This window comes from Carcharhinus amblyrhynchos, chromosome 4, assembly GCF_965287045.1.
Source record: "Carcharhinus amblyrhynchos chromosome 4, sCarAmb.v2.hapA, whole genome shotgun sequence".
Classification (NCBI taxonomy): Eukaryota; Metazoa; Chordata; class Chondrichthyes; order Carcharhiniformes; family Carcharhinidae; genus Carcharhinus; species Carcharhinus amblyrhynchos.
Window position 1 is genome coordinate 138,120,726 of NC_137327.1, and position 276,721 is coordinate 138,397,446.

A 276,721-nucleotide genomic window follows, 5' to 3' on the forward strand; every position below is an offset into this window, starting at 1 on the left:
GCAGAATTTAAAAGGCATAATTTTTTTAACAATTACAAAACGTTAACCACCCCGTTACTCGCCATCCTCTTGAACCCTAAGTGGAGCTTCTGACTTCCATATTCTTTTCATTACAAAGATTGTGTATTTCCACCTCCAAAAGCTTGCACCATTTTCCCCATTGCTTTGGCTGCCGGCTACTAAAACCCTCAGAAATGCTTTTGCACTTCTGGGCTCAACTATTCCAATGCTGCCTTGGCTGATCTCCCATCTTCCTTCCTCAATGGGCTTGAGCTCAGCCAAATCTTTGGCTCATATCTTTACACACACCAAGCCCCATTTACCCTTTACCTCTATGCTCAAAGATGTACTTTGGCTATTGGTCCACAAGACGTAACATGGGTATGTAAAGAGAAAAAGGCTGACGAAAATAATGTAGGCACCTTACAATCAGAATTCATAACGGGAAATAAAGAAATAGCTGAGGAATTAAATTTGTACTTTGCTTCAGTCTTCACAAAGGGAGATATGAATAATGTGCCAGAAGTACTGAGAGAAATATGTTTTAATGAGAAGCTGAAGGAAATCAGCATTGTTAGATAAATGGATTTGGCAAAATTTTGGGATTGAAGGTGGATAAATCTCTAGGTCCTGATAATCTTCATCCCAGAGTACTGAATGAAGGGTCTTTGGAAATAGTAGATCCAAATAGTCACTTTCCAAAACTCTTTGGACTCTTTGGAATGGTTCCTACAGATTTGAGGGCAGCTAACGTAAGCCCGCTATTCAAAAAGGGAAATAGACAGAAAACAGGGAACTATAGAGCAGTGAGCCCAACGTTGGTACTGGGGAAGCTGATAGGGTCCATTATCAAGGATTTCATAACTCAGCATTCAGAAGGCAGTGGTACAACCAGACACAGTCAGCCCGGATTTACAAAAGGGAAAACCGTGCTTGATGAATCTATTGGAATTCTTTGAAGATGTAACTAGTAGAGTTGACGGAGGAGAACTAGCGGATGTGGTTTATTTAGACCTTTGGCTTTCGACAAGATCTCACACAACAGACTACTCTGTAAAGTTAAAGCACATGGGATTGAAGTAATGTCTTGAAATGAACAATAAGCTGGTTAGCAGATAGGAAGCAAAGAGTTGACATAAATGGGATTTTTTCTGATTGGCAGTCAGTGACTAGTGGAGTTCTGCAGGGATCTGTGCTAGGACCCCAACTGTTCACATTATATATTAATGATTTGGAAGAGGGAACTGAATGTATTTTCTCCAAATTTGCAGATAATATAAAGTTGGGTTGCAAGGTGAGCTGTGAGGAGGATGCAGAGTGATTTCTTCTTGAACTCAGACAACATTCTGAGTTCAAGAACTTAGCTGAGTTCAAGAACTTAGCTGAGTGTGTGGCAGATGCAGTATAATGTAGATAAATGTGAGGATATCCACTTTGGTAGCAATACTAGAAAGATAGACTATTACTTGAATGGATGTAAATTGAGAGAAGTCGATACTCAGCAAGACATTGGAGTCCTCGTGCATCAGTCCTTAAAGTAAGCAAGCAGGTGCAGCAGGAGTAAAGAAAGCAAATGGTATGTTGGCCGTCATAGCGAGACAATTTGAGAATAGGGATAGGAATGTTTTGCTGCAATTGTGTAGGGCGCCAGTGAGGACACAACCAAAATATTGTGTGCAGTTTTGATGCCCTTATCTGAGGAAGGATGTCCTTGCTATAGAGCGAGTACAGCGAAAGTTTACCAGACTGATTCCTGGGATGGCAGGTCTGTCATATGGGGAGAACCTTAGTCAGTTAGAATTTTATTCACTGGAGTTTAGGAGAGTTAGAGCGGATCTCAAAGAAAGTTATAAAATTCTAACAGGGTTAGACAAGGTAGATTCAGAAAGAATGTTCCCAATGGTGGGGAGTCCAGAACTAGGGGGTCATAATTTGAGGATAAGGGGTAAACCTTCTAGAATTGAAGTGAGGAGAAATTTCTTCATTCAGAGGGTGGTGAATTCACTCCCACAGAATGTAATTGAGGCCAAAATGTTGTCTGAGTTCAAGAAGAAATTAGATGTGGGTCTTCAGGCTAAAGGGATCAAGGGATATGGGAATAAGAGGGGATCAAGATATTGAATTCAATGATCAACCATGATCAAAATGAATGGCAGAATAAGCTCGAAGGGCCTACTCCTGTTTCCAGTTTCTACATTTCTATAATGGGCTGATTTTAAAATTAGCATTCTTATATTCAAATCACTCCATTGCCTCACCCCTCCACATTTCTGTAATCTCCTCTACCAGCACCCCCTTCCCTGGCACCCCCCCCTCCCCGCCCCTCACAATCTTCCAAGAATCCATAGTCCGCTAACTCTGGCTACAACCCCAACTCCCACCATTGCTTTCGACCATATAGGCCTTAGGCTTTGAAATTCCCTCCCAAAACCATTCCAGCCCTCACCAGTAACTCTTCCTTTAACAGCCTCTTAAAACTGATTTCTCCATCAAGCTTTTCGCTCATTGTAATATCTCTTTCTTTGATTTATGCCAATTTGTGCCTGGTTTCTGGTTTTATCCTGTGAGGTATCTGGGTGTGTTCTCTGTGTTAACGATGTTATATAAAGGTAAGTCATTAACCTTGTTCTCTTTTTACTCTTGAACCGCTTACTCCTCATAAATGTATATCTCAGAAGCTGATGGGGAGAAATTCTCGCACTTAAAGGTTACGGAATTATCATAGATGGCAAACCTGACACGTATCGCAGTCCAGACGCAGCTCTCTTGAAGCTCATTTGGTAGCTGCATTGTACTAAATCGGAATATAGGGTGGGATTTTATGGCGTTGCTCGTCCCAAAACCGTAAAAACCCTCCTGAGGACAACAAACCTTTCCATGGTCCACCCCTTGCCTGCTCCAATTCCTGCGGTGAGCAGGGTGGTAAGATTCTGGCTATAGTCCTTGAGACGCCTGGTGGTTATCATTCTCCCCCTGACAGGGAATAACTATGAATAGTTTTCCTTAATAATTCAAGCTGTAGTGCACTCAGGTTACCTTCCAGCTACAGAGCATGGCTTCAGGCATCAAGTTCCAAATGGAATAATTAGAAGCCATAAAGAAAATTCCTGTGAAAAAAATGACCTACATTATTTATTGACCAGGATCAAGGAATAAACTTAAATGGAAACAGATTGTCAGCAGAGACTGGGAGACTCCCGCTAAAATGTTCTTTTAATTAAACACAGAATTACTTGTAAAGTTTGTAGCAGTGCTGCCTGGCAACAGTGTGTTAGAAACATTTGATTTGGGATTTTTTTCCTTTATCCTCCTTCTCCACAATAAATCAAACGTATTTTCTTTCCCCATTTACATTAAGGTGTCTCTCTAAGCACAGAAAGCAAATCTAAAATTGTAATTTTCTTGTGATTCTCTGCCAGAAAAAGGGGAAATCAACACAGCTAATGAATGAAAGGCAGCTGTTAGATTAGAGATAAGCCTGCAATATTTGTGATGTGGAGATGCCGGCGTTGGACAGGGGTGGGCACAGTAAGAAATCTCCCAACACCTGGTTAAAGTCCAACAGGTTTATGTGGAATCATAAGCTTTTGGAGCACTGTTCCTTCCTCAGGTGAGGAAGAAGCAATACTCTGAAAATTGCTGCAATATTTGGCACTGGCAGATAATCCTATCCTGCCTTTCTTTTGTATCCTAAAATCAAATACATTACAAACTGCATGTTGATCAGAATAGGAAAACTTGACTATGCCAAATCCTCTGAGATTGGGATCTAATAAGATGTACAGAGCATGTCCTTGTTCTTGATTGAGCTTACAAAATGGGAATATGATATAGGAAGAAGAGTGGTAACAGTTGGGTTGGGTGGGTTGGATTGGGTTGGATTGCGTTGGGCTGGGATCCATTGAATTGGTTTGGGTTGGATTGGGTTGGGTTGGATTGGGATGGCTGGGTTGTGTTGGGTTAGATTCAGTTGAGTTGGGTTGGGTTAGGTTGGGATGGGTTGTGTTGGGTTGGGTTGGATTGGTAGACACGGTTTAAAGTGGGTGCAGCTCTTAAGGAGGTGCTGCTACCATTTAAAGGGAAGGACTTTCTCTTTAACAAGGTCATCTGCAAATCTTACAAAATGGTGACACTGTGCTTACAAAAAATTTCCACTGCTCAGGGAGGTAATTCTTCTGACACCGAAGGGCACTGAGTTATCTAAACTGAATAGAAAGAGATGACAGAAAATGTGAACATTCAGAAAACCTGGAGGAATAGCTGTTTGCCATCCCTGAAAAATCCGTCAAGATAAAATTACCCCATTTTTCTCTGCATCTAAAACAGTTGGGCATTGAATGCAGATCACAAATAATTTTCTTTCTCTGTTATCTCTTAACATAATATTTTAAAAGTTCTTTCCCAGGGTGTGGGTGTTACTATCTAGGCGAGCATTTATTGACCATCCCTAAATGCCTAAACATGAAAAACACTCAGAAAACCTGAGGGCAGCAAACATCAGGAAGGATGTTCAGACCCTTGTGGAGGATGTCGAGGAGATTGATCAGAAAGATGCCAGGGACCCAATATCTCAGTTACGTCATGAGATTAGAGAAACAGGGATTTTTCTCCTTAAAGCAGGTGAGTTTTAATAAAAATATTGTAGTAAATGCAATAACTGACAATCACCGGTTAGTAAATGAACAACGGGTTTATTTTAATTGACACAATTTACAAAGCACGGTAATAGATGTCTTTATTCCACAACACCAGGATCATTCCGGCTGCTAAAGCCCACACTCAGCCACAAAGACCAAAACTCATTCCCCATTGGGTGATCGAGTCATGTGACCCTTCCGACACATGCCCCCTGTAAGGGTCCAGCTCGGTGTCCAAAACAGTGATGAGTTCTAATAGAGTAAGTAAAGAGAACCTGTTTCATCCACCTGGAGGGTCAGTATCCAAAAGCACAGATTTAACATAACTGGCAAAAAATCCAAAGGGGAAATGAGGTATAAAACTGGCACAATAAGTGATGCACTAAAAGGATGGTGGTAGCAGATTCAACAGTAACTTGCAAAAGGGATTTGGATACATATTTGGAAAAGAGAAATTTTCTGAGCTCTTGGGAGAAAAACAGGGGAGTGAGACTCATTGGATAATTCTTTCAAAGAGCCAGTGCTGTGGGCTGAAATCACTCTTTCTGTGCTGTATGAGCGGTTAGCTACCTGCCTCACAACGCCAGGGTTCCGGGTTTGATTCCCAGCTCGGGTCTCTGTCTATGTGGAGTTTGCATGTTCTCCATGTGGGTTTCCTCTGGGCGCTCCAGTTTCCTCCCACAGTCCCAAAGACGAGCAGCTCAGGTGGATTAACCATGTGCAATTGCCCCTTTGTGTTTCAAGACAGGTAGGTTAGGGAGATTAGTGGGGTAAGTACGTGGGGTTACGGGAATAGGACCTGGGTTCTGTCAGAGAGTTAGTGCAGACTCAATTGGCCAAATTGTCTCCTTCTGCACTGTAGGATTCTATGATTCTTCTATGATTCTAGAAGCATGGTCTCAAACCCTATTTCCTGTAAAAGTATTTAAGACATTTAAGAGTGGGGATTGAGAGTATAATGTATTATGCTTTCATTTCACTTATGCTCAGTGCCAAAGAACAATCTTGAAAACAAGTCTTTACTCACTACAAACCTGAGTGTGACTTTGAATATACTATATCCTATAATGTAACAATGTTCCATGGTCAAACAATTAGGATGGTCACTGAATTAGTTCCCCTGATGCTCAGATCAAGAGTGATAAAAGCTATATTACTTTGTTAATCCCCGAATAGTAGTGAATTTGCACCAGTTTCAGTTATACAAAGCTTTATGTGAACACTTTGTCTAACAGCCACAATGCTTCTTTAAGTCTTCATCTCTATCTCAATGAATCAAGAGCTGTAGCAGGCTGCCAAAGTATATCCCGCTGTCAGAGCTTAGCACGATCAACAGCCTCTCCCACAGACAGATCTCATGAACCACCTCCTGCTGTGAGAATTCTGCCCCCTCCATGTTAGTTCTCACAGGCATCTGGACTGTCAGTGTATACGCTGTACATAACATGCCATCCAGCCTGACCTGGCAATTGTCAAAGTTGGCACCCAGCCTTTTACCTTCAATTGATTGATCCAGGCCAAAGGAAACCATTTGTTTTAAATCATTTTCACTAGCTTTGCAAATAAAATGCATTCTGTGTGAAAAATATAATTCTTCCAAGGGAGTAATTTCCAGGTAATGATAAGGAATGTGAACTTTACCCCAACTCAGAGAGAGTCGTGCTCCAGTTAGACCAATTTAAAAAGGCCAAACACACGAATATGGATATTAAGAGAATTAGGGTAGAATTTCTGCAGTAATCACCCTGAAATCCCATCATTACTTTGGTAGAAGATCACCAGAAATCTTAGAGAAAGGTCAGGAAGACACATTGACTGGGATTTTATGACCTTGCTCTCCCTAAACAATAAAATCCTGCCTGAAGTCAATGTACCTTTTCACGGTCCGGCCTTCTCCCTCTCCAATTCCCCTGGTGGGCAGGACAGTAAAATTCCAGCCATTGATGTAGTTTCTGAGCTTTATTCCAGTTTATACCAAAGTTACTTCAGGAAATCAAGAAACTCCTGTAGAACTTAATCCTAAAGGTTTCCTCACAGTTTGAAATGGAACTGAAATTTACTGTGTCTTAAATTAATCCATCTAAATTATGAAATTTTGGTTGTCCTTTTTGCCTTCATTAAAAAGGATAAGAGCTGGGTGAGGGATATTTTTTACTGAACCAATTTGTGTTGAGGTGAGAATAATATCTTCCTTAAGGCCAAAGGCTTGGAACAAGGACAATGTAAGGTCCGATTCTCCCATTTTGAGGCTAAGTTCTGAGGCCAGTGGGAAAAGAGGGTGTTTCCTGTCAATACTGGCAATGTCTTTCAGTTGGAATTCACCCACCTGAAAGATGTTCATGAGCGAATTTCTTCAAAACAGTTTGCAAAAGAGGAAGTGAAACCACAAATCAAAAGACAAAATGCTGGAAGATCTCAGCAGGTCTGGCAGCATTTATAAGGAAAGATATATAGAGTCCAGATGACCCTTTGTCAAAGCTGAAGTGAAGTGAAATAACAAGCTATCAATCAGGCTTTGACTGTCAGTGCTGCGGTGAGAGTCGATGGGGCACTTGAGGTGCATTCAACCATGAATGGAAATGAAAATAAACAAAGGTGGCTGGGGGATGTTAGAAATCCATTGCACTGGCAGTTGAATCTTTTGCAAGGCTCTGCAAGTTAAATTTGTTTCCGTTGGAAAGAAGAGGGTTTCAAAGGTTTCAGTTTGCTAGGAAGTCTCAACAATTTCAAATCAAAGCTGTGTATGTGCACTGGGAATGTGTGCACAGCTGTGCAGAATGGAACCCTGCCACCTCCCCCCCCCCCCCCCACCTCCCCCAGATGAAGTTGACTCCTCGTCTCTGTCAGATCACCTCAAAGGGGTCCCGCTCAAACCTGCAGCTTCTGACAGGGAGAAAGGCAAATCTCTGCTGCAGAATGGAATGCTGCAATAATTTAATATCTTGCCAGGTAACCAGGGGGCATGGAGATTAAAGTGCCCTGGTCACTTCAGAATTTGTACAGCTGATAGGCAGAAATGCAGATGTTGGTCACAGGACAGCCTGAAATCACTGTGCCAGCGGGGACCTTCAGATCTGACAGGAGTAAACAGGCATTCCAGCCATGACACCCCCCATCCGAGAGGACAGGGGTGAGATTGACCCCTGAGGAAACCTTTCTCTATAGCCTGGCAGCAGCAGAGGGCATATGGCCACTGGACCTACCTCCTGGAGCCCCCTTTGGGCCCAAGGTGCCAGGCCAGGGTGTCAGTGTCAGGGTGACTGTTGGTACTGCCAGGGCATGTGGCTTGAAGGGAGATTGAATGGGGATTCTGAGGAGGGGGGGGTGCTCCATGGGGAGTTTGAGAGGACAGGGGGCTATGTGGAGAGTCTGAGAGGGGACGGGGCTGAGTAGATGGTCTGAGGAGGAAGAGAAGCTGAGTAGGGGATCTGAGAGGTGAGGGTGACTGAGTGGGGAGGAAGGGGAGCGGAGGTGGGCCTGAGAGGGGTTGGATCAGGTCACCCTCAAGCCTGTTTGGCATGTGAGGGGAGTGACCTGTGATTTGAGTAGTGGGGAGGGAAGATACCCCTCTTCTCTAAGGGTTTGATGGTACTCTCCTGGACCCTCGGGGGCCAACACACTATGTCCCTGCTAGTGGGTAGTAAAGCTCGCCCAGTACCACTCCAGTACTGGACCGAGTGGATGGCAGGAGACTGGTGGATGGCCTGACAAATACTTTAATAATATTCAAATTAGAGAGTTTGCAGAATCATCAGGTTCCACCTGCTCTGAGTGGGAACCCGATCGATTACAGCAAGGTGGGTTAATCCAAGAACCCTCACACCCATTGAGAATCCTGATTTTTGGCTGATGCCCCACTCACCCAGCGATGGGGCTTCTTGCCGACCATCTGGAGAGGTCAGGGAATCGGGCCCGTTGTCGGTAAGGTGTCTTTTGGGGATTGAGGTATTGAGTATTATGAGAAAGTTGGCACACAATAAATCCACAATGTTCATTTCCTACTTGCTAGCTGCCACATGGGATGGTTGTAGTCCTCATCTCTCACTACCTTACATTTCACCCTTTCAAGTCTTCCTTAAGGAGATGGTGTGGAGATGCCGGTGTTGGATTGGAATAGGCACAGTAAGAGGTCTCACAGCACCAGGTTAAAGTCCAACAGGTTTATTTGGTAGCACGAGCTTTCGGAGCACTGTTTCTTCATCAGGAGATCATCACCTGATGAAGGAGCAGTGCTCTGAAAGCCTGTGATTCCAAATAAACCTTGGACTTTAACCTGGTGTTGTGAGACTTCTTAAGAAGATGGTGTGTATTAACATAAGTAAGTATCTAAGGTGCAATTGCTCCTAACTTTCTCATTTCCTCTGTAGGTTCTGATCCTGATCTGGATGTTGAATAGCCCATTATGCATATTTAAACCAGGGTGACATAGAACAAAGAACATAGAAAAACTACAGCACAAACAGGCCCTTTGGCAAGCTGTAGGAATATCCCATGCATAGAAGCTATCTAACTCTCCAACTCTCCTAGATAGAATAGATACTTCAAAATGTCCTATACATGGCAGAACATACTCTGGAGTGTCTGAAATGCAGAATAAGATATGGAATAGTGTGTTATACAATGGGTAACAGATAAACTGGAGCTAGTAAGACAATAAGTCCAAAGATGTGCAGGTTAGGTGGATTGGCCATTCTAAATTGCCCCTTAGTGTCAAGCTGACTATCTGAAGTAAATGTATGGGGTTATGGGGATAGGGTCTAGGTGGGATTATAGTTGGTGTGGACTTGATGGGCCAAATGGCTTCCTTCTGCACTGTAGAGATTCTATAAAATTCAGACCACACATGTTTCACTGTTCTGGAAAATTAAGTTGAACCCAATATCGTCACAGGCAAGTCATATGGTGCCCCAGAATCAAGTATAACCTTATATATGATACACGGATTCTAATAACAAAACACAGCGTTCAGATGACACAAATAAATTGTTACACTTTGACTCTCATCTTCCATGGCATCACCTGAATGTAGTAATTCAGGCTAGCACACTATGGCCATGTTATCTGCAGTTAAGGTTCACCAAGTTATAACGCTCCAGATAGAATACAAACAGTGATATGGATTTACACTGCTGGATGTATCATGTAATAATACACTAAGTTTACAGAAATATAACCATTATCTTTTGTGTCACAGAGCAATATAGTAAAATGTTGTAAAACTGCTTTTACTTCTCTGCTAATTCAAATATTTCGGGTCAATCATTTTCTAGTGAAGCTTCCAAATTCTTCACATCTTTAAGTAGTTGGTGAACTCATCCCACTCTGTAAAGGAACTATTCTGAGTGTGTGAATTAGAAACCCCAGCTCACAGAATAGTGGGATGTGGAATGTCGCATTTCCAAAGGGCTTCAGCAAAACCGCAAGCAAGTTACAAGGAATGAAAGAGATGATTGAACTTCCCCATTTCACCCAGTTGATTGATGCACACACGCACTCACTCAGCCAGGCATTCTGAAACATCTGCAAGTTCAAACCTCAGTCTTAGCTGTGCTAACTAATCTCATCCACAGTGCAAATCATAGTCTTTTGATTGGCCTCAACTTCACTGGGTGGGGGTTGGGGGGGGGGGGGGGGGGGTGGGGGGGGGGCGCGGTGATGGAGGAATGGGGTGGGGGTGGGGGTGGAGGTGGGGGGAGCAGTGTCGTCAAAGTTTCACCTACCGAAAATTGTATGCATGTGAAGGTCAGGTGAGAACAAGTTTGAGCCTGTCTATCATGCCCCTCCGTATTGAGAAAACCGCTGACATTCGCACACAGAGGACAACCACCTGGGTGCAATTTGGAGGAAAGAAATTGAAATTTCAAAATAAATATCTGATCTGATCAAAGGCAAACAACCAGAAAAAAAGATAGCAGCTAAACAGCTTAGCCTGAAAGAAGAAAGTACCTCAAAGTTATATATCATTTTCTTTCATGGGATGCGGACATCAATGGCAAAGTCTGCGCTTGTTGCTCATCCCTAATTGCCCTTGAACTGAACATTTCAGAGGTCATTTAAGGATCAACCAGATTGTCGTGGGTCTGAAGTCATATGTAGGCCAGACCAGGTTAAGATGGCAGATAATGGTGGCACAGTGGATGGCACTGCTGCCTCACAGAAGCAGGGACCTGGATTCAATTCCGGCTTTGGCTGACTGTCTGTGTGGAGTTTGCACATTCTCTCTGTGTCTATGTGGGTTCCCCCCGGCTTTTTCCCACAGTCCAAAGATGTGGGGATTAGTTGATTGGCTATGCTAAATTGCCTCTTAGTGTCAGGGGAATAGTAGGGTAAATGTATGGGGTTACGGGGATAAGACCTGAGTGTGATTGTTGTCAGTGCAGACTTGATAGGCCGAATGGCCTTCTTCTGCACTGTGGGGATTCTATGATTCTACAATGGCATTCGTGGAGTAGATGGGTCTTTGCAACAATCAATGCTGGTCACCATTCCTGAGCAAAGCTTTATATTCTAAAGTTTTATTAATTGAATTTGATTTCCACCAGTTGGATTTGATCCCAGAGTATTGGCTTGGGCCTCTGAATTATTAATCCAGAGAGACCGCCAACATTTTAGATTTAAAAAGTGTTGAACACAAACAGAGCAAATGTAAATAACAAAGAACTTGAAGGTGTTTGCATAAGGAGTTTTACATGTATACTGGATGGATGTCAGTGTAGGGATTCGATGATTCTCAGTTTTTTCACTACGGCACTCAGACTTCCAGAGCTTGTCGTCGCTCTGAGGATTCCGCTGCCAATCTCTGGCTTTGCCAGGCAGATCTCCCAATTTGGATTCCTCATGAATTTGGACTTTTCACTCTGTGCTCAGGCTCAGCTCACAACATCTGCTTCTTGATTCCAGATCAAGAACACCCCAAGATTCCTCATGGAACTCTTTGTTCTGGTTAGCAGCAGACTCACAACTGCCTCCCAGGCTTACTAACACATGGATTTTCCCAAAACAAAAGACTGTGTGTGTGCAATCTTTTCCCATGGCAACATGGCACACCTGGGAAGTTCAGATAAAGATTTAAACTAATTCTTCCATTGTGTTTTCATATCCATGGACTGAGAAACAGCTACAATAGCTTTCTCTCTAGAAAGCTTACTGACTGCCTCATGCTATCTGTGAGATTATTCTTCTGGAGTCATGGAAATGCCAAACAGCATGTGTAACCATCTGTATCTACTGAACAACATCCAGAATCCAGTTAGAAAGCTCTTACTGCTTTCACCCAGCTTCACTTGCCAGTAACCATTCTTCACATTTGGGTAGTAAAGATCTTTGTCTTGGCAAGTTGTGGCAAAATTCCTTTGACGTTTGACGTAGGGCAGTAAGATCTCTTCAGTGCTTTATTGGATCTAAGAGTACTCACAACTTTCCAGGTTGTTTCACTGCTCCCACGCTGCTAATCCAGTTTGTAAGAGTTGTCACTTTCTTGATTACTTCCATCTTTTCCAGCTCTTCAATCTTGTTTTTCAGGTTTGACTTAAGGGCAGCTGAAACTCTTCTCAAGAGATGCTGAATTGGTCTCATCTACTTTGAGATTATATTCTCCAGATAACATCAAACCCTATAGGCACATCCCTGTACAGGATCTGTTCAGCGGTCAATGATTTTGTGTATTGTAACATATCTTGGCATGATCTCTCTTGGCACATTTAGGGTTACCAAATTTTAGACTTGCTCCAGCAGGCAGCACAGTGACACAGTGGTTAGCACTGCTGCCTCACAGCACCAGGAACCCAGGTTCAGTTCCTGATTTGGGTCACTGTCTGTGCGGAGTTTGTACGTTCTCCCTGTATCTGCGTGTTTTTCCTCCGGGTGCTCCAATTTCCTGCCACACTCCAAAGGTGGGCAGGTCAGGTTGATTGACTATGATTAATTGCCCCATAGGGTCTGGAGGACTATCGGAGTAATACATGGGGCTATGAGGATAGGGGCTGGGTGGGTCAGTGCAGACTTGATGGGCCAAATGACATCATCCTGCATTGTATGGATTCTCTGGTTCCATGATGAGCTCAGATCAGTGACTCATTGCTTATCATCTATAAACTGGAGCTCTCTATCATTGGCATTGCAGGGACTATCAGATTAATTTGTCCTTTTATTATGAGTATTGTGCCATCAAGCTTATTTTTGAAGTCTTCATTTTTGGATCACCATGTGGCGCTATTTTGCACAGGTCTGTGATGGTCAGGATATTTTATGATGCATCAGTTTCTATCTGATATTTCTTGTTCACTTGATGCTCTCCTGCAGTCATCATCAAATAGTCACAAATCATTTCTCACCAATAGTTAGAACCAGCCTGTTTATGGTGTGTAGTATTTCATCAAACTCATTTAGCTGATATCTCTCCATCTCTATCTCTAACTTACTGATTTGTTTAGTTTCTCTCTAACCGAGCACTTGTGTGTGAAATAAGTGGATTCTTACATTTAAAACATTGCTTTCCCCATGCTGAACAGCCTTCCTTTTCCATTGTGTGATATCCCCCACAGTATTACATCTGATTCTTTGTCTGTGATTGTGCTGCTTTTTCAGCTGGAATCTTCCTCAGCACACTGTATTTGCCGGTCTATTTGGCCATATGTGTGCTGTGGCTGATGTTTTAAAAACCTCCATGTCTATCAATTTCTTGAGAGTAAGTTTTAATCTCTCTGAGTAGACTTGCTCTCTCTGTTGGATCACTTATACTGAAGACAATTCTATCGTTAGTGAAATAATCTTTCAGCTGCCCAAGTTCAGATGATTCTGCAAGTTGTGTTACTGCAGCCAATGGACTTTTTCCATTCATAGTCACTTTCTCTTGGGGTTCAAAAGGTGCCTTCAAAGCTTTCAGAATTTCTGCAGTCCGTTTAATTTCTGATCTTTGAATAGATTTAGGACGGAATGCAATTTGTGGCAGTCTCTCCCCAGCCGGATTAAAATTGTTGCTGTTGGTTGCTATTGGTGGAAAGAGAAATTCTTTCCACTTAGAAAGGAAACCAGAACTAGAGCCTCAAAATAAAGTGGGGGGGGGGTGGGCACAGTTTAGAACAGAGTTGAGGAGGAACTTCTTCTCTCAGAAGATAGTGAATCTCTGGAATTCTCTGCCCATTGAAGTGGTGGAGGCTACCTCACTGAATATATTTAAGTCACGGGTAGATAGGTTTCTGATAGACAGGGGAATGAAGGGTTATGGGGAGAAAGCGGGAAAGTGGAACTGATCCACTTCAGATCAGCCACGATCTTATTGAATGGCGGGGCAGGCTCGAGGGGCTAGATGGCCTACTCCTGCTCCTATTTCTTATGTTCTTATGGTTTGGGCTTGTTAATTAAGTCTGTTACAATCTCATAATTTTGGCAATATAAGTGGAAAAATTGCCAGTTTGACCACGTATCGCCTTTCATTTCAACAGGAGCTGGGAGTGGAAATCTTTACGCCTTTTTTTGCCTCACCCAATATTTTACTGCAGCCTTGTGATAGTTTTTTCTTGTCTGTGCTTTCTTCAGCAGCTTTTAGCAGGTTGTAACTGTCGCTGTTCCCCTTCCAATAATCGCGGCTCCTCTTCCAACTTTGCAAAACTCAATCAGAGTTCCACTTCTGTTGCCATGTTGTGAACTCAGAAGCATAAAGTCTTTTGAGTGTAACTTCTTCACTGAACTGAATGTATAATGGCTCCCCCCAGACCTTCCATTGGGTCAGCGCCCACATCAGTAATGACAAACCTGATGAGAAACTTAGTAATGGTTTCATTTCAAAGCTCAAAGAGGAGATAAGGGAGAGCAACAACTGGAGAGCGGACAGAATAAAAAACTTAATTAATAAATAAATCTTCAATGTATCCAATGATTGTTTTTACTTTTAAGCTGGCCACTGATGAATCATAACATGAGAACTATGTCACATTACATCTTAAATCAAAATGCCGTAATCAACCAATTTAAGATTGTGAAATTAAACAATGTTTGCCCACAAACCTGGCTGGGTCTGATAAAAAGAATGAGTCCTTGTATTGGAGCGCCATCAAGCAGTGTAGCATGTGACTTACAGGTGAATTTAACTGTGCTTCAATTTCATTTTTTCAACTTTTCTTCTCAATATACAAATTTGCATTTATATAGAACCTGGTCACATAACTCCTAGGTGATATAATGTACAAATGTACGCCAGCAATAGTTCCTCAGTAACAAACAGTTAGTGCACCAAAGATGTTCAGTATTAGAAAGGTTAGAGAGAGGACTGGCATGAAAAAAAGGGGTTTTCAGTGCAGTGGATGGCATCCTGAAGCTGAAAGAAAAGTTCATGAAGCATTTGATACAAGGAAGCAGAAAGAAATTCTATTCCCATCTCAACAAGAAGAAATTCTTTGGCTGGAATTTTACTACCTCACCCACCACAGAAACAGACAGGCAAGGGACACGTCTGTGGATCTTGGGCAGGATTTTACAGTTTTGGGATGAATGAGCCCATAAAATCCTGCCCTTTCGTTTAAAACCTCTTTTATTCGAAACCCTTTGCTCTTGCTCACATTGATCAGGATCGTACAGCCTCTCTCAGGGAAGACTGGAAACCCCCACCTGAGGTCAGATCAGCCATGATCTTATTGAATGGCGGGGCAGGCTCGAAGGGCCAGATGGCCTACTCCTGCTCCTATTTCTTATGTTCTTATGTCAATGGAGATTTCCGTTGTCGGACCCTCGCCCACTCCGATTCCGTGGCAGGCGAGATGTAGAGCTCCAGCCTATATTCTGATTGTTGAGGATCAGGTCAAAGCTCTAGAGTCCTGAATGGTGTGGACATTTTAACAACTATCAAGAAGAATAAGAGAGTGTTAAAACACATCCACCCTCAATTATAGGGGGTCCCAGGACGTGAATACAAAAGATAATGCTGAAGGGTTTATCTTATACATTTAAGTGGTTGCATAATTGCTTTAAGAGCAGATCACATGACTTGATCATGAGGTCACAGGGTGGTTCACAGACTTCTGTCTTAGTTTTATTTTCTGTTCTGTGCAAAGAGCATCTATTTCTATAAACATGTCATGTGTTACTTTGAATCTTCGTGTGAAAAACTATGGCTTTCCCTTTTGTTTAAAACCCACAACCCTAACATAGTTAGAACATTACAGTTTACAGTCAGAGTGCTGAGTGGATGATTAACATTGGGCTCCTCCTGAGGTTTCCACCATCACAGATCCTCATTTTCTTACAATTCAATTAAATTCAATTCACTCCATGAGACACCAAGAAAATATTGGAGCACAATAGATACATCAAATCTACACCCCAGCAACATTCCAGCCATAACACTGAAGGCTTAATCTCCAGAACTAGCTGTTCCTCTATCCAGGTTGCACCAGTACAGCTACAACACTGGCATCAGTGCAACAACATCAAAAATTGTCTAAGCATATTCTGTCCACAGGACAAATCCAATCTTTCTGATTACTGCCCAATCAGTGTAGTCTCAATCAACAGTATAATGATAGAAGGTGTTGTCAACAAGTGCTACCTGGTGGCACTTACTCAGCAATAACCTACTCACCAAAACTCAGTATGGGTTCTATCAGAACCATTTGACTGTAAATTTCATTTTATCCTTGGTCAAAACATGGACAAAAGAATCAAATTCCAGAAGGAAGGTGAGGCAGCATCGAGGTGTCCTAGTAAAATTGAAGTCAATGTGAATTGGATGACGGAGGTGAAATCTCCTGTGGCTGGAGCCATACTTAACACAAAGGAAAATGGTTGTGGTTGTTGTGGGCCAGTCTTTCCAACCCCAGAACATTAGAGCAAGAGTTTCTCAGGGTGGTATTCTAAGCCTAACTATCTTCAGCTGCTTCATCAATGTCCTACCCTTCATTGTAAAGTCAGAATCCCCTGCAAGCAACCCTCACATCTCATGAAGGAATAAAAAAGCAACTTTGAACTTGGCAATGTTCTTCTTTACTCAATCTGCCAACATGGCCCTTGCCCTAAGTCAGGGTAACAAAACCAGTGAAGCATTTGTGCTAAATTGACTACATCTTTGGTGAAATTCTTTGATGATGTGAGAAGGCTAAACAATTCATGGGCACAGGTCATCAAGACAGGAGACTAATAGATCCTGGAAGCAGCAATTTTAGTTTTCAATTGGAAACAATCTTTCAACCATTTGCTATTGCACTTTCACTGGATGTGTCGGTACTAAATTATAAGAAAATACTTGCATTTATTTATATAGCCTTTTCATAGTCCCACAGCCAATGAATGACTTTTGACATCAATTAATGGTAGGGCATTGGGGAGAGTTACAGAACAAAGAGATCTAGGGGTACAGGTTCATAGCTCCTTGAAAGTGGAGTCACAGGTGGACAGAGTGGTGAAGAAGGCATTCGGCATGCTTGGTTTCAATGGTCGGAACATTGTATATAGGAGTTGGGATGTCTTGTTGAAGTTGTGCAAGACATTGGTAAGGCCACACTTGGAATACTATGTATAGTTCTGGTCATCATATTATAGAAAGGATATTATTAAACTAGAAAGAGTCCAGAAAAGATTTACTCACTTGCTATTGGCGCTTGATGACTTGAGTTATAAGGAGAGGCTGGATAGACTGGATTTTTTTCTCTGGAGTGTAGGAGGCTGAGGGGTGATCTTATAGAGGTCTATAAAATAATGAGGGGTGTAGATCAGCTAGATAAGCAATAACTTTTTCCAAAGGTAGGGGAGTCTAAATCTAGAGGGCATAGGTTTAAGCTGAGAGATACAAAAGTGTCCAGAGGGGCAATTTTTTCACACAGAGGGTGGTGAGTGTCTGGAATGAGTTGTCAGAGGTAGTAGTAGAGGCGGGTACAATTTCATATTTTAAAAAGCATTTAGATAGTTACATGGGTACGATGGGTATAGAGGGATGCGGGCCAAATGCGGGTAATTAGGATTAGCTTCGGGGTTTAAAAAAAAGGGGCAGCATGGACAAGTTGGGCTGAAAGGTATGTTTCCATGCTGTAAACCCCTCTGAGTCTAAGATTCTATAACGCTATGACATGGAGTCACTGTTGTAACATAGGCAACTGCAGCAGCTAATTTTCACACAGCAAGGCCCCACAAACAGCAATGTGGTAAGTGATCAGATTTCTGATTTTTAGGGACACTGGAAATCTTGGCCAGGGCACTGGGAAAAGTCCACTGCTCTTCTTACAATTGTGCTAGTTCAAGCTTTTACATTCACTCAAGAGGGGAGATAAACCTTGATTTATCATCTCGTTCAAAACTTGGCATTATTACACATGCAGCAGCTATGGCTCGGTTGCTAGGCAATCTTACAGCTAAGTTGCAAAGTTGTGAGTTCAAGTCATGCTCCAGAACTTGAGCACAAACATCAAAGCTGATACTCCAGTGCGCTACTGAGGGAATGCTACATTGTTAGAAATGCTCTCATTTACATTATCTGTTAAACCAGAGCCCTGTTTGCCCTCTCAGGTGGAAGTGACTGATCCATGGCGCTATTTAGGAGTTATCTCTGGTGGCCTAACCAATATTTAATTATCCTTCGATCAACATTACAAAAACAAACAATCTATTTATTAAGAGGGAGGGGATGGCCTAGTGATATTATCATTAGACTATTCCTCCAGACACACAGCTAATGTTCTGGGGACCAGGTTCAAATCCCACCATGGCAGTTTGAGGAATTTGAATTCAATAAAAAATATCTGGAATTAAGAATCTACTGATGACCATGAAATCATTGTCCATTGTTGGAAAAATTCATCTGTTCTTTAGGGAAGGAAATCTGCTGCCCTTACTCGGTCTGGCCTACATGTGACTCCAGAGCCACAGCAATGTGGTTGACTCTCAACTGCCCTCTGAAATGGCCCAGCAAGCCACTCAGATCAAGGGCAATTAGGGATGGTCAATAAACACCAACCAACAACATCCTCGTTCCACAAATGAAAAAAAATTGCTGTTTGTGCGAGCTTGCTGTGTGTAAATAGCCTGTTGTATTTCCTCCATTACATTTGTGGCTACACTCCAATAGTACATGTTGGCTGATTATCACTTTAGAGCATCCTGTGATCATGAAAGATATTATATAAATACAAGCCTTTTTTTCCTTTTAACAGCACTGCCTCAGTAATATATTCTATTCATATTCTGAACTCAAGATTAACTCAAACTATCTCATGTGAGAGCCCATTGCTGTACAAATTAAAAGAGAAAATACTGTAATTCAGGTCAGTCAGTATCTATAAAGAGAAGTTAATTTTCTGATGGAAGTTACGCCCCTGAAATGTGTCCCCTTTTCCTTCCACATTTGCTGTCTTCTTTGCAGACCATTTGTTAAAAAATGACAATAAGACCATAAGACATAGGAGCAGAATGAGGCCACTCAGCCCATCGAATCTGCTCCAATTCAATTATAGAACATAGAACATAGAACATTACAGTGCAGAACAGGCCCTTCGGCCCACGATGTTGCGCCGACCAATTAAAAAGCAATGACCCTCTAACCTAAACCAAACCCTTACCATCCATAAACCTATCCACGGATCTCTTAAACGCCCCCAAACTAGGCGCATTTACAACTGCAGCAGGCAGGGCATTCCAATCCCTCACCACCCTCTGGGTAAAGAACCTACCCCTGACATCCGTCCTATAACTACCACCCCTTAATTTAAAGCAATGCCCCCTCGTGCTAGCTTTCTCCATCCGAGGAAAAAGGCTATCACTGTCCACCCTATCTAAACCTCTAATCATCTTATATGTTTCAATAAGGTCCCCTCTTAGCCGCCTTCTTTCTAACGAAAACAACCTCAAATCCCTCAGTCTCTCCTCATAGGACCTCCCCTCCATACCAGGCAACATCCTGGTAAACCTCCTCTGCACCCTCTCCAATGCCTCTACATCCTTCCTATAATGTGGGGACCAGAACTGCACACAGTACTCCAAGTGCGGCCGCACCAGAGTTGTGTACAGTTGCAACATGACGCTGCGGCTCCTAAATTCAATCCCCCTACCAATAAACGCCAAGACACCGTATGCCTTCCTAACAACCTTATCTACTTGATTCCCAACTTTCAGGGATCTACGTACCCATACACCTAGATCCCTCTGTTCATCCACACTATTCAGAGTCCTACCGTTAGCCCTATACTCGACACATCTGTTATTCCTGCCAAAGTGAATTACCTCACACTTCTCCGCATTAAACTCCATCCGCCACCTTTCGGCCCAGCTCTGCAACCTGTCCAAGTCTCTCTGTAAACTATGACACCCCTCCTCACTATCTATCACACCTCCGACTTTGGTGTCATCAGCAAATTTACTAATCCACCCAACTATACCCTCATCCAGATCATTAATAAAAATTACAAACAGCAGTGGCCCCAAAACAGATCCCTGAGGCACACCATTATGGCTGATATTTTTCTCATCCCCATTCTCCTGCCTTTTCCCCATAACCCCCGACCCCCTTATTAATCAAAAACCTATCTATCTCTGTCTTAAAGACACTCAATGACCTGGCCTCCACAGCCTTCTGCGGCAAAGAGTTCCATGGCTTCACCACTCTCTGGTTGCAGAAATTCCCCTCATCTGAGGGGATTAAGGGTTATGGGGAGAGGGCGGGAAAGTGGAACTGAGCAGCGACAGATCAGCCATGATCTTATTGAATGGCAGGGCAGGCTCGAAGGGCTAGATGGCCTACTCCTGCTCCTATTTCTTATGTTCTTATGTTCTTATGTTCCCTTTAGCCTGAGGCTGTACCCTCTGGTTCTAATTTTTCCAACTCACGGAAACATCCTCTCCACATCCACTCCATCCAGGTCTCGCAGTATCCTGTAAGTTTCAATAGCATCCCCCCCTTATCCTTCTAAACTCCAAGGAGTACGGACCCAGAGTCCTCAACCGTTCCTCATATGTCAAACTCTTAATTCCAGTCATCATTCTTGTGAACCTCCTTTGGACCCTTCCCAAGGCCAGCTCATCATTTCTTAGATACGGGGCCCAAAACTGCTCACAATACTCCAGATGGAGTCTGACCAGAGCCTTATACAGCCTCAGAAGTCCATCCCTGCTTTTGTATTCTCGCCCTCTCGACATGAATGCTAACATTGCATTTGCCTTCCTAACTGCTGACTGAACCTGCATGTTAACCTCAACAGGATTTTGAACAATGATTCCCAAGTCCCTTTGTGTTTCTGATTTCCTAAGCACTTCCCCATTTAGAAAATAGTCTATGTCTCCATTCTTCCTTCCAAAGTGCATAACCTCACACTTTTCCACATTGTATTCCATCTGAGAAAGCTAGCACGAGGGGGCATGGCTTTAAATTAAGGGGTGGTAGTTATAGGACGGATGTCAGGGGTAGGTTCTTTACCCAGAGGGTGGTGAGGGATTGGAATGCCCTGCCTGCTGCAGTTGTAAATGCGCCTAGTTTGGGGGCGTTTAAGAGATCCATGGATAGGTTTATGGACGAAAAGGGATTGGTTTAGATTAGTGGGTCATTGTTTTTTAATTGGTCGGCGCAACATCGTGGGCCGAAGGGCCTGTTCTGCGCTGTAATGTTCTATGTTCTATGTTCTATCTGCTACTTTGTCCACTCTCCTAACCCGTCCAAGTCTTTCTGCAGCCCCCCTGCTTCCTCAATACTATCTGTCCCTCTACATATCTTTGTATCATCTGCAAACTTAGCAACAGTGCCTTCAGTTCCTTTCTCAAATCGTTAATGTATCTTGTGAAAAGTTGTGTTCCCAGCACTGATCCCCTGAGACACACCACTAGTCACCGGCTGCCATCCTGAGAAAGACCCCTTTATCCCCACTCTCTGCCTTCTGCCAGTCAGCCAATCCTCTATCCATGCCAGGATCTTACCCTTAACACCACGGGCACTTAACCTATTTAACAGTCTCCTATGCAGCACCTTGTTAAATACCTTCTGGAAATCTAAATAAATCACGTCCACTGGTTCTCCTTTATCTAACATCCTTGTTACCTTCTCAAAGAGCTCTAACAGATTTATCAGAATTCACCTCCCCTTGACAAAGTCCTGTTTTATCTTGCACTTCCAAGTACTCTGCGATCTCATCTTTAATAATGGACTCTAAAGTCTTGCCAATGACCGAAGCCAGGCTAACCAGCCTACAATTTCCTGTCTGCTGCCTCCCTTCTTTCTTAAACAGCAGTGTCACATTCACTACTTTCCAGTCCTCTGGGACCCTCCCAGTGATTCCTGAAAGATCACCACCAATGCCAGTGTAAAGAATTTTTGTTCACAATTTTGGTACCTAGTTGTGATAATTTTACAAATCAATGCTTGTGACCCAGTGCTTTGCTCAGTCAGTGAAAATTTCAGAATATGCTTCCAATCTTCTGTCCATTAGAATTTCCAGTACATTGTCCTGGTGGTAAGATTTCACACATAAACATGAGCTCATAAAACTAACCCTCCATTATCAGCAAGAGAGCAATGAGGTTAGTTATCAAACAAATTAAATGCAGAGTAACACTCTTGACAACATTCCTCATAATGTAACCTCATTGGAACAGTCCTCACTGCATCTCTGTAACAATTTCCCACAGTGGAAACTCGTTTAGCCTCTGGAAAGGAGATTTTATTGCTAAATTATGGACAGTTTTCCACAATTGGCTCATACATACAAGGAACTGGTCTCTGCCAGGTTACTGGCTGCCAAATTTATTTCATGCAGAAACCTTTCCAGCCTTTGGACAGTGCAAGCTTTAATCCTCTCAAACTGGACTAGTTTCAACACCAACATCCAGAAACACGGGACAATTAGGCGTGATTGTAGATAGCAAGTAATGCACGTTTATATATCGGAACGAACGTGGGTTTGAGCAAGCGACTGGCAAAACCAGCAGGTGATGAATGTGTTAAGCTAATTATTTGTCAGGATATTCACATTCTTTGTTGCAACACAAGAGTGGAGACAGTGGTTGGAGGCACAGGAAACATACGGCGCATTGTTTGCTACTGTAAACTGAAGAGATGAGAGATTTTCCTGCCAGCAGATATTTAAAGATCATGGTCTGGCTAAAAGCTGGGGAGTGGCTACAGGATGGAGCATGGGGTGGGGGTAGTGAGGGCAATGATACTGTGAAGAGAAAAGGAAGCTTCAAGCAAACTTATTTAAAAATTATATAATCTGCCTTTGGAACCAGCGAAGAACATAGAACATAGAACATTACAGCGCAGAACAGGCCCTTCGGCCCACGATGTTGCGCCGACCAGTTAAAAAGCAATGCCCCTCTAACCTAAACCAATCCCTTTCCATCCATAAACCTATCCACGGATCTCTTAAACGCCCCCAAACTAGGCGCATTTACAACTGCAGCAGGCAGGGCATTCCAATCCCTCACCACCCTCTGGGTAAAGAACCTACCCCTGACATCAGTCCTATAACTACCACCCCTTAATTTAAAGCTATGCCCCCTCGTGCTAGCTTTCTCCATCCGAGGAAAAAGGCTATCACCGTCCACCCTATCTAAACCTCTAATCATCTTATATGTTTCAATAAGGTCCCCTCTTAGCTGCCTTCTTTCTAATGAAAACAACCCCAAATCCCTCAGTCTCTCCTCATAGGACCTCCCCACCATACCAGGCAACATCCTGGTAAACTTCCTCTGCACCCTCTCCAATGCCTCCACATCCTTCCTATAATGTGGGGACCAGAACTGCACACAATACTCCAAGTGCGGCCGCACCAGAGTTTTGTACAGTTGCAACATGACGTTGCGGCTCCTAAATTCAATCCCCCTACCAATAAACACCAAGACACTGTATGCCTTCCTAACTACCTTATCTACTTGCTTCCCAACTTTCAGGGATCTATGTACACATACACCTAGATCCCTCTGTTCATCAACACTATTCAGAGTCCTCCCGTTAGCCCTATACTCTACACGTCTGTTATTCCTGTCAAAGTGAATTACCTCACACTTTTCCGCATTAAACTCCATCCGCCACCTCTCGGCCCAGCTCTGCAACTTGTCCAAGTCTCAATCATTCCGAACATTTTAATTTCATTTGTCTAAATTATATCATCAACTCATGGAAATTTCTTAGAATCACAGCGTCCCTACAGTGCAGGAGGAGGCTGTTCGGCCCATCGAGACGGCACCCACAACAATCCCACCCTATCCCCACAGCACCGCGTATTTGCCCTGCTAATCCCCTGACACTGAGGGGTAATTTTGCCATGGCCAATCCACCTAACCCGTACATCTTTGAACTGTGGGAGGAAACTGGAGCACCCGGAGGAAACCCACACAGACATGGGGAGAAAGTGCAAACTCTGCATGGACAGTGACCCAAGGCCAGAATTGAACCCGGGTCCCTGGCACTGTGAGGCCCATATCTTCAATTAATATTCAACTTAAGATACATAGAAAACATCAGAGGGGAAGTGGCAAAGACAAGATGACAAGACTGCTTTCTGGTACAAAATGATTGAATTGTGAAGGAACTTTAAAATTTAACTCACAATTTTAACCCACCAGGTCCAGTGGAATGCATCAGATAGCTCATTTACTCACCACCGACTTTATAAGAACATAAGAACATAAGAAATAGGAGCAGGAGTAGGCCATCTAGCCCTTCGAGCCTGCCCCGCCATTCAATAAGATCATGGCTGATCTGTTGTGGCTCAGTTCCACTTTCCCGCCCTCTCCCCATAACCCTTAATCCCCCCTCTTTATCAAAAACCCATCAACCCGCTTCTTAAAAATATTTAGCGAGGCAGCCTCCACCACTTCAACGGGCAGAGAATTCCAGAGATTCACCACCCTTTGAGTGAAGAAGTTCCTCCTCAACTCCATTCTAAACCGCCTCCCCTTTATCTTGAGGCTGTGCCCCCTAGTCCTACTGTCTTTTTTGAGCGGGAAGAGTCTCTCCACCTCTATCCTATCCATCCCATTCATCATCTTATACGTCTCAATGAGATCTCCCCTCATTCTTCTAAACTCTAGCGAGTACAAGCCTAGTTTATTCAGCCTCTCCTCATAGCTCAACCCCCTCAACTCCGGTATCAGCCTAGTAAACCTCCTCTGCACTCCCTCCAGGGCCAAAATATCCTTGCGCAGGTGCGGCGCCCAAAACTGCACACAGTACTCCAGCTGCGGCCTCACCAATGCCCTATACAGCTGCAGCAAGACCTCCCTACTTTTATATTCAGTGGAGACCATAAACCAATGGTGGAAATGGAGGGGGAAGGAGAGGTATCAGTGTAAATCTGTGTATCTGATCCAAACACGGGAACACAATCGGAGAGGTATGCTGCGGTCTGCTTTGCTATTAAAGCTGATTGTGAGCTTCAACTGCATTTTCCTATCATCTGCCCTTTTTCTCTTAGTTCCTGGGAGACCAAAAATCTGCCTATCACAGCCTGAGATGGAACACCCAATGATGGAAAATCCAGGAACCTCTGGGGTAGAAAATGCCAAAGATTCAAAGATTTGAGAGAAGTAATTTCTCCTCAACTCAGTCCTAAATGATTATTAGCCCCTCATCCTGAGAATGTGCCTTCATGTTTTGGACCCCCTGACCAGCGGAAATAGTCTCTCATCTTATCAAGCCCTTTCAAAATGTTGTATGTTTCAATGAGATTGCCTCTCATTCTTCGTAGCTCCAGAGAATAGAAGCCTGATTTATTTAATCCATCTTAGGAAAACTCCCTCATCTCAGGGACCAATCTGGTGAGTCTTTGCTGTACAACCTCCAAAGCAGAGGCCAAAATTGCATGCAGTTCTCCAGATGCAGTATCATCAAGACCCTGTACAACGGTTGCAAGGCTTTTTTTTAATCTTGTACTCCCAATTCCCTTGCAATAAAGGCCAACGTGCCATTTGCCTTCATAATTGCTTGCTGCACTGCAGTGCAGATTTTCTGTCTTCCCTGTAGAAGCACACTCAAGTCCTTTTGAATGTCGATACTTACAAGTTTTAAGCCTTTTAAATGATATACTGCTTTTCTATTCTCACAACCAAAGTGAATAACCTCACACTTCCTCACATTCTACTCCATCTTGTTGCCCATTCACTCAATCAGTCTGGCATTACAACTCGCATTAGGATAAAATAGACAACTTAGACTTTTCACTCGAGCAGAGGAAATTGAAAATGACTGTCTGAAGTATGCTGATTGGAATCCAAAAGTTAAATCTGGCACATTATAAGCCATAAGTGCAAGAGAAGGATAAGGTATGAATGTATTTGAGCCACTCTGAGAACTAATAAATAGCTGAAAGGGTTTTAGATGAGCTAGTAGACATGGTAAGGCTCTGCGTTGAGAGAATATTAGGTTTCTATGGAAGAATAAACTTCATGGCTTTCACCATTTGGACTTATCTTTTTGCAGTCCTAAATGTGCTTTCAATATACTTAGCACTAGCTGTGCTTTTCAATGTAACATACAACTATTTTTCCTGCCCTAACTGATTCCAATTAACAGAATTCCTACTTCCTGTTACATTTGTGCTGTTGCTATTAGTAATTTTGATTTCAATGCCAATGCCCTAAACAGTCCCAGCCTAGAAACTCAACAAGATACTTGCGTGCATTCTTCTCCTGACACTGGCTGTACTCAGCCCATCTGTACAACTGACAATCGGCCACACCTTCTAATACCAACAATGATGTGTGTTAGGAACATAGAAACTAGAAGCAGGCATAGACCATTCAGTCCTTCGAGCCTGCTCTGCCATTCATTATGATCATGGCTGATCTTCCATCACAATAACCTGATCTCGTTTCCCCCGTATCCTTTAATTCCCTTCACCTCCAGGGCTATGTTGAGGCGTTTGATGTGTTTTAGGGCCTGACACAGGGACATGCACTGTAATCCCCCAGGAAGTTAAAAGTTCCAATGGGTTGGTTCACATTGCTTGGAACCATTTGCTGATGTCTCTTATATTAATCTTATTATCTGAGACTTGGTTTATTTACATACTGCTTACCCGGTTACGTACCCTAGAATGTTACGCTGTCTAATTTCAGAAATAATTTAGTAATTAACAGAGTAGCTCCATCCCCCCTCCCAACCCAACCAACACCCAATTGCACCCCCACTGACCTGACTGCTCAGCTCCACCACCCAGTTACCCACCCCCCCCCCCAAACATCTCCCACTCACTCATTCACTGTAAACCTGAGATCTTTAAACACTTACCTGAACACAGCAGCTGATGTTGTAAAAAAAGGGGCACGTGCTTTACTGTTCGCCAACGTTCCCCATGGATGGCATCACTGCAGCAGCTAAAGCAGGAACACTCGACTGCAAAAAGATCGAGGCAAAGTGATCTTTGCAGTGAGACGCATCTCCATGTACTGACTGGTAGATCTGGGCCAGTGTATTTTTTACTCTCTACACAATACAGATTTTTTTCCAGATAGTAACAACAAAGTGCGTTTATAAAGCATCTTTGATGCAGTGAAATATCTCAAGGTACTTCATTAAAGAACTACAAGGTGAAATTTAGTAATAAGTCACATAAGGAGATGTGAGGACAGATGACAGAAACCTTGCTTTAAAGGAGGAGGGAGAGGTAGACACAGGAAGGTAATTAAAAAGGGGAATTTAAGAGTTTAGGTACAAGGCAGCTGAAGTTAGAGCCACGAATAATGGAGTAAAATTAGTGATATGCAAGAGGCCAAAATTGGGGAAGTACAGATAGTTCAGAAGGTTGTAGACCTGGTCACAGTTGGAGATAGGAAAGGACAAGATTGTGTAGGGATTTGGGGTGGGAATTTCCAATCCCACTCACCACAGGACTGTAAATTCCCACCCAAAGTCACATTATCCTGCTGTGGGATTCTGTTTTTGAAAGGACCTTGTAATTTGTCCAGGAGTCCAATAACTGAATGAATACATGGTGATGTGCTAGCAATGCAGGATTAGTGGCACCATCAGTTGAAAACAAGTGACTCTCTCACCTGAATTTACAACAATTGTTCACAGAGCAGGGGATAAATAAAAAAGGTTTTTGATAATATACTGGAGATTATAAAGCTGGGAGAGCCTCCACTTACTGTTGTGACGGTGGGGATGGGAGGAACTCCACATCGAGGACATGTACTGGTTCACACAGGCTCCAAATCTTTTGTTTTTGCCAAGGGTCTTTCCTGCTATTTGTCACGCTGCTTACCCAACTTTCAGCTCTGGGTGAGCAGAAACATCACCCGACTGCTGGTGGCATGGTGGTTGGCACTGCTGCCTCACAGCACCAGAGAGCCGGGTTCAATTCCAGCCATGGATCACTGTCTGTGTGGAGTTTGCACGTTCTCGCCACGTCCGTATGGGTTTCCTTCGGGTGCTCCAGTTTCCTCCTACACTCCAAGATGTGCAGGTTAGATTGATTGGCCATGATAAATTCCTCCTTAGTGTCAGGGGGACTAGCCAGGTAAATCTGTGGGATTATGGGGATAGGGCCTGGATGGGATTATTGTCAGTGTAGGCTCAATGGGCCTCCTTCTGCTGTTTAGGCATTCTATGATTCTAAATATTCAGAAGACATTAAACTCCAAGCAAAATGACCATGTCCTTTTAAAAGCAGAATCTTAAATATTATCGTAACAAACAACTCCCAGCTTCTTGACCATCTGACCATCAGAACTCCATTGCTACACAAAGTGCTACTTAATTTCACACGCATGCAGTCAGGTTGGTGTTCAAGGAAAGCTGAAAAATCGTGGACGACAGTACAAATGAGCACTAAACACTGCCATAAACCTGAACATATTCATTATTGTGGATCAAAACTGAAGCAAGTGGGAGCAACAGTCTCAGTTTCAGCCCCAGCTAGTCACACACCAGCTGCAATGGAGCGTGTGACAAGGCGCCTGTTGCCAAGGTTTCTACTGATGTTGTTCATGGTTGTTGCTAAGAGGCATGTCACAGTAGCCAGTAATAGCCATTGCTCTCTCCTGGATACACCTGACCAAGTTGGTACTTTACACTAGCACTCCATTACTGCTTGGTGCATGTGTTCCTGTGCCAGGCCTAGTGTTAAAGTTAGAGTTGTAATTAAGAGTTTTTAGTTTAAATTGGTAACTCCACTTAAGATTATTGCCTTTCAATATTAGTTAAAGGGGTTAGGGAGGAAGTCAGCACAGACAGATTCTGGCTGGGATCAGTTGCTCTTTTCCAGATCCAATAAGGATTGGGTTATTACAAACACATTTGAGTTTTTTCCCTGGGGTAAAGTGCTTTCAAAGTCAGATTTCACTGACTGAGTCTTGTTGGCAGCAGAATCCTGCAATATCCTTTAAAGTGTTCCCATGGAAACCAAACAGTCAGGGTGTGGAACCATACTGTCAATTGCAATAAAACTCAATTTGAAGCATCCTTCTGATTAAAAACATATTTTAAAAATGGAGCAGTATTAAACTAGAATGTGCAAGGAATAGAAGTCTTTAGCACACAAACACACACACACATACAAACACACACACACATACATACACACGCACACACACACACAAACACAAACATACACACATACATACACGCACACACAAATACAAACACAAACATACACACATACATACACACGCGCACACAAATACAAACACATACAAACAATAGGACATATTTGTATCATCATATATGATCAGATTTCAACGGCTGATTTGAACATCCTGTTTTGGGTTTGGAACACAGGACGTTCTGTCATCCTGGATCATTCAAGGTAATGGTGAATCATTTCGTTCTCATTGTTAGTCAGCGCTGGGAGAGATCTCACCTGAGAGACAACCCGAGTGAGTGTATCTGAGAATTTGGAACAAAGTGGGAGCTCAGTGCAGAGGGGGAAAAGCACTCTTTTGCTTTCTAACTTCTTCACCTTGAGAAAGAGAGAGTGGACAAGTTGTTTTTCTCCTGTTTAAAGCTACATGAAGGAAAGGCAAGGGTTCTAGCTTTTTTAAAAAAAAATTATGCCAAATAAAAAAATGATTCAAGCTGGCAGTATGACTGGGGAGCTCAGCCCTGCAACATGTGGGAATTCTTAGACACTCCTTGCAGTCACCATACATGCAGGAAGTGCCACCGGTTTAACCAGCTTGAGAGTTAGGTTTCGGATCTTGAGTGTTGATTAGAGATGTATCTGCAAGGCTGAGAGCTACGTGGATAGTCGTGCGCAGCTTAAGGAAGTGCAATCAGAGCGGGACTGAGTGACCACCAGTCAGAAGGGGGGCAGACAGGTGGTTAGGAATCTCCAGAGTACATCTCACCCAAGAACCATTTCGTGTTGGGAAATGGGGAGAGTGAGGAATCGTCACTCTCTGGGGAGAGCAGCCAGAGCCCAGTTCATGGCCCCGTAGTGGCAGAATAAGAATGAAAGAGGAATAGTGGGAGGAGGCTCAAAAGTGAGGCACTTGTGGGGCTGCAGACATAATTCCAGGACGGTGTGTTGCCTTCCTGGTGCCAGGGTCAGGGATGTCACTGAATGGCTGCAGGGGGAGGGTGAGCAGAGATTATGGTTCACATTGGTACCAATGACAGGGGGAAAGAGGGATGAGGTCCTGCAGCAAGAATTTAGGGAGTTAGGTATCAGATTGAAAAGCAGGAACTCAAAGGTTGTTATCGCTACATTTCTCCCAGTGCCACGTGTTACTGGGTATAGGAATAGGAAGATAGAGCAGATGAATGTAAGGCAGAAGAGATGGTGCAGGAGGGAGGGCTTTAGATTCCTGAATCACTAGGTCTATTTCTAGGGAAGGTGGGAGCTGTAAAAATCATATAGGTTGCACCAGAATGTGACCAACATCCATGTGGGGGAGGTTTGCTATGGCTGTTGGGGAGGGATGGCGGTGGTTTGATCTAATCTGGCACAGGGATGGGTAACAGAATGGAAGGACAGTAGGGGGGGATGTACAGCCAGACATAGAGGGAAAGCCAAGTAAGTTTGGAAAGCAGAGCAAAGATAGACATGTTAATGCACAAGGCAACATGGGATGGCTGGATGGCTGAAAGGACTCTTACGGGTAAGGCAGATATGTTGACGGTGTTGATTAACACATGGAAATATGATATTATTGCTATCACAGAGTCATAGTTGAGGAAGGGGCAGGACTGGTAGCTCAATATTCTGGGGCATAGAACCTTCAGGCGAGACAGTGGAGAGTGTGAAAGAGGAAGTGGTGTCACAATATTGATCAAGGAGTCAATTACTGCAGTGAAGAGGGATGATATCTTAACAGGTTCCTCAATTGAGGCCATGTTGGTGGAACTTAAAAAGTGTGCAATCACATTGCTGGGGGTGTATTATAGGTCCCCAAACAGTCAGTGAGAGATAGACGAGGAGATCTGTAGGCAAATCACAGGGAAGTGTAAAAATGATAGGGTAATGAGAGTCGGGGATTTCAACTTCCCCAATAGTAATTGGGATAGATAAATTGTGAAAAGCTTAGAAGGGGTGGAATTCTTAACATGCATCCTGGAGAACTTTCTGAGCCAGCACATAGAAAGTGCTATAAGAGAGAGGGCAGTGTTTGATGTAATTTTAGGGAAAGAAGCCAAGCAGATGGTATCAGTGTCAGTGAGGGAGCATTTCAGTGATAGTGACCATAACTTTGTTTAAGGTAGTTATGGAAAAGGACAAAGATGGACTGGAAATAAAGGTACTGAACAGAAAGGAAGAATGATTTTAAAAGGAGAAGACATGATCTGGTCAAAGTGGACCAGGAGCAGCTACTTGTAAGAAAATCCACATCGGAACAGTGGAAATCATTCAGAAAGGAATTTAGAGAGTTCAAAGCCAACATGTTCCCTTAAGGTTAAAGGATTGGGCCAAAATATTCAGAGACTCTGGATGTCAAGGGATATACAGGACCGGATGAAGAGAAAAAGGGAGGCTTCTGGTTGATTCTGGATGAGTACATGGGATTTAATGGGATTGAGGGTTGTAGATAGGCCTGGTAGGTGTTCATGTGATCGGTGCAACTTGTGGGCCAAAGGGCCTGTTTGTGCTGTAGTGTTCTATGTTCTATGTAGATATAGGGGCTTAAAACAGTGGATGCCCGGAGCATCAAAACAGCGTATAGAAAATGCACAGGAACACTTAAAACAAAATCAGGAGAGTGAAGCGGAGGCATGAAAAAACATTAGTGGGCAAAATGAAGAAAAATTCCAAGGTGTTGTGTAAGAACATTAAGGCCAAGAGGGTAATCAGGGAAAGAGTAGGACCCATTAGGGACCAAAGTGACAATCCGGATGGAGCCAAGTGACACAGGTGAAATATTAAATGAATATTTTGCACCTGAGTTCACTACGGAGAAGGCCGATGTAGATATAGAAAGCAGAGAAAGATTCTGTGATATCATTGAACAGATCAAGAGGGAGGAGGTTCAGGGATTTTAGCAAGCTTAAAAGTGGGTGAAACCCTAAGCTCAGATGAGATGTGTCTCAGGCTGTTTTGGGATGGAAAGGAGGAGATTGCAAGGGTTCTGGCTTTAATTTTCAAATCCTCTCTGGCCAGGGGAGAGATGACTGAAGGACAAATAATGTGGTACCATTAGTCAAGAAGTGATAAACCAGGTAATTACGGGCGAATGAGTCTCAGTGGTAGGGAAATTAATGGAAAAAAAGTTCTGAGGGACATAATTAAGCTCCACTTGGATAGTCAGTATGGTTTTGTCGAGGGAGATCATGGCTCTCAAATTTAATTGGATTTTATTGAGTCGATGATTAGATGCACGGATGATGTAGTCTACATGGACTTCAGTAAGGTTTTTAGCAAGGTCTCACATGGGAGACTAGTCAAGAAGAGCCCATGCTATCTAGGGTAATTTTGCGTATTGGATCCAAAATTGACTTAGTGGCAGAGGTGATGGTCAAGCACTGGAAGCCCGTGTCCACTGATGTACCACAGGGATCAGTGCTGGGTTCCTTGCTGTATGCAGTGTACATTAATGATCTAGACAGGAATGTGAGATGTATGATCAGTAAGTTCACAGATGCCACAAAAACTGGTGGTGTGATAAACAGTGAGGAGGAAAGCCTTAGACCACAGGAAGATACAGACGGCTGGTCAGATGGGTGAAACATGGTCATGGGGATTTAACCCTGAAAAGTGAGAGGTGAAACATTTTGGGAGAACTAACAAGGCAAGGGAATGTACAATGAATGGTAAGACATTAGGAAGTACAGAGAAACAGAGGGACCTTGGGGTACATGTCCAAAGATCTCTGATGGGAGCAGGACAGGTGGATAAGGTGGTTAAAAAGGCATTTTGGATATTTGCCTTTATTAGCCAAGGCATAGATGAGCAGGGCAGTTATTATGGAGCTATGTAAAACAGTCATTTGGCATCAGTTAGAATATCTTGAGCAGTTTGGTTGCGATTGCTCTAGAAAGGACGCAGAGGAGATTCACCAAGATGTTGCTGGGCTGGAGTGTTTCGGCAATGAAGGCTGGTTAGGCTGGGGTTGTTTTAGAGCAGAGAAAGCGGATGGGGGCCTGATTGAGGTGTATAAACATATAAAAGACATAGATATGGTAAATAGGAAGAAACATTGACCCAATAGAGGGTCAATAACCTTGGAGCATAGGTTTAAGATTAAGGTACAGGAGATCTAGAGGGGATTGGAGGAAAAATCTTTAAATCCAGAGGGTGGTACAAATCTGAAATACTCTCCCTGAAAGGCTGGTAGAAGAGGGAACAGTCATAATGTTTAAGAAGTATTTAGATGAGCCCTTGAAATGCTGTAGCACTGAAAGACACAAGTGCTGGAAAATGGACTTAGATTTAGATGGGTGCTTGAGGGCAGCACAGACATAATGGGCTGAAGGGTCTCTTTCTGTTCTGTAAAACTGACTGAAAAGACCACCCGAGGAATCCCAGAATTTGGGGAAGTCCCATACGGTTTAAAACACACACCTGAGTCTCAATTTAACAATAAAAAGTTGTTCTTTAAACAGAAAACACAAAAGATTTATTGGATCTTTGACATTTAGATCATTTTTTTAAAAATGGATTTGAAAAATGGGTGATAGTGGGGAATGGCAGATGGAGATTCAGCAGGCGGATTACACATCGTCCATTTGCTTGTTCCACAAAGAGTAAGAAATTGAGGCAACTCGGAATTTGAAAAGAAAAGTGTTCTGCGCCCATCATTCAGTCTTATGAATCGGCAGATCAAACTTAATATGTTTTAATCTTTACTAAGGGATTTAGCTCAATTCCCACTCGCCCATAGCTGCTTATGAAACAACTGGATGAATCATTTAGTGGCAACAGTATGAGATACCGCATCTGTGTTCGAGTTACTGATTAAAAAATGCAAAACATCACAAGACCTGATTAAAAAATGGGCTTCAACTAAATGCTCGCTACTCTGTATTCTTTCAATGTTGTCCTTAAAGTTAACACAATTATTTTGCTTTCAACGTTAGTTTTTTTTGAGCTGTTACACTGTTTATATGGGTAGCATTATGCTGGAATATAATTAGCAAAAAAGACAACACAGAGCCAGTTCCAGTACAATTTAGAAAACTTTTCTATTAAATATACAACAAACAATACAACTGAGAAAATACAAAATACAGTTGGTTTTAACTTAAGAGCAAAAAGCCAGCTTTAAATTTCTAACAATAGTTTTGGATTATATACAACAGAGTAAAAAATGATTTTTTTTTAAAAAGGCACCGTGTATGAGATTTATTCCCTAATTGTTAAGTGCACAACTTGAGTAATCAAATGCCTACACGTCAAAATCTTGAAGACAGGCACCATAACTTCTCCTACATTTCAAAACAAATTCTTACTTTGTCGTTACAATGAGGCTATTCTTGAAACTTGTTTTTTTTTAAAAAATCAACTTTTGAAATGTTATATACAGTCATGACTTGGTAGTTTTAACTAGTTTATTCCCAATTTTGAACAAAGACATTACTAATTTTATGTGCAGGACAGAATTGTACAGTGCAATGTTCCAGGCTTTAGAGCCAGAGCCATTTAAATATATGTACATTATATACCTTTATCTCTCCAAAAAAAATGGTTTAGTCCCTCAAAATGTAGATGTAGCAACAGTTACTGTCTGGAGGTTAGTTTGACAAGTATCATTTCTAATACGTGAATGACTCATTTATCCATTAATTTCTGACATTTGTAAATTACATTTCCAGCCTGTTCATCTCATTTATTATTTTGTACAGCTGAGTTTCTTTAGCTTGGACAGTTCCAAAGAGGAGCTATATTTGGACTCGAAACAAGTCTCTTTCCACAGGAGCTGCCAGACCTGTTGAGTTTTTCCAGCATTTTCACTTTTTATTTCAGATCGCCAGCATCTCACTATTTTCCTTCCTTTAGTTTGGAATTGGCCTCTTAAGAGCAAACTCTTCTTGTAAATTTAGGCACACTTTGTTGAACTGTTTTAATAGATTTATGGCTGAACTCTTCATACAATCACTCATTGCTGAACATAATTCTTTCCTACTAACTGGGTGCTGATAAGAAGGCACCACTTTAGTAGCAAAGAGGATTCACCATCTCACTGGGCTCATCAGTGCAGCAATTTTCATCAACTTGGCATTGGGGAAAAGTAAAAATGGGTGAGACTTGGCTACAAATATATATTGGATTAACTGAAAGACACCATAACACACACACTTGTAAGAAATTTCCACTGTAGCTCCCTTATCATCGTCTAGATTTAATGCTCAGCATTGAACCAAGATTCAGATACTTCAGCTTTATAATTAGGGACATGTTACTCTATGGTCTTTTGATAAGACCATAACGTTATTGTGGGGTTATGGTTATTAAAGGATACAATTATAATATAGCAGCATTTCTGTTATATTCCAGGCATAACATTACTACCGAACCAGTCACTAACTCGTGTACTAAAAGAAGTCAAGTCACGAACTGTAATTTAAATTAGATAAATCTACATTAGGTATAAACATTTCTTCCAAACAGAAATATATTCAAAAATGTTGAAAGTGAGAATGTTGCTGGGAATGATTAATTAGCCAAAACTAATTAATTCAATTTTTACATATTAAAAAAAACATGAGTTCACCCTCCAGCAGTGTATCATGGTCACAGCTAATTTAGCAAAGATATTGACATGTAGAAGTGGTCCTCATTTTCACATGAAACAGACAGACAACTAAGAAAGTCCACTCTCGAGACTAGTCCCACACACTCCACAAGCGTCTCTGGTCCAACATTAAGACGACCGGATAACCTACTATTTCACCCAGCAAATGGCACAGAAAGAGAGCAGGAACCATAAGACAGGAGGCAGAAGATAAATTTAAAATGGAGCGATTTGTGTCTTTGCACTCTTTAAAGAAACAGAATGGTGGGCATATGGAATCTTCATTATATGTCCACAAACTCTGAAAAAATGTTGAGTAGCTTAATTATTGTCTTTCTCCTTCTAAAATGTTTTGAGCTATACAATCCTAAAGTGAAGTACGATGGTTATTGGTCTATCACTCATGGCAATAATGATAATGGCAGTGGGAGTATCAGCCACAAGTACTTTTTTCTTGTAACACACTGGTAACAGTATTCAATGAAATTGTTCACAAGGCTGCAAACCATGTTACTATTTCACTTTGCAGATTATCAAGCTATCATAAAACCCTACAAATTATAAAAGTTTTGAATGCAGGTTGATTAAGCAAAGCACAGGCTTCTTTATGACCTGGTTACACCTGCAGGACAAAAGGTGAACACCTGTCTATTAAGTGTACACCAAAAAAATATTGCATACGCTAAAATTCCACACATCTGGGACTCCGCTGGATTATTATGGACACCACAGAACTTGCATTGGAGTAGAATAATGTCTGGTGTTTTTACAACAATCGCATTTTAACCAAATGACTGAAATGTACATGAACTACAATCTGCCTAAAGCTACAAGGTTAACCAAAGCTAGACAATATTCTCAGGATTTCAGGATGATATTATGAAAGTAACAGATTTGTAAACAGTAACTGGGAGATCTAGGTCTGGGCCTCATTTACCAAGGTACATTGCAAAACAGGGTTGCAAGTTTCTATTGACCACTTCCCCCCTACCCCCCTACCCCCCCTACCCCCAACCCCCCCGGCAATTTTCACATTTTAAATGGCAAATTGCTAAAGTACAACAACATTCTGAATGGACACAAGTTTTTCTTTTTTTTGGTGGAAGTTCATACATAACCCGGACCTACCCAGGGTCTAAATGCATTTTAGCACCATCAGTTGTTCGTATTGAACCTAGTTTGTTTATAACTACGTAAAGGAAGTGTTTCAGGTGGTCCTTCAAAACAAAGAAATGTGAAACAGTTGCCTGTGCTAAGCAGGTTAATTTTGATCAAGAAAGCAGTGGAGGAGGCATGAGAGAGCTTTACAATTAATCTGGAGGAGGAGAAAGAAAATATCAGCCAGGATTCATATTCTTGAATGTTATCCAGTGACGTAAGCACAGAACATGCCCATGCATGGATGCCAGGTACCAGAAGCATTGGGCTCAGCTGTGTGGTCCTCACTGTTGAATCCAACACTGATATGGCTGATTCTTTAAGAAGGTACACTTTGATGAGATGCTGGAAGATTTCAGTGCCACAGAACCGTACGGTGGACAGGAGACAGTGGCTTCAGTCAGAAGATTGAGAACACTGGAGGAGAAATCCTGGAACTAATAAATTTAGGACTGGGACAGATGTTTAGTGATCATCTAAGCATCAATACATGTAGGACTTGAGGAACCATAAAGGCATTTTTAACTTTAAATGGCAAAGAACAAGTTTATAACAGTCCAGAGTTTTTGAATCATCCACCTTCAAATTATGTGTCCTAGTTTCTTGTATTCTTGAACAAAAACAAGAGTAAACCATTTTGTTTGCCAGGAATGTGTGGTTTGGAGATTCAGTCCGACTCTGGCCTCCATCTTAAAGGCTCTTTATTCCTCTTTAATACAACATTATTGATCAAAGAGTGACTCCTAATATATTACTGCTTGTGGTCTTGTCAATATACTGTTTTTTGTGTATATAATACTTCAATTTTAAATGGTAAAGGTATTGACTTGAGTGGGAATGTATTGTACAAGGCAGTGCAGATACTTCTCAAAACAGTCCGTACTGATACTGGTCTATCAGGGGCCCAGTGGATAATTTATTTTTCCATGTACATTGTTCATAAAGAATGCGATTATAAAACATTTACATCCTTTAGTTGATGTTGTTATTGTTTCCTGAAGTGCTTTAGCTTTACATGCACTTCACCTGGATAGCCAGGGATCCACTTTGCCTGGTTTTTCCACAATGGACGCAAAAGAGATCAGCTTTTCTTCTTTCCAATTCCCTTTATTGTCTCCTCACTTTGCCCGGAGGTGAAGAGTTCAAATCAGGATTTCCACCATCTCGTTATCAGCAAGGTCCTGCCCAAATGGAGAAGGGGGAACTTTCCTGTCAAGTGTATTGTTCAAAGGAAAACTGTCTGTGTAAAAACAAAAACTGAGCTGATTAGTTACTAAAATAAGTGTTCAAAACTTCAGTAACATCAAACAATCTTTAAGATCGAGTTCAAATAAATCCCAGAATTCAATACAGAGAACACTCGTCCAATATGTGGTTCAGATTAAAGACTTAGATGCATTTCAAGGATATTCAATTGTAATAAATTATTTTATTATTGTTACGGTTAGATTGAAATACTGTGCATAACTTTGGCACATTTTCTTGACAAGATTACAGCAATATTAAGTAGGATTCAACAGTGAGTCAACAAGAATTCAAAGTTATAAAATAATAAAACTGAGCTTGTATTCTGTGGAAAAAACAATTTGATTGTTAATATATCAAAGCTCAGCCATGAAAATATAAATGTGACCTCAGTACTAAAGCATTAAATACCAGCAAGTTTCAATTGAGACAACAAACTGGAATAATTCATTTCATCTTCTCATTGAGTAGGAGACTTGTAGAGGGGCGGCACAGTGGTTAGGCACTGCTGCCTCATCGCGCTAGGGATCCGGGTTTGATTCCAGGCTTGGATCACTGTCCGTGCGGAATCTGCACGCTCTCCCCTTTTCTACATGGGTTTCCTCCGGGTGCTCCAATTTCCTCCCACAGTCCGAAAGATGTGCTAGTTAGGTGCATTGGCCAGGCTAAATTCTCCCTCTGTGTACCCGAACAGGCACCAGAGGGCAGCGACTAGAGGATTTTCATAGTAACTTCATTGCAGTGTTAATGTAAGCCTACTTGTGGCTAATAAATAAAATAAAAATAAAGCTAATTCTCTGAAAAAGAACCTGGATAAGTACTTGCTTACAACAAGGATCAACGGTTAAAAGTATACGGACAGAAATGATGATTTCTCCAAAATTGTAGGCTGTTTTATTAGTCCTATGGCTTCCTACTCATGCCAGGGCTTTGTCCGAGTTGGGAGAATTTGCCTCCATTCCCGGTTTGGGACAATTTGCCTCCACGTCCGGGTTGGGAGACCATCAGGTTTCCAGGAAGCAGCCCTGAAAGGCTTTTCCACGGCTCACAGAGCACCCACCCTTGGACAATGGTCCTGACAGCAGCCAAACAGATCCCTGGTGGCAAAATGAATGGGGTGGATAGGATAGAGGTGGAGAGACTCTTCCCGCTCAGAAAGGACAGTAGGACTAGGGGGCACAGCCTCAAGATAAAGGGGGGGCGGTTTAGAACGGAGTTGAGGAGGAACTTCTTCACTCAAAGGGTGGTGAATCTCTGGAATTCTCTGCCCGTTGAAGTGGTGGAGGCTGCCTCGCTAAATATTTTTAAGATGCGGGTTGATGGGTTTTTGATAAGCGAGGGGATTAAGGGTTATGGGGAGAAAGCGGGAAAGTGGAACTGAGCCAAGACAGATCAGCCATGATCTTATTGAATGCGGGGCAGGCTCGAAGGGCTAGTTAGCCTACTCCTGCTCCTATTTCTTATGTTCTTATGTTAAAATGCTGCCTCAAAATCCCGTCACTCACGACCACGGAGTTGGCTCTCACTTTTGGTCCAGAAGTTGCAAGAAAATTGAGCCCCACGGTTCCTGCCTTTTATGAAGCTCTGGGAACGTAATCTGCGGAATGCAACTAATCATCTCCATAAAATATATATTACAACGCTCAACAAACATCCTGGAAATTTGCTGTTTGCATTGGGTGGGGAAGAGTCATCTTAAACTTTCACAGGATAAAATTCCATTTTATCTACAAAATGCAAATGAGTTTAAAAGTTGTTGCTCGCCATTTATCAACAGCTGTCTCTGATAACTGCAGAAATTACTAACTGCTGTTGCTTACCCCGTCACATCACTGTTACTGATTAAAAGTTTAAAAAGAAACTAGCTAAGTTTTTTCAAAATAATTTATGAATTTTATGCTCAACTTGGTATTAGTGATGACAAACACGGGGGCGATTCCCCAGCCCGCTGCGCTGCTACAGCGGAAATCTGCGTGGAAGTGATTAAAATATTTAAATTTTCATTTGAATATCATTAGCGGGCCCGGGACTGAATTCTCCAGGCCCGCTAGCCACTCCGACCCCCCTCCCCCCCGCTGCCAAGAGTGATTCACTCCAGCGGGGTTCACAACAGCTTCCCACTAATGGGGAACTGATGGCCCGATTCCGCTGGAGTGAAAGGAGGCCAGGGAGGCCCCCAAGGGAGTTGGAGGTGAAGGGGGTGATCCCTGGGCATTGTCAGACTAGCAGTGCCAAACTGGACCCCTGGCACCTGCCTACAAGTCAACATGGCAATGGCCAAGAGGCACCTTAGCATTGCCTACTGGGCATCAAGCAATGCCAAGGGGGCAAGGCCAGAGGGCCAAGACCTGCTACCACTCTGCACTTTGAGATCAGTGACAGAGGGAGGAAGGACAGTGATTGGGGTGGCCACTGGGGGTTGGAAATTGGGAGATGAGGGTTGCTGTGGTGATGGGGAGTGTCATTGGGACTGGGCGGTGACTGGGAGGTCAGCAATGCAGGGTTACTGCACACGTGCTGATCTCTGCTCTGGCAGATTGGTACATGCACAGTGAGCTGCTCAGTGCTGTTACCAGCCTCTCCAGTGGGAATAGGCACCGCCCTGAATTTTATCATGATTCATGCTAGAACATTCTGCAGAGCTCAGAATGTGGGAGATTCATTTTGAAAATCCTGCTGGAAAGACAACAAGAGCTACTCCAGTTTTTACTCAAGTTTAGCACACAGAATTTTTTTGAGAGAATCCGGCCATAATCTTTGAACATTTTAGTCAACTATCCATCAGCAACCATTCACAAGTCAGATATGCACAAGCTACACCTTTATGGTATGTAGAGAAGACTTGCATCCTATTTGTCTGACCCCAGTGTCCACACCAGGATTTCCACTGCTGGTGGCTAAGCCTATTAGAGCCATAGAGGTTTACAGAATGGAAACAGGCCCTTTGGCCCAATTTGTCCATGCTGTCCTTTTTTTTTTAAAACCCCTAAGCTAATCCCAATTGCCCACATTTGGCCCATAACCCTCTAAACCCATCGTACCCATGTAACTATCTAAATGCTTTTTAAAGGACAAAATTGTACCTGCCACTACCAGTAACTCTGGCAGCTTGTTCCAGACACTCACCACCCTGTGTGAACCCCGCTGGACACTTTTGTATCTCTCCCCTCTCACCTTAAACCTATGCCCTCTAGTTTTAGACTCTCCTGAAATGTGAACCTATGTAAGTTAGTTCCCTCCACCAATACCCACTGCAGCGCTCCAGCCAAAACACCTCCCCTGAGCCCTGTCTTGTTCATGCAGTCATCATGGACACAAATATCTGACAACTGGGAAATTAAGCAAAAATATTAGAAAAGTAGTGACATTCGTGGAACCAGAGCTAGACATAAATCACTTCAGTACGTAAAGAGGAGAAATATTCTTTAATTGAAGATAAGAAATCACAATAGGCTGTACTTACAAAGAAAAACAGAGAAAATTACAGCACAGGAACAGGCCCTTCAACCCCCCCAGTCCGCGCCGATCCTGATGCCCTACCTAAACCAAAAAAAAACCTGCCCTTACTGGGATTGTATCCCTCTATTCCCTCCCTATTCACGTACCCAACCCCACGCCTCTTAAATGTTGCTAATAATGTGCTTGCTTCCCCCACCTCCTGTGGCAGCAGATCCAGGCACCCACCATTCTCTGTGTGAAAAACTCTCCCCACACATCTCCTTTAAACTTCCCCCATCTCACCTTGAACCTGTGCCCCTTGCACCCATTGACTATGAATGGTAGGTATCCAGGATAATCTAGCACCTTTTTCTGGGCTGTATTTCAAGGTACAAATAAACCTCAGTTAACAACTGGCGAAATTATCAATCTTTACTTCAGTTAGCAGTGAAACGATCAATCTCTCGTGGTTTCAATATGCCCCAGCCTGACAAGACCTGATGAACCGCACATGAAGGACTTTATAAACAGAGGATACAAAACAATACTATTCAACACGATACCTGTTTTTTCCATGCCTGTGGGGCTGCTGTTGCCTGGCTTTCCTTGTGACGGTGAGGTAGTGCCCAATTTGTTGTGCTCAGGACCTCTTTCTGTCTGGGTGCTGCTGTCCCGGCTTCCTGTTTTAGAGTGCGCTGATAGAAGCGGTGTGGAGGGAAGTACTGGGGAAGATGACGAAGATTGCGACTCATTTCTATCTGTGTTGAGCAGAAAACCTGAAGGAATGGAGGAAAAAAAGAAAACAAATGTATGTAATCAAATATAACTCTTCTGGTGATCCAAGGAGCGATGGTTTCTGCTGGGTAACAAGAGGAACTAATCTCAGGGCAGTTATTAAAATAAAAGTAAAATACTGTGTTTTTTAATTCCAGATGTCCAGCATCCAAAGTGCTGAAAAAACTGAACAGGTATGGCAGTATTGGTGGGGAGAGTAACAGAGTTAATGCTTCAAGCTCAATATGACTGCTACAGGATGGAAGAAGCAGAAATAGGTTTGCAAAGTTTGAGGGATAGCACCTCATCTTATGAATCAACACTATATACCTTCGAGAATCAACACTGGGCTCAACAAACATCAGGCCATGACCTCTGTCCTCCGTTTTGTATTTTTTTCCCTAGTGTTAGTCGGTATCTTGTTCTCATGTTTTGTCTTCAGACAGCACTAAGCTTTATTCTGCTGTTAACACACTGTGCTATTTTGCTTTCAGATAGTGCTGGCCTTTATCCTGCTGTTAACACCGACTCTGGACCAATGTTTTGTTCCTTTACTAGACCATTCACACTCGCATTGCCTTTTGTTCCATGATATCTTTGTAATTTAATCTCCCCAGCCCTCTATCCTATCCATGATCTTCCCTTTTTGTTCAACCTGATCCTCCCCCACCCCCATTTTTAAATAACATAAAACCCATCACATTCCTGCCTCTCCTCAGTTCCGAGGGAGTCATAATAGACTCAAAATATTATTTCTGCTTCTTTCTCTCTCTCTCCCCACATATGCTGCCAGTCTCACTGGATTTTTACAGTATTTTATATTTTTATTATGAGCCCAAGTAGTTGTCGGTGGTACACCAACAGAAACAGACAATCTATAGGCAATTATATTTTACAATTTTGGTTTTTTGGCCAATCTTATTTCAGTTTTCAACGCAATGCTTTTAGACATACACTTTTTTGACATTTCACCAATTCTGTACAATCAAAATAAAAAGTCTTCATTGTTTCATTCCTTTGGTTGACTATAAAAGTTCCTGAATTGTAACAACATTTTTATTATAGAATAGTTTACAATATTCATCATAAATCCTGTAATCTTTGAAAACATGTTTACCCAAACTGCCTTTCCAGCTCTTGTCTTCCTTCTTCTCCTCAATGATTGGATTACTGGACAGCAGTGTAGGATATGATGAAAGCCCAGATGTAGCATTGGAAATAGAAACGAGAGACTTTGAAGGTCTTAAAGCCGATGGCTGTTCCGTTTTGACTTGTTCTCTTCGTGACCTCTGTTGGAGAACTTTTATCATCGCGTCTTTCTCAATAATCTGAGCATGAAGAGTCTTAATCCTGCAACAGCCCACAAGAAAAGAAAATCTAATTAAAATTCAGTCAACCTTTGGCGTGTAAAGGCAAAATACTGCAGATACTGCAAATTTGAAATAAAATCAGAAACCGCTGGATATACTCAGCGGGTCAGGTAGGACCTGTGGAGAGAGAAACACACAATGTTTCAGAAAATGTTGGAAAATCTCAGCAGGTCTGACCCTCACCCTGACTCGAAATGTTGGTTCTAATCTCTCTCCAGAGATGCTATCAGACCTGCAGAGATTTTCTGTTTTTGTTTCATATTCCAGCATCTGCAATATTTTGCCTTTGTTTGAATGTTGCAGCTCCAGTTCTGATGGAAGATATTCAGCCTGAAATGTAACTGTTTCTCATTCCATTGCTACGCCTACAAAATATTTCAGATTCTAGTAGTTGGATCAGAAAACACCTAGAGGAGTAGTTTGTCTGAGAAGCCAGACACTTCTCAAAGGGATGAATAAAAGATGTTTCAGTCACTCTGAGTACTTTCCTCAATTCCTATCAGTTAATTCTGAAGTATCGCACTGACTGGAGAGCTCTAAGCTGAAAGTAAAGAATAATAATCACAAATTGCCACAATGGCAAATGTTGTGTCTTTGTTTAAAAAGGGCTGCAGGGAAAAGCTTGGGAACCACAGGCCAGTGAGGTCTGTAATGGGTAAATTTTAGAAGGTATTCTGAGATTCAGGATCTACAGGCATTTAGCGAGACAAGGACTGATGAGGGACAGTCAGCATGGCTTTGTGAGTGGAAAGTCACGTCTCACAAATTTGATTGAGTTTATTGAAGGGATAACCAAGAAGGTCGATGAGGGCAGTGCAGTTGATATTGCCTACGTGGACTTTAGCAAGGCTTTTGACAAGGTCCTGCATGATAGGTTGTTGCATAAGGTTAAATCTCATGGGATCCAGGGTGAGGTAGCCAAATGGATACAAAATTGTCTTCATGACAGGAGGCAGTGGTTGTAGAGGGTTGTTATTCCAACTGGAGGCCTGTGGCCAGCGGTGTGCCTCAGAAGTCGGTACTGGTCCACTGTTATTCGTCATTTATATTAATGATTTGGATGGGTAGGATGGATGTAGAGGGATATGGGCCAAACATGGGCAATTGTGACTAGCCTGGTGGTCAAAAAAAGGAGTGGCATGGACAAGTTGGGCCATAGGGATTATTTCCATGTTGTAAACCTCCATGACTCTATGATGTGTTTCACCCAGAGGGAGATATGTAAATCATTAAGTGATGATTTGCTCACATATGTTCTGGCACACAGTACTTCCCAAACTGAACTGCGGTCCTCAGTGATGTCACGAGTTGAGATTTTGGGGTCACGAGCTCCAAGACAGCAATGGCTACCGTGGAGCTGGTGCTGATTTCGGAGTCCTGCGAGGGCCTTTTAAATGCCCAAGGTTCTTATGTGGATGAGCACAGTTTAGTGGAGTGCTCTCTGAGGCCCAATTGCTGCTACGAATAAAATCTGGGAATAGGTAAATGTTCGCTTTCCTGGGAAAAGCCTGTCTTTTCATCAACTCCCCCTCGCAAGAACCAAAGTTCCCCATCCAACAACCGCTCCCACATCCCCCCCGCCCCCACCACACCACCACCACCCCCCCCCCCCGCCCCCCCCACACAATCCTCATCCCCCAACACTACCCTTCAACAACACTGACCTCCAATATTTCACTCTGAGGTTAGACAAAATCTGAGTATCAAAATGGAGTCCCACTGGGAAAAAAGTTCAAGGGAGCACTGTTCTAGTAACTAGTTCAAGACCAGGGCTGCCAGAGGTTTGTGCTCCTCCCTTCTCATTGACATTTCAATGTGAGGGAGGTGGGGGTGGGGTAATTTATTGTAACATACGATAAATTACAAGCATCGCTGATTTATGTTAACAAAGTTAGTCACATTATCTTTTGGGAATTTAGTTTTACGATTCTGTCCATTTTCCTGCTAAAACTGTAAATCGGTATTTTAGTATAGTTTATTTCATTACTACTAAATTTTAACCTCATTTTCCGGCAAGAAAAGGATAAACAGGTAGATGGTAAAGAAGGTGCAGCAGACTTTGCGCTAACATTTAAACAACAGTGGGAACTGAGGCTACCAGCGCTGAGAATGTGTGGCCGGAGCAGATTAATATACCGGGTGATCTTTGACTTGTTGAGGAATAATTCAGGAGTGTAAAAACATTGTGGTTAAGATACAGTCCCAAATTGAGGGTGTAATTTAGGTTAAAATGGGGTGGGAATTTTCTGGGGCTTCTGAGTATAGAGAGATGCTCCAAGATATAGAACTGGGAATAGAATATAGAACATAGAACATAGAACATTACAGCGCAGAACAGGCCCTTCGGCCCACGATGTTGCGCCGACCAGTTTTTTTCAAAAAAAACACTGACCCACTAATCTAAACCAATCCCTTTTCGTCCATAAACCTATCCACAGATCTCTTAAACGCCCCCAAACTAGGCGCATTTACAACCGCAGCAGGCAGGGCATTCCAATCCCTCACCACCCTCTGGATAAAGAACCTACCCCTGACATCCGTCCTATAACTACCACCCCTTAATTTAAAGCCATGCCCCCTCGTGCTAGCATTCTCCATCCGAGGAAAAAGGCTATCACTATCCACCCTATCTAAACCTCTAATCATCTTATACGTTTCAATAAGATCCCCTCTTAGCCTCCTACTTTCCAGCGAAAACAACCCCAAATCCCTCAGTCTCTCCTCATATGACCTCCCCTCCATACCAGGCAACATCCTGGTAAACCTCCTCTGCACCCTCTCCAAAGCCTCCACGTCCTTCCTGTAATGTGGGGACCAGAACTGCACACAGTACTCCAAGTGCGGCCGCACCAGAGTTGTGTACAGTTGCAACATGACGCTGCGACTCCTAAATTCAATCCCCCTACCAATGGACTGTATGCCTCAGTTACAGAAGTACCATAAGAAATAGGTGCAGGACAGCACAGTGATTAGCATGGCTGTCTCACAGTGCCAGAGATCCAGGTTTGATTCTGGCCTTGGGTAACTGTCTTTGTGGAATTTGCATGTGGGTTTCCTCCGGGTGCTTCAGTTTCCTCCCACAGTCCAAAGATATGCAGGTTAGGTGGATTAGCCATGGTACATTAACAGGGTTAGGGGATAGGGTCGGGTAAGATGCTTCTTTCGAAGAATCAGTACAGATTTGATGGGCTGAATGGCCTCCTTTTGCACTGGAGGGATTCCATGGAGTAGATAATTTGGATTCTTGAACCTACTCCGTCATTCAATAAGATCGCTGGTAGTCTGACCATGGCCTTAACTCTACTTTACTGCCCATCCCCATAAACATCTGACTTCTCTATAATTCAAAAATCTGTTTAATTCAACTTTTAATTAGTAATCAGTGACACCATCTCTGGTGCTCTCCACGGTAGAGAATTCCAAACAATCCCTTTCCAGACTGCGTCCTCTTCACAACTTTCTTTCCTACCCATCTTTGTACCATCTGCAAATTTGGCTACAATAGTCATTCCCTTTACCCAACTGATATACAGATCAGAAATAGTTGAGGTCCCGGCACTGGCCTCTGTGACATTTTAATAATGACAGTTTGTCAACCTGAAAATGACTCACTTATCCCATCGAGTTTGCCTGTTAGCTAGCCAATCCTCTTTCCATGCCCAAATCAGATCTTATCTTGTGTGGTAACCTTTTCTGCGGTACCTTATCAAACACCTTTTGAAAAGCCAAATAACACATCTACAAGCTTCTATTGTCTGTTGTACGCTGAAAAGAACTAAGATGCATTTGTTAAACAATATTCCTCTTTCTTAAACCATGTTGACTCAGCTTGATTACATTATGATTTTCTAAATGTCCTTCCACTTCCTGAGTAACGGACTCCAGCATTTTCCTGAAGTTAATAGAGTTTCCTGCCTTCTCCGCATCCCTCCTTTCTTGAATCGAGAAGTGACATTTGCTATTTTCCAATCCAGATTCTAGGAAATTTTGAAATATTGCAACCAGTGCATCCAAAACAAGGGGGAAGGGGAGCTTTTGGGATTTGGGTGGGTAAGTGTGCGTTGGTAGAAGTAGGGTCTCCAATGTTATAAATGCTAAAGGAGATTCTGGGACTTCAGAGCGCATCTTATGTGTCTGAATATCGAGAACAGCGAGTACAAGGCAGCTAATGGCATTCAAATCCAAAAGAATGCAAAGCTTTTTAAAATTCACTCATTGGCACATTGTGAAGTCAATTAAATGCAAATTGTTATTAAATCATTAGGAGAAACTTGACTCTTCTCCTTGGGAGGTCAAGTTGCATATAGATGAGAGAAATAACAGATTTTCTCTCTGTATTCTTCTTTTAAAAATTAATTGTAATTTCATACAGTGTTGGTATCTTACACATGGCATCTGAAGTGAGTATGAAGATCAAAAAAAGTATTTAGAAAGGGCCAATTAGGCACAACACAAGTGAAATTTTCTCCCTGTATTATTTTAAAATATACATGTATAAAATACCATTTAACAAAGAGTAGCATAGTCTAGTATGAAGATACAAATGCATCTTGGCCCACCTGCTTTCCATGTCAAGACACCTCCTATTTGCCATCAGAATTTCCTCCTCTTCCTTCTGAATTCGAGCTTCCAAGGATGTTTCATAGCTGCCATTTGGAGAATGGCCAAGAACCGTGGTATCCCTAAGAACACAACAAACAAAATTAGTTACAGTTGACTCTGCCTAAATTCACATCATTTCCCCCTTGCACTCCTCCCCCTGTCTAAATATTGAGATTGGGTGGGAAATGATCCTTATAAAGTTGTAATTGGCCACTCAGAGGCCTCAGTTGGGGCCAGGGTGGGTGGCCCATTCGAGGCCTCCCTTGCCCCAGTGTAAAACTGTAAGGAGGTTGGGCAGGTGGAAGCCTATTGGAAAGGCCATCCAAGGAATTTTACACTCACCTCCAGTCACCTGCAGCAGAGGAGCATAAAAGTCAGGTTCATATTTAAATCTAGAAGTTTCAGTAAAAGGGTCTCTTTCCTCTTGGGAAAAAAATACTAAGGGGTGACCTACAGGAGTATCTTAAGGATGAAAGATTTTGATTTGATTAGATGGAGAGAATGTTTCCTCTTATGGGGATGAGAGCATAAGATCTAACGGCATTGGAAGTTACAGATAGTTCTATGGCTTGGTACGTATAGATGTGATCGGCGCAACTTGTGGGCCGAAGGGCCTGTTTGTGCTGTAGTGTTCTATGACCAAAGGTTATCAATATTTGACAATCACCAAGAAATCCAATAAGGAATTCCAAAGAAACTTCTTTCCCCAATAAGTGGTGAGAGTGTGGGAGTCACTACCACAGAGTGCAGTTAAGGTATTAACTCCGGTTTCCTTCCACACCCCAAAGATGTGCTGTTAGGCTGATTGGCAGGAATAAATTGTCCCCAAATCAGTTTCCCTCAATCTGGATGGTCATAAAACATTAGACAGGGGTCATGGGTAGAGAGGGGGACTGGTGGTGTTGAGATGGCGGCGCGGGCTCGTTGGGCCGAAGGGCCTGTTTCCCGGGCTGATTTTGTTCTTTGTTAATATAGATGCAAGAAGGGGGAAGCTAGAGAAACACAAGAGGGAGGCAGGAAGAGAGGATTATGATGACAGCTTTAGATGAGGAAAAGACGGGGGGGAGGAGGATCAAGTGTAGTAGTGTGGACTGACTGTATCAAATGGCCTGTTTATGTGCCGTATATCCAATGTAATGGCTATGCAAAGGACAAAACACTTCAAAAATCTAATCCACATGTAAATTATGGTTTTCTTCAGAGCTGCTGTTTTTAATTAGCTTGAATTCCTGAATGAAAAGCTTGTCGGGTCGCAGTGCAAAAATGGGCCAATTGGCTATACTGAAGCTGCAGTCTATTCAACATCTTGATGCATGTGTTACAGGAGGTCCAAAGTAGAACTAAGTCTTCTTCAGTGAGCTCAGAACAGGCTCCATACAAAGGCAACTATGATTTGTTGTTTTGAAAGTTCAGATGAACCTCTAGTTCCAAGCTCTGTATAGTGAGCGAGATATTTGCTTTAGATTGTAGTCAATCGCACAGACATTCCAACATGATGAAAGTTACGTGTGAGGACTTCAAGCCTTAGCTAATGGGCAGGACTAAATTATGGAAGGGAGAGATACAAATCATTCCACATCTTTGAAAATATTATAGTTATTTAAATCAGTCTGTCACTAACAGTTTACAATAGGCTTGTATGAAAGAATGTTCAATTCAAAGCAAAATTCCCAAAAGCAACAAATGGGATAAATAACAATTCATATTCATAACTTATCTTAAGTTCTAAATAGGATCCTTTCTTTTCCTCACTCATGCAAGACCAGGGCACAGAAATTAGATTAGCTTCTGTAAAACTCTGATCTGGATCAGCAGGTTGTGTATTTAGGTCACTCCAGAGCATATAATCCAGGCACCGTTTCAGAAACACACAAAAGTAGACAATAGGAATAGGGGATGGTCATTCAGCTCTTCCAACCATTCGTTATGATCTTACCTGATCATCTAATAGCCTGATACTGCCTTCCCCCCACATCCTTTGTCCCCTTCATCACAAGGTAGAAAACCAAAGGAGTGTTCAACAGATACTATCCTTCAGATATGACATTAAACTAAATACCTGTCTTTTAAGATGGACACAGAAAATCCCATGGTTTTATTATGAAGGGAGCAGGGGAATTCTCTGGGTGTCCTGGTGAATGTTTACATCTCAACCAACAATTCCAAAACAGACTACCTGTCCCTGTGGGTTTGTGTGTAAAAATTAACCATCATGTTTCTCCAAAATATTGTATTGATCACACTTTAGGAGTTCATAATTGGCTGGAACTGAAGTGTTTTGAGACATACGGAGACCTTGAAAGACAATATAAATGCAGGTTCTTTCTTTCGATCCTTTTCAGAGTGTTTACCTTCTTTTTTCCCCTCCAAGTTATCTCTGCTATTTGGCAACTTCAAGGTCACATCTCTCTACTGTATCCAAGGTGGGGAAAGAGGGGAGGCAACTGCTAGGGTCCATGAAGAGGACAAACTGCTCTCAAACCACACCAAGATTGCTCTTGCCCAGCCAGTGAGAGACAAACAAAATTTATTGTGTAATACACTCTCCATCTGCTCCAGAACCCTCCTTACAATCAAAGTCAAAAACTCAAAGTTGGATCAGACAGGGAAGGAAATGGCTGGAATTAATCTCGATTCACTCAATTCTGACGCCTCTTCCTGTTATAAATTTTGAAAAAGTAGAAACTAAGTTTTAATTGTGCACAGAGCTCATTATGTTCTTAGTGCTTGCGTGAGACAATGCAGTTCATGCAGAGATGTCACTTTGAGGCCAATCCAACCCAAGCTGTACCTTTGAGCTGCGACGGTAGCCGCAGCATCCAACGCAAACTGTCGCATCACACTTTCTTCCAGGTACTTCTGTTCCCACTTGGTCATGTCGGCCTCCAAGGCCAGGATCCGCTCCTCCTTCTCACGCAGCAGCTCCATTAATGAAGTTGCATTACACTCGGGGGCACTGGCTGTCTGGGAGGTTCCCTGACGCTGTACAAGACCAAACAAAAAAAGCACAAACCATCGAATGACATCTTACAATTACATATTTCTGTAATTATGCTTTTTCAAAATTCAGAAATCAATTGTCATTATAAGGAAAAGATCACTCAATCTGCGCCACCCACCCCCCCCCCACCCCAAACCCACGACCACCCCCACCTCTCTATAGGTTTCCCATCCCACTTGGCATCAATCTTCAGCAGAAAGGACAAGCTGGTAGTCTGCTCTCCATGCTTCACCATGGAAGTCTTTGGGTGGCCAATGCACAACAGTTGCAGGACTGGAACAGCCTTCACAGTTGGGAGTGGGGTTGGAGGGTGGAGGTTACTTCCTTCAGTTTTCTCCTTTCCTGAATGCTGGGATATAGTTCCAGAAGCAAAGGCAGCTTCAACAATACCTCACACCCTTCACTTTGAAATCAAGTACAGTGCACTGGTAGACCACTGAACAATTTCTGATAACAATGACAGCAAGGAGCAATCTCACTCAAAAACCATACATTTCCACAAGATTGATAACCTGAAGTAGGATAGCTTGTCCTCTCCTTATTCAAGGTCACCAAGGCTAACTGTAGTTGTAGATGGATTTAGAACTTTAAAAACATCAAGTGATAAAGGTCATTCTGCTCATCATTTCTATTTCCAGACACTCTGTGATACTCATCTTACTCCAAATAAACACCCAAAGGGATCCATATAAAAAGACTGAAACATTAAAACATCACTGACATATAAAACTGGAACTAGTTTACCTGCTGCATCCGAAGGGATTCTAATTCCCTTTCAAGCCTGGTTCGTAGCCGATGTTCAAGTTGTTCCCGTTTTTCACAGGCTGCTTGAAGCTGAATCAGAGCTTGCTGCATTCTTTCTACTTTGTCCACATACACCTGCTTCCTCTTCAGCTACAACCAGAGTCAGAAGGAAAGCAACTGAGTAAAGCTATACAGAATGCAGGCCAAAACCCTGAATCACAAGGTAGACAACGACCACACGTTATCATGACTTAACAACTAAACTATTTCACTATCATTTAATTGCTGCAGTGAGTCCAAACAGCTTATAGGAAGTGAGAAAGTATGGCCAGATGTGCTCACATCCTGAGGTATTACAAACTCATTTTCCAGAGAACCTAACAGTCTTTTCCTAAACCAGGTAGAATAATGCATTTTGACTGGGAATACACTGGCAGAGTGCCACTAAGTCTAAATTCGGTGAAATACAACTCGCAGTACGGTCAATGGGTTATTTGTAGACTATTTTCCCTTTCACCTGTCAGCATATCTGGGATTCCCACCCTGTGGCATCAAAATTGACAATCAAAGCCTGTGAACTTATCACCTAATTGCGCTTGGGTTTTTTTTTGTTATCCTGTTTGACCTGTGCCAACCTTGAGATTAAAAAAGGGCTAATCTTGGCACTATTCATTAACACAATAAATCCCAAACCACAGTCCAAATATCCATTTGCATTAGCAGCTTAAGGCATCTGAACATTATTGGGAACATGTGTTTAATGGTCTGAACTCATTTTGTCCATAGACCATGAATGGCTTTGGATATTGAATCAGTTGGGATTCAGAGCTGCTGCTCCTCCACTTCCTACTCGTATTCACCAATAAAGAGAGACAGGGTTTCTGGACAATCCGAGGAGCACTTAAATATAGGATGGCAGGAAGTTAGGTCCAACAACATTCCTCCCATTTTCTTGTGGAAAAGTGCCTGGTCGCAGTTGCAGGATTAAAACCAAGTGTTCACAGGGCTGGTGATCACAGACACTTTCCTCATCCCATTCTTACGGTACAACACATCTAACAATCCTGGGAGAAATCGTCAATCAAAGTAGTGTGGGACTGTCGCCTTTGCCCTCCTTCCACAAACAAGGTGAGTAACTATTTGTGAGAATAATGTTCTTCAATCATGAATAAACAACTCTGTCCACAGAAAAGGCGGCAGAGAAATGAAGCAGAGTTATAAAGCAAAGTACTTTCCAGTCTCATTTCACAATTCTGCAATTGCTGATCATACTGTCAGAATCCCATTTCCTCATGCTGGTTACCACTCAGCTAGCAAGTTGTGAGATTTTTACGCTGTCAGTCTCTCTATATTGCATTCAGGTGTTTTGCTCCACTAACATTTGCTGAGTTCAGAGAATAGGAAAGTAGCCTGTTCCTGAATCTCTTCCAGTATCATTAATTATCTGCTCGGACATAGATGGATGGTGCATGCATGTTGTTAACAAGGGAAAGAGGATTTTCTACTTAGAAAAAGATTTCACTGGGCATTACAAAAAAAAACACTTCAATAATATGAGGGTTCTGACCACATGAGCAGCACAGTAGCACTGCTGCCCCACAGCGCTAGGGACACAGGTTCAATTCCCAGCTTAGGTCACATTCTTCCCACGTCAGCATGGGTTTCTCCAGTTTCCTCCCACAGTCTGAAAGATGTGTTGATTAGGTGCATTGGCCATGCTAAATTCTCCTTCAGCGTGCCCAGACAGACATCAGAGTGTGGCGACTAGGGGATTTTCACAGTAACTTCATTGCAGTGTTAACGTAAGCCTTACTTGTGACACTAATGAATAAACTTAAAAAAAACGACATGAAAAGTACACATCAGCAGAATGCAAATGAAGTTTGAAAATATCCCACGTGACAAAATTATTAAAAAATGAAATGCTTATTAGTAAAGTTAAATTATATTAAAAATTCAAAAAACATTTTTCTACTTGCATTCATTTAAAATTAACTTATTTTGCAGAAAGTGCACTGTGTTTAATCAGTTTATGTTCCTTCCCATATTGTGTAAGTTTAAAAGACAGTGCACTAGAATGTTCCCCAATGGCTGTTCTCTGTAATAAGAGAGCGCTGAGTCATAGCGTTTCCCTTTGATTATCGCCAGCCCTTCCTTCCAAACAGCCAGGAGATCTTTAAATCTCCATTTGGCTCAGATCATAACAAAAGTTCAGCAATTAGAATTTAAGTTTGCAATCATCTGTGTTGGGTGGTCTGACATGGAGTATGAGGAATATGCAGTTTGTGTACATTCCAAATGTGCTCTTACATACCTCTTTATAACAAGTTCAAACTGGCATTCTCTCACGGATCAGTGGTGAACTGTGAATGCCCAAAACACTTCAGCTTAGCTTATTTAGTAATACTCTCGCTCGAGTTTGTGGCTCCAAGCCGTCCCCAAGCATTTGACCTCGCAGCCTAGGTTAATGCTTCAATGTGATATGATCACATCCTTCACGTGACACATTAAAACAGAGTCCATAGGGATCAGAGTTCAAAATATAAGGCAGCAGTGAGTGAATTTTCCCCAGAAGCCTCACAACGACGAGGGTGAAATATTCAAGAAGCATCACCCCCGTGTATTTTTATTGAAAGGACAGAGAAATCTGAGGAGCTGCAGTTTCAATCACAGACTCTATCTGTCCCATGTTGTTGCTTCATCCCTCTAATCAGAGGGCCCCTCCACCCTGCTCCTTTGCTCCTGATCTTCTCCTTTGACCTTGTTGGGATGTCTTGTCTTCTTGGGCAGTTGTGTGTTCTGAATACTGTGCAGGACCCTACCTATTGCATGTCCTCCCAGCAGCTTGTTGAGCTCCTCATCGTTCCAGACAGGCAGCTGCCAGAATCTGGAGATAATGTGGGTTTTTCTCTTGCCCCAGGCAATGTTGCCAGCCAGTTCCAGGATCTCGGGTAGGCGAGAGTGCTAGCCTCATGGCACTCAGCATAGCGAGCCTTGTGCAGTGTGCAGTAGCCAATGCGTGAGGGTGACTGGGAACTTGACTTCAGCCTGAGCTGCTACCAGCTGCCAGACCCATTGAGAGCCAGAGAGGAGGCTCCACAGGCTCTGCGCACTCTCTATCATGTACTTCTTCTCCTTTTGGCAGCAACTCACTAGACCCCAGCTCCAAGCCCTGCGAATTAATCTATAACTCTGTCTAGTCCAGGGCCCTGGTCTCCTGCCTTGGTTTTTCTACAGGGCAGCTGACGAGCCTGTCAATTTGATGTGTTGCCGTATGGGAAATAGAAGAGCGAGCTTCAGCCACCAACCAGGAAGAATTTCAGCACTCCCAGCAATGCTAACTTTCTCAATTCAGATAAATATTAAAAATCTGACTGCATCAGTTGATGAGCAGTGAGCTCTATCAGTGTACTGACAATGGTCTGTTTGAGCAATACCACTAATCACATCTTAACTGGTACAGTAATTTAACTTGTTGCTAGCTGTGGGATATTGCTATGTGCAAAATAACTGCTATATCCACATGCAGAACATTGACTGAAATATAACTCAATGCATTCCGAGCTTTATGGAGCAGGTCTATGAGGCACAATAAGGTATTTATGAATTCAAGGCTCACTTTATTATGAGTACCATGAATAATTACAATAGAATAGAGAGCTGAAAAATATTTAGCAAATACCTCAGCGAAAAAGTAAAATAGATTTTTGGCCACTGATCTGTCATTAATCTATTTTGCTTCAAAAAGGTTCCCCAGTTTGGATTTTTATAGTGATCTGGACATGTTAACAATATAACACACCATACAAATGTTACTTAGTGCAACTGCATTCTTAATACACTAAAGGTTTTGCTACTGAGACAGCAACAGGATTTGCTCTTTAATTGCTACAATTTAGGGACCCAGTTTTAAACAATGCTGATTTTCTTGTCCTGGTAAGCCCATGATTTATAGTTAAGAGATGCAATCAGGACAGTAACTCCACGTTGACAGTGAAGAGCCAAACCAAATGCATTAAATTATATTCAGGAAGGGCGATACTTCCTCAAGGCTTAGAGAACTGAGAGACTGCATCAAAAACTACCAAGTAGTCAAGCTGCAGGGTAAGCGAGAAAATAGGTGTTTTTATTATAATGCATTTTCCAAAGGCATAAAGTACCAGAGGCAATGATTCAATTACTAAAAGGCATGAAATTAAAAGCACAGATATGAGTGGGGAAGGGAAAAACCTATAATGTGAATGTTAAGCAAGAGAAACAGGATAATTACTCTGCCATTTCCTTTCCCCTCCCTGCTCCCCACCCCGATCCTCCAGAAAGCCCCATGTACAGTTGGACTGCTCCTCACCCTCTACCAGTGCCCACAAAGCAGCAACAACTGCTGAGGATAAACTATCAACAATTGTGCCCCACCTTTCTCCCGGAACACAACCAGCAGGGGAAGGACATTCCCTATGCAAGAAGAAAATGTGCATACGTGGAAGGCCAGATGTGATCTTGTGCGCACAAAACAGCAGTTTCTGTATGTGTGAATGTGAAATAGACACACATACACTTCCACGCAGGGATCATTTAAAAGCTTATTGCCCAGTTCTCATTTTTAAAAGTTACCAGGAGAGTCAATTCAGAAATTGAACTGTCCAGTTCAAAAATAGATAGGGAACTCCTCAACTCTGAAATGTCTCTAGATTTTCGCCACTCCTTATAGCATTAAGTCAGATGGATAAAACATTCTAGTGTGAACAGCCCCATTATCGCTCTCTTAGCCATTCTGCCTTTGTAGCTATAAGTGCCTGTTGCCAGGCAAAGTAACTATTGCAGCTAAACCAGACCTTGTCCTCACCATCACTCTCACGTTTTCTAGTAAGATGATTGGATAATGTTAAGAAGTGAAAACCCTTCTTGACATTAAGACCTTACGGTAGGGATGCTAAGGACATTGGATTGAGATCAAATCAGCGATCTCCATGATCTGAGTAGCTCAATGATATATCAGCAAACATATTGATACATATTAACCCCCAAATGCAACTACTGAAGTGAAATATAAAATAATTAATAAAAATAAATATAAACTTTATTTATTTGCAGTAGTTTGTTCTTTTCACATGTTAATGTCCCATTAACTATGGCAGATTATATCATCCTATCCCTCTCCCTACCTCTTCCTCCAGTTTGACCACTTTTCCCTGCGTGTTGTTCAAGGCCTGATCTCGGATCTCAATGTGTCTTCTCTGATCCTCATTGGTGGAGCGGAGGGCAGATAGCTCCATTTCCAACTTCTCCTTTTCTCTCATATTTTCTTTATCTAGAGAGTTGACAGGGACACAGTAAGAGGTAAATAAACATTAACTGCTGAAGAAAACTTTAAAAAACTGGTTCGCGAATAAAAACACGGAAGCACATTATACCGTATGAACTGTCCAGTTCCATCAATGTATTTCAGACAGAATACTGACCAAACTCCAGCTCATACGAGGAGGACACGTAAAATAATTACTGCAATAATAACCAGGGATTATGGACTTCAGTTATCACAGAATCATAGAATCCCTATAGTGCAGAAGGAGGCTATTTGGCCCATCGAGCCTGCATCAACAACAATCCTACCAAGGTCCAATCTCCGTAACCCAGTGTATTTACCCTGCTAATCCCCATGACACTATGAGTCAATTTAGCATGGCTAATTAGCCTAACCCACACATCTTTGGGAAGACTGAAGATTATTTATTATTTAAAGACTGGGATTTATTTCCTTAGAACAGAGAAAATTAAAGGGAGATTTAATAAATGGTTCAAAATTATGAAAGGTTTTCATGGGTAAATAAGAAAAAGGTATTTGCAATACCAGGAAAGTTAACAACCAGAGTTGGATTTAAGGTAACTTAAAAGAGCCAGACAGAGATGAGGAGAACGTTTCTTCTAAAAAATGCATCAAGTTATGATGATCTATAATGTACTGCCTTTGATGTGATTCACATGACTGCATATATTTCAAGCACTATATAAATAAGCAGTGATTCCACCATCTAAACACAAGTTTGCCCAGCTCTCTAGTATTAAGTCATCCTGTAATAAATGTGCAATGCACAAATATGTAATGTGTAAGAACAGGAGATCCACAGAGACATGCATAGATCAAATGGTTTCAGAAGCACTGATATGATTGAACACCAAATCCATCCAGTGTCAAAGCCCCCATTGAGGTAATCATCTCCAGTATGCCTCAGTCCCCACTTTCCATTCCTTTGACAGTAATGATGCTGTCCTTGGTAGGAAATCAATCCTTCATTTATCATTCACTTTTGTTAAAATTCATCTCAAAATGATTTCATCTTGCTCACTCTCTTCCTTTCTTTAAAAGCCTTTTATAATTCTGTCCTACTGCACTGTCAGCAACCAAACATCTCTCCAGTGTCCAATTAACTCCGTGGAATGTCATTGACTGGGGGTCATTAACATTATTGCAATTCTTTTATATGCATTACTAGCAGTATGCTGCATTGCCCAAATGCAAACCTGGGAGATCTACCTCATTGATTCATTATTCAATCTTTCGAAATTCCAGTAAACATTTCACTTGTCTAGCTGGTTTTTAGGTGCTGTTGTTATGGACACACCCAACAGCTTTTGAACGGTCATTAATGGCATTCATGCTGTGCACGTACAATAATTAATTTTGAAGTCACTGTTTCATTAGGAAGTGGGAATACACATACTTATAAAAGGTTTTGTGGGTTATGACAATTTTGGATCCATTTTTGCACCTACAACAACTATAACCTAATGGAAATACTTAGGTAATCATGATGTTCACAGTAATAAAATTAAACTGTTTTGACTGCATATTCATGAAGCCATCTCACTTGCCTACTGGGAATTCTAAAGCCAATAGGTATTATAAGATGACAGCTCAGGCAACACTAACGTTACACTGTGGAACAAGCCCAGGATTTCCACAGCACCCCATTCTGTAATGGGATAACTAGACTCAATCTGTCTGAAGTTGTTGGTTGCAGTTTTTCCTCAATGTCCTTGGTCTAAAGAGAATGAAACAGAAAATGCCAAGACTAGTATAAAATGTTGGTTAGGCCACATTTGGAATGCTGTGTCGAACTCTGGTCACCGCACCACCAGAGGACGTGGAGGCTTTGGATATATTGTAGAAAAGGTTTACCAGGATGTGTTAGCTATGAGGAGAGATTGAATAAACTGGGATTGTTCTCCCTGGAAAGACAGAGGCTGAGGTGCGACCTGATAGAAGTTTATAAAATTATGAGAGATATAGCTAAGGTGAACAATTGGAAACTTTTCTCCCAGGGCAGAAATGACAATTACAAGGTTGATCAAGTTCAAGATAAAGGGGGGAAGGTTCAGTGGAGATGTGCGGGGGAAGTTTTTTTTTTACAGACCATGATGAGGGCATGGAATGTACTGCTAAGTGAGGCGTTGAGGCGGTTATGTTAGCCACATTTAAGATTTATCCTGATAGACATATGAACAAACGGGGAATAGAGGGATAAAAGCGATTGGTCTAGATGGGTAAACACAATCGATGCAGGCTTGGAGGGCTGAAGGGTCTGTTCCTGCGCTGTACTGTTCTTTGTTTTTTAAGCCATATGAAACTTAAAAAAATCCTAGGGTTCTGCTCCTGATTGCTATCCATGACTCAGCTGCATTGCTGCACCCACGTGAACATGATGTGGAGATTCCGACATTGGACTGCGGTAACCACAGTAAAAAGTCTCACAACACCAGCCACAAGCTTTCGCGGCACTGCCCCAAGTTGTGTTTGAACACAACTTCCACGCACCTGACGAAGGGGCAGTGCTCCGAAAGCTTGTGGCATGTGCTACTAAATAAACCTGGTGGACTTTTTAACCTGGTGTTGTGAGACTTCTTCCCATGTGAATAGCCAGCTGACATTAATGATCTCACACAAGAGTGGCCAATCGGATAAGCTACAGGAGGGTTACTGAAGTTAGTGGGACTGTACACACTCCAAGAAAGAGAGAGACACGCTAGGTGGCAAAACAAAACTTAATGTAGATTAACCAAGTTACTATTTCTGTTTATGAGATGAACTGTGATATAGAATAATTCACAAGTCAGCGTGGATAAAGTATTATGGATTTGGAAGAACTGCAAGACTGAATCCAAGGCTGTACTCAAGTTCAAAGTTTGGTACGGTACTGTTCATCAGTTGATGTATTGGGGGCAATTTAAAAAGCCTTAATACATACTGGTCACTAAAGTATAGCAAACAACTACGTCATGATTAAACATTCAGACTATTTGATTTCTGCCTACATCAATTACTTATCAAACACAAAAGTAATGCTGTGCAATAATTTCAAGGACAGTTGTGCTGTTTTAACCTTGAAGTTTTATTGGGCGTAACTCAACAGCTGGAGCAACTATTGTTCAGTTCCCATTCTACAGATGCAGAGTCTAGTCTCAACTGCCAGTTGTGATTCAACTGAATTGACAAACTTGGTCAAGTTCAACATGGGAACAAATGTTCCTGGGAGGTAAGCTGACCCCTCACAAGCAGTTAAGGAGTTTCAGCATAGGAGAAACCTGCAAAAGACGCTGATTAAATTACTATGTCTGACTTATGCAGCCTAAAGAAAGTTAACAGATTGGCAGTGACAGTATCACTGTTGGATACATTATCAAATCTAATAAATTTAATACATCTTGAAAAAGAAATCAACACTGCAGCAATCAAAAGCCAAATGAAATGGGGCTGATTCTCTCAATTAAACAACTCAGCCATGGTCTTCACACTAACAAAACTGACCACCCAAAAAAAGAAACAAAGTGGGTGATGGATATGTAAGTCCGCCGTTTTGTTTTCTTTGAATAACAATTATTTAACTGTTTCAAAATTATGATCTTTATGTAAAAAGAAAATTGGTGCAAAAGCTAGACTTTGAACATGGTTCAAGAAAGGGCCTTTGTTGGAAATCCTGTGGGAAACTCACTGATTAGCTGCTTGGTATGCACAGGGTACTTTCCAAGATCGTCAGCCAAGAGGAAATTGAAGCCATGAAGACATAATCACCAAATCCATTACTCTGCTTCACTCTTCATCTATCAGGACCTGCTCTCAATCTCAATGGCCAAGAATTCAAGGTAAGACCTAGCTAGACACTTCCATGATTGTGATAGAATATCATCAAGCCATCACTTATTCAAACAATCAATAGGGTAATGATATCTAATTCAGAATAAAAGATTCCATACAGCTTGCACCATGAACTGCAATTTTTACTTGTATTTCACTGCCACAAATGGCATTTTTTTCCTTTTATCGTTTCCTTCTCAAAAACTTAACAAAAATCACATTAACTTTCTCCAAAAAGGGGGAAAACACGCTGAAACTTTCTTTGGCCTTCAATTATTCCGACAATTACTGCCTCTCTGCTTGGCTGTCGACATTATATTAAACTGCGCACTTGAATAGCTTCCCTTGTATAAAACAAAGCTTGGGACACCATTTTTAGCAAAGAGACAGGGTGCCTGCTGCACATCAAAGCTCACCACACATTCCAGAGCCATTGCTCTTGGAAATAAGTGCGGAGCATTTGGGGATTCAAAGATTAAACTTGCCAGCCATGTCAGTGTGGGAATGCCTTGAAGTTCTGACTGTAATAATACGTGGAAATTTGGAGAAACACTTGAAATCTATGATTCAGAGACTTACACATTTAACACAGAGAAGCCCCAGGCTGATAGAACATTACTAGAATAATGCAGTTATTAAGCAATCAGTTTTAAGTTTTTTTTCCCCAAAAATGTGTTTTTTTTAGGAGGCAAGTGAGTGATTAAAGAGGTTGAATGGATTGAATTAACAGAAATGGATACCAGAGAACTGTAATTGAAAAACATATATTCATTTAAACAATGAAACAGACATCCTTCAGCGCAATCCAGTGTTGCCAGATTTACTAAAGATTTGATTGTGATTCTTAAAATAAAAACTACACATTTGAAAATGACAACACTGTTGGTAGCAGCAGGGATGAATGCTAGAGTGGGTTATCAAGGATTCATTTGAAGAATTGATAACTGTTGTCACAAGACTTATTTAAAATACAAATACATTTTACCTACAAGAAGAGTAAACTTGTCCCAATGCAACTTTGCATTGTGCCAAACATGTGTCATCATATAAAGAGTTCATCACAAAATGTTAATCGAATTGATAACCTCAAACCATTCTCACTACTGGCGGCAGGATTTCGACAGCTCAGAACGTCCCGACACCATCCAAGTGAAAGAATAGGATTTGTAGCTGCGACTGTAGGTACCGATCACAGTTCAGGAGCATACGGCATGGAAAATTTTGCACACTATTTAGTTTTACTAAAATTCAAGTGACGATCAACAAAATGGAAAGCATTAGCTTCAGAGCAACAATAGTAATCAAAATTCCAAAATACTGCTTTGTGTTTTTATGAAGCAGAAACTATGGCACTCGTTCGGAGATTGGGCTGTGAGTCATGGTCAGCAGACAATACATTTGTCATTTCTCTGTCGCCACTTTAGTACGATAGAGGAACGTGAAATAAAGCTGCAACATCAACTGTCAACGGTACAATAAATAACCAGGAACGCAACGATGCACAGCAAAACAGAACCAGGACAAATGCAATTTCAATCTGAGCCATACTGCAGGGTGTATTGTCCCTCAGAGAACAGGGTAGAGCAAATGGAAAAGACGGACATGGGCAGTCTTAAAATCTTTGTGGTGGTTCGCAATAATCAGATAATGGCAGCAGTCCAGAGAAAAGACTGACACCCATCCTCACAACTCCAGGCATGAGGACCATCAGATAAAAAAGATAAAAATACAAGTAAAAGGGACAACGTATCTAAATATTTTCCACAAAAGTAAAATACAAAATGTCAATGAAAGCAGAGGTAGATGCAGGGGGATACACACAGCAACTGTTGTGCTGCATTTCATTCTGCACAACCTGGCAACTAGCAATGGCTAAGGAAAGGTTTCTGTAGCATCTTGTTTCGGGAACTGACATCCCTTTAAATGAGTTCAAAGGTAATCAGAGTAATGGCCACAAAAGTCTTTACTGTATGTCCTCAGCTTTGCAATGGCAACATTCAACTTACAACTTCAAAGGCCAAAGACAAAGTCAGAATAGAATCCTTTCAGATGCTAAATTGTTGTGGATTAGTTCCCAGGCTTGAGCTGTAGCCTTGGTTATTGAATTAAATGACCGTTTTCCTGAAGTCCAACAAGAAAAGTCCACTTACTCTGCCCAATGAGCTGAGCGATAGTTTTTCGGTTGTCTTCTGAGCCTTCACATTCTTTCACAGCAAGCTGTTTGTTAGCAGTTTCCAGTCGATCTACAATCCACAAAACACCAGAAAATTAAACAACAAAGCCTCGACAGGACGTGAATGTTAAGAAGAAATTGATAGAATTCTGAAAATGTAATTTTGTAGCACATGTATATTGCAAAACTATTTTCTGAAATGGTTCTGAAAAAGCAGCTCTAGAGGCAATGATATAGATACCCACTGGCAAGCAAAAAGGTACTTCCTACCACACGGAACCTCAACAGGATTTTATCGTTTTATGATCTTTGATTTATTATTGTCACATAAATTAGTACACAGTGAAAAGTAATCTTTCTTGCACACGATACAGAAAAAGCATTCCATACATAGAGAAGGAAAGGAGAGAGTGCAGAATACAGTGTTACAGTTATAGCTAGGGTGTAGAGAAAGATCAACTTAATACGCATTGTTAGATAGTTCATAAGAGTTAGAGCTTTAGAAGCACAGAGCGAGAATTAGACAGTATGCTGGGCACAGCTTGCAAGAAGTTGCCATGTTCTGGTGCCATCTTGAATGCATGGCTTGGTGTCTATAACTCTGTCAGTGTAAAACAACAAGATTTAGCTTGCTTTCAGTTGGAGAGAACCACCAACCCATCAGTAGCTGCAACCTATGGCTTCTCAATTTCCCGTGACAAGCCTGGTTTATGCTTGTTGTAAGCAGGCTTGTTCAAGTAGCTGCTTTGCCACTGGTGTCACTGCACATGTCTCACTGTACTCCAGCATTCGTGTTTCCTACCTTCTGAGCCATAGCTACAGGAAAAATAGGACAGGATATAACTGGATATTAGAAAGGATGGATGCAGAAGATGGAGATGGGGATGGAGCAGCTGGATTTATTTGGGATAATGATTTCAGCAGTAGAAAAACAATCTCACAGCTATCAGCAAGTCAAAAGAGAATCCACATGAATAGAGATAAAAGATCAGAAAGGATCAATCACACCTAATAGTGGAAGGGAAGTGGAGGAGGAAATGTGGAGACAAATTAGGGAGTTGAGTAAAAAAAAACACCAAATAATAATCATGGAAGATTTGTTACTCGCCTGATTACCTCACCTTCCTGTCCAATGGTTAAGAGGATAAGGGAATGGTGTTGTGACAGTGTGTACAGGGCTCCTTTGTAAAAAGCCCAAGGAGGGAAGTTTGACTATTGGATCTAGCAATGGAAAGTGAGAAGAAAAATAAAAGGAGGGAAATATCTTGCCAAGAGCGACCAGAATTTAATTGTTTTAAAATGATTTTAAAGATAGACATAAGTATGAAGAAAACCAAGTTAACGGATTAAAGAAAAGCTGATTTTGAGGGGCTGATATTTGAACTTGGAAACCTGAAACGGGCAACAGTCTTGGCAAATAATAATGAGAAACATTTCAAACAGTGTTCAACAGGGAAAATATGTCCTGCTATAAGAGCAAACTAAACCCACAGACAAATGAAGATACAAGGGAACAATCGAGGGTTAGGAAAGAGGAACACGTTAAACATATAGACAGCGGAGAAGTGAATGATAAAATCAGGAGATTACAAACAATTAGGAAGCCAAAGAGAAACCATGAAATAATATCATCAATGAACATAAAGCAAAGTAGCAAAATATTCTATAGGCATACATCATTAAAATAAAGAGAATAGGACCATCGTACAACAGCACAGTAATGTACTACAAGTAACAATAGACAGAAAGCAGAGATACTAAATCATTATTTTGTTTCAGTATGGACCAGGATGGCCAATCCAGTAAACATGGCACTGAACGATGAGCCAAGTGCATTTGGGATAAATAAAAACTACATTCTGAAAAACAAACCCAAAAAGAGAAAACCCCTGGTTTGGCTGGATTGCAGATATAGATTTTAAAAGGATAAAACGAACAGATAGCAGAGGCTTGTATTTAATAATTCGTGAGAAAAGTTGTAGTGTCAGAGGATAGCGATAACTAATCTAATTCCAACAGTTAAGAGTGGGGGCAGAAGATGTCCAGGGAATTATAAATCAGTGCATCAGTGGTAAGAGAAATAATAGAGCCCTTATGTGAAGGGAGAATGACAACAAAAAACCCTAAAAACAAAAGATATAATTATTCATAAACATCATGGACTTCAAAAGGGAAAATCCAACCTTATTGAATGTTTTGGGTAACAAAGAGAGCAAACAAGGCTGATGCTCTGGATGTTATTAATCTGGATTTTCAAAAGGCCTTTGATAAGGTGGTCCACATCAGACTAATCAGTAAGGTCAGAGAATGTGAAGTTCGGGACACGAGGCAGGAAGGGTTGCTAGCTGGCATCAGGACAGAAAGCAGGGAGTGGTAGGAAAGGGAAATTGTGACAGATGAGAAGAGAGGCTCCAGAAGGTTCAGTGTGGAACCACTGCAGTGCACAATTTACAAAATGAACTTTGGAATCAGAAATACAAGTTCTAAATTTGCAGATGACAGCAAATTTTGGGGAGGAGTGTCAATACCGAGAAGGACTGCAACAAGTTACAGGAGGACATTAGACACGATAGGCTGATTGGCCATGCTAAATTGCCCCTTAGTGTCAGCAGGATTTGTAGGGTAAATACATGGGGTCACGGGGATAGGGTTGGATTGTTGTTGGTGCAGGCTCAATGGCCCAAATGATCTTCTGCGCGGTAGGGGTTCTATGATTAATAAACTTCCAGAACAGACAAATAATTGGTAAATGAAGTTGAACACAGATAAACAAGAGTACATTTTGGTAAGAAGAAAAAGGAGATCATTTATTAATTGGAAGGTACAAATCCATGTGCGATAGAGGAACAAAGGGATCACACAGCACCAATATATCAGTTATTAAGTTCTGCCACTGGTTAGCAAGGCTTTAAAAAAGCAAACCAACACTTAGGTTTTTTTTTTACAGGGATAGAATTGAAGAGTTGGGAAATAATGCTAAACCTGTATTGAACCTTGGTTAAGCCATATTTAAAAGTATTATTTGCTGTTCTGGTTGTCTTTTATACCATGGTGATTGAGGCAATGGAGTGTGTGCAGAGATTTACAAAGATAGTATCAGAAAAGGAATGACTGTCTGGGTTTCTTTTTTGAGAACAGGAAGACTGAGAGGTAGCCTAATAAAGACCTTTAAAACAATGCAAAGTTTTGGTAGAGTGGTTATAGAAAGAATGGTCCTTCTAATGGGGAACAGCAAAACTGGAGGCCATCAATATAAGATAGTCACCAACAAAAGAGTACAAGGAGCAGCTGGAGAAAATAGTATTGATGCAGTTAAAGGGAAGCTGGACAAGCATTTGAGGGAGAAGGAAATAGATAGTTATGATCGGTAGATTTAGATGAGAAAAGTTAGACAGAGGCTCAGGTGAGCGTAAACAGCAGTTGGATTGAATAACTGCTTTGTGTGTCACATTTCCTATCACTTGATAGAAAAACAACTGATTATGTACAAGCTTGAATTGCAGTTGTGTGAACATGAATTCACCACTGGAGATGGCTCTGTGCAGTATAAACAGGCAGGTTGTGTTGCAATGGAAGCCACCTCCACAGGTGCAGAACCACTTCCAAAGTTGGTTTCCAGTATAAATACACTTTTAGAACCGCCCTTCGATTGCAGACAACTCAATGGCTGTCAATTCAGATGCCAGCCAGCCTGGTCCAATCCAATTACAACTGAAGTACAGCAAGCAAAAATTGAAAGGAAAGTTTCAAGTTGCATATTAATGGGCACCTGGAGGTGAGTTCCAAGCTGGAATCTAACAAAGGTTCTGATGGTATCAATGGTAATAAACACCAATGTGTAACTCATATGGGGCTGCAGCATAATCCAATGTATCAGAAGGATCAACTTGAAAATGTCAAGTTCCTGGTCCTTAAAAATCTTAAACCAAAATGGTGTTTCAGCCCTATAAATTGTCAAGTGGTTTCAATTTTTAAATAGTTGCTGTACATAGGCAAATGGGATGCTGGCCTTCATAGCGAGGGGGATTGAATATAAAAGTAGGGAGGTCTTGCTGCAACTGTACAGGGCACTGGTGAGGCCACAACTGGAGTACTGTGTGCAGTTTTGGTCGCCGCATTTGTGCAAGGATATTTTGACCTTGGAGGGAGTGCAGAGGAGATTCACTAGGCTGATACCGGAGATGAGGGGGTTGAACTATGAAGAGAGGCTGAATAGACTGGGCTTGTACTCGTTGGAATTTAGAAGGATGAGGGGGGAATCTTATAGAGACGTATAAGATAATGAAGGGGGTGGATAGGGTAGAGGTAGAGAGATTCTTCCCGCTCAGAAAGGACAGCAGGACTAGAGGGCACTGCCTCAAGATTGGTGGGGGGGGCAGTTTAGAACGGAGTTGAGGAAGAACTTCTTCACTCAAAGGGTGGTGAATCTCTGGAATTCTCTGCCACTTGAAGTGGTGGAGGCTGCCTTGCTAAATATATTTAAGACACGGGTAGATAGGTTTCTGATAGACAAGGGGAATTAAGGGTTATGGGGAGAAAGCGGGAAAGTGGAACTGATCCACTTCAGATCAGCCATGATCTTATCGAATGGCGGGGCAGGCTCAAAGGGCTAGCTGGCCTACTCCTGCTCTTATTTCTTATGTTTTCTTATGTTTTTCTTATGTTTACATATAAATGTACAATTAAGATCCTTTACAGTCCCTCCAAATGAGTATTCATTCGAGTGTCACATCACAGTGTAGCAAATAACACTTATGCAAGAATATTATGCTCTTTTGCAATATTACTAATGCAGGTTTACTGAAATTTATATTCACTTAGGGAGATTCATTACACGTTTTTGCTTGTCTAAGTTACTGAATACCAGTCCTATGAGCTCATCTGAAAATCTAGTTTTAGGTCCTGTGTACGCCCTCACACTTCCCTTCCCCACCTACTTTGTGGTATGTATGTTACGTTGTTTTCCAAAATATTTTATCTCAAATCTTTTGTATATATTATCTTTATGGTGCTTTGTAAATATTACTCAAAATTCTTTCCTGTCCATCCAGTGACGCATCACAGTGTGTGCAAGACATAAACAAAACAGTAACTTCAAAGTATAACACCAAGAAGGTCAAGGAAGTGTTCCTTTCCAAACAGCTAACATTCAATGAAGTCTTAATTCATGTAAAACATTAAAATAGTAGTGGAAGGAAGCAACAGAAACGGGAAGGGGGAGAGCCAGGGGGAAACGCTGGCATGAGAATCAGCATTTATAAGTGAGATTATTTTTAATCTCAGAATTGTTACAGTGCAAGAGGCCATTCAGCACATCATGTCTGCACCATCTCTCCAAATAAGCAATTTGGTTCATGAACAGTGCTTTCTCCCCATAGCTTTACACATTTTTCTTTTGCAAAAAACATTTCAGAAAAGTAAGGCTGTGAGATGGTTGCTGGAGAGATATCGGATGACATTTCTGACAATTCACTTCATACTGTCACGTCTCGGACTCCCTGACTTTTCAGCAAACTCCTCCACCCAAAGTGCCGGGGTGTGTCCCGCACCACTTTGATCTGGGCTTCTTTGGGGCCTCCTTTCACCGATAGGTGCTTGTCTTCTGAGTCCTACAATCTGGAATAAACCCCTGAACATTACGACCTTCCTCAGCAATGGTGGCACAGTGAGAGGGCATAGTGGTTCGCACTGTTGCCTCACAGCGCCAGGGACCCGGGTTCGATTCCGGCTTGGGTCACTGTTTGTGCGGAATCTACGTGTTCTCCCTGCGTGGGTTTCCTCTGGGGGCTCCGGTTTTCTCCCATAATCTGAAAGACATGCTGGCTAGGGTGCACTGGCCGTGCTAAATTACCCCTCGATGTACCCGAACAGGCGCCGGAGTGTAGTGACTAAGGGATTTTCATCGTAACTTCATTACAATGTTAATGTGAACCCACTTGTGACTACTAAATAAACAAACTTTAAAATAAACCTTCAAAATTCTTCCCCCAATCCAGCACTTTGATTAATCCATTGATAACGTGAATTCTACCAGCATCAATTTTCACATTTTGTGAGGCATTTCGAACTCTAAAGTAGTGAAACGTGAATAAATGCGATCTGTTATTGTTGAAAGCAAAAGAAGCTACATCAAGAGGAATGAAGCTCAGAAGAACATGGAGTGGTGAGGAGGGGGGGGAGGGCCGGGGGGAGGAGGGGGGGGGGGGGAGTGGGGGGGTGCCGGGGGGAGTGGTGAGGAGGGAGGGAGGGCCGGGGGGAGTGGTGAGGAGGGAGGGAGGGCCGGGGGGGAGGAGGGGGGGGGGGGAGTGGGGGGGTGCCGGGGGGAGTGGTGAGGAGGGAGGGAGGGCCGGGGGGAGGGAGGGCCGGGGGGAGTGGGGGGGGGGGGGAGTGGGGGGGTGCCGGGGGGAGTGGTGAGGAGGGAGGGAGGGCCGGGGGGAGGGAGGGCCGGGGGGTGTGGTGAGGAGGGGGGGGGAGGGCGCCGGGGGGAGTGGTGAGGAGGGAGGGAGGGCCGGGGGGAGTGGTGAGGAGGGAGGGAGGGCCGGGGGGAGTGGGGAGGAGGGAGGGAGGGCCGGGGGGAGGGAGGGAGGGAGGGAGGGGCTGGAGGGAGGGAGGGGCTGGAGGGAGGGAGAGAGGAGGAAGGGAGGGAGGAGGAAGGGAGGGAGAAGGACGACACAAGCAAGGACAGAAACAAAAAGAGCAAAGGCAGAAAGATAAGTGAGACCATTTGACCTATCTTCATTTTCAATCAATAAAGATTAAATAACATTGAATTCTGTTTTTTAAATAATTCCACAGTTTAGGTCTCCGCTCGCCACCCTGCAAGTCCATTACATTTGCTGAGCAGTTTGTGCAGACTAATTTCCTGACGTATATACTAAGCGTGTTGTTCACTAGTTCGATTCTGTGTCTTTTTGTTCTACTTCCACAGTTTGACAGGCAATGGCTCCTTTTCCCATTTCCACAATTATCTCTGATGTTCTCCCTTTGGCATCCTCCAATTTTTCATCCCTAGATTGCCTCGAGTGCATTATCCGATAGCACAGCATTAATTTGTACTTGTACACCGACAATCGGTACACCCAGCTCTACCTCACCAACATCTCTCTCCACACTTCCACTCTCTCCACAGTGTTATCATGGGACAGACCAAGGAACTTTCTCACGTGAAGATAAAGGCCAAAAGTATAAAAGGAAAACTGGGCCATTCCTACAAAATTCCAATGACTGATTCACACAACAACATTGGGTGCAATTGTATTTCTGTTACTTCCTGAGGAAGGAGCATTGGAGAGATTAAATAAAGTGGATTTTTTAATGTAATAATTGAATGTCAGGAATGAATATCATGTAATCTTTTAGATATATTTTCTGCTTGAGAAAAATCACTAACTACAAAACTAAAATCTATTTCTATTGAAGCATTAAGGCATGTTTTACCCCTTAGATCTCGATTGAAGTCATGAAGTCTGCGGATTTCACCTTCTAACTTGTTTCTCATGGCTTTTTCCAAGGTCTCCTTCTTGGAAGATGACTTCACCAAGTTCTCGTAAGCTTCCGAAACCCTCTCGATTTCCATCTCCAGCTGCAAATGAATAAAATTTATAGTCAGCTCCTTCACCAGTATCTAAAGCAGCAGATTCATAATCCACGGCAGGATACATTCTGGGGCTTGAACCAGATACGGTGCGGTAGCTGGTGCTGGGAAAAAAAAGAAACAGGAACCGGCAACTTTGCCCAGTTCAAGATAAGTACAATGACTACACTGCTAACTGGAGCTGATTTTGGAACTGTTCCCAATTCCCCAAAGTACTGTGTGTTGAGGATATCAAAGAGACGTGAACAAATTACGATATCTAGATCAGAGGTTTTGAAATGGAATCCCCAAGTTATATCCCAGGGGATTCTGATCAGATTTCTGCCAGCAAGTTATCAAATTTCTGGACTGTTCTGGATTCAGTGACTCACTAGCTCTTTATTTCTGTGAAAGCATTTTCCACAATAACAGCACTGTTTTCCTTTGGAAGGCTGACACCATCTTTCAGAAATTAAAACTAGAGGTTCTCAGGAATGTATCAATGTCTACAGAGTCAAGGCAGATGAGAAAGCTTGCAGATAAATGGACTTGCTTATTGAGGCACAGATATTAAGATAATCACAGTAAAATTTCTGAAGGCAGAAAGACTACTGAGGAACTAAGTCTCTTAAAATAACTTCTTGAGAGACGGGTGGCATTTACTGACCATGTTTAATTACAATGAGTGGGGAGGGTACAACTCTCAAAGTCATAAATGACCATCCACATGATTGACAAAACTAAACTATTCCTCTTCATCCTCTTGACCTGACGGAAGTCTCTGTCTAATGCAAGTCTACTTGTGACACTAACAAATAAACTTTAAAAAAAATCTTAACCACACCAACATCTGCCGCTGACTGTTTCACATCACACGGCTGAATGGTCCTGCAAGGTGCCTTGTCCCATTTTTAACTATTTAATCAGAGCTAGGAAATCACCTGCAATGGTTTCTCTTCTTGTTTCCTCTTCTTGTTTCTGCAGTTACCTCTGATATTGCCTGGGAATTACACTTGGACCCTTCCTAATTCTCACCAACATGCTGCCCCTTGGTCACATCATCTGAAACAATGCCAATTATCACAAAAACAGCTCTACCTCAACACTACTTCTCCCAACTCTTCCACTGTCGATAAATTGTCCAACATCCAGTACTACAGGAACAGAAATGTCTTCAAATTGAATACAGAGGATACAAGACCATTGCTTTATTCCCCATCACAAACTATGCTCCTCAACACTCTCCTTGGCAACTGCCTGAGGAGAAACCAGACTGTTCGCAGCCTTTGACTTATATATGACACCAAGCTGAGATATCAACCACAGATATCTCATTACTAAGACCATCTATTTCCACCTCCACAGCATTGCCTGACACTTTCCCTGCCTTAGCTCATCTGTTGTGTAACCCTCACCCGTGCCTTTGTTACCTCTAGACCTGATTATTCTAATACAGTGATTCTCCAGACTTTGGTCCGTAGGCCACTTACGTGGGGCAAAAGACTCTGCGACCATCTATGTGCCCTGCCACACCCTCTTTCACATGCCACCAGGAAAAAAACACATTGAAATTAATGGGAAGAACAACAGTCCTGTTCAGGAGGCACGAATGAGGTGATGTTTTGTTCCAAGCTGGAGAGCTTCAGTCTCATGTTTCACCTCCACTGGTGTTGAAATTCCAAACTTGCAGTTGTATGTTATTGGGAATGGCAGTAGGTGCTTCAGAGCTATGTCAGTGAGTCGAGGATACTCAAAGTATTTGGAGCCAAAAGTCCATCAAATGTTTCTTGCCCAATATTAGCTTCAGTAACTTGCATTTTGCAAGTCATGTCTAATGGCTCCGATGTTAACTGATGCTACAAGCTATATTTTGCATCTCTCCAGATCCAATCAGTCTCAATATTCGATTTATATTGTTCCGCTCAGACCAGCTCTCTCAGGGGAGCACAAATGAATCTGATGTGCCTCCCACCTACAGTCTACTGAAAGTTGTCTTTCAAAGAAATCTTTCAAAAAATGAAACAAACAGGAACAACTGACCCACTGAGTAGGGAACACAAACAGAAGGCACAGCTGCCTCACTACTTGGAATTACACACAGGAGTTAAACGTGTTAACTGGTCACAATAGTTGGCAGCTGTTACTGAAGTCCCAGGCCTCCAGTATGGTGTGTACTAATACAGCAATCAACAGTGTGGTAATGTTGAGATGTACTGTTTACCATGGGCTGTGGGGAGGCCTGAGAATTGTTGCCCAGACAGTGAACATCAACAATACTTGTCAGTTGCTCAACAGCCAACTAGTGGGAGGGAGGGAAAGCAGGGAGAAGGGAGAAGGTTTCTCTGTGGTCAATGTGACTCCAAGGCGATTGGATAGTGATCACAATTCGGTTACATTTACTTTAGCGATGGAAAAGGACAGGTACATACTGCAGGCCAAGAGTTATAGCTGGGGAAAAGGAAATTATGATGCGATTAGGCGAGGTTTAGGATGCGTAGGATATGGAAGGAAACTGCAGGGAATGGGCACAACTGAAATGTGGAGCTTGTTCAAGGAACAGCTACTGCGTGTCCTTGATAAGTATGTACCTGTCAGGCAGGGAGGAAGTGGTCGAGCGAGGGAACTGTGGTGTACTAAAGAAGTTGAATCTCTTGAAGAGGAAGAAGGAGATTTATATAAAGATAGAACATAGAAACATAGAACAGTACAGCACAGTCCAGCCCTTCAGCTCTCAACAGTGTGCCAAGCTAGGTCCAAACCCAAGATCAAGCTATCCCACTTGAAAGTTCCTAAAGTGTCCGACTCCACAATCACAGCAAGCAGTGTATTCCACACCCCAACCAGTCTACCTCGGACATCCCTCCTATATCTCCCACCATGAACCTTATAGTTATGCTCCCTAAAAACAGCTACAACCACCCGAGGAAATAGTCTCTGCATGTCCACTCTATCTATTCCCCTCATCATCTTATAAACCTCTATTAAGTCGCCTCTCATCCTCTTCCGCTCTAAAGAGAAAAGCCCCAGCTCCCTCAACCTTTCCTCATAAGACCTACCCTCCAAACCAGGCAGCATCCTGGTAAATCTCCTCTGCACTCTCTCCAATGCTTCCACATCCTTCTTAAAGTGAGGTGACCAGAACTGAACACAATATTCCAAATGTGATCTCACCAAGGTCCTGTACAGTTGCAGCATAACCCCATGGCTCTTAAACTCAAACCCCCTGTTAATAAATGCTAACATACTATAAGCCTTTTTCACGGCTCTATCCACTTGAGTGGCAGCTTTGAGAGATACCCACAGTCTGCGGGTATGAACACCAAGGTCTCTCTGTTCCTCCACATTCCTCAGAATGTGAAACCGTGCTGACTATCCCGGATTAAACTGCATCTTCCCAAATGGTCATAAATCCTATCTCTCAGAACCCTTTCCATTAACTTACTGATCACCGAAGTAAGACTAACTGGCCCATAATTACGAGATGAGACGTGAAGGCTCAGTTAGGGCACTTGAGAGTTACAAGTTAGCCAGGAAGGACCTAAAGAAAGAGCTAAGAAGAGCCAGGAGGGGAACATGAGAAGTCTTTGGCAGGTAGGATCAAGGAAAAACCTAAAGTTTTCTATAGGTATGTCAGGAATAAAAGAATGACTAAGATAAGATTAGGGCCAGTCAAGGACAGTAGTGGGAAGTTGTGCGTGGAGTCCGAAGAGATAGGGGAGGCACTAAATGAATATTTTTCGTCAGTATCCACACAGGAAAAAGACAATGTTGTCGAGGAGAATACTGAGATTCAGGCTATTAGACTAGACGGGATTGAGGTTCAGAAGGAGGAGGTGTTAGCAATTCTGGAAAATGTGAAAATAGATAAGTCCCCTGGGCCAGATGGGATGTATCCTAGGATTCCCTGGGAAGCTAGGGAGGAGATTGCAGAGCCTTTGGCTTTGATCTTTATGTCGTCAATGTCTACAGGAATAGTGCCAGAAGACAGGAGGACAGCAAATGTTGTGCCCTTGTTCAAGAAGGGGAGTAGAGACAACCCTGGTAATTATAGACCAGTGAGCCTTACTTCTATTGTGGGCAAAGTTTTGGAAAGGATTATAAGAGATAGGATTTATAATCATCTAGAAAGGAATAATTTGATTAGGGATAGTCAACACGGTTTTGTGAGGGTAGGTCCTGCCTCACAAACCTTATTGAGTTCTTTGTGAAAGTGACCAAAGAGGTGGATGAGGATAAAGCAGTTGATGTAGTGTATATGGATTTCAGTAAAGTGTTTGATAAGGTTCCCCACAGTAAGCTATTACAGAAGATACGGAGGCATGGGATTAAGGGTGATTTAGTGGTTTGGATCAGGAATTGGCTAGCTGTAAGAAGACAGAGGGTGATGGTTGATGGGAAATGTTCATCCTGGAGTTCAGTTACTAGTGGTGAACCGCAAGGATCTGTTCTGGGGCCACTGCTGTTTGTCATTTTTATAAATGGCCTGGATGAGGGTGTAGAAGGATGGTTTAGTAAATTTGCGGATGACACTAAAGTCGGTAGAGTTGTGGACAGTGTGGAAGGATGTTGCAGGTTACAGAGGGACATAGATAAGCTGCAGAGCTGGGCTGAGAGGTGGCAAATGGAGTTTAATGTAGAAAAATGTGAGGTGATTCACTTTGGAAGCAGTATCAGGAATACAGAGTACTGGGCTAATGGTAAGATACTTGGTAGTGTGGATGAGCAGAGAGATCTCGGTGTCCATGTGCATAGATCCCTGAAAGTTGGCACCCAGGTTGAAAAGGTTGTTAAGAAGGCGTACGGTGTGTTAGCTTTTATTGGTAGAGGGATTGAGTTTCGGAGCCATGAGATCGTGTTGCAGTTGTACAAAACTCTGGTGCGGCCGCACTTGGAGTACTGCATACAGTTCTGGTCGCTGCATTGTAGGAAGGATGTGGAAGCATTGGAAAGGGTGCGGAGGAGATTTACCAGGATGTTGCCTGGTATGGTGGGAAGGTCTTATGAGGAAAGGCTGAGGGGACTTGAGGCTGTTTTCATTAGAGAAAAGAAGGTTAAGAGGTGACTTATTAGAGGCATATAAGATGATCAGAGGATAAGATAGGGTGGATAGTGAGAGCCTTTTTCCTCGGATGGTGATGGCCAGCACGAGGGGACATAGCTTTAAATTGAGGGGTGATAGATATAGGACAGATGTCAAAGGTAGGTTCCTTACTCAGAAAGTAGTAAGGGCGTGGAATGCCCTGCCTGCAACAGTAGTGGACTCGCCAACATTAAGGGCATTTAAATGGTCACTGAATAAACATATGGATGATATTGGAATAGTGTAGGTTAGATGGGTTCAGATTGGTTCCACTGGTTGGCGCAATATCAACGGCAGAAGGGCCTGTACTGCATTGTAATGTTCTGTGTTCTAGACTCTAGATTACCAATGGAAATTCACGTGATAGGTCCAATAACATTTCTTTGGAGGGTGCTGATACTGTTACTGGACTAACAGCACTGATACTGCCAGGCTAATCTTCGAGGGGGTGGGGGGGGTGCATCGTGATGTCACCAGACTGGTAATCCTGAGACCTCCAGGTTAAATTGACAATGGGGGTACAGGGTGGTTACAAACATTCAAACCCCACCATGGCAGCAATAAAAAAGACATCTAGCTTGTCTATGATGACCATGAAACTATCAATCGTTGTAAAAACCCATCTGGTTCAATAATACCCTTTAGGGAAGGAAATCTCCTGTCCTTACCCCGTCTGGCCCACATGTGACTCCCATATGGTTGACTTGTCACTGAGCTCTGAAATAGCCTCGCAAAGCACTCAGTTCAGGGGCAATGAGAGATGGGCAACAAACACTGGCCTTGCCAGTGACACCCACATCCTATGAAAGAAAACATTTTTCAAAAACACCCGCAGGATGAGCTGTCCAGCCTCATGAGCAGAAACTGGGGGAGCAGACTGCTCATTTGAGACTGGGATTTTTTTCCACTTGGCTCCAAAACTAAAGCTGCAAATTAACTGTCGAACAAAGATAATCCTGCCTGTTAAAGCAGTTAGAAGCTCTGTACTGATAAGTAGTGCGGCTTTACCTGATCAAACCCAGTAAGATACACAAACGTACTTGTCACTGCCTGTCCTTTGTCACCATCAATCTGTACCCAAACACACTGGACTTGCACAGGTGTTGTGTGCCATCATGTGGAAACAGGTACCAAACATTGAGAAAATTCAATGTGAGTGTCTCGGTAACTTGGTTTGGAAACGCATTTGGGATTTCCCCAAACAGCACGCACAAAAAAATGGTCGATGTATCTTGAAGAATTTGATTTTGGTGCAATGAGATCAGTCAGCTTACAAACTTGACCAATCAAAAAGGAACAGGATACTTACAAACACTATATCAATCTCTAAAGGTACAAAACATATTATATTTACATTAGCAAAATGCTGTATAATCTGACATGTACGTCAGATTAGGATTTGAACATTTTCCTACATTTTACATCCAATGCAACTCCCCAGCATTTCAATCTCCCAGGTCAAAGTTGCAGGTTTTCCTCCACTTTACATTAACAATGCGATTCAACCCCACCCTCAGATCAGCACCCTTACCACATTTCCATTTCCAGCCAATCCTCTTCAATAAATCTCTTCAGTTCACTGCCAATTTAAAGGCAGTTTCAGGATATGGGTCTGTGCCCACAAAGATTAGCACTGCCCCTCAGGTGACCCTGATAAATGATGGCCTGAAGGACAACAAAGATGAAAGCACAGATCTTAACCTCTCCCTTCACCCCTTGGAAAGGGCTTACGAAAGCATAAGAAAATTTACAGTCATTGATGCTACCTGCATCGTAAACACTACTAACAGAACATTTATTACCTTCTGCAATTTAGCCACTTTGTCATAGTATCCCTCTAACTCCTGTCTAAGAGCACGGTTTTCCTCTGACAAGATTTCCACCATCTGCTGAGCTCGCAGGACAATGGCCAATGGATCCCCTTGGAACTGCTGTTGGAGCTGGCCTGCCAAGGGGGACTGTTGGGCCTGAGCAGTCACCTGATTTGGTGAGGGCAGTGGCTGCATCACAGACGCAGATCCCATCGAAGTCTGAGACGATGATGGACTGTGCTGGTAGCTTCGCTGCTGTAACTGCAGCGGATGGAGTGGCCCCTCTTGAGTTTGCCTGTTAATACAAAAGAGATGACTAATTGTAGATAACAACAATAACAATAAAAATTGGAGCAGATGTAGGCCTTCGCAGCTGCTCTGCCATTTAACAGGATTACGATTGGCCCTTCATCCATTTCCCATCTTTTCACATTCGCTTTGAATAAACAACAACTGAAAAATCCCAACCAATGGGCACTATCACAGACACCAGGTAATGAATCATTTGGAGTTGGGAACAGTTTTGTCAGACGTCGTTTTACCTCTCTCATCATATCAGGTTGCTGGTCAAATAGAGAATGGTTGCTTTCCAGCCAATGTAAGGCATCAACCTAACAGATTGATGCCAATTCAAAAGCAGGATTTTAAACAGCCACCACCTCAGTCTGCAGTGCATTGCCAGGAGAGTCAGTCTTTTAGCCAGCCACAGAAGTATCATTTCCCCTTGCTAATCGAACATGCCTCCCGCATGACCTGCCTTTAATGAGTAACCGGAATGGAAAAAAAGAATGGCCAGTGTGGAATTTCCCAAATGTTTGCAGACTAGTAAAACGAGTATATTATATTTGACTTGTCTTGTTGTGGGTTTCTTTTTAAAAATGGGTGCATTATGGGCAAATATCCAAACACAATTGTGTGTTTCTTCACGTTGATTGGTTAAGCGATGACCGCAACCCTCCAGCTACCGTCGACCAGCATTTTTTCCCATCAACGTAATTTTAAAAAAACATCTTCAGGGCTCATAGTAAGCTGAGTCAGAGCTGAAAATATTACACCTGCTGACTTGTGTGAAGCAAACAAGTACTGGCAAATTTAAAAAAAACAAACTTACCAGGTTTCAAACACTCTGCCTCTCTCCCTATCCAACTCTTTAGGTATACTGTCGAACATCTACATCTGTAATGCAGCCCGGGGCCACGTGTGGCCCATCTATTTCGCCCCCCCGCCCCCCTCAATCTTAGTCATCCCCAAAAACAACTTTAATGCAATTGTCACACAGCGACTGGAAGATCACAGACATATACTCCAGAAGGTTAAGCAGAGAACATGGATTGAGTGAACTATGATGGCACGCAGCAGAAACAAAGGCAAAAGTTAAAGCAATAGACTTTGTTTGAAATTTTGGAAGATGGGAGAGAAATAGGAATAGGGTTGCACCATTCTATCAGATCATGGCAAATATGACAACTCCATTTACCCACTTTTCCTCCCCAAGCCTTAACACTCTTGCCCAAGAAGTATCCACCGATTTTGGTCTTGAAAACCTCAGTTGACACATTAAGGTACACAACTTCAGTGCATTACTCAAAACACAACAAGACCATACACTTCCATTTTTACAACATCCACTGCGAAGAATGCCTGCATCAATATTGTACCTTTACGAAAATGGATTCTTAAACAAAAGAATGATACATAAGCTTGACTTTATGGAAAAGTTTGACTTTAAGGAAAGTAAAACTCGGAGGACAGTGAAAATACAGAGGGAGCGGGGAGAGAATTCCATAGGCAAGGACAAAGCTAGCAAAAGACACAGCTCCCAATAATGGGGTGAAAGAAGTGGGGGTACATGAGGCCGGTCTCAGAGCAACATCATTCTCAACAGATGAGGCTGGTAAAAGTTATAGAGAAAGGGAGCAGCAGGGCCATGAGTTGATTTAAATATAAGGAAGAAGGTTTTAAATTCTGAGACACTGCAAGTGCTGATGTAGCTCAGTGAAGAAAGGGGCAAAAGGATAAGCACAATGTAACAGGATATGGATAACAGTGGATGGGCAGAACTCTTGAGGTTAAATGATAGCAGGCCAGCAAGAAGAGCAGTGAAATTGTTCCATCTGGAGGGGGGTGGATGCAAATGGCAACTGGACGGAAGTTTCAGCTACATGTAAACTGAGACCGGACACAGATATCCAATATTCGAGGTGGAAACACGTGATCATTGTGATGGTAATTGATATGATGTCAGAAGTTCAGCATTGGGCCAAATAGGATGTTGAGTTTAAAATAATCTGGTTCAAACAAACGCTGGCCAGGAAGGTGTGGGTGCTGATGCTGAAGGTATAGATGTTGTGGCAGAGCCTAAGATGCTGATTTCAGGATTCTCAGAGTTCATCTGAATCCAGCTGTCAGACAAGACGTTTGAGAACACAGGCACAGGAAATAATCTGAGGTAAGAGATGGAGATGTAGAGCTGGGCATCACCAATACAATAGATATGGAACCTGACCTCATGCCCTCTATGTCTCCCAATGGACAATACGAGGAGGAGGAGGGAAGGGTTGATGCTTGGGGGGGACTGCAGATAGAACAGTACAAGGTGGGAAAAGAATCCAGCGCTAGTCTTGTTTTGGCTATGATTGGATAGGTGAAGAGTGGTTCCAAGAAATGGTAATCCACTGAGGCAGATAATTGAGGACAGACATTGGAGGAAGACAGTGTGGTTGACTGTGTCAAAGGCTGCAAGGAGATCAAGAAGAATGGAGATGGGGTAGTGCACCCTAATGTGTACTTACAGAAATATAGAAAATAGAAGCAGCAGGAGGCCATTCGGCCCTTTGCGCCTCCTCCGCCATTCATTGTGATCATGGCTGATCATCCAACTCAACAGCCTGATCCCACCTTCCTCCAATGTCTTTTGTCCCCTTTGCCCCAGGTGCTGTATAGAACCATAGAACATTACAGCACAGAAACAGGCCTTCTGGCCCTTCTTGGCTGTGCCGAACCATTTTTCTGCCTAGTCCCACTGACCTGCACCTGGACCTTAAATCTCCAGACTCCTCTCATCCATGTACCTGTCCAAGCTTTTCTTAAGTGTTAAAAATGACCCCGCATTTACCACTTTATCCGGCAGCTCATTCCACACTCTCACCACTCTCTGTGTGAAGAAGCCCCCCCCCCCCACCTAATATTCCTTTAAACTTTTCCCCCTTCACCCTTAAAGTGCAATACCTCATGCTTATCTGCATTAAACTCCATCTGCCATTTTTCAGCCCATTTTTCTAGCTGGTCCAAATCCCTCTGCAAGCTTTGAAAACCTTCCTCACTGTCCACCAGACCTCCAATCTTTGTATCATCAGCAAATTTGCTGATCCAATTTACCACATTATCATCCAGATCATTGATACAGATGACAAACAACAATGGACCCAGCACTGATCCCTGTGGCAATCCACTAGTCACAGGCCTCCACTCAGAGAAGCAATCCTCCACTACCACTCTCTGGCTTCTTCCATTGAGCCAATGTCTAATCCAATTTACTACCTCTCCATGTATACCTAGCGACTGAACCTTTCTAACTAACCTCCCATGCGGGATCTTGTCAAAGGCCTTACTGAAACCCAGATAGAAAACATCCACTGCCTTCCCTTCATCCAATATCTAACTGCTTCTTGAAAACATTCAATGTTTTGGCCTCAACTACTTTCTGTTGTAGCAAATTCCACAGACTGACTACTCTCTGGGTCAGGAAATGTTTCCTCATCTCTATCCTAAACAGTCTCTGTATTCTCAGGCTGTGACTCCTGGTTCTGGATAACCCCACCATCAGGAACATCCTTGTTGTATCTACCCTGTCTCATCCTGTTAGAAATGAATGGGTTTCTATTCTTCTGAGCTCCAGAAAATACAATCCAAACCGACTCAATTCTTTCTCATACATCAATCCTGCCATCCCAGGAATCAGTCCAGTAAACCACCTCTGCATTCCCTTGAGAACAAAAAACATCCTTCCTCAGATAAGGAGATCAAAACTGCACACAATAGTCCAGATGTGGCCTCACCAAGGCCCTGTATAATTGCAGCAAGACATCCTTGCTCCTGTACTCAAATCCTCTCACTATGTAGGTCAATATAACATTGTCCTTTTTTACTACCTGCTGCACATGCATGCCTCCTTCAGTGAGTGGTGTACAAGAACACTCAGGTCTCATTGCATATTTCCCTCTCCTGATTTACAGCCGTTCAGATAATAATCTGCTTTCCCATTTTTGCATTGAAACTGGATAACCTCACATTTATCCACATTATACTGCATCTGCCATTCATTTGCCCACTCACTCAGCCTGTCCAAATCACACTGAAGCATCTCTGCATCCTCCTCACAGCTCACCCTCCCAGCCAGCTTTGTATCATCTGCAAATTTAGAGATGTTATATTTAGTGTGTATGTATAGTGAGTAGCTGGGGTCTCAGCACTGATCCCTGTGGTACCCCACTAGTCACGGCCTGGCATCTGCAAATGGACCCATTTATTCCTATTCTTTGTTTTCTGTTTGCCAATCAGTTTTCTATCCATCTCAGTACACTACTGCCAATCTCATGTGCTTTAATTTTACACGCTAATCTCTGACGTGGGACTTTGGCCAGCCTTCTGAAAGTCCAAATAGACCACATAAACCTGACTTTGGTTAGGTAGTTATTGATGTTGGTTAGTTATGTCAGTGCTGCTTCCCCTGCTGACAGGTTAGTTGGGTAACCTTTACTCCAGTATCTCTAGTAAAGACATTGTACTATAGAATTCGATTCCTTCTTACCCACATCCAAAGCTACCACTTGACTGATTTCACATACCCCTCAATTCTCTTCCCCTCCCTCCACTTTAGTACTCATGCCCATCTTGGGCTTTGGAGACAGTTGACCTGAAAGATGTGATAAAACAACAAAATAGCAGGAGCACTAATCGGGTGTAGCAGCAGAGTGAGAGCTGCAGTAGGACACAAAACACACCCATACAATTCATGGACAGAAATTTCCCACAGTACAACTTCACTGATACTTCATCTAAAATAGCCCATCCCTGGGACCTTTTTAAAAAGAAACAATTGCTTGTTGGATTTTGAAGTTGGTTTATCCCAGCATAGAACTAAAGAGGAAGTTAAAGGGTACTTTAAACACAAAAAAAGTTATTGTGTCCCGAGTTCCTGATCCAGCTATGTCATCGGGGAAAGGCACAAAGTGGAGACAGGTGTTTCCCTACAGGAAGGAAAGGAGGAGAGAAACAAGAACTCAAACTGGGTGTCAAGAACACTGGTGCACTTCTGCAAACATAAAGTAGGAGTATGGTAGATGGCTTGGGAGGGGGTTGTCCACTGATCCCATTCAAAGATTAGAATCATAGAAACCCTACAGTGCAGAAGAGACCATTCAGCCCATTATGTCTGCACTGACTCTCTGACAAGAGTATCTTACTCAAGCCTCTCCCCCACCCTATCCCTGTTACTCCACACATTTCCATAGCTAATCCAGCACATCTTTGGACACTAAGGAGCAATTTAACCATGGACATATATTCACCTAACTAGCAGAACTTTGGGACTGTGGGAGGAAACCGGAGCACGCGGAGGAAACCCACGCAGACATGGGGAGAACATGCAAACTCCACACAGACAGTCACCCAAGGCCGGAATTGAACCTGGTGCCCTGGAGCTGCGAGGCAGCCGTGTTAACCACTGTGCAACACTAGAAGAAAGTCCTTAGAAGAAAGCAAGAACAAAATGCTGTCAGTCAGTTTATAATGGATTCATGTAGTAATGACGAATGAATAATACATCCTCATTCTTTTTAATGTACCAAAGCCATTACACCATTGAGGCCTGTTGCAAACCAACTGTCCAAGAGTTCTTAAATATTTTCCCTACACATAGGGTGTTAATATTTAAAATATCAGCTCTTGATTGTGCGACAGGTATAAGCTTCAATCAACAGGCTTCAGGTTGTCTGAATGGGTCTGGGGGTTGGTACGATAAACTTGATTAGTCAGATAAAAAAATTCTCCAGATTTGGACTTCATGAGCCTTTTTTTTCCATAAAGTATTGCTTCCACTTTCAATTGTCATCAGTCAATTCATCAAACCCCTGCATAAAACATATCTAGAGCAACAACAAAGCCTTAACCTTTTCAGTTTGACTAATTTCTTTATGATAGACTGAATCATGGATACATCACTAACCAGCCACGTACCCTCCAAGACCCTGCCCACCCTGACTTGGAACCAGATTTCATTTCCTTCACTGTCGCTAAGTCAAGACTGTAGAATTCCCTTCCCAGGAGCACCGTGTATCTACAGCGCATGGATTGCATCAGTTCTAAGAAGGTTGTTCACCATCACTTCACAAAGATAATAAGCAATAAATATTGGCGTTGTCAGAGGCTCTCAAATAAAAGAGAGCTAAAGGAACTCATGAGAAGCAGTTGGCGCCAATTCTCTCAAGTTTGCATCAGGAAAACACAGAAATTATGCTATGAAAATTTACTTATATATGCAGCTAACGCATGGCTGCGATTATTGGATAATATTTTTTGGAAGTGAATACTATAAGACCTGGATATGATTATGAGCACAGATCCACTCCAGGTCTCTCAAAGTAAGGTTATGACTTTGCATTAGAACGTGTTATCAGATGACCCAAATCAAAGTGGGCCATCAATGCTCTACCTTGTGCACTGATCCCACAGGAGTTTGCTGCTCTGCTCCCACTCAAGATTGCTGCAGTCATAAAATCTTCAAAATAATTAGTATGTAATAGATGAAAATGCCACAAATTATATTTTTGCATCCCTGCCAAAACTTTCATCAGCTACTTTCCAAGTATTAAAATACAGATAGGGAACTAAAAGGTGAGATGGAGCTTTGGTAAATATTTCTGCTAATTGATACGAAGGATCTGAATTCAAGATTTCTCCGTAAAACAGAAAGTTTAACTGCAATGCCCACACGTCCAACTAGCCTATAGGGAGTAGTTGTGTGGGTTTATTCTTGGATAACATCAGCTGAACAAAAAAATTGAAGAGTTGTTGGAATCTGTTGAATGTGAATCAAATCTTCCAAAGGAAAAAAAGCTTTTCAGTTTTTTTCAGTTAACACAATTTTGCATCAGTTTTGGTGTCTCAGATTATGACACAAGTTTGTTTCTACTACAAGCAAGTCAGGGACAGAACATGTCTCATAAACAGAGAAAAAACATGGGAAAAAGTAAGAGAAAAAAGCCAAGAAACAAACCAGGGCCAAAAAAGTTACTTCCTGTGTCTTCCTATCAAGATTACTTTCTCTTTCCCTGACATTGCCAATGCTGAAACAACAGAAGAATGTATCCAAGAGACAAAATGCACACACATAGCCTTCTGATCTGTGTTAACTTCTCCATCCACAAAGATCTCAAGTGCTCCCATTGCCAGCCTCTCATCTTACAACCTCCAGAAAGTTGAGCTCAGCTAAATCTCTACTGCCAGTATCCTAATCTGCCCCAAGTTCCTATAACCCATTAAACGTGCTGAGAAAACGGCTTCTGGTACAGCTACCCTTCCAATTTAAAAATCTCATCCTAAAATGCAAATCCTCCCATCGCTTTGTACCTTCCTCAATTTCCATAAACCTTCATGAGCTCTGCTTTTCTCTGTCTCTAGTTTACATATCTATTTTGTTGGATTGGCATATGGCCTACTCCCATGGACCTTCCAGTAGACTCTCACATGTCTGGAAGAAATTACAGCTCATCTAGATCCAGATGTCAGACCAGAAGTTTGACAATAAATATCTGTAAATTTGCACAAGTCAGGATGATTACAGGCTTGACTCATGCTCTGTCTGAGTCAGTTATTTCAATCAGGGCAGCATTCAGAATGACTTCAACCCTTTAGGCCAGGAGGGGAAAGGGAAAAAGAAATCATCTGATTGTGAACCAACAAAGCACAATGGAATGTACGCACGTGTGAGCCATCAGACAAAAACTGGATTGAGTTGGGCTGGACTATATTGGCCCTATTCAGTTAAACAGCCTACTGAAAAAATTACCACCACACCAAGGTACTTTAAAAGCACCTGAATATTCAACATTTTCTTGTGTTTGAATGGAGTAAAACATTCATAGAGCCTTGGTTAGACCATTCACAGAACAGAATCACAGAATCCTGTAGACACAGGAAAAATGTACAACCTCCACATAGACACTGACTCAAGCCAGGAAACTAATCCAGGTCCCTGGAGCTGTGAAGCAGCAGTGCGAACCGCTGTGTCACCATGCCGCCCACATCCTTGGTGTAATGTGCACAGCTTTGGTCTCTACTCTATAAGGAGGATACAGAGGCACTGCTGAAGTTGCAGAAAGTACCTACCCAAATGAAACCAGAACTTGCAGGTTATAACCATCTGGAAACTTTACCCAGGGTGGGGTGATTAGAACGTGCAACCTGCTACCAGGAGTGGTGGTTATGGTGAACAGCAGAGATGCATTCGAAGGGATGCTCGAAAGGCAGATGAGGGTGAAAGCAATAGAAAGTTATGTTGGTAAGGTTAGATAAGGGTGGAAGGAACTGTCTTGTGAAGCATAAACAGTAGCTTAGAGCAAAACAGCCTGTTTCCTTGCTATACATTCTAACTAGAACTATAAACTGAGACTTTGCTCTTCCCACACTCATAAAGATAAGCTTTATTGGAGGCAAAGCTTTTAGAATGGGCCTTCATTTATTTACCTGGGAGCCCCGTACTCAGGTGGTGGCTGGTACCTCAGAACAGGAGCATCTGGCTTGACATGTTGAGAGTTTGGGCCAGGTTTTAACATCTCAGGCATCATTCCCATTCTAAAGTCACTGTAGAAACTTCCATAATCCTGAGCCTTGGAAGTAACAGGCAACGCTGACATATTTTTGTACGGATAGTCTGGTGGAGGCCCCCGGGGGTCAATGCCTTTCATGGGTGTCTGAGACAAAACATGTCCAGCATGTGTGTAGAATTCATTTGCCTGTTGTGATGAAATTACACTGCTCGCGACTGACGATTGTGCTTTAACACCACTCGTCGCCAAGGAGAGTTGCATAAGGCGTTCACTCAGAGAGCGGACGTGACCTTGTTTCAAGTCTTTAAGTCCATCATCTTGGTGAACCTTTCCAGCACCCACCCTCTGGACCGTTGAACGGCCTTCAGTTCTCATTTTCTGGTTATTTATTCCAGTAACAAAGAAAGCAGTTCCTGCTGCCGTATGCTGCTGTCCTCTGAAAAACTGTGATTGGACCTTTGCTTCTTCATAAGTTGGCAGTTCCTCGCTATTCTGTGCTGCTCGGGTCTGCAGCTGCTTCTCCATGACACTATTGTCAACCTGCAGCTCCTGGCCCTGGGGTTCCTGTCTTGCAGAATGTGGGACCATTTGACGCTCATCTTGTGTCAGGCCATCGCTCGGAGATACTACAGACCCACTAGTGTTGTAAGCAATGACGTTTACTGTTGCCTGCTGGTGCAAGGCAAGGAGGTTTCGATTCTCAGTTGGGTTTCCATATCGAAGCTGCTCTTGCAACAAACGCTGTAGAACTGTCCCACTTGCTCCTTCTTCTGAATTTCTCATCTCAAGCCCCTGTGTTCTGTGAATGTCTTGCAGATGATGGACATCAAAGTGAGCCTTGCCTTCAGGAAGAAAAACCATTAGCACAATTAGTAGAGATAAAACAATGCAAGTCACAATCTCCAATTTTTGTTTTATTCTTCATTACATGTGCACAATGAAAATATTTTAAAAATTGAAAATGATTAAAAGTAGAATTACAGAAGAATTGTCTTCAGAACCAAAACCTTGTCTTGTTTACGCTTCCGTGTAAAGCTTTAAAACAAACTAAAGAAATTTAAAAGTAACATTTATTCTTCATTAAAAGGAAATGTTCTATTCCCTCCTACTTCCTCACTGGCTATGTGAGTACTTAAGAACATAAGAAATAGGAGCAGGAGTAGGCCATCTCGCCCTTTGAACCTGCCCCGCCATTCAATAAGATCATGGCTGATCTGAAGTGGATCAGTTCCACTTTCCTGCCTGCTCCCCATAACCCTTAATTCCCCTGTCTATCAGGAATCTAGCTACCCATGACTTAAATATATTCAGCAAGGCAGCCTCCACCACTTCAACGGGCAGAGAATTCCAGAGATTCACCACCCTCTGAGTGAAGAAGTTCCTCCTCAACTCCGTTCTAAACTGCCCCCCCTTATTTTGAGGCTGTGCCCTCTAGTTCTGGTTGCTGGTAAATTTGATGCATTTATTGTAAATAAATCACATTAACTCGGTAGATCCCAGATGGTCTCAGTTTGAGTTTGCCAATATTTCCCAGCTTTGCCTCACCACCACCTCTCATGATTCCTGCACCATTATCCAATGCTCAGTCCTGGATGAGAAATTTCCTCCAGTGAAATATTGGGAAGACCAAAACATTGTTTGTGGTTCCCAGTACAAAATCTATTCTCTAGCCTCCATATCTCTCGTCTGGCAGGTTTTATTGACAACGTGATTCACTCACATTTCACAAAGTTTAACAAACCGGGGTAACGATTGCCAAATGAGGTCAGCAAAAAATTTATATTCAAAAACTCTAATATTTCAGAAACATTGAACATGCAGGAGCATGTCATCCAGACCAATCATACCTGCAGTAAGCAGAGCGGAGCTCAGTTAATCTTCAAGTAGCAAAACTGTTCAAATCAAACTTGAAAAAAATTATACATTAATTCTGAGACTTGGAAAAATATATATATTACACTGCTGCATTTCCTTCCAGTGTACAAAGCTCATGGTGGGGACCTACCTTGATATCAACCTCCTGCCATCACAGCATTGTTAGAAGCCCACAAACTATGGCAACAGTCTTAGACTAAGTCAGACTGTTCTCAACCTCGATGTCAATCTCATATTCATGCCATCTTGATATTTGTCTTGTTAACATCTCGCAACTTCATCTATCTCAACCCATCTGCAGCTAACGCCTCTATACTTAATGATACCAATGGATTCCTTGCTGGTCTCCCACAATCCATTCATTGTACACTTGAGATCATCCAAACCTCTGCTGTCTATCTGAACTTGAAATAAGCCCCAATCACCTATTAGCTTGTGTTTGCTGAAATAGCTCGTGATCAAGCAATGTCTTTACTTTAAAATTCTCTTTCTTGTTTCCAAATTCCTCTATGGCTTTACCATCTTTATGCCTGTAATCTTCTCCAACCCCACAACCCTCCCAGGTACCAGTGCTCTTCCAACTCTGGCTTCTTGTGCAATCCCCATCAGTGGTCATGCCTTCAGATGCCTAGGCCCTAAGCTCTAGAACTTCCTCCCTCTCTTGCTTGCCTCCTTTAAGACGCTCCTTGAAACCATTTTCTTTGACCAAGTTGACCTAATATCTATTTACATGGCTCAGTGTCTTTCTTTGCTTTTTAATGCTCCTGGAAGCCCCGAGACATTTTCCTATGTTAGCGGTGCTGTATAAATGTGAACTGCTGTTGTAGTGACAAGGTCATAGGTCAAGGGAGAGATTTGGACAACAGAGGAAAAAGTAAACAGAATTGAACTGGGATTATTGCTCTTAAATAAACCATAATGGAAGAGTCCATGAATGAACATTCAGCAAGAACAACATTGGGTCAAGCAACGATAGTCAGGTTCTCATTGATAGTATAAAGTGTTTTGAAATGTCCTCTGGTCATAAATACTATCTTTTTTTCTTTTTGTGGTCAATTGCTGATACTGAAGCAATGATGGCCTGACAAGGTGATAACCTGCTGGCTTCCATGAAACTGTTGCTCAGCGTAAGCTTCAAGCTTAAACAAAAAGGGCCGAGGATCAAAAACAAACTCAAGTTTGGGGTGTTGGAGGTGAATGGGCTGAGATCCTCTCTCTGCACAAAACTCTGCTCTCTGTCAAATGTGGTATTCTTTTTCTCTCTGGCAAGAATACAATCACTCTGACTGCCAGGGCTGCAACAAACAGCCTGTCACATGAAAGGTTATTCTGTCATTCCACTGTTCAAATATAGAGAGGCATGTAAAAGTAAATAGTGCCATTGTCCAGTTGCTGTTTAAAAGAAATGAATCAATAATACAATCCAGCTCAATTGTGTACATGCAGTGATTAAACTGTATGGAATGTGGTTCCACCTCTTGTGGAATTTTTATAAGCTCTGCTGATCCTGTAAGATACACCAACTTATAATTTTATTAAGGAGTGCTGCACCTTCTCCAAAAGCAATTACTGTGCACCACAGCTATTTTTTTTAAACGGATGGTCGTACAACAATTTCTAATGAAAGTAAAAACAAAAGTCCTGAGAAAGCTCAACATTTGCATTGGTTACTTTCATCTAAATTAAATCTTAAACGTTCTGATGAAGGATCCCACACAAAATTTTAATCTATTTTTCCCATTCGCTGCCCTGCTGTACGTATCCCGCACTCGCGTTTCTGGTTCAAAGTGCAGCCTTTGTAAATTTTTTTACTGATTAATCAATTCCAATGCATTCAACCCAGACTGGCGTATCATCAACAATTTATTGCATAAAGAGCATCCTTCAGTGGCTCTCATTCAACTCATTATTAAATTAGTCTAATGTGCTTTAAACATTATACCTGAGAGCTAATGCTCCAAAACAGTGACAAAATGTTAAACTGGACAGATCACTAATACCACATCTCAGTATAAAAGTTCAAGAACTGCCACTTTTAATCATGTAAAAATGTGCTTGTAGTCTGTTACATCATACAATCATTACAGTGTAGAAGGACACCACTCAGCCCATCAAGACTATACTGACAATCTCACCCAGGCCCTATTCTCGTAACCCCAAGTATTTACCCCAAATAAGCAGCTATTTAGCATGGCTAATCTACCTAACTCGCACATCTTTGGACCGTGGGAGGAAACCGGAACACCCGGAGGAAACCCATGCAGACATGGGGAGAACGTGCAAACTCCACAGACAGTGACCTGAGGCTGGAAATGAACCCGAGTCCCTGGCACTGTGAGGCAGCAGTGCTAACCACTACATCACCCATGGATTTTGAATAGAGTCCATGCAAATAAAGGGAACAGAAAAACAAAGTAGTTTTGTCACTCACTGCATCACTTTGGCAGCAACACATGGATGAGACACGACAGGGTGAAAATAAAGTCACATCCAAGCCAATAAGCAGTAATGTTACACTAAATATTTCTTGTGCGATCGTCTTCACTCATCATCTCACGTTCCTCCCTGTTGCTACCAGTATTTTGCCATCTCTCCAAACAACCCAACATTCGGGTCAAAATATATAATTGCACTGTTTCCATTATTCAGGTAAACACAGTATGAACATTTTACACTGTCCTTTACTAGAAACCTAGCAACACCAAAAAGGTTACCATTATTTGTTGGATTCATTATGCAAATTAATTAGTTAATGTTTGTATATATATCAGGACACTAGCTTCTATGTAGGAGGCACTAATGCATTTTAAAATTGCATTTCATTTACTGATTGCTTCATTTAGGTGTTTTTTTTGTGATAGACAGTGAGGGGAAATTAAACAAAACATCAAGTTAAGGTGGCACCAGATGAAACTGTCACTTTCTGGGGGAGAAGGCACGAGTCCTTAATTGAGGAAAAGCGGGATATGGAGTAAGATAACATTCAAGAGAAAACATACTTTGCTTCTTTACATGAATTTTTCAATATTTTCTCCTACTCGCTCGTGAACCCCTTACGTTATTCCCTAGTCAAGAGGTGCTCTACATCCAGGTATCAGCAATAAAAGGCACTTCTACTTTACGTTAAAAAATATTATTCGCATAAGTTATTTCAGTGCTTGGCGCTCCCTTTTGTTTTATTTTTAACCTTGGATGCTGAGCTCCAAAAGAAAGTAAAAAGTCTGACAACACCAGGTTTCAGTCCAACCGATTTATTTGATAGTAAACTCACTAGCTTTCTTCGTCAGGTGACGAAGAGGGAAACCTCAAAAGCTTGTGAGTTTACTATCAAATAAATCGGTTGGACTAAAACCTGGTGTTGTCAGACTTTTTACTTTTTGATAGACATGGAATAGTCTGTTCCACTTGGCTGCAGCTATTTGTACTTCAGAGTATAGCGACAGTAGGTGAACATGAGCCTGGATAACGCAATTAGCCTATTGTATTGTGAATCTCCCCAATGCTGTGAGTTGGCTTCCAATAAGCATCTCACGCAGGTAGCAAATGTGCGTGCAGAAACTCAGATGACAGTTACTTCAGAAGTACAAACGCATATCCTAATCTTTTCTTAGCCTCTAACACAAGTAGTCACCAATTGTCTTTTTAAGCCTCTTATAGCTATGGTTCAAAAATTTTAATTTCATAAAGCACCTATTCCCTGCTTTTCCAGTGTAAGATACAGCATTATTTCCTTCTCAAATTAAGTGCTACTCTGTAGCACAGTTGATAGCACTCTCTCCTCCAAGTCAGGTAGTTACGGATTCAAGTACCAGTCCGGGAACTCCAGCGCGATATCTAGCTTGAGACTGCAGCGCAGTGCTGAGCGAATGCTACACTGTCAGAGGTAGCATCTTCTGGATGTGACAATAAAACTAATGCCCCACCTGCCCTGTTAGACAGATATAAAGATTTCATACAGCAAGGGAGATCTGCAAATATCCTGCCAACATATCCCTCAATCAACACCTAAAAACTGATTCAACAACAGAACATACTGGAATATCTCAACTTCTGGGAAGAGAGAATAGAGCCAATGTTTTGAGTTTGGATGACCATTCATCAGAGCTCTAGAAACGGATTATCTAGTTATGAACATTACTCTTTGTGGGTTCTAGCTGTGTGTTAATTCATAAGAACGTAAGAAATAGAAGCAGGAGTAGGCCATCTAGCCCCTCGAGTCTGCCCCGCCATTCAATAAGATCATGGCTGATCTGAAGTGGCTCAGTTCCACTTTCCCGCTTTCTCCCCATAACCCTTAATTCCCCTGTCTATCAGAAACCTCTCTACCTGCGTCTTAAATATATTTAGCGAGGTAGCCTCCACCACTTCAACGGGCAGAGAATTCCAGAGATTCACCACCCTTTGAGTGAAGAAGTTCCTCCTCAACTCTGTTCTAAACTGCACCCCCCCCCCCCTTATCTTGAGGCTGTGCCCCCTAGTCCTGCTGTCCTTTCTGAGTGGGAAGAACCTCTCCACCTCTACCCTATTCATCCCTTTCATCATCTTATACGTCTCAATAAGATTCCCTCTCATCCTTCTAAACTCCAACAAGTACAGACCCAGTCTATTCAGCCTCTCTTCATAGCTCAACCCCCTCATCTCCGGTATCAGCCTAGTGAACCTCCTCTGCACTCCCTCCAAGGCCAAAATATCCTTGCGCAAGTGCAGCGACCAAAACTGCACACAGGACTCCAGCTGCGGCCTCACCAGTGCCCTGTACAGTTGCAGCAAGACCTCCCTATTTTTATATTCAATCCCCCTCGCTATAAAGGCCAGCATCCCATTTGCCTTCCTGACCACCTGCTGCACCTGTAGGCTGGGTTTTTGTGACTCATGCACAAGGACCCCCAGGTCCCTTTGCACCGTCGCATGCTGCAGCTTTTCGTCCTGTAAGTAGTAATCCTTCCTACTATTATTCCTGCCAAAGTGGATAACCTCACACTTGCCAACATTGTATTCCATCTGCCAGGTCCTCGCCCATTCGCCCAGCCTATCTAGATCCCTCTGCAGACTTTCCACACCCTCTGCACAATTTGCTTTTCCACTCATCTTTGTGTCATCAGCAAATTTCGACACCTTACATTCGGCTCCCTCCTCCAGATCATCTATATAAATGGTAAATAGCTGAGGCCCCAGCACCGATCCCTGGGGCACTCCACTAGTCACCAACCGCCAATCCGAATAGCACCCATTGACACCCACTCTCTGCCTCCTATTTGACAATCCCCTATCCAAGCTAACACCTTACCCCCAACTCCATGCCCCCTAACCTTCTGTAACAACCTTCTGTGCGGCACCTTATCAAATGCCTTCTGAAAGTCGAGAAACACCACATCCACCGGTTCCCCTCTATCCACCGCACTAGACACATCCTCATAGAATTCCAATAACTTCGTCAGACATGACTTCCCCTTAACAAATCCGTGCTGCGTCTGCTCTATCAAACAATTCTTCTCAAGGTGCCTCGCTATTTCCTCTTTGATGATGGATTCAAGCATTTTACCTACAACAGACGTTAAACTAACAGGCCTATAATTCCCTGCCTTTTGCCTGCTACCCTTTTTAAACAGCGGCGTAACATTAGCTGTTTTCCAATCTTCCGGCACTTCCCCGGAATCCAGCGAGGTTTGGAAAATTCCTTCATTACAACAATGAGCTTTGAGATATCCAAAGACTGAAAGATATGACATGTATGCAAGGGCTTCATTTTCTTCTAAGAAATCTAAAGTTACCAGTCACATCCAGTGCAGAAGCAGCAGAATAAATAAGTGCCTACGCAATACAATGATATACTATAACATGAGAATAAAGAGACTGTTAGTTATGATTGGATCTACCATAAAACCCCAACAAAAAGAACATGAAAAATTCACCTTATCCACAGAACAGACAGACTTCCTGTGCACGTTCACTTTCTCCATTGTGTTCACGTGAAAAGGCAAAAAGCAGAATGAATTTCTAACTCACTCTTCAGTCATGGTCTGTTGTGGAAAGTTTGTTTCATTTATTATATTAAAGTTGTTTGTGTGTTTTAAGACTGAGTTCTGAGTCTTAGTCAATCTTTGGAAAACCTTGTACAAGTTCTGCAATCACTCCTCAGTTCTGAACAACTGTATAATGCATTAACGTAGCAATGTCATTTACATTAATGGTGACAAGTACCTGTTCCTGTTTCGCTCTTTTCAACGTCCTCCTCAGTTATTGTGGAGAGTTCATGCCTGCGCAGTAACTGGCTGTGTTCCTCCAAATAAATGGCATCCTGTTCAAGCAGACACTTGGCTCCTTGTCGGATAGGCTGCCGATTACCAAAATCGTTCACACACGGTGACTCTACCGGGAGGTTAAAGGAAAATAAAACATCAGCCAATCAACAGGTTCAGCTGCCTTCACTGCCCCATTGTAAACTGCAGCTCTTTATGTAAATTATCCCAGAACAAGATCAAAAGCATGCCAAAGAAATGAGATCACCTGAATTGCCTGGATAATCTTTAAACAATAGTACCTGAGTAATTCCCTTCAAGGTAAAATTGCCTGCCAAGTCTTCAATACATGAACATAATATAATGTGTGCATTTGATCAACAAAACAGATTACAGCCCAGCAGGATTAGATTGGGGAGACCACATCTAGAATAATGTGTACAATTTTGGTTTCCTTATTTAACTTTTACAGATGCACAATAGAAAGATCTTTTCTGGTTGTATCATTGCGTGGTATGGCTCCTGCTCTGACCAAGGCCATAAGGAACTATACTGGGTTGTGAATGTAGCTCAGTCCATCACGCAAACCAGCCTCCCATCCATTGACTCTGTCTACACTTCCCGCTGCCTCGGAAAAGCAGCCAGCATAATCAAGGGCCCTATGCACCCCGGACATTGTCTCTTCCACCTTATTCCATCTGGAAAAAGATACAAAAATCTGAGGTCACGTATCAACCGACTCAAGAACAGCTTCTTCCCTGCTGCTGTCAGACTTTTGAATGGACCTACCTCGCCCTAAGCTGATCTTTCTCTACACCCTCGCTATGACTGTAACACTACATTCTGCATTCTCTCCTTTCCTATGAACAATATGCTTTGTCTGTATAGTGCGCAAGAAACAATACTTTTCATTGTATACTAATGCATAAGAATAAAAAATCAAATTAAATAAGGAAAGATGCAAGTTCATTCAAAACCACTCAGTTAAAGTTTACTAGACTAATACCACGAATGGGCAGGTTGTCTCATAAGGAAAGGGTGAAGAAGTTAGGTTTGTATCCACTAGAGTTTAAAAGCATAAAAGGCAATTTCATTGAAACCTTTAAGATCCTGAGGGGTTTTGACAGAGTGGATGTGGAAAGCATTGGATTCTCTTATCAGATAATCCAGAACTGAAAGGTCACTGTTTAAAAAATAAAGGGTCAGTCATTTAAGAGCAAGATGAGGAGAATTTATTTTATCTGAGACTGTGAACCTCTGGAACTCTCCTCCTCAAAAGGTAGCAGAATCTCCAAATATTTTCAAGGCAGAGCTGGATAGATTCTGGGTTAACGAGGGGGTGAAAGATGATTGGAGGCTGGCAGGAATATGGGGTTGAAATGGTTGTAATGAAATGGTAGGGCAGGGGCTGAGTGGCCTGTCCTGCTCTTCAATCGTATGTTTGTTTGTTCTGATTTTGTTAGAACTCCAGAGGCAAAAGCATTTTGTAGGCAAGGGTAATGGACTCAAAACAGGAAAATATTAACAATAACAGAAAACGCTGGAAAATCTCAGCAGGTCTGACAGCATCTGTGGAGAGAGAATAGAGCCAACGTTTCGAGTCTGAATGACCCTTTGTCTGAGCCTCATGAGTTTTTATTTTCCACAGTAACCTTTGGTGAGGCACCTTATCAAAAACAATTCAATATCAGCTATCATTATGTGAATGATTTCCACCATGCATCCTGCTAAATACAGTTTTGAAAAATTAATAGTGAATAAATTTGTAAGTCATTTCAAGACTGACAGACGAAAAGTTCTTAAATATAATAAGTGCTACAGGAGTATTGCACCAAATTCATAATGGCAATCACATGAAAATAACACAATCTTGCATCTTTATGTTTGCTCAGATTGACACTAGACATAACAGCCTCTCCTATCTCTTCAGACTCTACGCACAACTTCCCATTACTGTCCTTGACTAGCTCTAATCGTACCCTAGTCATTCTTTTATTCCTGACATACCTATAGAAAGTTTTAGTGTTTTCCCTGATCTTACCTGCCAAAGACTTCTCATGTCCCCTCCTGGCTCTTCTTAGCTCTCTCTTAGGTCTTTTTCTGGCTAACCTGTAACTCTCAAGTGCCCTAACTGTGGCCTTCATGTCTCATCTTAACATAAGTCTCCTTCTTCCTCTTCACGAGCGATTCAACTTCTTTAGTAAACCACTGTTCCCTTGCTCGACCACTTCCTCCCTGCCTGACAGGTACATACTTATCAAGGACATGCAGTAGCTGCTCCTTGAACAAGCTCCACATTTCAATTGTGCCCACCCCCTGCAGTTTCCTTCCATATCCTATGCATCCTAAATCTCGCCTAATCGCATAATAATTTCCTTTCCCCCAGCTATAACTCTTGCCTCGCAGTATATACCTATCCCTTTCCATCGCTAGTGTAAACATAACCAAATGGGTTGAGAGAACATGTCTCATTGGTATTTTGGGTTATAATAAGACAATTCAATTTTTTGGATTTTTATATGGCACGTTAGAGAATATCTTTCTGATAATCCACATTTTTCAGAATATAACTTTTAAGTTTAGGAATTAAAGCTGAAACTGTAGAAAAGAGGGGTAACTGGTTGAGAAACTGGTAAAAGCAACCCTGAAGTAAATGCAATTCAAACAAGCTTGGGAGCTTATTACAAAGGTTAAAGCCATGTTTACTCAAGAGTTTAACAGCTGGAAAGGCAAAGAACCAATAAAGAACTGGAGACAATGTTTCCGGTTATTCCCATAAAAGGTATTCACATTGTTTCCCAGAATTAAGCAAAGCCTTGGAATTAAAAGGTAATTAATTTGCATTTTTACCCAGGACCAAGCCGTGTGACTGCAAGAAAGTACAAAGGGTTCTGAATGTAGCCCAGACCATTGACTCTGTCTACACTTGCCACTGCCTCGGAAAAGCAGCCAGCACACCCTGGACATTCTCTCTTCCACCTTCTTCCATCCTGAAAATGATACAAAACTCTGAGGTCACGCACCAACCAACTCAAAAACAGCTTCCTCCCTGCTGCCACAGACTTTTGAATGAACCTACCTTGCATTAAGCTGATCTTTCTCTGTACCTTAGCTATGGTTGTAGCACTACACCCTACACATCCTGCACCCTCTCCTTTCCTTCTCCCCTATGTACTCCATGAACAGTATGCTTGCAAGAAATAATACTTATCGCTGTATACCATGTGACAATAATAAATCAAATCAAAGGGTGAGCCACGCTGCCAAGAATTACAGTGCAGAAGGCAGCCATTTGGTGCATCATATCTGCACGGGCTCTCAAAACAAACAGTATGACTCAGTGTCATTCCCCTGCCCCTGCACATCATTTCTCATTCAACTCATCATCCAATGCCCTCTTAAATGCCTTGATTGAACCTTCCTTCGCCACACTTCCAGGCTGTGCGCTTCAGACCCGAACCACGCGTGTTATTGAAGATGGAAGGAGCATTGCGGGATTCCTCCTGTTCCGTTGTTATCTCTGTAAATTCAGTCTGGGACGGCAAGCTTGGATAATGTTTTGAAAAGCAGCTAAAAGAATCTGTCAGCTCTGAGTCTAACGTTGCCTGCAGATCGAGAGTTAAAGCCAGAACTACAGCTACAGTAGCTGAAATGCCAGGTCTACAACCCAGCCGGGGATCGGGAGCTTGTATTGTGTTTGAGGCAAAGTTGGTAAGGTGAGAAATGACTGTCGGATTTATTTAGCTGGAAGCCAGGTAATCCCCCCCATAAAAGGTGGTTATCCATCGCCAGTCACTTTGAAACCATAGCAGTGAGCTACTGGAGACCAAGGGGGCCTTTCTGAGCCACCGTACAGGAAGGCCCATGACTGAGCTATAGAATCCAGCATCGTGAGGTTTTAAAGGAAAGTTGGAATCTAGCTTAGCCCCAGGAGATGATGGCAGGCAGCAATGTCACTGGATTAGTAATCTAGAGGCCCAGGTAATGCATTGAGAACATGGGTTCCAATCCCATCATGGCAGCTGGTGGAATTTAAATTCAAGTAACAAATCCGGGATTGAAATCTGGTCTCTGTAACGGTGACCAGGAATTGTTATAAAAAACCCCAGCCGGTTCATTAATGTCCTTCAGGGATGGAAATCTGCCACGTTTACCTGGTCTCATCTACAAATGACACCAGGCCACCAGCAATGTGGTTGACTCTCAATGCCCTCGGAAACAGCTGAGTGAGCCACGCAGTACAAGGGCAAATAGGGATGGGCAACAAATACTGACCTTGTCAGCGATGCCCACATCCCACGTAAGAATAAAGAAAACAAAATTGTTGTTGATTGAACCATACAAGGTACAACACTCGAGTCTTCCAAAATAAAACTCTGTCCTTAATTCCGTTTCAACCTGTAACAGGACTCAGCCTTCACCCTGGTGATAATGAAGGCATTTATAGAAAAGCAAATTTCTACAACTGCTGCAAATCCAAACCAAACACAGAAAATGCTGCAAATATTCAGTTTCTCAGGCAGCAACTGTGGAAAGAGAGGAAAAAAAAGTTAGTGTTTCAGACCAGCGACCTGCCATCAGAACTGGGAAAAGCAATGGGACAGGTTCTTTGCAGGTACAGAAACGAGAAAATTTAATGAGAAGTTCTGTGATACAAAGGCAGCACCCATCATCATTGCAATCCTTTCACATTTTGTTATAGAGCAGGGGTCCCCAAACTAGGGTGTGTGCAGGGTATCCAGGGTGGCTGCCAAGTGACTGACAAACAGTTCACCAAGAACAAAGCACCAAGAGGTGGTGAATGCGCATGAAAGACACAGAAGGGAGGGTGAGTGTGTGTGAGGGGGGTGGGGGGGCGAGGGGATGTGCGTGTGTGTATGGGGGGGGGCGGTGTGTAAGTGTGAGGGGGTTATGGGAGTGTGTGTGCGTGAGAGAGAGGGTGTGCGAATGTGTGAAGGGGTGTGTGAGAGAGAGATGGGGGGAGAGAGTGTGTGTTTGAGAGGAAGACAAAGTGAGTGTGCGAGAAAGAGAGAGGGGTGAGTGTGAGAAAGGGGGTGGGGGTGCGTGTGTGTCTGTCTGTGTACGTGTGGCGTGCGTGTATATATAAGAGAGGGGGTTGAATGTGTATGAGAGAGAGGGAAGCAGTGAAAGAGAGGGGGGGCGAGTGTGTGTGGGAGAAAGAGGTGAGTGAGAGGTGTCTGTGTGAGTGTGAGGGAGCGAGGCACATTTGTTGTGTGTGTATTGAGGGAGAGGTGCATTGTCTGATCTGAAAATCAGCTTTCCAGCATCATTCATCTGATTAAAAATGACGAAAGGTAAGTATATTCCGATAAAGGAGCTTTATAATAATTACCAGATTACCCACACCTACCACGGGTGCTACTGCCAGTGGTTTGGCCAAGGGGGGCCATGTAGCTGGTGAATGTGTTTGTGACTGTCTGCTTCTTCCTAATTCCTGATATGTGCTAAGATAGAGCTAGAAAAGGCTTGTTTACTTTTGATTTCTGTTTTCAGACCTACTTTACGGCAAAAAAAAGGAACATTGACATTGAGAATGATTGGGGTTTCTCGATGTTCTTAGGAAACGACTGCTGGTTCTGTAAAGTTTGGAAAATGCTGCTTTACAGCAATGCCACAGTCACCAGTAACAGAACAACGGGAAAATGTCTGACACTCGCTGGGTTCTACAAGGTGAAACGGATACTTTGCTCTCCCTTTACTTATCTCACGCTCAATGGGTCTGATTTGAATCAAAAAGAAAACAGATTCAGCTTTTTTTTGTTACAAAAAGGGACTGTGTCCACTACAGCATTTATGGGCGAGAGGGTCTGCATCCAAGTTTTAAAATCTGACAGGTCTCTTAAGCAGAGTAAAGGTAGCATTGGGTCACTGCCTTTTGCCAACTCCAAAATAATCTCCATGTCACACACAATATCCTGACTTGGGACGTATGGTGCCACTCCTTCATTGTCACTGCGTTAAAATCCTTGAAGTCCCCCAGCCCAGAACAACACTGTGGGAATACCTTCAGATCAACGACTGCAATAGTTTGAGAATGTGACCCAGCACCACGTGAACACGAGCTGGGTATTTAATGCCAGTGGTCCTGGTGATGCCTACAACCCAACAACGAAATAAAACTTAGACCAGAATCAGAACAGAATAGGGCAGGATCTCAGGATTATTGTTTCAGATAGACATTTGCTTTGCTTATGACAACATACTGAAAGATGCAATAACTTTAAAACAAATAGCTCCACACATTCAGGCAGAGTTGAGAAGACATGTATTTTAAAAGCCAGACATGAGGTTTAGTTTGCATTTTTTAAATTTCCAGACAGCATATTCACAAACCAGACTGTCCAGTCCAAAGCTGAGCAGATGACAACTCTGTAGGGGAGGGATTAAATTTCTACTTCATATCATAACTTAAAATCTGCATTACTGATACGAGTCCTGCAGTGGTTAGAACAGTGTCCTTTCACCTCCGAGGTCCAGGTTAAAGGTGATGACAAACGCTTTACTGTGATGCTGGAAGAGGAAAAGAATGGCAAAAGGAACAAGTGAGAAAAGGAGCTCAAAGAGGGAAGGGGTAAACTGGCTGAAAGAGCAGATGGCAATAGCAGAGGAGGGTGAGACCATGGTGAGAAAATTGGAGTAAAGCAGAATTGATTTATTTATCACTGTCACAAGTTATATTAAACTGCAATGAAGTTTCTGTGAAAACTTCCTAGTCACCACACTCCAGCGCCTGTTCGGGTACACTAAGGGAGAATTTGGCACGGCCAATGCATCTAACCAGCACGTCTTTTAGACTGTGGGGGGAAATCGGAGCACCTGGAGGAAACCCGTGCAGACATGGAGGGAATGTGCGGACTCCGCCCAGATAATGACCCAAGCCAGGAACCAAACCCAGGTCTCTGGTACTGTGAGGCGGAAGAGCTCATCATGTGCCGCCCACTGAGAGTGCAAGCAGGAATGTGGAATGAGATAACTGAAGACCAGTTAGGCAGGGCGCTGTCGAGAGATTTCAAGAAGAGAAAGATCATGGACTGAATCTTCCAAGCACGGGATTGCCATTCCGCTCCAACTTTTTTTTTAAACCCCAGGATGGAATTTCACGTTCGTCACCCAGGCCTCCAGACTGGGCCTTGTGGAAATGCATCTCCAGAGTTCTCCATCACAGGATGGGAACTGATCCAGCATTTTTAAAAATCATATCCCTTGCTTCACATATAGTCTTTGGTGACTGAGGCAGCCGTCCTGGTAAAACCATCAAGTGAAATGGGACATTATTCTGTTGCTATATTTCAAGCTACCACAACGTTTGCTTGTGTAGTTATTAAATAAATAAATAAAGAACATAAGAAATAGGAGCAGGAGTAGGCCATCCAGCCCTTCGAGCCTGCCTCACCATTCAATAAGATCATGGCTGATCTGAAGTGGATCAGTTCCACTTTCCCGCTTTCTCCCCATAACCCTTAATTCCCTTGCCTACCAAAAATCTATCTACCCGCGTCTTAAATATATTTAGCAAGGTAGCCTCCACCACTTCAACGGGCAGAGAATTCCAGAGATTCACCACCCTTTGAGTGAAGAAGTTCCTCCTCAACTCCATTCTAAACCGCCCCCCCCTTATCTTGAGGCTGTGCCCTCTAGTCTAAATAAAGTTTATTTATTAGTCACAAGTAAAGCTTACATTAACACTGCAATGAAATTACTGTGAAGTTCCCCTAACTGGTACCTGTTTGGCTTGATGCACCCTAACCAGCACGTCTTTCAGACTGTGGGAGGAAACCGGAGCACTTGGAGGAAACCCACGCAGGCACAGGCAGAATGTGCAAACCCCACACGGACAGTGACCCAAGCCGGGAATCGAACCCAGGTCCCTGGCACTGTGAGGCAGCAGTGCTAACCACTGTGCTACCAGCAATGCTAGTCACTTCTGTAAGATTCAGTGATAAGTGGTCTGCACAGCTTGGATTTAGGACTATGCACCTGCTGACCAGCATCTAATTATATTATCGGGTAACCAGGGTATAATAGCACTCTGCTGTCATCTAAATTAGACATTACTGTCTTTCACAACTGCACCATTCCAAACTTTTCCAAAGCAAGCTGAGTAAATACTTGATAAGACAAGGCCACATACGAATCTGACGCTGACTTATTTCACAGTAAGTAAACATGTATGACAAGAGTAGTGAACAAACTCTGGTCAAATGGGTATAACTAGCCTTTATGTAAAAATAAAAGATGAACACAGCAAGCGTCTCTTCATCATTTTGCTGGAGTTCAACAAAATTAACTTTGACTTGCTCTTTTGCACTACAGCCTTCGAGTCCAGCAAAAGGTTATCCACACGGGTTTCCTCCGGGTGCTCCCGTTTCCTCCCACAGTCCAAAGATGTGCAGGTTAGGTTGACTGGCCATGTTAAATTGACCCTAGTGTCAGAGGGATTAACAGGGTAAATGTGTGGGGTTATGGTAATAGGGCCTGGGTGGGATTGTGGTCTGTACAGACTCAATGGGCCGAATAGCCTCCTTCAGTGCTGTGGGGATTCAATAATCCGCTTTGCGCTTGCTTTTCAAAACAAAATTGTGAATGCTTCAGTCTCTGTTCACGGGTTTATAATTCTGATGGGGGCCAAATAAACCCTAGCCCCATGCGGGACCTCACAAACCAAGGGGCGTGAGGGGATAATCAGCTACTGACACAGGCTCACAAATCTGTTTACAGTTTCTACAGGAAGTAACTTAAATGCCGTGGTGATGGACGTTGCAATCAGATTCCATCGCGTGCTTGTATTTTGAAACTTGGGAACTTTGGTGTAAAATTCTAATATTAAATTGTAACTATTCTCAAAATCCCCTCACTGGGAAAAAAATGCTCAAAAATTCCCAAAATGTGACAGAAACTTGCAATGAAAACATTCCAAAGGGTAAAATATTTTAAGTGGCGATGCTAAAGAACGGAAATAGGTGGTGGGTGTTATTTAGTAAACACAGCTGACTGAGCAAATGAGCACATAATTCAATACATGCAAAGTAGTGCGATACAAGAACTTAATTCATTCACAAACTGCTAACAGTTTCTAGAATTTATATATATTTTTAAGAAACAGACCTTTTTCCCCACTCATGAGGCAAAAATGCAAATCCCAAAGTTCTTCCTCTCACTCCCAATGCTTCCCTTGCTGCTTTCCGTTCTGAACAAGCTATTTTTGGCCTGGAAACGACATTCCTATTTTTCTTTCCGGGAAACCATAAACTATAAGGGATAAGTCTGCTTTTGAATTCAGAGAGGATGAACCATAGGAGATGGCCAAAATAACAGATGAGGCAAGTAATGAATGAGCAACAAATCCAACTATCTTATCAAATACACAAGGAGGTATTTACACCCTGCTGATAAACTGCATTCATTGATTTATTGCACAAAATTAAAATCTTGCTAACTAAAAACAAAATCTACCTTTCCATGATGGAGAACACAAGCAAAATGTACGTGCAATTACAATTCAACCTCTTTCCCTTCTCATGAGAACCGTGCTACAGACAGGATGGAGGTTAATTTAAACAGTGCTAATTTCTTCTCTCTCTACCCATCCGTAAACAGAAAGATGCTTTTGATTTGCTTTCCAATCTCCTTCCTCACCGTACCCCCACCACCATAGCCATGAGGATTTCTGTATTATACAGAACGTACAGCGCAAGTACTTGTTTGCTACAACTTAGTTCCCTCACTACTGTCTTTAATAAATAAAGATACGTAATCAATCGAAAACTTTCAGGTAAGAATTATTCCAGCTTGATGGTGTGGCTTATTGGGAGCGTTTATCTACTGTTTTTGGGTTTCCTCCAGGTGCTCCGGTTTCCTCCCATCCTCCAAAGATGTGCGGGGTTGGTTGATTAGCTGTGCTAAATTGCTCCTTAGGGTCAGGGGATTAGCAGGGTAAATATGTGGGGTTATGGGGATAGGGCCTGGGTGGGATTGTTGTCAATGCAGGCATGATGGGCCAAATGGCCTCCTTCTTAGGGATTCTGTGACTCTATGATATGAAATACAAAATCGCTGCTGTCAAGCAAATGTTTGATGTTTCCACAATGGAAGAGAAAAAAAACTAAAACATTATCCCACCTTCTGAATTTCTTTAACGTAATTTCTGTGCACCCTCCAAACAATAAGACCAAAAGTAGTATCAATAGAAGGCGTGGGACAGCTCCTGTAAACTACTCTCTCATCCAGTGAATGACAAAGGATGTGAAATTGTGAAAGGAAAAACCACCAAAAGTAAGCATAAATAAAACAGAGCGAGAAAGCAGCAGAGCCTACCCTATCATCTCACTCCTGTTTCAGGACTCTCAAATTATTTTGTATAAAGACTGTCCTCCACAAATTTCTCTTGCCTCAGAATAGAGTGAAATTGCAGCGCTTTTACAACACTCTATGTGAGCCAGCGTTCAAATGTATGAACTGTACCCTTTACATCCAAAATGAATCACCTCTTTCCCCAAGTTCTTGGAATCTTTCCCTATTTATCCGCTCAAAAATATTCATTTCCGCAGGATTTGGACAGCTTGAGTATTCTGAAGTTATTGTCATGTTGTACATTTCACAAGAGTGAAGCCACGAATTAGAATTTTACTGCCCAAAACATTAGTAGCTTAATAATTTCTGTCAGCTTGGAGCCAAGCCCTCAACCAGTTTGCATTTATCACAATATGACGGACCGTGAACTGCAGCTTACCCCAAAGTTGCTTTGCCCAGAGTGATGACTATTAGCTACATCGAATTATTCACCGGCCTTTTTTACAAAAGACAAAATTGTGTCCAAAAACACACAATTCCCAACTATGAACAGATTGTGTTGAATTCTGAATTCATCCCAAATTCTTTTTTGTTGCGAACAACATTTTACTGCCCTAATTTCTCCCAATTCTTCCAGCACCAATTATAAAAGAAATCAAAATCTTACTTTCAACTTTACTGCTTGTTCCCACTGAAGTTTATTTATTAGTGTCACAAGTAGGCTTACATTAACATTGCAATGAAGTTACTGTGAATCATTACCCTGAAGACGAACAGCAACAAAGGATATAGGGGCTACATTTTTAAATTAATCTCTCTCTGAGATTGCACATATCCCACAGTGCTAATGCTGAAAGATCTTGGTGTTCTGATGTAGGACTCAATGAAATAATAACACTGAAAAACAGCTCTTTTTTTGTATCTTGAGGGTTGTGAAATTCAAACGAAAGAAAAAGCGACAAGGAATAGATACGCAAACATGGTCACGTTTGCTGGGAGCTTCCAAAGCTGGATCACCAGGACATAGGGCTACCAACACTTGTCACTTCAGTGAACAGCCCTCCCTCGAGGCAAAAGGCACTGCCAGGTGAGAGAAACAGGAATGGAAATGGTTTTGTAGCGGGTAGGTCGTGCCTCACTAACCTTATTGAGTTTTTTGAGAAAGTGACCAAAGAGGTGGATGGGGGTAAGGCAGTTGACGTGGTATATATGGATTTTAGTAAGGCGTTTGATAAGGTTCACCATGGTAGGCTTCTGCACAAAATGCAGATGTATGGGATTGGGGGTGATCTAGGGAACTGGATTAGGAATTGGCTAGCAGATAGGAGACAGAGGGTGGTGGTTGACGGTAAATATTCATCATGGAGTTCGGTTACAAGTGGTGTGCTTCAGGGATCTGTGTTGGGGCCACTGTTGTTTGTGATTTTTATTAATGATCTGGATGAGGGTATAGTTGGGCGGATCAGTAAATTTGCTGATGACACCAAAGTCGGAGGTGTGGTAGATAGTGAGGAAGGGTGTCATAGTTTGCAGGAAGACTTAGACAGGTTGCAGAGCTGGGCCGAGAGGTGGCGGATGGAGTTTAATGCAGAGAAATGTGAGGTAATTCACTTTGGTAGGAATAACAGATGTGTTGAGTATAGGGCTAACGGGAAGACTTTGAATAGTGTGGAGGAGCAGAGGGATCTAGGTGTATGTGTACATAGATCCCTGAAAGTTGGGAATCAAGTAGATAAGGTTGTTAAGAAGGCATACAGTGTCTTGGCGTTTATTGGTAGGGGGATTGAATTTAGGAGTCGTAGCGTTATGTTGCAACTGTACACAACTCTGGTGCGGCCGCACTTGGAGTATTGTGTGCAGTTCTGGTCCCCACATTACAGGAAGGATGTGGAGGCTTTGGAGAGGGTGCAGAGGAGGTTTACCAGGATGTTGCCTGGTATGGAGGGGAGATCCTATGAGGAGAGGCTGAGGGATTTGGGGTTGTTTTCGCTGGAAAGAAGGCGGCTAAGAGGGGATCTTATTGAAACATATAAGATGATTAGAGGTTTAGATAGGGTGGATAGTGATAGCCTTTTTCCTCTGATGGAAAAATCTAGCACGAGGGGGCATGGCTTTAAACTAAGGGGGGGTAGTTATAGGACAGATGTCAGGGGTAGGTTCTTTACCCAGAGGGTGGTGAGGGATTGGAATGCCCTGCCTGCTGCAGTTGTAAATGCGCCTAGTTTGGGGGCGTTTAAGAGATCCGTGGACAGGTTTATGGACGAAAAGGGATTGGTTTAGGTTAGTGGGTCATTGTTGTTGTTTTTTTTTTAAACTGGTCGGCGCAACATCGTGGGCCGAAGGGCCTGTTCTGCGCTGTAATGTTCTATGTTCTATGAAACACAATTCAATGCTCAATTTCTGCTGCGTTAGCTGGTCTCAATTCAGCTACAGGTGCTGCAACTCTCCGTGTATCCACACACCAGCTGGCTGAAAATACTCGCAAAGTCACCTTCAAGGGAGAACAAGAGGAGAGAAATTTTAAAAGCTAATCGATTTCACACTCTGCACATTGCAAACAGCAACCAACAGCATCCCAATACCTGGATTACCCACTTGTACCACGGATGGTCAATCACAAATGAGTTCTATCTGCCAACTGCCTCCATGAACCAGCCACTCATCACAACGGTCAAGGGAAACTATGATTCAATGCACGAGAAGCCCCATAAATAATCTTCATTGCACAGCAAATTCAAAAACAGTGCAAGGAGCAGCACTGATTACTGTACATGGCTTTTTTCACCTCACAAAAGCCTTTAACTCTGTAGCCAGAGGCTGATGGAATATCCTCCTCACATCTGACAGCCAAAATTTGTCACCACCCACGATAACACGAAAGCTGTGATCCTCACCAGCACAACCACCACAAACCCTATCTCAGCGAAGACTTTGGTCAAACAAAGTTCTATCATTGTACCAGCTCTTCCCTCATTTTTCATGCTGCAATGCCGGATCTCACCTCCAGCAAATCACACGCAGGCAACAATCCCAGAATCCGCACAGTGCAGAAAGAAGCCATTCAGCCCATCAAGTCTGCATCGGCCACAATCCCTCCCAGGCCCTCTCCCCGCAACCCCACACATTTACCCTGCTCGTCCTCCTGACTACTTAGCATTGCTAATCCACCTAACCTGCACATCCTTTGGAGTGTGGGAGGAAACCGGAACACCCGAGAAACTATTCCAACCTACGCTGCTGTCACTCCAAAACCAAAATCCCTCCAAACTCAGTCATTGAGTTTCATTGTGAGGGAGATGCTTGTGTGCATTCACTCAGAAACTGAGCTCCAGAGAGTCAGCGACTCCTCCTCTGAAGCACGAGGAAACTAAACACTAAGATTTTCTTCCAACCAGCTCCTACAGCATAACACCTCCCCCTGGCAATCAAGAATAATGGCAAGATCCTGGAAAACACGGACCATTTTCCATATCTTGGGAACCTCCTCTATACGAAGGCAGAAGTTGATGATGAAATCCACCATCACCTCCAACATGTCGGCTCAACCTTCAGCTGACCAGGGTAAACAGTACTTGAGGAGCAGGATCCCAAAGCCAAGCAGCAGTGATCCCCACACTCCCACATCCTTTAAGGGAATTGCGGGAGGAACCTCAAAGCACTGGAGAAGTACCACCATCTTTGTAAGGTCCCACCAAATCCAGTAGCAAGAAAGGCAATCCAAAAGCAATTGGTCTCCTAAACCAACTTTCCCAGCATCGAGAGATAATCTCTCAAAACCAGCTCTGCTGGATGGGACATGTCATTTATATGCCTGACAAAACTCCCAAAGCAAATTCTGTTCAGAACTTGGACACTGCAAGGCTGAGGGGGGATCTTATAGAGACGTATAAGATAATGAAGGGGATGGATAGGGTAGAGGTAGAGAGATTCTTCCCGCTTAGAAAGGACAGCAGAACTAGAGGGCACAGCCTCAAAATAAGGGGGGAGGGCAGTTTAGAACGGAGTTGAGGAGGAACTTCTTCACTCAAAGGGTGGTGAATCTCTGGAATTCTCTGCCCGTTGAAGTGATGGAGGCTGCCTCACTGAATATATTTAAGCCATGGGTAGATAGGTTTCTGATAGACAGGGGAATTAAGGGTCATGGGGAGAAAGCAGGAAAGTGGAACTGATCCACTTCAGATCAGCCATGATCTTATTGAATGGCGGGGCAGGCTCGAAGGGCTAGATGGCCTACTCCTGCTCCTATTTCTTATGTTCCTATGAGACTCCCAGAAAGAAGACAGAAATATTTTCAAGGTGGTTCTCAAAGGACCCCTAAAAATGTCACACAGCCTCTCCGACTCATTGGAATCCCTGGCTTGTGACTGACCAAAATGGAAAAGGTTCATCCGGGAAGGCACTGAAACACTTCACCGAGAATACGCTGAAGCAAAGCCGAGGTGTCAGGGGGAGTGCACAAACCACAAAACAACCCATTCACTCAACCCTTCAAGCGTCACCTGCATGTGGCAGAGCCTGCAGACACGCAGCTATCTCAGAACTGACTGAACAGGAGAGAAAACAAGTCAACCGTGATCCTGATGGGCTGCCGAAGACGACAATCTTTTGGACTGTAAAATACCCACAGAAAACCTTCAAGAACTATTCCATTAAAGTTATACACCGAAACTCACAAAAACAGGCAAAAAGATTCTACCCAAACATAGCTTAGAAATCAGAATAAATCAAAGCAAGAACTCATAATGAGACTCAACTAAGAACTAGGGGCAGGAGGAGGACATCTGGCCCCTCCGCCATTTAATAAGATCATAGCTAATCTTTGCGACCAATTCCACTTTGCTGCCCGCTCACCATAACACTTAATTCCTTTATGGTCAAAAATCTACCTCTGCCTTAAAAACATTCAACGAGGTAGCCTCAACTGCTTCATGGGGCAGGGAATTCCACAGATTCACAACAGTTAAACTTGTTTCCTTGGCTTTCTCACTAAGTAGAGAACAAATACATTAAAACATCCCTCTTTACACATTTCTGAGGCCCTTACAAATACAGTTTGACTGTATTTCCATATGCTGTGTTGCCTTCACACAATGCAAGTTTTGCCACACATGCACACATTATATGGTGTCTTTAACATAGTAAAATGATCCATGTTGCTCCAGAGTATTAGCATACAAAATTTGACACCAAGCTACACAAAGATACATTAGAGAATGAAAAGTTTGATCAAAGAGATAAGTTTCTAAAAGTTCTACAAGGAGGAAAAAGGAATTAGAGAGGAATTACAGAGCTCAGGACCTGGGCAACTAAAGTCCTGGTTATCAATGTCAGGGCTATGACATTTGGAGTGAAAAATATGACAAAAATGGAGAAATGCAGAGATCTTGGAGGACTGAAGCCTGGAAGAGGTTACAGAGTTAAGGAGGTACAAGGTCATGGAGAGGTGTTAACACAAGTCTGAGAAATTTAAAATTAAGGCTTTGTCAGACTGCTTGAGCTCAACCAAAATTCTTCTACCAGCATCCTAACTTGTACCACACCCCCTCGCGCATATATTTTTGCTATTATAAAATCAAAGTGTAGCTTAAACAGGAACCAAATGCAGGTCAACAAGCCTGGTGAACTCTACTCGGTGCAAGTTAGGTCAGAGTTCTTGATGGTCTCAAGTTTAAGGACGATAGCACATGGGAAGCTGACCAGAAAGGCATTAGAACAGTCCAGGTAAAAAGTAACAAAGGTTTGAGTGAAGTTTTCAGAGGCAGATGAGTGCTGAAGCAGGGGCTGAGTCAGCTAACATTACAGAGGTGGACATTGATGGTCACAGCAGCAGATCAACTATGTGATTGGAAGTGCATCTCAGGATCAAATACTGCAAATAGTCTGGACCGGTCTCAGACAGGTGCCAGGAGATGGAGTGCTGGGTAACCAAAGACAATAGCTCCAGTCATCCCCGCCTTGGTACATAATAACTGGAGACAATTGCAGCTCATCAAGTTCTCAATGTCAGACAAACAGTCAGACAATTATGGTCAGAAACAAGAATATCCTCCTCCGCAATCCTGCTCAGATCTGCTGTGGCTGGGAATTGTTGATGTTATATTGGAATCTGCCCTTATGTGGCCTCTGAGTACAGAGATGTTGAAAATATTGCAAACAGATTTATTCTCGTGGTCCAAACAGATTGAGCATTCTTTTGGCAACTTCCAAATGTAGAGGCCGATGGAAGGGGCGTTATTTTGTTGTTAATAATTTCTGACATAGAATATCACAGGTGAGAATTGACATTTTGAGTCCTTCAGAAGGAAGAATCATTCCAAAGAAGTCGTATGGATTTGAAACATGAACTGTGTTTCTCTCTTTACTGATGCTGCCTGAGATTTTCCAGCAATTTCTGATTTTATTACAGCAACTATCCAAATTTGCTAATAACACAAAAATATCTACAATAGTAAATAGTGTAGCCAGAAACCTAACATTACAGAGACAATGGCCCGATATTGCCAGAATTGGAACCCTTGTATTCTAAACGATCAGACATAAAACTACCAACTTTCCTGCATACATTGAAAAGGTTCCGACTTCCGACCACATTGCAGGGGAACTCCCTCAGCATAGTAATCCTCACTGAGAGCCAAGTAAGAGAATCTGTGCAGAAGCCACGCGCCCTGTTCATGGCATTAGCTGGCCATACGGGAGCTGTCCAATTTGTGAATAATAGCAAGAGGATAACATAGGTGGGCAAGTGAGCGAGAGGGCAGGGTGGCGAAATGGCAGGAGAGTTGGGTGACAGATGGTTAGTGTAATGAACGGGTGGGTAGGGTGGCAGGTGGATCTGGGGTAGTCGGGTCAGGTCAGGAGGGGCTATCAGGCTGGGAGCTAGTCAGCTTGGAGGGGGGGGTGGGGGCGGGGGGCGGTGGTTAGACTCATTACCCAGTAATCTGGTCATTCAAGTGGCGTCTGGGTTCCAATTCCAAGAAGCATACGTGTGAAAACTCTGCATTTATATAGTGCTTTTCACAACCTCTACTGTCAAAAGAATGTTTGCGGGCCGAAGGGCCTGTTTCCTGTGCTGTGCTGTTCTAAGAACTTTCCAGCCAATTAAGCAGTTTTGAAGGGTAATGACTGTTATAATGTAGGAAATGTAGCCCCCCGTCTGTACACAGCAAGTTCTCAAGAACAGCAATGTGAAAACGACCTGGTAATGTTTTTGTGAAGTTGGTGGGATTAAATATTGGTCAGGACATTTGGGATAATGCTTTTCCTCTTTCCTAAACAGCACCAAGGTATCTTTTACATTCATCTGAGTGCGTGGACAGGACCTGAGTTTAACATCTCATTAGAAGGACAGCACCTCCAACAGTGCAGCACTCCCTCCATGCTGTACTGGGGCATCAGTCCGGTTTTACATGCTCAACTCCCGTAGTGGCCCTTGAACCTTCTTAGAGGCAAGTCAATTTTAGTCAGGACTGTCACCTAAAAATGATACATCTGAGTATTGGTTAAATGATAAAAAAAGGGAATAGTAAAGGTCCAAAGAGATTGATGGGTTTGCGTACACAAATCACCAAAATGGACTAGTCGGGTACAATTATAATCAAAAAGCGAATGAAATGTTAGTCTTTTATCTACAGGAATACAATATAAAAGGGGAAAAAGTTTGGCTACAGCTATACAAAGCCTGGTTTAGATTATATCTGGAATATGAGCAGTTCTGGGCACCACACCTTTGAAGGATATACTGGCCTCAGGGCAAATCACAGGTTCACCAAAATATACGGTTCTGGTAGTGGAAAAGCGAGCCACTCCTACAAAAAGCAATAGATGCCCATTCAATTCAAAAGTTTAAAGCTGAGACTAATAAGATTTTTATTTGGCAAGGATATGAAATTAACGTAGGTGGGCAAAGTTCAGCTGGAGACCACACTGAATGGTGGCAGCAGTGCAAGGAGCTGAGTGATCCATTCCTCAAAAGGTTCACACTTACAATAAGTCTTTGGCAACAGTACAATGAACAAGGTGTGAGTAACCGAATTAAGATCAGGTACTGCCACAAAAGGAAGCAATTATAGATTAGTTCTGTAGATGGATTTATACTTCATATGTCAACTGATTTGTACTTTCTTCAGGGATAACACCCACCTCGCTTAGTGCCTCAGTGTTTTCTCCGTTTAGATCACAGTATTTAAATTTACAATGACAGAATCCCTACAGTGCACGAGGCAATTCGGCTCATCAAGCCCATGCTGGCAACAATCCCACCCAGTGGGATCCCTGTAACTCCACGTATTTACCCTGCTAATCCTGCTAACACTAAGGGGCAATTTAGCATGGCCAATCAACCTTACCCACACATAGGTATGGGAGGAAACTGAAGCACCTGGAAGAAACCCGCAAAGACATGGGGAGAACATGCAAACTCCACGCAGACAGACAGTCACCCAAGGCTGAAATTAAACTCAGGTTTCTGGCACTGTGAGGCAGCAGTGCTAATCACTGTGCCACCTTTACAGCACATTATTTGTTTTGTTAGAAAGGTTAAGGCTCCAAGTTCTGCTAATAAATTATGCAGATGTACTTTTCAGCCAAGAACTGAGCCAAAAACGTAAAGCTCCGAGGAAAGATCCTAGGTATCCAGATTCAACTGACAATTAGCATTTCACATGGACATCACAATTAGCCTCAATGTCTAGATGGCTCAGAAAAATTAAACACAAACAAGCCAGGGCCCCTGTTCCTGATCATTATCAACTAATTCCAGTTAGAAAATGCATATGTTCGGTTCTCAGAGAAAGGAATAGGATCAGGTTTGGCTGTGATGCTACCCATCCCCCCCACCCAAAGTTAAATAACATATGAAAATTCACTGTCAGCACTTAAACACGACAAATGAGGACAACGTGAAGTAGGACCAATGGAACAGCAGAAAAGAGAAGTGGAGGGGAAAATGATGAAGTTCTTCCTGAACAATTTATTTATTACCAAAGATAATTTTCGAGGCAGTTTTTTTTATAAGAGACCAACCAATGTTTTTGGCCTTTGCAGATTTAGCTGTTTATTAACATCAAACGGGCAAAAGCCGTGTTGGGAAAACGATCACACCAGCTTAATTTCTCTGCACACCATCCCACTACCACCCCACACCTCAGAAATGACAACTTTTTCCACTAGCTTTTCCAATCATTAGACTGCAACACCTCATTAACAAGGATGTTTTACAACACTGCAACAGACCATTAACAGTCTGTCCAGATTTTGAGAGTGGAATGTCAAACACTGCGGAGGAGGAACAGAGCAGAAACATTTGCTGGGGAAGGAAGCCAGCAGGTACTTACACTGGAACATAGCTGTGAACAATGCTACAAGACTTGGAGGAGAGGAGGGCAAGGAAGAATTCTGAATTGGGACTGGTGTGGGTGTGATGTTCTGAAGTAACTAAATTGGGAGATTACAAAACAAAATGGAATCTCAGTTTTAAGGTTCAAATGTTACAAGGATTCCAAAAGCATTAAAAATTAAAAGCAAAGACAAAACAGTATCGTAACCCAACTCCACCACTCTCTCTCCCTGGATACATTCTCTTTCTGATGAGAATATAGGGAATCTCCGAAGATCAAAGTTGTTTAATTCTTTAAAACCAGTGAATTAAAATAACTTTGATATCATTAGATGAACATTTGAGAATTTATGCAAAATTAGTTCAAAACATTAATGGAACATGGAGGATGAATTGTGCTGTGATCCAAAGAAATATCATCCCTTCCAATACAAATCTGTGCCTTGTTCAATGATAACTCACAAGCTGTGTGCAGCAGGATTCTATAAATGTCTCACAAAATAATTTCTCTACTCTTCAGCAAGAGAAAACTGGATGATAGACAGGCAACGGCAGAGAGTTCCAGGGTCAGAAGACATCAAAAGCGGCACAGCCAATCGATAAGCCATAAATTAGGCTGGGTGAATGTGATTAAAATTCTTGATCACAGGGAGCATAAATGCCAGCTTGAACCTGTCTGGTCAAAGGGCTGTTTCCATGTTGTAATTCCTATGCTAATTAAATATTAGGTCTTATGGAAAGAGATATGAATAAAGAGGCACTGTGAATCCACATAAAATCTTTGTATAACCACAGTGCTTTGTCCAGTACTGGGTGCTGTGCCACCGTTCTACCTCATCATTGAGATTATTTAAGAATGGGTGGTTCATGGAACAGGGTATATGGGACAGAGTTGCTGTTGATGGCACATTTTTACACCCATTCTGTTTCTCTTACCCTTTGGGGAATAGTGAGGAAGCGGTAGAAGGATTTCTGAGCAGATGATCAGCCTATTGCACTACATTGAATGCTCCTTTCATGGCCAACAAGTCCTGGCGATGGAGCCTGAACTAATGGATCTGAATTACTCATGTGGTGGGCAGACACCAACATAAACTGGTTGGGCCAAATACCCTATTGCTACATAATCTGATATAACATTGCCTAAGATTCTCAAAACAAGGAAAGTTGATGCTGCAGGACCCCAGTGTTTTCAGAAACACACATATTTAAATCAAGTCCCCTTAACTGTGCGTATTAGGAGTTTGACTACAAAAGGTTATCACAACCACACACAATCCTATTATTTGTTATCTTAATTATTCAATCTAATTGCTTCAACGTCTCACATTTATCTTTTCACCCCTATGAACATACTTCTTTTGCTAGGTTGTGGGCAATGTACGTAGATCAGTTTTCTAAGTCCCTGACCCCTCCACATTTCTTCCATGGTCTCTCACACACACACACACACACACACACACACACACACACGATAATACAAAGGGACTAACTTGTGTGTGCCCTATGCAAGAAACCTTGGGTTGTTGCACAGCTTAGTGGGAAGACGGGCTGTGGGCACAGTTTGCTTGTATGCCCAACCACCCTGGAATTAGCACATAATCTAGACTGGCACCAAAGTGCAGTACTAAATTGTGAGAAGTGCCATCTCCTGAGCAAGATGCTGAACTGAGGCAAAAATCAGATGTTCATTAAAAAAAAACTCACGGTACTATTGGAAAAGCAAGGAGTTCTCCCAGTGTCCAGGCTTCTCTCTGAACTGACTTCAAATTACACTTCCTAATGCCAGCAACACCATTGAGATTATGCAATAATTGGTCCATTGTTTGTGGACCCAGCTGTATGTAAAATGGTTGATTCACTTGCTGACATAGCAGTAATTGCACTTAAGTACTCCATTGATTGAAAAACCCTACAGGATGTCTTGAGGGAAAGATTAATGCCTCTGTAATAACTTTGAAGTCCCATGGCAATGAACAGAAATGGGAGAAGATAAAAATGGTGGAAGTGCGGAGGGTGTGGAGAGTCTGCAGAAGGATCTAGATAGGCTGGGCGAATGGGCCAGGAAATGGCAAATGGAATTTAATGTTGGCAAGTGTGAGGTGGTCCACTTTGGTAGGAAGAATGGTAGGAAGGACTATTACTTACGGGGCGAAAAACTGCAGCAGGCGACGGTGCAGAGGGACCTCGGGGTCCTTGTGCATGAGTCGCAAAAACCCAGCTTGCAGGTGCAGCAGGTGGTCAGGAAGGCGAATGGGATGCTGGCCTTCATAGCGAGGGGGATTGAATATAAAAGTAGGGAGGTCTTGCTGCAGCTGTATAGGGCATTGGTGAGGCCGCAGCTGGAGTACTGTGTGCAGTTTTGGGCGCCGCACCTGCGCAAGGATATTTTGGCCCTGGAGGGAGTGCAGAGGAGGTTTACTAGGCTGATACCGGAGTTGAGGGGATTGAGCTATGAGGAGAGGCTGAATAAACTAGGCTTGTACTCGTTAGAGTTTAGAAGAATGAGGGGAGATCTCATTGAGATGTATAAGATGATGAATGGGATGGATAGGATAGAGGTGGAGAGACTCTTCCCGCTCAAAAAAGACAGTAGGACTAGGGGGCACAGCCTCAAGATAAAGGGGAGGCGGTTTAGAACGGAGTTGAGGAGGAACTTCTTCACTCAAAGGGTGGTGAATCTCTGGAATTCTCTGCCCGTTGAAGTGGTGGAGGCTGCCTCGCTAAATATTTTTAAGAAGCGGGTTGATGGGTTCTTGATAAGAGAGGGGATTAAGGGTTATGGGGAGAGGGCGGGAAAGTGGAACTGAGCCACGACAGATCAGCCATGATCTTATTGAATGGCAGGACAGGCTCGAAGGGCTAGATGGCCTACTCCTGCTCCTATTTCTTATGTTCTTATGTTCTTATGAAGTCCAAAGGCTTGGTCGTAAAGATGCTTTTAGCAGCTTCACCATTTCTTCATCCTCCATGAGCAGATTTTGTTCCCCCCCCCGAACTGGTGCCATAATTTTAATTTTGTTTTGTGTGTTTTATTACCTGCTAATCATTTTTCATACAAGCTCAGCCTTTTTTGTGTTCTATTATTGCCTCTCCACCATATTTTCTGTATTTTGCTCAGTTTGCCCCAGATTTCTCAGAAAGTCTCATTTTAGTTTCTCAGCCCATTCAAGATGCTTGGATATTGTTGAACCTCTATATTTCTAGTTTGCACACAAATAATGGAAACTTCTGTTTCATCTGCTACTTTTTTCTAACTTCTGCTAAAACCTGCTTTCTTCTAGTCAAGTATCAGAATTGCCTGTTCCGTCAATTTTATTTAATACTGGACCTAGAACACAGAACATTACAGCGCAGTACAGGCCCTTCAGCCCTCGATGTTGCGCCAACCTGTGAAACCAATCTAAAGCCCATCTAACCTACACTATTCCAATATCATCCATATGTTTATCCAATGACCATTTAAATGTCCTTAATGTTGGCAAGTCCACTACTGTTGCAGGCAGGGCATTCCACGCCCTTAATACTCTCTGAGTAAAGAACCTACCTCTGACACCTGTCCTATATCTATCGCTCCTCAATTTAAAGCTATGTCCCCTCTAATTTTGTTATGATCACTGTTTCCTAAAACATTGCCCCTATCCCTGACATTACCTATTTTCCTTGCATCTACTGCCTGGAGCTTATTTTCCAACACTGAATTTACAATACTGTTATCTCAATCTCTTTCAGCGCTGTTAGGCAATGCTAGACCACTTGGGGCCGCGAAGGGGGCTGGAGGGGGAAGAGAAATGCACTCCAAATTCCATATGAATGAACCAAATAAGATATCAGTTACCAGAGAATGCATTAAAGAACGTAACCTAATCTCAGATTTTACAGGGTAATTATAAATTGCTTAAACTTTGCTCTCTTGGTTTAAAACATAATCTGAGCACCTTTATTACAGTAAGTTAACAGTTGGCATCCACAATTAGGGACAGGGAGTCCAAGTTAAATCAGTTTAAGAAGCAAAACAATACTGGAAGCTTTGAGACAGACAACAACCACCTCTATAAACAAACTCCAAGGTGCTGTCCGCCCCTGAAACTTTTTCTGCACCTTTCGATTTAATTTGAATGGATTAACCAACCTCAGCAAGAAATCCACAAAACATGTGATCAAAGAACTTCAGTGCCATTGTGGACAACGTTTCTTGTTCAGTGTTGTGAACAGTGACTGGAAACTGTGCTTTCTTCAAAGAAAGCATCTGAAAATTGGAGTGGGCGCTGCACAAGTGCTGGGCTGCAAGTTAATTAATTTCATTTCAGATCAAGTCATGTTACCCGCTTTTACTTCTTCCTTTCAAAATTCGCCCAGAAAACTGAATTGTTGCGGGATGAAATTCGTTCCCAGGCGTTTTGAGTAGGGGAGACATTTCCTGTCCAGTTTGGTGATTACAGCTTCATTGTAAAACAGCATCGCCTGACTGGCTGTGGGTGAAACCAGTCAGTGTAACACCAAAAATCATGGTCTGGGCACAACACAGGAGGACTGCAGCCTCTGGGATTACCTTGAATTAGGCCAAAGTAACAAAGGACGTCCAAAACACACATCATTGCAATAACAGTGTCAACGCCTGGCAAGAAAAAAAAAGTTTTCCAAACACATCCCCACCCCCACCCCCCAGGAGAAAACTTGCTTTCACAAATTGAGGGGAATCTTCCCTTCTCCTTCTCTCAGGACCAGGTGAATTATTAGCAGATTGACATCACATAATATTTTTTTAAACAAACATTGCAATTCAGATCTTGCCGCTGAAAGAAAGAAGTTAAGATTCTTGAGTTGGCTCATTGTCTGTTTCCCAGCGTGGTCACCACTTAAAACAATAGCTGGGCTGGAAATGATTGATGCCACTGCTTATTCTTAATAAAAAATATGTATATAAAAGGCTGAATTAAATCCATCCGAGACAGTCGGATGTCAAGGAGAAGTGACCAGGAGGATGGAGAGCAGGGGACACACATGAGACCCACTCTGCAGCCAGATGTTCTGCGAGATAAACCAACCCCCCCCCCCGGGGCTGACAGCCAAGGAGACAGACTGGGAACTTACCCCCTCACACAGCTCGCTCGGTGCTGCAAGGCACCCAGCCTGGCTTTCATTCCTCCCACATCGCCACGTAGGGACAGATCCTGCCAGGGTACTTCTTCCAAACAAGCTTTGGCTACAATGCAATTCTCCGGCGCCCCCTCCAACCCAACCCAACCCAACACCCCCCCCCCCCCCGGCTTTCTTGTACAAGACGGAATGTTACACATAACAATTATTACTTAAAGGACAGTTCGGTATCTTCTTTCTCTCTCTGCCCCCCCCCCCCCCCCCCAACTCCCCCCTTTTTTCTCAGCGACAGAAACTCCAATCAGTGCCCACTACAAGTCAAGCCACAAATTAAAACCTTTCAAGAATGTGCAGAACAAAACAGGAATCATACTTCTCTTCTCGCTCCTCTCTCCCTTTTCCCTCCCCTCATCCAGTTCCTTCCTCTTCCTTTAGGAACCAAGCTGGTAATAATTATTAATCTGCCCTCGCTCATTCTGGGAGTATGATAGGAATGCAGGAAATGAACCTCCCTCTGGAAACCACAGCAACCGCCAGTGGAGCTTAACACACACACAAAAAAACTTCACAGGAGCACAAAGAAAGTTACATTGAACTCCGGAGAGAGGAGGAGGAGGGGGGGGGGAACAAAGCAGTAACTTCTGGGTGAGACTGGGAAGTCCCGCCTGTATCCGTCCCCATTGGCCATCCACACCCTGAACAGCCAGGAGATTGGTGACCTGACCAGTCACTCTGCCGGGGCAGTAACAAAGCTGCCAATGTCTCTCCCCAGAGTGACACTTTGTCCCTTTGATAGCCCGCACGGGATACATCAGTTTCCATTCCGCGGTATCCCATTCACCAAGAAGAGTTAAGGTCGCTGCGTGCCAGAAAGAAAATTAAAACACTCCGATTAACCTCTCCACATGTCCAGGCTCCATCGCAAACAGGTAAAAGGCAGCGACCGCACTTGTGTAAAGAATGGTGTGGAGTGTAACCCTCCAGCTCTCCCCACCCAGAGCTGTCCAGCACCGGGTAAATACCAGCAATCAGAACAAACCGATTTAAACATATAGGACGGGGAATGTGTTCACGGTGCAAATATTTATTTATAAGGGCGAAATTAAAATCTTAGGTTAAAGCTCGTTTATTATTGTCACAAGTAGGCTTGCATTAACACTGCGGTGAAGTTACAGTGAAAATCCCCCCAGTCGCCACACTCCAGTGCCTGTTTGGGTACAAGGGGAGAGAATTGCACCGAACCAGCGCATCTTTCAGACTGGAGGAGGAAACTGGAGCACCCGAAGGAAACCCACACAAACACGGGGAGAACAAGCAGACGCCACAAACAGTGGTGTAGTAATAACACCAGGTTAATAATCCAGAGGCCCAGGCTCATACTTGGGAGGCACAGGTTCAAATCCCACCAGGGCAGCAAATAAATCGGAAATTAAAAATGCTAATCTCTATGATAGACCATAAAACCATTGTTGATTATCATCTGGTTCACTCATGTCCTTTAGGGAAGGAAATCTGCCATCCTTACCTGGTCTGTCCTACATGTGATGCCAGACCCACTGTAATGTGGTTGACTCTCTAAAATGGCCTAGCAAAACCACTCAGTTATATCAAGCTGCTATGTACTGAGTAAATGCAGCAATGCCAACAACAACCTTCCATCACATTGCTAATGAATGAATAAACTGATGGGGCATTAATTAGCCAGATTGGATTTGCCCTGCTTTTTGTAGGCAGGACACACGTGGACAATTTGTCCATATTTCAGGTGGATGTTGATGTAGCTGCACTGGGACAGCTCAGCCAGGTCTAGATCAGAGGTCTTCAGTGCTACAGCAAAGATATTGTCAGTCCCCCCGTGCCTTTGCTGTGTCCAAAGTCTTAGGTGTTTCTCAACATCACGTGGAGGGAATCAGATTGGTTGAAAACTAGCTGATGCTGAGGGTTTCTAGCTAATCCAAGGTGATGGACAACACATCACTTCGTCAGAACTACCTTGGAATGCCAGTCTAGATTTGACACACATATTTCTGTGGTAGGGCTTAAACCCATAAACTCCTGACTCTGCAATAAACGTGTCTCAACTCAAGTTATACCAGACACCTAGTTGAGGAATTTGCATATCTTCCCCCATGCCAAATAATGTCCCAGGATTAATTTTCTGTTGACAAAGCAGTCGAGTAAAAGAAAATAACTTGGAATGGCAGGTGGTTATCACTCTTGCCTCACAGAGCTAGGGACCTGGGTTCAATTCCCGGTTTGGGTCACGTCTATGTGGAGTTTGCCTGTGTCTGCGTGGGTTTCCTCCGGGTGCTCCAGTTTCCTCCCACAGTCCAAAGATGCGCAGGTTAGGTGGATTGGCCATGCTAAAACAAAAATAGCCCCTTAGAGTCCTGAGATGTGTAGGTTAGAGGATTAGCGGGTAAATATGTAGGGATGGTGATAGGGCCTGGGTGGGATTGTGGTCGGTGCAGGCTCGATGGGCCAAATAAGAACATAAGAACATAAGAAATAGGAGCAGGAGTAGGCCAACTAGCCCTTCGAGCCTGCCCCACCATTCAATAAGATCATGGCTGATCTGTCGTGGCTCAGTTCCACATTCCCGCCCTCTCCCCATAACCCTTAATCCCCTCTCTTATCAAAAACCCATCAACCCGTGTCTTAAAAATATTTAGCGAGGCAGCCTCCACCACTTCAACGGGCAGAGAATTCCAGAGATTCACCACCCTTTGAGTGAAGAAGTTCCTCCTCAACTCCGTTCTAAACCGCCCCCCCTTTATCTTGAGGCTGTGCCCCCTAGTCCTACTATCCTTTCTGAGCGGGAAGAGTCTCTCCACCTCTATCCTATCCATCCCATTCATCATCTTATGCGTCTCAATGAGATCTCCCCTCATTCTTCTAAACTGTAACGAGTACAAGCCTAATTTATTCAGCCTCTCCTCATAGCTCAACCCCCTCAACTCCGGCATCATCCTAGTAAACCTCCTCTGCACTCCCTCCAAGGCCAAAATATCCTTGCGTAAGTACGGCGCCCAAAACTGCACACAGTACTCCAGCTGCGGCTTCACCAATGCCCTATACAGCCGCAGCAAGACCTCCCTACTTTTATATTCAATCCCCCTCGCGATGAAGACCAGCATCCCATTTGCCTTCCTGACCACCTGCTGCACCTGCAAGCTGGGTTTTTGCGACTCATGCACAAGGACCCCGAGGTCCCTCTGCACCGTCGCCTGCTGCAGTTTTTCTCCACGTAAGTAATAATCCTTCCTACCATTATTCCTACCAAAGTGGACCACCTCGCACTTGCCAACATTAAATTCCATTTGCCATTTCCTGGCCCATTCGCCCAGCCTATCTAGATCCTTCTGTAGACTCTCCACACCCTCCGCACAATTTGCCTTTCCACCAATCTTGGTGTCATCAGCAAATTTCGACACCCTACACTCGGTTCCCTCCTCCAGATCATATGGCCTTCTTCTGTACTGTAAGATTTGATGAACCATGCAATGTTTCATCCTCAGGCAAAACAAAAACTTTTGGGGAAAAGTGTCTCCAATTGTGGTATATATGGACTTTAGTAAGGCGTTTGATAAGGTTCACCATGGAAGACTTCTGCAGAAAATGCAGATGTATGGGATTGAGGGTGATTTAGGTAATTGGATCAGGAATTGGCTGGCGGATAGGAGACAGAGGGTGGTGGTTGATGGTAAGTATTCGTCATGGAGTTCAGTTACGAGTGGTGTGCCTCAGGGATCTGTTTTGGGGCCACTGCTGTTTGTAATTTTTATAAATGATCTGGATGAGGGTATAGTTGGGTGGATTAGTAAATTTGCTGATGACACCAAAGTCGGAGGCGTGGTAGATAGTGAGGAAGGGTGTCTTAGTTTACAGGGGGACTTGGACAAGTTGCAGAGCTGGGCCGAGAGGTGGCGGATGGAGTTTAATGTGGAAAAGTGTGAGGTAATTCACTTTGGCAGGAATAACAGATGTGTAGAGTATAGGGCTAACGGGAGGACTCTGAATAGTGTGGATGAACAGAGGGATCTCGGTGTATGTGTACATAGATCCCTGAAAGTTGGGAATCAAGTAGATAGGGTTGTTAGGAAGGCATACGGTGTCTTGGCGTTTATTGGTAGGGGGATTGAATTTAGGAGCCGCAGCGTCATGTTGCAACTGTACACAACTCTGGTGCGGCCGCACTTGGAGTATTGTGTGCAGTTCTGGTCCCCACATTATAGGAAGGATGTGGAGGCTTTGGAGAGGGTGCAGAGGAGGTTTACCAGGATGTTGCCTGGTATGGAGGGGAGGTCCTATGAGGAGAGACTGAGGGATTTGAGGTTGTTTTCGTTAGAAAGAAGGCGGCTAAGAGGGGACCTTATTGAAACATATAAGATGATTAGAGGTTTAGATAGGGTGGACAGTGATAGCCTTTTTCCTCGGAATGGAGAAAGCTAGCACGAGGGGGCATGGCTTTAAATTAAGGGGTGGTAGTTATAGGACGGATGTCAGGGGTAGGTTCTTTACCCAGAGGGTGGTGAGGGATTGGAATGCCCTGCCTGCTGCAGTTGTAAATGCGCCTAGTTTGGGGGCGTTTAAGAGATCCGTGGGTAGGTTTATGGATGGAAAGGGTTTGGTTTAGGTTAGAGGGGCATTGCTTTTTAACTGGTTGGCGCAACATCGTGGGCCGAAGGGCCTGTTCTGCGCTGTAATGTTCTATGTTCTAATTCAGTAATTTTCTGTTTTGTGGAATCCACTCATTTTCAATATCTGGTGTTATGTAATGTTTCCCTAACGTGCTGATTCTTTGGAAGCCAAAAGCAAAGCTTGAAACACATCTGTAATAAAAGTCAGGTTTTGGTGAACAGAGTTTTAAAACAGCAGATAAGTTCTGCCTTCTGGAACCCTGCCAACACTGCTACTAAAGTTCTAATACATACACGGAGAAATAGACATCTTGAGCAATATAAACTGTGTTGGTATTCAACCTGAGAGCATATTAATTCTCAGACTGTTAGCAGGTCTCTGTTAGGATGTTGGATACCACTCGGTAGGTTCTTGCAGCCTGAAGTAGGATTGAGTCTATGTTTTTATCAACTATAAGAGCTGTGTAAAGGATTCAGACATGTTCTGTCTGCCTGTTTGGATGCACACATAGCTCTGTCCAACACTAGACTGACCCTTAAGTGTGGGCCTTTGTTCTCTTGTACCATTGTTTGGAGGACTGCACTCAGTGCCATTTAACCCTCTACATGCCAAACCCATATGCTACAGTTTCTGGCAATGATCATCTTCATGTGCTGGAGGTTTCAATATAACTTTTTAACTCACTGAATCGAACACTATTTTACTAATAAAACTGCTGGAATGTTAGGAATGGCTTTATTGGGGCACTATTAATCTAAGTCTAGAGACAAACTGAACGTGCATTTTTAAATAAAAATCATTGAAACTAGTTCTGCCCAAAATGTGCCTGTTTCACCCTTCACTTTGATTTTGTGTTTCTGTCTAACTGTTTTTATACTTTAGTACTCTTGACTTACAATTCCAGCTCATCCCATCATCCATTTTCAAGATGGGAAAAAGAGATGGGTCAAAGGTTTTTTTTATTATCTCATAGTACGTGGGTGTCGCTGGCTAGAACAGTATTTATTCCCCACACAGTGATGAGCACATTCTTGAACCTCTAACAGTCCATGTGCTGTAGGTTAACACAGTGCTGTTAGGAGGGGAATTCCAGGATTTTGACCCAGCGACGGCGAATGAACAGTGATATAGTTCCAATTCAGGTCGGTGTGTGAGTTGGAAGGGAACTTGAAGGTGATGGTCCATGCACTTCTGCCCTGGTTCTCATCCGAGGAGGTGATAGTGATCGTGAGTTTGGAAGGTTCTGTCAAAGGAGCTTTGGCGAGTTGCTACAGTGCAATCTGTGTATAATACACATATGTACCACCGTGCATCGATGGTGGAGGGAAGAAGTGTTTATGTTGGTGTATGGACTGCTTTGTCCTGGATGGTGTTGATCTTCTTGAGTGTTGAAGCTAGACTCATCCAAGAAAGTGGGGTATACTCCATTACACGCCTGACTTGTATGAATAGGCTTTGGGGAGCCAGGAGGTGAGTCACTGGAGAATTTCCAACCTCTGGCCAGCTCTTGCTGCCACCAGCTGTCAGAGATCTTTGTTAACTAATTAGAAGACTGAAAAAGCAAAGACCCAGATTCAACCAGACAAATATGAAAATATTTTAACAAAGTCAGATTGTAATGTAGCTGTTTGTGAATGAGTAAACTCAACCCAAAAGAGGACAAGTACCCTCAACTGAGCAAAGGCTTCCATGATGTTTTAAGACATACAATAATATTTTGTGATTAGGCCACAGTATTCTTTATAATTTTTAAAAATGAGCTGGTCAGATCATGCTGATTGGCTGAGTGTCTTTTAAAAACTAATTTTACTCAATAAGATATTAACACAGGCTATTGTCATGGCCCGGTGGCACAGTGGTTAGCACTGCTGCCTCATAGCACCAGGCACCCGGATTCAATTCCCATCTTGGGACACTGTCTGTGTGGAGTTTGCACATTCTACCCATGTCTGTGTGGGTTTTCTCCAGGTGCTCTGGTTTCCTCTCACACTCCAAAGACGTGCGGGTTAGATGGATTGGCCATGCTAAATTGCCCCTCAGTGTTAGGGGGACTCGCTAGGCTAACACGAGGGGACATAGCTTTAAATTAAGGGGTGGTAGTTATAGGACGGATGTCAGAGGTAGGTTCTTTACTCAGAGGGTAGTAAGGGTGTGGAATGCCCTGCCTGCAGCAGTTGTGGACTCTCCAACTTTAAGGGCGTTCAAATGGTCAGTGGATAGACATATGGATAACATTGGAATAGTTTAGGTTAGAGGGTCATTAGATTGGTTCCACTGGTCGGCGCAACATCGAGGGCCGAAGGGCCTGTACTACACTGTAATGTTCTATGTTCTAAATGCATGGTGTAATGGGTATAGGGCCTAAGTGGGATTGTGGTTGGTGCAGATTCGATGGGCCAAATGGCCTCCTTCTACACTGTAGGGATTCTATGATTCTATCTGCCAACAGCGTGGGCAGAGGCATTAGGAGGAACCAGAAATTATCCCAGTTGAGTGTTCATAGAATGATCTTCCCAATGTACATTTTTTAAAAATCTTTCATGGGACATGGGTGTTGCTGGCTGGGCTGGCATTTATTGCCCATCCCTAATTGCCCTTGAGGCACATTTAAGAGTCAACCACATTGCTGTGGATCAGGAGTCACATGTAGGCCAGACCAGGTAAGGATGGTAGATTTCCTTCCCTAAAGGACATTAGTGAACCATTTGGGTCCAAATGGATTTTTATGATAATCAGCAATGGTTTCACGGTCATCATTAGATTTTTAAATCCAGATTTCACCACCTGCTGTAATGTAATCGAACCTGCGTCCCCAGGGCATTACCCTGAGTGTCTACTATTGATCGAGTGCCATGCCACTACTGCACTGCTTCCATTATTAAGGCAGGTTTTCCTGTTCTTCGGATAAATTGATCTTCTTCCTCGGATAAATTCCCAGCATTGCCAATCCTAGTCACATCCACTCTGGTTTCGACTGAAGCAGATGCATTCTGATTAATGTGGATGATGTAATGTTTAGACTTGCAGGTAGGGCAACTCCCCAAATTGTCTGACTTTCATTTCTTCAGAGACAGGTGATTTTATTTATCTGCCTACGTTGCGAGGGTATTTCCACAGCAGTCTGCGGTGCATGCCTTTGAAAGGTCAAGCAAAAAAGCCTGAGAATTCGTAAGAATAACTCCGAGTGATGACAGTTTGTATTATACACAACTGCCCCTGACTGAAAGAGAGCCTCGGCTTCTGTTGCTGACACACACAAAAAAAATACTACGTGTTCACAAGCTGTTCCATACGAGTAAGAAATTATTTCTGTCTTGCTGGTTGGGGAAATGCATTGCAAAATAATAAACCACATTGCTAGTCTAAAATGTGAAAGCTGAGCAATTAAGCAGCTTATTTCCATCCAGAAAAAAAATGACAGTAATACAGAGTTTCAGAAGATAAAAAACCTGAGAACAAGCTTTGAGCTGATTAATGTCATCTGAATTCATTGTTGAGTTCCTATCAATTCCCTGAGTCACTGTCTGAAAACAGATGACCTACTAACAAAATTCACCCGTGAAAACTAGTCAGCAAGTTTCCAGATATTCACGTAGTTATAATCAATGTTACCTTTTAAAAATCCTGTCTGAGGATGTGGGAATGTCGATCAGATCTAACATCCTTCCATTTGTAAAAGATAATGAATGGACACACAGAAGAAAAAGTCAATTTCAGATAGAGTGGCACGGTGGCACACTGGATAACACTGCTCAGCGCCAGCTACCCAGGTTTGATTCCCGACTTGTGTCACTGTCTGTGAGGTTTGCACATTCTCCCCATGTCTGCGTGGGTTTCCTCTGGGTGCTCTGGTTTCCTCCCACACTCCAAAGATTCGTGGCTTAGGTGCATTGACCATGCTAAATTCCCCCTTAGTGTCAGGGGGACTAGCCACGGTAAATGTATGGGTTATGGAGATGGGGCTTGATTGGTGCAGACTCGATGGGCTGAATGGCCTCTTTCTGCATTGTAAATTCTATGATCCATGGGCGCATCTTTGCTGCTGGCAGAAGCAATCAATGCTGGAAAGCTCGGTTTTGCCACAAGTGCTGCACATGGAGTTTAAAATTGGGAGTGGCACCCTGATCGTGACTTATTCAAATCTTTTCTTACCTAAAAGGGCATTTTCCAATTCAACAAGCCTTATTTCGCTGACAGCATTTTCTGAAAACAGAACATTAAGATGACTGAAAAAAAGTCTTCACAATCCAAACCCTTTACAAAAGAGCATTGTCCTTCTTCTTTAATACAAATCTGTTTTTCTCTAATTGTCCAGTTCTATTTTTAAATATTTCAGACAGTAAGTGTTGGTAATATTTATGGGACTGCTGGTTGCAAGATGTGACAGAGCCTGGAAACAACTGGAGAAGAAATCAAATAATCATTTACATCAACAAATCAGAGACAGAACGAGGCATCTGTCATTGGCCAGTCCTCTAATGTAAATACACTTCATCTTAGCTTTCTTCACAGACACCGCGGTTTTAGCTCTCCTGTATCAACATCCTACTCATTTCTTCCTGAAAGTCAAGGGGTGATCTCCCTCCTGAATATCGGCAAAAACATTGATTAGCACAAAACACTTCAATTCTCATTTCAATTGTATTTAATTCCGTTTCCTTCCAACATCTGGCTTGCATCTTATGCAGACTGGTCCTTAAATAATACTATCAAATATCAAAAATTGAAGTGAAGTCAGCAGAGATACAGAAAAAAAGTGAACCCTATTGTAATTCTCTGCAGCAGCTTAATTTTTAAAAAGGAACCCCAATGTTTTAACTTCCATATTGCAACTGTACAGGGCACAGGTGAGGCCGCAGCTGGAGTACTGTGTGCAGTTTTGGTCGCCGCACTTATGCAAGGATATTTTGGCCTTGGAGGGAGTGCAGAGGAGGTTTACTAGGCTGATACCAGAGTTGAGGGGGTTGAACTATGAGGAGAGGCTGAATAAACTAGGCTTGTACTCGTTAGAGTTTAGAAGAATGAGGGGAGATCTCATTGAGACGTATAAGATGATGAATGGGTTGGATAGGATAGAGGTGGAGAGGCTCTTCCCGCTCAGAAAGGACAGTAGGACTAGAGGGCACAGCCTCAAGATAAGGGGGGTGCAGTTTAGAACGGAGTTGAGGAGGAACTTCTTCACTCAAAGGGTGGTGAATCTCTGGAATTCTCTGCCCGTTGAAGTGGTGGAGGCTGCCTCGCTAAATATTTTTAAGACGTGGGTAGATAGGTTTTTGATAGGCAGGGGGATTAAGGGTTATAGGGAGAGGGCGGGAATGTGGAACTGATCCACTTCAGATCAGCCATGATCTTATTGAATGGCGGGGCAGGCTCAAAGGGTTAGATGGCCTACTCCTGCTCCTATTTCTTATGTTCTTATATTCTTATTTTAAGTGTCAGACATGTAAAAATGAATAACTATCAAACCTCATTCTTAGAATCATAGGAAATTACAACACAAAAGAAGGCCATTTGGCCCCGTGCATCCATGCCAGCCCTCTGCACGAGTATCTCAGCTAGTTCTACTCCACTGCCCTTTGCCTGTAGCCCTGTAAATTTTCTCTCTCCACTTGCTCCTCCAATTCCTTTTTGAAAACCACAATTGAATCTTTCTCCACCACACTCAGAGGGAGTGCATTCCAGAATTTAATCAGGCGCCAGATAAAAAGGCTTTCCCCATTTTGCAATTGTTTCTTCTGAGATTCACCTCACATCAGCGTCCTCTGATCCTCAACCCTTCCTGTGGGAATAGCACAATCTGTCCAGACCCCTCATGATTTTGAACACTTCTGTTAAATCTCCTCACAATCATCACTTCTCAAAGAACAAGGATTAAATGCAAACGAGGTCTATCAACTCGAGAACCATTTCTAAAACAGAACATTTTCTGCAGCCTCTCTAAAGCCTAAAGCGCGGTGTCCTCATTACTTCAGCTGAGGCTGAACTTGTGTTTCATACAGGTTCTTCATATCTTCTTTGCTTTCATACTCTATGCCTCTATTCATGCGTGTCCAATATGTCGATGCAATGTAATTAAGTGTGTAGGTGAAGGGAATTAACATACTTTCTGCTTGTGTGTTCTAGTTTACTTCTCATTTTCAACCTACACCACAGACAAGCAGCAATGCAAAAAATGGAGCCAAATGTGTAAGTCATTCCCTGTCAGTACTTATCCACTCCATCGACAAATCTCAGTCGTATCTCCTCGTGGTGACACACAGAAACTGGGTTGCTCGTGTTCCCAGCTAAAGCTGAGGAGGGATTTGAAGGAGGTTTGGCCCCTTGTGTGCAGGCCCACTGGCATGTGGACATACCCTGGCGCTCGTGAACCAAACTCGCAGCTAGAGGCAAATAATAGTTCCACCGTCTTAGAGACACCTCAAGAAAGTGGAAGGTAAGGGACAATGCAATGTGGAACACAAAACATGTCATCTTTCCAATCACTCCTGCAATCGAACTGGTGTGAAGGGTAACGTCTTGCATTCTTTTGAATTCAAAGGGAGCAATTGAGTGTTTGGGGGGAGGGGGAGGGGGGGACCCAGCTTTGGACAGCCCAGGGACTCCATAAATCTTACCTCAACTTGTGCCTCAGAGAGGACTCTCCAGGCTTGCTGTAGAGCATTAACTGATGTCTCCTGTATTGTACTGTGAGTGATAAACCCAATTTAACTGCCGTGGGAAACAAGTGCTGCCGGCAGCCTCCAAGAGTTAGTGGGTCCGTTGGGCAGACTTTTCCCATCCTGCCTGCCACGGGAATCGGAGTGGCTGCGACACAGACCGTGCAAAGGTCTGTTAACCCCAGGCAGGATTTCCCAGCCCTTCAGGGTGAGCACAGCCAGAAAATCCCACCCATTGTCTCACTGCTCAGACACTGCCCATCTCAAGTTGGGCTCCCCTCTGACCCATAATCACTTGTTTCAATGGCCGTCTGGATAAAATCCGTTGTACCAGACAAACAATGAAGATATCAATTCTTCATTGGCAAACTGGAATGTTAGAATGGCGTGATGGCACAGTGACAGATTCTGTATGTGTGTGTGTGTGTAAAATGTTTTATTCATAGTGCTTTAAAATATGTACTCTGTGCTTCAGCTCAGAGCTGAAAGCTCTTTCTACAGTTTGATTACTTTTCTCTGAGTCCACACCCAGGCTTATCCAGCCGAGCACATGAGCATCAATAGGGAAAGACTCACATAATTAAACACAGAAAAATTGAACTCTATGCAAGTATGACAGACAACTTGCAGCTGGCTAATAACATGCATAAGACAGCTATGATCAACATTGAACATGATAGGCCAAACACTAACATATAGCGTAAAGTCGCCATCGTCCCAGGTGACCATAGGCTGCTCTCCCCTTTGAAGGGGGGAACTGACTGGTGGCGATTTAACCTGAGGATCACCACACCTCAGGGGACGGGCAAGGTTGAGAGGGTGGGGCCATCATGAATAACCTCAGCCAGTACAAGAATTGAACCCGCACTGCTGGCATCGCTCTGTATCACTAACCAGCGCCCAGCCAACTGAGCTAAACTGACCCCCAAACATTGACATAGCTTCACTATAAAAGATCAGGCTCACTGAAAGCAAATCAATGAAAGAAAAACATTATATTGTCATTTGGTCGGGGACAGATTCAAAGGAAATGCATTAGCAAGTTGTAGACTTTTCTGAAAGGAGTATGTTATTCTCTGTGATAGAACCCCACCCCCCAATAGTTAGGAATATGTCCTCTCCATCCATCTCTCAATTGAAACAGAGTCAATTAATCTCATGAGTTGCTGTGTGTGTGTGTGTGTGTGTGTGTGTGTGTGTGTGTGTGTGTGTGTGTGTGTGTAATGTTATGTTCCATTACAAAGGCAAAGACCAATTCTGTGAGGAACTTGACACTCTATCAGCAGAATCCCCAAGTCAGAATATCTTTGCCTACTGAGGGATTACAACACAAGAGTGGATGAGGACCATGAAGCATGATACACCTGCCTTGGACATCATACACGGTACATACACTTGCGACTCAGCCAATGTTGTCTACCTGATACGCTGCAGGAAAGGATGTCCCAAGGCATGGAACATTGGGGAGACCATGCAGACGCTACGACACGAGGACGGCCTCAACCGGGATCTTGGGTTCATGTCACACTATCTGTAACCCCCATGACTTGCCTGGGCTTGCAAAATCTCACTAACTATCCTGTCTGGAGACAATACACATCTCTTCAACTTGTACTTAACACTCTCTCCACTCACACTGTCTGCACCTTTAAGACTTGATTACCTGTGAAGACTCACATTCCAACCATTATTTTGTAAATTGAGTTTGTGTCTTATATGCCCTGTTTGTGAACAGAACTTCCTGACAAAGGAGCAGCGCTCCGAAAGCTCGTGGCTTTTGCTACCAAATAAACCTGTTGGACATTAACCTGGTGTTGTGAGACTTCTTACTGTGTTGGATATCATGGTCAGGAAAAGATGAATAAAAATGGATACTTCAGTTTAGCTGCTGTCACAAGCTTTCTTCACCGTGTTCCTCCCTTCCGAACAAACCATAACATAAAGTGTCCTGGATCTGATCACCGCCAGACACAACTCTCTGAACAATATTTTCAAATGTGCAGCTACCACAGCGCTGATTGTGGTACAGATCACTCCCTGCTGTACCACCAGAGTTAGGATGAAGTATTTTCATATAAAGCAGAAGTACCATTCCAATATCCTCGCCTTGCTAAGAAGTCCTTCCACTTGAACATTGATAACTTGAACAGGTCAAAGTGGAGACTTTGCAGGCCATGTATGTGTACACTGGTGACACAGAGAAAACCAATGGTTGAACCTCAATTGAACAGACGGTCTACGGCATTCCCACACAGAAACAAAATGGAACACACTTTAACCCAGCGTGTACACTGCGGCAGTCTGAACATATGGGAAGCAAGAGTGGGAAAATGCTGATAGGTTCCCCCACTGTGATGGAACCTGTCATTGAAGCTAAGCAGCCTATTCTCATTAATTGTGAAAAATCTGGGCGAGAAAATTCTGAATGCATTAGAACATTGAACATTCCAGCGCAGTACAGGCCCTTTGGCCCTCGATGTTGCGCTGACCAGTGGAACCAATCTAATGACCCTCTAACCTAAACTATTCCAATGTTATCCATATGCCTATCCATTGACTATTTGAATGCCCTTAAAGTCCACAACTGCTGCAGGCAGGGCATTCCACGCCCTTACTACCCTCTGAGTAAAGAGCCTACCTCTGACATCTGTCCTATAATTATCACCCCTCAATTTAAAACTATGTCCCCTCATGTTAGCCATCACCATCTGAGGTAAAAGGCTCTCACTGTCCACCCTATCCAATCCTCTGATCATCCTGTATGCCTCAATCAGGCCACCCTCGTAACCTTCTTCTCTCCAATGAGAACAAGAGCCACTCAAAGCACAGTCCAATGGACAGTTGGATAATACATAACAACTTCTGGTTACAACCTTGCCAGAGTGTCTACATACCCTTTAACACAAGAAATGTCAGGGGCACATAAAGGGATCAGAAAAGAAAGAGTTATCAGCTTTGAAAACAGCTTAATTTAAAACAAAAGTGGGGACGCTGTCACTGACTGCAATAAATGGTTAGAAAGATGGGTGCAATACCACCTTGAGTTGTCTGCTATGGAGGACACTGTCACCAAGGAAGCTCTGAACATTATAGAAAGCCTGCTCGTCACAGCAGAACTGGGTATTGAGCCCACATTGGAGGAGCTTAGTAAAGTGTTTTGCTCACTTGCCATGGGCAAAGTTCCAGGTCCTGATGCAGTGCTGCCTGAACTGATCGAGCATGGGAAACTGATACAGATGTAGCATCTGTCTATCTCCGCTGGAGTGAAGAGACCACAGGATAGCCTAATACAATGATTGAACAAGCAAGAGTGACCGCAGTAATTTTAACTGAGATATCGCCTCACTGAGCATCGTGAGGAAAGGTGTTTGCTCGGGTTAAACTTGTTAGGCTGCAGATTCAGGCTGAGTGCATTTCTCCCAAATTCCAGGGTGGCTTCAGAATCGGAAGATCTGCAATTGACATGATCTTCTCTGTCTGGTAGCTGCAAGAGGAAAGCCCTGAACGAAGGACAACACAATATATTTTCTTCAACAAGACACTGGCCATGCAAGCATTAACTGTCTATTCAAGTTGCTGGAGAAAATTGGCTGTCATTTGTTAAGTGCCAACATGCAGGTAAGGAATCTTATGAGGAGAGATGAAATAGACTGGGTCTGTACTCGTTGGAGTTTAGAAGGATGAGGGGGGATCTTATAGAGACGTATAAGATAATGAAAGGGATGGATAGGGTAGAGGTAGAGAGATTCTTCCCGCTCAGAAAGGACAGCAGGACTAGAGGGCACAGCCTCAAGATAAGGGGGGGTCAGTTTAGAACAGAGATGAGGAGGAACTTCTTCTCTCAGAGGGTGGTGAATCTCTGGAATTCTCTGCCCGTTGAAGTGGTGGAGGCTGCCTCGCTAAATATATTTAAGACGTGGGTAGGGAGGTTTCTGATAGACAGGGGAATTAAGGGTTATGGGGAGAAAGCGGGAAAGTGGAACTGATCCACTTCAGATCAGCCATGATCTTATTGAATGGCGGGGCAGGCTCGAAGGGCTAGATGGCCTACTCCTGCTCCTATTTCTTATGTTCTTATGTTCTTTTCAGATACACAATGAAATCATACAGGGTTGTCCTGCTGTATTGATACCCTGGCATATTTTTTCTTTACTGCTGTCATATACTCTCAGGTTATTTAAACAGGGTGTGTACTTCCAAACCAGAGCTGATGGAAAGTTGTTCAGCTTTGCTTGCCTGGGATCCAAGACAAAGGTGCACTGCAAGTCCGCAGAAGAGATGTTCTACGCTGACTATGCATTCCACACCAAGGAACACCTGTAGCAGCAAATGGACAGAGTCTTTTATGATGTAAAGAGTTTGGTTTGATCATCAGCACCAGGAAGGCAAATGTCATATCCAAAATGTTGCCATTCCACCACCTATCGGCACTGACAAGTTGCCACGGAAGGTTATTGGTAGCTTCACATATCAAAGTTCTACAATCACCAGCAATCTGTCACCTAATGCTGAAATCAAGAAACCCATTACAAAAGCTGTCATGTACAAGTCGGGTAAGAGAGTGTTGAACATCAGTAATCTGAGTGAAGACACCAAACTGTCAGTTTACCAAGCCTGTGTCCTCAGCGTACCTCTCTGCAGGGGTGAGATCTGGACAACATATGCTGGGAAGTATAAAAAAGGTTGAACATCTTTTACTGTCACTGTCTCAGACATATCCTCAGCTTCTTTGACAGGACAATGCCACCAACGCAAGACATCTTGCAGCATGTTAATTCCATTAGTATACACACCTTGCTAAGCCAATAATCTTGATGCTGGCTCAGCCATGTTCATCAAATGGATGACTACTGTACACCCAAAGGCTTTCTGTATGGTGAATGGAGTCACCATACAGTGAATGGGTATAAAGGACATCTGTGAGTGAGATGTGAAGAGCATGGTCATTAACACTGACAGCTGGGTGACTGTTCTTATCACCGTGAGCTCTGGAAACTGACTGTTTGGAGGAGCATTGGGAGTATAAACAAAAAAACTCAGTTGGTCGAGCAGAGGGCTCAGAGAAACAGAGGTCAGAGAATCCTGCACCTTCTCCATTCATATCTTCATAATCGTGGTCAGCATTGCTGTCTCACAGCGCCAGGGACCTGCTTGAGTCACTGTCTGTGTGGAGTCTTCACGTTCTCCCCGTGTCTGTGTGGGTTTCCTCCAGGTGCCCCGGTTTCCTCCCACAGTCCAAAAGACGTGCTGTTTAGGTGCATTGGCCATGTTAAATTCTCCCTCAGTGTACCCGAACAGGCGTTGGAGTGTGGTGACTAGGGGATTTTCACAGTAACTTTATTGCTGTGTTAATGTAAGCCTATTTGTAACACTAATAAATAAACTTTAAAGCTTTAAACTTTCCTCTGCAGAAAATGTGGCAAGAGACAGTCACCCCAGAGTGGGGTTCCTCAGCCACACCAGGCAATGTTTAACAGTGTTGGCCATCACGATATAACCATTGTCTTACGAGATGGACGGCTGCCACCTCTATTCATTAAGCCCAGGATCCTGAATGCTTTTTTAAACGCTCACTCAATCTGTCCCTTGCCAACTTCAACAATTTGTGTGCTTATCTCCAAGCCTTTCTGCAGCCCATTTACAATTGTATCCTTTATTTCATATTGTCACTCCACATTCCTCATTCCAAAATGGATCACTTTGCACTTCTCTGCATTAAATTTCATGCATTAGCGATTTGTTTTGAAACAGATTATTAAACAAGAATGAGAGTGATAACTGATGCTAGACTATAAAGAGGTGTGATGTACACAGACTTCAGAGCAGAAAGTGAAATTGGCAAGTTATAAATACTCCCATTGTGTCTGTGGAACAAAATTGCAGTAACCAACCAAAACACAAGGAGACAAATCTAATTTTATTCTTTCCAGATGTCAGTGTAATCTACAGAAAAATTCCCTCATACTCCATTTATATTATCTGAGTTTTTTTTTCTACAACAACAACATTTATGGCAAAGTCCAGTGAGGAATTTATGTCAAAATTTGCTGGAAAGCCATTTAGAAAATTCTGCAGTGAGCATAGAGATGAATGGGAAATAGGACATGAGGTAGTGATCTGTATCTAACATGTATAGGTCTCCAAATTACAACAAAATGAAACTCAAACCATGAGAACATAAAAATGCAGCAACTTGATTAATTTGATGTGTCCCAATTGAAAAGCAAGAACCAAAATTTACAAGATGTACTGCAAGAAGTCACCAAGACTCTGAAGACAGTACCTTCCAAACCCCTGTCTGCTATCATCTAGAAGGACAGGGGCAGCAGTCTCATGGAAACACCAACACCTGGAAGTTCTACTCAAAGCCACTAACTATTACTTTGCTTCACTGGTCACTGGGTCAAAATTCTGGAATTCCCTCCCTAACCGCACTGAGTGTGGACCTACATCACGTGGATTTCAGTGGGTTCAAGAAGGCAGCTCACCAGCATCTTCTCAAGGCCAATTAGGGGTGAGTAATGAAGGCTTCCCCGGCCAGTGGCACCCACATCCCTTGAATGAAAAAATGAATCTTTATCCAGTTACAGCCATTTGTTTGGAGAAGGATTTCTGTAAGTTACTTGCAAGCAAGCATTATCATTATCCAAGTTGATCAATTTAATGCAAAGTGTGTTTCATGAATCTCTTCATATTGTATGGCAATTATCAACAAGTTCATTTCCTTAACTGAAATTCCTTAATACTGTATGTTAATAATGGAATATCAACAAGCTGATGTATTGAAGTGATATAATTTTAAATGTTAGAGCTTTGAAACTCTGATAATCAGGATTATTGATAATCTACTGAATCTATGTGTTTGCGTCAAAATTTCATTTGAAAAGCTATTTTTAAATATTGTGAGACAATGTTTACCTTCTAAAAAAATGGACAATCGCACTTCAACATCCAAGGTTTCTGACGGAAGAGATTCTGCCCGACTCAACTCCAAAAAGCACTTGCCCAGATTAATCGGGATGAACATACTGAGCAGCAGATCCAGCATCTGCAAGGCGAGACAGATCTGAAGGGATTTACTCCTGGGAGCTGAGCCGTCTCCACATCATGTCTCTAATTTAATGCAATAGAAAGAGGGAGAGCCTGAGGCTGCTCCGTCACCTAGAAAAGAAACCTCATTTAATGCGACCAAAAAGACTCATCTAAAATGATACAAATTATGTGGAAGTGTGCTTCTAATTACAAGGGAGTCAATATTAACGGCCCTCTTCCCTTCTCTACCACAGACAGGAAGTGTCTACAGAGGTCTTGAAGTCTTTTATACATAGGGCCCACAAAATAATCACTTAATACCTTTTGTTGGAGATCATGCTGCTTGTGAAAAGGCAGGGACACTTCATTAATGTTCAGATGACACACCCAAAGTGCAATTGGGAGAACAATTTAAAATGCAAATTGCAGCTGGTCATACTTTCCAGGGGACTGGCAGGATGAGGAAGGGAGCTGTCAGTTCCCGAAGGTTAAGTGCCTTTTCCAGCACTCCCCAGGTAGACTCCCTCCTGCTGACTGTAGCCTCTCTCTCGCCTGCCCAGATGGACAATCTTCCTCACCCACCCCGTCAGAGACCATCCTCAATGGTGGCCTCCTCTCCCAGCCACTGGCCTGCTGGTCAATCTGGCCAGCTGCAGTGTGAAAACAGAAAAAATTATTATACTGCTGGTTCCTTCAGTCTCCCCACACTCTCCCAGCAAATACCGAGTCAAGATCTTTCTCGCTTCAATATGAAGTTTTAAAACTAATATTGAAGGGCAGTGCAGTGGCACAATGGATAGCACTACACCATCCTTACAGCTCTGAGGACCCGCGTTCAATTCTGGCCCTGGGTGATTGTTTGTGTGGATTTTGTTCTCCCAATGTCTGCGTGGGTTTCTGCCAAGTGCTACCTCCCACAGTCCAAAGATGTGTAGGTTAGGTGGATTGGCCATGCTAAATTGTCCTTTAAGTGTCCCAAGCAGTGTAGGTTAGGGGGATTAGTGGGGTAAATACTTGGTGTTACAGGAATAGGGCCTGGATGGGTCTGCACCAACTGTTGGAAATTGGGAGCAGACCCAATGGCCTGAATGGCCTCCTTCTGCACTGTAGAGATTCTATGAAGTTTGGAAGCTTCCTTCTGAATTATGCAATCTCGGAAAATGCCAGATTGGATCATCCTTTCATGATGTCGGCTGGAATTGTGATGTGGGAATAGGTCACAGCAGCTTATACTAGGAAAGATTCAGGAAGTCTGGATTTTTCTGGAGCGTATCATCAGCACCCTGTTAGACTTGTTCACTGAGCCAACAACTCACAATAGTTCCACACTGCACACAACCCAAAGTGTAAACTAATAACATAGCAGGGACATCTGGAATCTTGGTGAATGCTGGGACCAATAGTCTATCCCCTTACCAATTACATTTAATAATTGAGAAAGAAACAGGAACAAGAGGAGAAGGTTGAATAACAGTGAAATAAAAAGAGACATAAAGAGAAAGAAATATAGGATTAGGAATGAAAGAAGAAATGATGGGCTGGAGAAACTGAGTGGCGATGAGGGATTATTTTATTTATTGAAGGGATGTGGGCTCAGCTGTCTAAACCAGCATTTATTATCCATCTCTAATTGCTCTTGAGAAAGTGGTGGTGAGTCACGTCTTGACCTGCTGCAGTCCATGTGGTGCAGGTACACCCACAGTGCTGTTACGGAGGGAGTTCCAGGATTTTGACTGAGGAACAGTGAAGAAGTGGTGATATATTTCCAAGTCAGGATGGCGAGTGATTGGAGGGGAACTTCCAGGCGACGGCATTCGCATTAATCTGTCGCTCTGGTCCATCTACATTGTGGTGGCCATGGGTTTGGAAGGAGCCTTGGTGAGTTCCTACTGTGCATTTGTACCACACTCTGCTGCTGGGCGTTGGTTTGGAGGAAGTGAAGGAAGGGGACCCATCTTCCAGCCACAGAATGTTCCAGAAGAGACATCTTAATTCTCAGGTAGGCCATCTTCTAGTCTCAGAGTTCTCCCAGAGTCTAGTTTCATTTTCAGGAGGCCTACCTTCTTTTTTCAATAGTAGGGTAGTGATGTTGGGCACCTTTTCAACATGGCACCCGGTCACAATGGCAGACTATGTGCCATCCAGGCCTATCCCTCCACTGAATATGGTGTAAAATACCATAATTAATGAGGGTGGGGCTGGAAGATTTGTTGTGTTTTCCTGCTGACCATTGCAACAGGGGACAATGATTGTTGGTGTTTCAGGCTCCAGGATTGCAAGCAGCCTCCATCCTGACCTCCAGAGCCAGCCCTAGGAATTGTTTAGATGAGCCCCAGCAATGTCGTTCTGAACGAGTTTCACTTTGGTGTCTTTTCCCACTCGCATCACAGAGATTTTGACCTGGAGGTTGGGGGTGCCAGGCCTTTATCTGCATCCCATGAACGAGATCCAAGTGATGTTCACACTAGCCTCTGGTGGATTTTCCAACCCATGGCGGGCACCAGTGGAAGATCCTACAGTGAATTCATGCTGACCTGTAACAGGTTTCTGGGCTTCCCATCATATTCTCTCATCCTGCTGGCCGTTAAACATATCAGTGGGGACTTGGAAAAATTCCACCTGTAGAGGGTTTCCTTCTTGCCCCAACTCTTTTAATTGAACCAATCAAACTAAATTAAATAAACTGAGGGACAAAGCAAGAAGGGCAACCCAATAAAGGGGAACCACCAGAAATAAGAACAAGCACAAAGTAAACTTAAAACGTCTAATCTAAAGGTGATTAAGAGGGGTCAATAACGCACTCTGATACCTGCGGTGCCCAGTGTGTGTGTGGAAGTTTCAATAGTGCCTGTGGATACGTTCCCTCTTCAGGGAACTGCCAGTTGTCCTCCTCACCCCCACGTCGCAGGACAATTTCCCATCAGTAATAGTCAGCACCATTAAACCATCTACGTCTTTGTCAGCAAAATCTAAACACTTGTTTCAGCTCATGATCTTTCTCCAGTGACAGCTCCTCAACTGGACACCCTCACTGGTTTAATAGTCTGTTGGCATTCATCATGTAAGGTAGGTGCCCCAGTAAAGAATGATCATTTGTATAGAGTGGCCCTCACCCTGGGTGCTATTGCCATAGAATAATTCAGAGGAAGACGGTTGATGATTAGAAAAATTAGAATGTCTGTCCAGGTTGAATTGAAATTGCCCGATACATTACAAAACCCTCTGGAAAAGAGATTACACTTTTCCAATTCCCACAGTAACTGAGTATGAATAGTTGGGGATGACAATATTGGTCTAGATTGGTCGTGGCAATGTAGCCCATGAGCTTGTACTGGCTGAGCCAGTAATTTGGCTTCCCTAGGCATTAGGAAATTCTGCTTTAATTCAAGAGGCCAGAGACTTCACACATTCTAAAACTGCCTCGAGGAGCAGGTTTATGGGAAGAACGGGATCTCTTTCTGCAACAGTTGCTTCTCTGACACCTTCAGCACGAGTATATGACTGTCACATTTTGGGGTATAAACTCAGATGGGAGTTCTCTTGGAATGAATAGCATTGTTGATTGTATAAACATATTTTTACAATTTATCATTGCCTGCCACTCCCATCAGTTAGAAAGGGTTTGGCAAAAAATGACAGATGTGCATAAAATTTAACTTGAAAGCGATTAACCTAAAAAGACTTGCCAACAAGTTTTGAAACTTACTACCGAGCAAACAAATCGATCACATTTCCTGGAATTACTGTATGGTTATTTTAGTACTGAACATACATGTGCCATGGTTAGCCCAATGTTTTAAATACTGCACTGGAATCCCAGTTTCTTAATTACCAACAGCAACAGGCAAAATGAAACTGCCCCTCATATTGGGTTAGTGGGTTACCAGCTCCTCAAGTCAGTTTTGCACCGCCAAGGCAACCCACAGTAATGTGCCAGATTCACCGAGACACATGGCCAGCAAGATCCCCCATTCTTAATAAAACTGAACAATGGGAGCCAAATGGTCTTGGCACTCCAGTAAATGCAATGCAGGAACAGCTTGCACCTTGCAGTGTATGGCGAGGCCTGAGCGTGTTGTTACCCTGCCCTCTCAGCTGCCATCTGTTGGGAAGGTGTAAAGAAAGTTAGCTCAGTAATAGCTGTCTGCTGTGAGTCCACATGTCAGTCTTCACTCAGCGCAATGTACAACAGAAAGATCATGACAAGAATGGGGTAGGATTCAATTTTACATTTCAGTTGAGAAATTAAGGACTGAAAAGTTGATTTTGGTAATTTGAAAGATTGTTCCAGGTGCATTGTATTCAGGTAGAGTCAGCTCATTATCTACCTTTTTAATGGAAGTTATAATTGGGGACGAGGGGGGGGATTTAAATCTAACACGGAGGACTGGTGCAATTACTGATAAAGGTCACACATTTGGCTGAAAGGAGATAAAATAAGAGATGAAGATAATTAAATAAATATTTTCCTGACCATGATGGAACCAGGTGCATCTAACCAATGAGATGCTAGTACTAGGGGCTATCGTGACATTAATGTGATTGTGATTGGGTTACAGAACATCTACAACTGAAGTCACACTGAAAGTTGCATTCCGTGAAAGGCAGCAATTGTAAAGTGAGATTGTTGCAGATCACAAAGAACTGAACAGTACAGGGACATCCCTTCGGCCCATCAAGTCTGTACCTACACATACTGCCTTCCCAAAGACCTTTTGTCTCGACGCAATTTGTCTCCTGCTGTTCTTTGCCTATTCACGTATCTATCAAGATGCCTCTTAAATGTTGTTCTACCACCTCCTCTGGCAGCACATTCCAGGCACTTACCACCCTTTACATAAAAAACTTACCTTTCACATATCCTTTATACTTTCCCCCTTTTACCTTAAATCTATGTCTCCTAGTAATTAATATTTATGCCCTGGGAAAAGGATCCAACTATCCAAGCTTATCATAATTCTGTAAACTTCCATCAGATCTCCCTTCAACCTCCAATGTTCAAAGGAAAACAAACCAAGTTTATCCAATCTCTCCTCATAGCTAATACCCTGCAAACCAGGCAACCTCCTGGTAAACCTTTTCTGTATCCTCTTCAAAAGATTCCACATCCTGCTGGCATTGTGGTGACCAGAACTGTATGCAATATTACATTCTTGAATTAAAGAAATGAGTTTGTCACCGTGGGTATGGTACAAACTTAGAAATCAGCTCAGAGACGTGCGCGTAGCGAGATTAAAGAGCAATAAAATCCAGGCCAATCTTTTGGTGCAAGAGCAGTAAGTTGACATGAAACAGGGCCTGTAACGCAGCCAGAACCATGGAAATGGCAGAGATAGTGGCAAATTGCAACAAGTTTACCAGATCTCAGTGAAATATTTGAGATGATAAGGAGAAGGTAGTCAATGGAAGAGTTATTGTAGAGAGACAATGACTCTCTAGCATATCTAGTGAAGATCGGAGAGAGACTTCACGTCATTTGCCTGAAAGAAGAAATCTTACAAAGAGAAGGAGCAGGGGAACTCTCCTACAATCTAAATTCCTCCTACAGTCCAAAGTGAAAGGCAGAAAACAGTGAAAGTCACAAAAGGAACTGAACGTTTGCCAGAATTCAGGCAGAGCAAAGTAAGTCGGGTTTTTGATTAAGAGAAATTAATTAAAGTCAGTCTCAACCTTTAAGTGGAGTTGCCAGTCAGAGTCCAAATTCTGGGTTGACATGGTCAGAGATGTCAAGAGGATTAATTGAAAGTTTGCCAAAAGTCAGAAGAAATATCTTGTTTTTTTTCATTACTTTTTGGCAAATTATATTTTTGTTAAAATATATACCATTACTGTGGAAGTATTAGTTTTATGTGTTTCGTTTGTGATCCCAGTAGAAACAAATAAATGACCCAGCCTGGATTCTGGGAAATTACATACGTTCCATCTCACATTTTAATGTACAAGTTGTTTTTTTTATGTACAGAGAGAGAGTAGTATATTGTAAAACGTTTTGTTATATTCTCCTTGCACGATCCTCCTGTTGAGGAGGTATAAATAAAGTTACTGCATTAACAGCTTCCTGCTGTGACTACATGTTAATCTTTTCTCCGAGCAACGCAAGGCACTTCCTCTCTTCCTGAGCTGTGTTCATACTATGGGGAATGGGAATAACCGGACAGTTTTATCAGAGAGTACAGGCACAATGAGCCAAATGGCCTCCTTCTGTGCACTGACACTCTGATATTCTAGCGCCTCCTAGTTGCCAGGCCTGCAATACCAGCTGCAGCTCCTGATGTTGAAAATATTGCACCATTTATATTGCAGCTTGTTTCCACATTAGCCATGCCCAAAGTTTTCAATTTTCAAACAGCATCTACTTTCACAACCTAGAAAATTACTGAGTACTTTTGAACCATTTTCTGATTCATCCAGAAAACACCTTGCATTGGATTTCTGAACCGTTACATAAGAACATAAGAACATAAGAAATAGGAGCAGGAGTAGGCCATCTGGCCCTTCGAGCCTGCCCCGCCATTCAATAAGATCATGGCTGATGTGTCGTGGCTCAGTTCCACATTCCCGCCCTCTCCCCATAACCCTTAATCCCCTCTCTTATCAAAAACCCATCAACCTGCTTCTTAAATATATTTAGCGAGGCAGCCTCCACCACTTCAACGGGCAGAGAATTCCAGAGATTCACCACCCTTTGAGTGAAGAAATTCTTCCTCAACTCCGTTCTAAACCGCCCCCCCTTTATCTTGAGGCTGTGCCCCCTAGTCCTACTGTCCTTTCTGAGCGGGAAGAGTCTTTCCACCTCTATCCTATCCATCCCATTCATCATCTTATACGTCTCAATGAGCTCTCCCCTCATTCTTCTAAACTCTAACAAGTACAAGCCTAGTTTATTCAGCCTCTCCTCATAGCTTAACCCCCTCAACTCCGGCATCAGCCTAGTAAACCTCCCCTGCACTCCCTCCAAGGCCAAAATATCCTTGCGTAAGTACGGCGCCCAAAACTGCACACAGTACTCCAGCTGCGGCCTCACCAATGCCCTATATAGCCGCAGCAAGACCTCCCTACTTTTATATTCAATCCCCCTCGCTATGAAGGCCAGCATCCCATTCGCCTTCCTGACCACCTGCTGCACCTGCTGGCTGGGTTTTTACAGTGTTGGAGGACATTCGGCTCACAGGGCCATAGAATCCCCACAGTGCGGAAGGATGCAATGCAGTCCATCGGGTCTGCATCAACTCTCCTCGTCCAGGTCCACCCTCGTGCCCTATCCCCATAACCCTGTGCACTTACCATAGCTAATCCACCCAACGTGCACATATTTGGACTGTGGGAGGAAACCAGAGCACCCGGAGGAAACCCACACAGACAAGAGTTTAAAATGCATTCAAACTAAGTGCAGATGTTAATTTGATTACATTATTTGGATCAGTAGTATGATAAGCATTACATAGGCTCATCATACTACTGAGCCTTGCAACTTTACAAGACCCTTGTCAGACCCCACTTGGAGTACTGTGCGCAGTTCTGGTCGCCTCATTACAAGAAGGATGTGGAAGCTATTGAGAGGGTGCAGAGGAGATTTACAAGGATGTTGCCTGGATTGGGTGGCATGCCTTATGAGGATGGGTTGAGGGAGCTGGGTCTCTTCTCCCTGGAGAGACGAAGGATGAGGAGTGACCTGGTAGAGGTTTATAAAATGTTGAGAGGTATAGATCATGTGGATTCTCAGAGGCTATTTCCCAGGGCTAAAGTGGTCGCTATGAGAGGACACAGGTTTAAGGTGCTGGGGAGCAGGTACAGAGGAGATGTTAGGGGTAAGTTTTTCACTCAGAGGGTGGTGAGTGAGTGGAATCGGCTGCTGGTGGTGGTAGTCAAGGCAAACATGTTGGGGTCTTTTAAGAGACTCCTGGATGAGTATATGGGATTTAATGGGATTGGGGGTTATAGATAGGTCTATGGATTGGTAGGTGTTGATGTGATCGGCGCAACGTGGGGGCCGAAGGGCCTGTTTGTGCTGTAGTGTTCAGTGTTCTATAAGAAACTCTATTCACTCATGACTATTTACTAAACATCCTGAATGAAATGGAAGAGAAGTGATGGGGCTATAGACAAATTAAGAGCAGGTTACACCAGATAAGCAGCAGGAACAATTAGCAGAAATTTAAAATAGGGGCGAAATGTTTCCATTAGTACAACAAAAAGGTTTAATTCATGGTATTTCAAAGGCTTTTTCAGTGCAACTTCCAAAGTGCAAGAACTAAAACGTGCTGCACAGTTATGTGGCACTTACAGGAAACTTATGCTCTACACAACATATTTAATATAAATTAAACTCAGCAATATACCTGCCTGGTAAAGAAATAGAAACAAAGCTTCCTGTTTAGTATTTCCCCTTGAGCTCTGCGGTCGAGAGAACTTTTGAAATTCCACAATATTCCACCAGGACAATAATCTTTTTAAAAGATACATTTCTGACACAGCTTTGCAAGATCTTTAGCACCCTCTGCTGCTCAAACTGCAGTTTTGTTGCAGTCTATCAGCTATAAATATTGTGCAAACAATAAATCCTGATCATATTAAACTTCATTTTCCAGTTAATTGTTTAAATGGCATTGCAGCATCTTCTGTAATAAGAGTTAAGTGTCAGCTATCCAAGACTGTAAAACATAATCCAAACCCCAAAAGCTCACCAGCTGGTTACAACAGCATGAGGCTGTGCCACACAAACCAGGGAGGTCCCAAGATCAAGATCATTAAAGTCTCACTGCTGATTGTGATCTAGTGACTCCTGCTGCAAAGTATGTACATGTGGACAGATAGCTTGTAGCCGCTGTCGTGCATGTAGAATGCTATTTAAGCAGAAATCAATAAAAGCAGGAAGCAATTACAAGACTTGAAATTAAGAAAGGAGTTTATAAATCGCAAGAGCAAAGCTTCAGCTGAATAAAACCTTGGTGCTGATTTGAAGTGAACACAGCAAAATAGTGCTTTATCAGAGTTATATAATCTGTGCTTAGCTACACCAAAATCCAATCTGCATACTGGTCTCTACAAATATCTAAAGCAGACATCACCTGAACAAATCTGCTTTTAGTGACTGTTATTCTGCTCGGGGGTTATAGCACAGGCAGGATAAATTGTCACATCAGGTAACCTGTAGCTACAGCAACAGGAGGAGATGGTGACATAATGGTAACGCCACTGGACTAGTAATCCAGAAGTCTGGGCTAATGCTCCGGGTCATGGGTTCAAATCCCTGCACGACAGCTGGTGGAACTTGAATTAAGTTAATAAATCAGGAATTGAAAAAACTGGTCTAATGGTGACTGTGAAACTATCACTGATTGTCATAAAAATCTATCTAGTTTACTCGTGTCCTTCAGGGAAGGAAACCTGCCATCCTTGGCCTACATGTGACTCCAGACCCACAGCAATATGATTTACTCAATGTCCCTCTGAGATGGTCTAACAGACCCACTCAGCTCAAAGGCACTGAGGAATGGATAACAAATGCTGGCCTTGCCAGTAATGTCCACATCCCAAGAAAACAGAATACACACTAAATAAAATCACACCACTTTAACCAAATATGTTAATTGACCTACAGCACACTGCTGTGCTCAGTCCTTTCAATAATGCCATCAGCAAAAACTAGCAGACAAAACAAAAAAGGAGAGAAAAAAAAACTAAGTCACTTGTGATTCTTTGTATTTGATTTTTTAAAGGCCTGTTGATACAGGATTTTTAAGGAATCTAAGAATCAGTTCTGAGAAAACCGGCTCTCACAGCGACACAACTCATCGCATAATTCATTGCAATTTTGTTCCAAAAAAATAGTTCTATTTAAGGAGTTAAAAAGAAAAGTGATTATACAAAGTTCCAAAATAGAGAACTTTTCTGGTGTCTAAAAATTCATGTACGTATTGTCGAAAGCCAGGTCGATTCAATCAGTTGGTCACATTGGAAGGATATTATTCCATTAGAGATGACATGGTCACATCAATGAAAGCATCTAATCAGCTCACCTTACAGAAAGGACGGAACAGTAACTGGCAATATTTAACAATCAACTTTAACTTTCTTTCAAAATTTTCTTCCACAGGCAAATCCCATTATGGAATACACTACAATAGACTTATTATTCTGGCACTTTAGTTAGTTCCCGCTTCCATATTCCAGCATTGATACTACAAGATAAACCACCAGTAAGCAAATATACACACGATTTCAACAAAAATTGAAATGCAGTTGTGATTTAATGATTGATATGATAGAGGAGACCTTCATAATTATATCAAATTTTCTCCTTTCCTGGCTACAGGTATAGTTGGTAGCAACACCGAGTTTTTAACCCAAGTGGAAATACTGCATCACTTAATCCCAAGGGTAAAGATAGCAAGTCCACTCCTATTTAATGTAACAAAAATGCATGTGCTTTCTGGCAAGTGTCACCAGGTACAAAGCAGAAGCAGGAAGCTTGGAAAGGAGTTCTTCCCCCATGGAGGTCTTGGTCCCAACAACTACCCACCAACATTAGAAAGCTGAGCACAGACTACTTGTCAAATCAGGACCTCCTGTATAAAATTATGTACATATTACAACAGACAGCATAACTCATTGCATTATTCACTACAATTTTGTGAATTGTACCCACCAGGCCATTGCTAAACCTTCTGGGCAATTCAGATAGTGAGTATTAGAAAGCAGAATTAGCAAAGTATGCAAATGATATAATACAGAAGTTGATTGTACTTGATAGTGGAATCCAGTCTTCAATCTTATGAACTTTATTCAACCAAATGAATAAAGATCACCAATCACTTCAAGGGTGATAGCAATTAGGGTTTCCATGTGACCATTTGGCCCATTGGGTCTGTTCCACCATTCAACGAGATCATGACTGATCTGATACAATATTCAACTTCACTTTTCCACCTTAACCCCATAACCCTTGATTTCCTTACTGATTATAATAAATCAACTATCTGTTTAACTCAGAAACATAGAAATATAAAAATAGGGGCAGGAGGCCACCTTTTGGCCCTTCGAACCTGCTCCACCGTTCACTGTAATCATGGCTGATCATCCGACTGATCCCACCTTCTCCCCATATCCTATAATCCCCTTCACCCCAAGTGAAATGCTACATCTAACTACTTCTTTAAAAACATACAATGATTTGGGCTTAACTGTTTTCTGTGGTAGTGAATTCCACAGGCTGACCAGTCTCTGGGTGAAGAAATTTCTTCTCATCTCTGTCCTAAACTGTCTACCCTGTATCCTCAAACTGTGATCCTAATTGGCTGAATCTCTCCTCATACGTCAGTCCAGCCATCTCAGGAATCAGCCTGGTAAACCTTCACTGCACTCCCTCTTGTGCAAGAACATCCTTCCTCAGAGGAGACCAAACCTGCACACAATATTCCATGTGTGACCAAGGCCCTGTATAATTACATCAAGATGTCTCTGCTCCTGTTCTCAAATCCTCTCGCTATGAAAGCCAACATCCATTTGCCATTTTTACTGCATGCTTACCTTCAGTAACTGATGTACAAGGTGACCCAGATCTCATTGCACATTCACCTCTCCTAATTTAATTAATCTGTCAATTCTGCCTTGAAGTGGAGACGCCGGCGTTGGTCTGGGGTAAACACAGTAAGAAGTCTCACAACACCAGGTTAAAGTCCAACCAATTTATTTGATAGTAAACCCACAAACTTTCGGGGTTCCCCTCTTCGTCAGGTGAATGGCCCACTCACCTGACAAAGAGGGGAACCCCAAAAGCTTGTGGGATTACTATCAAATAAATTGGTTGGACTTTAACCTGGTGTTATGAGACTTCTTACTGTAATTCTGCCTTGAACATACTTAAGGACCCCACTTCTACAGCTCTCTGCAGTAAAGAATTTCACAGGTTCACTATTCTCTGCTAGAAGAAATTCCTCCTCATCTTGGTCTTGAATGGATGATTGCTTACTCTGAGATTCTGCCCTCTGCTCCTAGACTCCCCCATATCTGTTATGATGATGGAAAAAGAATTGAACTCTTTGGACTCCAAAATGTCCCAGTTATCTTCCGAAGGCTGATGGACCCGGTGTGGCAGGGTTGTCCATACCTGGAAAACCTCCAGTTGTGCAGCAATACCTGGTAAATCCACATAAGCCCTTTTCCGGAGAATACAGTCAGCTGACCTAATGGTCAATCTGGCAAAGAGCCAATCTGTTAAATTGACCTTTCTAGGCCACCTAGTGATTCAAGGACAGGTGGTGCCCAGGGCTGCCAAGGTACAAACCGTAGCCAAGTCCTTCATTCCCACTACGGAATGGAAGGTCATGAGTGCTTGGGGATGTGTGGGTTCTACTGTAAGTTCATGCAAAACTTTACTACAATAGCCACCCCACTGACAGACCCTCGTCAGAAAATAAGCAAAGGTAATGTGGACTGTGAAATGCCAGACAGATTTCGAAAAACTGAAGGTTTTTAATAGGTGAGCCTGTGTTTGCAGCTCCAGATTTCAGCCAAGCACTTAAAGTAACCATTAACGCGAGTGACATCGGGGGTGGGAGCTGTTCCCCCACAGGAGGGTGGATTTGGAATGGAGAGATGGACATTGCTCTAAAAAGCTCAACAAGCATCAAAGAGTGTAGTGCACAGTGGAGAAGGAAACTTCCAGGTTGTTATTCGCTCTCGAACAGTTTGAGATATATGTCTAAAATGGGTGCAGAGAAACCATCGACCACAAACTTTGTGGCAGCGGCTAAAACCCAGAATGCTGGGCTGTCCCATTGGAGTTTATTCATCCAGCCGTACCACTTAAAAATCACTCACATGCCTGGGAAATTCAACATGATTGCGGACACCCTGTCTGTAACTTAAAGGAACCCAGTTACAATTGAGAAGAGAAAAAAGACCATCGCTAAGAGGATGAATGTTATGTGTGAGTGCGATTTGTTGTTTTTGTTTTGCCTTTTGTAACTAAATGAGAATGAATTCCATTTCATTCTGAGGAAAAAAGCACGGAGGAAATACACACAAATGTCGGGATTTAAAAAGACCTAAGTGTTATATTTTAAAATGGACACAAATCCTGAAGATAGCTGAGAATGAGCAGTTAGTCACTGATAGGAATAACTGCAGAGAGTTTCTTTAAGAGACGATGGAACTGCTTCCTGTTTTCAGACAAGGTACTTGTAAAAGCATCCAAAAACTGAATACACCTCCAGTAAAATACAAAGGAACATAATGATGGTCAAATCTCAAAGACCCTGGGTGTCACTGCCTGGATGGACTAGTGTATTCTGGATTTCCAGTTGGAATATACAAAGAGGGAGATAAAAGCTGAGAGAACCTGCCTGCCTATCAGTGTCTGTGTGGTTCTTTGTATTAACCAAGCTAACTAAATCAACAAACTGTGGAATAAATAAAAAATGCAGTTTCATAAAGGAATACTGTATCAAAGTGGACAGAATCTCAAAGGAAACTTAAAACATCAAAAGAAAATGTGATTTAAAAAATGTGGGATCCTTAGGTAGGTGCGTGCGCGTACATGCATTCTGTGAGGAAACTCAGCTGGAAACTTCCTACACTGAAGGAGTGTGATACTGTACCAGCAGCAGGGGCCCTGCAGAAAGGGAATAGCCACCTTCTGCAGGAATTTTTTAAAACAAGGGATCATAGCTGGAAAAAACTGAAATATTTCTACAAACCACAAAACACCTGAATTAAGAATCAAATACTCCGCTACAAATGCCAACTATATTGAAATCAATTTGTAACAGCCAAATGCTTCAATATCCACTAGTTATAGGTCAAGGACTGTTCTGTGTAACTTTTTATTTAAGAACATAAGAACATAAGAAATAGGAGCAGGAGTAGGCCATCCAGCCCTTCGAGCCTGCCCCGCCATTCAATAAGATCATGGCTGATCTGTCGCTGCTCAGTTCCACTTTCCCGCTTTCTCCCCATAACCCTTAATCCCCTCTCTTATCAAAAACCCATCAACCCGCGTCTTAAAAATATTTAGCGAGGCAGCCTCCACCACTTCAACGGGCAGAGAATTCCAGAGATTCACCACCCTTTGAGTGAAGAAGTTCCTCCTCAACTCCGTTCTAAACCGCCCCCCTTTTATCTTGAGGCTGTGCCCCCTAGTCCTACTGTCTTTTTTGAGCGGGAAGAGTCTTTCCACCTCTATCCTATCCATCCCATTCATCATCTTATACGTCTCAATGAGATCTCCCCTCATTCTTCTAAACTCTAACGAGTACAAGCCCAGTTTATTCAGCCTCTCCTCATAGCTCAACCCCCTCAACTCCGGTATCAGCCTAGTAAACCTCCTCTGCACTCCCTCCAAGGCCAAAATATCTTTGCGCAGGTGCGGCGCCCAAAACTGCACACAGTACTCCAGCTGCGGCCTCACCAATGCCCTATACAGCTGCAGCAAGACCTCCCTACTTTTATATTCAATCCCCCTCGCTATGAAGGCCAGCATCCCATTCGCCTTCCTGACCACCTGCTGCATCTGCAAGCTGGGTTTTTGCGACTCATGCACAAGGACCCCGAGGTCCCTCTGCACCGTCGCCTGCTGCAGTTTTTCGCCCCACAAGTAATAGTCCTTCCTACCATTCTAATCCATGTGAATGCTTTTGGGTACCTTTTCCCAATGGGCAGTAAGGTTCAGCACAGTGGTACAGTGGGTTAGCGCTGCTGCCTCACAGCACCAAGGACCTGGGTTCGATTCCCGGCTTGGGTCACTGTCTGTGCGGAGCCTACACATTTCCCTGTGCCTTCATGGATTTCCTCCAGGTGCTCTGGTTTTCTCCCACAGCCTGTAAGAAGTGCTGGTTAGGGTGCATTGGCCGTGCTAAATTCCCTCTCAGTGTACCCGAACAGGTGCCAGAGTGTGGTGACTAAGGAATTTTCACAGTAACCTTATTGCAGTGTTAATGTAAACCTATTCGTCGCATTAATAAATAAACTTTAAAAACAATCCACGTATATATGTATTTTTTAGAAGGAGCAAACAAAGAAAGAGTAAGTTTACCAGTTACTAAAAAAACCAACACAAGACACAATAATAAAGAATGCAACACACTAGTTCACACTCTGATCAGATGAGAAATTAAAAGTCCAGATAAAGGGGGAAAAAAACACAAATCAGTCTTTGGCTTGTTTGTAAGCACAGATGGTGGCACATTGCAGTTGTTAATTTGCATGATTCCAGTTGAGCGGACTCTGGGTCGGTTAAGCAGTTAGTTTGGAGACACTAGATTCTGCAGGATGGCTGAACTGATTCCCTTTAGTTTGTAGTTTTTGTTAAGCTTCTCCAACAGCAGGAGAGAGAGAGAGAGATTCTTTTTTGCCTGCAAGCTTTTGGAAGGGGTGACTACTGTCCCTTCTCTGTGTGTCACTAAAGTGGCAAGAATGCATTTCACCAAAACGTATTTATAATTCTATCTGTACAGTGAACTGCAACAACTCGTTAAGGCTGCTATGGCAACAGCTCCAAAACCAGCTACCTCTGCCACCTAGAAAAGCTAGGGCGGCAGGTGAATAGGGACAACATCTCCCCCAAATTGTACATAATCCTCACATGGACATATCCTGCTTTTCCTTCACTGTTAGGTCAAAATCTAACTGCAGTTAGATACAGCATCAACATAGTTTAAACAATGCACTTATTACAAGTTCCTTCTGTCTCTGTACAATTTAAATTAAACCCGTTCTGTGTCAGCAGGTGTCTGGCCAGCAGAGGTGCAATTTCTTGCAAAAAAGAAATGTTACTAGCATTTCTAAGTGCACATGTCAACAAATATTTTCCTCTTCTAAAAAAGTGTTCTTGGGATATATCGCATACCTTTTTGTGCTGTACTCTGTTTCATTGCCATTGCCAAACACAGTTGAGAGAGCAAGCCTTCCCCAGCTGCTTTACCTGATACACAGACTCTCTCGATTGTTATAACGCTTGCGTCAGGGGCCCCGCTGTGCCTCGGGAGTTGTAGTTATTTGGGGACAAGTTTCTCCTTCTCGCTTGCCCAGGTCCGGCCCGGCTGGACTACAACTTCCAGCGGGCTCCCCGCTGCACCTGTGCCAGTTCCACTGCTGAGGGAGTAAAGCGTACAGGTGACATGGAGGAGCAGACAAAGGGTTTTTCCCACCCTGAAAAAAACACAGCCACACTGGACAATCAACCCGTATAAATTTAAAAGCTATCTTAAAAACCCTTAGATTTGATCCAAATAGATCTGCTTTTTAGATGGTCTCTCGGAGTCTTGGATGACTTACTTCGAAACTGAGTTCTCAGGCGACTGCACAATGCAGAACCTACACTCTCTGATACAAGTGGGCAGATGGTGCTTGGAGGAGGAGGCGAAAAGGGTGCCACGTGCTCCAATGAAACTCAAGGTGTTCAGCTCCTTCCCTGGTATTTTTCTTCCACTTTGGGCAGCCCTGAGTCAGGGATTCCTAGATGTCATTGGGGATACTGCACTTTTTCAAGGATGCTTCGAGAGTACATAAGAACATAAGAAATAGTATTCGCAATAAAGTGGATGAACTTGCAGCGTGGATCAGTACCTGGGACTTTGATGTTGTGGCCATTTCAGAGACATGGATAGAGCAGGGACAGGAATGGTTGTTGCAGGTTCCGGGGTTCAAATGCTTTAGTCGGAGTAGAGAAGGAGATGGGGGGGGGGGTGGAGGGGTAGCATTATTAGTCAAGGACTGTATCACAGTGTCAGAGAGGAAGTTTGATGAGGACTTGTCTGTTGAGGTAGTATGGGTGGAGATTAGAAATAGGAGAGGAGAGGTCACCCTGTTGGGAGTCTTTTATAGACCTCCTAAAAGTTCTAGAGAGGTTGAGGAAAGGATTGCGGAGACGATCCTGGTTAGGAGTGAAAGTAATAGGGTAATTGTTATGGGGGACTTTAACTTTACTAATATTGATTGGAATTGCTATAGCTCTAGCTCGTTAGAGGGGTCAGTTTTTGTACAAAGCGTGCAGGAAGGTTTTTTGACTCAGTATGTAGATAGGCCAACTACAGGTGAGGCTATATTGGATTTGGTGCTGGGAAATGAGCCAGACCAGGTGCTAGACTTGGAAGTTGGTGTGCATTTTGGTGATAGTGACCACAATTCGGTTACGTTCACCTTAGTGATGGAAAGGGATAGGCATGAACCTCGGGTCAGTAGTTTTAGCTGGGGGAAGGGTAATTATGAGGCTATTAGGAGAGAATTAGGAAGCATAGGTTGGACTAGGAGACTACAGGGACTGGGAACGTCCGAAATGTAGAGTTTTTTCAAGGAGCAGCTACTGCGAGTCCTTGATAGGTATGTCCCTGTCAGGCAAGGAGGAATTGGTAGAGCTAAGGAACCGTGGTGCACTAAAAAAGTTGATTCGTTGGTTAAAAAGAAAAAGGAGGCTTATGTTCGGATGAGACTTGAGGGCTCAGGTAGTGCACTAGAAAGCTTTAGATTGGCTAGGAGGGAGTTGAAGAGTGAGTTAAGAAGGGCTAAAAGAGGACATGAGAAGACTTTGGCTGATAGGATTAAGGAGAATCCTAAGGCGTTCTATAGGTATGTTAAGAACAGAAGGTTGGTTAGGGCAAGATTAGGGCCAGTTACAGACAGCAGAGGGAAGTTGTGTGTGGAACCGAAAGAGATTGGAGAGGCATCGAACCAATATTTCTCTTCGGTGTTCACGCAGGGGGACATGAATGTAGCTGAGGAGAACACTGGGTTGCAGGGGTGTAAACTAGACAGTATTGCAGTTGATAAGGGGGATGTGCTGGATATTCTTGAGGGTTCGAAAATAGATAAGTCCCCTGGTCTGGACGGGATTTACCCTAGGATTCTCTGGGAGGCAAGAGAGGTGATTGCAGAGCCTCTGGCTCTGATCTTCAGGTCGTTGTTGGTCTCAGGTATAGTACCGGAAGATTGGAGGATAGCGAATGTTGTCCCATTGTTTAAGAAGGGGAACAGAGACTTCCCCGGGAATTATAGACCGGTGAGTCTTACTTCTGTTGTGGGCAAGGTTTTAGAAAAAATTATTAGGGATAGGATTTATAGTTATTTGGAGAGTAATGAATTGATTGGAGATAGTCAGCATGGTTTTGTAGCGGGTAGGTCGTGCCTTACTAACCTTATTGAGTTTTTTGAGAAAGTGACCAAAGAGGTGGATGGGGGTAAGGCAGTTGACGTGGTATATATGGATTTTAGTAAGGTGTTTGATAAGGTTCACCATGGTAGGCTTCTGCAGAAAATGCAGATAAAGAACAAAGAACAAAGAACAACCCAGCACGGGAAACAGGCCCTTCGGCCCAACAAGCCCGCGCCGCCGCATCACCCTACACCTATTCTACCCTGCGTGTCTACGAATGGGACCCTACTCAGACAGATTCAGGGAAGAAATAGTGTCAATTTGGTAAAAACCGATTAGCCTAAGAGCACATCTTTGGGGTGTGGGAGGAAACCGGAGCGCCCGGAGGAAACCCACGCAACCACAGGGAGAATGCGCAAACTCCCACAGACACAGGCCCAAATCCATGTATCTGCACAGCCAGCAGTGCTAGTCACTGAGCTGTTGCGGCGCCCGTCTACCGGTCCAGGATCAAGCACACACACCGACATGAAGTACTAGGCCACTCCCGGACTTCCAAGAGCTGCCCACGCACGACCTGCCGTGTGCATGCCCCTTGCTTGACACGAGGTGGACCTCCACCTGTGGAATAAAGACAAAAAATATTAATCATACAGCCTGCCTTTCCGGTGTCTCCTGAGGCTTAACCCTATTTAATAGCCCCTACCATATCCCTCCATTCTTGTTTCACTCATGTGTCTATCTAACTGAACCTTAAACGAGTCCAAAGTTCCTGCCTCCACCACCCTACTCGGTAGCGCATTCCATACCCCCACAACTCTCTGCGTGAAGAACCTTCCTCTCACTTCCAAATTATACCTCCCCCCCCTCACCCTTAAATCTTGACCTCTCGTGTTTGTACCCAGTCTAGGGAGCAGTCTCTCACTATTAACTCTATCTATTCCCTTCAGTATCTTATATACTTCTATCATGTCCCCTCTCAATCTCCGTCTTTCCAAGGAGAATAGCTCCAGTTTCTTCAATCTCTCCTCGTAACCCAGTCCCCCCATGCCAGGCAACATCCTGGTAAACCTCCTCTGCACCCTTTCCAGAGACTCCACGTCCTTCCGGTAGTAAGGTGACCAGAACTGGACGCAGTACTCCAAATGCGGTCTAACCAACGTTCTGTACAACTGAAGCATTAGACGGCAGCTTTTATACTCTATGCCCCTTCCTATAAAGGCTAACATCCCATAAGCCTTCCTAACAATGTTCTCCACTTGTGACGCAACCTTCATGGATTTGTGAACCTGCACTCCCAGGTTCCTCTGTATGTCTATACTCCTAATCGGCCTACCTTTTATCACATAGCTCCTCTCTGCATTATTCCGTCCAAAATGCATCACCTCGCATTTGTCAGGATTAAATGCCATCTGCCACCTATCTGCCCACTGCACCAACCTATCTATATCCTGTTGTATCACCTGACAATCCAGTTCTGTACCCGCCAACCCTGCCATCTTGGCGTCATCAGCAAACTTGCTGATCACACCACCTACGCCCTCTTCCAAGTCATTTATGTAGACTACAAAGAGGAGAGGTCCCAGTACTGAGCCCTGCGGCACACCACTGGTCACTGTTTTTTTTTAATCCCTGCTGATTTTCTTTGCTCTTAGCTCTGACGAGAGGTCATCCAGACTCGAAACGTTGGCTCTATTCTCTCTCCACAGACGCTGTCAGACTTGCTGAGATTTTGCAGCATTTTTTGTCCTTGTTTGAGAACCCTGGCCAGAATCATTTAAAAGATAAATTCAAGTCAAGTTGTTCAAAGGAATATTTCAATGGGTAAAAGATTCTCAAAATGATGGCTGTGTATGTCTTGAGTCAGTGAGATAAATAGAGGCAATCTGTATTCTGTGGGACCAATTCATTATGTTAATAAAGATTTTGACAAGGTGCCTCAGTGGAGTTCTGTGTCGATCCATGAATTGGACATGTTGAGACTGCACAAGTCAAGGGAATGTTTAATTCTTGACATAACTGTCGGTTGGATCCACCTAGTTATGTAGATGAGTTATTTGCTGTCACTTTTCACTCTTGTCCCTCTCTTTCATTCCAGATGTATGGGATTGAGGGTAATCTAGGAAATTGGATCAGGCATTGGTTAGCAGATAGGAGACAGAGGGTGGTGGTTGATGGTAAATATTCGTCATGGAGTTCAGTTACGAGTGGTATGCCTCAGGGATCTGTTTTGGGGCCACTGCTGTTTGTAATTTTTATTAATGATCTGGATGAGGGTATAGTTGGGTGGATTAGTAAATTTGCTGATGACACCAAAGTCGGAGGTGTGGTAGATTGTGAGGAAGGGTGTCATAGTTTGCAGGGAGACTTAGACAGGTTGCAGAGCTGGGCCGAGAGGTGGCGGATGGAGTTTAATGCGGAGAAGTGTGAGGTAATTCACTTTGGTAGGAATAACAGATGTGTCGAGTATAGGGCTAATGGGAGGACTCTGAATAGTGTGGATGAACAGAGGGATCTAGGTGTATGTGTACATAGATCCCTGGAAGTTGGGAATCAAGTAGATAAGGTTGTTAAGAAGGCATACGGTGTCTTGGCGTTTATTGATAGGGGGATTGAATTTAGGAGTCGCAGCGTCATGATGCAACTGTACACAACTCTGGTGCGGCCGCACTTGGAGTATTGTGTGCAGTTCTGGTCCCCACATTACAGGAAGGATGTAGAGGCTTTGGAGAGGGTGCAGAGGAGGTTTACCAGGATGTTGCCTGGTATGGAGGGGAGGTCCTATGAGGAGAGACTGAGGGATTTGGGGTTGTTTTCGCTAGAAAGAAGGCGGCTAAGAGGGGATCTTATTGAAACATTTAAGATGATTAGAGGTTTAGATAGGGTGGATAGTGATAGCCTTTTTCCTTGGATGGAGAAAGCTAGCACGAGGGGGCATGGCTTTAAATTAAGGGGGGGTAGTTATAGGACGGATGTTAGGGGTAGGTTCTTTACCCAGAGGGTGGTGAGGGATTGGAATGCCCTGCCTGCTGCAGTTGTAAATGCGCCTAGTTTGGGGGCGTTTAAGAGATCCGTGGATAGGTTTATGGACGAAAAGGGATTGGTTTAGGTTAGAGGGTCATTGTTTTTTAACTGGTCAGTGCAACATCGTGGGCCGAAGGGCCTGTTCTGCGCTGTAATGTTCTATGTTCTATGTAGGAGCAGGAGTAGGCTATCTAGCCCTTTGAGCCTGCCCCGCCATTCAATAAGATCATGGCTGATCTGAAGTGGAGCAGTTCCACTTTCTCGCTTTCCCACCATAACCCTTAATTCCTTTGTCTATCAGAAATCTATCTACTCGTGACTTAAATATATTTTGTTAGTGTGTTTGTTAATACTTTCAAGAGCACCCACTACTCTGTGTAAAAATCCTGCATTGTATATCTCTTTTAAACCTGTGCCCTCTACTAATTGAATCTTCCACCCTGGGAAAAAGCTTCTATCCACTTTGACCATGCCTCTCAATCTTGTAGACTTCTATCAGGTTGCTCCTCAACCTCTGTTGTTCCTGTGAGAACAAACCAAGTTTCTCCAACCTCTCCTCCTAACTAATGCCCTCCATACCAGGCAACATCCTGATAAATCTTCTCCTGCTCCAAAGCCTCTATATCCTTCTGGTAGTGTGGCAACCAGAATTGAACACTATATTCCAAGTGCTATAAAGCTGCCACATGACTTGCCAATTTTTAAACTCAGTGCCCCGGCCACTGAAGGCAAGCATGCCATATGCCTTCTTGACTACCTTCTCCATCTGCACTGCCGCTTTCAGTGACCTGTGTACCTGTGCACTCAGATCCCTTTGCCTATCAATACTCTTACCGGTTCTGCCATTTACTCTATATTTCCTATGTGTGTTAGATCTTCCAAAATGCATTACCTCACAAGTGGCCCAAGTGGACTGATCTGTGCTTGATGGAGAATCACTAGAGCTTATTACAGTTACACCCATCTAGGCAATTGGAGAGTGTGACATGCCTACAAGATGAAGGCACATAAAATCGCTGGCTCCAATGCACCCTTCCCTGATGAGCTCAATGCATTCTACGCTCGTTTTGAGCAAGACATCAGTGAGAGTATGCCCTCCACCCTGGAAGCCTTGGATGAATCTGTATCTGGGGTCACCATTGCAGATGTCAGAGCAGCTTTCTCAAAGGTCCATCTATGGATACCCGGACCAGCACTCAGATCCTGCGTGGATCAGCTGGCGTGGGTATTCACAGACATCTTCAACATCTCTTTACAACAATCTAAGGTCTCTACCCGCTTCAAGAAGATGACCATCATCTCGGTACCTACAAAAAACCAAGCAACATGCCTTAATGACTATCGGTCGGTGGCTCTGACATCCATCATCATGAAATGCTTCGAAACGCTAGTCGTAGCATGAATCAATTCCAGCCTCCCGGACTATCTAGATCTACTACAGTTTGCCTACTGTTGCAACAGGTCCACAGCAGATGCTATCTCCTTGGCTCTGCACTCAACCCTGGAACACCTAGATAACAAAGGCACCAATGTCAGATTCCTATTTGTTGACTCCAGCTCAGCCTTCAACACCATTATTCCCACAAAATGCATCTCTAAACTCTGTGGCCTGGCCATTGGCACCTCCCTCTGCGATTAGAACATAGAACACTACAGCACAAACAGGCCCTTCGGCCCACGAGTTGCGCCGATCACATCAACACCTACCAATCTATAGACCTATCTATAACCCCCAATCCCATTAAACCCCATATACTCATCCAGAAGTCTTTTAAAAGACCCCAGCGAGTTCGCCTCCACCACCACTGACGGCAGCCGATTCCATTCACTCACCACCCTCTGAGTGAAAAACTTACCCCTAACATCACTTCTGTACTTTCCTCCCCGCACCTTAAATCTGTGTCCTCTCGTAGCGACCATTTCAACCCGGGGAAATAGCCTCTGAGAATCCACCCTATCTATTCCTCTCAACATTTTATAAACTTCTATCAGGTCGCCTCTCAACCTTCGTCTCTCCAGGGAAAAGAGTCCCAGCTCCCTCAACCTAACTTCATAAGGCATGCCTCCCAGTCCAGGCAACATCCTTGTAAATCTCCTCTGTACCCTTTCAATAGCTTCTACGTCTTTCCTATAGTGAGGCGACCAGAACTGCGCACAGTACTCCAAATGAGGCCTGACAAGGGTCTTATAAAGTTGCAGCATTACCTCCCCACTCCTAAACTCAATCCCTCGATTAATGAAGGCCAGTACACCATACGCCTTCTTGACCACCTCCTCCACCTGCGAGGCCGATTTAAGAGTCCTGTGGACCCGGACCCCAAGATCCTTCTGCTCTTCAACACTACTAAGACTCCTGCCCTTGATATATCGTGTACTCATTCATCCCGTTGGTTCTGCCAAAATGGACGACTACACATTTATCCACGTTGAAGTCCATCTGCTACTTCTCCGCCCAGTCCTACATCCTATTTATGTCCTGCTGCAACTTTTGACATCCTTCCAGACCATCCACAACACCACTGACCTTCGTGTCATCAGCGAACTTACTTACCCATCCCTCCACTTCCTCATCCAGGTCATTTATGAAAATGACAAACAGCAAGGGTCCTAGAACAGATCCCTGGGGCACTCCACTGGTGACTGACCTCCATTCAGAAAAAGACCCATCCACAACCACTCTCTGCCTTCTGCAGGCAAGCCAGTTCTGGATCCACAAGGCCAAAGGCCCTTGGATCCCATGCCCTCTCACCTTCTCAAGAAGTCTTGCATGGGGGACCTTATCAAACGCCTTGCTGAAGTCCATGTACACCACGTCCACGGCACTTCCTTCGTCAATGTGTTCCGTCACGTTATCGAAGAACTCAACTAGGCTCGTAAGGCACGACCTGCCCTTGACAAATCCATGCTGACTATTCCTGATCATGTCAAACCTCTCCAAATGGTCGTAAATCTTGTCCCTCAGAAGCCTCTCCATCAGCTTACCAACCACTGAGGTCAGACTCACCGGTCGGTAATTTCCCGGGCTATCTCTGTTCCCTTTCTTGAAGATAGGAACTACATCCGCAATCCAATTGGATCCTGAATTTCCTAACTCAGACTATAATCAGTAAGGATGGGCAAAACACCTCCTTCATGATCATCCTCAACACTGGTGCCTCACAAGGCTGTGTTCTCAGCCCCCTATTATGCTTATACACCTATGACTGTGCAGCCAAATTCCCCCCCAATTTGATTTTCAAGTTTGCTGACGACATCACCGTAATGGATCGGATCTCAAATAATGACGAGACAGAGCACAGGAATGAGATAGAAAGTCTGGTGAACTGGTGCAGCAACAACAATCTCACCATAAATGTCAACAAAATGAAGGAGATTGTCATCGACTTCAGGAAGCGTAAGTAAGAACATGCCTCTGTTTCTATCAACAGAGACGATGTAGAAAGAGTCGAGAGCTTCAAGTTTTTAGGTCTCCAGATCACCAACAGCCCATCCTGGTCCTCCAATGCCAATATTATAGTTAAGAAAGCCCACCAATGCCTCTACTTTCTCAGAACATAGAACACTACAGTACAAAGAGGCCCTTCGGCCCACAACTTGCGCCGATCATATCCCTAACTACCAGGTCTATCTATAACCCTCAATCCCATTAAATTGCACGTACTCATCCAGAAGTCTCTTAAAAGACCCCAACGAGTTTGCCTCCACCACCACCGCCAACAGCAGCCGATTCCACTCACTCACCACCCTCCGAGTGAAAAACTTACCCGACATCTCCTCTAGAAGACTAAGGAAATTTGGCATGTCAGCTATGACTCTCACCAACTTTTACAAATGCATCACAGAAAACATTCTTTCTGGTTGTATCACAGCTTGGTATGGGCTCCTGCACTGCCCAAGCCTGCAAGAAACTACAAAAGGTCGTGATGCAATCCAATCCATCATGCAAACCAACCTCCCACCCATTGACTCTGTCTACACTTCTCGCTGCCTTGGTAAAGCAGCCAACATAATTAAGGACCTCATACATTCCAGTCATCCTCTCTTTCACTTTCTTCCTTCAGGAACAAGACACAAAAGTATGAGATCAAGAACCAACCAACTCAAGCCTGTTGCTGTCAGACTTTTGAATGGACTTGCATTAATTTGATCTTTCTCCACACCCTAGCTATGACTATAACATTTCATTCTGCACTCTCATTTCCTTTCTCTATGAATGGTATGCTTTGTCCATATAGTGCGCAAGAAACAATACTTTTCACTATATGCCAATACACGTGACAATAATAAATCAAAGTGACTTACATTTTGTAGCTGGTGTTGAAGTATTACAGAGAGAGGATGTAACATTTGCAGAATACTTGTCTCTGACCCATTATAAGTCAGTTGTGTGGCTGGTCTGGTAGTTTCTGGGCAATGATGACTTACACAATTTTAATGGTGGGATAATTAGTGATGGTAATGCTATTGTATAATACCATGGAATGTCAAGCAGAGATGATTAGGCTCTTGTTGGAAATATTTCTGGCACCTCTGGGATACAAATGGTACTGGCTACTTTATGAGCATAAACTCATTATCTGAGGAACTGCAAAAGGTGCTGAATATTGTGCAATCATCAGTGAACAACTTCACTTAGAATAGCACATCAAAGGTCATTTGGTCCATGAAGTCTGCACCAGCATCTTGCCCAAATCTTATTTCTCCTTCAAGTATTTGTGCAATCCCCTTTTGGAAAGCATTTATCAAATTTATATCCAGGAGCTCTACAGAGTGAATAATACTCTTGTTCCTACTTCATTTGTCCATACATCCACCATCATATGGGACAGTGCATTTCAAATCTTAACCATTCATTACATGAAACAAATCTTCATGTTACCACTCATTTTTGCTAAGCACCTTAATTCTGTGCCCTATATTGATAAAACTTTTAGTTTCAATTTACTTATTTATCAAAACGCTATGATTTCAAACACCTCTATTAAATCGTCTTTTAGCTTTCTGTGTTTTAAGAAAAACAAGGGTGGTGGCACAGTAGTTAGCACTGCTGCCTCACAGCGCCAGAGCCCAGGTTCAATTCTGGACTTGGTCACTGTCTGTGTGGAGCTTGAACATTCTCCCCATGTCTGCATGGGTTTCCTCCCACAATTCAAAGATGTGCAAGATATTTTGGCCTTGGAGGGAGTGCAGAGGAGGTTTACTAGGCTGATACCGGAGTTGAGGGGGTTGAGCTATGAGGAGAGGCTGAATAAACTAGGCTTGTACTCGTTAGAGTTTAGAAGAATGAGGGGAGATCTCATTGAGACGTATAAGATGATGAATGGGATGGATAGGATAGAGGTGGAAAGACTCTTCCCGCTCAAAAAAGACAGTAGGACTAGGGGGCACAGCCTCAAGATAAAGGGGGGGCAGTTCAGAACGGAGTTGAGGAGGAACTTCTTCACTCAAAGGGTGGTGAATCTCTGGAATTCTCTGCCCGTTGAAGTGGTGGAGGCTGCCTCGCTAAATATTTTTAAGAAGCGGGTTGATGGGTTTTTGATAAGAGAGGGGATTAAGGGTTATGGGGAGAGGGCGGGAAAGTGGAACTGAGCCACGACAGATCAGCCATGATCTTATTGAATGGCGGGGCAGGCTCGAAGGGCCAGATGGCCTACTCCTGCTCCTATTTCTTATGTTCTTAAGTTTAATTGACTGGCCAAGCTAAAATTCACCTTAGTGTCAGGGGCATTAGCAGGGTAGATGTAGGGGGTGGGGGGGGTGCAGGAATAGGGCCAAATGGCCTCCCTCTGTACTGTAGGGATTCTATGAATACTGCATATAGTTCTGGTCGTCACAATACAGGAAAGATATGGTTACATTTAGACATAAAAGAATAATAAGAGCTTTACAAGGGTATTGACAGAACTAGGAAACTTTGGCCCATGAGCAAAGATTGTATAGGCTGGGCAAAAGCAAAAATTAAAACAGAAAATGCTGGAAATACTTGCTAAGTCAGGCAATATTTGTGGAATGCTAAAAGCACAGCTGATGTTAAAGGCTAAGGCGTTCCAAGCCCCAGGCAGAGAAACTTAGAATGCCATCTCTCAACTGTATTTTGCAATTTGGTATAATGTGATGAAAGATGTGAAGAATGTCCCAAACATTTCTGTGCTGATTTCAAAAGTGTATATTGAACAGTAAAACATACAAGTCAACAAAAAATTTACTTATGTGCTTTAATGGCTACAAACACTATGTGAAAGCCACCTAGTTCCAAATCCCTCTTATTTTCCTAACCTCAAAGCTAAAACTCCCCAAACAAGAATCTGTAGATTTTGAACTGTAAGTGAAATCCAGCAGTAGTTACCACACCAAACATCTCTATCTTTTGGGGTTGATTCCAACTAAGGATGGAGCTGTCCCAGGGATAGTTTGTTGGGAGTTGACACCGCTTCTTGCTATGGGTTGCAGCCTCAAAACAGCTCCCTTGCATAGAATGAACCTTGCAAGAGCTCAGAAGCATTATTATAGAGGTGCCAAAACAGCTAAGCCAAAGGTGTGGCTCATTCTGTAATGCGAATCTCTAGCACCAGGTCAGGGCATTGCCTGGACGTCAACCGTTTACTGTGTCCTGTGAATTCAACCATTGCTTGCTATCACATGGAACTGTATTAATTTATGAACATTAGAAATACCAGGACCACAAAAATGAGCCGAGAAAGATCATTTACCTTGCTCTTCTGGCTAAAAATAATCGCAGACACTTCAGTTTTTGCATTTATAAAGTCTTATATATGAAGAATAGCCAATAGGCAATTAACTTATCAAACCATACTCCAGAACCAAGAAGTGTTCAAAATCTGGGACAACAGAAAACACATGATGATTACAAGCAGATCTAGATATACAAATGGAGTACGGTCTCAAAACTACCAAATTACATTTAACTTGGAAAAGTGCAGAGTTATACATGTTAGCAGACCAAACATTGAACACACTTGTACCGTTCACAATAGAAAAGCTACAGTTAGTGGTAAAAGGTAATTGGACATTTTAAGACGTCAATCACTAATGGTTCAGAACCATGCAGATAAGATGTAGCTAAACAAATTAGATGCTGGGGTTCATTTAGAGGGTAAGTGGCTAAAACAAAGCACAGCCCTGCTAGCCTTATGCAATATTTTGACTCAACCACAGTTAATGTTCTGAGTGTTTTGGTCTCCTCGCAATAGGTAATAGAGGCTTTAGAAGGCTGCAGGAGAGGGCTACAAACTTACAATCTTTAAAAATTCTGGGAAGTATCTCTTTAGAGAGCAAAGACATGGGGTGATTTGATTGAAGCTATCGTTCTTCATCATGTTTATCTGCATTGTTGTAAGAATGGCTACTGGTCCTTCTCAGTCATAAAAGCATGAAACTGGGTTGGACATTGGGAAGTTTTCAGAGAATAGTGGATTGAGATGATCACTGATTTGCCAAATCACTTCAAGCGAAAGTTAGATCTGTGGTGATCACTTCATTACATTAATCAGGGGTGGAACGTACTCTTGGGATTAATTCTGATCACTTATTGAATGATTGGTATTGAATAAAAAATTTCAATTTTTTCACCTAAAAATTGGCCTAGGTTTTCATTCTGTATTTTTCAACACCGCCAGTCATGTGATGAGATATATTATGATGCAAAAGACATTACAGCTGGATGGACCAACCTTTCACTACCGAACATCATTTCCAGCATGTTCTTATAGAAAAGCAAGCAAAGTTTAGACACCTGAGGAAATGAAACGTAAACAAACTTTCTGCTGTTCGTTTTACACAATCTCCATTTCTAAAGAAGAACGCCCAGGGCTTTTGCATGTTCATTTATTCAGCAGTCATTACAATTCATCTCCAGTGAAAATGAAAGTGTAAACTTACTTTGCATTACAGTTCACAAAAGACAATTGCTTGGGAAGCTGCTTCAACATTAGAGCTGACAACTGATTTGACAGAAATTGGACAATACTAAAAATATTTTAGACTATATAATAATAAAATAAAACATCAAGCTCATTTTCATCATATACAGTGATCTACAGTATTCAGACAATTACTTTTTGAATGTTCTAAAGCAAAAGAATGACACTCCTGAGGTGTGTGCGCAGGTGAGGTCAACTTGTTCTTTTGATCTTAGATGTTGCTGAGAGCATCAACTCCAGGAAGAACTTTACCTATGAATGGAAAACAAAAAAAGGGAGCGGAAAAAAAGGGTGTCAGAGAGTCAGGAAAGTAGTCAGCAACATATTTTAAAATTTGTTGGTCCATAGTACAATGCTCCATATTTTGAGAAAGAAAAATGATACCAGAGTCTAGTTTTTCCCCAGACTTGTAAAACTATTTAAATTATGAATAGATTTTTTCACATAAAAATTAAATCAGAATTTACAAAATACTGCAGATTTACAGCTTTTCATATGCAAAGCTGACATCAAATCAGATTGTGCTGATTTTTTTCTTTTCCAAGTTCTTTCTGGCAAGCCCAGAATTTCAAGGTATGTTTCAGAGACCCATGTAATTCCAGCATAATAATGAGCCGTTGATAATATGGGCCTCAAGGTCTGTCTGCAGCATAATGGCACAGTGGTTAGTAATGCTGCTTCACAGCTCCAGAGACCTGGGTTCAATTCCTGGCTTGGGTCACTGTCTGTGTGGAGTTTGCACATTCTCCGTGTTTGTGTGGGTTTCCTCCCACAGTCCAAAGATGTGCAGGTTAGGTGAGTTGGCCATGCTAAATTCTCCCTCAGTGTACCCGAATAGGCACTGGAGTGAGGCAACTAGGGGATTTTCACAATAACTTCATTACTGTGTAATGTAAGCCTACTTGTGACTAACAAATAAACTTTACTTTATCTTTACTTAACTCACTGGATTGCCTTTGCAGTGACCCAACTAGAGATAGCTGGGTTATTGCAAATAACTAGATTGCAATTAGTGCAATAACTAATTGCACAAAAACAATTAGTTGCAATTTGTTTTATTAAAAAAGCTAAAATCCAGTTTGCTTCTTCATTAGGCTAAGTTATAACAATGCAAGGAACAAATTCAAAAGCAAATGTTAACCACCTACAGTCACATGATAAAAAACATTCATATTTAGCCACTTCACTCATATACGACCACTAATTGTTAAAAACTCAAAGCAGAAAACACCAAAAATTAAAATTCACCTTCAAGCAGTTCTAAACTGGCTCCACCTCCAGTGCTCACATGGCTGACTTTGTCTTCAGTGTTCCACTTGGCGCAGCAAGTGGCTGTATCTCCACCACCTACAACATAAAACAGCATTAATAACAGCAAGAAACTAATGATATTTCTGAGCTATTGAAGTTTATTGAAGTGTGTTTAGAAACTTTCTAATTGCTAATGTCTTTTAATGCATTCTTTTCATTTTTATTCCAGGTGTACAAAGTTAAAAACAACAGGTAATTTCAGGTGTAAGTTTATAATAATTAGTTTTACAAAGATTAACTTAGGAAAAAAATAACCATTTTGTCTAACATTTAGCTTAGTATTGAACTCTTGGATTCTGCCATGGTGTATCTGTGATTTTAAAAAGCAGCTTTATTTAGAAGTTACACTGATGCCAGTTAATATCGTCTGATACCACATACTATGATCTCCTAACCGTGCAGTTCACTTGAGCGTAGTACCAAAGCCATTCAATTTAAACGTAAAATTGGTGTTGGATTTATTCAGATTCAGCTCTCTCAGTCGACCCTACTCTGGCTTCCTGTGGTAGCTGGGAAAGGAGCAATTCCTCATAGTGATTCCTTATCCCTCTTTACATTGATCACCAGGTTGATTAAGTTTATAAACAAAAGCTTGGACACAATAGTACAGGGATTCTAACAATTGGTTTTGGTCGCTGGTTATGGGGCAAGGAAGTTGGGAGGGCACGTTATCCCCAGTTCTAATCCTGACTTAACGAATGACCTCTCGTGGAAAAGCATGTATGAGGATGTTTATAGAAGTAATACTTTCCACTCTAACACATCCCTCATGCACTCTCCAAAGAGCAGAGAAATTAAAATGCATTTGTACCCAAGTTTCTGAGTGAGGCATACTAGTGCAGAAGGTGAAGTTGCAAGGGATCAGAGGTGAGCTGGCAAAGTGGATACAAAACTGGCTCGATCATAGAAGGCAGAGGGTAGCACTGGAAGAGTGTGTTTCTGAATGGAGGGCTGTGACAAGTGGTCAGTGCTAGGACCTTTGCTGTTCGTAATATATATAAATGACTTGGAGGAAAGTGTAGCTGGTTTGATTAGTAAGTTTGCGGACGACACATAGGTTGGGTGGATTTGTGGACAACGATGAGAACCATCAGAAGATACAGCAAGATATAGATCGGTTGGAGACTTGGGCGGAGAAATGGAAGATGACGTTTAATCCGAACAAACGTGAGGTAACGCATTTTGGAAGGTCTAATACAATAGGAAATATATAGCAAATGGCAGAACCCTTAGGAGTATTGATAGGCAAAGGGATCTGGGTGTACAGGTACACAGGTCATTAAAAGTGGCAACGCAGATGGAGAAGGTAGTCAAGAAGGCATATGGCATGCTTGCCTTCGTTGGCCAGGCAGAGTTTAAAAACTGGCAAGTCATGTTGCAGCTTTATAGAACCTTGGTTAAGTTGCTCTTGGAATATAGTGTTCAACTCTGGCCGCCACACTACCAGAGAGATGTAACGGCATTGAAGAGGGTACAGAAAAGATTTGCGAGGACGTTACCTGGTATGGAGGGCATTAGCTATACAATAGAAGTCTACAAGATTATGAGAAGCATGGACCGAGTGGATAGTCAGAAGCTTTTTCCCAGGGTGGAAGAGTCAATTACAAGGGGAGATAGGTTTAAGGTGCGAGGGACGAGGTTTAAAGGAGATGTACAAGGCAAGTTTTTTGTTTTCACACAGAGGATGGTGGGTGCCTGAAACTCGCTGCTGGGGGAGGTAGTGGAAGCAGATATGATAGTGACTTCTAAGGGGCATCTTAACAAATACATGACTAGGAGGATATGGTCCCCAGAAGGGTAGGGGGTTTTAATTAAGTAGGGCAGCATGGTCAGTGTGGGCATGGAGGGCCAAAGGGCCTGTTCCTGTGCTGTAATTTTCTTTGTTAATTTTCATGAATTATTTGAAAATCCTTCTGCAATAATTTATTCAACCATGAGCACATCTAAGAGTGATTTTATCTCAATGTAAAGTTTTGAAAGAACCTATGCAAAAAGGTACTAAAATTGCCCTCAGTTGGACTTTACAGAGGAATTAAGATATGCAATTCACCAGAAAATTATATTTCTGGCTGTGTAAATTTAAAACTGCATAACATAAAAACCTGAATACTAAATGGTAGTTTTAATTCCATTAGTATCAGCACAACCCACCTTGGCCCAAGAAGGCCAAAAAAAAGTCATCAGAATTAGGCAACTTTCCAAGTCCCACTTATACTTACCAATAATAGAGATGCAACCCTTCTGGGTAACTTCCACAACCTTGTCCATAAGTCCCTTAGTGCCATGGGCGAATTTGTCCCATTCAAACACACCAACAGGACCATTCCACACAATCAGTTTGGCCCTGCCCACAGCAGCAACAAATTTCTTAAGACTCTCGGGACCACAGTCCAGACCCTTGTGAAGAGAAAAATTATTCAAAGCCACATCAAAACCTGGGTCATGGAAATAAATTTGCAGCATTTCAAAGTATAACAAAATATTGAGACACCTTCTTTATACCTTCAAGTTATAGAGGTTTACAGCAAGGAAACAGGCCCTTCAGCCCAACTTGTCCATGCCGTCCTTTTTTTAAAGTCCCGAAGCTAGTCCCAATTGGCCCATATCCCTCTATACCCATCTTATCCATGTAACTGTCTAGATGCTTTTTAAAAGACAAAATTGTACCCTCCTCTACTACTATTTCTGGCAGCTTGTTCCAAACACTCACCACCTTCTGTGAAAAAATTGCCCCTCCGGATGTTTTGTATCTCTCCCCTCTCTCCTTAAACCTATGCCCTCTAGCTTTAGACTTCCCTACCTGTGGGAAAAGATATTGACTATCTAGCACCTACACTCATTTTATAGACCTCTGTAAGATCACCCCTCAGCCTTCCATACTCGAGAAAAAAGTCCCAGTCTATCCAGCATCTCCATATAACTCAAACCATCAAGTCCCTGTAGCATCCTAGTAAATCTTTTCTGCACTCTTTCTAGTTTAATAATATCCTTTCTATAATAGAATGACCAGAATCGCACACAGCATTTCAAGTGTGACCTTACAACTTCAACAAGATGCCCCAACACTTGCATTCAATGTTCTGACCAATGAAACCAAGCATGCCAAATACCTTCTTCACCACTCTGTCCATCTGTAACTCCACTTTCAAGGAGCTATGAACCTGCACTCCTAGATCTCTTTGTTCTGTAAATCTCCCCAACGCCCTACCATTAACTGAGTAAGTCCTGCCCTGGTTCAATCCATGAAAATGCATCACCTCTCATTTATCTAAATTAAATTCCATCTGCCATTCGTCAGCCCACTGGTCAATTGATCAAGATCCTGTTGCAATCCAAAATAACTTTCTTCACTGTCCACTATGCTACCAATCTTGGTGTCATCTGCAAACTTACTAACCACGCCTCCAATACTCTCATACAAATCATTAATATAAATGACAAATAACAGTAGACCCAGCACTGATCCCTGAGGTACACTGCTGGTCACAGGCTTCCAGTTCAAAAAACAATCCTCTACAATCACCCTCTGGCTTCAGTCATCAAGCCAATTTTGTTTCCATTTAGATATCTCACCCTAGATCCCATGGTGTATGCAACAACCTACCATGCAATACCTTGTCAAAGGGTAGGGGATTCAAATCATTGATCATACAGAACAGTCATCTAGAGCATGACAAACATGGCAGCCAAGGAATACATGAAGGCCACATATTTATTTCTGATAAGTTGCTCTACACAAGGCCAACTTTGACATGTGCAAGTCCGCCAGCTCCTTCTCTTCTAGCATTATACTGTAATCCTGTTAAAAACAATTTTATTTAAAAAAAGACTGAGGAGAGAAAAATTCTGCACTTTTATCCTCTATATGTACATAATGATATATTTCCTATATTCAAACAATAAAAACTGGAAAGGTATTAATAGCCTATCAGGATATTGCTACAACTAGACAAACTAATCGAAACATTTCCTTTGTGTTTTTTTAAAGAACACAAATAGAAATGTTGTTCAGTACAGCTGGTCATAAATTGGAAGAGTTTAAAATTTTACAAAAATTGAGTGAGAATTTGAAAATTTCAGCATCATTCAGAGCGTACTTTGTTCTGCAGCTGGCTACACTACATTAACCACGAGTGCCTGATGTTGACATTCAGAATGTGAAAGTTTTCCATCCCCTTCACATCACTGGCCTTACTTAATGAGCATGAAAGTCACAAACCTGGCTGAATCAGACCAAGGTTGTTTCCTTTGCTTCAGTTGCTATTCCTAAGTCATTGCCATGAGCAAGTTTCCCCGTTATAGGGAATGTACTTCAAAAAGTAATTCATTGGCTTTGAAATACTTTGGAAGTTGAGGACATGAAAATGTATGATTAAAATAGCATCCGAGCTCTTAACTACTAATAAACTATCTTACCATCCAGTTTGCAGGGATTCCACCGGCCACAGTGGCTGTTCCAACTTTGGCATTTTCATCAAATTTATCAGCAGTCACAAAATCTTCAGGCAGTGTAATGATCACCCCATTTTTCTTAGCCTTGGCCATCAGGTCATTGACTATTTTAGACCCTTCTTCATCATACAGAGAACTGCCAATCTAAAAATGAAAAAATTATATAATCTTTAATAAAAAATGCCAGAAACCATTATATACTGCTCCCTATCAACACTGAAACCTTTACCAAGATTTGTAAAAATCTGCAAAGATATCCTAATATTTGACACCATCACAATATTGACTTATTACCTCTACCACTGATGGTAACACTTATCCCCTTGTTAGTATGTAAACACCACATCTTAAAAACTAATAGATGGATTTCAACAATACTCAGAAACAGGTAGAGTATGGCCTAATGAAGAACTGATTAACTTTTAGAGAAGATGCAGATCTGGATATAGATCCTGGAAACTTTTTTTTTAAAGGATCTGTTAAAATTGGAAGACAAGTGAAAAAGTCAATTTGTCCTCTTTTGAATGTTATGAGTTAATTTATTTAGAATTTGGTTTATTGTTTTAGAATATTGCAGACTGTCTCAGCTGTTGTGATGGGAATTGTCACAGCTATCAAAAAGTGAGCGCAGAGTTTTCAGAGCTGGTTGTTGGATGTGAATTGGTTTGAAGCCCCCTCTAAATAAAAAAGGTTTCTTTTTCAGCTTTGTAGTTGGAGGGCATTAACCAGACAGTGAAAAGCAAAGAAGTGCTGCGTAATTATAGTAACATTAACACAGTGTGATGGAGAAATACAGTCTGCCAAGTGCCTTTTTTACTCATTTTATTGCAAAATCCTTCTGCTATTCTACAAGAGACCCAACTAGTGTAGCAATAGCTACATTTAAGAACACAGGCATCAAAAAATATCACATTCTAGGACAATTAGAAAGGTTGTTACACATCTACACGCTTTAAGCCTGGCAATGAAGCAACAGCAGAGATCCAGAAGACACGAACTTAAAGTAATTGACAAAGGACTCAACGGCACAAAAGAAAATCATTTTCTCTCAGCGAATAGTTAGGATGTGGAATGCATTGCCTGAGAATGTGGTGAAGACAGATTCACTCATTAATTAGCACTGCTGTCTCACAGCACCAGTGACCCAGGTTCAATTCCAGCCCTGGAAGCCTATCTGTGTGGAGTTTACATTTTTTCCGTGTCTGCATGGGTTTCCTCCAGGTGTTCCTGTTTCCTCCCACACTCAAATGTGCAGGCTAGGTGATGGGCAATGCTAAATAGTGTCCCTTGACGTGCAGGTTAGTAGGATAAAAACATGGGTTTATGGAGATTGGACCTGGGTGGGATGATCTATCGGAGTGCTGATGCAGACTCGATGGGCTGAATGGCCTCCTTCTGGACTGTAGGGATTCTATAAAAAGTTTTTCAAAGGGGAACTGGATAATTATGTAAAGGGAAAAAAATTGTTGGGCTGCAGGAAAAAGGTAGGGGATTGAGATTCACTGAGTAGCTCTTACAGTGAGCCAACACAGACATGCCAAGCCAAATGGCTGTCATAACCATTCCATGAAAGGTTTGCAGGCTATGGGAGCAAGTGGATAGTTATTTCAGACTGTTACAATGAACCTCTTTGCTGTAACATTCTAAGATTCTAACTTTCCTGTTAAAGAAATTGAAATATTTATCCGCTGTAAAATGAATCTTTTAAAAAGTCATACATGTACATAAAAACACAAAAAGCAAAAAAGATAAAATGTGTTCTCTGGTCAAGGAGTTTCATAACATTTAATGTAAAAGTTCATGCTCTTAAACTGAAATTCAGTGTTGCAATAGGGCATATGAAATCCATTGTTTGACTTAGCAAACTGGAAGCATGATGGTGTAATTCTACTGACACACATACCTCCATTTTATTGAGGACCTTCAGGAATGTAAAGGCCATACCTCCTCCAATAATCATTTCATTCACCTTATCTAGCAAGTTACTGATAAGCTGAATCTTGTCCTGCACTTTAGCCCTGTTGAACAATGAAAGTAGGCATTAAAACTACACAATTCCATGTTTTTTCTAAATTAAGTTGATATACAATATGAACAAGTGTTGATAATCGTTAGGAAAAAGAAGATTAAAGCAGATGTAATGGATTAGTATCAGAGTACAGTCTAATACATATTGATTTTAAATGTTGGGACTTTTAAAAAAATTACACTTCTCGGCTTTCCTCTGAAGGAATTGCATCTTAATGGTACGGTCAGCCTATGCAGTGTTATTTTTCACAACACTATGCTGAGCAGAAAGTTTTTAAAGACACTGAGTAACTGAACACAGTTCAGCTTTTGACAATAACTGCAGCTGCCTTCTATGGTTGCTACAGTTTAGAATAGTTTAGTCAAAATAAGATGCTATAGAAGCAATTCTCTCATATTATTTTAACATAACATGAAGGTTTGTTCCCAGGTGCAAATTTCAGTTTTTGAGCCTAATGTAGGTATACATTGAAGCTAGCACAAAATACTGCTCTGCAGTCTTTTAAACAAGTTTCTTTTCATACAGACCTGTTTTTGCAGTTCATTGCCACTAAGAGGCAGCGTGTTTGTACTGCAATTTCTTTTTCACAGATAGCTTTCTCCATTCTCAGCCACGTTACTCCTTCCACTCAGAAGTATTTTCTTACAGCATTAAGATTGCATGATAGAGGATGGTTGCATCACCCAAATTAAGATTTATATCTTGTTCCCTTATAGAGTACTTAATTTGAGTGAACTACATCAGCAGAAATGCAAATTACATTTTAAACTGCAATGAGCAATATGGTTGTTCACTTAATCAGACAAGCTGAGTTCCAATAACATTTGGTGTTTTTCCTCTGTCCTTAACAGGTTTGGTCCTTTACATTCCATGACTTACAACATGCAATACCTTTGTCATTTATCATTGGCATAGTACAAAAGTCATCCGTTTTATTTGAGAACATTTGATGATATGTCACCTAAAGCAGATATACTGGCAGTTCTAAAAGTTCTTACAAATCCAAGTAAGGAAGTTTGAATAACTTGATACTTACCCACCCAGGATGGCAAGGAAAGGTCTCTCAGGGGTTTCCAGAGCTTTGGCAAAATACTCAAGCTCCTTCTTCATCAGGAAACCAGCAGCTTTCTTTGGCAGATTTACACCAACCATGGAGCTGGGTAAAAAAAACATAAATCATCAGAACAAGGATATTAGTAATTTACCTTCAGAAGAACAATTCAACAATGACTTGAAAGGTTAATTCTGCTTTTGTCTCCACATATGTTGCCAGACCTGGAAGTTTTTAATCTCCAACATCCAAGGTATTTTGCTTTCATTTTTGACCACTGTATTTATAAAGGGTTTAAGAACATAAGAACATAAGAAATAGGAGCAGGAGTAGGCCATCCAGCCCTTCGAGCCTGCCCCGCCATTCAATAAGATCATGGCTGATCTGTCGTGGCTCAGTTCCACTTTCCCGCCCTCTCCCCATAACCCTTAATCCCCTCTCTTATCAAGAACCCATCAACCCGCTTGAGTTATTAAGCTCAAGTTTAACAAGTGTTTAAGAATTTACACTGAAACAATGACTTTATTCTGGTTGTGTTGAAGATATTTCTAGACAATAATTACCCACAGTCCTCTAATTGCTGACTTGGCAATTTGTTGTATCATCAATACTTTATTCAATTTATAAAATCCCAAATTCTACTGGCTTTTAAAAACAATGCTTTATGTGCCGATTACTTACAGGTAACTTATAATTGAACTTTATGTTTTTGCATTCAGTCACACCCTCAAGTGTCTATCAAGCGTATACTCTCATTTCTCGTTTTTGTCAAGAAAAATTAGGTTATAGTCCCCTACATTAAAAGGTTTCACCCAACTACCACCTGTACCACTAACCTGTCCATGCCTTCCCAAAGTATTTTATAGTCAACTTCATTTGCCAAACCACCTACTTCTATGTTATTAGCACACTGAGCATAAAAGCTCAGTATGCTAATAACTGCCCTAACATATAAATAACATAAAATGCCCTATACATATAACTATCATGTATAATATACTTACCTGAATCCATCTCCAGTCCAAAAATGTACGAGTCAAAAAGAAACAAGCCAAACCGCTCACCTGTGCGCTCTGTGAGCTGTTCCAAAAGCATCATTGACATACACATCGCCCAACTTCGACAGTGAAGCTTGGAAACTTTTAACTTTTCCACTATCTGCTTTTATCTAAAAAAAATACAATTTATATATTTTATCATTTTGGAGAAAAGACATCCTAACTTGTTATTTTACCCCCTTCTGCATCAAACTGGATTAAATAGGTAAGAAAGTAAACTGCTCCCAAGTAAACTGTTCAAGCTATTTATCCAAACTTGCTAATCACTGAAAATTCCAGTAATTTTTAAATTAAAACACTACAAACAGCAAAGATGGTTGCAGAATATTTCTAAGAGAATTGAGAATTGGGCACAAATTTACATGAACAAGTCTGGCGTAAGAAAATATTGCTGAGTCTGCAAAAAGATCAACTTGGAACTTTGTGACATCTATTTATAGCTAGCATGCGTACTAACTTAAGCTACTGCAAAAAATCCAAACGCCTTAACAGCCTATGGAGTCTGAGGACAGGGAGTCTCCAATATCAGTCTGTAAAGGTCAGTGTGACAGAAACCAAAGCGGTTATTACTGTATCGGGGGGATGGCAGTACAAGAAACCAATTAGATTTCATAGCTTGAGAACGATGACAGCAATCCAAGAGTTAGGATACCATTTGACCTTATGGAATAAGTCACCACTCAGTTTCAATGGAACGATGACTTCTGGCATTCAGAGGTATGGTTTAAACTGTAACCTATAAATCTCTTTAATAAACAGAACTTCAAAATCAGGACTTGCGTCAAATAGATTTTTAATAAGGTAGACAGTGGATTTAATGAATTCTGTCAGCAGTCCCAAAAGATTAATCAACCTAACAAAACTGATGCCATTTTTGACATGCCAAGCACACACGCATAGCCTTGGGGTTTATTTTTCCTGTATTGGTACCAAAATACTAGACAGAGTAAACAATGCCGTGAGATAAATTACTTATGCACTGCTCCTAATTCATCATCTCAAACTACTACAATTATGAATAATGCAGTTACTTCCAGTATTGCACCTTAATATTACAAGACTCACACTGCTATTGTTTTTTTAAATAAACATTGTTCAAGAGGATGCATTATGAATATTTAATGGATCCATCTTTATGTTTTACTGAAATCTTATTGCCGGCATTGAACGAGCACATATACACAGACAGAATTCCTCCTGCGCTCACGTCTTTCATTCCCACTAGATACCAGGTCCAATCTGTGTAGATCTCAAATGTTGAGAAGTTAGATGACACTTTAATAGCAAATTGTGTGGAGCTCCTGATCCTATTCTATTCTGGTACATTTGAGTCATTCTTGCATATTTCCTGCTACATTATTTCAAAAGAGGATTTTTGGCCAAAAGATTAAGGTGGTGGTGAAGAGGATAAAAATTTTAAAGTAATCTCCTAGCTCTCACACCCGCCATGCATTCAGCATTCTTTTGTTATACATTACTTATCTGGCCACCTCACAACTTCCAGAAGATGCAATGAGAGTAAACAAATCACATCCTCAAGCTTACATCCATTTTCTAGAACAAAACCTCAAGATCAGATACACTCAACACCAGCGTTTGATAAGGTCCCCCATGCAAGACTTCTTGAGAAGATGAGAGGGCATGGGATCCAAGGGGCTTTGGCCTTGTGGATCCAGAACTGGTTTGCCTGCAGAAGGCAGAGAGTGGTTGTGGATGGGTCTTTTTCTGCATGGAGGTCAGTCACCAGTGGAGTGCCCCAGGGATCTGTTCTAGGACCCTTGCTGTTTGTCATTTTCATAAACGACCTATATGAAGAAGTGGAGGGATGGGTTAGTAGGTTCGCCGATGACACGAAGGTCGGTGGTGTTGTGGATGGTCTGGAAGGATGTCAGAAGTTGCAGCAGGACATAAATAGGATGCAAGGCTGGGCGGAGAAGTGGCAGATGGACTTCAACGCGGATAAATGTGTAGTGGTCCATTTTGGCAGGACCAATGGGATGAACGAGTACACTATCAAGGGCAGGAGTCTTAGTAGTGTTGAAGAGCAGAAGGATTTTGGGGTCCGGGTCCACAGGACTCTTAAATCGGCCTTGCAGGTGGAGGATGTGGTCAAGAAGGCGTATGGTGTACTGGCCTTCATTAATCGAGGGACTGAGTTTAGGAGTCGGGAGGTAATGCTGCAGCTTTATAAGACCCTTGTCAGGCCCCACTTGGAGTACTGTGTGCAGTTCTGGTCGCCTCACTACAGGAAGGACGTAGAAGCTATTGAAAGGGTACAGAGGAGATTTACAAGGACGTTGCCTGGATTGGGTGGCATGCCTTATGAAGATAGGTTGAGGGAGCTGGGACTCTTCTCCCTGGAGAGACGAAGGTTGAGAGGCGACCTGATAGTGGTTTATAAAATGTTGAGAGGAATAGATAGGGTGGATTCTCAGAGGCTATTTCCCCGGGTTGAAATGGTCGCTACGAGAGGACACAGATTTAAGGTGCGGGGAGGCAAGTACAGGGGTGACGTTAGGGCTAAGTTTTTCACTCAGAGGGTGGTGAGTGAATGGAATCGGCTGCCGTCAGTGGTGGTGGAGGCGAACTCGCTGGGGTCTCTTAAAAGACTTCTGGATGAGTATATGGGATTTAATGGGATTGGGGGTTATAGATAGGTCTATGGATTGGTAGGTATTGATGTGATCGGTGCAACTCGTGGGCCGAAGGGCCTGTTTGTGTAGTGTTCTATGTTCTATATCACTAACCCATCTGAAGGGGCTTTCTCTTCCACCCTTATCTTTTCTGCTTCAGAAATTCTTGCGCCTCCTTAATAATCTTACTATGTATATTACTATCCAACAATGTTCACTTATGTTAACAACAATCATGTTCACAATACAAGATCTCACCTTATTCCCAGATGCATCTTTCCCTTTTCCCTCTTCTTCAACATGGAATCGTAGATTTTCCAGCAGAATCACGCTTCCAGCAGCTGGGTTAGCACATGCTTTCTCAACTTCACTTCCAACACAATCCTTCAGGAAGATAATATTCCTATTTGCAAAGGAAAAAACATTTAGGATACTCCTGCACAAGGAAATTACCACTTTTCCCATGTGGTTATAACACTGGTACCACAAAAATGATTGCATTCATGGAAACTACCAAACGATGGAAATGCCTGCCCCAACAGAACCTGCTCTGTAAAAAAAAATTGAGTACCATGGGATTGCTGTGTCAGTGTTAACTATGGCACTTTTTAATGATGTGGCGATGCCAGCATTGGACTGGGGTAAACACAGTAAAAAGTCTCACAACACCAGGTTAAAGTCCAACAGGTTTATTTGGTAGCAAAAGCCACTAGCTTTCAGGGCTCTGCCCCTTCGTCAGTTGAGTGGGGAGTTCTGATCACTAACAGGGCATATAGAGACAAACACTCAATTAACAGAATACTGATTAGAATGCGAGACCTTACAGCTAATCAAATCTTAAGGTGCAGACAATGTGAGTGGAGATAGCATTAAGCATTGGTTAAAGAGATGTGTATTGTCTCTGGACAGGACAGTAACTGAGATGTTGCAAGCCCAGGCAAGTCATGGGGGTTAAGTAGTGCGACATGAACCCAAGATCCTGGTTGAGGCCGTCCTCACGTGTGCAGAACTTGGCTATCAGTCAATACACATCTCATTGCACTGACTGCAGGCTTCTTTATCTGCTCCAACTCAGTTCTGCACTTTGTCTAACAAAAATCCATATCATGAAAACTATTTATATTTACAAGTTAATACATTAAAAGTTATCATGCATTACAGAGCTAGGCAATCTTAGGGATACAATATTTTCATTGAAACATATCTTACTTTGAAAAGACACAAGCATTCACTGCGACAGACAAAAGAGTTCCAATCGAAAATCTACTAAGCCTAATCAAAACTGTATAAACTTGTTGAAAACATCTCTTTACCTCCTGAATACTTTTGAATATTTTATTTATAGCAATAAAGCTTCCTTTAAGCAAGTTATGGAATACTGAGTGGTTTGGCTATTAGGCTTTCATGTTACCTTCCCATAAGTTTCTTCAATTCCTCTGCAACTGGGGCCAGTGAAAACTTCTCAGGCATGGGGACACCATCAGGCCTCCCCAGGTGGCTCATGAGAACCACCGACTTGGCTCCATTGTTTAGACAGTGCTGAATACTTGGAATTGCAGCTTTAATCCTGTCAAAAAGGAATAAAGTTCAAATACATTAAAGTGGTGCTTTACCACCACCCTCTCAGCTCACAGTACATTACTCTTTCTGTTCCCTCAAAAACTTTGTTCAAAAGCATTTCCAATAAGTACCAGTTAACCTTAAATCAGACTTTGTTATTGCATGTTAAAGTACAGTAGAGTTAAAAGAATATCTGAGCTCTAGACACAGAACCCAAATAATGTTCAATAGCATATTACTGTCACACTTTCTTTAGTCCCAATGGTCAAGTCTATTGTGTGCCTCGTCTCATTACTGTATTGATCTCTACGCAATGCACACTAATATAGACTATATACTCACAGCAACAAAGCTTCACTATATCAGGGCTACATGCTGCAATATAGTACATAATCACACTCAAAAATATACAGCTAGAAAAGCTAATCCTGTGATGAGTGTCAATGGCATCACAGTATCCCAGATTAGCTTTGCCTCAATATCTGTATCTTCATTGTTACACCTTAATCTACATTAAATTTCTTTGTCGTACATGTTGATAGTTGGAGAACTATTCCCAAATTTGACACTTGCTGCAAAAGGTGAACATGTGGTTATCAGCTGAGAATAGAATCAGGCACATCCTGATCACTGTAATTGTGGAATAGTCTGCCAAAATATGATTTCTGAATTCATTCGTGTAAAATAGCCACCCGTCTAACAGAGAATGGCAAATACCTTCAGGTGAGCAAAGGGAAAAATACATGCACATCTTATTTCTGATAAAGGCTTTAAACATAATATCAAAATTATATAATTGGGTTAATCATACATTGGAAAAGTAAAAAACCAAATATTACAAACAGACTTACTAGATAGCTGGTAATCAAAATACACGTTACCTTTGGTTGTTGGTGATCTGATTATTCTTCATTGGTACATTGAAGTCCACCCTGCAAGACAGTGATGTTACAATTCAGTAATAGAATCATAGAACCCTACAGTGCAGAAAGAGGCCCTTCAGCCCATCAAGTCTGCACCGACCACAATCCCACCCAGGCCCTACCCCCATATCACTACACATTTACCCGCTAATCCTTCTAACCTAAGCATTCCAGGACACTAAGGGGCAATTTTAGCATGGCCAATCAACCTAACCTGCACATCCTTTGGACTTTTCAGTAATATAGAACCGACAAGGATTCAATCTCTTTTAATATACAAAAATTACTAAAACACAAGGTTTGTAGTAAATATTGACTATGAAAAGCTATTTGTATAAGGCAGTTGTATGCAGCTACCAAATCAATATTTTAATTATGCTGGATTCCGGGGAAGTGCCGGAAAATTGGAAAACAGCTAATGTTACACCGCTGTTTCAAAAAGGTAGCAGGCAAAAGACAGGGAATTATAGGCCGGTTAGTTTAACATCTGTTGTTGGAAAAATGCTGGAATCCGTCAAAGAAGAAATAGCGAGGCACCCAGAGAAGAATTGTTTGATAGAGCAGATGCAGCACGGATTCGTTAAGGGGAAGTCGTGTTTGACGAATTTATTGGAATTCTATGAGGATGTGACTAGTGCGGTAGATAGAGGGGAACCAGTGGATGTAGTGTTTCTTGATTTTCAAAAGGCGTTTGATAAGGTGCCGCACAGAAGGTTGCTTCAGAAGGTTAGGGGACATGGAGTTGGGGTTAAGGTGTTAGCGTGGATAGAGGATTGGTTGTCTAATAGGAGGCAGAGTGTTGGTATCAATGGGTGCTATTCTGATTGGCGGTTGGTGACTAGTGGAGTGCCGCAGGGATCGGTGCTGGGGCCTCAGCTATTTACCATTTATATAGATGATCTGGAGGAGGGGGCTGAGTGTAGGGTGACGAAATTTGCTGATGACAAAGATGAGTGGAAAAGTAAATTGTGTGGAGGGTGTGGAAAGTCTGCAGACGGATCTAGATAGGCTGAGCGAGTGGGCGAGGACCTGGCAGATGGAGTACAATGTTAGCAAGTGTGAGGTTATCCACTTCGGCAGGAATAATAGTAGGAGGGATTACTATCTAAAGGGCGAAAAGCTGCAGATTGCTACGATGCAGAGGGACCTGGGGGTCCTTGTGCAAGAGTCGCAAAAACCCAGTCTGCAGGTGATCACGAAGGTGAATGGCATGCTGGCCTTTACAGCGAGGGGGATAGAATATAAAAGCAGGGAGGTCTTGCTGCAACTGTACAGAGCATTGGTGAGGTCGCAGCCAGAGTACTGTGTGCAGTTTTGGTCGCCGCACTTGCGCAAGGATATTTTGGCCTTGGAGGGAGTGCAGAGGAGGTTCACTAGGCTGATACTGGAGATGAGGGGGTTGGACTGTGAAGATAGACTAAATAGACTGGGTCTGTACTTGCTGGAGTTTAGAAGGATGAGGGGGGATCTTATAGAGACGTATAAGATAATGAAAGGGACAGATAGGGTAGAGGTAGAGAGATTCTTCCCGGTCAGAAAGGACAGCAGGACTAGAGGGCACAGCCTCAAGATAAGGGGGACGCAGTTTAGAACGGAGTTGAGGAGGAACTTCTTCACTCAAAGGGTGGTGAATCTCTGGAATTCTCTGTCCGTTGAAGTGGTGGAGGCTACCTCGCTAAATATATTTAAGACGTGGGTAGATAGGTTTTTGGTAGACAGGGGAATTAAGGGTTATGGGGAGAAAGCGGGAAAATGGAACTGAGCCACTTCAGATCAGCCACGATCTTATTGAATGGCGGGGCAGGCTCGAAGGGCTAGATGGCCGACTCATGCTCCTACTTCTTACGTTCTTATTATGTTCTTATGTGGACGGTGTCATTGTATCAAAGCATCTCAATAATAGCCATTTTATAAAAACTGATAACAGCAGAATGAAACTGAACTATTCAAACCAGAAAGTTCCAGGTTGTACTCTAGGTTCCTGTTCAGTTGGACATGAGGTGGGACAGCACAAGAGACATTACTGTTACATCTGCACCATTAAGCAAGTTGGATTTATGTTGTTGATTATTATTCATGGTCACTTGGAAGAGACCCTGAAGGGTCACCAGATCAGTGTGCTGCGTTTCTGAAGTGCTGTGCTTTGGAAGTGAAATAGCTGACAATCAAGTCCATTCACACCATATGTGGATCCTAACCTTGTGTGCCCCCACAAGATATACAGAGAATCAAGCTGTTTCTCTAAAGAGCAAGACAACAACAAGATTACCCTGAAGGTGGTTCAAGAGATCAAGCAGCAAGTTAGGAACCTGTCCTATCTGTATTTGCCACAGAGACCAAAGAAATCAATTAGAAACATCTGAAAGTCTGCTGTGTTCCACTAAAAAGACCCAAAATGACAAGTCTGAGCACCAAATGCAATCCCCCCAAAAAATCCACTATGTTGTATTCTCAGTGACAACTGTCTATATGTACAAGATACTGCAAAAACAGTTTAATGAAAGAAAAGGAAAATAATTCAACAACAATATATTATAAATATTATTCCACTTTTAATAGTTGCAAAATACTTTGGGATATCTGGAGTTTGCAACCTTGCTCTTCAGGTCCAGAATGGGGCATGAATCTTCCCTTGGGCAATGTTAGTCAACCCTCTCTGGACAACTGCAAGGTTAGGTCTTCAAGCTGAAACCTCAATAACTTTGGTCAGCAAATATCTGGCTGTCAGATTCCTGGATTTGATCGCTCATTGCAACATACTACATATTTTCTGCAACGACGGTGGTGTTTTGGGATATTTCACTGGAGGTTGGGACAGGAGCTTACTGGCAAAGTCAATATTTGTCAGGGTGCATGGTGGTTTATCATTATTTGAAAAGGGTATCTAGGAACATATATATATATATATTCTTAAAACAATGCTGTTAAGATTAGGTAAAGAACATTTTTCAAAACAGTTTTCAAAACTGACTAAGGTAAAGTGAATAATCAGGAACATACTGCATTAAAAATTCCTTGAAATTCCTTAAAAATATAGCATCTTTCACAATTAAAGAACTTTATAGCTAATTAAATGCCTTAAGTAATTAATGCTGAAATAGGAGAAATGCACACAGCAAACTCTCAAACTGCACCTTGAGAAAGACCATATAATGGTACATTTGTGATGCAGATTGAAGAATAAATATTTGCCAAGACATCCTGCTCAACTGCAGAATAATGTCACAGCAGGTTTCACATCCACCCAAAGGGGTAGACAGGACCTCATTTTAATAGTTCTTTCAGAAAAAGGTATCGCCGACTATGTAGCATTCCTTCAGTAGTACACTGGAGCATCAGCTTATATTTTTATACTTGAGTCTAAGAGCGGAACTCAGAACCCTTTGCTCAGAGGTGAGTCTACCAACTAAGCCATGGGTAACAAATGAATTTAATATTAATTTCAATAATTTTAACATTAAATTTATATTAGCATTGAATCATTAATGTACATTTATTGTGAGAGGTTTTGCAAACTCACTCTTCAAATCGCCTCCATTTTATGTAATGGTCTTGAATCCATTCATCCTGATAACCTCTCACAATGTAAAATGTCTCCCACTCATCCCTCACTTCGCATCCTACTACTTATTCGGGGTTTTCAGATTACTCATCATTAGAATCTCATCACTCACTCATCTGAACTCTGCTTCTGAATGTTCTACATAAAGGAATCAATGAGGGACAGACATCGCTCAGACAGTAGGATTAATAAATTTACACATGACTGCAGAATGACTATAGATTTAAAAATTATTTTGTTACCATTCTTTGGGCCTATTCATACCACAGTGAAAGGAATCTATGGACTGTGATGTTTGGAGTAGGATGTAGTAGTAATATCCTATAGATATCAACAACTGTGGTCTGAGCATGTATGTCACTGGACTAAATTAGAAATCTCATTACCAAATTGCACAAATGATTAAGTAAAAGGTCTGACATGTATGAATGAACTTAAACCAGAAACCCATGTTACTACAATTAAGGATTACATGAGCTCAGGACCAATTCAAGCTAGCTGGAAAATTTCACAGAGAAAATGTCATTGGTTCAACGATCGATTACAATTCAATTATTCTGACAGAATATTCCAATCACATTCTTCCAAAAATAAAACATTTCTAAAGCATTAATCTGCCCCCACCTCCTAAAAAAGTTTTATGTTTTTGGCAGTATTCAGAGTTTTTACTCAATCATTTGTATGCTTATTGATGATTGAGATCTCATGCAACCAAGGGTATGTGTTCTGACTGCACATTTGGCATCTGCATGCAACATTACTAATATGTCCCACCAATAACCTCAAACTCAGATTCTCTGCACTTAGGGTTGGATAGCACCAGAATACTTTCGGAATGAACACAAGAAATCTTATTCATTCTCCATTACATCATTGATTGGGCCTGACTACTTAGCCTGGCCACCGTGCAAAGATCCAATAGTTAGCGATATTAGCATTTAAAGAAAAATAAGCAGTAAAATTGCTGTCAAAACAAAAAGCACCTCACTACTAAAAAATGGCAACGGTAAGAGAACTTTTGATGACGTGAAACTTGAAAAATCTCAGTTAAATCAGAAACATATTACAGTAATTCTTTACCAAAACACTAAAATAAATCACCACTGGTACAAGGAGGGTATTCAGATAATTCTGATCTGCAATTTCAAATGCATGTAGATTTTTGGCTATCAAAGGCTCTCTGTGCCAAAAATAATTAGGGTAGTCTGTCTTGGGACTATCAAAAGCTGCAGAAGGGCAACTCATCAAGTATAGAGTTTATAGTAACTCAACATGCCAGGGCTTTTGTTGGGAAGATTTGGCTCCAAGTACAGCCCTTCAGCATGTTCCCTCTTTCATTCTACAGGGAAAGAGATCAACTGTAATATTATCAAGACCAGAGAACAGTGTCCTATACACACAACTTTAAATTAGACCTGATTTTTTTAATAATACAATTGGAATATAGGTACAGGAGAATTTTCACAGGGTCTGTAGAATTGCCATACTAAATTGCCTCAAAATGTGTAGGTTTGGGGGATTAGTGGGGTAAATACATAGGATAGGGCCTGGGTAAGATGTTCTGTTAGAGAGTCAGTGCAGACTTGATGGGCTGAATGACCTCCTTCAAGGTCGTAGAGATTCTATATGATTCACTCTGGAGGGCTTGGAAGAAAATCCAATACAGCCTAAGAACTGCACCTGTTAGGCACTTAATATCTTTGGAATATTTGAGGCCATCTTTAAGAGCATTTTTTAAAAAAATTGTGCAATTTTCCCCAAACTCGCATCAACAAAAAAGAGGGAAAGGACTTTAACCTTTATTTCATTCATATCAAGTTCTCCTACAACCACTTACTACCAAGGCAGAAATACATTAACATCTGTGTTCTGGCATTCAAGACTAAAGGTCATCTCGGCATTCTCCTGCTCATCAGTTAACCAAACGGTAGTGGCAGCGGTGTCTCTGGGTTGGCACCATAAAACCTTCTTGCTCCCTCAAAGGAAAAACGCACAGGAAGCATTTTACAGAAGGCGAGCAGATAACACAGCCGCAGGTAAAAATGAGAACTAAAACACCAGGGCGTCACAAGAAATGAAATTAAAAACAGCGATCCAGCTAAACATTAACTGGATTCAGGGCATGTAGAAACCCATAGCTGCATCTCACTCCAAAAGGAAACGAAGGGATCAGTTTAATGTTTCCTCCCTCCTTATGGGGGCAAGAAAACTAACGGCCAAGCATGCCTGAAAGAGCATTAATGATTTAGGGTTTTGTAGGCAGCCAGCCACTGATGGGAGCGGGTCTGCAGAAATCCTAGTGACCTCAGAAGATGAGCAGTTCCACACAGCCTCCCTCCCCGAAAAATGTTGTGCAATTCTGCAGATATTTCAGCAGTTTTGCACACGAGGCCGGATGCTGCTTTGCACAAACCCACCCCCCCGACACTCACACTCAGCACCGGGCCCACTGGATCCCAATTCAATTCAATACCCTGAACAAATTACATTCTTTTTGTACTTTAATTGTGAATGATTTTGACGTGCTGAATTATTTTTCAGTGACCAACGAGTTTACCTCAGTATAATTCACCGTTAGGAGTCTGACTCTGCAATGAGGTAAATCCCAATGATTAACCCGCCCCCCCGTACGGTAGGGATAATAATGATTAAAAACTCACCTCATTATCACCCGCTGCCCCTTCACATCCACTTTATCCAGGGTCAGTTTGTTAGACAGAGACATCTTTGCTGCTGATTGTTTTATATATTAAATCGCCCTGCCTTTCTCTCTCTCCCTCTCCCTCTCCGCACCTTCACCTCAGTGACCCAAAGACAAACGGACGCCTCTCCCCGCCGCGAGCGCTAACCAGACCCCGCCCCTCTGCGCCCGTTGGTCGCTGCGGCGTCGCACCGCCCCGCCTGATTGGTCCGCCCCACCGTCCGTCATCAAAGGCGGCGCACGTGGTCAGCACTGCGGCTGCGTCAGAGCCGCCGAGTCAGGTTCGGCACGTAGGCAGCGGGGGAGGGGCCGGGCTGCCGCGGGCGGGGGGAGGGGCCGGGCCGCCGCGGGCGGGGGGAGGGGCCGGGCTGCCGCGGGCGGGGGGAGGGGCCGGGCTGGCGCGGGCGGGGGGAGGGGCCGGGCTGGCGCGGGCGGGGGGAGGGGCCGGGCTGCAGCGGGGGGAGGGGCCGGGCTGCAGTGGCCAGCTGTCAATCATAAGAACATAAGAAATAGGAGCAGGAGTAGGCCATCCAGCCCTTCGAGCCTGCCCCGCCATTCAATAAGATCATGGCTGATCTGTCGTGGCTCAGTTCCACATTCCCGCCCTCTCCCCATAACCCTTAATCCCCTCTCTTATCAAAAACCCATCAACCCGCGTCTTAAAAATATTTAGCGAGGCAGCCTCCACCACTTCAACGGGCAGAGAATTCTAGAGATTCACCACCCTTTGAGTGAAGAAGTTCCTCCTCAACTCCGTTCTAAACTGCCTCCCCTTTATCTTGAGGCTGTGCCCCCTAGTCCTACTGTCTTTTTTGAGCGGGAAGAGTCTCTCCACCTCTATCCTATCCATCCCATTCATCATCTTATACGTCTCAATGAGATCTCCCCTCATCCTTCTAAACTCCAACAAGTACAGACCCAGTCTATTTAGCCTCTCCTCATAGTTCAACCCCCTCAACTCCAGTATCAGCCTAGTGAACCTCCTCTGCACTCCCTCCAAGGCCAAAATATCCTTGCGCAGGTGCGGCGCCCAAAACTGCACACAGTACTCCAGCTGCGGCCTCACCAGTGCCCTGTACAGTTGCAGCAAGACCTCCCTACTTTTATATTCAATCCCCCTCGCTATAAAGGCCAACATCCCATTCGCCTTCTTGATCACCTGCTGCACCTGCAAGCTGGGTTTTTGCGATTCGTGCACAAGGACCCCGAGGTCCCTCTGCACCTTTTTTTAAAAATTTTTTAAAAATCATCCCCACTTGTCAATCTCCCCCACCTGTCAATCAGCCTTAACAGCAGAGCTGGGGAATGGCTCCCTTAATATCACACGGCTTTTACAGGACTGGTCTCTTCTGTTTGATGTGGAGATGCCAGCCTTGGACTGGGGTAAGCACAGTAAGAAGTCTCACAACACCAGGTTAAATTCCAACAGGTTTATTTGGTAGCAAACGCCACTAGCTTTTGGGGCTCTGCCCCTTCTTCAGGTAAGTGGGAGTTGTGTTCACGTGCAGGGCATATAAAGACACAAACTCAATTTATAAAATAATGGTTGGAATGCAGGTCTTTACAGGTAATCAAGTCTTAAAGGTACAGACAATGTGAGTGGAGAGAGGCTTTAGCAAAGGTTAAAGAGATGTGTATTGTCTCACAGTTAGTGAGATTTTGCAATCCCAGGCAGGTCATGGGTGTTACAGATAATGTGACATGAACCCAAGATCCCAGTTGAGGCTATCCTTATACATGCGGAACTTGGCTATCAGTCTCTGCTCAGCGACTCTGCGCTGTCGTGTGTCATGAAGGCTGCCTTGGAGAACACTTACCCAAAGATCAGAGGCCGAATGCTTGTGACCGCTGAAGTGTTCCCCAACAGGAAGAGAACACTCCTGTCTGGTATTGTTGAGCGATGTTCACTCATCCGTGTTGTAGCGTCTGCATGGTCTCCCCAATGTACCATGCCTCAGGACATCCTTTCCTGCAGCATACCAGGTAGACAACGTTGGCCGAGCTGCAAGTGTATGAACCGTGTACCTGATGGATGGTGTTCTCACGTGAGATGATGGCATCCATGTCAATGATCCAGCACGTCTTGCAGAGATTCCTGTGGCAGGGTTGTGTGGTGTCGTTTCTGTTTAACAGGGATCTCCTCCCAACCTATTCCTTGCAAGTCAATCTGCCCATCCTGCTCTTTCCTTCTTCCTCAGAATACAAAAGCCACGGCAATATGATAAACCCTGGTTGGACCTCAAATGGAGCATTGTGTCCAGTCCAAGAACCACATCTTCAGAAGGATCATAGAATCTCAACAGTGCAGATGGAGGACATTTGGCCCATTGAGCCTGCACCAAAAACAATTCCATCACCTCCCCATGCCACATATTAACCCTGTTAATCCCGCTAACACTAAGCAATGCTGATCCACCAAACCCGCACCTGGGTGTGGGAGGAAACCCACACAGACATGGGGAGAATGTGCAAACTCCACACAGACAGTGACTCAAAGCTGGAATTGTTGCTGTGAGAATGTGACAGCATATGGGGGAGAGTGTGAGAGGGGGATTCCAGGACAGCCAGTCAGCAACACCTAGAGAAGAGTGTGAGAGGAAGACACCGGTACAGCCAGCCAGTACCACTTACAGCAGTGGTTTCCAATCTTTTTAGTAACACAATACACTGAAACCATGGTCATGCAGTTAGTTTGCCTAGGCTAGAGTAAAGGATCAGAGTAACTGATGGGGTTAAACCAAGGCATCGCCTGATGCAATTTTTCAATGCCATCTTGGCTTTTTAGACTGAGATAAAACATCAAATCAAGCCCAAGGTGGGGTGCAATGCCTCATCTTGTCAGCTTGGATCTTGTTTGCATCTCTGATACGGACCTTGAGTGGATTCAACTTGAATTTGGTTTTTGGGACGAGCAAGGAATGGATTTGGGGTTGTCAGATCATTCCGAGCATTGGCTTTGTTACTTTAAGAAAGGAGTGAAAAAAAACACACTTCGATGAGGCAAATAATTTCCACGGTACACCCACCTTTCCTAGCCCAGAGTCTGTGCCGTTGAACAAGATGAGAATTGCTCCAGAGAGCTGTGTGATCAGTAGTCTGAAGGAAGAAGATGGCTCAGTAAAGTCATCACAGTTTGACATGTTGAGGATCAGCATATCCTTTAATGTTAGACTGTATTTTTATATCATTATTCATTCGTGGGACAGGGGTGTCTCTGGCTGGCCAGCATTTATTGCCAATGCCTAGTTGGCTAAGGGCAGTTGAGAGTTAACCACATTGCTGGGGCTCTGGAGTCGCATTTAGGCCAGACCAGATAATGACAGCAGATTTCGTCCCTATAGGATATTAGTAAACCAGCTGAGTTTTTCCAATTATCAACAGTGGTTTCGTGGTCTTCAGTAGACTCTTAATTCCAGATTTTTTTTTATTGAATTCAAATTTCACCATCTGCCAAAGTGGGATCCAAAGCCAGGTCACCAGAACGTTAGCTGAGTTTCTGGATTAATAGTCTAGCGATAATATCATTAGGCCATTGCCTCCCCATGAATTCCTCAAACAGCACAGACTCTCAGCCCTTCCTGTCCCCTACCGCAGAGATCTTAGAGGACAGACAGTAGGAGAGCTTGGACATACTGCAAACTCTGGATGAATTGACCAACGCCCTCAAAACCTTTGAGAAGAGTAAAATTCCCAGAACCCAATGTTTATGGACTGAGTTGTATTCGCCTCTGTGGCACTGGATCAGCCCAGACCTGCTGGAGGTATTTAAGAATATGCTTCTTACTAGGAACATGTCAGAATCCATGGAGAAAGGCATCATTATCCTCATCTACAAATGAAAGGGAGAAAGGGAAGAAATTGGAAACTGGTGATCCATTTCATTGTTGAATGTAGACTATAAAATTCTGTCCAAAATCATCGCCACTTGGGAGTCAGGTCTGCTCTAGAGTTGGTGATCCACGTAAATCAGGCCTGTTCTGTTCCCGGCAGAAAGATCCCTGTTAGACTCAGGGATACGATCACCAATGTGTGGGACAGGGATGGAGATACCTGCCTCATCAGCCTGGACCAGAAAAAGGCCTTTGACAGATTATCACACACCTACATAATGGATGTGATCTCCAGATTGGAGTTTGGAAAGAGTATCCACAATTGGATCCAACTACTCTACACAAACATCAATGATGTAGTTTCAACCAATGGGTGGGAATTGGAAAGTTTTCCAATGAAATCTGGAGTCTGACTGCACTGTTCGCTCTCTCCTGACCCGTTGTGTGTTGTATAGAACCGTTTGCTGAGTTCATCAGGAAGGATTCAGGTATAAGAGGGATGCAATCCCCAGCAGCGAAGGCACATGGATTACGTCACTGTCTTCTGCTCAGACCCGCCATTGGTGCACAGACTGATCAACATTTGTGACCAGTTCAGGTGCTAAGGTAAATAATGGCAAGAGTGAGGCTATGTTCTTTGGGAACTGGGCAGACCCTAAGTCTCTTTTACTATTAGGTCAGATGGCCTGAGAGTGCTGGGGATATGGTTCGGAAGGCATGCATTAGAAACTGGAAGGAATGAATAGGTATAATAAGCCAAAAACTTGGTACGTGGGAGCAACGCTCTCTCTCCATTGCAGGTAAAGACCTGGTTATCAGATGTGTTGCTTTATATGGTGCCGGTCTGGTTTATTCTTCACTCCTGTGTTGTGGAAATCACCTGTGCCATTTTCCGCTTCATTTAGAAATAAAAAAAAGTCTGCATTCGTAGGGACACGATAAACAAACCTCTTGATAAAGTGAGGGAAAACAGGCTCAACATTGTCCTAATCCTGATGGCTACTTTTGTGTGTGGCTGCATCAAGCTGTGTGTAAATCCTCGGTATGCAAATACCAAGTACTGAGGTTCTACCTTTCCCCCGTGTTGCGAAGGATGGGTCTGGCCATGCAGCTGGAGAACACTCCAGGTAGCTACACCGTACTGTCCCGCATAAAAACACTATGCAGAAAAATGCTTTTTACCACAAGTCCATCACCAGGCAGTGGTCTGCACAGAATGTCCTAGAGATCCAACAGGAAAAGGAGATGGTAGGTTCTGTTCGATGGTACCTAGGCAGACTGTCAAAATTTGGCAGAACACCTCATCACCAGAACTTTCAAACAAGCACCAATACCTCGCTTGGCTGGTGGTGAGGAAGGCCCTTCCTATCAGATCCTTCCTACATGCCTGGAGTCTCACCCCATCTGCACATTGTCCTCAAAGGTAGTGGTGGTGGGAAAGAGACCATTGTCCACTTCCTTGCGGAACATTCTTTTGTAAAGAAGGCCTGGAGAAAGCTGAGACAGATTTTGTTGAGGTTCATCCCGAGCAGCTCCGTGATGCAGGATTCCATGCTCTATGGGCTGTTCCCAGGGACACACACCGAGACAAACATCAGCTGTTGTTGGAGGAGCATCAACTCAGTGAAGGGTGCTCTTTGGTCTGTCCAATACTTGTTGGTCCTCAGTTGCAGAGTGTTGCCCCAACCAAGCGTTTCAGACTGGCACATTCTAAAGCCCAGGACTTCACACTAAGGGTTGCACTAAAGCTTGGGCCAGCCACTGCAGAGACATAAAGGGGAAGCTCGCTGTCCAAGACCTTTGAGCCACAGTAAACTGAGGGGAGCAGAACCTGCTCAGGCTGAATGACTCACTGAGGAGGTGAAAGACTCACTTACTGGAGAGACGATGGCCTAGTGGTATTATCCCTTAGACTATTGATCCAGAAACTCAGCTAATGTTCTGGGTGCCCAGGTTCGAGGAACACTATGGCAGATGGTGGAACTTGAAGTTACTAAAAAAGATCTGGAATTAAGAATCTACTGATGACCATGAATCCATTGTTGGGAAAACCCAGCTGGTTCACTAATGTCCTTTAGGGAAGGAAATCTGGCGTCCTTACCCGGTCTGGCCTACATGTGACTCCAGAGCCACAGCAATGTGGTTGACTCTCAACTGCCCTCTGAAATGCCACTCAGTTCAAGGACGTCTAGAGATAGGCTATAAATGCTGGCCAGTCAGTGATGTCCATGTCCCACAAATGAATAAAGAAGAATGTATACAGTGAATATTACATGTATCTGTACTGAAGCACCCCTGAGTGCAACTTGACCCATGTAGTCAACTTTTAATTAGTTTTGCACCATTTGGAAGGTCCTTTTTGAATCGTCTGTAATGATTCTTTGACTGTATTGAAAAACCTCAGAGTGGAACGTGATGTATGTAAAGAACCTGAATATTTGTGTGATGTTCACTTTGGAATGTTTGTAATGTTCTTTCAGATATTCTGCAAATAAAGTATACTTTTGCAAAAGAAAGGTGAGCCACAGCTAGAAAAGTAGTCTTGCCCTGCTACAGTATTGAGGCTACAAGTGGAGACTAATTGGTAATTGGCTGATTGGCTATATTTTTATTTATTTTTCTTATTTTCATGTCTTCCATTGTTTTATTTTTCAACTTTTTAAAATTCTTGCTTTCCATGCTTTCCTCCCCCCAATCACTAACTCTCTTCCTTGCACCCAATGAGGGCTACCTGTTACATGTCTCAGGTTGTCTTTTGACATTCTGCTTACCTTCGTTCTACCATTTATATATTCTGATCCCTTATTGGCCACGATCAGCGCCCTTCTTAGCCATGGTCACCACTATTTACATCCCCTTTCTCTTTTTGTCTGTGACCTCTATGTCAATCTTTCCCTTCTCCACCAACTATTGGCCCTCTATCAGCAGCCCCCAGCCCCGGCTTCCTAACCACAACTGTTCTCTCTTCACAGATGCTGTCAGATCTGCTGAGAATTTCCAGCATTTTCTGTTTCAGATTCCAGCATCCACGGTAATTTGCTTTTATCTGATTGGTGACTTAAAGTCACATTAAAGTCAAATAAGAGTTTCAGCTTTTTGAAAAATGACATGAATAATTTTCCACTTGGAATAAATTTAATGTAAGAGTCATTTAACTCAAAGTATGAGTGGAGAGGCTCTGTCCAAACCCATTGCCCCTTGACATTCAATGGCATTATGATCACTGAACCCCCCACTATCAACATCCTGGGGGTCACCATTGCCCAGAAATCACACTGGACTCACCATATGAAGACTGTGGCCACAACAGCAGGTCAGAAGCTAGTAATCCTGCAGAGAACAATGCCATAGAATCCCTACATAAACATAAGAAATAAGAAATAGGAGCAGGAGTAGGCCATCTAGCCCCTCGAGCCTGCCCCGCCATTCAATAAGATCATGGCTGATCTGTCGTGGCTCAGTTCCACATTCCCGCCTTCTCCCCATAACCCTTAATCCCCTTGCTTATCAAAAACCCATCAATCCGCGTCTTAAATATATTTAGCGAGGCAGCCTCCACCACTTCAATGGGCAGAGAATTCCAGAGATTCACCACCCTTTGAGTGAAGAAGTTCCTCCTCAACTCCGTTCTAAACCGCCCCCCCTTTATCTTGAGGCTGTGCCCCCTAGTCCTACTGTCCTTTCTGAGTGGAAAGAGTCTCTCCACCTCTATCCTATCCATCCTATTCATCATCTTATATGTCTCAATGAGATCTCCCCTCATTCTCCTAAACTCCAACGAGTACAAGCCTAGTTTATTCAGCCTCTCCTCATAGTTCAACCCCCTCAACTCCGGTATCAGCCTAGTAAACCTCCTCTGCACTCCCTCCAAGGCCAAAATATCCTTGCGTAAGTGCAGCGACCAAAACTGCACACAGTACTCCAGCTGCGGCCTCACCAATGCCCTATACAGCCGCAGCAAGACCTCCCTACTTTTATATTCAATCCCCCTCGCTATGAAGGCCAGCATCCCATTCGCCTTCCTGACCACCTGCTGCACCTGCAAGCTGGGTTTTTGCGACTCATGCACAAGGACCCCGAGGTCCCTCTGCACCGTCGCCTGCTGCAGTTTTTCGCCACGTAAGTAATAGTCCTTCCTACCATTCTTCCTACCAAAGTGGACCACCTCACACTTGCCAACATTAAATTCCATTTGCCAGTTCCTGGTACAGAAAGAGGCCACTTGGCATTTTAAATCTGCACCAACTCTCCAAAAGAGCATCCTATCCAGGACCTGCATTTCTGTAAACCACCTCCCCCACAGCCCCCCCCCCCCCCCCCCCCCCCACTCCCCCACCCCCCGCCAACATTTACCATGGCTAATCCAGCTAACCTAAACATCTTTGGATTCACTTCCTGATTCCTCAAAGCCTGCCCACTATCTACAAGGTACAAGTCAGGAGTGCGATGGAATACTCTCCGCTTTCTTGGATGATTACAGCTTCAATAACACTGAAGAAGCTTGACACCATCCAGGACAAAACAACTCGTTTGATTTGTATTCCTTCCACAAATATTCATTCTCTCTCCATCCCCAGCGAACAGGAGCACTGCAGGAACTCACCTAAGTTTCTTTAGCAGTAACTTTCTAACCCTCAGCCACCACCATCTAGAAGGACAGCAGACATATGAGAACACCGCCAGCTGGTAGCTGCCCTTCAAGATACTCACCGTACTGACTTGGAAGTACATCGCTGTCCCTTTATTAATACTGGGTCAAAATCCTGGAACTCGCTCCCTAAAAGCACAGGGGGTGTACCTGCACCATGTGGACTGCAGCGGCTCAAGGAGGCGGCTCACCACCACCTTCTCAAGGGCAGTTAGGGATGGGCAATAAATGCTGGCCTAGCCAGCAATGTCCATATCTCCTAAATCATTTTAAATATATATTTTCCTCTGTGGTCTCTGCACTGTAATTCTTTCCTTTTTCTATCTCTCACTTCGCTGTCTACATGTGGAAGCAACATCGCAAACCCCTCCCATATTTTGACTGTGTGCAAATGGACTTACTCTCTCCTTTCCCCAGTTTGCTGTGGGATTATTAATAGAAAATTGGACTGCACCAAAACTGAGGGGTTGGAAATACACCGCCACTCCTAAAGAGGGAAACATCATAAAACACAGTTCTGCTTATTGATGGGGATGGGGTGAAAGGGATATTTGTGATGTTCAAATTAACCCCCCTCCTGTTGGTAACTCTACCTCTCACATAACTATTGTTGGTTAGATGTTACTGCTGTCACTGTACTATAATACATAGCCATTACCAGTCCCCTCCTGAGAGTAATTTAGATTATTCTGGGTTAACAGGTGCCTTGATAAAAGAAAACTCATTTAAACATTTTAACGTTGTTCTGACTTCAGGTTTTAATTAGTAAAATTCTTTTGTTTACCAAACACCAGAGCAATTAGACGAAGTGGAGAGAGCAGAACACAAAATGAATCAACTAACTGAATGTGTGGACAGTAAATCTTTATTCCTTACTTCAACTTCACATTAAACTCTATTACCCTTGAGTCTTTCCAGGTAAACCACAAGGCTGTGAATAATGCATTTGAAATACAAAATAAGTCTTCAGTCAACTGTATCTATCAAATATATTTTCCCTCCTCTCCACCGCCCATCCACCTCAATTTCTCATACCTTCCACTGGCAGTGCTGAATAATATTGGGTTACAGTTGAGCCAGTGCTGCTGAAACTGACCTGATAACGCACAGATAAGTGGTCAATTTCTTCTTTTTCAAAGACAACTACTCATCCGTTTCCTCATTTTATCTTTTATTTATTACAACATACATTTTTTTCTGTTCTATGTTCTATAAACTTGATAACTATAAATGTAATTCTGTTGAAGACCCACTAGATGGTGATCAGGAGCTAGGAAGCAGATTGATTTTTCTCCAAAAAGTAAAATAACACAGAGGCTGGAAATCTGAAATAGGAGCAGGAAATGTTGAAAACACTGAGTGCAACTGTGGAGAAAGGAGAAGCATTCAGCTAACATTTGCCTTCTGCGGGTGCCAGCATTATTGCCCATCCCCAGTTGCCTTGCAGAAGGCTAGTTGCCTTCTTGAACCAGCACGGTCCTTGAGGTGTAGGTACACCCACAGTGCTGTTAGGGAGAGAATTCCAGAATTTTGACCCAACTTTCATCAGAACTCCTGAAACTGGGATTGGGTCTAACCTGACAACAGGACAAAGAGGAGGAAGATTCCAAGGAGGGAAATGTCCATTTTCTCTTTGGCTTTGTTCATATCATCACACTTAAACTTTTACAACCTATGTAGCTTTGGCTAGCTTATTCAAAGAATTTAAGAATCCCATTCATTTTACTGATTCTGTTGACAGCAGTATTAATAATGGTTGCATTCACACCTCCATTCCCTCTCTGTCCCCCTCTGTATCTGGGAATCGTTGCTATTAAAATAATACTGCACTGGCATTTGTTTAAATGCACACGAGCTCATCATGAAAGGAGCAAGTTCCTTCATGAAACATCGAAGACATGACAAGATTGTGATGGTTCAATTTACCAGAATAATTTCTGTTCATCTTTATATGGAGTGCAATTTGCCTTTGATGCTCTTTTTATCCCTGGGTTTTCCTGCTTTACTACATGCTTATCAATGGAGCCAAGTTAGTAAGGCAAACAAGTTGCTTCTAGACTGCTACCAATGGAACACTTAGTTGGCCACCAAGAAAGACCTGATAGTGGACTTGCTAAGATGAGCGATACGATCTCCCATCCTTCTTTCGCTTCAGTTGCTGGGGAGGGAGATACATACTTTGCCTCTATAGAACAAGAGGAAAACTGATCTGTACTTTGCCTCTCCCCAGCTTTGTGAGAACTTGAACTGGAGAAAAAAAATGTCAAAGTACAATGTTGAACCGGAGAAGATATGGGGTCCCGGGAGTCTTGATTTGGGGGTGGGAGGGGGTGGGGAGCAGCTTGTGATTAGTTTTGCATTGTTGAGGAACATCGTCCTGGTCCAAATAGACCTCTTCAATACTATAAACTTTTATGGTTCCTCTATAGTTGCACTGTCTTGCCGGACATCACAATTTTGATTCTTATCTCACTTACTCAGCTATATTTAATTGCAAATTGCTTTCATCCACTGTTTTTTGCCTCAAAGCATTTTCAAGTCTTGCCCAAAATAACTGTCTTTCATTTGGGGCCTCAGGCCAAGTGATATAGGTCTGCTTCTTCACCAGCTTCCTCACTTTGTGATAGTTAGTGAGTCTATAATCTGGAATTCTCTCCAGAAATATCAGAATGAGGACATCATGACAATCCACAAAAAGCCTCATGCTGGCCAACTGGACCTCTAACCTACACCATTCGCTCCTGAGATAATCATTACTTATCACACACAGGGTCTTTCTGCTGTTGCTGATGGCACTCTGAATGTTGTCAAAGATGTCCACCCCCAGCTCAAAGTCACGGTGGTGAAGGCATAGCTTTAGTGGTGGTTGTATATTTTCTTCCAAATTGGGAACCAACTCATCAAAGATCCATTTTTCATCATTTGAGTTGTAGGAAACAAATGCATCGTAAGTGTACTGCTTTTGGACTTTCTGTAACTTGTAACTCAGCTCAGCTTTTGCGATGTAGATGACGTATCGAATCAACCACATCAGTTTGGCTTTCACTAAAGAACAGATCAGGATAACTGAAATCACCACAGAGGTTGAAATGAAAAGGACTTTTCCAATGTCACTGGTGCAGATGCTATCATCAAAATCAATGAATCGAGTCTTTGGAGCTGATCCAGCACACAGATAACTGCCCAAGTATGGAACCTGCACTGTGGAACTGTGGACAGACCAGTTTCTGAACCAAACATTATCACAGAAGCAGTCAAGCGAATTATTAAACAGATCAAAATAACTCAATGACTTCAAACCCTGAACAAGTTCTTTACTAATATTTTTGATGTAGTTAAAGCGAAGAGAGAAGCTTTGCAATGAATCCAAGTTAGAGATCAATTCTATAGGAATGCTCTCCATGTAGTTATTCTCCAGACGTAGGACTTGCAGTCTCTTCAACTTCTTGAATAGAGATATATTTAAAGTCAGACCCCTGTATCCCACTCCTGATATGTCTAAAAAAGTTAGATTTGTCAGTGGATCCAGCGACTGAGTGTCAAAGAAAACCTTTTGATTTTTTCCCATATATAACATTCGTAGATTAACTAATCCCTTAAAAAAGTTGACTGGGATGACTTGTATTCCTTCAGGGATCTGTCTTTCCAGATTCAGATATCGGAGAGATTTAAGGTGCAAAAATGGAAGAACTTTCAGTTTCCTGGTTGTTTCAAAACTGATTTTATTGCTACGAAGACTTAAATGTTCAAGTGATTGCAAACCCTTAAACATACCCTGACGCACAGCGTGCAGGTTGTTAAAAGCTAAATCAAGATATTTGAGATTGGTAAGCTCGTCAAAGGCATCATCACTTATTTCTGAAATCCTGTTCCTCGATAAAAAAAGCATAGTAACATTTTTCAGTTGACTGAAAGTGTATTTGCCAATTTCATGAAAATTGTTCCCCTGAAATGTTAAATTAAACACAGCTGCCAAATACGTGAAAGAGGATGGATGCAATGTGCTGATCCAGCAAGCCCTCAAATCAAGATGCTTCAGCCTGTTCAGACCATAAAAAGCTAGACCATTGAATGTTGACAACGGATTCCAAGAGATTTCCAAATACTCTAGGCTTATCAGTGGAGTGAAGACGTATTTCTGAAGACTTTTAATGTTGTTGTGCTTTAAATATAAATGTGTGAGGTGCTTCAGCATTGGCCAGGAATTATTGCTGATGATCCCAAGGTTGCAATGTTCCAAAATTAGATGACGTAGGTTCTGAAAGTTTTGAAATTCATTATCCACAAGTTTGTCTATTCTGTTTCCAAACAGGTCAAGAGACAAGAGATGAGAGTGGTTTCCAAATTGCTTGAGATCTTTAGGCTCCAACTTGTTATTCTGGATGACCAAGGATACTATTTTTGGCAAGCTCTGCAAGAGATGACTGACTATATCTAAGCTCCTATGAACAGTGGTGAGATTAGACAAGTCCAAGTCAGTGATATTCTTCAAGTAGATAGTGTCTACCTGGGAAACATCAATGAAATTGCCACCAAGATTCAAGGCAGCCAGAGAAGGCAGATTTTGAAAAGATGACATGTTAATGTATTTTAACCCATTTTTGGATAAATCAAGTTTTTTTAGGTTGGGCAAAGTCAAATTTGAAAAGTCCAGTGCCTGAATGTGGTTTCCTTGTAAGCTCAAGGATTGTAACGAATGGAGTATGTAAGGACTTGGACATGATTTTGTAATGCTATTGTTCGTGAGATCAAGAGTTAAGACTTGCTTTAGACCATGTACTGCATCTATAATATTTAAAAAGTCTGAAATAGGGTTTCGAGCAAAGTTTAGGCTCTGTAAATTTATGAGTGGCGCAAATGCTTCTTTGTCAATCCACATGATCTTATTTTTGCTCAGTAACAATGTTTGCAGGTTTACAAGGCCTTCAAAAGTTGACTTGTTGAGACTTACAATGTGATTCTGTATCAAGTTTAAGAGCGTGAGATTTCCTAGTCCCTGAAAAGCATCTTTTTCAATGTCCTTTATTTTGTTCCACTCCAGCCGCAGGTCAACAAGGGAAGGAAGGTGAGCAAAACATTTGGTACACAGTGTTTTAATTCGGTTATGAGTCAGGTTCAGATAGGTTGTGCTTGGAGGTAGTTTGCCAATGGCTTCCGTCAAGTTTACTATGTGCTTGTTGATGCAGATTACATGGCGGTTGTCGAATTCATACTGGGCACATTTATTAAATCCATAAGCCTCACTGAGAGGTGAAAAGTCGAAAAATATGATCACAAAGGCCATCAGCAATCCACTCCGGATAGTTCCCATTATTACTTCTGAGCCGATGAATATTCCAAATGACTGACGGTTAAACATTTGATCCAGATCTCATTCCACAACAGTTTGACCTTTGCTGTAAAATATCCTTGGTCCGGGGAGGAGACTGGGAAGTGCGTCCCGCAGTCAGCATCTCAGTGAAGCAGTCTGGGAGGTGTCCTGAGGTCAGTTCTTGTTGAGGAAAAACAAAGAGTGGCAACTGTAACTTCATTGTTTGGTAAGAAACTACTTTTAGCGATTGTCTAAAAATTGCTGTAAATTAGAAAAGCATGTACACTTTGAACAAATAGCTGTACCTGGATCTAGCCGATAAACTTGGAGCAAATATAACAAGGTAACAAAAGTAGTGTAAAGGGAGCTATGTTAAAGTAGGGTCGGCAAGGTCTTTGTATAGCAGTCAGAGTGTTTGGAATGAAATAAGATCCCTATTATAATTAATATTCTTTAAGGGGACTAACTAACAAGCTTAAACTAAAGGGAGGTCATGGCAGCGGAGCTCATACCTGTGATGTGCTTCTACTGCACTATGTGGGAAGCCAATGGACACTCCTCGTATCCCTGACAACCACATGTGCAAGAAGTATATTCAACTCCAGCAACAGGCTAACCGCATTTCAGAGCTGGAGAGACAGATAGAACCACGGGATGTATTCACAATGCTGAGATTGTCACAAACAACACCTTCAGTGAGATAGTCACACTGCAGTTAAAGACTGAACAGGCAGAAAAGGGGATGAGTGACTACCAGGCAGAGTAGAGGAAAGCAGGAAGTGCAGGAGACCCTTCAGCCTACCCCCATCTCTAACAGACATGCTGTTTTACATACTGTTTGGGGGATGACTTGTCTGTGGATTGCAGTGGAAGCCAAGTCCATGGCAACTTGGGTGGCTCTGCTACACAGGAGGGGAGGAATAATAATAGCAGGGCCACAGTGATAGGGGATTCAATAGTAAGGGAAACACACAGGATATTCTGCAGCCGCAAAAGTGACACCAGGATAGTGTGTTGCCTCCCTGGTGCCACGATCAAGATTATCTCAGAGTGGCTGCATGGTATTCTGAAGGGGGAGGGTGAACAGCTTGTGGTCTTGGTACATAATGGTAAGAATTACATAGGTAAATAAAGAGATGAGGTCCTACAAGCAGAATGTGGGGAGTTAGGACATAAATTAAAAAGTAGGACCTCAAAGGTAGTGATCTCATTACTTCCAGGGCCATGTGCTTGGATTTGAGGAAATGCCTCTTCACCCAAAGGGTGATAGTAATCCGGAACTCTGTCTGAAAAGGTGATCGAGGTGGGAATCCTCACAGCATTTAAGAAACATTTAGAGGAGCACTTGAAACACGATAGCATACAAGCTACAGACCAAGTGCTGGAAAATAGGATTAGAATAGACAGATGCTTAATGGCTGGCACAGACACAATGGCCCGAAGGACCTCCTTCTGCAAAACTCAGTGGGGACGACCTTACTGGTGCGTCATGCTGGTCGGTCAGTGTGATGAACCGGTAAGATTGGGCGAGAGACAGAAAGCCAGCTTTGCGCCCAGTTTCTTACCTCTCAAAATGTGACCAATCATGTTCTGCCTGCATATTCAGGGCCAACAATTGGTGGAGGGGGCTGTGGGGGGGGTGGGGGGGGGTGTGGGGGGTGTGGGGGGGAAATTGGGGCCAGCAATCGGCTGGGGAGGCAGCTATTTGAGCCAATGATTGGGGCTGGAGGCAATGTCCTGGGAAATGGGAGAGTGAGAGATTTCCCAGTGCACCGTGTACACTCTTGTACACAGTGCACTGGGAGATCAGAGCACATGCGCAATAGAGCATCCACAAGTCAGCAGCTGGCTTCCTGGCATGAACAGCCTCCATCCACTCCCCCAAGTGGTGAGAATCACACTTTGCCTCTTTTTTTTCGAAGTGCCATGTGATTGTTTGCCCAGAAATGGATACGATTCTCTCCAGTTTTCATGCTTGCTTGGCACTTGGAAATCTTTTGATAAAATTGCCCCCTATGACTCTATAAGAAGGCCATGGAAACCAAGTCACTGAATGTATTCAAGAAGAAGTCTCACAATACCAGCATCTTGACATCACGTGTTCAAGAAAGATACACATAACTTTTAAGAATTTAGTTAATCAAGGGTATGGGGAGAAAGCGGGAGGAATATACCACTGGGATAGAAGATCAACCATGATCATATTGAACAGCAGAGCAGGGTCAAATGGTTGAAGGGCCTATTTATCCTGTTCCTTGTTTCTTTGTTTGAATATTCCAAATAATTGACAGTTAAACCTTTGATGCAGACCTCAGTCCATGGCAGTTTGACTTTTGCTGTAACTAATCCTCAATTTTGGCCTTGTTTTGAGGAAAAGAGAAAAGATTAACTCACCTCTTTTAAAACACAGAAACAGGAACATAGAAGATAGGAGCAGGAGGAGGCCATTTGGCCCATCGAGCCTGCTCCACCATTCATCACGATCATGGCTGATCAGCCAACTCAATAGCCTAATCCTGCTTTTTCCCATAACCTTTGATGCCATTCACTCCAAGTGCTATATCCAGCCGCCTCTTGAATACATTCAATGTTTTGGCATCAACTATTTCCTGTGGTATTAAATTCCACAGGCTCACTGGGTGAAGAAATGTATCGTCCTAAATGGTTCTACCCTGAATCCTCAGACGGTGATCCCTGGGTTCTGGAACCCCCACCATCAGGAATATCCTCCCTGCATCTACCCTGCCTAGTTCTGTTAGAATTTTATAAATCTCTATGAGATCCCCCTTATTCATCTGACCTCCAGCGAAAACAATCCTAACCCAGTCAATCTCTCCTCATACATCATAAGAACATAAGAAATAGGAGCAGGAGTAGGCCATCTCGTCCTTCGAGCCTGCCCCGCCATTCAATAAGATCATGGCTGATCTGAAGTGGCTCAGTTCCATTTTCCCCCTTTCTCCCCATAACCCTTAATTCCCTTGCCTACCAAAAACCTATCTACCTGCGTCTTAAATATATTCAGTGAGGTCGCCTCCACCGCTTCAACGGGCAGAGAATTCCAGAGATTCACCACCCTTTGAGTGAAGAAGTTCCTCTGTTCTAAACTGCCCCCGCCCCTTATCTTGAGGCTGTGCCCTCCAGTCCTGCTGTCCTTTCTGAGCGGGAAGAACCTCTCCACCTCTACCCTATCCATCCCTTTCATCATCTTATACGTCTCAATAAGATCCCCCCTCATCCTTCTAAACTCTAACGAGTACAGACCCAGTCCATTCAGCCTCTCCTCATTGCTCAACCCCCTCAACTCCGGTATCAGTCCCACCATCCCCGGAAACAGCCTGGGTAAACCTTCTCTGCACTCCCTTGAGAGCAAGAACATCCTTCCTCAGAAAAGGAGACCAAAACTGCACACAATACTCTAGGTGTGGCCAAACCAAGGCCCTGTATAATTGCAACAACACATCCCTGCTCCTGTACTCGAAACCTCTCACAATGAAGGCCAACATACCATTTACCTTCTTTACTGCCTGCTGCACCTGTATGCTTACCTTCAGCGACTGGTGAACAAGGACACCCAGGTCCCTCTGCACACTCCCCTCTCCCAATTTACACCCATTCAGGTAGTAATCTGCTGCCTTGTTTTTGCTTCCTAAGTGAATAACCTCACATTTATCAAAATTACCCTGCATCTACCATTGATTAGCCCACTCACCCAACCTGTCCAGATCATTCTGAAGGATCTCTGTATCCTCGTCACAGCTCACTCTCACACCCAACTTGGTATCATCTGCAAACTTTGAGATGTTACATTTTGTTCCCTCATCCAAATCATTAATATATATTGTGAATAGCTGGGGTCCCAGCACCAATCCCTGTGGCACCCCACTAATTACTGCCTGCCAGTTTGAAAAACACCCACCAATTCCTAATCTTTGTTTCCTCTCTGCCAACCAGTTTTCTATCTATCTCAATACACTTCCCCCAGTTCCATGTGCTTTGATCTTGCACGATAATCTCTTGCGCGGAACGTTGTCAAGTTTACTTTAGTACTGTATTTTCCCCTTAATCAATCCCTTGGTTCTTCTTTGCTGAATTCTAAACTGCTCCCAATCCTCAGACCTATTATTTTTCTTGGCCAATCTGTATGCTTCTTCCTTGGATCAGATACTTTTGCTAATTTTCTTTGTAAGCCATGGATTGGCCCTCTTACCCATTTTGTTTTTGTGCCAGACCTGAATAAACACTTGCTGCAGTTCCCCTATGTGTTCCTTGAATGTTTGCCATTGTCTATCCACTGTCATCCCTTTAAGTAACTTTCCCCAACCTATCAAGGCCAACTCACGCTTCATATCCTCATGGTTCCCTTTATTAAGATTCAGCACTTTAGTCTCCAAATCAACTACTTCACTCTCCATCTTAATAAAAGATTCTATCACGTTCTGGTCGCTCATCCCCAAGGGGTCTCATACAGCTTGATTGACAATGATTCCCTTCTCATTACACAGTACCCAGTCTAAGATGGCCTGCTCTCTAGTTGGTTCCTTCACATATTGGGCAAGAAAGCATCCCATACACACTCCAGGGATTCCTCCTCTACGGCACTGTGGCTAATTTGATTTGCCCAGTCTATGTACAGGTTAAGATCACCCATGATCACTAATATTCCCTTATCACATGCATCTTTAATTTTGTGTTTAATGCCATTCCTAACATCACCACTTCAGTTTCGGGTCTGTATATGCCACCCACTAATGTTTTTTGGTATTTCCTGACTCTACCCATACAGACTCCGCATTGTCAGAGCCAATATCCTTCCTCACTATTGTGTTAATTTTCTCTAACCAGCAGTGCCACTCCACCACCTTTTCCTTTATGCCTGTCTGTCCTAAATATTGAACACCCTGGGACATTCAATTCCCACCCCTGGTCACCCTGCAGCCATGTCTCTGTAATCCCAATTATATTGTACCCGTTTATATCTGATTAGTTCATCCACTTTATTGCAAATGCTTCGCGCATTAAGACACAGAGCCTTTAAGCTTGTCTTTTTAACATTGTTTGCCTCACTCCCAATAGTTTTCATTATAGCTCTCTTTGAACTTTGTTCCTGGTTTTTCTACCTATTATTTTTATTTCCTTTTCTACGTTTTGCTTTTGTCCTTGTTCCTCCTTCTCTGACTCCTACGTAGCTTCCCATTCCCCTGGCATATTAGTTTAAACCCTCCCCAACTGCTCTAGCAAACAATCCCCCTGGGACATCAGTCCTGCCCAGTAACCCGTCCATTTTGTACAGGTCCCACATCCCCCAGAACCAGTTCCAATGTCCCAGGAATGTGAAACCCTCCCCCTGACACCATCTCTTCAGCCATATATTTATCCAATATATCATTTCATTTCTAGTCTGACTGACACGTGGCACTGGTGGTAATCCTGAGATCACTACATTTGAAGTCCGATTTCTTAACTATCTTCCTAGCTCCCTGCGTTTTGACTTCATCCCTTTTTTTGTATGTTGTTTGTGTATCACAACCATTGGCTGTTCACCTTCCCCCTCCAGAATGTCCTGCAGCCGCTACGAGACATCCTTGACCCCAGCACCAGAGAAGCAACATACCATCCTGTACCTCATTTATGGCCAGAAATGCCTATCTATTCTCCTTGAACCCCCTATAACTATTGCACTGGTACACTTTTTACCCCTTCCCTCTGCAGCAGAACTAACCATGGTGCACTGAGTTTGGCTGCTGCTGTTTTCCCTAGAGAGGTCATTGCTCTCAACAGCATCCAACGTGTATCTGTTTGCAGGGGAACTGTCACAGGAGATTCCTGTGTCACCTCTTGTCTCGCTTGCTCTGTCAGGTGGTCACCCATCCCCTTCCTGCCTGTAGAGTTTGGACCACCTCTCTATGCGTGCTATCCACGATACTCTCTGACTCACGGATGCTCCACAAAGTTCCCAGCTGCCACTCCAACTCTGTAACTCGAGCTTCCAGGAGCTGTAGCTGGAGACACTTCCTGCACACACACTGACCCAGGGGACTGGAACTGGTCCAACCTGCCACATGGAGAAAAAGGAGCAAGCCAGAGCTTGGGGCTCTCCTGTCATGTGTTACCCCTTGAAATTAAACTCTTGAAAAATGTTTAGTTTCAGATTATATCCAATTCTTTCGGGGCCTTCTTTCCTGCTCCTTGTTAATACCGAATATAACCTTTACACTGTAAACCGCAGAAATTACACAGAAACACTATTGTTGCGTACAACAACAACGATAATGCCAAGAGGAATAAAAGATAAAAACTACTTACCAATCAAGGAAACCAAGGAGATTGTCATCGACTTAAGGAAGCGTAAAGGAGAACATACCCCTGTCTACATCAATGGGGACAAAATAGAAAGGGTCAAGAGCTTCAAGTTTTTAGGTGACCGGATCACCAACAACCTGTCCTGGCCCCCCCCATGCCGACACTGTAGTTAAGAAAGCCCACTTCTACTTCTTCAGAAGACTACGGAAATTTGGCATGTCAGCTATGGCTGTCACCAAGCATTCTTTCTGGTTGTATCACAGCTTGGTCTGGGCTCCTGCTCTGCCCAAGACCGCAAGAAACTACAAAAGGTCGTGAATGTAGCCCAATCCATCACGCAAACCAGCCTCCCATCCATTGACTCTGTCTACACTTCCCGCTGCCTTGGAAAAGCAACCAGTATAACGAAGGACCCCCCCACACACCCCGGACATTCTCCTTTTCACCTTCTTCCGAAAAAGATACAAAAGTCTAAGGTCACGTACCAACCGACTCAAGAACAGCTTCTTCCCTGCTGCTGTCAGACTTTTAGAACATAGAACATAGAACATAGAACATAGAACATTACAGCGCAGAACAGGCCCTTCGGCCCACGATGTTGCGCCGACCAGTTACAAAAACAATGACCCACTAGCCTATACCAATCCCTTTTCGTCCATAAACCTATCCAGAGATCTCTTAAACGCCCCCAAACTAGACACATTTACAACTGCAGCAGGCAGGGCATTCCAATCCCTCACCACCCGCTGGGTAAAGAACCTACCCCTGACATCCGTCCTGTAGCTACCCCCCCTTAATTTAAAGCCATGCCCCCTCGTGCTAGCTTTCTCCATCCGAGGAAAAAGGCTATCACTATCCACCCTATCTAAACCTCTAATCATCTTATATGTTTCAATAAGATCCCCTCTTAGCCGCCTTCTTTCCAACGAAAACAACCCTAGATCCCTCAGTCTCTCCTCATAGGACTTCCCCACCATACCAGGCAACATCCTAGTAAACCTCCTCTGCACCCTCTCCAACGCCTCCACATCCTTCTTGTAATGCGGGGACCAGAACTGCACACAGTACTCCAAGTGCGGCCGCACTAGAGTAGTGTACAGTTGCAACATTACACTGCGACTCCTAAATTCAATCCCCCTACCAATAAACGCCAAGACACCGTACGCCTTCTTGACAACCTTATCTACTTGATTCCCAACTTTCAGGGATCTATGTACACACACACCTAGATCCCTCTGTTCATCCACACTATTCAAAGTCCTCCCGTTAGCCCTATACTCGACACATCTGTTGCTCCTACCAAAGTGAATTACCTCACACTTCTCCGCATTAAATTCCATCCGCCACCTCTCGGCCCAGCTCTGCAACCTATCTAAGTCTCCCTGCAGACTATGACACCCTTCCTCACAATCTACCACACCTCCAACTTTGGTGTCATCAGCAAATTTACTAATCCACCCAACTATACCCTCATCCAGATCATTAATAAAAATTACAAACAACAGTGGCCCCAAAACAGATCCCTGAGGCACACCACTCGTAACTGCACTCCATGATGAATATTTACCATCCACCACCACCCTCTGTGTCCTATCTGATAGCCAATTCCTGATCCAACTTCCTAGATTACCCACAATCCCATACATCTGCATTTTCTGCAGAAGCCTACCATGGTGAACCTTATCGAACGCCTTACTAAAATCCATGTATACCACGTCAACTGCCTTACCCCCATCCACCTCTTTGGTCACCTTCTCAAAAAACTCAATAAGGTTAGTAAGGCACGACCTACCCGCTACAAAACCATGCTGACTATTTCTAATCAATTCATTACACTCCAAATAACTATAAATCCTATCCCTAATAATTTTTTCTAAAACCTTGCCCACAACAGAAGTAAGACTCACCGGTCTATAATTCCCGGCAAAGCCTCTGTTCCCCTTCTTAAACAATGGGACAACATTCGCTATCCTCCAATCCTCCGGGACTACACCAGAGACCAATGACGACCTGAAGATCTGAGCCAGAGGCTCTGCAATCACCTCTCTAGCCTCCCAGAGAATCCTAGGGTAGATCCCATCCGGACCAGGGGACTTATCTATTTTCAGCCCCTCAAGAATTTCCAGCACATCCTCTTTATCAACCGTAATACTGTCTATTTTACACCCCTGCAACCCAATGTCCTCCTCAGCTATATTCATGTCCCCCTGCGTGAACACCGAAGAGAAATATTGGTTCAATACTTCTCCAATCTCCTCCGGTTCCACACACAACTTCCCCCTGCTGTCTGTAACTGGCCCTAATCTTGCCCTGACCAACCTTCTGTTCTTGACATACCTATAGAACGCCTTAGGATTCTCCTTAATCCTATCAGCCAAAGTCTTCTCATGTCCTCTTTTTTGAATGAATCTACCTTGCATTAAGTTGATCTTTCGATAGTGAGTTTTAACGGGTGTCTGGACAAATACATGAATAGGATGGGAATAGAGGGATACGGTCCCCGGAAGGGTAGGGGGTTTTAGTTTAGTTGGGCAGCATGGGTCAGTGCAGGCTTAGAGGGCCGAAGGGCCTGTTCCTCTGCTATGACTTTCTTTGTTTCTCTACATCCTAGCTATGATAATAACTCTGCATTCTGCACTCTCTCTTTTCCTTCGCTATGAACAGTATGCTCTCTGTATAATGCACAAGAAACAATATTTTTCACGGTATGCTGATACATGTAGCAATAATAAATCAAACCAAATCAATCACCAGCCAATCACTTACCTGCTGGCTATGGCAGCACAGTTCAATTTCCTTCTACCTCTCACTTGCCCATGAGTCTCCCTCAAAGGTCCCACCTCTCTCCTGAAGATGTACACTTCATTCCCCTTCGGCACTGAATTCCCACCCAGCTCCAAATTCCCAATGCCCTCACTCTGGCTGAAACACACTCCAGCTGCGTTCTCTCTCCCAGTGACGTGCCCAGGCTCACTGGTCACGCGCTTGTTAAAACCACCGCCTTCTGTCAACATGAGGTAAGCTAGGATGACTCACACACCAGTCTTAAATTCCTAAACGTTCACATTTACTGAGGCTCTAATCAGACTTCAGTTGATTGAAGATTAAGTGGCACAGTAAGAAGTTTCACAACACCAGGTTAAAGTCCCACAGGTTTATTTGGTAGCACGAGATTCATCAGGTGAGCAGCGCGCTCTGAAAGCTCATGATACCAAGTAAACCTGTTGGGCTTTAACCTGGTGTTGTGAGACTTCTTACTGTGCCCACCCCAGTCCAACGCCAGCATCCCCACAACTTAGCTAATTGGGTCGTTGTGTTTTAAGATTTTGTGGTAGCTTTTAAAAAGTAAAATCATCAGCTTACATCAAAGCAAAGCAGAGGGGAGAGAGAGCATTCAGGCATTTGGTGAAGAGTTAATAAGGTAGAATGGGAGTGTGAGTTTGGTATAAGGAACAGGTGAGAGAAATGATCCAGTGGAATAAATGAACACTTAAAGGAAAGGAACAGGTAAGCGAGATACCGATGGGATGTGGGTAATAAAAGAGACATTATGGAAGAAATGATAGTAGACAGAGTAGTACAGGATTACAGATGGGATTCATTTGGTGAACATGATGTGGAGATGCCAGCATTGGACTGGGGTAAACACAGTAAGAATTCACACAACACCAGGTTAAAGTCCAAAAGGCTTATTTCTAGCAAACGCCGCTAGCTTTTGGAACTGGCTGTTTCATCGTCAGGTGGGTGGGAATTCATTTGGTGAATACAGAGAACAACATTGGTCATAAAAAGAGACACTTAAAGGCATTCTAAGAACTAAAATTCAGTTTAGGTGATAGCTATGGGTGAAGGAACAAGCTTTTAAAAAAGAGATCAAATAGACACTAATGGACAGTTGAAAGCTCACAACACTGTTTTCTGAGTTTGGGATAATTTTAAACAAATGATGATGTTATTTAAGAAGATGAACAACCAACCAAAATACGTTACTGCCCAGAATTGAATTGAAAGGTTTGATTTCTGTTTTAAAGATGTTATTATGTTGTAGAAGTCAGTAAGGAACAGAGGAAATCCAGCGGACTGCAGGAAGGTTATATTTTATGTGCAAAGATTTCTCACTGGGAAGGGATAAGACAAATATTGGGGCCTTTTAACTGTTGCAGAAATTTTGTGGAGGATTTTGCTGTACTTTACAGAACCTGATTAAGGGGAGAAAGGCGAGTATTGAGGAAGTAGCATGGGGAGACATGGGGCCCGAGTTTACCAAAAACTCCTGCCTGTTTTCGGGCATGAAATCGCGGTAAATTTGGACGCTGGGCCTTTAACGCGATCTGCACCCGAAACTGGGCAGATCGCAGCTTTACCGACACCTGATTCAGGCAGGGGTCTGATCCGTGCCCCAATCGGGCGGCTCGATGATTTAAATGCATTAGCATGCATTTAGATCGACTTAATGAACCGCGCGCCCAACTCTGCTGACAAATCCCACTTTACTGTCTTTGGATCCGTTCCAGATCCGCGCTGTGATCATCCTGCAGAATAAAAATCCGAAGCGGATTCCTGTTCTGCAGGGGAATCTCCAAAGCCCATCCTCCTAGACCATCCTTCACAGACCCCATCACCGCCCCCCACTAATCACCCCGACAACACCCACAGCGCCCCCCCCCAACCCCGGATCAGACCCCTGGGAGGGAGGTCCCCCTGCAATCGGAACCCCCCCCCACCTCCCCGGCAGACCCGTCCCACAATCGGACCCCCCTGGGAAGCAGGTCCCCCCGCGTTCGAACCTCCCCCCCCCACCCCCGCAAAGAGACAGGCTCCCCCCCACCCGCCCCCTCCCCACCCCGGCAGACCCACCCACCCCCCTGCAAATCGGACCCTCCCCGGGAGGCAGGCCCCTCCTCGGCAGAGCAGACCCCCAACCTACCTCGAAGGCTGCTCTCCCTCCACCATCCTTCTGACCTGCAGTCCATCGAGAGCCTGCAGCACCTTCCTGGCCTTCCGCTGGTGTCTGCTGGAGGAGGGGGGGTGGGGAGGGGCTCAGATGGATCTCTGGTTGTTGGGAGGGGCGTGTTGGAAGATGGGGAGGGCGGATAGATTTGGGAGAATCTTGCAAACTGAAAATAACGTACCATCTTCTCTGTGCTGCCTAATTATCGATGGGAAAGGTAATTAAACCACAGTGTCCTAGTGAGCAATTAGTGACCTGAATGTCCCTGTAGCCATGAACCAGGTGCTCAAATGTTCAGAATCATGTGGTGAACCTGGAAGAATTGTCCCTGTGGTGGAACTTGGTTGGAAATAAGATTCAAGGAGGTTATTAAATCTGGGAAGTTTGTATTGGCAACTCTTCTCTCACATTCCATTGCAGATGTGCCCCTACTTATGAAAGTGACTTGTATGGTCAACATTGGGTGCAGCTAATCTGCCTCTGGAGCAGCCGTGGACCCTTTCTTTCACCTTGTTTTCATCTGAACATTGCACAGAATTAGAGGAATTCCCTTTGGAAGATAATGTCAAACTTATAATCGCAGGAACTAAAAACCCAACAGTCAAGAATTTGGGAAAATATTTCAAAATATGGATTGGGGGATATATATTTCCATATCACGCCTGGATCCGGCCCTTGGGCTCCAATTGGTAAAATCAGGCCTATGGAAGCACAAGCATTTTAAAACAGGCCATGACCAAAAGCCCCAGCCCTGGATCTACCGGATCTTACCAAACTATTTCACCTTTTCTTTGTCAGGAGAGTGATGGAGCACAAGCTGCAGAAGTATCCAATGGCATGGGAATAGATAGATTCAATAGCCAGGAGAATGCAGTGATGTGTAAGGGCTTTAACATGTGCCTCCGGGGTTCTGAGTGTCCAAGCCAATTACCTTGATGGGAAAAATAAGTCTCTACAGCCCACACACAATCGTTCAGCTTTTAGAAGCAGGGACGCTAAAAGGAGTTTCTGATGGAAGACGTTCAAAGCAGGAGTCAAATTTTTTGCCAGGAGACAAACATCGAGAGAGATCAGCAGAGATATAAGAGAAAATCCTGCAGGAGGGTTAACAGTGCAAGGAACAAAGCATGAATGTATAGCGGAAGTGGCAGAAGGAGCAAGCAAAGGGTTAGCAGAGGAACCACTCACAGGAGACAGAGTGATTAATCTGTATGTAGATGGAGCCAAGAAGTATGTCAATGGCTAATCCCACATGGCATTGGCAGTGTTGAATGTTGAAGGAACAGTGATTGCAGGAGAACAAATCCCAGGGTGTAATTCAGCACAAGTAGCAGTCATTAACTTTGACCAATGCTTTAGAGTGGGGTAAAGGAAAATGAGTAAATGTGTTCACAGGTAGCCTTTAGTATAGTCCATGACTACATGACAGCTTGGGGAAGAAGGGGATTTGTAACATCTTGTGGGGGGACATATCCAGCATGAGTATCTAATCAGGAATTTATTTCAGGCAGCTCACAGTCCCTTAGAAGCTGCAGTAATAAAAGTACAGGCCAATAGACAATTTCCACCCTGTTCCAGGAAGAAAACAGTAGAGCAGATAAGCAGCTGAAAACCTGCTACAACAGAATTTGGAAGGAATCCAAACAGCAAGTGTGGCAGCAGCACAGGCCAGGGATGTCCCAGACATCGATGTGAAATAGATACAGGAACAGGCGTCAGAGGCAGAGAAACAGGAATGGGAATAACATGGAGGAGAGGGAAGTCGAGATAGCCTATGTAGAAGGGACGGTAGAATAGCCCCAGAAGTAATACAGCGGACTAGCACACACGGACGGGGACCTGCAGTGTACCGAATGGAACCAAGTTGTTCCTGCAAGGTCAGGATGGGTAATCAACCACACCTAAAGGACCATGGGAAAAATTACGGATGGATTTTACAGGGTCCTTACTCAGAATGCAAGGGAAAACCTGTTACCTGGTAATTATTGATCAGGTTACTCAGTGGATAGAGACATTCCTATGCAGAGATGTTACAGTCAAAACAGTGGCATTGATTTTAGTAAATGAGGTAATATCCAGGTGGGATATGCCTCATCAGTTAGATTCAGATTAGAAAACCCACTTCACAGGGAACATTTTAAGACAAGCCTGTAAAATATTAGGAATAAAACAAAGATTTCACACACCCTACCACAACCAGAGCAGTCTAATCGAGGTTATTTTACAGGAAGGAAACAATTGGGTGTGAGCTTTGCCTGCAATATTGTTACGACAAAGAATTAGTCCTCGAGGAACAGGGTCAACCCCTTCTGAACTGATAACAGGAAGACAAATGCATCTCCCAGAGGATGTGATATCAGGTGGTGGAGAACTTGAAATCAACCAAAGCATAGTGTTTCAGCGCACAAGACATTTAATTAATCATTTACATTCTCAGTTACCCTACAACAGCACAGAGACTGGACGGGCAATAGCAGAGGAAAGCGCTCCTAAGTTACCTACACCAGAGAATAAGGTAATGGTGAAACTCGTGATAGACAGGGAAGGAGTAGGGGTCAAGTGGGGAGGCCCTCGTAATATAATCATTGCAGGACAAACACGTGCTCTCGTTGATGAGAAACCCAGGCTGTGATGATGACACTGAACTCAGTTAAAAGTATCTCAGTGAGTAATCCTGAAGTGGTAAGTATCAGTAGATCATCTCAGTGGATTTATAATCCTATGATCAAGGGGTAATGATACTCTTTCTGGTAGTTCAAGAACTTTGCTGGACTAATTTGAATTTTTAGAATAGCAATTAGGTTAAGTCGGATAATAGCGCAAAATAATCAGGGGCTTTTAGAGGGGAAGGGACAGGAATGATTGTATTAGTAAAGAACTAATTTAATGCTGCGAGACAACAGACTTATATTTTATAGAGTTGTGAAAGCTCTTAAAAAAAAAGACAAACCAATCCCAAGTTCACATCCCAGCAGCAGGACAAGAAGAGCACATCAAGTGTACCATGATTGTAATGTGGGATAAAATTGAATTTTGTTCATTTAACATTGACCAATTTGTGTGTAAAGTGGGAATTATGGCAGTTGTTATAATAAATGCATGTGTTTCCATTTTTTTTCCCAGTATTGAATATGCAGATATTGGGTCAAATGGGACCAGCATCTAAGATCATTCAGCATCTTCCTCAGGAAACACAGATTAATACTTATATTTGGCACACACACGAGGACATTCCATATTAGGATTTTGAAGTTAGGAAGTAGTTTCACAACAGTGAGGTCTATGCAGGAAAGCTAACTGTATGTAGAGGGACACACTTGCTCGTAATTTAGTAGAATCAGCTCCTAGTCTAGATTTAAAGCAGCACCTATACCGAGGGAAATCTACTGCATACAGAAGTTGGGAAGTTCTAGAAAAACTTAGGGGTAAGCAAAAGTGATTATACAATAAGTCCAACCTGAATCCACCCAGTAATGACCAATCATGTAATATTGCTTCAGTGAACCATAATATCCATCTTAAAAATGGTACATTGATTTCGTAGAGCCTGGCTCCCTGTTGGATGAGGGGGTTAGACTATGAAGAGAGACTAAATAGACTGGGTCTGTACTCGTTGGAGTTTAGAAGGATGAGGGGGGATCTTATAGAGACATATAAGATAATGAAGGGGATGGATAGGGTAGAGGTAGAGAGATTCTACCTGCTCAGAAACGACAGCAGGACTAGGGGGCACAGCCTCAAGATAAAGGGGGGGACAGTTTAGATCAGAGTTGAGGAGGAACTTCTTCACTCAAAGGATGATGAATCTCTGGAGTTCTCTGCCCGTTGAAGTGGTGGAGGCTACCTCGCTAAGTATTTTTAAGACGCGGGTTGATGGGTTTTTGATAAGAGAGGGGATTAAGGGTAATGGGGAGAGGGCGGGAATGTGGAGCTGAGCCACGACAGATCAGCCATGATCTTATTGAATGGTGGGGCAGGCTCGAGGGGCTAGATGGCCTAATCCTGCTCCTATTTCTTATGTTCTTATGGATGGAAGGGATCTTGCTATCCTAAAGAAATTGCCGTAATATAAAAACCCCACCCATGTCTACCAAGATATCAGCGAGCTATGACAGAAGGAGAACAGTTTTCAGCATAATATTTACTCAATACAAAGTAGTTAAATCAATGTGAGAGAAGATTGTGTGCTCTATTGGGAGCAAGTTGCCAATACAGAAGCTACCCTCGCAATGGTCAATGCTGAGATGGTTTCCATGCACACAGAGGGATTATAATGGCATTGGATTGCGTGTTGGCAGCAAAGGGAGAGACATGTGCAGTAACAGGATCAGTGTGTTGCACTTATAGAACAAACAGTTCAGTAAACATAATTAATCTTGTTGTACACATCAAGAAGGAGGTGGAGAAACTCAAAGATCCTGAACCATTTACCATGGTTGGCTCTCAGACTGGATAGGCTCTTCAGGAACACGACCCTGGGAGGGATTATATTATTTTCATTGTGATCCTAGTGTTAGTCGTAATTGTGATCAGATACGGAACTGCACAACTTTCTAAGTCCACAGGAGGAACAGCATCAGCGACGACAGGTCGGGTAAGGAAGAAGAAATTCAGAAAGTCAAAATATTTACTAAGGATGAAGTTTAGTTACTTAGATACATCCATTTAGTGGCCTTAATTGGGCCTTGGCCAATGGCCAAAATGGGGGACTGATGTAGGGGGGCTAATTAGGCTAATAAACACACAAGGATAGATTTAGGAGCACTAACACAACACTAACCTTAGAATGAATAATCTTGGATGTTGGGTACATAAGCCAGCCAGGGCTGTTGCCATTGAAGACAGCTCTGTATAATTAACAAATATTTCTCATTTAAAACCTGTATTTCGAATTTACAAGATCGATGTGTTTTGCTTTTGGTTACGTTTTGTGATACTTCAGTCAGTGACTAAATACAGCAGGCCCTAGTGGGAGAGGGAAGGGACAATAAATCTAGTGAAAGCAGTAATGCTATCAGCAGTGGTCAGGAACAAGATGGCTACCAATGCTTACCTTATGAAGAGGATCATAAACTCTTGAGGGATAATGCAGTGGCGAGCAGACATGAAGAATTTCTCAGAGTCAGATGAGAGTCAATTTAATGGGAATCATCCTCCCATTTCAGTGTCCAGCATCTCATGTTGCTGGACAACAGAAGGGAGATAACATCCGTAATTAACAGCAAATGAAATTCCATGAGGTCAGGATGTCATAGAGTCACAGAGGTTTACAGCATGGAAACAGGCCCTTCGGCCCAACTTGTCCATGCCGCCCTTTATTTTTAAAACTCCTAAACTAATCCCAATTGCCCGTATTTGGCCCATATCCCTCTATACTCATCATACCCATGTAACTATCTAAATGCTTTTTAAAAAATAAAATTGGACCCACCTCTGCTACTACCTCTGGCAGCTTGTTCCAGACACTCACCACCCTCTGTGTGAAGCAATTGTCCCTCTGGACACTTCTGTATCTCTCCCCTCTCACCGTAAACCTATGCCTTCTAGTTTTAGACTCCCCTACCTTTGGGAAAAGATATTGACTATCTAGCTGATCTTTGCCCCTCATTATTTTATAGACCTCTATAAGATCACCCCTCAGCCTCCTACGCTCCAGAGAAAAATGTCCCAGTCTATCCAGCCTCCCCTTATAACTCAATCCATCAAGTCCGGTAGCATCCTAGTAAATAATTTTTGCACTCTTTCTAGTTTAATAATATCCTTCTATAATAGGGTGACCAGAACTGCACACACAATTCCATAAGAACATAAGAACGTAAGAAATAGGAGCAGGAGTAGGCCATCTAGCCCCTCGAGCCTGTGTGGTCTTACCAATGTCTTGTACAACTTCAACAAGATGTCCCAACTCCTGTATTCAATGTTCTGACCAATGAAACCAAGCATGCCGAATGCCTTCTTCACCGCTCTGTCCACCTGTGACTCCACTTTCAAGGAGCTATGAACCTGTACCCCTAGATCTCTTTGTTCTGTAACTCTCCCCAACGCCCTACCATTAACTGAGTAAGTCCTGCCCTGGTTCAATCTACCAAAATGCATCACCTCGCATTTGTTTAAATTAAACTCCATCTGCCATTCGTCAGCCCACTGGCCCAATTGACCAAGATCCCACTGCAATTGGAGGTAACCTTCTTCACTGTCCACCACGCCACCAAATCTGGTTCGTCTGCAAACCACCATGCCCCCTATATTCTCATTCAAATCATTAATATAAATGACAAATAACAGTGGGCCCAGCACTGATCCCTGAGGCTGGTCACAGGCCTCCAGTTTGAAAAACAACTCTCTACAACCACCCTCTGGCTTCTGTGAAGAAGCCAATTTTGTATCCATTTAGATACCTCACCCTGAATCCCGTGAGATTTAATCTTATGCAACAACCTACCATACGATACCTCGTCAAAGGCCTTGCTAAAGACCATGTAGACAACATCAACTGCTCTGCCCTCATCAACCTTCTTGGTTACCCCTTCAAAAAACTCAGTCAAATTTGTGAGACATCATGTATTGTTATTGGCTGGAGTTAATGACAGGCTGATTATTGACTAATTTGTATTAATGTTTACTGGATAATGCCCGTGGGAAAGGAGGGCAATGTGATTTGGTAAATGTGTAATTCCTTTACGGGGTGTTGTTTTCCAGACTGACATCCAGCTGCCTGTATTCCATACCCTGAATGCAGGGCTTCCTCGTAGCATTCTCCCAATTGATTGTTTGATTAAATAAAGTCACGTCTTTAAAATCAGTACACTGCATTTGACTCTTTATATTAAGCTTAAGTCTGAGCAAATACATGGTCTCGAGAGGAGACCCCTGTCTACACTTACCAATAGAACATAAGAACATAAGAAATAGGATCAGGAGTAGGCCATCTAGCCCTTCGAGCCTGCCCCGCCATTCAATAAGATCATGGCTGATCTGTCGTGGCTCAGTTCCACATTCCCACCCTCTCCCCATAACCCTTAATCCCCTCTCTTATCAAAAACCCATCAACCCGCATCTTAAAAATATTTAGTGAGGCAGCCTCCACCACTTCAACTGGCAGAGAATTCCAGAGATTCTCCACCCTTTGAGTGAAGAAGTACCTCCTCGACTCCGTTCTAAACCGCCCCCCCTTTATCTTGAGGCTGTGCCCCCTAGTCCTACTATCCTTTCTGAGCGGGAAGAGTCTCTCCACCTCTATCCTATCCATCCCATTCATCATCTTATACATCTCAATGAGATCTCCCCTCATTCTTCTAAACTCTAACGAGTACAAGCCTAGTTTATTCAGCCTCTCCTCATAGCTTAACCCCCTCAACTCCGGCATTAGTCTAGTAAACCTCCTTTGCACTCCCTCCAAGGCCAAAATATCCTTGCGTAAGTACGGCGCCCAAAACTGCACACAGTACTCCAGCTGCGGCCTCACCAATGCCCTATACAGCTGCAGCAAGACCTCCCTACTTTTATATTCAATCCCCTTCGCTATGAAGGCCAGCATCCCATTCGCCTTCCTGACCACCTGCTGCACCTGCAAGCTGGGTTTTTGCGACTCATGCACAAGGACCCCGAGGTCCCTCTGCACCGTCGCCTGCTGCAGTTTTTCTCCACGTAAGTAATAATCCTTCCTACCATTATTCCTACCAAAGTGGACCACCTCGCACTTGCCAACATTAAATTCCATTTGCCAGTTCCTGGCCCATTCGCCCAGCCTATCTAAATCCTTCTGTAGACTCTTCCCACCCTCCACACAATTTGCCGTTCCACCAATCTTGGTGTCATCAGCAAATTTCGACACCATACACTCGGTTCCCTCCTCCAGATCATCTATATAAATGGTAAATAGCTGAGGCCCCAGCACCGACCCCTGGGGCACTCCACTAGTCACCATCCGCCAATCCGAATATCACCCATTGACCCCCACTCTCTGCCTCCTATTTGACAACCAATCCTCTATCCACGCTAACACCCTACCCCCAACTCCATGTCTCCTGACCTTCTGCAATAACCTCCTGTGAGGTACCTTGTCAAACGCCTTCTGAAAATCAGGAAAGACCACATCCACCGGCTCTCCTCTATCCACCGCCCTAGACACATCCTCATAGAACTCCAGTAAATTTGTCAGACACGACTTCCCTTTAACGAAACCGTGCCGCGTCTGCTCTATCAAGCAATTCCCCTCAAGATGCCCACTCAGTGACCCACTCAGCTCCAAGTTCCCGACACACTCACTCTAGCTGAAACACACTCAGCTGCAGTCTCTCTCCCACTGGCATGTGCAGGCTCACTGGTCGAATGGCTCACAGAGTGCTTTTGCGCTTATCAAATTGAGGCATGTATACGCGACACTGAGACAATTCCCCGTTTCAGGCCCATGATCTCAGCATTAAACAATACAAAGCTAACTATAGTACGGCCAGATGCAGAGTATAGGTACGTACCTTCTGCTCTTAGTCCAAGGCCAGGAACAGACAGCTGACACCAGCGAAATGTTTCAGTTTCCGGATCTAGCCTGAACACTGGGGTGGCACACTGCACAATGAAAATCAAGAACTGAAAAATGATGGCTATCTCCCAAAGATTTTCTCGCTGTCTACATAACTAGTGCATAAGAATAGGGAAGGAAGAACCTCACTAAATTACTGTCAGCATATCTGCTGGTTGTGATATTGGCGAGATGGGGTAGATTTATAGATGTTTCCTCCTGTTGGGGAAAGCTAAAACTAGGGGGCTTAAATATAAGACGGTCACTAATAATTCCAAGTGTGAATTCCAGAGAAACCGTTATTTAACCAAGGAGTGTTTGGAATGTGGAACTTGCCGTTGCGTGCTGTGATTGAGGGAATTGGACATAAGGGACTAAAGTAATTCAAGAAGGCAGTTCTCCGCCACCTTCTCAAGGGTAATTAGGGATGGAAATAAATGATGGCCCAACCAACCATGCCCTCATCTCATGAATGACATTTTTTAAAAAAAGGGGAAACGCAATTGAAGAATGTACTGAGGGGTTTTTTTATTCATATGTGGAACATGGGCATCACTGGCCTCTTTCTGCACTGTGGGGATTCTCTGCTTCTACGATAACGGACTTTAAAACTTTCCCCACTACCAACGTCAGACTGACTGGTCGATAATTCCGTTTTCTTTCTACCTCCTTTTTTAAATAGTGGGATTACATTCGCTACCTTCCAATCTGTAGGAGCTGATACAGAGTCAATGGAATCTTGGAAGATGACCATCCATTATTTCTAGGGTCACTTCCTTAATTCATCTGGGATGTAGATTATTCGGCCCTGTGGATTTATCAGCCTTCAATCCCAACAAATTCCTCAAACCCATTTCTCTACTAATACTGATTTCCTTGTTCCTCCCTCTTACTAAATCCTGTGTTCCCCAACATTTCTGATGTTGTATTTGTGTCCTGCTTTGTGAAGACAGAAATAAAGTATGCATTTAGCTTTTCAGCCATTTCTTTCTTCCCCATTACATATTCTCCTGTTTCTGACTGTAAGATGAAATTTGTCTTCACCAATCTTTTTCTCTTGACATACTGATAGAAACTTTTACTCTCAGCTTTTATGTTCCCTGCAATCTCACTCTCATACTCTATTTTACTCCTCGTAATCAATCCCTTGGTCCTCCTTTGCTGAATTCTAAACTGTTCCCGATCCTCAGGTCTGTTGTTTTTTTTATGTCTCTTCCTTGGATCTAATCATATCTCTAATTTCCTTTGTAAAACATGATTTGGTCACCTTTCCAGTTTTACTTCTGCGCTGAACAGGAATGAACAATTGTCGCAGTTCACTCATGCACTTTTTAAATATTTGCCATCGTCTATCTACCACCATATGTTCCCCAATCCATCAAAGCCAACTTGTGCCTCATGCCATCATAGTTTCCATTATTAAGGTTCAGGACCCGACCCTTAGAACCAACCACGTCACTCTCTATCTAGATGAAAAATTCTATCATGTTATGGTCACTCATCCCCAAGAGGGTCTCACACAATTATATTGCCAATTATTCCTTTCTCATTAGACAATATCCAATATAAGATGGCTGGTTGTCTAGCTGGTTTCTCAATCCATTGCTCCAGAAAACCATCCAGTATTCACTGGAATTCCTCCTCCATGGTACTGTGACTAATCTATATGCAGATTAAAAGTACCTATAACTGAGAATGTTCCTTTATCATATTCCTATTTAATGTAATCTCCAACATCAACACTACTGTTTGGGGGACTACATACCACGCCCATTAATGATTTTTGCTCCTCAATGTTTCTCAACTCTACTCATATAGATTCCACATCATCTGAACTAATATCTTTCCTCACTATTGCGTCAATTTCTTCTTTAACCAGCAAAGCAACTCCACCACTTTTTCATTTTTGTCTGTCCCCTTCCTAAATACCCCTGGATGTTCAATTCTCATCCCTAGTCACCCTACAGCCATGTCTCCTTAATCCCAACTCTATCATACCCACTTCTAATCTATACTGCTTCTCTATTCCATAATTAATTAAATCAAAAACCTTCATACTCATCCTCAAATCCCTTTAGTGCATCAACCAGTCCAACTTTGCAATTTCTTAAATTTTAAGTGTGTAATATAATCCTGAGGGGATCTTTGCATGTTGCATAGATTCTGTAAGGCTGACAGAAAGCAAACATTCAACCAATACTTAAAAAGGATGACAAGTCTCTCCAAAGTTGTGGAAGTGTGTGGACTCCAGTGGTTTAGTAAACAACACTCAGCATGGATTTAGATGGAGGACGTTCTGAGTTACACACCCCCCACGACATTGTTGAGGATTTTACACGTAAAGCATGTAATGATACAATTCCCAGTGGAATACAGGATAACGTTATTCCACTTTGAGAAATTAGGTGTTTAACGGCAATGGTGGAAAATGGGTTGTGGATAAAGAAACAGAAATGGAGGAGGGCACAAAAGGAGAAATAATGTCAGCAGAGGTTGCAATGGGAGACTGGCTAATGACGAGCATGAAGATTTTTAATTTATTTCATGATGGGATAAGGAGCCAATATAGCTCCGAAACAACAAGGGTGCTGGCATGTAGGTCTTACTGCAAGACAGGAAACAAATGGCGAGATTGTGGAGAAATTGGTCTTTATGCAGGATGCAGTTAATGACGATATTGGAGAACTGAATCTAGAAAAAGCAGAAATGTGGATTAGGATCCTGGTGACTGTCCAATAGAATAGAGGTGAAGAGGTGGGTTTTAATCACAGCCAGAGCATGGATGGGAGGGTGAGCTGTGAAAAGGATGTAGAGATGCTTTAGTGTAACTTGGACAAGTTGAATGTGAATAAATGATTGGTCATCACAGAAAGTAGTGGAAGCCAGAATATATTTTCAAGAGGCAGTTAGATGCAGCACTTTAGTCTTCGGCTCTCAGGGAACACCCCCTTCAAGGGACCACGCTATCACATTCCCCAATGTCTCAGAACAAAGTGTAGGACATTGCCCAATCCATCATTCAAACCAGCCTCCCATCCATTGAGTCTACATTTCCGCTGCCTCGGACACACCCCGGACATTCTCTCTTCCACCTTCTTCTGTCAAGAAAATGATACAAAAATCTGAGGTCACACATCAACTGACTTAAGAACGGATTCTTTCCTGCTGCCCATCAGGCTTTTGAATGGACCTACCTTGCATTAAGTTGATCTTTCCCTACACTGTATCTGTGACTGTAACCCTATATTCTGTACTTTCTTATTTCTTTCTCTATGAACGGTATGCTTTGTCTGTATAGTGTGCAAGAAGCAATACTTTTCACTGTATCTTAATACACGTGACAATGATAAATCAAATCAAATCAATCCCGATTGTATTTGTACTCTAATCCTTATTGATCAAGACAAGGATCACCTATGCATTTTGACAGCTGGTTTAACTTGTCCTATCGCCAACAAAGATTTACAAATACTCTTGGCTCAAGATGGTGGAATGGTGATGACGGTGCTGGATTTATAATCCAGAGGCCCAGGCTAAAGCTCCAGGGTCATGGGTGTAAATCCTATCACAGCAGCTGGTGGAATTTAAATTCAATTAATATAATATGGAATCATAAACTTAGTCTCAGTGATAGTGAGTATGACAGCTATCATTGATTGTTGTAAAAACCCATCTGGTTCACCAATATCATTTAGAGAAGAAAATCTGGGTGGCAAAGTGGTTAGCATTGCTGCCTCACACCATCAGGGACCCTGGTTTCCTCCCACACTTCAAAGATGTGTGGGTTAGGTTGACTGGCCGTGCTAAATTGCCCCTGGGTGTCAATGTAAATAAGCAGGTTATGGGGATGGGGCCTGGGTGGGATTTCGATCTGGCCTACACGTGACTCCAGACCCACAGCAATTTGGAGTTTGGGGTGTATACTGCCCCTTGTGGGTCAGGTGACCCCTGGGGATTAGCTCCTCCCAGTGTGGGACCTGGCTGTGCAGTCTTAGATCTGACCATAAAACAGTGTAAATCTACAATAAAGAGCTCCCAGCGTTCAAGTTACCTCATGGTTCTTTAGGTACCCTAGGTTGATGGGTGCGTACAAAACAGTTTTTGCCAAACTTAATTGATATTTCCTAACATTCCCAGTAGAAGATGTTCTTTCAATAACTCAATTTGAAGCAGAACACTGGCCTGAATAAAGATTAGTATTTGTTTACAAATCCCTACCCTCTCTCCAGCCTGTGGGAGCCCGGGTACAGTCACTGGCCAGCACCAGGCCAGGCAAACTCAGCAACAGGGTATCCCCTTTCCAATAGCGTGACAAACCAAGTCCTTCCTTCAGGAGCCACACACTTCAAAAAACCTCGATGTGAATCTCTGGATAAGGTGGTGAAGGAGGACTGTGAATGTTAAACCTCTGATTATAAACAGGGAGAAGGATCAAAACAGCAATTCTAGACCAGCTTTACGCTGTAACTTTTAAAAACACCTGCTGGGTGACACAGTGGTTAGCACTGCTGCCTCACAGTGCCAGGGACCCAGGTTAACAAATCAGTGCTATCTTTAATTTATTATCACATACATTTATGAATGCTAATTCACTTTGTTCCTGATTATTCATAAATTCCCTATGGTGCAGAAAGGGGGCCATTTGGCCCATCGAGCCTGCACTGACTGCAATCCTACCCAGACCCTATCCCCATAACTTATTTACCCTAACATTAAGGGGCAATTGAGCACGGCCAATCAACCTAACCCACGCATCTTTGGAGTGTGGGAGGAAACCGGAGCATCCGGACGAAACCCACGCAGACACGGGGAGAATGTGCAAACTCCACACAGACAGTGACCCAAGCTGGAAATCAGTTCTAATCATGATACAGGTGGCATGGTGCACAATGGTTAGCTATGCTGCCTCACAGCGCCAGGGACCTGGGTTCAATTCCGGCTTTAGGTAACTGTCTATGTGGGGTAAGAACATAAGAAATAGGAGCAGGAGTAGGCCATCTAGCCCTTCGAGCCTGCCCCGCCATTCAATAAGATCATGGCTGATCTGAAGTGGATCAGTTCCACTTTCCTGCTCTCTCCCCATAACCCTTAATTCCCCTGTCTATCAGAAACCTATCTACCCGTGACTTAAATATATTTAGCGAGGCAGCCTCCACCACTTCAACACCAGAGATTCACCACCCTTTGAGTGAAGAAGTTCCTCCTCAACTCCAATCTAAACTGCCCCCCCCTTATCTTGAGGCTGTGTCCTCTAGTCCTGCTGTCCTTTCTAAGCAGGAAGAATCTCTCTACCTCTACCCTATCCATCCCCTTCATTATCTTATACGTCTCTATAAGATCCCCCCTCATCCTTCTAAATTCCAACGAGTACAGACCCAGTCTATTTAGTCCCTCTTCATAGGCCAACCCCCTCATCTCCGGTCTCAGCCAAGTAAACCTCCTCTGCACTCCCTCCAAGGCCAAAATATCCTTGCACAAGTGTGGTGACCAAAACTGCACACAGTACTCCAGCTGCGACCTCACCAATGCCCTGTACAGTTGCAGCAAGACCTCCCTGCTTTTATATTCAATCCCCCTCGCTATGAAGGCCAGCATCCCATTCGCCTTCCTGACCACCTGCTGCACCTGCAGGCGTTTGTACATCTGCAGGTGCAGCAGGTTTGTACGTTCTACCAGTGGCTGCGTGGGTTTCCTCCGGGTGCTCCAGTTTCCTCCCACATTCTGAAGGACGTGCTGGGTAGGGTGCATTGACCCAAACAGGCACCAGACTGTGGCGATTGGTGGAATTTCACAGTAACTTCATTGCAGTGTTAATGTAAGCCTTGTGACTAATAAATAAAATTAAATAATGAAACCAAATTAAATACTCTGGAAAGCAGGGTGGTGGAAGGGAATATGTTTTGATGTTTGATCATTTAGAGCATTGGACATTTAAATCTGAAAATGTTATTAAGAAAATCAGACTAGGTCACCAATAAATAATTGTTCATTTAAGGGATATTTAAATTTGATTTGCTTATCTCTAGAGTTTAGAAGAATGAGGGGAGATCTCATTGAGACGTATAAGATGATGAATGGGATGGATAGGATAGAGGTGGAGAGACTCTTCCTGCTCAGAAAGGACAGTAGGACTAGGGGGCACAGCCTCAAGATAAAGGGGAGGCGGTTTAGAACGGAGTTGAGGAGGAACTTCTTCACTCAAAGGGTGGTGAATCTCTGGAATTCTCTGCCCGTTGAAGTGGTGGAGGCTGCCTTGCTCAATATTTTTAAGAAGCGGGTTGATGGGTTCTTGATAAGAGAGGGGATTAAGGGTTATGGGGAGAGGGCGGGAAAGTGGAACTGAGCCACGACAGATCAGCCATGATCTTATTGAATGGCGGGGCAGGCTCGAAGGGCTAGTTGGCCGACTCCTGCTCCTATTTCTTATGTTCTTATGTTCTTATGGTATTGTGTTACATGGTATTATTGTGTTACTCCTGTCATTATAAATCTGATTCAAAATGGACCAGGAGATTCCACAATTATACACCCGTAACTTATACAAAACCTCACTTCTTGTCACATTTTTGTCACACTTTGCATCATTCCTATTCATTGTAACTAGAATTTGCCCATATTTGGAAGCTGGCTGAATCCTCACCTCGCGATAGAACAATCTGGCCACCAGGTGGTGCTGTCTTTACCCTATAACCCATTCAAAATTCTTTTTTTATATAACTTTCATTTGAAGGGAGGCCATCGCCATTTTCTATCTGTAATTGAAATTAAAATGTCCAAAATAATGGTTTAAACAACATTTTAAAAATGGTAAAGTGCACTGTTCACAACACTGTAACGTAGGGTGGAATCTTCTCAATCGGTAGGACCTCTGACCCCACGGTCCTGATCTTGGGTCAAGGCCTATCCACCTAAAGAGACAAGAAACAGGGAAATAAGAATACTGTCCTGAACTGGCCTTGAGTATTTTAAAATTGAATGTCAGCAAAAATTGGGGAATAAGAATGCTGGTCAGAATTGTTTATGGATTCTGGGCAATGCTCGTCCCTCCACTGCCCGACAGGCTCATGGTTCAGCAGAGATAAGATGGGTCTCTCGCTGGTTCTTCAGGTGGCAGACAAGCTCCCCCCATCTCCATAAAATCCCACCCATCATTACATTTTCATGCCTCTTAATTATTGAACAGAAGGAGGCCATTCAGGCCTTCGTGTCAGTGATGGTTCTTTGAAGGAACTGTCCAATTAGTCCCATTCCCACACTTTCCCAGAGCTCAGCACATTGTCTTCAAGTATTCAATTTAATTCCCTTGTGAATGTTAGTATTGAACCTGCTTCTACTCCTCCCCATTCAAACAATAACTATTTGTGGTCTAATTTTGCCCCCTTCGTATTGCTGCTGGATCTTTTGCTAACTGATGTAAATCTGTGTCCTCTGGTTACTGACCTATTCCCCAACTGATACTACTTTACGGCACAGTTCGACGCCAGCACACTGACTCGATGGTTAGCACTGCTGCCTCACAGTGCCAGGGACCTGGGTTCAATTCCCAGCTTGGGTCACTGTCTGTACAGAGTCCGCATGCTCTCCCCATATCTGCGTGGGCTTTCTCCAGGTGCTTCCGTTTCTTTCCATGGTCCAAAAGCTGGTGCTGGTTAGGTGCATTGGCCATGCTAAATTCTCCCTCGGTGTATCCGAACAGGCACCAGAGTGTGGCAAATAGGAGATTTTCACAGTAACTTCATTGCTGTGTTACGCAAACCTGCTTGTGATACTAATAAATAAATGTTACCTTATTTATTTAACCAAATCCTTCAAGATTCGAATTCCCCCTAAATTTCCTGTACAAATACCCCAGTTCCTCTAGTATCAGCTCACAATTGAAGTCATTCACCCCAGTATCATCTTTATAAATCTCTTCCACTCTCACAAAGACCTTGATACCTTTCCTCAAATGCAGTGACCAGAATTAACCTCAATATCTCATCTGCAGCTCAACAGTGATTTGTAATATTTTAATATAATTCCCTCGCTTTTGTACTCTAAGGTTGGGATCACCTGGTTTTCCTGCCATTGGGATTGACCCTGATACCAGGAGGCAGGAGCATCTCTGGATAATCCCTTCCATTCTGAAAAAAGCAACTGTTCACGTTACTCTGAGCTTTCTGTCCCTTTGCTAATTTTCATGCAGCCATTTAAATAATCCCATTTAAATTTAACAAGTCAATTTTGTTGATGACTCTATCATGTCTACTCCTGGAAGGTCTCTTCTCAGTTAAATGGTTCCAGTATCTCCTGTTTTTCATCACAACTGAATCCTTTGAATTGAGTGATTGCTTTCATGATTCACCTTCAGGACTTGAATGGTTCCGTAGCCAACTCGAGCTAACATTATGCAAGGTGCTGTCAGCCCAATCGCTTTACAGTCTCAGCAACACATTCTATAATTCGTGATAAATTCACTTTGCAATAATTGCGTTGTTTATTCCTGTGTCAGTGAAAGAAGCAAGTCTGTCATGATGCTAAGTCTTTTTCTGATCTCTCTCCCGTGTTTTGGGATGTTTGTGACATTAAATTTCCCTGCCAGCATTGCGTCACACCTTAGCACAATTATCTGTGCTATTGTTAAGGTTGCAAAAATTACGTAAGAGGCTCAGGAGAGCAATTTTATTCTGTGAAGTATGTAACTCTTAAGTGGGAGACTAATTCAATGTTTGTTGACTTACAAAATTGCAAATTTTCACCAATCCCTTGTGCTTGTACAAGAATTCCTGCCTCAAAGCTAAAGGGACTATGAACTCACATTGTGCTTTTGGAATTGAATTTCATATTTTTTTTGACACACTGCGCAAGTTTAAAAATATAGTGAAGTCCTTGACATTCTGACACAGTGAAGGACAACCCGAGAGGGAAAGTGGAAACTTGCAGCTAAATGAGAATCTCCAGCAACATTCACTTCTGTTGTTCCACTATTATTTTGTCCAACTGCAGTTGTGATGTTCTTCATTCCAGATTGGGACTCCTACTCAGGAAAGGAGTGACTTTGGCAATCTGCACTTGCTGTCCTTCTTGGGCAGCAACCTGATCCGAATCACAGCTCTGTGAATTAAAACTTCACAATGGAGTTGAAAACATGGGCCTCCCGTCTCTGCAAACCCTTCCCAAAGGAAAGCGCCCTGGTAGATCGGATTTTCGTTCCTGGGGTTGGGTAAGAATGGAATTTGCGGTCGTCACCTTTGGAAGGAGTTTGGAGATGGGCCAAATGGAAGGTCAGCAAAACTATAAAAAACATGAAATAAAACAAAATACAGCCCTCACCTCCTCCGACACTCCTCAAAAATTACCTGAGAGACTCAGGAGAGCAATTGTATTCTGTGAAGTACGTAACTCTTAAGTGGGAAACTAATTCAATGTTTGTTGACTTACGACTTCATGTCTTCGCCCCCCTCTCACTGCCCACCCTCCCTCCCCCCCCCCCCCCCCACACACACACACACACACACACACACCCCCCCGCCTCACTGCCCACCCTCCATACCAATCCATGCATTGCAATCATCCCCAGGGCCCCTTACAGTCCCTATGACAACTTAGTGTCAACTCATGCCAATCCATCCACCATTCTTTGCCCTTACATCCTCCATGCCAACTCACCCAGTATCTGTTGATGAATTCACTATTATCACAGGAGGGCTCCTATCATTTCACACTTTGATTAACAGCTTCAAATGCTTCTAAAGTCTTTGAAACGGGACAACGAACATAAATATTTGTTTTTATAAGGGGTTAAAGGCTGCAAATGGATTTTTATAACTGAGCATTTTATTTAAATAGTGAATTCATCAATAGGTACTTAAGTACTTTATTTATTTAAGCTTGGGTCCTATGGTATGTCCATGATGAATACAGCAAGACAGGTAGTAGGACTTGGCATGAAGGGCCAGGGGTGATGGAGGGGGTGTCAGAAGGGGTCAAAATGTGGCCAGACAGGCACCCTACCAATACATGCCAAAGGCAGTGAGAGTGGAAGTGATTCTTGGTCAACTATTTGTTGGAAAGAAATTGAATCCTCGACAATCACTATTCATAGATCTGGGCTATGACATGTATGTAAAAATGTATGTTGCCACAGCAACTTAGACTTACTAGGGGTGGGGGGGGGGGTGGTTCTAGTTGGCTCAGTTGGCTGGTCGGCTGATATGGATCAGATTGGTGCTGACAGTATAGGCTTTGATACCTGTTCTGTCTGTGGAGGTATTCACGGTTCTGTGGCTTGTCTGTGGACAGAGAACTCAAGAAGAGTTCGCTTTTGAAAGCCATAATTAAAGCTGCACCTACCATACTCTCAGGCAGTGTATTCCAGCTCTGAACCACTCGCTGCTGAAAAAGATTTTCCACGTGTCATTGGTGCTTCTTTTGCCAATCACCTTAAATCAAGATCCTCTGGTTTACAACCATGGCAACACAGGGATATTGAAATACGAGCAAGAGTAGGCCATTTGGCCCCTTGAGTCTGCTCCACTGTACAACCAGATCATGGCTGATCTGCCTCAAGGCCATTTTCCTGCACTATCCCCATATCCTTTGACAAATGTAATAAATAGGAATCTATTGATTTCTGTCTTGAACCCACTCAATGACTGAGCTTCCACAGTGCTCTCGGAGAGAGAATTCCAAAGATTCACCACTCTGAGTGAAGAAATTCCTCCTTATCTCAGTCCTAAACAGCCCACCCCTTATTCTGAGGTTGTGCCTTCTTGTTCTAGATTCCCCCAAACAGGGGAAATATTCTTGCTGCATCTACCCTGTTGAACCCTATTTCAATATGGTCAGCCCTTGTTTTCCTGAAGTTTAGAGAATACAGGCCCAGTGTCCTCAATCCTTTCACAAACAGGAACAGTTTCTCCCTAGCTGTCCACTCCAGACTCTTCATGATATTGAACACTGCTCCCAAATCTCCTCTAAAGAGAACAATCCTTGCTCCATTAATCTGCACTGATAAATGAAGTGCCTCATTCCCAAATGGGACCAATTTCATAAACTCTTTTTACACTCTCTAATATAGCTTCACATCTTTCTGAGAATTCAATGTCTAGAATTGGAACCAATAGACCAGATGAGGCTGAACCAACGCTTTACACGGATTCATCATCATTTCCTTGTTTTTGTTCTCCGTGAAATGTTCTGGCTGTTCCCGCTGTCGGGATCTTTTGGTCCCAACAACAGCGACTCCTCCCCACCGCAGATTTCCCAGCGACAGAAGGTGCAAACATTTGGAAAATGCATTGACAATAGCGGGACTGGGATATCCTGCCACTGGCCAATGGCTATCCGTCTCCGTTGTTGGAAAACTTGCCGCATTAAGGTGGAAAATCCCACCTTTCACCTCTATTTACAAAGTCTGGGATACCGTACATCTTATCAACTGCTTTCCCAATCTGTCCTGCCACCTTCAATGATTTGTACATATGTCCTCAAAGTCTCTCTGCTCCTGCAGCCCATTAGAATTGTAACTTTCATTTCACTTTTCCTCTCCTCATTCTTTTAATGAAAATGTATAATTTCACACACGTGTTTGAAATATAATTGGGAATAGTATAATTACGAGCGTAGACACTGTTCTCTGTGACCAGGGGCGAGGGTCCTGAAAGTTATGTTGTCTACTTGGTGCCAGGATTGGGGGTCTCTCATCTGGGCCATGGAGGAACATGGAGTGGGGGGGTAAAATTCCTGTTTCCAAGGTCCATGTAGGTACCAACAACACAGGTAGAACAAGGATGGAGATTCTGCTGAGGAACTATGAGCAGCTATGGGTTAAATTAAAAAGCAGAACCAAAAAGATAATAATCTTTGGATTACTAACTGAACCAAAGCTAACTGGCACAGGATCAATAAGATTAAAGAGGGAAATGCATGCCTCACAGGTTGGTGTGGGAGTAATAGGTTTGAATTCATGGGACATTGGCACCAGTACTTAGAAAGGAGGGAGGACAAGCCCTCCGTATACGCAGGATCTGCTCAGATGAGGAGAATCGCAACAGACATCTCCAAATGCTGAAAGATGCCCTCATAAGAACAGGATATGGTGCCTGACTCATCGATCGACAGTTCCGACGCGCCACAGCGAAAAACCGCACTGACCTCAGAAGAAAAACACAGGACGTGGCGGACAGAGTACCCTTCGTCGTCCATTACTTCCCCAGAGCGGAGAAGTTACAATATCTTCTTCGGAGCCTTCAACATATCATTGATGAAGACGAACATCTCGCCAGGGCCATCCCCACACCCCCACTTCTTACCTTCAAACAACCGCACAATCTCAAACAGACCATTGTCCGCAGCAAACTACCCAGCCTTCAGGAGAACAGTGACCACAATACCACACAACCCTGTCACAGCAACCTCTGTAAGACATGCCAGATCATCGACATGGATGCCATCATCTCACGTGAGAACACCATCCACCAGGTACACGGTACATACTCTTGCAACTCGGCCAACGTTGTCTACCTGATACACTGCAGGAAAGGATGTCCTGAGGCATGGTACATTGGGGAGACTATGCAGATGCTATGACAACTGATGAACGAAGATCGCTCGACAATCAGTTTCTAGTCAGAGAACACTTCAGCGGTCACGGGCATTCGGCCTCTGATCTTCGGGTAAGTGGTCTCCAAGGCGGCCTTCACGACACACGACAGCACAGAGTCGCTGAACAGAGACTGATAGCCAAGTTCCGCACACATGAGGACGGTCTCAACAGGGATCTTGGGTTCATGTCACACTATCTGTAACACCCGTGACTTGCCTGGACTTGCAACATCTCACTAACTGTCCTGTCTGGAGACAATACACATCTCTTTAACCTGTGCTTAACCCTCTCTCCACTCACATTGTCTGTACCTTTAAGACTTGATTATCTGTAAAGATTCACATTCCAATCATTATTCTGTAAATTGAGTTTGTGTCCTCTTTACGAATACAACTCCTCACTCACTTGAAGAAGAAGCCGAAAGTTTGTGCTGCCAAATAATCCTGTTGGATTTTAACCTGGAGATGTGAGACTTCTTACAGTGCCCCCCATAATGGCCAGGTCCAAATTGGTCAGTCCCAGATCCATCTGCAGTGGCGTTTGGAAAGAGTGTGGAATGATGGATCATTATTATTGGCTGCATAGGCCCAGCACCACCATAATCCCTCGCTTGGACCACTGCCCCCCCTTGTAGGAGCTGCCAACACCACACAGTCCACGGTGCCATGTGTGACCCAATCAGGGTTGTGTGAGATTCCCATCATGACAAATGCTGGCACAGATTCTACAGGTCAGTGTGCAGCCGTGGGCAATGCATACCCTTCAGCCATTGCTATGTTGCACATGCAGCATCTGTTACAGGCGTGTGCTGCTGGTCCGTGTCACAGGACACGGACAGACTGCAAAGCAGCACCAGATGTGTGTCCAGTGACAGCAGCTTCCGGGTCTGAACCTCTGCACCCCGGCCTGGAACAGCAGCTGCTTCATCTGGTTAGACCTCAGTCAGCACATGGTACACTCCTCCCCCATCCCGGAACGCCAGCACTCAGTCAAGTCCCTGATCACAACCCCGCAGCAACACATTGCCACTACAAAGTGCCCTGGGGGGGGGGGAAGATTGAGGAGGACTCCTTGAGGGTGCCTCCCACACTGAGCTACAGCCCTGCCCTGGAGGGGAATCGGAACTCACCCAGGAAGTTCTCAGAAAATAGAAGCCCCCCCCCAGCTCCCCATCCCAGATATCACTGGTCCATGGGCCAGCACCTGAAGAAAACAGTAAGAACACAACCAGGCATCTCCAGGGCCTGCCTGCAACATCTCCCATACTCCACCAGTGGCACTTACCTCCTCATTCCAGTTCAAGGCCACCACACCAGGCTCAGACTTTTATACACCTACTCTGATTCGTGCCAAAGTTACATCATGCCAAAGAGATGGGAGACGCAAACATGTTTGGCGATTGCTGTGTGGATCCTGATATTGGATATGCTAAGGTACGGTAACGAATGTAAATCAGCGGCACACCAGTTTTCAGCCCAGTCCTGGTGGCACCATTTTTTTTTCTGGTTGATAGACGCTCGCGCGTCGTAAACGCTCCGAGGGATCCCGCAAAATGACCGACACACGCATCTCCCAATCCGGCCAATCTGACCCGTATGAAAGTTTGCGGATCGCGATGGGAGAATCGCCCCCAGTGTTACAGACTGATGCACTGCTGTCACAGGAATCCCTTGGCCCATGTCGATTCATTAAAACTAGATGTGGGTGAATCTGACTTAACAAAAATCAATCTTTATAATTAAATGCAGTCATGTGAGCAAAATGATCCTTTTATACCATTCACTGAGGTAAGGGACTAACGTGCCCAAGGCATCATTTCAAAATATTTCCACATCAATCTGCAGTTCTGTTCTATATTCTGAATACTTGCACTATACAATTTAATTGATGTCTATTGTGCTGAAGTTAAATGTATCAGGCTATGAAAAGGTAATTTTCTCTTTATTTCTTTGCTAAGTAGTCCAATAAGTGAAGATAGAGTTCAGCAAAGGAACTGGTTTCAATGATTACCACGTTGGAAGAATACATGGAAGCTGGCTGCCTGAAACTCATCCTAAACAACCTTGGTTTTTCCATCTCCCTGAGACATTTAACAGAGTACCCATTTAAAAGACAAAATTATACCCACCTCTACATCTCCACTTCTGACCTCATGTTGGAGGAGAAATCATTGATGCAGCAGCTGAAGATGGTTGGGACAAGGACACGGGTGAACCGGGTGGTTTTTTTGTGAAAATTTGATAGTCCCACGTCAGCCAGAGACAAGATCTTCATTCAAGATTAAATTAAATTCCTGTTATGGGGTTTGAACTTGTGTCTCCAGAGTATTGATCCAGATCTCTGGATTATCAGTCCAACACTATCAGCACTCTCTCACCATTCTATTTATTACCCACGCAATAAAGACCTTTCATCATTCTGAAAGCTTCTGTAAATCCTCCTTTTGGTTTTAGTCAGTTCCAGTGGAAATAATCAGAATATCTCAAGTCCCTTCTCATAATAGTTCCTTGTCCTGGTGAAGTTGTTTTGTGCTCTTTATATGCTTTACATACCCTTTCTAAAATTGGCATCTGAAAGAGTGCAGTAGATTAACTGTGGCATAACCAATCGGCTGGAACCAATTTATCACCGCATACTTGTTTTTTTTTCATTCTATTCCAAATGGTATTGGCTGATTTTTAAAGGACCTCTTCCACTCACTCCCAGAATTTTGAAGAATTAATGGTCAGATTTTCACAGCCGGGCCAACCCCAGAGACCAATAAAGATGGTGGCTGGTACACGGATGCAGGATTCCCGCCTCTATTTCCAAATGGTCCAATTTTTATCAGGAGGAGAAAGGGGCAAGGGCACAAATCATACAGGTGGGAAACCCACTCTCAACAGGGCCATTTGAAATTAAAGATGAGTTTAAGCAGACCCAATTTTCACTTTTTCAAGTGCCTCAACCCTCAGCGTGGGAGTTATAAATTGATGGAGTAGATGTAAATACTTGTGAAGTGCAGATAAGGTCCATTCAAGTGTCACGATCTGAACTTGATAAACCCCAAGGCCTTTGAATATGAAATAAAAATCCGCAGCTGCAGTTGTCAGTTAGAATTTAAAAGAAATCCTCTGCTGGGCAGTTTTGATTAACAGGCCATCTGGAGATCTGAAATATAAACAAAGTGCTGGAAAAGTTCAACAGGCCTGCCAGCATCTACAGATGCTGTGAACCTCCAGACCAGGCTGAGCTTTTCCAGCACTTTGTTTTTTATTTCAGATCTCCAGCACCCACAGTTTTAGGTGTCAGCCTGGCAATGAGTTTGGTAAAAACCACTTGCATTCATTGATCTCTCACAAGAGCACAGGAATGGGAGGTGGTCATATTCATTCACCCGGAAAAATGGGAATACTTTTCCCCTTCCACTTTAGTATCCAAAGCGCATCAAAGGATCATTAAATGATCCATGGTTTTCACCTCCACAACTCTCTGGAAATGTATTCTGCAATTTCAGAAGATATAGGAGCAGAATTAGACCATTCGGTCCATCGAGTCCACTCCCCAAGTTGATACTCTCTTACAGAAAAGTTGCTGAAGAAACCTCCCCCAGTTTTTGCTGCTGTCCTTTTCTTTGCATTTTAGCCTCTTTACGATGTTGTATCTGCTTCCTGGTGCTAAGTTTTTACAAAGCAAAGAGAAGAAAACTGGAAAGGTTCAGCAGGTCTGGCAGCATCAGTGGGGGAAGAGAAAATATGAGTTAACGTTTCATTTCCATTCATCACGAATGGGGAAGAGGAAAAATCTATGAGGTGCTACACTGTAACTGGAGGGGATTGGAACAAACACGTAGCAAATTTAAGAATAAAACATGGATGATCCGGTGTGGGGGTGGGGGAGGGCACAACGGGGAGGGAAGGAATGTTTTGCATTGAGAACAAAGAACAGTACAGCACAGGAACAGGCCCTTCGGCCCTCCAAGCCTGCACCAACCATGAGCCCAACTAGACCATTCGTTTGTCTCCCTCTATTCCCAGTCTGTTCATGTGGCGATCCAGATAAGTCTTAAATGATCCCAGTGTGTCCACCTCAACCACCTTGCTTGGCAGTGAGACAAAAGTGTACAGAATATAAAAAAGGGGGTTAAGATGGGGGTGAGAGGTCTAAAGTTATTGAACTCAATGTTAATTTTTCTTTAATATCTCATACTCTGTTTTCTCTTTTCATAGGGTCCTGCAGTGCAGAAGGAGGCCATTCAGCCCATCAAGTCTGCACTTACCACAATCCCATCCAGGCCCTATCTCCATGACCCTGTGCATTTACCCTAGCTAATCCCCCTGACGCTGAGGGGCAATTTAGTAGGGCAAATCCACCTAATCTACACACCTTCGAACTGTGGGAGGAAACCGGAGCACCTGGAGGAAACCCACACAGACATGGGGAGAACGTGCAAACTCCACACAGACAGTGACTCGAGCCGGGAATTGAACCTGGGTCCCTATAGTGCGGTGAGGCAGCAGCACTAACCACTGTGCCACCCCACAGAACCTGCCAGACATGCTGGGTTTTTCAAGTTTGCTCCTGTTTGTTTCAGATTCCAGCATCTGCAGTATTTTGCTTATTTCAGTTCTCCATCAAGTGAAAATTCATAGGTCTGTGGTTATTCCGCCCCCCGCCCCCCCCCTCCCCCCCACCCCCCACCCCCCACCCTCTCCCCAGGACTGCTAGCATTCTGAATTTTACTTCCTGCACACTTTCTGGACCACTTACAAACACCAGATGATTACACAGAGGGCCTGCCAGGGTTTGTTGACCCACTGGGTCATGAATCTGCATTACATTCATCAGCTCTGAACTTAAACCACTTGCGGTTTCTCAGTTTATATTAAGTTGATTGAGGTTTCTCTTAAAATAGCTTTGTGCTCACACAACCCCCCCCCCCAATCCCCTTCCCATGCAGTCCACATGGAATATTGTATCTCCTTAGTTTTGGCTTGAATTGTTGTGCATTTGGAGCTATTGATGCAGATTAGTTCATTTTCAGTTTATTAACTCCCACAGGAAAACCTTCTTTTGTTTGCCAGGAATCCCCGGCAGTTACATGATCCGGTTGGACTTCCAGTCATTGGTCCAGATCCTCCTGTCACCGGATCGTTGGAGACTGGGTGTACCCCACATGAGGTGGTTCTGGACCCTGTGGATGTCCCGCTGCAATAACTCCGTAGGAACTGCCCAGAAGTTTTGAATTTCTGATGGGAAATTCCTCCAGAAAAGTTCTGATTTACTTCCCTGAATAAACACCCCGAAAATATTAGACAGGAAAGTCCTAATCTAATATCTGGGTGTAACTGAAACCCCACCTAACCATCACTGCCACCCTGCCAACTCCTTGACCTCCTGATTACCCCCCATACACCCCATCTGACCCCACAACTCCCCACTCCCCCTCCCCCCCACTCCCCGGGCATTATTAATTCCCCAGACTCTCTCTCTCCCTCCAGGACTAACAGTTCTACTCTTTTCCTTTTTAAAGACTTGTAGAAACTTTTCCTTTGTTTTATGTTTCCCATATCTTTCTCTCATACTTTAATTTCTCCCTTGCTATTCTTTTAGTCGTTCTTTGCTGTTTTCAGAACATTAAAGACCCTGTGGGGATTTGATAAGGGTGGGTGCTGAATGGGGGGGGGTGGTGTTGAGAACGAGGATATACATTTTCTAATTCGGACTCCCCCATTCAAGGCTGAGGTGAAGAGAATCTCTTTTGTCAGAAATCGCCCGTTTGTTAAAACCCCTTCTCCATTCAGCACAGGAGGCTGAGTCACTGAATATATTCAAGCCTGAGTTAGCTTTCTGATTGACAAGGGAATCAAAGGCAATGGGGGACAGATGGGCAGGTGGATCAGGTCAGCCATGAGCTTATCAGATGGCAGAGCACCGTAAGGGGCTGAATGGCCTCTCCTGTTCCTATTTCTTCTGTTTACACACTCTTTTATTATGGGAGTGGGCACAGGTGGGTGATGCCAGGACCCACATTGTCCTTTGGAAGTCTGCTGTCCCATCAGCAGCTCTGGTTGTGTGGTAAAGGGATGGCATCTATTCGCTGTGTTCAAGCATGTGCAATGAGACACCCCTACATGCCGCCTGTGCTAATTATGACTCATGGCAATGCCTGCCCCAGGAGAAGCAATGTAGAACAAAGAAAATTACAGCACGGGAACAGATCCTTTGGCTCTCTAAGTCTGTACTGACCATGCTGCCCGACTGAACTAAAATCCCCTACTCTTCTGGGGACCATATTCCCCTATTCCCATCCTATATATCCCATCATATATTTGTCAAGACGCCCCTTAAAAGTCACTATCGTATCTCCTCCCACTACCTCCCCCAGCAGCGAGTTCCAGGCACCCACTACTCTCTGTGTTAAAAAAAATCGGCCTCGTACATCTCCTTTAAACCTTATCCCTCGCACCCCAAACCTATTCCTCCTCGAAATTGACTCTTCTACCCTGCGAAAAAGCTTCTGACTATCCACTCTGTCCACGCCTCTCATAATCTTGTAGGCTTCTATCAGGTCTCCCCTCACTCTCCGTCATTCCAGTGAAAACATACCAAGTTTCTCCAACTTCTCCTCATGGCTAATGCCCTCCAAAGGACAAAGGAATGTTACAGAATAGGTTTCATCACCTATATCCTTAAATAGGCTATTAATTCCCACTCCTTTTTACTGACACTCTGAGCACATCATAGATTGTCATGATCACAACTGCCCTACCATGTTTAACATCTATGGATATATTTAGAAATAAATGCTAGAAGTAAGATGCCAGAATAGAGATTATTGTGACAGTAGGAGACTCACTCTCTCACATATATATACATCAATATCATTTATGTATCCTCTTCATTATCCTCATAGACCATTAACCCTTAATCAGTTACACTCGTAAAATTGTCTTCTTCCAAATTACAAAAGAAATATATTATTTGTGGCTCTGTGGGGGAGCTTGGCCATTAACTTGTTGTCAGTGCAATTGTTCCAGGTTGTTTGTGATGTAACTCTATGGAATATAAACCCTTTATTGTAGATTTACTGTCCTCTTAATTGTTTAACCAATCGGCAATTATGAAATGCATTTCTTAGATCATTGGAACCATTCAGCCACATCCATAAAATATTTTCTCTCCGTTCATTCCCTGAATACCTTCTGGTGTAATTCAGAAAGCCTGTTTGTGAAGGATGGAATTGGAGCCGATCTTTACTCAGAATTACCTTTATTCACAGAGTGTGACATTACAAACATTGACTCCAAAATCGAATGCACCAAAATTTTACTGAAATTTGCTGGAGGCTGCAGGGTAACTCAGCAGTAATGTGGGACAGACGGTCACACTCTGAGATGATAGTTCAGAAACAGATGTGAGACCAATGGGAATGGCCGATTTGTGAGCAGGTCCTGGTGGGCATTTTCAAACTATAAATTGTAAATCATTCTTTAAGCAAAGGAGGGACTTATTAATCTATTTATTTTAAAAAAAAGTCTAAAGTTTTAAATTTAAAGGGTGTAGTCATGGCAGCAGAGCTCAAAGCTGTGGTTTGCTCCTCCTGTTATGTGTGGGAACCCAGACACAGTTCTGGTGCCTAGCAGCAACACGTGTGCAGCAAGTGTGTCTGGTTGCAGCTCCTGGAAAGTTGGGGTTCAGAGCTGGCAGAGGAGCTGGGGACACTGTGGATCATCCAACAGTCTCAGAGCATCACGGATAGCATGTTTAGAGAGGTGGTCACACTGCAGCTGAAGGGACTTGAGAAAGGAAGGGAATGGGTGATCACCAGGCAGCCCAAGAGAAATAGACAAGTGGTTCAGGATCCTCGGGGTCCCTGCTTAAGAGTTGGTGCAGGAGGTGGGGGGGTGCAGGAAAGGCAACTCAACATTCCAGGATATAGAATCTTCAGGTGAGACAGAGGAGGGGGTAAAAGAGGAGGAAGAATTATGATATCAGTTAAGGGCAGGATTTTACGGCCTTGCTCATCCTGAAACGTAAAATCTCTCCCGAGGTCAATGGACCTTCCCATGTTCTGTCCCTCGGCCTGCTTTGATTCCTATGGCGGGCAGGCTGGTAAAATTCCGGCCATGGTGTCAGTTACTGCAGTAAGGAGATATCGTGGGAGAGGCATCGAATGGAGCTTTGTGGGTAGGGCTTAGGAATAAAAAAGGGGCAGTCACGTAGTAAGGGGTTTATTATAAACCCCCAGATTGACGGTGGGAAATGAGTAAATGTGTGCACAGTTCACAGAGGAAAAACAGTAGGTGCATTGACCCGAACAGGCGCCGCTGTGTGGCGACCAGAGGAATTTTACAGTAACTTCATTGCAGTGTTAATGTAAGCCTTACTTGTGACAAATGAATAAGCTTAACAATTGGGTAATATATCAGGTGATTTCAACTTTCCCAACATTCATTGTGATAAACATAGACTGGGATTTTACTGGTTCACCCCACCCATCGATAACAGAGTGAGCCGGTAAAATTGTGTGAGCTGAGAAATCAGCCTGATTTCCCGACTCTCGTGGTTTTATGTGAGTCGGTATATGGGACACCTGCTTTTATCAATCAAGGCAGAGATTACAAAAGTAGGGAAATCACATTGGAGTTTAAGGAACTTTGGCGAGGTCAGAGCTAGTGTATTATGTGCAGTTTTGGTCGTCATGTTATCGGAAGGATGTGATTACACTGGAAAGGGGCAGAGGAGATTTACCAGGATCCTGTCTGGGATAGAGCGTTTCAGTTATAAAGAGAGGTTGGGTCGGCTTGGATTGCTTTTGTTGGAGCGGAGGAGACTGAGGGACGACCTGACTGAGGTGTACAAGATTATAAGGGAGATGGACGGAGTGGATAAGGAGCAGCTGTTCCCCTTAGTTAAGGGTCTGTCACCAAGGGGACACAGATTGAAGTTGAGGGGCAAGTGGTTTGGGAGGGATATAAAGAAAAATGTTTTTTACCCAGAGAGTGGTGATGGTCTGGGATGTGCTGCCTGGGAGGGTGGTGGAGATGGGCTGCCTCACATCCTTCAGAAAGTACCTGGATAAGTACTCGGCACATCTTAACATTCAAGTCTATGGGTCAAGTGCTGGTAAATGGGATTAAGCGGGTAGATTAGGTGTTTCTCACATGTCGGTGCAGGTTTGATAGGGCGAAGGGCCTCTCTCTATGATTCTGTGAAAAGTCAGATAACAATTTAAAATCAGGCTGCAACTTGAGATACCAGAATGTCAGGTGGAACCGGGGTTTAGGCAGCAGTTTTGAAGTGGGACATTTTCAGTGAGTGTGTGCAGGAGGTGTGATTTTAAACCATATTAAAAACAACTTGGAGCTTTGACAACAACCTTACCAAATGTGTATGCTTTAAGTTTGAAGTTGGTTTGTCAGAACAACTGTAGCACACAGGGGATAAACGCCGATTAGATTGACTGCTCCTTGGCCTTTGCACTGATCTGGAGAAGCATCGGTCCCACTGGGAATAAACAGCAGCCGACGGCAACGGCTCACCCACTGTTCACAAAGGCCAATGAACCCAACTGATACGGCCTCCCCCTCCCCACCCCGTCACAAGGTCTATTTAATATCCAGATAACAAACAGAGCACGCTGCCTCAATCACCTGATCGCTACTGACCCCGCTGTAGGTAAAGCCATGCCAAGGTTGTGTCAACGCACTCCTCCTGCAAAGCCCATCCAGTGACAATCCAAAGTGATTTTATCAATGTGAGTTACATTTCACTGTACAACGACTTCATAAATTGTAATAGCTGGTCTCCTGGTGTGGCTCGTAGTGAGATAAGGATTTTTATTTAGAACAGTCTTGTTCTGCCAAGTATTATTAACAGAACACTGAGATCAACTTTGAACAGCCCATTGATGTGGAGCCAATGGAAGGGCCTGGCAGTGTGACAGTCAGGTCTTAGAGTCTCACACTGATTTCAGATGATTCCAAAATCCAGGACAGGCCTTTGGAATCACTGAGAGAGAGATGCTGAAACCTAGGAGCATTGAGACGGGAAGTCTCAAGGTTTCAGGGTTCTGGGAGAGGGTAGGGCAGTAATTTAACCCAATTTCCTGGCAGGATCTGGTTGTTCAGGCAGTTGAAGTGGCCACTAACCATCCTGGAGCTACTACCATCTTTCCCTTGGATATTTTAACTTGCTGTCCTGAGCAGGCAGCAAGGAGACCAGTGTGAAGCCGAGCGGGGTCCTTTTATAACCATATGATCAGGTTCAAACTGCAATTTTAATCTGGATTTGAGAGGGGAAGCCAGTGTGGCTTTTCTGTCGGGTCAGGTCTGGGACAGGAGAGAGTCGTCCCCAGAGGAGGGTGAGAAAGGAAATTGCTTTTCATCCCTTCACCCCCTTCTAGGATAGGGATGAGAAGAATACACTGCTAGGCCTTGCAAGGAAAATTTAGGCTTCCCCTGTCCCAACCTGATTACATCATTACCTGAAAGCAAGGTGTCCCCTCCCCCCCCCGAGGTTCCAATCCCAGCACCTATCTTATATCGGTACATGGTCTCCGGGCCACCTGATTTTCATGATGTGGATGTGCCGGTGTTGGACTGGCGTAAACACAGTAAAAAGTCTGACAACACCAGGTTTTAGTCCAACCGATTTATTCCCCAAATTACGCCAGCAGGATTGAGAAGGATCTCACTGGTAAATTTAGCCAGACCTCATTCTGTCACAGGTGGACAGGAAATGACCATAAATTGTGGATTTTAACTCAACCCAGCAAATAATACAACTCCATTTTTTGGCATTGAACATCATGTTTAGTTGTAAACTTAGCGTACAAGTCAACCACCCTTCCCCACCCTCACCCACATTACTGTTAAAAAAATCCATGGTAGCATCAGGCATCATAGAGTCAGAGAGGTTTACAGCATGGAAACAGGCCCTTCGGCCCAACTTGTCCATGCCGTCCTTTTTTTTAAATCTCCTAAGATAATCCCAATTGCCCACATTTGGCCCATATCCCTCTATACCCATTGTATTCATGTAACTATCTAAATGCTTTTTAAAAGACAAAATTGTACCTGCCTCTACTCCTGCCTCTGGCAGCTCGTTCCAGACACTCACCACCCTCTGGGTGAAAAAATTGCCCCTCTGGACACTGATGTATCTCTCCCCTCTCACCTTAAACCTATGCCCTCTAGTTTTAGACTCCCCTACCTTTGGGAAAAGATATTGACTATCCAGCTGATCTGTGCCCCTCATTATTTTATAGACCTCCATAAGATCACCCCTCAGCCTCCTACACTCCAGAGAAAAAAGTCCCAGTCTATTCAGCCTCTCCTTATAACTTAATCCTTCAAGTCCCAATAGCATCCTGGTAAATCTTTTCTGCACTCTTTCTAGTTTAATAATACCCATTTTATACTAGGGTGACCAGTATTTTGCCTTAGAAATGCCTGTTTTACTTAACCTATAAGTTAACCAGTGTATCAAGCAGGCAGTACAGGCTGTGTAGTTAAGAAGCTGAGCAGGAGTTTAAGACAGGGCACCTCACATAGTGAAGGACAAACAGGAATGGGTCCTTCTGCAAAGAGAATGAAGAACAAAGCCTGAGTCTAGCAAAGATTTCAGAGTCTTTGATCTCCATAGAGATGTATAACTTATAGCTTAGATATAATGTATAACTTAGATGTAAAACTTATAAGAAGAGATTTGAATTTCCAGTTGATAGCAGAAAGAATGATAAAAAGATTTCAAGTTTTAAAACTTTTACTGTGACAAACTATTAAATGTGCCTTTGACTAAACATCATTTTCTTTTTGTAGGCAACCTATAATTTAAACCACAGTGAGAGTCATTATCCTTTTATACATATCACTGAATGAACTCTCCACTGAATTACAGTCCATAAAACAAATGTTCCACAGTTGCCCTCATCCTCCGTTGGATTTTTGTATCCCCTTCTCACCAAGCAGTAACTTTGAGTAACTGACCCAGGTGCTTTCCTCCGTTTTCAGGAGATTCTTTGAGTCTGTCTCTAGCAGGAAAGCCCCGTCCAATGAATCTTCTTCCCTCTGACCCGAGCAGGATAAATCTCACAGACAGTGTGTCTCTCTTTGATGTTACGATCCCAGGTGACGTTATTATTGGGCAGTCAGGTCCCAGAGCGGAACCCTGGTTCAAAGATCGTGGGGTGGGGGGATTATCCCAAAAAAAAACTCTAAGGCTGGAATTTTTCCAGCAGGCCCAGCCCGATTCTGGGGGCAGGCTTGGCACGGAGAACGGAATTCTGCATTGGCCTCGGGCGGGATGGTACAAACTCCAGGCAGACGTGCCGGTAAAATTCCACCCTAAGTGTCGAATTTGCGTAAGAACAGGAGTAAATCCCGCTGGTTTGTCCAAACCCCCCAGCCACCCCAGCCTGCCTCGATCTCCCCCTGCTGCCCCCATCTCCTGGTTCCACCCCCTCCCCTGCAGCCCTGAGACCAACCCCCCCCCCCCGTCCACAACCCCTTGGTCCTGGCAGGCTGACCCCCCTCCCCCCCCCCCCCCACCCCCACCCCCCCCACCTCCACCCTGATGCCCAGACCTGATCCCTTCATCTGCTCACGATCCCTGTGCAGCGGGACCACCCACCCCAAACGATCACTCCCCCCACCCCCACAGGCCCCAGCTCCATTAGACCCGGGCCCACTAATGGTATTTATTTGAACATTTGTTTGAATAAATTATGCCAATTTTAGGCTCTGAGCCAATGGCGCCAGGAATCTGGCTGCCGGAGATTGACGGAGGCCAGGATGCCCAGCAGGAAGCTGATAAAATGGCCTCCACTTGAGTCTCCCCAGTAACTTTCATTTTTGTTTAGACACATGAACAGAGTCACAGGACTGCCAGGAAGATAGTTAACTTAAAGAAACAAAGAATAAGTTGAATAAGATCCTGTTCGGAAGAACTCAAGTAAAAAGTAAGGAAAATGCTCTGAGTTAAAGAGACAGGGGATTTTCACAATGACTTCATTGCAGTGTTAATGTTGGCCTACGTGTGACAATAATAATTTTAAAAAAGCATAATGGGGTGAAGGAATAGTGTACGATAGTTAATTTGTTCTTGTTTAATAAATGCTTTCTTCTTTTATTGTAAGTTAAAGCAAATTTTAACTGTTAGTCACAAGTGAGGCTTGCATTAACACTACAATGAAGTTGTTGTGAAATTCCTCAATTGCTACACTCCAGTGCCTGTTCAGGTTAGTGCACCCTAATCAGCACGTCTTTCAGACTGTGGGAGGAAAACCAGAGCACCCAGAGGAAACCCACAGACAGCGACCCAAGCCTGGAATCAAACCCAGGTCCCTGGCACTGTGAGGCAGCAATGCTAACCATTGTGCCACCATGTATATACTTTATAGGTATATACAGGTTTATAAAGAATACACAAGATATCTTATATTCTAATTTTCTTGGTAGGTACACAGTTCATGTAAGCCAATAGGTGAAATGTGGTCACTTGACAACACATTCTAAAACTAAGAAACAGTTGCCATCCAAATCAATTTCTGAGAATTTCTCATCAATTCCCCCAGATACTTGTCACACGGAGCCAACTGTTCTCACTGGGGCTCTGCCTTCCACACAAGGTTTTCCAAACTCCACTCCTAAAACACGTTCAAATTTTCTCCCAAGAAAATGTCTCTAAGATGTCTTTATCAAGGATCCACATCCAGGATTTCAACCTCACCTTTCAATATTCCTCTGCCCTGGAACACCACATTTATTCAAGCTTCGACGCAATCTCTCAAGTACCATGCCAACAGAACACACTGCCTCAAAGGCTGTGGTGAAGAATCAACAACGTTAGGATTACTTCAGATGTCTGACTTTTCACCTAGCCAACTTTAAATCTGGTTCTTGCATCTGTCTCTTTAACTCAGAACATATGCTTTACTTTTTACTTGAATTCTCCTGAACAGGACCTTATTCAACATGTTCTTTGTACCTTGAATTTAACTATCTTTCCGGGACAGTTTTTTTCTCCCCACTCCCTGGTTTTTGGGACTTTCTATTGTTCTTTTGGGAACTCTACTTTCCACAGCTCCCTCATCCTGTCCACTTGCCCCTGAGTCTAGCTTACAACTAACTCGTGAGCTATTTCTGTCCTAGGGTAGCCTCTGGTTGCTAAGTAACAACCTAATTTACCTTTGTGCCCTGTTTGCTTTCCATTGCAAACCCTCATTACCATGCAGGCATCTAAACCAAACTGAAGTAGCCCTTTCAAATGCAGAAACACAAAATTAGACTTATTTAAAGCTATGTATTGTTACTAATACCCACAAATACAAATGTACATTGTTTAAAACTTCTGCTGTTTCCTAACACTGACTAGAGACTTCCACTCCTGGACATGGTTGTGGTAGCTTAGCAAATCAAGCAGACTTTTCTCACTGCTATCCAAACGGAACCTCTTGGTTTGTAGAGAAATCTGTAATCTGACCTCAGGAATAGCTGCCTCTGCCCTTTTCCCCATGGCAACATGAAAACACATTAATGTTGCATTCAGGTAGAAATAGTAATTTGCTATCCTTGATCTCCTTTCTTTGATTGTAGGTGTAAATGGACCATTCACAGTATAACTCTTTACAACCTGATACTTTTCTGGGACTTTAGGAGACTTTGAATCTACTTGGTGCAGACTCAGGAACGGTTGCTGTTGCCTCCAAGTACTAAAAACCCTAAATGTAACACTACTGTCCCAAAATACAATAATCTGATAAATTATATAATTGTAACAAGAACAAGAGCTCGTTTGTTGCACAGAATAAGACTTCAATGCCAAAATTCCCCAGCTTCCAGCAATTCACCATCAGACAGTGGTAAAAATACCAACACGCCTGACGTCACATGGATGAAATGCCCATGAATGTCAACATGCACAGTGACCACACTGTGGGAACAACAGGTTCGAAAATCGTGGGATGCTGTTAATGCACTGAGTGTCATCAGACTATTCAAAAAATGTGGGAAATGCAATTCAATGGGTGCAGAGGAAGGCGGTGAGCTGGGAGACAGGGCGATTTGGAAACTGGGAAAGGGAAATGTGACCCAAAGTGGGATCCGTCCCATGATGCCACAGCCCAAAGTGGCTCAGAATAAATTTTGTGAACTCGTTGTATTGAATGCCAAAGACAATTGGGCGAGATTTCCCAGCCCTTCCCATCAATGGGGTCTTCTGGGCCCGCCGAAGGTAACCCCCCCATCCCCCCCTTGTGGCGGGTTCTCTGGCGCCGAGATGGGCGAACCACACAACACATCGTAAACTTTGGCGGAACCAGAGGATCAGCTGACGGGCAATGGTGACTTGTCCCGTCACCAAAAATCATACTGCATTGGGGTGAGGGGGGGAGGTAGGGGGAGGGACTGTGGAGGGGGAAAATCCCAGCCAATGAATTTGGCCACTTTTTAAAACGTTTGGGATATGGTTATCCTCGTGGAATTGGTTCATTTAATAAAAAATGACAGCTTGATTTAATTTGAACCACAGGCATGAAATTTCATTTTTACATTTCCAAATGGTGACTGTCTCCACCAATACTGGTAGTTCACATTTTATACCCGGCGTATAAAGCAACATCTATTTTTGGAAGGACTTTTTGAAGGAACAATTGTCAAGTTAGACAGTGTGATCTAAGTACCAGCATGGTTTCCAACTGAAAATCTGGCGCAAGTTCAAATCCAGGCCTTGGTATCAAAACTAGACATAAATATACATATGAATAAAATTTAACTGAGTCACATATACCAGATATGCTCAGTGAGTAAAATTTCCCCAAATTTGCCAAAGTACATTTCATATAATCCCAAATATTGTGGTTGCAGCTGGAATTCAATCTTTAAAAATTCAGTGTTGCTAATGTCATCTTTCTAATTACAGCCATCGGCAAGAATTACCAACATGATTAGAAAGTGAGTGGTGTCACATGGAATTATCATCTACAGAAAATGACCTTATTATGTTTCCAATTTTAACAAAAGCTCGAGCACATTTGCAGTCATTACTCTGTTCATTGGTCTCTGCCTTTCCAGTGTTTGCTAAATAATTCTTCCCAAGTTCAATAAAAATGCTGCACATTCAGAATCAAATGACTTTTCTTCCTGCCTAGCAGGGGGAAATACAAATTTATTTGCTATCGGTAGTCAAGGAAGGCACCTACTCTTGAAACTACTGAGCATAAGCTCCTAATCGATACTGCGTGGAGCTGATAAATAACAAAAACAAAATACAACAAACAATGTACCAAAATACATTTCTGCCCTTTGGAAATTGCAGGATACAACATTAGCAATTTTCGTGTAATGGATACCTAACTCTTTCAGCACATTGTTAAAGCTGAGATGAGAGGATTAGTTCTCTTTCACACTAACGATTTCTATGTAGACAAAACCGGAAGGCGACAGCTCCTTCATTTAGAAATTAGGTACCTGGGCCAAAATGTTGTTGCTTTGTCCTACCCTGAATATCCATTACTGGGCTGAATCAAAATTGTGTTCGTTTTGAAGCAAATTAAATATGGCACTTATAGGTTGAAAAATGTTTCTCCATAGCACTGTTGGAGCCAATGGCATGGAAGGCTGATTGGCTGAAAATGGCAGGTCCGCTACTTCTGCTCATTTTAGACAAACCCCTCCCGGTGTGTGTGTGAGCGTGGGCAACTGGTGTGTACACTAAAAACTTTAACATTGGCAGATTGTGATGTCAAACTGATTCTCAGGCAGATTTGATGTACATTTCCATGAATTTAGATCCTGTCGGTTCAGTTAATGCCATGTCTTAAACACTCCCAGCCATCAGCGACCCTCACTGATGTTATTTAAAGGGCCAACCACCTAGCTTGCAGGTGAGATGCTTTCGGCCTCATCTTGCCCGTGCAAGGTTTTGTGCAAGGACTGTGTTGTGCTGTTGTTGTTGGAGTTTTGGCATCTTGCTGGATTTTGATGGCAATGCTGCATCCTGAAGGGAGGTCAGAGGAATTTTCTATCTTGTGCACCAAAAGCCTGCTGGAATGATAAGGCCTATTGTTGCTGCCCCTCGGGGGCTAGAACACTACAGGGGTATGGAGCACAGGCAGTGGAAATGAAACGTTATGTGCAGAGGGAGGAGGAGGAGGAATCTCAACAAAAAGCCCTGGCCACCAAAGGCCTTCAGGCTGAATGTTCTCCTCCCTCCACCTCAGGAGCATTGTGTGAGCTGCCTAGAATTCATCACAGACAGTGTGCTATCGCCTTCAACTGGCACAGCAAGCTGAGGATAGCCCTGCCAATGGCCACCAATGTCACCATTGGCCTCATCTTCTACAGAAGTGGATCTTTCCAGAAAACAGCGGGCATCAGAACTAACAAGTCACCGTCCGTTGCAGCATCAGGGAGATGATGGAGATCTTGAACCTAAGACAGGGGAATGCCTTGTTGAAAATTAGGGACACCGTACCAAAAGATGTGCGTGGATATATTTTTACTGCTCAACATAAAGCATTTGGCCAGATGGCCAATTGGCCTACTCCTGTTCCTTTGTCCTATGTATCTAAGTTATACTTACATTTCAAAATTTGAAATTATTTGAAGAAAAGGAACCTGAGAATTAAAAAAGCTGAAAAAAAAGTCAAATTACTAAAGCACCATGGGAAATTGTGTCATGTCCATGGGTGTGGGGAAAAGTATAACTCAAAGTTCAGGCTTCTGGGAGATACAGGCCAGGATTTTCAAAACCCCTCCACCTCACCCGCTCCCCCCACCCCCCAACCCCCATTCCCCACCACCACCACCCCCTCACTCCCCACGCCCTCCACCTCCTGCCCCGCCAAACGCCATTGCCTTTGGCAGGACCAGAAGATCCCACCGCCAGCCAATGGCAAGCTGCCAATGCAGCCAGAGGCCCTGACATTCGGGTGAGGTGGGGGAGGGGGGGGGGAGCCTTTGTGGAGTATTCCAACAACCGCAGCTGTTAAGAGACTCAAAGGTCAATTTAACCTTCTTATTGAGAAATGTTTGACTTTATTCTTATTTCCACACATTGGATATATTTGTCACTGAAGTGAAAAGATGGCAGAAAGTGAATTAAAATTGCTTTTGAGAAAATTATGGGAACTCAATGTCCTGATGGCGTAGTTCAGTGACAGGAACGTGCAGAGATGAGTTTTAGTTGTTAATTTAAAAAAAACAGCAGTTAGAAATTATATAGCACTTTTAACACAATAAAACATCCTGAGGCACTTCACAGAAAGGTGGGCAAACAGAATTTGGCACCAGGCCACATAAGAAGCCATTTAGACAGATAATGTAGTCTTTAGGATTTTTAAAATTTTAATAGCGTCACAGGTAGGCTTACATTAACACTGCAATGAAGTTCCTGTGAAAATCCCCCAGCACCTGTTTGGGTACACTGAGGGAGAATTTAGTGTGGCCAATGTACCTCACCACCGCGTCTTTCGGACGAAACTGGAGCACCCGGAGGAAACCCAGGCAGACACAGGGAGAAAGTGCAGAGTCCACACAGACAGTGACCAAAGCCGGGAATTGAACCCGGGTCCCTGGTGCTGTGAGATAGCAGTGCTAACCACTGTGCCACCGTGCTGTCCTCAGGAGAACATTAAAGCAGGCAAGCAAGGCTAGAGTGGTGGAGAAGATAAGGTGTGTGATTCCAGAGATCAGAGCTTTGGCAGCTGAATGTGTAATAGCCAATAGCGGATGGATTAAGAGCTGAGAAGCTTAACTGACCAGAATTGGAAGAGTGCAGATAATTCAGCGGATTGTAGGTCTGGAAGAGATCAGGGAGATAGGACAAAGGAATGGAGGTAAGTTCTTATCATCCAAAAATCACTGAACTAAATTATCCAATAGGTGCATTAAATCAGAGCCCAACCAGCAGGAGGGAATTTAGATTTGTAAAGTGAAAACTAAATGGAGATTGGTAAATTATCGGAAATTGAATACCAATCTGATGGCAGGTGACTTAAAAAAAAGATTAAGATTTGAAATTGTCACCTGGGATTTGTCTTTTCTGTGTAAACAATACATTCAGAAAGTCGACCCAGTGTGATGGAAGTGCACACTCTCAACAGGGACATTAACAGCACAAATGTGATAAGTCATTTGTTGTAAAAAGTCTTCCATATATAAAGGCTTATAAAGAAGGCAGGTCCACATGGGATACAGGGCAGTTTGATCGAGTGGATTGAAAATTGGCCAAGTTGAGGGAGACAGAGGCTGATAACAGAAAGCTGCTTTAGTGACTGGAAGCCAGGGTCCAGTGGTGTCCCACAGGGATCTGTTATTCATTATTTATATAAACAACATAGATGACTATGTGGGGGCTAAGATTAGTAAGTTTGTGGATGACATAAAGGTTGGTCAGGTGATTAACAGTGAGGCTGAGTGTTTTGGGCAAGGAGATATTGGCAGGATGGTCAAATAGGCAAATAAGGCAGGATGTGATTGCACAGGAGAGGGTGCAGAGGGGATTCACCAGGATGTTGTCTGGAATGGAACATTTTTTAAGTTATGAAGAGAAGTTCGACAGGCTTGGGTTGTTTTCTTTAGACTAGAAAAGACTGAGGAGTAACTCGATTGAGGTGTACAAGATTGAGAGGCATGGACAGGATGGATAGGGATCAGCTGTTTCCCTTCGTTGAAAGGTTAGTCACGAGGGCATAAAGATTCAAGGTGAGGGGCAGGAGGTTTAAGGAAGATTGTGAGGGGCAACCTTTTTACTCAGAGGGTCATGATGGTCTGGAGAGCATGGCGCTCTGCCTGAGAGGGTGGTGGAGGTGGGATGCCTCACATCCTTTAGAAAGTACCTGGATAAGCACTTGGCACATCGTAACATTCCAGGCTACGGGCCAAGTGCTGGTAGGTAGGTAAATAGATTAGGTGTTTCTCATATATCACTGCAGACCTGATGGGCCAAACAGCCTCTTCTCCTATTGTATAATTCTGTTTGATTCTGTAATCTGTATGAATGTGGATGCATGTGTTTTACCATTCCTCCTTACTTTTCAGTGAATAAACTTACTCTATCTTAGCTCATGAAAGGTTGAATTAGCCCCATTTTACACAGAAAGATTGGATCTGGAAAAGGTATCCAAGGGAAAGGGAACCTTGTTAGATTAAACCTTTGTTGCTACCTGTAGAGGGTGAGTTAAATAAAGATACGGAGCCAGTCACCCTGCCTCACCTGTGTGACCATTGTGGATACCCCAGCTGGATGGTGACATATCGAAAGGTCCTGCCCAGATCAATAGCTCTTGGGGATCCCCACCCCAAGCTGTTCGGAACAATACCAATCACAGGAGTTGTATTTGAACCCAGAAACGTGTGATCCAGAGGTGAGGTCAACTGAGCCGCACTCATGCCAATGCTTCATGGCAAATTGTTGCTGTCAAGTTTATTCATGGCCTAGTTACCGAGATTAGGAGGCAAATCTTTCAGTGCAACCTGTCCACAAGACATATCTGCATTGGTTGTTGGGCTTTGATAGAAGCTAGGATTTTTGATTGGATTCATAGTCGTTGTGAACTCTGGCAGCTTTGGTTGGGACAGCTCCTGTCCTGATATCTTTATAAAGTGATCACATGTCATCACTTTGCGAGATGGGAACAGAATGAGTTAATCTCTATCAAAGACCGCAAGGTACGAGACATTAAATCATGACCATTTGTACCACAACTGTTAGTGTACTGGAAATATGACACCACTAGCTCTCTCTGTCTCTGGGACAGCGAGAGAACATGTCCCCTTTCCTTTGTGCTCTGCCACTTTTGTTTCGGCTCTCGTCCAACTCTTGTTGCTGCCTGTGATGCCTTGCCCTTATCCTGTGGCTTGTGGCCTTCTTGCTCCTGGGCTTTTTTCTTATAACTTGTGTTAGCTTTTTCTTGTGCAGGGTGGTGCGTAGGGGGTACCCCCATGGCAGAAGAGGAGGAGTAGGTGAGGGGAGGGAAAGAAAGAACGAAGGAAAACAGAGATAGTCTGCTTCTGTCATATTTTAGGTGGTTGGGGGCAGGGGTTGTTGAGGTGGTGTGTGTTGGGAGGGGGGGACTGCTAGATTGGGGGTTTACTGGGGGCTGGGATGGATGTTCAAATGGTGTGTGTGTTGAAGAGTTGTTTCCTGGGGTTTCTTGGCAGGGGAGGTTTTGTGTCTGATGCAGAGAGACGTACTGGTTAGGAGCATTGGCCATGCTAAATTCTCCCTCAGTGTACCCAAACAGGCAACTAGGGGATTTTCACAGTAACTTTAGTGCAGTGTTAATGTAAGCACACTTGCGACACTAATATATAAACTTTAAACTTTAAAAAAACTTCAAATTTTAAAAACTTTAAACTTTAAAACTTGATATAAAATGTCATTTGAGTTTTGACTGTATCAGAAGGTTAAGTGTTGTAATGCGCTGTAACATTCCATCTGTTTATCTTTGGCAGTAGCTAACTTCTCTCTGAGCTTGCTCCAAACTAATTGTGGACAACACGCAAGAATCCTGAGTTATTGTACTCTTACTGCAATAAAAATATTATGAATTAATTACAGGAGATTAAATCTCCTTCTATCCAATTATAGTCAGGTTTCAACCAGGCAGTGCCAACTTGTGCCAGAGGCAATGCCAGGGGCTCGCCTCATAGGAGCCCCATGGGACGGTGGGGGTGGGGGCCAGGGAAATGCAGGCACTGAGTGGGAGATTGCAGACAATGCTTTTGAGGTGGGGGGAGCACCTGATGATTGTCCAGGGGTGGGGGTATTGGGAGAAGGTGGGCAAAGTCCCCAATGCCTCTATGGTGGGGGGGGCACAGGGAGGCCGAAGTGGGAGGGGTGACTTATTTTTGTTCTTATTGGAGTGCCCTTTTAAAGATTGTACCCTGATCTCTGTGGAGCCTGTTGCTGGCTACATCAGGCCATGCCCCACAAGAGAGCGGGGGCGTGGGGGGGTGCGGAAACTTGGCCCACTTATTTTCTTTAGTCAGAGAAACTCAAGACCTGGACTGGTCTGTGCAGCTGGAGAGCTCCATACCAGCTCCCAGTCTGAGGCTGACATTTGGAAAAAATTTAGTCAGATTCTGCCCATCAAAAGTGGTTATTTTGAATGCCGAACAATGAACATAAGAACATAAGAAATAGGAGCAGGAGTAGGCCATCTAGCCCTTCGAGCCTGCCCCGCCATTCAATAAGATCATGGTTGATCTGAAGTGGATCAGTTCCACTTTCCCGCTTTCTCCCCATAACCCTTAATTCCCTTGTCTGTCAAAAACCCATCTACCCGTGACTTAAATATATTTAGCGAGGCAGCCTCCACCACTTCAACGGGCAGAGAATTCCAGAGATTCACCACCCTTTGAGTGAAGAAGTTCCTCCTCAACTCTGTTCTAAACTGTCCCCCCCCCCACTTATCTTGAGGCTGTGCCCTCTAGTCCTGCTATCCTTTCTAAGAGGGAAGAATCTCTCTACCTCTACCCTATCCATCTCTTTCATTATCTTATACGTCTCTATAAGATCCCCCCTCATCCTTCCAAATCCAACGAGTACAGACCCAGTCTATTTAATCTCTCTTCATAGTCCAACCCCCTCAACTCCGGTATCAGCCTAGTAAACCTCCTCTGCACTCCCTCCAAGGCCAAAATATCCTTGCGTAAGTGCGGCGACCAAAACTGCACACAGTACTCCAGCTGCGGCCTCACCAGTGCCCTGTACAGTTGCAGCAAGACCTCCCTATTTTTATATTCAATCCCCCTCGCTATGAAGGCCAGCATCCCATTCGCCTTCCTGACCACCTGCTGCACCTGCAGGCTGGGTTTTTGCGACTCAGGCACAAGGACCCCGAGGTCCCTCTGCACCGTAGCATGCTGCAGCTTTTCGCCTTTTAAATAATAATCCCTCCTACTATTTTTCCTGCCAAAGTGGATAACCTCACACTTGCTAACATTGTACTTCATCTGCCAGGTCCTCGCCCACTCGCTCAGCCTATCCAGATCCCTCTGCAGACTTTCCACACCCTCCGCACAATTTGCTTTTCCACTCATCTTGGTGTCATCAGCAAATTTCGTCACCCTACACTCAGCCCCCATCCTCCAGATCATCTATATAAATGGTAAATAGCTGAGGCCCCAGCACCGATCCCTGCGGCACTCCACTAGTCACCAACCGCCAACCAGAATAGCACCCATTGATTCCAACTCTCTGCCTCCTATTAGACAACCAATCCTCTATCCACTATCCAATGTGAAGAGGCAATCAAAATACACAGTCAAAACAGTGTAATTAACAATAAATTACAATTGTTAACAACATAAAGATGAACAAACACAAATCATACGGGGAGAACAGGAAACACTTGTGAGCAGTAAACTTTAAGGGGAACAGATTTATATCGGAGAAAGTCAAGAATAATAATATTCATTTTCCCAAGTCTGAAGAGGATAAATCATGAAGGAAAATTTGATCTTATTGTCTACAGAGAGATATGAAAAGAATTTCATAGATAGATAAGAAAAAGAGGAAAATATAAAGGTGGTATCTGTGCAGCAAATATTCACTTCACACGCAAATATTTACTTTGATGTGCTGTTAGAGATTTTGCTTGTGGTAACTTCAAGCAGTAAGAATATGAGTCTGGCTGCTGTGGTGGAAGGAACAATGTTGGTTAAGGCATTAAGAGATCATGTTTACCTTGTTAAAATTTGCCATGGGATCTTTAATGTCCATTTAAATCATTTGAAATTGGAATGGACACATGAGACATCAGTTTTACGTCTTAGGCAGTGATTAGCACATCCAAAAGTGCAAGAATTTTGCACCTTTTTATTCATTTATGGGATATTGGCGTTGCTGCCTTGGCTGGCATTTAGTGCCCATCCTTAATTACCCTTGAGAAGGTGGTGGTGAGCCGCCTGCTTAAAACGTTGTAGTCCATATGGTCACTGTAGTCCAGCAACATCAGCAGTGCTGTTAGGGAGCGAGTTCCAGGGTTTTGACTCAGCTGCAGTAAAGGAATGGAAATATATTTCCAAGTCAGGATGGTGAATGGCTTGGAGGGGGTCTTTGAGGTGGTGGTGTTCCAGGTACCAGCTGTCTTTGTCCTTCCAGATGGTAGTGGTTGTGGGTTTAGAAGTTGCCGCCTAAGAAGCCCTGGTGAGTTCCTGCTGTGCATCTTGTAGATGATGCACAGTGCTGCTACTGAGTATTGGTGACAGAGGGAGTGAATGTTTGTGGAACAGGTACCAAATAAGTGAGCTGCTTTGTCCTGGATGTGTTCAAGCTTCTTCAGTGTTATTGGAGCTCAACTACCCTCCACAGGATTCCTAACTTCTGACCTGCTCTTGTAGCCGCAGTATTTTTAGGGCTAGTCCAGTTCTGTTTCTGGTCAATGGTAATTCCTAGGATGTTGATAATAGGAGACTCAGCAATGGTAATGCCATTGAATGTCAAGGGAGAATGGTTAGATGAGATTTTTATTAGATTTACTCTTTATAGAGATAGTCATTGTCTGGCACTTGTGTGGCATGGATGATATTTGCCACTTGTAAGCCTAAGCCTGGGTAATGTCCAGAGTAGAGAATTTATCCAAATGAGTTACAATTAACACTACAAACAGGATTTAATTCCTATCTTGATTAATATTATCATTTACTTTGTTCTTATCATATGCTAGATAACAGTAAAAATTATAGCAATTCAATGGGGAAAATCCTCTTAAGTGCAATTACATTGAAATGTAAATTATGGAATGGTTCTCAAGATTTGAGTGTAAATTATCTCCTGTGGTCAATAATTAATTCAAATATCATTTACAAATATTACAAATATTCCCAGTACATTCTAGAAATGATATAATTTGGTATAAATTGCATTTTATAATGTAATTTTTTCAAGCAAGCTGATATAATTTAAAATTATGTCCTGTATTATATGGGTAGTATCTTATTTTCAAGATGTGTATACTATAAAAAACAAATAGCATTTGAGTTGGTATAACTTTGCTGAATAATACCTGTCAGAAGCTCATCACTGCTCAACATCAGATGATAAATAGCAGCAGTTAGATAACTATTTCTAGTGCCTCTTTCAGTGAACATTTTTCGACCTGGTTTTTATGTGGAGTTTGCATGTTCTTCATGTGTCTGTGTGAGTTTTCCCGGGTGCTCTGGTTTCCCCCCGTAGTCTGAAAGTGGTGCTGGTTAGGGTGCATTGGCCGTGCTAAATTCACCCTCAGTGTAGCCGAACAGGTGCTGGAGTGTGGCAACTAGGGGATTTTTACACTAACTTCATTGCAGTGTTAATGTAAGCCTACTTGTGACACTAATAAACAAATAAATTTTGAATAAATAAGCTTTACTCATAAACAGATGCAAAATCTCAAAACCAGCAGCCTCAGTCCTGAATTGGGATCTTGCTAGATTTTGGGTTGAATGGTTCAAACCATACATAATTTGGGTCTAGCCAGGTTGGATAAGGTCAAGGGTCACTCTCAGACCATAGGAATAGATTGATGCGTGAAGTAGAAAATCTGATAACTAGTTAGGCTCCACACCCAGTCAGTGCAGTGTCGAAACAAGTTGTCTCTTCAATTAAAATCAATGCACGCTGCGGAAGACAAAATCCGGTTTGAAGACAATTCCAGTTTTTGAATGGCTCTGGTTTCAGACATGGTTCTATACTAACATTGGGCAGCACGGTGGCACAGTGGTTAACATGGCTGCCTCACAGCACCAGGGACCCTTGTTTTAATTCTGGCCTCGGGTCACTGTCAGTGTGGTGTTTGCACATTCTCCCCGTGTCTGTGTGGGTTTCCTCCGGTGTTCCGGTTTCCTCCCACACTCCAAACATGTGCGGGTTAGATTGATTGGCTGTGCGAAATTGCCCCTGAATGTCAGGGGGTCTAGCAGGGTAAGTATGTGGGGTTATAGGGATAGGGTGGGATTGTTGTCAGTGCAGACTCAATGAGCCAATTGGCCTCCTTCGGCGCTGTCGGGGTTCTATGATTCTATAATCTTATATAGAAGAGTGGTGCTTTATATATGCTATTGATTGGATTGGATCAAAACTCAATATTACAAGGGGAAATACGTAATATTATGGATAGAAAAATTATAAAATATAACTCAAACCGTTTTTTAAAAAATTGGCCTGGCTTTGTACTTTATACCCGATGTTTCACCTTTCATGGGGAAACAAGAAACACTTAATTACGGAAGAGAATTGCATCGTGACCTGTGGTGATTAATTAGTAAGATTTGCTAGCTGCAGGTTACAAAGGTAGCTGATCGGTTAAAGTATGCTTACCATTTGAAAAGAGAGCAGTTTATAGAGTTCTTGTCTAAAGGTATAAAATCACACATATTAACGCAAGTGACAAACAATATATCTCACATCACAAATTCCACTGCAAAGGAACCTGTAAGGAATATTTTTAGCAGTCTGTCAGTTTGGGGGGTTTTTTTTCTTGCTGTACAGAAAAGCTTTCAGTTTGAGAATTTGCTCACTGCAATCGTTCAAAGAATATCCAGGAATCAATGCACACACAGCAAGTTACCACACAAGCCATTGGGCTCCAGATGATTTTAAGCTGTTACTGTATTAAAACTAAAACGATAAACCTCAAAATTGACAAATACAGCAGAAAACTAGTAACCCTTGTCCCTTAATGAAGTCACGGTCAAGAGAGAATGATAAAATAAAAACCCAGCACACACTAGTCTCTGTGTTGTAGGGTTGGTTACAGTTCAGTAGGGTCTGAAGAAGGCTTCATATTCATACGTAGAAAATTGTAAGTTTCATTGACTCTTAGATCTATTCACAAAGATATTGGGGGGCAGGGGGTGGTGAGGGTGGGGGGAGGGTGCCATTCCCACTGCCTGCTGCACACGGTGACACAGTGGTTAGCACTATTGCCTCATAGCACCAGGGATCCGGGTTCGATTCCCAGTTTGGGTCACTGTCTGCGTGGAATTTGCACATTCTCACCGTGTCCGTGTGGGTTTCCCCCGGGTGCTCCGGTTTCCTCCCACAGTCCAACGACGTGCTGAACCCGGGTGCATTGGCCGTGCTAAATTCTCCCTCAGTGTGAACAGGCACCCGAGTGTGGCAACTAGAGGATTTTCACAGTAACTTCATTTCAGTGTGAACGTAAGCCTACTTGTAACGAATAAATTAACTTTACTGCCTTTTGTAGTGCTGAAGGTGGGAGTCTCGAGCAGAAGCCGTTTCTCGGGCTCCCCACTGGGCACCATGGCCTACGCGCGTCTCCGACACAGGAGTTCCAGCACCACCAACTCTGCCCTGGAAATCAGCACCAAGCTGAATAAATTATATAAATACTAATTTGAATCTGATTAAGTGCAATTAGTGGGTTGAAATCCCCCGGCCCGCTAGCCTCCCCAGACCCCCTCCCCCCCAACCCACACCCCACCAAGTCATATTTCACTCCAGCAGAGTTTACTATAACTCCACAATTGCGGGGCGTTGGCAGTCTGACCCCCGCTGGAGTGGAGGGGGGGCAACCGAGGCCTTCCCAGAGGGTCGGGCACCAAGCCATTGCCACCCTGGCAGTGCCAGCCTGGGTCCCTGGCACTGCCCAAGGGACAAAATGCCGATGCCCAGGGTGCACCATGGTACTGTCCACCGGGTAGCAGGCAGTGCCAAGAAGGCGGGGCTGGGGGGGGCAGTCGGTTGGGTAGAGTTTCCAGCTGCCACTCTGCATTTGGGTTGAGTGACAGAAGAGTGGTCAGCACTTGGGGCTGGCCATTGTGTTTGGGGGGAGGGGGCTGGTATCAGCCTGTTGGGGTGGTCGGGGCTGCAGGGGATTGGTGGTTGGGACTGCCAGCTGGGGGCTCGGGCGGATAGGTGGGAGGTAAATTGGGAGACTGGGGCCTGGAGTGGGGTATATCAAGGCAGGCTAGGGGTGTGGGGGTTCGAGGCTGGTTCTGGATGTTTGGGGGCCCAGCAATTGGGCCATGGGGCAGTTGCACCCCTAGCGATGTGGGGCCATGGCACTGGTCAACAATTGGGAGACCAGCAGACAGGGGGCACTGCGCATGCACCGATCTTGGCGCTGACAAATGGGCACATGCGCAGTGGCCAACTCAGGGCTATACTGTCGGCCTCTCCAGTGGGAATAGGCCCCGTCCTCTCTATTTTGGACTGATTTGTGCTAGTGAACTCTGCAGTGCTCAGAGTGTGGGAGATTCAATATGAAACTCCCGCTGAAAAGATCAACATGATTCACTCCAGTTTTTACACAAATTCAACACTTTATTTTGGAAGAATCGCCTCCAAGGTATGGGGTACAAGCTGGGAGCAGTGTCCACGCCTGCTGGATACAGCTTTTTCCAATGCTAGACTGACATTGGGTGTGGGTCAGTGTTCCCTTTCATCAAAGTGTGGGAGTTACTGTACTCAGTCTCACATTTCAGCTATATGATTCTGATACTTCACTTTGAAAGAGATATTACACAGATTTTAAACTAGACTAACCGATAGTCTCATTGGTCAATATATATGAATCCTATGCAGATCTTAGAAATTATATGATTATAACAGTCATTAATGTGGGTTAATGCAGTTCATTAATCAAAAGCACAGGAGAATCACAGTGTCTTTTAGCTTTAGTACTAAATGGATACAAAATTGGCTTCTTGACAGAAGCCAGAGGGTGGTTGTAGAGGGTTGTTTTTCAAACTGGAGGCCTGTGACCAGCGGTGTGCCTCAGGGGTCAGTGCTGGGTCCACTGTTATTTGTCATTTATATTAATGATTTGGATGAGAATATAGGGGGCATGGTTAGTAAGTTTGCAGATGACACCAAGATTGATGGCATAGTGGACAGTGAAGAAAGTTATCTCCGATTGCAAGGGGATCTTGATCAATTGGGCCAGTGGGCTGGTGAATGGCAGATGGAGATTAATTTAGGCAAATGCGAGGTGATGCATTTTGGTGGATTGAACGAGGGCAGGAGTTACTCAGTTCATGGTAGGGCGTTGGGGAGAGTTACAGAACAAAGCAATCTCTTTGGAGGACAAAGTGTCTCCACAGCCACCTTTTTTAGGATACTAGGATAAAGTCCATAGTGTCTGGTGACCTGTCAGCCTTTAGTTCCCTCAGCATCCAATTTTGTCTCTTAAAAAGCATTTAGACAGTTCCATGGTTGATATGGAATAGTGTGGGTTAGATGGGTTTTAGTTTGGTTCCACTGGTCGGCGCAACATCGAGGGCTGAAGGGCCTGTACTGCGCTGTAATGTTCTATGGTTAAGATTGATATAGAGGGATACAGGCCAAATGTGGACAATTGGAACTAACTTAATGGTACAAAACTGGGCAGCATCAACAAGTTGGGCCAAAGGGCTGTAAACCTCTATGAGTATGAGTCTACTCTTCCATGCTCAGATCCCAGCATTGGTCACCTTGCAGGCATGTTTCTGCAATGGTTATCAGGTCATACACCTTTAATTCTATTTGAGCTGACAAAGCATCTGGTTTCTTTTAATGACTGCTACAGGCGTTCAGAGACAGAACCTTTAGATCTGACTTTTTACTATTTTTGCACTCTGGCCTTATCTGCCGTCACACTCGTTAGATTCTGCATTCTGTCCCCTCCTGCCAAGCTCAGATTGTGATTACCTTTATTGCTAACTTGCTATCTTATCTTGTCCTTTCCCTTGAATGAACTGTTTCCTTTACATGAATCCTTGTCCCTACTATTTAGGTTAAGGCCTTTTCTAGTTACACATTATAGTTATATTGCCTTAGATCTACAACTCACCAGAACACTGTATCAGGTGACAATCATTCGAATGATATAACTCACACATTTCCCAGTCCTGGGGCCAGTGTCTCATGAATCTAAATGCCCTTCTCCCACACTAATCTTTGACTCACACATTTAACTCTCTAATCTTAATTATCCAGAATCAATTTGTTTGTGGCTCAAATAACAATCTAGAGATGATTACCTTTGCGGTTCTGCTTTGTAATTTAGCTCCTAGTGGTTTAAACTCCCTATGCAGAAGCCTATTCCTAATCTTATCTGTGTTGGTACCTACAAAGACCTCAACAACTGAATCCTACACCCCCTCCAGCCTCCAGAGTTCTGGAGTTCCTCTCCAACCCTAAACAGATATCCAGAACCCTGAAACCAGACAGGCAGCAGAGGCATCTGGGCTCACACTCTGGGCTACAGAGAACTATTTCTATCCCCTGACTATGATGTCCCCCATTACCACTAGATTCCTGTTTACTCCCCCCTGCTTGAATGACCTCCTGTACCATGGTGCCATGTTCAGTTCACTCCTCCACTCTGCTCTCATCCATCAAGCAAGAAGCTTGAAACTGTTGAACAATTGCAAAGACTGAAGTTTCTCCATTTCCACTTTCTTGATCCCCACAACTGCCTCACACACAGATACGTCCTCCTGTCTGTGGCCATGGACCAAGTCAAATTACCCTAGTTGAAGGGAAGGGACTGCCTTCCAGAACAAAGAATCCAGGTAACTTTCCCCCTCAGTGTGATGTTGCAGTGTCTGTGGCTCAGCCTCCAGCCCATTGACCCTGAGCTGAGGTTCCTCGAGCTGTAGGGATTTCCTGCCGATGTGTTCGCCCTGAATCATACTTATATCCACAATCCCACATACTGCATCTGCAGCACCTTCCCTGCCATCTTTATTATGTTTAAATGAACTAATTTTTAAATTGTATTTAATTAATGTGCTGAATCTTGTTTGTGCTTATAATCTTATTTCAATAACTGGTCCACTCATATGGTTGAAATTTCTTGGTTCTTTTGTTTGTCCTGCTCTCTGTCCCTCCAAAATTCCACTTTTTCTTGCTGATTTATAGCCCACTCCCTGTTCCTCTGAATTCCGGTTTTCACTCGTTGCTTTATGGCCTTACTCTCTGAATTTGCACTTTTCCTCGCTGATTTATGGCACAGTTCACTTCTCCCTACTGCCCCCCAACACATACACGCTCGAGAGAGAGAGAGAGAGAGAAAGAGATGGAGATTCTGTTTATGAGTTTGCTTTACTTCCGTCAACTTGTGTTGCATTCTGTGTACATTCTAAACCATCAATATGTTTTAAAGACCTTTTTGTTGAGAAGGAATTATTAAAAAGAAGTGTGTTGATTATCCAGTTTTATTTCATGGCTTCTGTTTTGTTTGTAATTTGAATTATATCGAACCAGGCACAGTGGTTAGCACTGCTGCCTCACAGCACCAGGGACCTGGTTCGATTCCCGGTTTCGATCACTGTCCGTGTGGAGTTTGCACATTCTCCCATGTCTGCACAGGTTTCCTCCGGGTGCTCCAGTTTCCTCCCACATTCTAAAAGATGTGTTGGTTAGGGTGTGTTGACCCAACAGGTGCTGGAATATGGTGACGAGGGGAATTTCACAGTAACTTCATTGCAGTGTTAATGTAAGCCTACTTGTGACTAATAAATAAATAAATAAAAACTTCAATATAAAGTCATGTTGAATAAAAGTGAAAGATTTATTTTGTACCAAGGATCTCTCAGTATTTTCATTTTTACACTGCTTTTGATCCCTGGAAATTCATTTTGCATCTAAAGAACAAAGAAAATTACAGCTCAGGAACAGGCCCTTCGGCCCCTCCAAACCTGCACCAACCATACTGCCTGACTTAACTAAAGCCCATTACGCTTCCACGGACCATATCCCTCTATTCCCATCTCATTCATGTACTTGTCAAGACACCCCTTAAAAGCCACTCCCTCCTCCGGCAACAAGTTCCAGGCACCCACCACTCTCTGTGTAAAAAATCTGCCTCGTACACCCCTTTTAAACTTGCCCCTTGTACCTTAAACCTGTGCCCCCTAGTAATTGACTCGTCCCCCTGGGAAAAAGCTTCTGACTATACACTCTGTCCATGCCTCTCATAATCTTGTAGACTTCTATCAGGTCTCCCTTCAACCTCCGTAACTCCAGTGTGAACAAACCAAGTTTCTGCAACATCTCCTCATAACTAATGCTCTCCATACCAGTCAACATCCTGGTAAATCTTTTCTGTATCCTCTCCAAAGCCTCCACATCCTTCTGGTAATGTGGCGACCAGAATTGAACACTATATTCCAAGTGCAGCCTAACTGAGGTTCTATAAAGCTGCAACATGTCTTGCCAATTTTTAAACTCAGTGCCCCAGTCGATGAAGGCAAGCATGCCGTATGCCTTCTTGACTACCTTCTCCACCTGCATTGCCACTTTCTGTGACCTGTGTACCTGTGCGCCCAGATCCCTCTGCCTATCAATACTCCTAAGGCGCCTGCCATTTACTGTGTATTTCCTATCTGTATTAGACCTTCCAAAATGCATCACCTCACATTTGTCCGGGTTAAAGTCCATCTGCCATCTCTCCGCCCAAGTCTCCAACTGATCTATATCCTGCTGTATCCTCTGATGGTCCTCATCACTATTCACAAATCCATCAATCTTTGTGTCGTCCGCAAACTTACTAATCAATCCAATTACATTTTCCTCCAAATCATTTATATATATTACAAACAGCAAAGGTTCCAGCACTGATCCCTGAGGAACACCATTTGTCACAGCCCTCCATTCAGAAAAGCACTCTTCCACTGCTACCCTCTGTCTTCTATGACCAAGTAAAAAGTCTGACAACACCAGGTTTTAGTCCAACCTATTTATTTGATAATAAACTCACAAGCTTTCGAGCTTTCCCTCTTCGTCAGGTGAATGGAGAGTTCTGGCCTCAGACAGAGCATATAAAGCACAGACAGTTTAGACAGTAATCTCTAAACTGTCTGTGCTTTATATGCTCTGTCTGAGGCCAGAATTCTCCATTCACCTGACGAAGAGGGAAAGCTCGAAAGCTTGTGAGTTTATTATCAAATAAATAGGTTGGACTAAAACCTGGTGTTGTCAGACTTTTTACTGTGTTTTTCTTTGACCGAGCCAGTTTTGTATCCACCTTGCCAGCTCACCTCTGATCCCATGCGACTTCACCTTCTGCACCAGTCTGCCATGAGGGACCTTGTCAAAGGCCTTACTGAAGTCCATGTAGACAACATCCACTGCCCTACCCTCAGCAATCATCTTCGTCACTTCCTCGAAAAATTCAATCAAGTTCGTGAGACACGACCTCCCTTCACAAAACCATGTTGTCTCTCACTAATATGTCCACTTATTTCCAAGTGGGAATAAATCCTGTCTCGAAGAATCCGCTCCAATAATTTCCCTACCTCTGATGTAAGGCTCACTGGCTTGTAATTACCTGGATTATTCTTGCTACCCTTCTTAAACAAAGGAATAACATTGCCTATTCTCCAATCCTCTGGGACCTCTGTGCTTTGAAATTTACCCAGCTGATTGGATCCTGTTCTTAATGTTTACCTCATAACTTTAACAAAAAAGTTAGGAATCCAAATTTCAACTGAATGAGTCTTGGGAAGAACAATTATTTTTTGCAGATTTCTCCCTATATTTGAAAGAGTGCCTGGAGGGTTAACGTTGGCTAGCTGTGGCATTTTGAGTCTCTCCTGCTTTCTCCCCCTCCACGTGTAAATAAATAAATGTGTTCCCCCACCCAGATACAAATAGATAAAAGGCTTTACCTTAAATTTAGTCCTATCCTTCCCCGATTGCTGGCTTCTTGCCACTAAAACATTCTCTGAGATTGATCTGACTTTTGAAGGGACTGCGTGTTTGCATTCCAAATCCACAGTTCAAACTGAACGCAGTGAGAGGTGATCTGTTCAGTCTCAACTGTATTTTCATTTCTTGGCCATTTCTGCCAGTTTGCAGATACAGATGTAACCTTCCAGATCTGACTTGGCCCAAAAGCACGATTTTGCCTTGGCTGACCAATTAACAGACAGCCAGCGTGAAATGTGCACTCAGAAAGACTCAGCACGACCAGGAGAATTATTCTTCAATCAGGGAAGGCAGTATGGTGACACAGTGGTCAGCACTGCTGCCTCACAGCGCCAGTGACCCGGCTCCGATTCCCAGCTCGGGTCACTGTCTGTGTAGAGGTTGTACATTCTCCCCATGTCTGTGTGGGTTTCCTCCAGGTACTCCAGTTTCATCCCACAGTCCGAAAGACATCCCGGTTAGATGCATTGACCTGAACAGGTGCCAGAGTGTGGCAACCAGGGGCATTTCACAGTAAGAACATAAGAACATAAGAAATAGGAGCAGGAGGAGGCCATCTAGCCCTTCGAGCCTGCCCCGCCATTCAATAAGATCATGGCTGATCTGAAGTGGATCAGTTCCACTTTCCCGCCCTCTCCCCATAACCCTTAATTCCCTTGTCTATCAGAAACCTATCTACCTGTGACTTAAATATATTCAGCGAGGCAGCCTCCACCACTTCAATGGGCAGAGAATTCCAGAGATTCACCACCCTTTGAGTGAAGAAGTTCCTCCTCAACTCTGATCTAAACTGTCCCCCCCCACTTATCTTGAGGCTGTGCCCTCTAGTCCTGCTGTCCTTTCTAACTTCATTACAGTGTTAATGTAAGACTTACTTGTGACAAATAAATAAATTTTAGTTAAAGGAAGAAGGTGGGCACTGAATGAAAGGGAGGTGGAGGCTGGCACTTCGTGGAGCTCCCTCAGGGCAGACAGCAGCTGAGGAGCTCACTCTGGGTGCCACAGATATCTGCAAATTAAAAAGGATGAAAAAACGCACAAACTGTTCAGCACAGTAGCATTTTGTGTCTCTCCTGTTTCCTCCCCACACTCAAACACCAGTCCCCAGACATCTCTTTTATTGAATTGCATCCTAGACATTTCATCCCACCCTGGATCGAGGGTGGAAACGTAAAGACAACCAGGCCGATTGGCCCACGTGACAACCTTAGAAGTGGACAGGCCGTGTAAAATTACAATGGGCTTAATTACCCAGTTTAATTGTCGGTGGGTGAGATTGGGATGCAGACCCAATGCTCTCTCACACAATTTCACATGTTGTTGGGTTGAACGTACGCTCACTCAAACCAAGTAAAAGTCTGACCAGTGAAATCCCTGAGATTCACAGCGATCCAATGGTTGTTGTAGTCTTCATGATTGATTTAACTGGAGAGTATAATATCCTATTTTCATCCTGATTGAAGAACAACTTCTATCAGAAAGCAGTAGACTATTGTATCCCACTGTAGCAAGTTACTGTAGATCACGGCACAAAATTCAATCTAGCATATTCAAAAATGCCATATTTTCCATATCAAATTTCATGTCTAGGCTGATACTCGGCATATAAAGCAACGCCTGTCCCCACCCTATTTTTCTCAAAAGAAATGCGTGTGTCAGGCTGTATTCTCAATTTTTCCCCCATCAATTTTTCTGCTCGAAAACACAAGTTCTTGGTTATATTCATAGGTTGGTCCATGAGATCAAGCGGACAACATGGGCTGTGTCGCCAAGAAGATGCGTGAGAGTTTAAGACCCACCCACACTATGCAAATCCACATTCCGATTGAGGAACAGAAATGGGCAGTCCTGCAAAAAGAATGAAATGAAACTGGTTTCAGGCTAAAATTCACAACGTGTTAAATCGTAAAGGCACTGCAAAGAGTTCAGAGCAGTAGCTGGATGGTGTAACTGCTTTCTAAAACAAAAATGCCTGGCTTTGCAGCAAATCACTCAGGGATGACCAAAGAACCTCAACGACAAGATAGCTAGTTTCCAGAGATCCATGATTGGGTAGTGAGAAAAGCACGGGTGTCAATAAGGCCATATTGTTAACATGTATGAAATGCTCATGAATTCTGACACGCCCAGCAACACTACTGTAGAGAGGAATGGTTCCATTAGAAAATGTATACACTTTATACTCCTTATATACCTATAACTGTGTGGCCAAATTTCCCTCCAATTCAATTTTCAAGTTTGCTGACGACACCATTGTAGTGGGTCAGATCTCAAATAGTGACAAGACAGAATACAGGAAAGAGATAGACAAGCTGGTGAACTAATGTGGCAACAATAATCTCTCCCTCAATGTCAAAAAAATGAAGGAGATTGTCATCAACTTCAGAAAGAGGAGAGGAGAAAACGTCCCTGCCCACATCAATGGGGCTAAAGTAGAAAGGGTCGAGAGCTTCAAGTTTTTAGGTGTCCAGATCACCAACAACCTATTCTGGTCCTGCCATGCCAACACTATGGTTAAGAAACCCCAGCAATGCCTCTACTTTCTCAGAAGACATTTGAATCATCAATAGATATTTGAACCATTGATGGACAGAGGTGAGGTGCCTGAAGATTGGAGAGTGGCAATGTTATGCCTTTGTTTAAAAAAGGCTGCAGGGAAAAGCTTGGGAACTACAAGCCAGTGAGCCTCACGTCTGTAGTGGGTAAGTTATTAGAAGGTATTTTGAGAGACAGGATCTACAGGAATTTAGAGATGCAAGGACCGATTAGGGACAGCATGGCTTTGTGAGTGGAAAATCAAGTCTCACAAATTTGATTGAGTTTTTTTGAAGGGGTAACCAAGGTAGATGAGGGCAGTGCAGTTGATGTTGCCTACATGGACTTTAGCAAGACCTTTGACAAGGTACCACATGGTAGGTTGTTGCATAAGGTTAAATCTTACAGGGTCCAAGGTGAGATAGCCAAATGGATACAAAATTGGCTTCTTGACAGAAGACAGAGGGTGGTTGTAGAGGGTTGTTTTTCAAACTGGAGGCCTGTGACCAGCTGTGTGCCTCAGAGATCAGTGCTGGGTCCACTGTTATTTGTCATTTATATTAATGATTTGGATGAGAATTTAGTTGGTATGGTTAATAAGTTTGCAGATGACACCAAGATTGGTGGCATAGTGGACAGTGAAGAAGGTTATCTAGGATTGCAACTGGATCTTGATCAATTGGGCCAATAGGCTGATGAATGGCAGATGGAGTTTAATTTAGACAAATGTGAGGTGATGCATTTTGGTCGATCGAACCAGGGCAGGACTTATACGGTTAATGGTAGGGTGTTGGGAAAAGTTATAGGACAAAGAGATCTAGGGATACAGGTTCAAAGCTCCTTGAAAATGGAGTCACAGGTGGAGAAAGTGATAAAGAAGGCATTCAGCATGTTTGGTTTCATTAGTCAAAAAATTGAGTACAGGAGTTGGGACATCTTGTTGAAGTTGAACAAGACATTGGTAAGGCCACACTTTGAGTTCTGTGCACAGTTCTGGTCACCCTATTATAGAAAGGATATTATTAAACTAGAAAGAGTGCAGAAAACATTTACTGGGATGCTACCGGGACTTGATGGTTTGAGTTATAAGGAGAGGCTGGGACTTTTTTCTCTGGAGCGTAGGAGGCTGAGGAGTGATCTCATGGAGGTCTATAAAATAATGAGGGGCAGAGATCAGCTACTTAGTCAATATCTTTTCCCAAAGTTAGGGGAGTCTAAAACTAGAAGGCATAGGTTTAAAGTGAGGAGGAGGGATACAAAAGGGTCCAAAGGGGCAATATTTTCACACAGAGGGTGGTGAGTGTCTGGAACAAGCTATCAGAGGTAATAGTAGAGGCTGGTATAATTTTGTCTTTTAAAAACCTTTGCCGTTATATGGGTATGACGGGTATAGAGGGATATGGGCCAAAAGCAGGCAATTGGGGCTAGCTTAGGGGTTAAAAAAGGGGCAGCATTGATAAGTTGGGTCGAAGGGCCTGCATCCATGGTATATCCAGGATACCTTTTGAATGAATGAGGAGAGAGTGAAACTGTGGATTGATAATATATGGAGTAGATGTCATGGTGATCCATGCAAAGAATGCAGGTTGTTTGTGTGGGACGTATTCAAATCTCCTCTGGAGTTCAGACACGTGCGAAGAAATGATTCTCGAATGGCAGTTACATCAGACCATCCAATGATCAGAGTTCAACCTCTGGAGTTGTGCCCCAACAAGCAATTCAAGAATGACATTTATATTGAATGGAATATGGGTGACAGAGAAAATACTTTCACAAAGAGTGGAAATAAGTATACCGCCCCGGTGGATGTTTTGTGTCATTTTGTCGGGGGAACCTATTAAGCCATAAAGTGTATTCAGTTCACGCAAAAAAATACAGAATATACAGGTCAATGGATTGAGGGGAAAACAGTTTGTTGTGGAGGTACGATTCCAAAACTGAAAATACCATATCTGATCCAGAGTGAGATCCTTATGATAATTCCGTAACCAAAGAGACTCTCAATGAATTCAATGAACTCTTTGCATTGGATGTTGAAAGTGATGAATTAGATGGTTTTTAAAACATTACAATTGTGGTTCAAAGAATCCTGACAAAATTATGGCATTAAATGAAATGTGACATAATGGGTAAAATCTTCCCAAAAATGTAATAGTGTTGGTTCCAGCGAGGAAAGCGATTGGCCCTATTTTACCATTTTGATTCTAAGTGCTGGGTGGACGTGAAACTGGGAATGTTTCAGATCCGACTTTTAGATCCGTTCTCAGGCTCCCCCATACACACCCTGCCTGAAAAATATCAGCAAGTCCCAATCGCACTGCAGAAGTCTATGGGTGGGGCTTAACGCACCCAAAATCCTACAGCTCTGATCAGCACCTCCAACTGCGCAGGATAGAATGTGGCTCCCCTGTCACATCGCTCCTGGGCTGGATAATGCTTCCCCCCGGACCCCACTGACATTGCTGCACCCCCCCCCCCCACAACAACATTACTGACCCCCTTATCCCCCCACTACCTCGCCACCCAGACTGACCGTGGCCCCCCCCCCCACCAATGTCAGGCAGAGCAGCGGCGGAGTCCCCCTTCCCCCTCCTCACCGACCTCAGGCAGAGTGACAGCGGACCCCCCCCTCCCTTCTCCCTGACTGGTCACCAGCAGAGAGCTGCTGGAAGCTCCACACTTACCGCTTTTACTAACTGGACGTCCAAATCAGAGTTTTGTGGAGCATATCTGTTTTGTGCTGATTCTGGATAGGCGAATGGGGTGGTAAAGGGGGGAGTGTCAGTAAGATTGGGCACGCAGCCCATAAAGTCAATTTAAATACATGCAAATACATTTAAACGGCCACCGGGCCTGTTTTGGGTGCAGTCCCAATTGCAGCCATTTTCAGGCCTTGGTAAAGGGGGAACTAGCGCAGTGACGGGCACGGATCACACCACTCACCTGAACGTGGGTGCAATGCGATGGTAAAATCAGGTCCGATGTATTTCTCTCCAGAGAACCAGTTTGGTTTTGTCTCTAAATCTTACCCCGGTCTGTCAAGAATAAACAGCTGGACATCCTGTCCTCGTGCAGGGGGCAACACCTCAACACACCAGCAAAGTCCGGCTGCACTGTGATCAGGGTGCCATGTTTAAAGGGCACCCCAATCAGTCCGAACAATGACCTCCCCACCAGCCCACCATAGCAGTCACAGGGGCCCCACACCCCGCTCTGTGATCGGAGCACGCATTTCCCCTCCCCCCTCCACGGTTGGAGTCAGTGTTCACCTCCAACAGCCAGTGCCAGCACCCCCATTCCCCCCTGAACACCAGACCCCCTTCCGCCTCCCAGCCTCTCTCCCCTCCAACAGTCAGTATCAGCACCCTCCCTTCCCCCCGAACACCGGACCCACTTCCATCCCTGCTCCCCCTCTCTGACAGTTAATATTGGCATTCACCTTTCCCCTCTGGAGTATCAGATCCCTTCACCCCAAACCCCTGCTCACACAGCCATCGCTGGCAACCCCAGCCCCCACCTACTCTCCCGATCCACCACAAAGAAATGAATTCCTCCCCCCTTCCCCACCAAATTGAGACTCCTATTATGTTCTGCTCCTGGTACTGCCCTGGACATGGGTTGGCACTGCCAGATTGGCACTGCCAAGTTGACATGGTGCCTACCTTCCAGTGCCTATCTGTTCCGAGGCATAAAGGTGAGAATAGCTCAGGGGGAATCCCCTCGGTAGGGTTATGCCGAGGTGAACCTGTTGTAAACAATGCTGATGTGACACTGCATTGGGGTGGTTTGAGAATATGGCATAGGGTCAATACCTGGTGAGGGCGGGGGGGGGCTTTAATCATATGTAATTATATTAAAATGAATATAAATCAGATTCACGCCCATTATGTGAATTGCCTTGCTGGCGGTGAAAATCAGGAATTGTGATTTGACTGATGGAATTCCCAATTGCTGGGTTTTGCCGGGTTTTGAGCAGCTGCCGTTTCATTCCCGTGGAAGGTGAACACGGGTTCACAATCACCCACCACAGTTTCAGCTGAATTACTAATCTTATGTTTCTTTCACATTTCAAAACGGCGACCATTTATAACCATATTACAGAACCCTTTTTCCATTGCTTAACATTTGATACTCAATGCCACTGTCGATCCCCAATTTTGGAAGGATTTTTCTAGGCTCCAAAGGTCAGTTTATGTGCTATGATCTACCTTTTTGTAAGAAAGTACAGTGGCACAGTGATTAGCACTGCTCTCTCACAGCGCCAGACACCCGGGTTCGATTCCGGGCTTGGGTCACTGTCTGTGTGGAGGTTGCATGTTCTCCTCGTGTCTGCGTGGGTTTCTTCTGGATGCTCCGGTTTCCTCCCACAGTCCAAAGACGTGCAGGTTAAGCCCATTGGCCATGCCAAGTTCTCCCTTAGAGTATCTGAACAGGCGCCAGACCAGGGGATTTTCACAGTAACTTCATTGCAGTGTTAATGTAAGACTATTTGTGACTAATAAATAAACTTCAAAAAAAGAAACTGGGTGGTAACGAACAAATGTCAAGTGAACATTTAAAGCTTTTCCACTCTGTTTTTTTTCTAATAACGCTGCTGTTTCTGGGTCACCTGCAGAGCCCTTCAATATCAAAATACTATTGATTTTTTCAATCACTGAGGTGCTTCATTTCAGTACGTGTACAATCTGCATCTCAACTATGTTGCAGTTTTATATTGAATAGGAATAAATCCAGAAATTTTCTGGTCCTGCTTTCCAGCGGGATTTTCCAGTCCCGCCTAAAGTCAGTGAACTTGCCAGACGCTGCCACGGCAAGACTGGAAAATCCCAGTTGCTAAATCAATGGTGTTCAGTTCAAGGAACCTACATTTTGATTACAATGTGCACTCTTTATATAGGTTTGATTCACAAATAGAAACATAAATGCCAGCGATACCAACACAACGAGGAAATTAAGAGGAAGATGTGTGCTGCAATTTTTAACCGAGAGTTTGACTTTATTGTGACAAAATGAAAAGACATGAATCCCGGAATATGCAGTCCAGGGTTACTGACAGGAATACAACTTCTGACATATTTGGATAAGCAATTACGACAGAGAGATTTATTATTAAATACAATAGCCTCAGATTGATTAAAGAGTTAACATATTGGCTCAGGGACATTGGTCGATGAACTCAGGAGTTGGAAAGCTGTAGCTGTGACAAAGAGCTGCAAAAAGACTCGATTTTCTAAAGCTCGGCGCATTTATTATCACAACCCTCTCTCACCCAATTTGTATGATTTTTTGGTTTGCTTTATGTTTGACTCCCTCGCTCACATTGATCCAGCTCACATCCTGGTCACTTGCTCTTCCTGACTGAGCTAAACCGGTGATGGTCCCCCTGATTCACTGTCTTACTCACTGTGAGGGATCTGTCTGCTCTCCAGCTCTTTGCCTCAGCACTATCCCCACACTTTGTCTTCAAAACCTTTCTGCGCTGTCAACTTGCTGTGACTTCAACACTCTCTGTGAACCAATGTATGGTGTAAATAAAGTATCTTGGTGACAGGACGTTCACCTCTGTGGAGTTATTACAGGGGGAAGTCAGAGGGGAAAAATAAACTCCCTGGGTAGAGAGTGGGAAAATGAGGGCTGTGTAAATGGACTCCCCCTCCTGTCCCTGACAGTAGCCCCTACCACCTTCATCAGACAAGGCCAGCAAATACATGGGGGAACCACCAGCTGCAGGTTCCCCTCCAATCCACTCACCATCCTGACTTGGGAATGTATCACTGTTTCTTCACCGTTACTGCTTGACAGAGGATCTCCCTCCCTAACAGCCCTGTTGGTGTACCTACAACACGTAGACTGCAATAGTTCACGAAGGGAGCTCAGTATCACCTTAATAACACCAATTAGGGGCAGGCAATAAATGCTTGTTTAGCCAGTAATGTCCATCCTATTAACAACTTAAAAAAAAATCAAAATTTACAGGTGACACTGAATGCATAATTTTTATGATTTTTGAGAAAGAAAGTATTACATTTCGAAAGGTTGGAGATTGGTAAAATGGGCGGATATGTGAGAAATGAAATTTGGTCACCCTATTATAGAAAGGATATTATCAAACTAGAAAGGAGCATTTTTTCACACAGAGGGTGGTGTGTCTGAAACAAGCTGCCAGAGATACTACTAGAGGTGGCTACAATTTTGTCTTTTAAAAATCGTTTGGACAGTTACATGGGTAAGAGGGATATGGGCCAAGTACGGGC

The 276,721-nt window shown here is 43.2% G+C and overlaps 3 protein-coding genes across 4 annotated transcripts; all 3 read right to left on the reverse strand.

Annotated features, from left to right (window-relative positions):
- Positions 1-36,728: 36,728 nt before the first annotated feature.
- Positions 36,729-153,842, reverse strand: amot (angiomotin). Of its 2 annotated transcripts, none has more exons than XM_080187954.1 (13): positions 153,671-153,842; positions 94,712-94,879; positions 86,553-87,477; positions 77,799-78,102; positions 70,781-70,925; positions 63,321-63,413; positions 57,203-57,348; positions 52,041-52,190; positions 51,087-51,277; positions 48,253-48,375; positions 43,441-43,673; positions 42,113-42,325; positions 36,729-38,106 (listed from the first exon to the last, which is right to left on the reverse strand). In XM_080187954.1, exons 1-13 carry the CDS (start codon positions 153,699-153,701, stop codon positions 38,009-38,011), a joined length of 2,820 nt encoding a protein of 939 aa, XP_080044080.1. In that variant the 5' UTR covers positions 153,702-153,842; the 3' UTR covers positions 36,729-38,008. The 2 variants fall into 2 exon arrangements, with proteins under 2 accessions (XP_080044080.1, XP_080044081.1); XM_080187955.1 differs by lacking the exon at positions 153,671-153,842 and adding an exon at positions 119,868-119,998.
- Positions 153,843-166,764: 12,922 nt separating this feature from the next.
- Positions 166,765-188,264, reverse strand: pgk1 (phosphoglycerate kinase 1). Its single transcript, XM_080187956.1, has 11 exons — positions 188,115-188,264; positions 181,851-181,901; positions 180,821-180,976; positions 179,668-179,812; positions 176,783-176,886; positions 175,704-175,823; positions 174,542-174,656; positions 172,603-172,782; positions 170,406-170,583; positions 168,124-168,222; positions 166,765-167,127 (listed from the first exon to the last, which is right to left on the reverse strand). The coding sequence occupies exons 1-11, from the start codon at positions 188,177-188,179 to the stop codon at positions 167,087-167,089; spliced, it is 1,254 nt and encodes a 417-aa protein (XP_080044082.1). The 5' UTR covers positions 188,180-188,264; the 3' UTR covers positions 166,765-167,086.
- Positions 188,265-199,067: 10,803 nt separating this feature from the next.
- On the reverse strand, positions 199,068-208,316 carry LOC145342479 (toll-like receptor 13). Its single transcript, XM_080188042.1, has 2 exons — positions 208,251-208,316; positions 199,068-202,124 (listed from the first exon to the last, which is right to left on the reverse strand). Exon 2 carries the CDS (start codon positions 201,990-201,992, stop codon positions 199,107-199,109), a length of 2,886 nt encoding a protein of 961 aa, XP_080044168.1. The 5' UTR covers positions 201,993-202,124; positions 208,251-208,316; the 3' UTR covers positions 199,068-199,106.
- Positions 208,317-276,721: the final 68,405 nt, after the last annotated feature.

What these genes read in the sequence shown, in the direction of transcription:
- amot (XM_080187954.1), bottom strand. Translation starts at nt 153,701, where the DNA reads ATGGCAATGAAACAGAGTACAGCACAAAAAG. An exon ending in CTTCAATCGAGATCTAAGGG is followed by an intron (nt 63,414 to 70,780) that starts GTAAAACATGCC and finishes TGTGGATTGTAG; the next exon opens with ATCGACTGGAAACTGCTAAC. An exon ending in GCTACCGTCGCAGCTCAAAG is followed by an intron (nt 48,376 to 51,086) that starts GTACAGCTTGGG and finishes TTGTGTTCTTAG; the next exon opens with GGATACCACGGTTCTTGGCC.
- pgk1 (XM_080187956.1), bottom strand. Translation starts at nt 188,179, where the DNA reads ATGTCTCTGTCTAACAAACTGACCCTGGATAAAGTGGATGTGAAGGGG. An exon ending in CAGATCACCAACAACCAAAG is followed by an intron (nt 180,977 to 181,850) that starts GTAACGTGTATT and finishes CCTTTTTGACAG; the next exon opens with GATTAAAGCTGCAATTCCAA. An exon ending in TTCCTTGCCATCCTGGGTGG is followed by an intron (nt 174,657 to 175,703) that starts GTAAGTATCAAG and finishes ATTGTTCAACAG; the next exon opens with GGCTAAAGTGCAGGACAAGA.
- LOC145342479 (XM_080188042.1), bottom strand. Translation starts at nt 201,992, where the DNA reads ATGTTTAACCGTCAGTCATTTGGAATATTCATCGGCTCAGAAGTAATA.